Source organism: Eumetopias jubatus, unplaced genomic scaffold, assembly GCF_037043125.1.
Source record: "Eumetopias jubatus isolate StellerSeaLion01/CBP00866 unplaced genomic scaffold, mEumJub1_p1.0 scaffold_14, whole genome shotgun sequence".
Classification (NCBI taxonomy): Eukaryota; Metazoa; Chordata; class Mammalia; order Carnivora; family Otariidae; genus Eumetopias; species Eumetopias jubatus.
The window spans coordinates 93,970,401-94,221,350 of record NW_028274820.1 but is presented as its reverse complement, the minus strand read 5'-3'; the positions used below and the strand labels follow the sequence as shown (position 1 = coordinate 94,221,350).

At 47.5% G+C, this 250,950-nt stretch overlaps 2 protein-coding genes, 1 long non-coding RNA gene, 1 other non-coding gene and 1 pseudogene across 11 annotated transcripts; 2 read left to right on the top strand and 3 right to left on the bottom strand.

The window, feature by feature from the left end:
• Positions 1-37,789: 37,789 nt before the first annotated feature.
• On the top strand, positions 37,790-223,469 carry HIPK2 (homeodomain interacting protein kinase 2). Of its 7 annotated transcripts, none has more exons than XR_015766801.1 (17): positions 37,790-37,960; positions 94,434-95,517; positions 158,601-158,724; positions 158,992-159,111; positions 160,967-161,053; positions 162,694-162,878; positions 167,771-167,933; positions 172,147-172,273; positions 173,162-173,283; positions 182,809-182,951; positions 186,203-186,382; positions 189,055-189,336; positions 200,130-200,374; positions 206,049-206,203; positions 207,521-207,967; positions 222,644-222,879; positions 223,328-223,469. XR_015766801.1 is itself a non-coding variant. In XM_028106246.2 (15 exons), exons 1-15 carry the CDS (start codon positions 37,942-37,944, stop codon positions 207,989-207,991), a joined length of 3,507 nt encoding a protein of 1,168 aa, XP_027962047.1. In that variant the 5' UTR covers positions 37,790-37,941; the 3' UTR covers positions 207,992-208,007. The 7 variants fall into 7 exon arrangements, 3 of the variants coding, with proteins under 3 accessions (XP_027962047.1, XP_027962044.1, XP_027962049.1); XR_015766799.1 differs by having other exon boundaries at positions 172,066-172,273; XR_015766800.1 differs by lacking the exon at positions 37,790-37,960 and adding an exon at positions 92,793-92,870 and having other exon boundaries at positions 172,066-172,273.
• LOC114211799 (U6 spliceosomal RNA) lies at positions 178,779-178,885 on the bottom strand. The gene has a single exon (XR_003609834.1). It is a non-coding gene; the product is annotated as a U6 spliceosomal RNA (small nuclear RNA).
• A 1,009-nt stretch (positions 223,470-224,478) lies between the features above and the next one.
• LOC114211735 (small ribosomal subunit protein uS17 pseudogene) lies at positions 224,479-224,948 on the bottom strand (annotated as a pseudogene).
• A 3,266-nt stretch (positions 224,949-228,214) lies between these two features.
• LOC114211760 (uncharacterized) lies at positions 228,215-233,296 on the top strand. Its single transcript, XR_003609820.2, has 3 exons — positions 228,215-229,303; positions 229,767-229,850; positions 232,566-233,296. It is a non-coding gene; the product is annotated as an uncharacterized LOC114211760 (long non-coding RNA).
• Positions 231,819-245,843, bottom strand: CLEC2L (C-type lectin domain family 2 member L). Of its 2 annotated transcripts, XM_028106436.1 has the most exons (5): positions 245,654-245,843; positions 237,459-237,533; positions 234,981-235,147; positions 234,038-234,138; positions 231,819-231,930 (listed from the first exon to the last, which is right to left on the bottom strand). In XM_028106436.1, the coding sequence occupies exons 1-5, from the start codon at positions 245,841-245,843 to the stop codon at positions 231,819-231,821; spliced, it is 645 nt and encodes a 214-aa protein (XP_027962237.1). The 2 variants fall into 2 exon arrangements, with proteins under 2 accessions (XP_027962237.1, XP_027962238.1); XM_028106437.1 differs by lacking the exon at positions 237,459-237,533.
• Positions 245,844-250,950: the final 5,107 nt, after the last annotated feature.

Genomic DNA, 250,950 nt, shown 5'->3' with positions numbered 1-250,950 from the left:
TCAATATACAAATGGTATTTGAATCCAGAGGAAGAGATGAACCACAGCCACAAATAGGAATAGCAAACCACACAAGGACCAAGTACCTTCTCAATACTTCCCTTTTCTCTGACGATCTGCCCTGCCTCCCTGTTTTTCATTCCTACTTAGGTGCCCCCAAGAGCTGCACCCCAAGTGCCCCACACTCCAGCCCAGCCCTTTTGGACGTCCCCTCCCTTCTCCATATTCTATATCTCCTCTGTCCCATGCGATCAGGACTGTGCTGAGATGGTTAAGGGATCTGTGTACTCCCCGCTTACAAAACAGAGCTGTGCTTCATCAAGGGTCATCTGAAATACAATGCTTTCAATCACAGGAGCCACCGGATGGGGCCTGGGGGCAGAGCTACCAAGTGTGGAGGAAGCAAATCATCATGGCCATGGATTCAGAAAGTTGGAAGGACCTCAGCTATTACTAAGGCCGGTGGACGTATCAGAGAGATGCTCATGAAAAAAAACTTTTTTTTTTTTTTTTTTAAAGACTCCAAGGTGAAATAAATACAAGAAAATGCTGGTGTAAGCATCGATGAGTAAGCTTATTTCCTGAAAGACCTCTCGGAGACTTGAACTTGCTAATGTGCATTGTGAAGCTCGGAGAGTGGCATGCAGACAGCAGCGTTGTATTTGACCACAGCGTTCTTGTTAAGGGGCATTTGTGAACACATCCCAGATGTAGTGTTCTTAGGAACATGCTTTGAGAAATGTTGACTGAACCCAACTCTGATTTCCAGAGGAGGGAATAAAAACCCAGAAAGGGAAAGTGACTGGTAAAAAGTGCCATAGCTGCCTAGTGATAGAACCTGGGTCTCCCATCTCCCGCCTCAGGCTTTTCATCTAGAATACATTCCTCATGTCACCGCCTGCGCCTGGCACAGGCCCTGCCCTGTTCACAGAGCACCTCTGAATGTTAGTGGCCAGTTCCGAGAGGTCTGACTTCCTTGAGGGGTTGCCAGCTCCCCAAGTGACTGAGTTCACTCATTCATTCTTCTGACTAATATTTTTGGAGCCCTTTCTATGTGATTTGTGATTTGGAGGAGCTGTGAATGCTGTGGAGAGATCATCACACCCTTTCCACACTAGCATCAAAGCAGAAATAACACTCAGTGAATTGTAGAGAGTAAATTAACCAAGACGGAGTGGGAGGGTCAGATATGAAAGATATTAAGGATTTTTATCAGGGAGTAACATGATTAGGAATGTATCACAATCTTGAAATCTATGATGCTATATACGGACATTTTGGGGTTTTTCCACAATGGAGGACAGACTGTCGCCATGATGTTTATCATAATTAAACATCAGGCTTTTACTCTCTGAATATTTTCTTTTTTTTAAAGATTTTATTTACTCATTAGAGAGAGAGAGAGCACACAAGCATGGGGAGCGGCAGAGGGAGAGGGAGAAGCAGACTCACCGCTGAGCTGGGAGCCCGACGTGGGGCTCGATCCCAGGACCTGGAGATCATGACCTGAGTCGAAGGCAGACGCTTAGCCATCTGAGCCACCCAGGCGCCCCTGAATATTTTCTTTTCAAAAAATCAAATTTTTAGAACTTTATAAAAAACATTCTATAATTCCAACTCCCAGAGATAAACTCTGTCAACAAATTAGCGTAGATCCTCTCACATTCTTTTCTTTGCAAATCCAAATGTAGTAGTAGTAGTACTAGTAGTAGTACTAGTAGTAGTAGTAGTAGTAGTAGTAGTACTAGTAGTAGTAGTAGTACTAGTAGTAGTAGTAGTAGTAGTAGTACTAGTAGTAGTAGTACTACTAGTAGTAGTACTGGTAGTAGTAGTAGTACTACTACTACTACTAGTAGTAGTAGTACTACTACTACTACTAGTAGTAGTAGTCGTCTATATTCTCAGTTTTTATAGAAACAAGATCATCCTACCCATGCCCTTCCACAACTGGTCTGTTTCACTTGCTGTAGCGTGCACATCCTTCTACATCACACCTAGAGATGTATGTCATTGGCTTCCTAGAATCCCATGGTACAGATGTGTTGTGATTCATTTAGCCTGTCCTTCACCGAATGGCATCTGAATTGTTTCCAAGCATTCCCAACTACAAATGAGGCTGCAGTGCACATCCTTGTACATCCTGCTACGGCCTTGTGGAAGGACATCCCAAGTGAAAGTCTTAGAAATGGGAGTGGGGCACCCAAAGATATGCGTTCCAAAAAGGCATGGTGGGTGCTTCCCTCCCTAAAGGCAATTTCAGTTCTCCCTCCCTCGAGCTACGTGTCGAGGTGCCCACTTACCCCACCTGGTAGGACACCCCACAGAGCTTGGCTCCTTCTGTCTCAACCCACCCCAAGTCCATCCCATTTTTCTCCTACATCCAGGCAAACACCTCCCCCAGACTTGAGTCAACTGTTTTGACTTAAGTCTTGTGTTTCTTTTTAAAGCTTTCACTCCATAAATTCTGTGGTATTTCCTCCATGTTCTCTGTGTTTAAAAACTGCCTATGCAGATGTCTAAGTGGTGCCTTCCTTCTCTGCTGAAGGCTCCCAGCTGGCCTGCCCAAAGCCTGATGTCTCAGGGAGGTTTGAGGCACGGGGCACATTCTCCCTCCCAAGTAGGGCCCCAAGTGAAAGGACAATGGGGCTTACCCAGCACCACAGAAGTTCAGAGGACATTTACACAGAACCTCATTTCAGCCTAGAGCAACCCTGAGGAGTAGGTGAGCAGGACCTTTCATTCCTGGGCTCTGAGAGGAGGAAGCTGGAGCTCAGAGATGTAACATGATGAAAATCATGCATTAATAATTTTTGGAAGCCAGGCTCAGGCCCCCATCTTCTGGCTTGAAACCTAGTGTTTTCCCCATTAAATCTAAAGTCACATTTTGGCTTAAAAACGCATAGTTCACCAAGCCAGCCCATGGTTGTGATACAGTTTAGCTTTAGGTTTCCCCCCTGGGGCACAGAGCTGCTATAGTTAAGGAAGATGGAGGGATGGTTTTGGCCTGTGAGCTGCTTTCTCTCCTTGCGGAAGATACCAGGGCCCCTTTTGGAAGGGGAAAACAACAAGCTCCTCAACACCATCCACTATCTTAGAGATTCTCTGTCCACTTTCTGAGAATGTGAGGTCAGATGAGGAGGGCTCATCCATTCCTTCCACAAACATTTATTGAACAGTTGCTAAGCCCTAAATGCCAGGGATTGAATCCCAATGTATAAGACCTAGGTCTCACCGCCAACAAACTCTCCTCCGAGGATAGGGAAGCAGAAACGTAAGTACCTAAGTGCCCTCAGTGTGATAGTTACCATGACAACAAATACGTACAGGGCACAGAGGGGTCAAAAACAGGAGGGAGAGGATTGGTAAAAAGTTTGAACAGATGACACATGAGCTTAGACCGGACAGATGACGTCACCGAGCAGATGAGAATGGGACAGATGTGCTTAGCCCGGAGAACACAGCTCACTCTTGCTCCGAGGCATCAGAAGCTGGCAGGAAGAAGGGAGAGCAGGCAGATACTCAGAGGCCAGGTCATGCAAGCCATCAGGGGCCATGCCAAAAATTTTAAACATTATTCTAGGATCCATGGGAAGCCAGAGGAGGACCTAAATTGAGCAATAACACGATCAGATTTGCTTTTAGAAAATTCCCTCAGGAGACAGATTTGATGGGTCAGACCTGAGATGGCGAGACCAGTGAAGAGGTTGCTTGGCCATCTAAACAAGAGATTGTGGCCTGAATAAAGCCATAGAGCTGGAAATGGGGAAGAGAAGACTGCACTTTGGGATTACTGGGAAGGCAGGATCAACCGTATTTGGTCATTGATCGAGTATGGGAGTGAAGAAGAAGGGGGTGTTGAGGATAACGCCCCAATTTCTAGCTCCACTGATTGAGCCCATGTGTGCTATGCACCACAAGAAGGACTTGAGAGGAGGAATGAGTATTGGAGAATTAGTGTGGCTTCAGGGGTGAGCGTGCTGAGCCCCTGGTGGCCACACAGGTGAAGGTCCTTAGAAGGCAGCCAGGTCAGGAGAGAAATCTGAAGCAGGGAAGTCTTTTGGTTTTGAGAGCTATTTGTATATGGAGGGGGTGACGCCATAGGATAAACTGGCCACAGAGAAAAAGTGGAGTGTTTAAAAGCGGGTCATGGGAAGAACACCAAGAACAGCGGCTTTGGGGGAAGAGGGGACATGGGGGCAGGGGGTGGCGGTGTGCCAAATGGAGCTTAAAAAGAAATTGAGGAGGAATGGTCTGAGAGAGCAGGAAAACCCCCAGAGGGACCCTATGTTCCTGCATGAGGACGTAGCTTTTTGTTTTCAAACGACCTGGCTCCTTTAGCTCTCTAGTTTGGGAAGTTACTTAACCCCTCCGAGCATCAGTTAGTCATCTGTGATGTGGGGATAGTGGTACGCACTTCGCAAGGTTGTTGTGAGGAAAACAGGGTGCCCGTGTAGCCGCTTGGCAGAGCTCTTGACACATAGTAAGCGCTTGGGTATGCGGTCTGGGAATGTTTTCACCAAAGCCACAGGAGAACAGTTGTAAGGAGCAGGAAGCGGCCAAGGGTGTGAATGCTGCCGAAAGGTCAAGTGAGGTGGTTACCGAAACATCTTTGGATTCGGCACGTGGGTCATTATGGCCACCCCCAGAATGGCTGTGGCGGAGTGGTGAGCGTGGAGAGGCAGAACCAGGGAAACGGAGGTTTGGAACGGGCTGATTCAGCCTTCTCCGTCATCTCTCCAGCCCCATGGCTGAGAGGTGGGAGAAGATGCAGGCTTGCACTGGCTAGAGCAGAATTTCCCAGTGCCACTCCGGGGGGCCCCACACGAAGTGAGATGTGTGGGGGACAACAACCATCTGGGTGTGTTCCCCTCCCACGATGGGGACAGAACTCTCTCCTCTCTTCAGGGTTGCTATGGAGACATGGAGGGGTTCATGACCAGTTTTCAGGTCTATGTCACATCTTGACTTTGTATTGGTTGTGAGGGCAGGGACCATATTTTATATATCATTGTACTACCGCACCGTCTGTCACACTGCGATCTCATATACTCGCTCAGCTTTAATTAACATCCATGAGCCAGTCACCCCCAAATCTATTCTCTCCAGCCCAGTTCTCATTCCTGAGGGTCAGACATATATCCAGCAGCCTGCTGGTTCTCTTCTCACGGATAGTCCACGGATGCTAACGGACTCAAAACGTCTAAAACTGGACTCATTGTCACAGCCTCCTTCCTCTGTTAAACTCTTCACCCTCGTCCCGTGTTCCCCGTGTCAGTAAATCATGCCTCCTTCCACTCAGCTCCCAAGTCAGAAACTGGGGCTCATCCTTGACTCTTCCTTCTCCTTCCAGCCCCCCCCCCGCCCCCACATCCAGTTAATCACCAAGCCCTGTTGTTTCCACCTGTGAAGTCTCTCTCATTCTGGTCACTACTCCCTTTATCCATTTTTTTTTAAGACTTAGAGAGAGAGAGAGAGCGAGCAGTGGGAGGGGCAGAGGGAAAGGGAAAGAGAATCCTCAAGCAGACTCCCCGCTGATGGCAGAGTCCCAGGCAGGGCTCAATCCCAGGACCCTGAGATCATGACCTGAGCCAAAATCAAGAGTCGGCAGCATATCCGACTGAGCCACCCAGGTGCCCTATCTGTTCATTCTTACATTCATTTCCCTGGCTCGGTGAACGCACCGGCAGCTAGCCGGCATTAGGCAATGGAAATGCATCGGTGCAGCAAACAAGCTAGGTCTCCGATCTCATAGAGCTTGTATCTAGAGAGGGATCCACTCCAGTCGCAGCTCTTTGATCGCCCGCTAGACTGCAGTAGTCTTCTCAGGGGGCACCATGCCTCTCATTCATCCATTAGCATTTATTTGTCGAGTCTGTACGAGCTGCCTGGCACCGTGCTGGATACGCCCGAAGAACGTAAAGGCCAGCGTGACTGGGAGGCATCGAGCAAGGGGCAGTGGAAGGCTGGCTAATGTAGGAGGCTAGCTAGCAGTCAGAACACCTAAGATCTGCTGGGCCCTGTAAAAAATGTACTCTTTCTTTCCAAAAGGAACAGGGAGCCATTGAAGGAAAGGCTTCAAGCAGGGAAGTGACATAATGCTATTCAGGCCAACTCTTCCCATCTGGTTTCACTATTAAAATGAGTGTGGAGCTTATCAGATGACAGTCTAACATCCATAGGCCACCAGGTGCCCCAGTCACACAGTGGGGGCTCTGAAGCCGGGCTACCATTCAGACCTTGGCTGTGCCTTTCATCAGAAGGCGGGAGATGCACTTGACTATAGGCTGCTCTTGATATTGCTAATCAGACATGACCCACCCTATGTCCTTCACATCTCAGCTTCTTCTATCAATTTATGTCACCCATGATCTCAGCTTGTCAGATGTTAGCACTTTCTAAATTATCATCGAATTCAGCGTGGCTGAATGTGGCTACATGTTGATGATTTCGCAGTGCTCTGCCTGTGAACGTGGAGAGTCAGCAGATGGCTTGACTGCCTTAAGGCGAGTCTTGGAGCTTTCAGGCAAGCCAGTGCCCAGATCCGCCATTTTTCACCTCTTATCACTGGAGGTGGGGCAGGCCTTGTGGAGACAGACTGCATGCCCAGCAAGCAGAATCCAGAATCCAGAGTTTGACAGCCGACCGCAATGGTCTTCGGGGCATGTCAGTACTGTGAAGTCCCCACACGGAGGAAAGAGGGCACTGGGACATATGCACGGGGCCTAATAATGGGGACCCCAAAGCAGAAGATAATCAGAAGTTTGCGCAACAGTGCTTTCAAGGAAATACATACGTGAGCTAGTTGTAGGAGCCCAGGCCCCAGAATAGCAATACAGAAATAAGATCTGAGTCCTGGTGGGGGTGGGGATGGAAACAGAATGGATCAAATAGGGACTGTAACAAGGAGCCCCTGCATCTCAAGGGCTTAACACTGCAGAATTCTATTTCTCACTCACCGGACAGTCCAAATGTGGGCTTTCAGTAGGCAGCCTTCCACGCAGTGATCTGGGGAATCAGCCTCCTTCAGTTTTGGGGCCCTGCCATCCATTACCCCGCAGATGCCTCTGCTGGATCATCCTGCGACCAGCTGGTGAAGGGGAAAAGGAAAAAGAAAAGGCGTTAGGAAGGTTTTTACAGGTCAGGCCTGGGAGTGGCATGTTTATCAGCCATCCTGATACCCTTGGCCAGAATTCAGACGCGGCCACACCTACCTGCAGAGGAGGCTGGAAATGGAGAAAAAGAAGTCTGGCGAGCACATAGCATTCCTGCCACAGGTAGGTCCCATCTTGGGTATTTTCTCAGTCCAGTGATTCCTGGATAGGAAGCCCGCTACTAGAACAGGGTGGAAGGTGGCCTGCTTGAGGCCCCTGCAGAAAGCCAAAGTGAGCTCAGGATCAGGGACAAAGAGCAGCCAGCCTGTGAGATGATAGGGTGCTGCTGTCTGACTGTGTTCTGGCTCCCTCCCCAGCTGAGCCTGGGTCCCATGGCACTAGCTGTCAGCTGGGGCTCTGTTCTGAAGTCACAGCCAGGAGCTTGTCCACAGCTCCAGGAACCCATCAGAGCTATCCGTGTATGATGCTCATCCAGACCCAACTAGACTAGACTAGTCCACCTAACTAGATCCTCTTAGAATGTGGGGCTACTTGAATCAACTCCCCACGTCCCAAATCGACTATGTGAATCAGACATATTTGCTCTGCCTGAAGAAGTCAACTTTGTACCTGGAACATTCTGTCAAGCCCTGACTTCACTGGTCCTAGCTCCCTCCCCATCCGTACTAGTCTGGGTACTGAGCTCCCAGCCTGCCCTTTCCCTGTGCCCACCTGAGTTATGACAGGCCTTGTGCGATTCTATATTCTCATGCCCACCCCACCCCCCAACAGGCCAGGCTCCTTCCTGTGCATTTTCAAAACTCAGATGTCACCTCCTCAAGGAAGACCTCCAGGACTACCCACGATGATGAGTTGCTCTTTTGTGTCCTGCCATAACATCCCAGGCTTTCTCCATTGAAGTTGCCTGACGAGTTGTATATCTCTATACTCTAGACATAAGCCTTCTGAGAAGAGAGGCTGTGTGCATCTGATTCAACAGTGTAGCCCCAGGGGCAAGGAGAAAGCCTGTCTGTCCCTCAGTAGGTGTTCACGAAATGCTTGAGTGAAGGAATGAATGCCCGTGTTTCAGGTAGCAGCCACCAGATGGCAATAGTGCTCTTTGGGTTATGAAGGTAAATGGGCAGGCTTTCTGCAAGAGCACCTGAAATAAATTGAGGTTTGTTCCCATCATCCGAGCACTTGGATATTTTTCTGTAAAATGTATCAGTTAGTTGAAATAACCACAAAGTCACTGCTCAAGCTAGACCTTGTAGGAGAGATGTAACAAACGGCATCCCATAAGGAAAGGAAGAGGTACAGAGAAAGCACCATGGAGTCCTTGGGTACTTAGTACCCCTCTCCACGTGATCTCAGTATGGGGTTATTTAACTTGAAGGCCCGAGAGTATCCATTCAGACGCGTGTGAAGTTTCTGAAGCTGCCCAGCCTGACCCCCGCGTGGCTGCCTGTACCTGTTCCGGGTTCGCTGGCTCTAATTTTACTAGTTTATCTTATCGGGGTTTTGGCCAGTAGACCAGTTTGGCTAGAGAGGAGGGTTTATGAAGGCTCGTGAGAGATAAGGCTGGAAGGAGGGAGGGGCCAGCGGGAGGAGGCCTCTGGATACGAGGCTGAGGAGTGCGGACTTTACCCCACGCGCAATGAAGGAGAAGGAAAGTTCTTGCGCCTCGCGCATCTGCGCCTGCATGCGGGCGGGTGGGCGGGGAGCCTGCGCGTGAGGGACCAGGGAGTGGAATGGGGAGGGAGGGACGTGTGCCAAGCGGGGTGGAGAAGGACGGATGATGGGGCTGGGGGGCACCGAAGCGAGGGAGACCCACAGCGCGGGGAAGCGGGGTGTCACTCTAGCAACCTAAGATGTAGGGCGGAGGCACCAGACAGTGGGGGTTGGGGATGGCGGACATCCGGGTGGATTCGGGTAGGTCCCACAGGTAGGACAACTGCAGGATCAGACGACTGGTTGGGAAGCAGAGGGGGAGAAGAGAGCCTCGCAAGGAGCCCCACTGTTGGACCAAACCCTGCCTTTGTGCAAATTAGAAAAAGGCCTGTCCTTCCCCAGAAAAACCAGGCTCTTTCTTTCTGCTTAGATGACTTCTCAGTGAAGGGCTGACACTCGACTTCTACCTGCTGGCAAACCATCTTGTCTGCAAAGCTCCTGGGTGACTAGGGTCCCTGAGTCAGTAGGTCCATGCCTGCCCTGCTCCACGGTGGGGTGGGACCCCCAGGTTCCAAGCCTGGATGCAGGAGACAGGAATGGGATAGTATTTCTGGGAGAAATGGGGACAATGGAGGGGGGCCTGCTTTTAAGAGAAGGAGCATCTCGAGTTTTCTACATCTCCAGTGCAGTGGTTCTCGAACTTTCAAGGGTGTCAGACACACACGGGAGGGCTTGCTAAAACACAGGATGCTAGGTGTCTGATTCAGCAGGTCTGGGCTGGGGCCTGAGAACTGACATTTCTGCCAAATTCCCTGGTGATGCTGATGCTGCTGGTTCTGGGACCATTCTCGGAGTCCCACCGAAACCAAATGAATCAGAATCCAGGTGGAAGAAAATCTCCTAGGTTATCTTCCCTGTATCTGCACCGTAGATTCAAAGACAGCACCCCTGCGGACAGCTCAGGTCTGAAGATGCTGCTGTATATAGAGCTGCAGTATACTGGCAAAGTGTTTGGCTTCTATTTATGAATTTCCCCCGTTTTGTCTCTAACACTCTCCTCTTTCCCCCAGGAGAGGATTCAACTTCCCCTCTTTCCCTGACCGGAGTACCATACTGGCCAGATGGTTCCCCTCTTTCCCTGACCAGAGTACCATACTGGCCAGTACCATACTGGCCAGAACTGTCCAGTCCTCCCTAAGAAGCAATGTGAACTGTTTCAAACTTGGTTCTTTCATTCTAAGTACTTGCCACTTTGCTTTGTCTAGCTCTTCCAGATATCTTCCAGATATTCCAGAAACATCTATCCTGCATTTCCTCTGGGCAGGACATGCCTGCTTACTGCTTACCTGCTGAATAGGAGCTACCATTCTCGGTCATGAGCTCCTCCTACCCCAACCCTGGTCTCACCCCTGCACTCTCCAGCTACCCAGTGCTTTGGAGTAGATGTCCGTCTTATCTGCCAATACGATTATTCGAGGTTCTGCAGAAACTAAAAAAAAAAAAAAAAAAAAAAAAAAAAAAAAAATTGTGTGTCCTTTCTCTCAATATGGTAGTAGAAAGAAGAGGTAACATAAGGTGTGTGTAGGATAGAAGTAAATATGGGTCTGAAATCCCACATAATTACATAATGGAGAGGTATTGCCAAGGTAAATTAATAAGAAAACAGTTGGGTGATGTTTACCGACAAATTCCGTTTGGGGTGTGTTAGTCCCTGCTTTTGCTTTGTCAAATGCACCATGAATACATCTCCCAAGAGGCAACCCCCTCATGGAAGTGACCACATTTTTCTGTCTGCTTAGTCAGGTGACCTCAAAACTAGGGACATTGCCAAGATAAGGGCTGAGAGCTACCTGGGGTCCTTCTAGCACTAGCTGCTTTGCGGAGCGCCTCCCCATCCGCCTGGCCGGCTGGCTGTCTCATGTCTCTCCTAGCTTTCCATCTGCCCTGCTCCCTGTGCTACCCTCACAGGCTGGAATGTCTGCCTTCGATCTGTATTCTCTTACATCAAAACACCTGGATGGGAAAACTGAGATTCAAATGACATTCATTGTCAGTATCATGTGGACACCTCCCCTTCTCCCAACAGGTTTTGTAACTTGGCCAGGCCACTTTGGATTTGAGACAGGACTTAGGCTCACAACTGAGATCAGAGAAGCCAGCATGCTATCACGCATTTAGAAAACACTCTGGAACATCTGCTAGGTGAGGACTTCAGGAACAGGTGCCAGGAAAGGAGGATAGATAAGAAAAGTGCCCTGTGATCAGGGAGCTTGCCGCTCGGCGGCCCAGGACGCTAGACTTGAGGCAAAACCACAGGATGTAGAGTCCAGGTGAGGGCTCTAGGTCACTGCCAAGAATCACCACCTTTGGAAAAGTCAGGAAAATTATCTTGGGAAACCCATGAAAGATGACAGGCACTTAGTCCAGGCTTCCACCTTCATAGCATCCTGGGCACCTGGTTGACTGGTCTCTGCTTGATTTCCTCCCATTCTGGGGAGCTCACTTCCTTGTGAGGCAGCTCTTCTCTTGCTAAGGGCTTCAGAAGCTGCACCAGATTTCCCCAAGGACATTTCCTCACCTGAACTGTCACTCCCACATCTGTTCTTTCATCTGATAGTGACAATACCCTGTGATGTAGGCAGGGTCGTAGAGTGCCCACTTGACCAAGCAGTTACTCTCAGTCTTGGTCAGGTTTAGTGAATTTTGGCAAAGACAAAACAAGCACTCAGGCTGCTCAACTCCTGGCCTAACAATTTTTTTTTTTTAAACCATACAGCTCTACCATTGCATTGAGAGCAATCCAGACTCCAGATTTCTGAATTTGAAATGTACCTCACTACTAACCTTCCCAACAAGCCTGGGTGAGAAGGTGAGGGTTAGAACCATGTGCCCTAGAACTTTGACCTTCATGAAGAACAAGCCAATTGCCTGGGCTCTGGGCTGAGTCGATGGGGACGTGAGCTGAGGTCAAAGGGAAGCCTGCTCTTCATACTCTAGCTAAGGATATGGAGTCAGAGGCTCTTTCTTTTTGCTTAGATGACTTCTCTGTAAAGGGCTGACACTCTCCCAACATCGTGGTGCTTCGTCCAGGAGAGACAGGGAGCAAAGGTGGTGCTGGAGAAAGGCAGCGTCAAAGCCATATGAATAGTCCAAAAGGAATGCCCATCCACACGGGGCCAGACAGAGAGATGACAACCAGATCCACACACACAGATGGGCGACAAAGACTCGCTTGTGCAGAGTAGAGAGGAGGTAGGACCGAGCAAGCTCCTGTGTTGCCTGCGCCTCATTCATCCTGGCTGTCTTGGAGCCTGGGTCCCAAGTATCACAACTCTGATTTATACCTGCTGTTGGCAGGAAAAGATGTACTTTCTATCTGTCATCATTGAACCTACTATCTGTTAACATCTAACACAGTTATAAAAAAAGATCTAGAAAACTCACAGTCCGGGAGTTCTAGGGGTCCTGACACAAGGTCAGGTAGCTACAATTACATAACTGAGGAAAAACAGTTATATGGGATTCAGGGACCCAGTGCAAGGTCTGAAGACAGTTTGGGTGGCCACAGTCCATAAGTCGATGATGGGTATTTTTATTCAAAAGAAGCAGGGTATAAAATAACGAAACATTTGGCAAACCTAAGGAACCCTGGACTTAGTCTTTCATCTCAAACACTTTTCAGGAAGCCATAAGCAGTCCAGTGGGCAATACATTTTCCTCAGCCCCTTGACCAGAAGCGTGTTTTCTTGGCCAGCATGCACTCAGTCCTTGGTACTATGGTACTGTGGAATGACTGACACATGAAAGAAATGATATGTTGCCTCCAAGGAGGATAGTCAAACATCAAGGACATCGTTGACCCTGTGCTGGAAGATCTCTGGAACATAGCATGTTGGAAGGACTGGATAAGAAAGGTCCATGCCTTGCCCAAGATGTTCTTCTCCACTCATTGTCCTTAAACAGACTGGGTTCCTCCTCAGAAGACTAACCAAGTGACCCGTCAAGTGTATGTAGACATTCAAAGCACCTTGAATGAGGTAGTGACTGTCCATATTTTATGGGAAGCTAATCATGTGCCATGTTAATCAATGCCGGAATACTGGGGCTCTCCATATTTTCCCCCCAAAAGACAGTTGGGACTGTGGTGAAGGGGTATAGTCCCCTCCACTCCTTTCATGTCCCTTTTATTCATTTCAAAACCAGTCTCTAAGAAGAGTACTATCTTTATTTGGGCCTCATCCACAAAATGCAATACAGGGCAAAAGACTTGTTTTTGCAAGGACACCTGGGGAAAGCAAAGGAAATTTTCTTCCATATGTTTGTCTAAACTTCCAAAAATCCAGAATGAACAGGTATTACTTTTGTAAAGGGTGGGGGAGTTCTGGAAAAACTTTTTATTTGGGCTGCAAGCATCTGAGATGAGGATAATGGGGCATGGAAGGTGTTCATTCACTCCATTTCAGTTTCTCCGAGGGGCTCGCCCCAAAGATGTGGGGTCAATCTCATCTCCCTGTGCTCATGTATATTTGCTCAGTAGGAATTCAGCATTGACCACAAAATGTGGAGCATTTCAACCTAAGTTTCTTTGTCTTGGAAAGAGCTTGCGTCTAGCTTTTTACAGTGCACGGAAAAAGGAAAGCTCTTTTAACATTCCTCTATGCCATTGCTTTTCAAGGACGGCAGCAAGAAATAAATATAAGATACTGAGCGTCCACCTGTGGAAGACTACTCTATGGCATGAATTCTAGTTGTGCCAAGACTAGCACTTGAGAGCCTGAATTTGGGAATTAGAAGCCACTGTGCCCCAGATTTATGGCCGTTCCCAAGTCTCACCCACCTGCTCCAGGCACGTTCCTGAAATTTATGAAATGCAATTGGTGAAAGGGTACATGCCAGGAAGTGCATGGTTGAAATATTCCACCTGGCCAGAGACAGTGTCGTGTGGACTAATTTAAGGCTTTGCTCATTTTAAAAGGGTATTTCTCATTCACAATAGCGTTTTTTTCCAAGCCATCTGAAGCATCATAAGGCAGTCAAATCCTGCTTGAATTGTTCAGAAATTATCCCTCACCGGAGGTCATTTGCTGTTTCCATCTTTGGGGTTAATTACTCCTGTGGTTCTTGTCTGAGTGAAAAAGTCCTCTTCTAGTTTTCTTCTTTTCCTTCATTTGTTGCTTTAACAATTAGTTATTGGACTCTGTAGACCATGTCTAGATTTTCCGTACAGAAATAAGTTCCACAATTTCTCTTTCCAAGAGCCCCAGTCATGCCATGGGATCATCTCTAGTCCAGAATCATCAAGAATGAACAGTCAGTTCTCCAAAGATGTTGTTTTCAAAGACGTGGGAAGAGGCTGTTCATGCCTCTCTGTCCTTCTCCAATGGGGATAATTTGGCTTTCAGACTAATTATGAGGCACGGCTCCCTTTTTGAAACATCTGCTGGGAACAGCTTCACCCCTATCACCCACTCCACACCTCTGCTCATGAATCTCAGACTCTTGAGAAACATGTGTTCACCTCAGGTGTGACCCATTATCCACTGTAGCGAAGAGTGACGGTATGTGCAGAGTATATATAGATTTGTACCCAATAGAGGCAAGAAATGCTTCCCTATACAAGGAGATTTTTAAGAAGTCTCAATATTTTCGGGTCGAGTCCAATTCTTTCAAATTCTACTTACTCGAATTCAAATTAAATTCAAAAATTAAAACCAAAAGGCTGAGGTCACTCAAATGAAATTCATGTGACCTCAGTCTTTTGATTTTGCCTTTCAGACTGATACATGTGTGCAGGCAGAATCTTAATGACACCGAGCTTTTCTTTAGAGACAGAATAAAATCGACATTGGTTTTATAAACACTTAATTCCTACGAGACATGGGCCCAGACTAGCTGGCTTAGTTTGGGTATGTGTGATAGCGTTGGTTTTCACTCTGTTATGATTTGCTTTTAAATATTTATTTGTGAAATATAAATCTTGCTAACATTGAAGTCTGTTCTGAAGAAATGACTACTGCTTTTGCTGTTGCTTAATGGAACTGCTGAATCTTCTTAGAAAACAAAAAGATTCCGTTATATAAACAAGTCATCCCAGTGAAGCATAAAATAACAATTCTAGAGAATGCGCTGCTACCCCTTCCCTGTGAGGCTGGAGCTAACTTCTGCAGATGTGCGGTAAATTAGGTATCCTAAGATAACAGCCTGGGCGGTTAATCAGCTACCAAAAATGTGAGCGACTCAAAAAATGCTGAGAAATTAGAGTCTGTGTCATTAAAACAACAAGCACTCACTTGAAAAATTGAAAAAATTTCATCAGTACCATCAGTACATTTATAGATTCCTTTTCCATTGATCTATTCCCATTGCTAATACACCTGTTACATAACAGATGCTTACTCGCTGTTCTGTTCAGGCCACCAGATAACACTTCCTGGTGGACTGTTCTTATTTTCTGTCAGTCAGCATGATGATTTAGGATATTCATCTCACTCAGTGAAAAAGACTAGGTCTGAGCATAGAGGGCTGAAGGACATCAAATGTACAACTGTTTTAAATGATCATTTTCCCACAAGTGATAAATTTGCATCCTACAGCATGAGTAAGGCAGTCATGGGCATGGGGACTCCCTGTCTGGGGACTAGTACACCCTTTCCTACCTCGAATATATGAGTAAACTGTTCATAGCTACAAACGCTCTAGTCCACTGGGTCAGCTAATCCAACCCACAAGCATTGTTTTCATTGAGACCTGGCTCACTGTTCCATAATGCAGCCCGTAGCCCTTCCCATAGTGAATTGGAAGGGAGATGTGTGATGGAAGGAGGACAACAGGAAAGATATCATCAATATTTTCAACAATAATTCACAGAATGTCAGCTATGTACCAGGCACTGTACTGGGATTAAGATGAAGGGGACACAGCCTCTGCCTTCAAGAAGCTCATGCAGTAGGAGGGGAGACAGGTGTAGAGACAGATGATGGCCGTGTGGTAAAGCAATGATGGAGACGGAAGAGGGGCATATTCCCAGCATGAGCAGAGCTGACTCTTAAAGGAAAAATAAGAGTTGACCAGATGTCGGTGGAGAGGTAGGTCTCTGGGAAAGGGGTCAGGGGTGCCCCGGAGCTGGTTTGAATGGGCTCACGAACACGAGTCATTAAATGTTCAGGCATCTTGCAAGCTGGCTGTTACACATGGTCATAAATTATTACATAATAAATCATCAAAATTATTTTCATTATTACAAGTATTAAAAAGTAAATTATGTGTTTGCAATTGAATAAATCATATTAAAAATGAAGACAATAAATACTAAAAATGTACCATTCCCTGATTATTTTGCGGCATTTTATGATTATCTGTGCCCTTTAGGTTTTTTTTTTTTTTTCTGGTCTATTGTACATGTCTGGTGCAAATACTGTCTAATTGTGACTACTACCCACCGCTTCTCAATGCCACGTTCAATGACATGTAAGTTTGAAATTGGCTGTGGTGGGAGTATTTATGCCAGGAAAGCCACACATGCTACAGATCAGGGATTATTTCCTCCCCAGAAGTCCATTTACCAGCAGGCAGGGGCAAGGCCATTCAAGATCAAGCCGTGCAGAAAGCAGGGGATGCCGTGCAGGAGGGGGCAGGAAGAGAGGCTACCGAATCCCACAGGACCTGTCAGGCCACGTTGAGGAGCTGGAGCCAGAGGCTTCTGAGGACTTGTGTGGTGTCTGGTCTATGAGACCCAGCAGAGAGCTGGACATGGAAGAGGATCTCTGGCGGCATCTGGCTGGGGGCCCTGAACCGGGCACCATGGGCGTGCGGTTGGTGGCGAGACCTTGAGTGCACGGGGCCACCAGGAGAGGGTCTAGAGGAAGAAGTACAAGAGGCTGGGGGCGCAGAGGAGGAAAGCAAGGGGCCCATGGAAGAGGAATGCAGGAAGAGGCTCATCTGGAGACCCTCCATGAGAAGGAAGCATACTGGACAACCAAAGAGAAGAATGTGTCAAGAAGCAGGAGAGACCAAAAGGGGAGAAGGGAGAGAGAGACCTGGAAGGAGGGGAGCAGAGCACAGGCATTCAGTCCCCAGCCCCAGAAACCACTGCGAGGACCAAAACCAACTCTTTAACAAAAATAGGGGGAAGTCCTGCTCTGTGGCAGGGAAGCACTAAAGTACGCCAGTAGATGCCCCCAAAGCCACGATTTGTTCTAGATTGTAGGGCAATGGTGGAACCAAAATGAGAAGGCGATTGAAAATTCGACTTACCAGAAAGTGATGTGGTCCAGGGATGGAAGTAGACAGAGGGCACCTCCCGCTTCTGTAGGGGACTGATGATGGCAAGGGAGAAGCCGCCAGAGAAGGAGGCATCCTTCCCCCACTAGGGTCAGGACCAAGGCACGGCCACTCCAGGAAGGAAGCCCTCGGGCAACTGGCCTCCCTCAAATGTTCTGAGCAGCCCAACCTGGTGATTTCAACCAACAGTGTTGCAGAAGGTCATCGAGAGGATGTGACCTCTGGGCGCCTGGTGAGTTGGACGTGGGCAATCGGAGGCTCCTCACCCATCTCCTGTCCTTGGAATGCACGTTCTGCCTGCCGTTCCCACAGTGGAAACTGTGTTCAAGGAGGTAGGGAGCCTCGAGAGAGCAAGGTGATCTTGAGGTCTGCACTGAATATGTGAGTCAGCCCCCTTAATCATATTAATCATCTCTCAACTTTTGAGATCCTGGCGGGAGGATGCGGAGAGGTACTCGTCTTGTGGCTCCCGAGATAAGCCTCTAAGTGAGTTGCCCTGCTTGGTAGACCTACCACCTGGCAGTCTGCACGCATCACCTCCTCCGTCTCTCCCAGCCCTCCAGGTTTGGGGGCCAGTTTGCAAACCAACATGCACGAGAAAGACAGAGGCGTAAATGAAGACATTGTGCAGCAGTGACATAGAATATAACATATGAGCTAGGAACGTGGATTCCTGAGCCAGGTTGGGTCTGAATCCTGGTTCTACTAATTATTTGCTTGGATAATTTACTTCAAACTGAGCCTCAGTCTTCTCTTCTGCAAAATAGGGGTAATGATAAAATACACCTCATAAAGTTGTTGTGGGGATTAAGTAAGGAAATATACATAAAAGTGTCACAGCAAGGCCTGGTATCCTGCTGGCGCTACTGATGAGAACAATTATGATTCCCTTTCAGGACTCCTCGCTGCCCTGGCCTCCTCACCACACCCGTTCAGGCTGTTGGATCATCAGCCTCGTCTATCTTTCATACGTGGATTTACAATTTTCCAAAAACTACAGCGACATACACTTAACACTCAAACTGCATTCACTCGTCAAAACACACTTCAATATAATTCATCTTTCTCTGAAAATTTAGAAGTTTCCTTTAGGTTCCTGTCATGCTTCAGGGTCACCATTAGGAGCATGAATTACGGATGGCACAAAATCACCTTATTTGAAATAGCGCTACCATGGTTTGGGGACAAATGTCCTCTTTGAACCTTGATATATAACACTATGTCATATGTCATATACATCACATATGATGTATAGACACTGATCTCCCGCCTACCAGGTTTCTATTCTCGCACTTTTCAAAATTTACCCAGATTATTTTGTTTTCAGTGTTAACTGACTAACATTTTGTTTTCTGCCTTTCCCTTCTCACGTACCTCGGGAGCCATATGGTAGGCAGCTAATAGTGTGGTTTGCAGAACAGTATACCTGGTTTTCCCGGCTCGAGGCTCAATGAACATGGCTCCGCCCCTTCAGTCTCCCGGTGCTGCCCCTGGTTCGCCTCCCCTGCTGAAGGTCTGCTTCTCCCATTTTGTGTCTTCCTCTCTCCCTGCTTCACCTCCTTCCTTCTTTCCCTTCTGGCTTGCCTTCTTTCTCAGTTTGCCTGCTGCCTCATCCATCTTCTCCCCCACGGAGCTCATAGATTCAGAACAGCAAGCACTTGCTTGAATCTCATTGTCTGAGCAATGACTGCCCTCCCTGACTTCTGTCTGTTAAAAAAAAAAAAAATTCTTGTCATCCAAGTTTCATGACTGCCTGGATTCCAGATAAACTAAGATTTATTGTGTGTACACAATGGCGACCCCCAGGCTATGTGCTTCGAATGCATATCATGAGCGTGCTGAGAAGAGTTTAAGCCGGCAGCCTCTTTGTTTTATCTGGAAGACATTATTTTTATAATTATTGAATAAATGGCGTCCAACAAATGCTTCGTGTGGCCAGATCAGTGATTGAGGTCAAAGGAGTCATCCCGAGGGCAGCGTGGCCCTCTTTAGGAGGTCTGAGTGCTGTATTGTCCTCAGCTGGGAATGGACACAGCGGGCTTCAGAGCAGCCCACATACCACCTGTGAGTCTTCCTTTGCTGACCTTTAATATTCTCTCTTTCTCTCCTTTCCCCCCAAAGTCAAAGAGCAAACAGGAAGGTAAAGAGTTCAAGGGCTTGCTGGAGATAGGACAAGATGGTGGGGTAGAGGGAAAGCCTTCCTTTTCCCTGATGTTCCACAGTTTGTTTATCCATTATTTTTTTTAATTAAATACTCCCATTTACATTCTACCTAGTTCTGTGAGGGATACCAAAAAAATCTAAAATAGCCTTATTTGCAAGATTTGTCTAATTATGAAGATAAGACATATGTTAGGCAAAATAATATAGAAGTATATTTTAATGCATTAAAGTAGATAGTTGGCACCCAACAAATGGGATCTAGAAAAGCAATGTTTTCAGGGGAATATGAATCTCTTGAAATTAGACATATATATTTTGTGTGTATGTGCTCAGGGCCCAAGGTATTCATCAAATCCTCAGAGATATATTACACCTCCTCCTAATATCACGAACCCCTGCAAAAATGAGGAGGGGTGTGAATAATCATCGAGTGCATTCGTTCCTGGAAAAGAGCTCATGATGGTGGTAGGGCTTGATCTAAAAACTGAAGAGTAGTGGTAGGATATGGTTGGTGAAGCCAGGGATGAGGAGTAAGGCAGGCTAAGAAAGGGAAGTCTCTCAAAGTCAAGGAGATATTTAATTGGGGATTATAAACCATGGAATGTCTTGCTCACCCCCAACAGAAAGGGTCCCATGCCAAGTACGAGTGGGCAGTGTGGGTGCAGGTGCACACACATGCATGATTTACAGAAGCAACACTGCACACACACACGCAAACACACACACCACCACCACCACCACCACCTCCACCCCCGCCCCCCTTGGCCAGTTCTGTGTGGACAGATCCCCCTCCAAAAGGGCCTTAGTTTAGCAGGTCAATATGAAACCATGAACCCTGATCAGGAAAGAGAGGAAAGGGCAGAGGGGAGAGGAGTCATGATTACCTCTGCTCTGTCGGGTTGATCTCCACAGTGGGCTCTGAAAAGCTTTGCTCATTTTCACCTCTATAGCGTGGACAAGAAAGTGCTGCGCCAACTATAAGGCACTTTGTAAATGTTCCTGAGATTATGCTGTTCCATCTCTTGTGAAATAAGTTTCCTTTTTCTTCTCTGCCGTTCTCAACCAAATCCATCCCTAAATGTCTGGCTCAAAATTCAAGCTTTCTTTTGTTTGTTCATTTCTTCTGGTCTCTCTTTTGTCTTTTACTACAAGGCTGTGAGACAGAGCTGCTCACTGATGGATGCTATACAGTCAAGTGGTGTCTGATGCATAGTAGGTGTTTAATAAACACTTTTTATAAGTTCTAATGACTAATAATAGAATTCCTGCTGGAATGTTTTATGCCATTTTTCTTCCTCATAAACTTTTAGTTTGTGCCATTTACATAGTAGATAACCATTCAGTTACATATCTAGAAACTGGTGATCTGATTTGAACATCTTACCTAGTTGGCCATGAATTAGGCAGGTTGCAGACCGACAACCCACATGGTATATAGGTCAGATAATGTCGCACCAAGTATTTGTATTTGCTCTTCTTTTCCTTTACCATCTGGAATTGTTTCCTATTGACATTCTCTTATCCGAGACTCAAACAATACTCAATGATGTTTACAACTTAAAAAATACATTCTCTTAAGATGATGTCATGGAGGAGAGGAGTGAAAACAACCCTGTCTTTCTCCCTCATTTAACCTCCGCAGCAGAGCTGACTTAGTAGCTAAAACCTCGGCTAGGAGCAAACACAGGCTCCTGCGATCATCTCAACCCATGAGCCCCCCACATCCCTGCTGGCTGATGGGGACTGCCAGCCAAGCCCCCACCTACACCTCATGGAATTCTTGAAGAATAAACACCCATGCCTCCATCACTGTTTTGTGGATTTGCTAGTTTTGTTGTCCATAGACTGTAGGCAGACGCTGGGCCAACTTCTCTGGTAAATTTGACTTAAAAGACAAGGTCTTCAACCTCTGGGAACTGCAGAGAGAATAGACAAGAGAGTGAGTGATAACACAGGTCAGAAACAAGCCACAGAAGATCATGGGTAAGGCCAGAGGGGTCTTTCAGCCTCAGAGGGATTGTATCTCTGCGGAGTCTTGTGGAGCCTGGGGTCCGTGTCTCAGCCTTGTGGTTTTGGTAACTCCATTTTATCAGTTTCCCCGAGTTATCAGGATCCAATGAGTTGATTCATTCTAACCAAACCACAGACTGCCTTTGTTGTTTCTCCCATCAACAGCACCAGTGTATTAATTTAGAGTGAGAGATATATCCTTTCAGCATCCAAATATTTGGGCTCAGGGAACTTACCTTCTGATACACACAGAACTGATAAATTACATTTCTAATGAGGAGAGAGCTTGCTAAGCATGGACTCAGAATCTTGGGGTATACTTCTATGGGGAATAGTGCAGCCTGATACACACACAAGCCCTGTCCCTCTTTGGAAAAGATTTTCCCAGGGAAAGGAATACCCCGGTGTGGAGACACACAGACACATTCTTCTTCTTCACTTCTCTCTTCTGCGTTTCATGAGGATTACCATCCATTCACCTATGTCATTATAAAATGTCCTTTGTCAATATTTTAAAATCATACTTAAGATTCTTTTAATTGCAAAGTATGTGATCACTGCAAGAAATTAAAAAAAAAAAAAAGCCTTCCCGGATGTGTAATGAAAAAGTTAATCCTCTCACATTTCTGCCATAGTCTCCATTCCCAGCCCAGTAGTCATAGATGTGGAGAGACTGGGGGTGCAGCCTTCTGCATCTTTCCCTTGGGCCAAACAAAGATACATAACATAGTTAGGGATTTTTACGTTTCTTTTATAAATATGGGGTTATGCAATGCACTTGGCTCTGAAACTTAACTCTTCTCATTTGATGCATCATGGTCACTCCCCTAGGTCAATGGAGAGAACTTAAACTCATTACTTTTAATAACTACATCATATTCCATCAAGTGGGTGGACGTACCCAGTGTCTTACTTCTGGGCAATTCTAGTCTTTAGCCACTATACAAACAATCAAGTTTGAAACACTCCTGTCAAAGTGGGTCAATGCCTTTTCAAAAGAAATGGTAATTCCAGTTCTATATGCTGTTTTACACAAGTTACAATGAACTGTGTTGACTATTTCCTAATGACAGAAAGATAAGGACCTTATTCTTATCAGAAACCTGTATCTCCTAATCACATGAAGGGGCTATTAAACACATGGATTCTTATAAAACTTCAGCTACAGTGGGAGAAGTCCCCTGATTTAAGCATTTTGCCCTTTTCATAGCATGGGAGAATATTTGAGCTGGCCTAGCCCAGTGGGCACTCAATAAATATTCGTTGAGTGTTCAATACATGAAGGTCATCTGGTTCAAGTTTCTCATTTCACAGATGGGGAAATTGAAGCCCAGAGGGTTAAATGAGGCACAATTAGGGTGAAAGGGAGAAGAAAGTCTGAGTATCTAAGTTGCAAAGCAATCTGGGGTCTCGGAGTAGGGAGGCGAGGATTTGGGCAGGTAGAGCTGCCATGTATATGGGATACGCGCATGGAAAGAGGCAGACGAGAGAAGAAGATTTACAGAATTTGTGCGTTAAGACTATAATTCTTCTTTGAAGCTTTGTTGGATGAGGCAGCCAGGGTTCACATTGAAATTTCTCATTTTAATTATTTCTTGAGGCTGAATCTCTGTTTGAATGTGACCCAGTGCAGAAATTGGACCCCTGACAGCTTAACTTTATGCCGCAGGGGCAGGGATGGCGTGGCGGTCACCAAAACGATCTCTTCCTCTTGGACATTTGGATAGACCCATTCCCCAACCTCCCTTTGTGGTTAGATGAGGCCACGCGACTGAGTTTTGCCCTTGGACTTGGACAGAAGACAGGACACCACTCCTTGCCTGGCCCATAAAAGTCTCCCATGAGGGCTCTTCCATTCTCTCCGCCTGTCTACCACCTGGAAGTGAAGATCTCCAAGGTCCCACACGCAGGTGGGGGAAGCAGGGTCCCTGAATCCCCGCGTGGAAGGCTGCCTGCTGAGCACCCTCTCTGGACTGCCATTAAGAGCAAGAAATCAATTTCTACTGTGTTAGACCACTGTAAGCATGTATCTGTTCCAGCAGTTTGTGCTACTTAACTGTGCTATTTAATTAACTACATTAGGGTTTCTGCGTTGTGGTTTTTTTTTTTAAGAATAACCAGATATAAAATCCAGAACTGATATCAATCGATTCTACAGTTATTATACATTTTCTTTTTAAAAATTTTTTTTAAATTAACATATAATGTATTATTTGTTTCAGGGGTACAGGTCTGTGATTCATCAGTCTTACATGATTCACAGTGCTCACCATAACACATACCCTCCCCAATGTCCATCACCCAGCCACCCCATCCCTCCCACCCCCCTCCACTCCAGCAACCCTCAGTTTGTTTCCTGAGATTAAGAGTCTCTTATGGTTTGTCTCCCTCTCCGGTTTCATCTTGTTTCATTTTTCCCTCCCTTCCCCTATGATCCTCTGTCTTGTTTCTCAAGTTTTTCATAACAGTGAGATTATATGATACTTATCTTTCTCTGATTGACTTATTTCGCTTAGCATAATACCCTCTAGTTCCATCCATGGCATTGCAAATGGCAAGATTTGGGGGGTTTTTTGATGGCTGCATAATATTCCATTGTATATACATATATACACCACATCTTTATCCATTCATCTGTTGATGGACATCTAGGCTCTTTCCATAGTTTGGCTATTGTGGACATTGCTGCTATAAATATTGGGGTGCATGTGCCCCTTCAGATCACTACATTTGTATCTTTGGGGTAAATACCCAGTAGTGCAATTGCTGGGTCATAGGGTAGCTCTATTTTCAACTTTTTGAGGAACCTCCATACTGTTTTCCAGAGTGGTGGCACCAGCTTGCATTCCCACCAACAGTGTGGAGGATTCCCCTTTCTCCGCATCCTCGCCAACATCTGTCGTTTCCTGACTTGTTAATTTTAGCCATTCTGACTGGTGTGAGGTGTATTACACATTTTCTTAATATCCACTAATTCATACAAATGTAATGTGGAGTCCTAACCCACCTACCCTATCCATGAGAATGAATACATAGGAGCAAAGGGGAAAAAAGCTCTGATATTACAATTCCTCCTGACTCCCATGTAACCTAAGTTAGTTTGATTTTTTTTCTCCAAGAGTTTAAAAAATCATTTTTCTTCTGGAGCACTGTCTTTTTTGTCAGTCGTGCTTGCCTAATGACTCTCACTACAGAGGTTTTGTTGTCTTGACAGGAATGGGAAGTTTGTAAACAATTATTTCAGTTTTTCTCGCTTTAAAGGTAGGATAAAGGATGAATAGGAAACAGTTGGGGCAGTGAAAGAAAGGGGGATTAAAGGATATTAGCAGCTCAAGGAAACCATGGATTTCCTGGATTGTTCTGGTTTCCCAAAGCCATGCCAATACCGTGAGTAGTAGTGGTAAGAGTGAGTAGCAGTAAAAGTTTGAATGTCTCATTCAGACCTGAAGTCCAAAGGCTTCTCATGGTCCCTGCTGGCATTTTAAGCTGAAGCTACACTGACTTGTATAACTAAGAGAAACTGTTTGGTGAGCCTAAGACTTTGACGCAGCAGTGTGGGATAGAGGATTCCAAGCGGCAAAGGGATAAAGGGAGATTCGTGTGGAGAGCTATGCATGCTTTACGGTGAGGAGGAAATAATGGAAGATATTAAACAGGTGGCTTTGGCACGTCATCCGTGGGCCACACTTACCATATTGCTCAGGTTACAAGGCTGCAGTTAGGGCTCACTGTGGGTTGATGAAAAAATTGACCTAGAAGTACATGAAAAGACCTACACACAATCTAGAAAAAAATAATGCTTGCAGGATACGGTGATTTGAGACCATAGGAAAAACACCATCAACTCCTAAAATGTGCATCACACGTTTTACTAGCAAAGAGATTAAACATACTAAGGGACTACACATACTAAGAAGTATAGGCATTTTCTGTTATTTCTCAAATTATGACAAACCAGACCAAAAGGTGAATATGTGCGGGCGCCTGGGTGGCTCAGTCGTTAAGCATCTGCCTTCGGCTCAGGTCATGATCCCAGGGTCCTGGGATCGAGTCCCGCATCGGGCTCCCCGCTCAGCAGGAAGCCTGCTTCCCCCTCTCCCACTCCCCCTGCTTGTGTTCCCTCTCTTGCTGTCTCTCTCTCTCTCTGTCAAGTAAATAAATAAAATGTATATGTATATATTAAAAAAAAAGGTGAATATGTGTGACCAGTGGATGCTATGCTAGGTGGGAATGATATACTATCACTCCAAGGATTCATTCCATAAACAGGTGGGGATCACACAGATAGAACTGGAAAGAAGGGTGCTATCTTCTTTCTATAACAATTTATAAGGTGGGTCCTTACCCAGACTTAAAACCTTATAGCTTTTGTTTTCCAGTCCTTCCTTCCTATTGCTCACTCTTCACCATCTTGGACTCCTGCTCAGAAATATTCTTTACTGGGACACCTGGGTGGCTCAGTCGGTTAAGCATCTGCCTTCGGCTCAGGTCATGATCCCAGGGTCCTGGGATCGAGTCCCACGTTGGGCTCCCTGCTCAGCGGGAAGGCTGCTTCTCCCTCTCCCTCTGCCTGCCATCCCCCCCCCCCCACTTGTGGTCTCTATCTCTCTGTGTGTCAAATAAATAAATAAAATCTTAAAAAAAATATTCTGTGCTTCTCCACTGCTTGTGGAAATAGAGTCAAATACCTCTGCTTGATACCAAAGACCTTCCCCGGTCCAGGCCCATCTACCTGTAGACATACTTTGTATCCCCTGTTGCCTGACTCTATCCACTGTTGGTACAGGGCAAGCTCCATTCAGTGCCCCATGATCATTCCTTCATTCCCAGCCCTAAGCCTTTCCTCTTTGCCTCTCCTCCTCCCTCCACACATCCAGTCCTGTGGTGCCCTGGGTGGAGGTTAGCATTCTGAGATCACACAGGTCTGGCTCCAGGCCCAAGGGTGGGGAGGCTTTATGGACTCAAGTGCACAGGACCGGGACTATGTGCTTGGCTTGATCCTCAGCTGTCACTGTCTTGAAACTCTTAATTTCTGAAGAAGGGGCCCACATTTTCATTTTGTCCTGGGCTCCACAAATTATGTTGCCAGGCCTGTGGGTGGGAACTATGCATGTGGGCAATCCCAACACATGGCCTTGTGTTTTAGTTTAATTAAAATGAAGACAAAGCTTGAACATACCTGGAGCACTTTATGTGTGTGAAGCGATTTTACGAGCATCACCTCATCTAAACTCCCCAGCCCACCTTGGGGGTGAGGACACCGAATTCCAGCAGCAGTTGTGGGTCTTCAGGCAATTCTGAATCGATTTAAAGCATTTTCTGGTTTTCCTTGTAATTTTTCATTCATATTGTTTGTTCATCCCCAACTATTCTTCCTCTGTCACATTTATAATAATAAGTTCAGAGTAGCCTAAATGTTCACCATCCTGGCATGGTTTCCTTGAGTGGCTGAAACAAAGTACCACAAATGGAATGGCTTAAACACCAGAACTTTATTGTCTCACTGCTCTGAAGGCTAGAAGTCTGAAATCAAGGTGCCTGCAGAGCCATACTCCCCGAATGCATCCTTGCCTCTTCCTAGCTTCTAGAGGTTTTCCGTCCCTCTCTGGCCTTCCTTGGCTTATAGGCACAACTCTCTAATTCTCTGTCTTCACATGGCATTCTCCCTGCGTCTCTGCCTTCACCTGCTGTCTTCTTACAAAAATCCCACTTATGTTGGATTAGAGCCCACTCTACTCCAATACACCTTCGTCTTCTTTTTTTTTTTTTTTTGAAGAGATTTATTTATTTGAGAGAGAGAGAGAGCAGGGGGAGGGGCGGAGGGAGAAGGAGACAAGTAGACAGCCCACTGAGCAGGGGGCCCAACATGAGACTCAATCCCAGGACACTGAGATCATGACCTGAGCCGGATGCTTAAGGGACTGAGCCACCCAGGCTCCCCCAGTATACTTCATCTTAATTTAGCAAATTATATCTACAATGGCCCAGTTTCCAAATAAAGTCATTTTGAGGTAATGGGGGTTAAGATTTCAACATGTCTCTTTTTGTGGGGGTGGCCATCGTTTAACTCCTAACACTTACCCTCCCCCCTCTAAAGAGTCATTAAGTCCTGCAGATTCCAACTCTGGGATGTGTCTTGAAGACAGTCATTCTTCTAACTGTTGCCATCCCCGTGCCCAGGCCTCCCTGTCTCCCAGTCTTGTGACCCTCCAACATATTCCCACTCTGTAGCCAACAGGGGCTTTTAAAACCTCTACTGGATCTTGTCACTCCCTCATTTCCCATTATCTCTTGAAATATCCCAACTCTTTGATGAGATCTATAAGGCCTTGTGTGACTTGGCCCCCTTACCCCTCTGGCCTCTCCAATCCACCTTCCCCATCATTCTTCCTCTGGCCCACCTCCTATTCCTCCCTTGTGCTCCAGGCAGACTGAATTTCCCCCAGGTAAGGGTTAAGATCTCTTGTTTTCCAGACCTCCTTGCTTCCAGGAACCCTACCCTTCCCTCCTCATCTTTCAGGGTATGGCTTACATTCCATTTCCTTCAGGATGTCCACCGTCCTGTGTGCTACTGTGTCTGGGCAAAATTAGTGTGAAGGGGGCCTGCACAGCCCTCTCTTCTCTGCTGCCTACCAAAGAGAACCCTGAAAACTTCAGCCCTGATATTTCCGCCCCACCCCCTTTCTTCTACACCAAAGGGAAGGTAAGAATTTAAGTCAATCTGCACAATGAGATCCTGGGGTGCCTGGGAGAAGGAAATGAAGTCTGGGGTGGAATAAAGGAAGATTTAATAATGGACTATGCATCATGCACTATGAACATGAATTCCATTTAGTGTTGTTTCAGAAATGCAAAAAACAATGGACTTCATTTGAAATTAACTGGAGAGCTCATGAACTGTTCTTGACTATGACAGTGCACTATGGCCAGACTTCATAGGGTTCAAGATATCAAGAGTTACCCTCTTATAGCATTTGTCCTTTGTCCATCAGAGCACGTGTCATACCATTGTGTGTTTCCTGGTCTCTCTTCCCTTTAGATTGCAAGTGCCTAGCACGATGTCAGGCACATAGTAAGCCCTCTAATTGGTTAACTGATGAGTGACCAAATGGTGTAAAAGAACTAAGTCACTGAGAGGTTAAGAGATTTGTCCATGGTCAGACAGCAAGTATGATGTAGAGGCAGACATTGAACTTGGGTTGGCATAACTCCAAAGGCCATGTTCTTAGCCTTTGCCCAGTGGGTGACGAGCTCTAGGAGCCCCAGGTCTGGGTCTCTCTTGTCACAATTGTATTCTTAGTAGGTCCTTGTTGAATAAATTTCTTTCTTTTTTTAAGATTTTATTTGTTTATTAATTTAGAGTGGGGGAAGTGGCACAGGAAGAAGGGGAGAGAGAGAATCTCAAGCAGACTCAGAGCTGAGCACAGGGCCTGATGCGGGGCTCAGTCTCATGACTCTGAGATCATGATCTGAGCCCAAATCAAGAGTCAGATGCTTAACCGACTGAGCCACCCAGGTGCCCCTTTGTCGAATGAATTTCTTGAATGAGAAATGGAAAGAGGATAATAAGAAAGAAAGGAAAAGACAGAGAGATTGTACAGGTGAAAGAAAGAGGTTGGAAAACAGAGAAGGAAGAGAGGAGAAAGAGAAATGAGAGAGAAGACAAGAGAACTCCTTACCACCCTGCCCCGACTCAGATGCTGGTGCATTCTGGTCTTTTTCATTGACCAGTATTTTATGAAGTTTCCAGTAAATGCTGGGAACTGTTTAGACACTCGGGACACATCAGTGAGTAAAACAAAGACTCCTGACTTCGTGGATATTGCATTTTGCAATAGGGAGACTCAGACAATAAAAAAAAAAAAAGAAAAGATAAGTAAATAATATATGATGTTGGAAGATGAAAATACTATGCAGAAATAGCAGAACAGGATAAGGACAGAGGTTCTATCCTAGAACCCCATATCCACAAGGGGTTCGTGGGTAGAGTTCAGGGGCTCTGCAAACTTGGGTGGGAAAAAAATGACTCCTTTATTCTCATTAACCTTAAACCTTCGAATCTGACTGTAGGCAACCGGACACCTGATTGCCGTAGCTATAAGTTTGTTACCAGTGGAAGTTACAGGTATTTTTACATTGTATCGACAGTTGTTACAGGTACCTTGAACTATTGTTTATACTCATCACTACTTTGTAGCTATTGGACCTGCAGTTACATCTAGTTTAATGTATCAATAAAGAAAAATATATTTGGTAACTGTATCTCAGTATCATTAGTTTCTTTGGTAACTATGTATTTTTTTAAGGCCCTTAAAAACAGTGCTGTGAGAAGGGGTCCCCTAGGCTCCACTAGACAGCCAAAGGAGTTCACAAACCAAAAAAGGTTAAGTAAAACCACCAGGTAAGGAGAAACGAGGTGCAGTGGAGGACAGTGGGGGAGGGGGGATAGGCTGCAATACTAAATAGGGTGGGCGGGATCAATCTCATACCTAATGCCCTGTTGAACCTCAGCCATCCTCAGCTGGCCCTAGCTTTGCCCTAAGCTCAGACTCAGGCACCCAGCTATGCCAGCCTATTATCTGATGTGAGAACTCTGGCCCTTCCCTGATGCTCACCACCTTCCCTATTTAATATAGCATTTAAAATTCAGAAGTTTGGAGTCAACAAAACAATGTCAAAAGAGCACAAGGAAATCCAAGAATGAATATAATCTTTGTTGTTCTGCCCTCTATTTAAACATCCAACTCAACCAGACCAACTGGCTCAAATCAGCCAGGCAGTATATGTCTCCTACAGAAAAGATAAGCAAATCAGCAGTTTCTGAATGTTGATTAAATGTATCACCTAGGGCTAATGGAATGCGAGCTGAAGATACTGCCATATTTCAAGAGAAATTCTTTAAAAATTCAAATTCCTCTCACAGGTACAGTGAAAATCCTCAGAATTGTATGCCAAAGAGCTTTTGTTTCTTAAAAATTACACTTTGAGGCTTTTGAAATGTTTTTAAAAGATCTACACATGGATTATGAAGAAACACTATCTGGAAATCACAAAATTAAATTCTTTATATTAATTAAGATGCTGTTAGTGGCAAGTAACAGGATGCCCAGCTAAAGGTGGCTGAATAAAGACCTTGCTTCTCTCACATAACGAAAAGCCTGGAAGTCGGTGGCTCATCTCCAAGATGTCAGGATTCTGGGTTGGCGCCTTTAACTCTAGAGGAAATCTAAACCCCTAAATGATTGGGTCTCTCCCTTCCAAGTGTCAGCCTTTTGCTTCTTAGCTTCTCACACCAGTGGATGTCCACATCGGTGGCTGTTGAATACCTCTGTTATAACTGCATCCTCTAGAAAGTAAATTTTAAATGCAGATTTCCAGGCACCCCCACCAGAGATTCCTGAGTCAGTAGGCCTGGGGTTCTGTCCCTTTGGGGTTTTGATGCAGGTGACCCAAGGACCACACTTTGAGAACTGACACCAAGTAACCCCTTCCTGTGTGCTCTCACTCCTATGAATTAGCTACCCATGATATACTGATGACTCGAAACATTTCTATCTCTTGTTAAAAACTCTTGGCTGAGCTCCAGCCTCATGCACTCACTTGGCAAATGAGCATCCCTATCTGAATATCTCATAGGAAACTTAAACTCAACAGGTTCAAAACTGAACACATTTTCACCCCACACCTTGTGCATATAGAATAAAGTACAAATTCCTTGTCTTGGCAACGAGACTCTGCCTTTACTTCGAGCCACATTCCTGATCACTGCCTGGGCCTTGTTCTTGGTGTTTAGCAATATTCTGACTTCTGACTTCGGACACACATGGCTTTCTACACGCTTCCTCCCTGCCAGGATTCACGCTCTTGGGCACAGATAGGCCATCCCCTCGCACCCTTGTAAACACACTCCTTGCCATTTGTCCCTCTGTGTTAGCTTTTGACCATGTGCATTCTTGTACTGCTGCACTCGCTATAATGTATTATACTCTACCTGGCGGTTTTGAACTTGAGCTCCTTGAAAGCAGGGGCTGTGGCTTATTCCCTCTTATACTCCCAGCTCCTGCTCTAGAATCTAACACATAGTATGCAGTCAGGCGCTGACCATCTGATGAATTGAATTTCTTGGTGAAAAAAAAAAAAAGAGAGAGAGAGAGACAAGGAATGGCCAGGGAAGTTGAAAGGAAATTTAAAAAGGGCACTGTTATGAGAAGTCAAGGGAAGGGATTGGTTCAAGAAGGATGAAGGGATTAAAAGTGGCTAACTAATGTTTGTTTAGAGATCAAGCAGAGGAGAGGCTGAGAAAGGGCCCGGGATTTGGCATGGGAGAGGTCACTGGCAGTCCCAGAGAGCCCTCTGCCACTGGGGCCACCCCCCCCTCCGCCTGCCCAGGGGTTGCCACATAGGGGCAAGCTCTTTCATGCCAGTGAGAGGGAACTCTAGCATACAAAGTTGACACAGCCCAGAAATGCATGGGTCCACGGATTAATCAGTGAGTTAGGCTTAACTGGGCTTAACAGGATCCTCAGGCTTTTGAAAGAGCTCTCCTGTGTCTACCCTCTTTTCACTATTCACTCAAGCGGGGGCTTCTCCCCATGCTATTTCTGCCTAGTTTGTCCATGGTCAGCCTGGACTTGGTGTCAGGCAAACCAAGCTATTCCCCATCTCCCCTCATCACAGAAATTTCTCTGCAGGGCTGGATTGCTTCTCTGAACTGCTTCTTGGGTGCAAATCTGTCCTAATCTGCCATTCCTGAAACCTCCAACAGAATCGCCCCATCTTCTGTGCTTCTTTCACATTTGTAGGCTGATGGGGAATTTATTCTTCTGGCCATAACTCCCTTCTGTCGAATACCGTTCTGGCCTCTCTTTGCCTTTCCTGTATCCCCGATCAGGTAGGTGTCTGATCATTTCTTTCTTCTAGGAGGAGAAACAGAAAATGAATGATGTTTCTGTATTCCCCTGATTTTGCCAGTGTGATTTCTCCAAGACTGCCGTTTCCACAGCTTCCCTTCACCCTGCCAAGCCTTGCTCTACCCTTTGCCCTTAAAGCTGTAGCTCCTATTGTTCCTAATTTGAATGCAATGTCTACTCTTTTACATCCTCTGTCAGCATCCTGCCCTGCCACTGAAGCCTTTGTTTGGGGAGTCCTGCAGTTATTAAACCCCAGTCTATTACAAAATGCACCATTTAAGCCAATCAAAGGTTTAAAGCAGAAATATGAAGTGATTTCTTTAGAATACCTAAAACAAATGTAGGTTGATATGATGAATTGTTAAGACATGAATCATAAAAGAGAGGGAAGGAGAGAAAGAAGAAATTGTGTGTAGGATAGGAAGATACACAGAAAAAGAAAGCGTGGTAGATACATTGTCAAGAGAGAGAAAAACAGACATACATAGAGCCAAGGACCAAAAGAGAGGTAGGTCATCAGAAGACAGATCCCGGGAAAGTGAACCGCCTCCCCCCAGGCGTATCCTCCAAAGACAAGACCAGAGGCTCCAACACAGAAAGAAGGACCAGGCTAGAAAACCAAAGCATTGCATACCAAGTCCGGATAAGACACAACCTGCATAGGTATCACGCCACAAACACGCAGTGATTACAAGACACGAACACCTGGAGATATATACCCCAAAGACAAATACCTCCATCTTGTGGTCTTGAAGATACTGGGATGTTGCACATTTTCACAACCGCAGGCTTAAATAAGAAAAGACGTTTGTCATTTGCCCTATAAGCAAAATGGTCTTGAAACCAGGTCAAAACTCCCCCCACGTTTGGTCAGCCCTGAGAAAGATATGACTCATACCATTTGTAGAAAGACACATGGAGAAGAGGTAACTGACATAGATGGCTACTAGATCCTCTCCAGTTCTCTTGCGTTTGTTAATATTTCTCAAAAGACACGGAAGTTACATGGTCTTATGGCAATGTAGAGTTCCAGGTAGTGCAAAAAGAAAAAAAAAAGGATTTATTAAATGGGTGAATATCTGTAAACTTCTTAGAACACTACGTGCTAATGTGTTTATTAAATAAATGTAATACGGTGCATACTAACCTAGCCAGATGGGCTAGGTCCTGGAGCCCGCTCACGGTCTCACCCTGTGACTTTGGTTGCACCTCTCTACCTGGAATACTCTTTAGTGCCCTCTTCTGGAGCCTTGATAACTCTCCTCACCCTCTATTCTCCACCTATCAAAACACGGTACTTTCTTTTCAGGCTGAATTTAAGAACCCTACATTTCCCCCATAAGTAGTCTCACCAGCGTCACGGATGTAACCTTGTTGCTAAGTCCAGCGGATGCCTCCCCGTGTGTCTCATGTGATCGATCTCTCATTAGCACAGAGCGCTGCTGACCACACCTCCCTTTGCGGTGGTCTTTGCCCTGGGATATTGTCTTCCTCCTTCCCTCCCCTCTCCTCCACGGGGAGTTCTTTTCCCTCTTCCCTTACTTCAAATACTAGTGCTCCTGGGGGTTGTGTCTCCGACTCTGTCCCCCTCCTGCTCTCGTGCTCTCCTTCGGGGGCAGTTCACTGTTAGGTTTATATCCTGCTCCCACATGACTATAGTCATAGAAGGGAAGGGAGACAAATAGGCATATCAATCTGCCAATTCATGAGAAAAAAAATCTAAATTCATTTAGATAACATTTCCCCACCTACATGATGCCATGTATGCTAGCTCCACTGAATGTTTTTTGGCTGCAGCTGAGCATCACACAGGTAGAATTTAGTCCTAGCGGTCTGAAGAGAAGGCGGCCATCCTACCTGTCTTGTTCTCCTTTCGTGGGACTCGCTTTCCATGCCCAAAGTGGGCATGTGGGAAGGAGACCACCCTTAAAATGTTTTCAGGTGATACAAGTGATCTTTCTTCATTTTAATTCTCCTTCTTGGGGGGGGTATCTTAGTTTCCTACAGCTGTCATACCAAAGTACCACAGACCATGTGGCTTTAACAACCAAAATTTATTTTCTTGCAGTTCTGGAGGATAGATGTTTGCAATCAAAGTGTCAGTAGGTTTGGTTTCTTCTAAGGACTCTGCCCTTGGCTTGTTGATTGTCGCCTTCTCCCCCTGTCTCACATGGTCTTCCTTCTGCATGTCTGTGTCTCAATCTCCTCTTTCCATAAGGACACCAGTCATATTGGATTAGGGCCCACTCGGATGACCTCATTTTAACTGCATTACCTCTTTCAAGACCCTATCTCTAAATACAGTCACATTCTGAAGAACCAGGGGTTAGGACTTCAACATATGAATTTGGGGAGGACAGGGGGGGTATTCCAGAGAGTACTACTGCCTAGAATCACTCATGGCTTGACAGCAACTGGGACGAAGTAAGAGGCAATTACTAAATACAAATCAGCGCAGGCTCTGAGCTGAGGGACATCCAGACGAGGATGCCATGGACCTTGCCCCAAGATGCTGCCAACCCAGTTGTGGGGACAGGTCACCTCCGCAGAAGTGGAGAGTCAGTCATCTAGGGTGGGGTGTGCCATGTGACAGCAGAGCATGTGTGACAGGAACTGTTCTGGAACCCTAGAAAGAAGAGATAAAAATCAGCTTGATTGGGGCACCTGGGTGACAAGCAGTCAGTTAAGCATCGGACTCTTGATTTCAGCTCAGGTCATGACCTCAGGGTTGTGAGATCGAGCCCCGTGTAGGGTTCTGTGCTGGGATTGGAGACTGCTTGGGATTCTCTCTCCCTCTGCCCCTCCCACCTTCTTCTCTAAAAAAAAAAAAAAAAAAAAAAAAAATCAGTTACGTTGGTCATATGGAGTTTTTCATAATAATAACAAACACCTTTTATTAAACCTCTGCTATCTGCCAGCACTCTATACAAGCTCTATCTCCAATCCAACCCCACCTCAGAGGCTGTGGGGAGCACTATACAAAATAACTTACTTATACCAAATTCTTAGTGTTGTGCTTGATGCACATAATAAGTGGCGGCTATCATTACTCCATAGATATTTGTGCAGGACCTACCCTATGCCAGGCAATGTGCTCCTTACTGGGGATATAATGCCAAGCAAGATCAACGTGGCTTCTGCCCTTGCTGAACATGCGGTTTAGAGATGCACCCTCCAATATGGTAGCCACCAGCCACATGTGGCTGTGAAAATGAAAAGTTCAGTTCCTCGGGCACATTAATTGCATTCCATGTGCTCAACAGCCACAAATGGTTACATTTCCATCACTGCAGCGAATTCTATTAGGTAGCACTGGAAAGGGGAAGAGAGAGAATACCTGTAGAGTAAAGGCCATGATAGACACCTAGAGCTACAAGGGAAGAACACCTATCTAATGATACTATCTCATCGTAATGCAGATGCAGAAACTGAAACTCAGGTGAAGCAATTTGACTAAGTTCACACAGCTATGGAAGTGGAAGAACTGGGCTCTGAACCCAGGTCTATCTTAATCTCATGTTGCCTCTGGCCGTTTTGTGGAGGAACCAAGTTGGGCACAGGTGGAAAATCTGGTTAAAGAGAAAAGATAGAGAGGGCACCCTTCGTGGGAAAGTAGCGGCTGGGCACAGATAGGCAGGGCTGGAAGAAGACCACGAGTAAACCAGTCTCACTAGAGAGGTAGTGACTTGCTGAACTCATGTACTTGCAACGGTAAGTCGGGGCCTGCCTGCCTTGATTCAGAGCCAAGGAGGTAGGTACCTCGGCAGAGGCTGACGCCTTGAAGGACGTGAGCAGGGAGCACAGCCCAGTCAGAACTGTGTGTTATGGAGGTGATAGTTCTTAGGGTAAACTGGCCTGAGACCAATTAACGACAGCAGGCAGGATAGAAAGGAAGGGGTGAATGAATGGTGTGAAGCAAAGAACACCAAAGGAGCCAAAAGACATGATGGTAAGATTGAATGGTGTGCAATAATGGGCAATATACTTGGCTTCTATGGGCCTCACTTTTTCAGTTCTAAAAGGGAGGCTTGACCCAGATGGTGTCTGAGGCCTTTTCTAGCAATGGTAGTCTAGGATTCTGCAAATGTGAATAACATGAGGCTAAGAGAAGCAGTAGGAAGTGTAGCAATGGATATAGGGGTGAAGAAAATGGCAGAGTCAAAGGTCACCCTGAGAGGAAGGGGGAACTACGCGCTGCCACCCAAACTAGGTAAGTGTGTGAAAAAGCTTGCCTTTTTTCGGGAATGGGGAGGGGGTGGGGGAGCGTCACGGGGTATGGAGTTTGGGAAGGATAAGAAGTAGTGAGAAAAATCATGACTTTGTGTTTAAGAAAGTTACAGTGATCGTTACTTTATAGCCCCCAAAGTATAGATTTTAAACTTTTTTTGACCCTTGACCCACAGTAGGAAATAAAATTTACATCATGGTCTGTACAGTTGTCCAGTATATATAACTGAAACAAAAGGATTCTGAAACTATAGTTACCCTCACTAAGGAAAATGGATCCTAATAATTGTCTACTCCATTGCATTGCATTTTTTTAAGGGGGTCGCCATCCACTGAACTAATTTTTTGATCAGTTCATGTGTCGCGACCCACAGCTTCAAAAACACTGCCTAAGCGTGGACTCCAGTCTTCTGAGGTTGGAGGCGACAGCAAGGCATCCTATCAAAGAATCCAGGAGGGAGCTGAAGTGAACCTGGAGAGACTCGGGGCTGGGGAGAGTTTGGAGGATGTTTAGCTGAAGCCCGGATCGGAGCGCGAGGAGCAGAGCAGAGGCCTGGGAACCACGGTCCAGGCGGCGGAGCCGGGGCCCCGCAGGACTCCGCCGACGTGAGCGTGGCGTGCAAACCAGATTCCCGCAGGGATTCAGCCACCACCGGGCACTGCCTGTCTGAGGCGTGCGCGGAATGGCCCTGCACCTCCGACCTCCAGTGGATTGCAAAAGCTCCTCCCCTCACTCATTCTCCCCGGAGGCCGGCGAGTGCCCACTCCTCCCTTCATTCATTCCACACCTAGCTCAGGGCGAGAAGGGCGAGACTCTCCGCCGGCGGCGCCCCCTGCCCGCCCCTCCCCTCCCGCCCCGCTAGCGCGCGCACACAAACTTCTGGCTGCCACCTCTGCGGACCCGCGGTCTTCGGCGGGTCGGAACTGCACCGCGCGCACCTTGCGGGCGAGCCTCGCTGCGGCCCCTACCACCACCGGCGCCCCCCCGCCCCGCCCCGCCCGCGCCCGCGCCCGCCCCGGCCCGCCGCTCCTGCCCTCGGCTCGGCCTTCCCCGCCTCGCATCCGTGCCATCGGCGCTCGATTGCGCGCGGACTCCGCGCTCCGCGGCTCGCTCGCTCGCTCGCGCTCGGCCCGCCGCCCCCCGCCCCCCGCCCCCGCCCCTCCTCCCGGCTCCGCCCGCCCCTCCTCCGCCTCCCGTGCAACTTTTGCCGAAGCCCCCACACACAGCCATGCTGAGCTGAGCTCCGGCCGGGCACTGGCCGCGCGCTGCCCGCCCCGGCTCCCGCCCCACCGCGGACCCGCTCGGGGGCCGCGGCCGCCCGGCCCCTCGGCCTCGGCCGCTGCGCCCGCCCGCCCGGCCGCCCGGAGCCCCGCTCAGGGCCCCGGCCGCGGCGGCGGCGGCGGCGGCGCCCGGCCCCCTCCCCCGGCGCCGGCCAAGTGAGGCGGTGATGCGGGCGCTGGCGGCCCCGGCTGCGCCGAGAGCGGAGACACAGGCTCAAGATGGCAGATTCCGACTGAGGCTGGGGGGGCCGAGCTCGCGCGCCGCGTTCCCTTCTCCGTTGCCATGAATCGCGGACACCCCGGCCCCGATGGCCCCAGTGTACGAAGGTAAGGGGCGCCCGGCCCGCCGACCCCGCTCGCCCAGCGCCGCCCGGCCGCCGCGGCCCCCGCAGCTTTGTTCTGCCCGCGGCCCCTAGCCGGGCAGCCCCCGGCCCGCAGCCCCCCGGGCGCCCGGCCTCCGGCGCCCCACCCCCGGGGCTTTAACCGGCTCCCGACCCCTCCCCGCCTCCCCCTCCCCTGCCCACGGAACGGCCGGGATCCGGAATTTAACAGGATCTTATTTCCAGGGTGGAGAAAGAGGCGGGGGTGGGGGGGGTGGGGGTGCGAGGGTGGGCTACTGCCCGAAGAAAAGAAATTGGGAGGGGGCGCCTGGGAAAAGACAGACCCGTGACTGTGCTTTTCATTTATTTGGAATAAATAAAGGTGATGCGGTTTAGCTGTCCTCCTCCCCCCGCACCCCCCAAGAAAATTACCTTTAGGGTGATCTTTCCACTCTGTCCCCACGGCTCCCCTTTCCACTGCTCTCCACTCCCTCCCCACACTCCTTTATTCTCCGCGAGCCTCTGATTTGGGGGGAGGGCTGTCGAATCGGAATGTATGGGGCTAGGTGATGAGAGGGGGGTACAGAGGAAAAGTCCATTTCAGACCCAGGCAGAACAATGAAATTGGCTAAAATCTCCCCGCATTAGCGTGTGTAAGGGAAAATGTAGTTTAGGTTTTCAAGTCGGGGTGGGGGGTGGCGGCCGAGACGTTTTCCTTGGTCGGTCTGGGTAAACCTGCGTGGTGCACCTTCACCTGGCGTGGGGTCATTTTTCTGATCTGTCTTTAGGAAGAAAGAAAAGAACGGAGGGCAAAAGCACTCCACTTCCCCTTGCCCTCCCTCTCTCTTTCGTTTCTCTTCAGTCAGTTCTTGTCAGCTTCCAGCCAGAAATCAAACCAGAATCAACTAAGTTTTTACACTTCGGTGTGTTTTTGTGTGCTTGTAGTAGAAAGAATTTTAAACCGAAGGGTGCCCGATTTTTTCAGTCATTTCATCGCGAAAATGTTTTTCTTATGAAATCATTGAAATAGCAGCCTTTACATACTTTTAGCGTTGGTCCATCTGGCTTTCTTTCGGTTTTTGCTCTGATATTCTCAGATATTCTGTGGGTGAAATAGCAAATGAGAGGGGAAAGGGTTTGTGTGGAGCAGAGAGGAGGGGCGGGGAGAGGAGGTTTTAATCCTTCTATAAATCCGAGAACAGTGCTGGCGAGTGAGACAGGGAACGCATTAATAGTTTTATCTCTGTTACAAGAGGCAGATTTAAAAAAAAAAAAAAACTTATCTGAAAAGAAAATCTGTTATTAGTTCCAGGGCTCCAAATGAATTTGGTTTCTGGATGGAATAAAGTTACCAGTCAGGCCCTGGATAATGAGGCTGTAAATAACCTATGGACTGTAAATATTTTTTTTCAGACTCTCTCAGAAACAAAGGGGCTGTTTAGAAGGCAACAGAGAGATGTTATTCCAGGGGCTTTCCTCTTCGATTCTGAAGAACACAAGGTCCATTTAACCATTCGACAAAACAAAACGAAATTTCTGATCACTCCACCAGGCAGAATAGAACGAGCCGGTGGCTCTGTGAACATGGGAGGAGAACCCATGTCGGGCAGTCATTGTTCGTCTGTGTCTATGGGAGGGGGCTACAGTCAATGCTCCCACTGTCTATGGAGTGTTAAAATGAAACAATTTTCTCTTTATTAAGTACCTCCTTGAGACTCCCTCTGCTGGACACTCCGGGTGTGCATTAGGGAGGGAACTTGGCATTGAATTCAGAACTGTAGTAAAGGGCTGCTTTCCCTTTTGCAAGGGGCTGGGTACGGGGCGGGGCGGGGGGGGGGCGAGGGGGGTTGGGATGTATTTTGTCAACTTTGTAAGAAGCCCGTCTCAGAAACTGTGCTGGTTCTCTCCCTTTCCTATCGTTCTAAATCCATATGGAATGTAGGCCATACCCCCTAGGCTAAGACTTGGTACTCCTGGTCCGACTACAGTGTTCTTTCTGTGCATTACACCAGATAAAGAATTGTGGGTGGGTAAGGTGTTAAGGTTTAAGCATAATCGTGGATCTCAAAGGTCTCAGGAGCTCACTTGTTTTCATTTGCAGGCTTCATTCCCTGTTCCAGATGACCTACCTGGTCACCTCTTTCCATCCCGGGTTTTGCTCGGTCTTGCCTGTGTGCTGTCTTTTAACTATTCCTCCACTTTGTACCCTTCGACTCTGCTGGAGTTTCTGTGTGTCTTTATCCTAATTTCCCTAGGCTTCCTCCTCTCCCCTCCTCAACCAGTCCAGCCTCGCTGGGCACAGCTCAGGCCTGGGTCTTTTTGAAGGAGACTGTTGGTCATGCTCTGAAACAGACAGGTGACCTCTATAAAGGATTGTACTGCTGGAACCTACATTCACTTAGTGTGATGAGTGCTTCTAAGACTCCGGTGACCTCCTTTTCCCCTCCTTGGCGATATCTGCTGGATTCAGTGAGCCTGATTTTTACCGTATCCCAGTCAGAATGCATGGGCTCCTGGTGTGTATCCTGGAGGAGCAGGGTTTTTCTGGGGAATTCGCCGAGAAGATTTCTAATCATTTTTGAGCTACTAAAAAAATCGAACATAGGGTTCTTCTCAGGAGCGGGATGATGACAGGTGAGGCATTTCAGCTGGAATTCGGGCGTGCACCCATTCGTTTGAATGGGGTGCAGTTGCCCCAAGTTGGGATACTGGGCAAAGGCCTGAATGCAACAGTGGAGCATTCCGAACTGTGAGCTGTTTAGAGAGAAATGCGGCTTTTGAAACAGGGTATGTTTGATAATACAGATTAGTGGGTAGCAAAGTGTTACCAGTCTCCTGCTACTTGCTTTTAAGGTTAGGTTTATAAATAGCACATTCGTTTTCAGTAACTTGGTACTGATTAAGTTAGACTTATTTAAAAAGGTTTATTTTCTTTAGAAAGTTAAACATTTGCCTTGCAATTGTGTTTACTCCATCAACTTGCTTAGCAAGGCTTTTTTTCAATATGTAGTACAAAGGCCAGCCACATAGGTCTATATTGCCATAGGTTCTGAATTAGAGGACCCTAAATTCCAAGTTAATTATGTTCCACCGTACCCGAGATGTGTCATGTCAGTTAGTATTGGCTTACACAGACTTCCCAAAACTCTAATAATGAAATCTCTCATCAGATGAGTCTGAAGACACCTACCAAAATGCCTACCAAGAAATGGATTCTGAATCATCTTCCATTAAAAGAATTTGATGACACATGTTCTAAAATATCTTTTCCTGTGTTTGTGTTTTATATTTTTAAAATGAGTAAGTATAAATATTGTTTTCATTCTCACCGCTTTTGAGTAGTGAATCAAGGCTCGTTAATTTTACCCTCAGTTCTGGACAGTGTGGTCCGGTAATCAAATCAGAGACCTGGGTTTGAATCTAGTTGATGACTTTGGGCATGTTACTTAACTTCTCAGAGCTTCGTTGTGTTTTTAAGCCTCATTGGATTGTGCGAGGACTCCATTAGAAATGAGTACCTGTAAAGTGCCTGGCTGTAGTAGGCATTTTGTTAGTATGTGTTAAATCCCTCTATTTTGGGGGGCTGCTTACGGGCATGATGACTCCAGGGAAAGAATAGCCCACAAATAGTTTAGAAAACCAATAATAGCAACATTTCAATTATTAATCTCCTGCTATTCCTCCTCCAGTTTGGGCACCAGCAACAATAAATCCCCTATGGCCACAGAAGAAAGAGCCTTTTTGACCCTCTCTGTGACCTTTCTGGATTTCTGTTCCCACAGAGTTTCTGCTGGTTTCAGGTAGAGAATTTCTCACATTCTATGCCACTTTAAAAATGAGGAAACAAACCGTTAGAGCAGAGTTTCAGGAGCCGCAGCTGTGCCTCTGTGAAAGTATCCCGAAGTATGAAAGATTCACCTTCGCCTGGACCAAGACCCATGCTGCCCCCAGGCTGGCCCGGAAAGGGAGAGGTGGCTCACCAAGGACCTCCTCAGAGGGCCAGCAGCCACTCAATCCCAGGCCAGGGTCTGGCTCATCATGCATTCAACATAGTTTTCTTACAAGAAAAAATTTGGTGCCTTATGCAAGTTACAGCTGCTTCTAGTCTTCCTATTTAATTTTTTTTTAAATGTTTCATTTCTCTTCTTTTCTCCCATAGAGACTAATCTTGGGGAACTACCTTTGAGGTTTATATGAAACAAAGTAGCAATGATCAAGAGGGTATGATATGTAACCATTTTTTATTGTTCTCTGAACATGTAATTTGCCAGTGCTTTCTGGTAGTCTAATGATGACAATTGCAGCACTTCGGGCCGCTATCAAAGACGGGATTCAGAATAATGCCAGCCGACTTTATATAACCACCGGTAGAGTGTGAACCTGAAAGGGTCCAAACTCGTAATAGTTCCATTTAATATGGCAGTACTCTATTGGGGGAAAAAAAAAAAGCTGAAAAGCTGGAGTATAGGGAGGTCTTTATTTTTCCTCTACAAGAAACCGAGATGCCTGAAGTTCACAGCACCAAGCGTGCCTTAGGCTCTACTTAGTCTGTGCTGCTCTCTCCACTCCCATGAACTCACTGTCCTTACAGGCCCCCTCGAGGTGGGCGCTGTTACCCACCGCCTTACAGACAGGGCACATCTTTAATGAAGTCACTTAAAAGCATTTATGTAGGGTCCCTGACTTCGAGGAGTTCAGGGGGTATGGGAAGTGAAAGTCAGAAGTACACGTGGGCTCAGTGGATCATGGCCTGACTCAAGATGGAGTGTGTGTGTGTGTGTGTGTGTGTGTGTGTGTGCACGCGCGCACGCATGCGTGTGCCAGTTTTTAATTCTTAACATGCTAGTGTTTCTTCAGGTGTAAAGAGAAGACCCCCATTTCCCTATTTTCCTTTGAAATGTATTTTTAAATTTGGATCAAACAAGCATTTCGGAATATTGGAAATTCCTATTACAAATTTCCTTAGGAATCACCCTCTCTAATTACCATCTCTTCCTCTTTCATTACTTAACATTTTGTATCCTTGTAAATGCAAATATGTTTCTAATTTGCACACACTGCTGGGAGACTTCGGTCTTTTTTTGGTATTTAGGGTTCTGCGTTCTGTTGTGAATGGACCCTTACGTCATGTGTGGCTGTTGGAGAATTAATTCCTGGCTTTGCTGCCTGGCTGTGATCTTGTATTCCAGGTGGTTTTGTGGTGCTTATTAGTGGGGATATAGTTCGGGGGGTCACTCAGCAGATCTCTCAGGGAGTTGTAGAAGAAAACCCAGCTCTGCCTCTCGGGGGTTTGGAACCCAGGGCAGGAGAGGACCCTGGGGAAAATGTAGTTCATCCTACTGCCTTCAGGAAGGTTGAATGTCCGTGACTTGAAGTTGCCAGTTCATCGAAACAATTGTTTTTCCCCAGGAAAAGCCCACGCTAGGAACCCCCTCAGTAACCAATTCCAGGATTCTGTTAACCCGACTCCTGAGTCAATTCCTGGGCCTGCCTGAAATCTCACCTGCCGGCATTCAAACCTGTTTTCTTTTACTCGGTTCCTTTCTCTAAAACCTTTCATATATTTGAAGATAATGACTGGGTCTCTACAGCTCTTTCCTAACAGAGCCTGTTCTGCGTCCTCTCCCTCCTCTGAACTGTCTCTAGTTTCTCCACATTAAAAAAAAAAATGGTGGTGGTCGAGACCGAATACAGTTCTTTAATAATGGTCTCATTAGTACAGTGTACACAAGAAAAATGAGTTCAGGATTCTTGCATCACTGTGAACCCCTGGAGGGCAAGAACCAAATCTGATTCATCTTTGTATCCCCCACAGTAGCTGGGCAGTTCGTTAAACCAAGTAGGCACTTCATAAATATTGGCTGAATTGGCTCTTCCTAATATATCTGAGTAATAACTTACATTACACCAGCCCTGGATTGGTAACTGATAGTTGGCTTTCTCTCACCTCGGTCCCGAGTCTTTATTTGCCTTCTGCGCATGTCTAGCCCTCCTTCACCCCAGCAGTGCCACCTTCTGCTTGACTCTGAATGTGCTTGATCACTTTGAATTCACCCCTCTACTTCTAGCTCTTTAGAACCTTATTTATCTCCTACAGATCTGACAAGCAGAATGCAGAGGACTCAAGTGTATAAAGTTGAACGGCTCGTGAAAGACGAGAACACACACAAGAATCTTGATGATTCTGTGTAATATCAGTTCATCCAGGTTTAGAAAGGACAGTTTGTCAAATTCTTTACAGATTCTGAGTCAGCTAAAGCCATACCTGTTTTTCCAGGTTCTCTGTGACGAGTAAGCTAAGTGTTCATGAGAGTGGCTACAAGTCAGCCTTAACAGCCAGTATTCCTCCCTGTCTTTGGTCTAAAGCCAACAGAAAAGGCAAAAGATACCGATGGACAAGGCCTTTCAACCTGTGGCTTTCTGATAAGTGACTTTACCATTAGAAAGTAAGCTAGTAAAATAGTTGCCAGTAAAAAAAAAAAAAAAAAAAGGCAAACCTTGAAAACGGCAAAATAATTTTGTGGTTTTTTACAGCCACTTATTTCTACACATGGCATTGAAGAGATTTGTAGTGTTTTGAAAGTGGTCTGTTTTAGCAATTCTTGCCTAACTTCTTTTGCTCTTGTAGGTTCTGATTAATTAAATGCCACTGTGTTTAAACAGAATTAAGATTGATTGACTCTTGCATGTGATAATGCTATAGACTTTCTAAAACCTTTACCATCAAAGAGCACAGTCTAATCTGTGAGTGCACAAAGGCATTTTCCTTCAGGTTGTGCTGCTCATCCTCAGGGAAAGATTACTGTAGAAGCTGCCATAACTTTGGGTAGAAAAGCACTTTGGGTTCACACAGTTACAGATTGCATCCTGATGCAGTAAGGTTGGCTTCTGTATTTTTACCATTTTCCTCCATATCAGTATCACCTCATTGATTCAATGTATGGAGTTGTGATTCACAATATAAAATGATTTTTCCAAGAGCTTGTCATAAGCAAAGTGATCCATCATGCCAGTTCTGTGTAGAACTTCTGGCTTCATAAGGCATTAAAGAACAAATTTTAATGGTATGTGTGCCTGCAGTCCTGTTAAAAGTCCTATGGTAAGGAGATTTGGAAAACCCTGGTTTATTGCTGGTTGTGGAAGTATATTCTTTTTTTTTTTCTTTCTCCTCTCTCTCTCCCTAATGAAGAATTTATAGAGCTCTGACAAAAAGCAGCATGTAAATTCTTGAAATTGTGCAGAAAGGCAGCACGTTACACCCCCCTGAGTTCTTTGTGACTGCACGTCCTCACCAGAATCCAGGCTGATAGCAGCTTCTTGCAGGAAAGTAAATTTCAGGGGAGCTCGTTACAGGCAGAGAGAGAGTGCACACGCTTGCACATGCGTTCAGCTTTACCCCCTGAACCACTTATATTTGCAGCTCCAGCACAGTATGCTTACTGTTATTCATTAAGTTATAACCTGCACCATCAGGGAAAGATTAATCGATATTCATTATGTTCTGTTAACTGAGACTGGGAGGTTCCCTAATATATTACAGAAATGTTTCCTTTAGAAAATGGTTAAAATAAAGAAACTCTCATTTAATTATATCATGACTTTTTTCAAAAAGGAGTTAAGGCTGCCTAAAGGGTTAAATTTCTGGAAGATGGGAAATTAATTTGTGTAGATCACTTTTGTGGCTCAGCTTATTTCCAAGGATGTCGGATAAGTGAGGTATTCCCATTTGAAGAGACAACAGAACCAGTCAAAACTCTTGTGCTGGCTTAACAAGGTGAATAAGCAGAGTGCATAATGGAATTCATTTGCAAAGTAATTTTTGCTTGGCTGGAAGAGTGGTAAGCACAAAACAGACCAGCAGACGAGAACAGTTAAGTATTTGGGATCAGTTGTTGAAAGGTTTAAAAGGGGTTCTAATTCAAGAGACATTTTATGGTGAGGAGAAGGGGACCGATATTATCAAAATGATACTTGAACAAGGTAATTTTTCCTGGCCTGGATATGACAGTGGAATGAGGCAGCCAGAGGGTGAGCCATGCTGGGAGGCCGTGTGCTGCCTTGGGAGGTGTGAGCACCGTGGAGATGGAATGGGGACTCTGGTTGGGGTCATATAGGAGAACATACATAGAGCCCTTCTCAGCAGGCCTGACCCAAGGGTTCAATACATATTTGTTCCTTTTCGCTTTCCTCTCCACACCTTATGACCATCAGGAAAGCTTGCAGGGGTTGGCAATATCATGATATTTATCCTATTTTTCTAAAGAATCTATTCTTTTTATAGGCTCTCTCACATTCAACATTGAGATCAGAGTATCTCGGGCTCTTACTGGGCACAGTGTAAACCCAGGGGTATCTTCACACATTAGTACCCACCTTTGACACAGGGGGAAACTGAGGCCCAGAGCAGTGAAGAGGTTGCCCTAATGTCCCCTAGAGAGAAGGGAGGAGGCAGAGCTGGGGTTCTCGTCCCCCAGGGCAGTGTGCATAAAAGACTCAGAATACCTAATGGGGGCTTCCCAAGGCTGCGCTACCAGCTGGAGGTCCAGGGGTTGTGTTTCCAACAAGGCTGTCAGAGCCACTCACCTTTTCCCCCCAGACCTACCTGTAAGGGGGCTGCTGGGCAGGGGGGGGGGGGAGTGGTTCTCCTGGGTCCTGATGAGCCCATGGCACCTCCCTGAGCTCATCCAGAGGGAGTTATTTCCCCCTTTCCCAAGGAAGGCAAGGTCACCTGCTGTCAGCTCCAGCGCTTAGAGTCTTCTCTTAGGAAGTTGTTCCTCATGGTTCTCTGAGAAAGTTTGCAGCTTGTCATCATGAGCTACTTATTAACAAAAACAGAAAAATCGCAGACGAGAAACCAGTAGAACTATGATGAGTTTCAGAGAACCTCAGAGTCTATTAAGCAGCTTTTTTTTTTTTTTAATTCTGATCTTCCAGGTGCAGTTTAGAGTCATTTTTTTCTCACTCACCTGACCAAAACTTGCACCCAGGGTCCCTGGGGAAGGCCTGGGTCCCAGAGACCTAGAGCACGGTGCCCAGCCCGTGAGGGGGCGCACCTCTTGACCTGGGGGACATCCCTCCCCTAGGAGGATGGGGCTGGGACCTTGAAAGTACGGCGTCCAGGGCTGGAGCCCTGCCTCTCCCCTGTTCTAAGGGCAGTGCTGTTAAGGGGACTTCTTGCTGTAAAATCTGGGGCAACAAAAGCAACTTGAAATGTTTCCTGTTTATACAAGTCATGACTAGTGATTGCTTCACTGGATAGTTAGCTTTCCTTTCTTTCGCTCCTCAACCTTGATCTTCGACTCTGGTCGCTCCATAAAGCAGAGTTGATGAAACTGGCCCATTTCCTGTTGCTTGCTGAGGTAGCTCAGTAACCAGTATGTCCCTCCCACAGTGAAACTTGACAGAGAGCCTAGTAAATCCTACGGCTTTTCTGTTTCGTCTGTTTGAGCCCTTGAGGTGCACAGCCTCTCCTACTGTTCTCCTTCCTTGATGTCATCTCACCACTCTGTGCCACCCTCATCTGCCCACGGCTGGGCTCCTTAACCTACCTGTTTGTTCTTTGACTTTGTGTATCTTGGCTGTGTATTAGCTTCGACGTACTTGTGGGTGTGAGGGTCTAAGTGGGGGGGGACACGTGGAACCCTCGTTTGGGCCCATTTGTGTCGGGCCTTGTTGGGAGAGGTGGTTCTGTGACTTCCGGCATCTTCCATCACCTGGAGGGCCTGTTAAAACTCATGGGGGGGGGGCCCCGCCCTCAGAGTTTCTGTTTCACTAGGCCTGGGGTGGGACTCGAGAATTTGCATTTCTAATTGAGAACCCCTGTTTTAGAATGAATGCATTCAGAATGTAAAATCAGTACCTGTTTGTTTATTTTTTAAAGATTTTATTCATTTGAGACACAGAGATACAGAGAGAGAGAGCATGAGCAGGGGGCGAGACAGAGGGAGAGGGAGAAGCAGGCACCCCGCTGAGCCAGGAGCCTGATGTGGGGCTCGATCCCAGGACCCTGGGATCAGGACCTGAGCCGAAGGCAGCCGCTTAGCCGACTGAGCCACCCAGGCGCCCCAGTCAGTACCTGTTTAAAATAAAATGGTGATAGTTTTGATTACAGCTTCCCCTGAAGGAGTGAGAGTCTGAGAACTGACATTAGCATTATTTTCAGTTCTCCTGCCCTTTGGTGGCAGAAACTTCCTGAAGCCATAGGACAATGTGCAGATCCAGCCCTGGCATTCCTGCCTCTGGCTCAGCAGAGACGAGACCCTATCTTCTCCAGGGCCTGAGCTACTGTCTCTTGGTCCACCAGAGTCAGCCCGTCTGTCGCTCATCTAGTTTGGCCCTGGCGTCTCAGAGTAGACTGGGCAGGTGTCATTCTCGCAGTAATAATATATCTCCATTAACTAACGTAAAGAGCTCTGTGATCTCTGTTTGCAGAAGAGGATATTGAGGCTTAGAGATGTTAAATAATGTGTCTCAGGTCTCATCAGCAGCAACTGGTAGAGGCAGGGCTTGCACCCCGCCTGGTACCAGAGCATGCGTATTGTCTTGTGGTCCGCACAAGACAGTTTTGTGCGGATAGTTTTGTCATACATCTTGTCTTGTGGTCCGCACACCATACAGCAAGGAGATACGCGATTAGGATCCCTGAAGAAGGGAGCGGATGGTTCTAGAGTGTTAATGTCACACACACCTCCCCGAAGCTCTACTGTCCCATTTGCCTCCTCTTTATCAAACAGGATCATGTTGACATGATGATCTAGCATTTAGTCTGGTGGCTGGCGTACAGGATGGGTATAGTAACAGGCAGCTGAGACATGAACCCCCTTTGAGCAGCAAAACAGATAAAACATCTGAGAACAATCTTACTGAGACCTCTAAGGAAAAAAAAAACATTATGAAAAGATGAAAATGGCAGCTAATGCCTGTCAGGCCCTAGCCGCTGCTGGTTCTGTTGTAAGGTTTTACATGCATTAATTCCTTGAATCCTTGAAGCAGGGCTGTAGGATAGGTTCATGCTACCATCATGTTATACAGAAGTCCAGGAAAGCTCCATGGCTTGAGAGTGGTAGAGCTGACATTGACCCCAGGCAGCCTGGACCCAGAGCTGGCGCCCTTGACCACCAGGCTAGAGACCCAAGGTGGAAGGGCCTCCCAAACCCTTCCTCAATGAGGGAGTAAAATATGGAAATATGCTCTTCTTCGGGTTTTCTCCAAATGTAGATGTTCTTCATTTGAATCAAAATCTACATAAATGTCTTAAAACTTGAGAAACTGACTTCTGTGGGTCTTCTTGAAAGATGAGGTGGTGGGCATAGAACAGTCAGGCCTGAAAGAGGAGAGGAGCGAAGGGGCTAGCTCTACCGTGCGTGAAAACAAGCCATAAAGCATCAAATTTGGCATGAAGCTTGACAGACCCATCCGTGGGGCGGAATGCATGAGCCAGATTTAAGGCCCTGTTGTCTGTGAGCATTTAATAGATGATGAAGGAGGTGCCACGAAGCAGTGGGCGAAAGGAAACCTGATTTAACAAATGGGAGTGGGACCATATGATAGCAATTTGAAAAATCTCAGTGGATATTCTCACTTCACATCATTATACCAACATAAATTCTACATGATTAAAATGTTAAATTCAGGGGCCCCTGGGTGGCTCAGTCGTTAAGCGTCTGCCTTCGGCTCAGGTCATGATCCCAGGGTCCTGGGATCGAGCCCCGCACTGGGGTCCCTGCTCTGCGGGAAGCCTGCTTCTCCCTCTCCCGCTCCCCCTGCTTGTGTTCCCTCTCTCGCTGTGCCTCTCTCTGTGATAAATAAATAAATAAATAAATAAATAAATAAATAAATAAATAAATAAACAAACGTTAAATTCAACAAAAATCTGTGGAGCGCATTCAACACGCCAGGTACTGTTCTAGGTGCTGGGTGTACTGCCGCGAACAAAACTGACTGAAACCCCTGCCCTGAAGCAGTGTGCCTTTGAGTAGGTAAGGGGAAATAATCCGGTTTTGGGTTTGTTTGTTTGTTTTGTAAGCTTGAAAGAAATAGAAGTGGATATTTATTAAACCTCTGGAGGAGTTGAAATTTCTAAACTTAGAATCTGTAGAAGAAATTACAGAGGAAAACATCAATAGTTTTGTCAGCGTAACATTCCCCAAATGTTAAGGTTATTTCTGGTTTTACTATCATGAGCTATTTCTCAGTGTTTTCAGCATAACATTAAGGTGTGTCCAGAATTTAGGATAGGTTCTCCAAAGTAGAATTAGTAAGTCGAGGGGTCTGAACATTTATCTGGGTTCTAGATATGTGCCACCAAAATTATGTTCCTCCCCAAAGTATTTTTATATTAAATCGAGCCACCTAACGCCTTAAGTGCACCCATCCCTTCATTCAGGAAGGAAGTTTCTCACTGCTCTAGGCACTGGCCCCCCTCTCTGCATTCCCAAGGGCTTTCAGTACCATCTGTGTGTATCAGGAACTCCCAAACTTTTATCTCTACCTAGATTTATATTTTGAGTTCCAAAGTCATAGAGCCAACAATCTATTTGCCATCTCTATTTGGATGTCCCACAGGTATCCCATTTAACATGTACAAAGAAAAAAACTTTGGGTCAGCCCTCTGAAATATGTGCCTTTTCCAGAATTTTTTATTTCCATAAATGGCATCATCTTCCACCCAGTAGCTGACATCAGAAACCTGGGAGTCATTCTTGACTTCGTTTTACTTCACATTTAATCCATCACCAAATTGTATTGATTTTTGCCTCCCAAATATAGCCATTCTTGTTTCTTGCTGGAGTTATGTTCTATAAAGCTGTCATAAATACTGAATTAGCAAATACTGAACCAGTGCTCCTAGGTTAGACTCCTGCAAGCCTCTGGTCGCATTTTCATCAGCCGATCAATATATAACCTTGTCTATGTGTGCTTCTGTTTAAGGACATCTTCTTTAATATATATTGTTAATTCATTATCATTGAACTCACAGGCCGTAGGACTATTAGCTCATGCTTGAATGAAGCTTACCAGTACAAGTATTTTCTCTGTAAGGCACATCACAGCCTTTTTGCATTGAAAAACAGTAGACAGCCCTTCGGCACTATGCTTGGGGGTCATTTTAAATCCCCAACAAAAACCACACCAAAAAATGTGAACAACATGGTACTAAAGAGACAGTGGAAGGTATACTTGCCTATAGTACAAGAACAGAACCCAGAAGGCAGAGCATGGCCTCGTGTGACCTCCGCTGGGAATGCGTGCATCAGGCATGTCTGGTAATGACTGGGAAAGCGCCCTCTGAGTACTGATTGTGGGATTACAAATAAATTCTAGTGAGTTGGTGAATTCGCAAATATGGAATCCGTGAATAATGAAGGCCCACTTGTATATGTTGAACCTGCCCACTTCTCTCTATACTGCCATCCCCTGGCCCAGGGGTCAGCAAACTCATTCTGGAAAGGGCCAGATAGTAGGTACAGTTGACCCTTGAGTGACATGGGGTTCGGGGCATCAAAACACACAGCTGAAAATTCACGTATAACTTTTGACTCCCCCGAAACTGTATTAATAGCCTATTTTTGATGGGAAGCCTTACTGATAACATAAACAGTCGATGGACATATATTTTGTATGTGTATTATATGCTGTATTCTTACAATAGATTAAGCTAGAGAAGAGAAAATGTTACTAAGAAAAATCATAAGGAAGAGAAAATACATTTTTGGGACTCTTGTAAAAAAAAGACTTGCGTATTAGTGAACTTGTACGGTTCAAACCTGCGTTGTTCAGGGGTCAACTGTATTTTAGGCTTTGCAGAACAGCCGGTCTCTGGGATAGCTGCTCAGCTCTGCGCTCGTGAAAGCCGCCATGGACAGCACATCAGTGGGTGGCTGGGACTGGGTTCCAGTAAAACATTATTTGCAAAAACAGGCTTTGGCTGGATCGGCCCTCAGGCTGCAGTTAGGATGCTGCTAGCCCAGACTAACCCACCACAGTGTCGTGTCTTCATGGTCTTCCCGACCTGCTCATCCCCTATGTCCGTTCTCGAGCCTCCAGCCGATGTCCATGGTGATCTTAGGTGCACATTAGATCTGATCCCTCTCCCACTTCAGATGTCAACCGCTTCCATCACAGTTCAGATAAAACCCCAAATCTTGCATATCATGGCTCCAACACGGTCCCTTGCTGAGTTGTCCAGTCTCATTTTATGCCAGGCTCCCCCTCTTCACCCTGTCCAGGCCTCTCCAGGTCTGTGACTGTCCCCAGCTGTTCCCTGCACCGTTGCTCCCAGTCTCCCTGTCTGGACTCTTCTGCCTCTTGCCTGACTCACTGCTGCTCACTCTGCGGTCAGAACCAAAATGTCACTTCCTCCTGTGTGAATTAGGTGCCTCTCCTCTGATCTCAAGGCACCCCGTTCTTTTCCTTCGCAGCACTTAGGGTTTATCTTCCACCTGCCTCCCCCATTAGACTGCAGGCTCCGGGAGGGAAAGAACACGTCTGTGGTGTGTCCATTCTCTGCTCAAGGTGCCTTCACACACGTTGCACACACTTCCTAAGACTTGCTAAATCAATGACTGATCGGGAACCCAGTCTTGTTCACCCAGAATTTTGTATGAAGCTACAACAGAGAGACCTGAAAAAGTCACCCTTTTAGAGAGTACAGTGTATCTTCTAAAATTGAGAGTGATGGTTGCAGAGAAAAGTCATCCTGAGAAGTGGATTTGTAAATGGGTGTGAATGTGTCTTTATTGTCCAAGGGTGCGTTCTGCCAACAGGTATATCCAGTCCCGTGTTTTCTCCCTGGGACTTGAGTGCTGTGTTAAGTCCTGGTAGGCTCCCTTTTTTCCTGGAGGGTTTTTGAACTCTGCCGGTAGTGTCTTCTCACAGGAAAGTGGGGGGTCAAGTGTGCTTGCGAGGAGGCATTTGGGACCTCTTTTAAAGACTGACTACACTATTAGTCTGGGGAGGAAATCTTTGATTTGTCAGAGAATCATTTTAGCAATGAAATTCCACATTAAAGATTGTTCCCAAGTCATTCCAAGAATCCTGCATGTTAGAGATGGGTAGACAGCATATTTTGGAAAGATAATACATCGTTTCTTAGATGGCTTTTTGTAGATTAGCATGGTGAGATTTAAAGCCTATTTAATTTTTTTTCAAATGTATTATTATAGAAATACTACTTCTGCATTATAAAAGTTAGAAAATAAAGGCAAGCAAAACACACAACACATGCGTGCACGTGTGTGTACTAAGATTACCACAGTTATACCTTGCAGGTCTTTTCTGTGCATTTATATGTACAAATACTTTTTCGAAAAACCGAGGTTAGATATAGTACTGTTTTATAATCTGTTTTTTTTTCAATGAATAGTTTCCAGCCTTGTATTTCAGTAAAGTTCATTTAATTCCTTGTCCATATTCAGATTTCCTGAATTGGCCCCCGAATGTCCTTTGAAGCCGGTTTGTTGAAATCAGTATCTAATTGGGAACTATGCACTATTTCTGGTGGTAATTTCCTTTTAGTCTCTCAGTCTGGCCTAGTCGCTCACTGAAGAAATGAGCAGTTGCGTGTAGAAGCTCTTACCTTTTCCATCTATGGGCTTTCTTCTTCTTCTTCTTTTTTTTTTTTTTTTAAAGATTTACTTATTTGAGAGAGAGAGAGAGCATGAGTGGGAAGGCAGAGGGAGAGGGAGAGAGAATCTCAAGCAGACTCCAAGCTGAGCATAGAGCCCAACACGGGGCTCGATCTCACAACCCCGAGATCATGAGTTGAACCAAAACCAAGAGCCAGACACTTAACCAACTGCGCCACCCAGGCACCCCTGTGGGCTTGCTTCTTTTTAGGGCAGGGCTGAGCTTCTCCATCCCCTGCATTTGCTGTTATCTAAAGGTTTCATGGGTTCGAGTTCACCATCTTATGCTAGAATACCCTGGAGGTGATTCTGTGTGCTTTGTTTACCTTCCACTGACCTACTATTAGTGAAGCTAAACTGACCCGGTGGATTAGGGTTGTGGTAGCCCTGAGCCCTCTACTCTCCAGTTCTGTTTCTCCTTTTGACACCAAAAGTGATCTGTGTGGTATAACTTTGGTATATAGGCTATTTACCAAATGGTTGTAGCACCAAATAAGTCTTGTCTATCATCATACATTCATTAAGTTTTTGTGAAATGATGTTTTTATAATTCTTTCATTTCTTGTATAAAGTAGAGCTCTCTCTCATCTTTGGGGGCTGCCTGGTTACCCTGAAAGAATAGTTCCAATGGGAAAGGCAGGATCTTTGCTAATACTCTCTCCTTAATCATTAATTTTCAAAGAAAGGAATTGTGTAATAGCCTTTTCAAATAGTGAGAAATGATTTTTTCCCTGTCTTTTTCTTTATCATTGTATAGGCATGGGTTTTTATTGATTTGGTGTGTTTTAATTGTTAATCTTTTTGTTACATCCTCAGGCAGTGAGATCCCTTCAGCTAGCTGCTGTGATGTTTTGACAGGACCTCCATAAATCCAAAAAGCTTTCTTACTAAATGGCACAAGATGCCCCAGGCTCATCTTGGACTTTTCGGTGGTCTCAGACAATGGTCTTAGAGACCACAGTCCATGCATTAGGGGTGGTTATTGCTACAGAGGTGACTTGTTTCTAAGGAATTTCGGTGAATGGAACTAAAAAATACATATTGTTAAAAAGTTAGAGTTTCGATTGACATTTCCCTGTGCTTTCACTCAGTTTCCTCAATTTTATCATTGTAAGTCCTTTATGTTCTACAGAAAATCTTTATCTCTTGTTTAACTTGTAAGAATAAAGTTTTGAAATACCAATACCGATATTATTACAAACACCGAAAACTACAAAGGAAAGTTTAACACATCTTTGTAATTTTTGTTGTCCTGAGAATGTGTCCAACTAAGGATGGGTCATTAAAAACTGTGTTCTAAAGCACCTAAAAATAAATTCTTCCTCAGGGTGATTGTGTCACCAGTTTGGCATATGTTAGGTTCATTTCTTTCCATTTCTTCTCAGTTTAAGAAATTTTTAAATTTAGCTTTTTTGGGATAAGGAATGCATTTACATGACTGAAAAGTCAAAACTATGTAGGTATCAAATCTAGATGAAAGATATATAGGGATTTGTTAAGTTATTTTCTCTACATTTCTTTATGTTTGAAAGTTAAAATAATTAAATTTAAACTACAGTAGTCTCCTGTATCCGTGGGTGATACGTTCCCAGACCCCCAGTGGATGCCTGAAACAGTGAATGGTGCTGAACCCTGTATGTGCTAAATTTTATGATACATACCTATCATAAAGTTTAATTTATAAATTAGGCACAGTAAAAGAGTAACAACAGTTACCAGTAGTAAAATAGAACAATTGTAACAATGTACTGTAACAAAAGTTATATGAGTGTGGTCTCTCTTTCCCAAAATATCTTATTGTTGTACCCTTCTTGTGATGATGTTAGAAGATAAAAATGCCTGCGTGATGTGATGAAGTGAGTTGAGTGACGTAGGCATTGCTGCGTAGCTTCAGGCTGTTACTGACCTCTGACCATAGTCAGAAGGAAGATTATCTGCTTCTCAACTGCAGTTGACCTTGGGTAACCGAAAGTAGGGAAAGTGAAATCCTGGATGGGGGAGGGGGCACAATTGCATATAGAAAGATGCACAATGAGCTCTTGCCTTGTTCCCTCATAGACAACCATTTTTGTTCGGTCTTGTTAATTAACCCTTTGAGTCTTTCATTTTGCAGATTCAGATTATGTATGTGTAAGAATATATACTTTTCTTCTCCTTTGTTTACACAAAAGGTAACATACCTTATCTATTCTACATCTTAACTGTTTTCTCTTAATAATGTATTCTAGCACTCTCCCTATTAGTACATAGAGATTATCTTCAGTCTTTTTTATGGTCACAAAGTACTCCATTTTGTTGACATATTATGGTTTGTGGGACATTAACAATCTTGGATTGTATCCACTCCTCTGCTATTTACAAACCGTCTGTAAAGGATAATCCTATATACGTGTCATTTCATACTCATGCCGGCATATCTGTGACATATAGTCCTATAAGTGGGACTGTATGGTCAGAGGGTGAGTGAGTACGTTTATAATTTTTTTAAAAGATACTGACAAATTCCTCCTGTTAGAATTTGTACTATATTGTACTCACACAAGCAACAGAAGAACACGCCTATTTCCCTAGAGTTTTACCTACAGAATCTGTTGTCAAACTTTTGGATTTTTGCTGATAGGTGGAAAATGATATTTTGATATAGTTTCAATTTATATTTCTTTTATAAGTGAGGTAGAGCATCTTTTCATTTGTTTAAATGTCATTATATATAATTTTTGTGTGAACTGTGTTTTGAACTTTATACATTTTCCTACTGTGTTGTTGATCTTCTTTATTTCTAAGAGTTCTTTGTATATTGCCTGTGATATGAGTCGCAAATTTTTCCCAGTTGGCTGTATGTGTTTTGATTCCTTATGGTGGTGACTTTGCCCTTCAAAAGTCTGTTTAATTTTATGTAATCAAATTTATCTTTTTGTTTACAGCTTTTGTGTTTTGAGTCAGAATCAGAAAGACATTTCCTATTTCAGGTTTTTAAGTTCCTTCTGGCACTTTTGTCATTTCATCTTTTCCACTTACGTCTTGGTTCATGTGGTTGTTTATACTCAGGTATGTTCTGAGGTTTGGAGCCAACTTTATGTTTTTTCAATACTCAGTTGTCCCAACACCATTTATTGAAAAGCTTATATTTTCCCCATAGGATCGTAATGTCTACTTTATCATGTATTAAATTCCTGTAGCATGGGGTCTGTTTCTAGACTACACTTTTCCATCGGTCCGTCTGTTGTCCATTATTAAGGTGTATGCTCTCTTTTATTTAGTATCTGAAAGATACGGAAGTTCTTCCCCATTGCTCTTCCTTTTCAGAGTTTTCCTAGCCATCCTCGTTTTCCATATGAATTTGAGAGTCTACATGTCTTGATTTCAGAAAAACCTGTTGGCCTTTCTATTGGGATCACATTAAATTTACAGATTACAAGGTTGAGTCTTCTCATCTAAGATGATGTTTTCTTTCCATGTGTTCTTTTTGTTTGTACTTTCCTGACGTTTAAAGTTATTTGTGTAGAGCTTATGTAGAGATCTCAAGTTTAGTATAAACAAAATCATTGTCTTCTAACTGGTCGTTTTCATCTATGAGGACTATTGATTTCTATGCATATTTTTAAAGCAGCTTTATTGAGATATAATTCACATAAATCACTCATTTAAAGTGTAAAGTTTGGTAGCTTTTAGAACATTCACAGAGTTGTGCAGTCCTCACCACTATCCAATTTTATAACATTTTCACACCCCAGAAGGAAATCCTGCACCCATTACTAGTCAGTCATTCCCCTGTCCCACCCTCCCTTCATTCCCTGGAAACCACTAATCTACTTTCTGTTCTGGAATTTCATATAAACGGCATCATGCAATACATGGGTTTTTTTGTTTTTGTTTTTGCAAATGGCTGCTTTCACTTAGCGTAATGTTTTCAAGGTTCATCCATGTTTCAGGTGTGTGTGTCTTTTTTATCATAACCCTCCTTGTGGGTGTGAAGTGGTATCTCATTGTGGCTCTGATTTGCTGGTTTCTTTATGTAGTTTCCTTTTGCCACCTTTTCCCCCCCGGGAGATGTCATGAGGGCAGGGAGTGGGCTTTCAGTTCTAAATCCCCAGTGCCTACCATAATGCCTGGCAAATACTTGATATTCAGGAAAGTCTTATTTAGTGAATGATTGGTTCTATTATATTTCTGGCCCACCTCTACTTTTTAAAGTTAAAATGTGATTTAGCACATATAATTTAGTTTTTAGTTTACCTTGGGCAAAACATAATTAGAGGGTGTTTCTGTCCCCCTCTGGGAAAGTCATGTGTTAATCCAGCAGCCCAGTAAAGACAATTTTGTATGATACATGGTTTGTGATGATCAGCATTAATTTTTCTTGCATTAGAATGAATGACTTAGAGTTGCTGGTACATATGTCTAGGAGACTCATTATCTTTTCAGGAGGATGATTTTAAGCTGTAGATTCTGTTATTATTGGAGACTAGTTGGCAACATATAAAAAAGATGAGAACTTAGGTAAAGGTGTTCTGGGCCTGGGAACAGGGCGTTTTGAATGAGATCGATGAGCTCACATTTTTTGAGAAGTCCCAAGTTTACCAAATGCTGTGTTCCAGAATTTCCTTTGTAAGGTAGCTGGGTAGACCGGATTACTTTTAACAATAGAAAAAAGTGGTATCAATTAAGATTAAGGTCTTGAGCCAGCCTTAAAGGATATTTAACAGCATAGAGGTGCCTGGGTGGCTCAGTCCATTGAGTGTCCAAACTCCTGGTTTAGTCTCAGGTTATAATCTGAGGTCTTGGGATCAAGCTCTTTCCTTGGGCTCCTGGCTTAGCGGGGAGTCTGCTGGAGATTCTTTCCCTCTCTCTCTGTGCGCACTCTCTCTCTCAAATAAATCTTAAAAAAAAAAGAATATTTAACAGCATAGTTGATGCGTGTGGGGGCAAGGAGTATATGGGAAATCTCTGTACCTCCTGCTCATTTTTGCTCTGAACCTAATGTCTATATTAAGTCTTTTTTAAAAAAGAGAACATAGCCAAAATAACCTATTTTTTATAGGAAAAGGATTAATAAGAGGATTTTATAGGAAAATAATTAAATGTCAGAAAAATAACCTGGAATAAGAAATGATTATTTTTCCTCAATGTCAGTGTATAAAGAAAGATATTTTAATTATAAAAATAGAGTGAGTGTGTGTGTGTGTGTGTGTGTGTGTGTGTATGTGCAGGAGACTTTGGGACACTGTCCAAGGATTTATTTAGAGGCCGACAATCCTGGATTTTTATATCACCACAATTTTGTTCAAAATTTGTGACTTTGAACATAATTGTTACCCTTATATTATTAGGCATGTTTGGGTTGAGGGTAAGAGGGAGAGAAAGATTGATTAATTCACTGATTCATTTCTTCATTCATTGACTGAGACAGATTGATTTCCCTAAAGTGTCTGGGCCTGAGAGATGGGGAAGGTAGGCCATGGGTCAAAAGCACATGAATTTGCTATGAGGAAACATTTGTCTTAAAGGAACCGAGAATTGAACTGTATGAGACAGAAGCAATATCTGAAGGGCAGATAGATTAGGAAAAAGAAAGGTAGCTGTGGATCCAACTTGAACCAATGATTTGAAAGCTACAGGGAGTAGATTTAATCAGACTGTCAGGAAGAACATTGTAATGCTGCAATCTCCCCCACAAATGGACAGTTCTGGAGAAGAGTGATTCCTTGGGAGGAATTCAAGATGAGCATCTTTTGCTGGGCCTGCTGGAGAGTAGGGTCCAGTATAAAATGGATGATTGGACTAGCTGACCTTTAAAATTTCTTCTGAGAGTAAAGGTAGTCATCCTGATAGGATCAAATGTGTCTAAAAGATGTGGTTCCAGCTCTGTTCTTCACGCCCTCCACCAAAAGGTCTGGATACACCTGGTTCTATTTTCTAGCAACGCAAAATGAAGCTTTGGTCAGGTGTTTCTTTGACCCAGAGCCAGGTGACAGCATTTATTGAGCATCTAGCACGCGTGCTCCTTCTATTGTGGGAGACTTAGATAAAAGAACTATTGTTGAAATGATTCTGGAATTCATAGACAAGGGCCTGCTGGGCCCTATCTCCTCTTCCCAGCCCTTCAGTTGAGGCCTGTTTAGCAGCGCTCCCCGACTTCCAAAGGGCACCTCCCAGGGAGCTCACCTGGAGCAGGTCGCAGCTCGCGACCTGGGCACGTCCACTCTCCCTGTTTGCGCGTCTGGCTCCCAGTAGGCTGTTACTCAGTGCAACCTTTGGTCGAGGAAGAGTGCCAGTCTTCATTTCCAAGAATCATGTCTCCCTAAATGGGGCAATCTGCTTTAAATGCCTTCTCAACTGGCGCCTTCCCCACCTCAACGATCGGCATCATTAAAGGAACAGGTTTGCCTTTTTAACTGCTTGCACTGTGCTAGATCGGGGTGGATGGCTGGGGCCCATGGTGGGGTGTGTGCGTGTGCTAGTGTGTATGCATGTGCACACGTGCACAAATACCCCATCCTTTAGTCCTCAGAGTGGTCCTTTTCAGAAGTGTGAAGAGTCATAGGTGCGCCTGACTGGCTCAGTTGGTAGAACATTTGACTCTTGAGCTCGGGGTTGTGAGTTCGACCCCATGTTGGGTGTAGAGATTACTTAATAAAATCTTTAAAAAAAAAAAAGGTCATTCATAAGTTTTACTTTTGCACTTTCCCCTATTGTGCTCAACCTAAAAAAAAAAAAATGTTTTTTAAGGCAGGCTTGCTACTAAATGCACATGGCTTTCTGTATTTTGCTGGAACAAATGCATGCTGAGCCCAGAGATCTTCCTCTCTCTGCATGGTCCCAAGTCCGAATTTGCTTTACCACTCATGACATTTGCTGTCTTTCTCCACGGATCTTTCCCCTTCTCCTCCTGCGCTCCCAATCTCAGGTGAGTGCCACGGTGTTCTTCATCTGCAGAGCAGTACGAGACGTGGGGAGTCTCCCATGGTCGCTCGTCCTCTCTGATCTGCAATCCAGCTGACAAGCCAGCCCCTTCGGTTGGGCTCCTTTGGAACCTGGGTTTTTATTACCTGCCACCCGGCTTAAACCAGAGGCTTCTCTCAGGGCACACCTGTGACTGCCGCTACCCTCTGTTCCATGAAGGCAGCACGGTTTCCAGGCCCTTCCCTCTCAGAAGTCAGACCTGCAGCGACATTCGAGGCCCACAGTGTGTGGAGCCCTGTGCTAGGTGGTTCGGCAGAAAACAGGGGAGAAAACATAACCATGCCTTTGGGGCTCTTTGAAGACCGACGGAAGAGCCTTGGGACAGATGCCCACCTGGGCTCTCCCGAGCGTAGGTAGAGACGCCCTCTGGTGGGACACGCACTTGTGGGACATGTTAATTTCCCGGGAGTGAGGACGCACGAATGTTCACGCAGGCCCCCTTCGTGATGAAATCTGGTGTGCAGACGTGTAGGCCGCGCCAGCGGCAGCAGAGTCGCATGGGCCGTGGGGACGTTTGCAGTCGGGCTGGAGGGGCCGGCCCCAGAAATCCCCTCCTCCCGGAGCGGGCCGGGCGCAGCCGCTTCTCCCCAAGCTTCAGCCCAGTTGACTGTGTTGGTTTCTGCTGCGAGGAGTTACGGGTCGTTGAGGAATAGGATTTGCTCTGTTGGAGGTGACTTTGGAGAATCACGTCCTCAAAAGCCAAAGAAGCCTAGAGATAGGAGGAGGACTGAGGGGCTCTTGGGTGAAGCGGTCGTAACCTCAAGAAATTAGCTGTGGGTGCTCTCAGGAAGATTTTGGGTTCCCAGCGGTTCAGAGGTGAGACGGATGTGATTTGGTGCAGAAGGGAGAGTGGTGAGTGCGGAAGCAAGAAATCACATGCAGACACCTCGAGTAACAGAAGGCATAAGACAGACTTCACGCGCGCCAGGGGAGGCCATGCAGAGTCTGGCCGTTGGGGGTTACTAAAATATGAGAGAACATTCTTTTATTGGCCATGTGCAAGGTAATGCGGAGAGTGGAGAAGAGCTGTGTGGTGCGTTGCATTTCAGGTGTCTGCAGGACACCTCAGTGGGTGTCCCTGAGACTTCGAGAGGTGCAAGGACTGGGCGGGAGACTGGCGACATCTGGGGGGCCATGGAGGCAAGGAGGCGGTGAGGAAAGGAGAGACGTGAGAGCACTTGGACTCAGTCCCGGCTCCACCAGAAGATGGGTCTGTGTGGGGGGAGGGGGCGGCTGAGTGGGTGGGTCAGCGAACATTTAAAATAGTTTCCAAGCATGTGGGTGTGCCCACGTGTGTCTGGTGTCTCTAAGAGAAAAAGCAGATTGCCGGTGACCCGAGCGCAGTTGCATTTCAATGTCGAAGCACCGTTCCCTGGCCCGGAGAAAACGCAGCTGTACTTTGGAACGGACTGGCAAGCTTCCCTGGGATCCCTCCCTCTCTCCTTCCCTCCCTCTTCCTTTCTTCTTTTGAGGAAGCGCAAGAGCTATGACTGTATGGTGGTGGAACTTTGGGTACTTACGGAAGAGTTTCTCAAAGCATTTATCTGAGATTAACCTTCTAGCCTTCCTGTGGCTCAGGGGAGCACCTGGAGAGCTACATTTGGAGGAGTGTTTCGACAAGTGTTGTGGTTCTTACGGCATCTACCTCGTCTAGCCCTCTGTCATTTCTCATTTATCCTTGCATCTCACAAAGTGTGCGGTTTAGCGCCTAGCACTTAATGATGGTAAAAATTGGTGTGCGGTTGGACCTGCAGAAATCCATGTTTGTCCATCCATCCATCCATCCATCCATCCATCCATCCATCCATCCAAATAAACCATTCATCAAACAAGGAAACCTTCCCTAAAGGCCCCCAGCTGTCTCTTCTCCCTTCTCTTGGGTAGAACTGCTAACAGCCCAGCCCAGATCAGTGCCTCCCAGGCACAGGAAGTGCTTAGTTTAGACTAATCAATATGGGCTCCTGAGCCACTAGAGGGAAGGTGATTGAAGGTGGTGGTGGTGTTGGGGGTGACATTTGAACTAAATCAGGGTTCCGCCAGAGGAGAAAGCGGGAATGGCTGTTAGGAAGACAACTTACGGTGTCTGCTTCAACATACTAATTATTTTCCCTTTTTTCTGATTGCATCATATTTTTTTTAACTATGGGCATTCTCCAAATTTGGCTCTATTTACTATGGTCATTATTTTCATTGAGTTCTATTCAACTAAGTATACCTCACCTTATTCTATAAATTATGCTTTGTTTTACAGTATAAGCACATATATTATAATAACCAGTACACTACAAAAAAGAATTTAAGAACAGGAACAGGAAAAATACAAATATAAAAATTCAAAACCTGGAGGAAAAAGTATCACAGATACTCAGACAGTGAGATCCTCTACCTAGCTCTAGCTGAGCCTCATACTGTCTCTGAGCTTCATAGGGTCAAAGAGAAGGGGGAAATGTGGTTAACTCAGTAATTCTTGCTGCCAGAGAAGGAAGACATACTGAGTCATTAAGAGAAGCAAAGAGTATTTGTTAACTCTCCCCGCAACGTGGGGCTTGAACTCATGACCATGAGATCAAGAGTCGCATGCTCTTACCAACTGAGTCAGCCAGGTGCACAGCCCCCCCCCCCTTTTTTTGAGAGAGAGAATCTTAAACAGCCTCCATGCCCAGTGCAGAGCCCGATGTGGGGCTGTCCCACAACCCTGATATCACAACCTGAGCCAAAATCAAAAGTTCCATGCTCTATCCACTGAGCTACTCAGGTGGCCTATAGGCGCCCCATTTTTAAACTAAATTTTGCAGGTGCACTTTTTTTATCTAGAAGAACCCAGTAGCATCATGAACAGGGTGTAACATTCCCATAGCTGATGAACAGCTGGGTTCTCACAGCTCTTTGTCACAGTTGTGAGCTTCCTGATTGGAAGCTCAAGGCAGAACATCAAAATGCAACTCAGCAAAAGGAATTCTAGCCTTCGACGGGTGCAGTTTGATGCAATGCCAGAACACAAAACACTCAGCCGAACTGCTGGTCTCCATATCCATCGGGCAGCCTTCATAAGTGTTACTTCTTTTAACTGGTATGTGTGTCTGTCTATATACACTCACTTATAGCCTGTATGTACACCTGTACGTATGTATATATATATGGAGGGACAGCTTAGGGATATATTCCATTGCCGACCATGCTGTATTCTTGCTCACTGATGGAGGCTTTAGGAATCGACCTGGTAAGGTTGACATCTTCTGTAGAAATTAAGGACTCTATTTGAAACACTCACAGAGGAGAGTTCTATTTTTGTAAATAGGATAATTGGGTGGAAAACTGTGCTAATATCTATCTTTATTTAACCACTCCCAGGGAAAAAGCCTAAGTGTTAAAACCATGAGTCCATAACCAAGAAACCACCATTTACACAGGGCCAGTGTCCTCTGTGTACAGGCTGGCAGTTAAAAAGAATGGGGAAGTCAAAAGCCAGACCATCCTGTTGCTTATTATTGGCTCTTATTATTGCATATAAACAGAGGGTGGGAATGGTAGACTGGTAGACTGAGGCAGGGCTGTAGGGAGAAGGGGAGAGTAGTAAAGTGACACCACCAACTGCCAGGGATGTTATGTAGTAAAAAGGTTATGGAAGAGGGTTTGGGGAAGTGTCACACGAGGTACTAATTCTGTCCTGACAGACGTGATTCTTATTCCAAGTGACTTTTGTTGATCTGTCCCTGTGCTGATTTGAGTGGTCAGTGGTAGTACGGCCTGTGTTGTTACACACTGTGCACGATGCCCGAGGAAGGGGAAGGGGTGGGAAGCAGAGAGAACGAGCCTTTATAGAGCTCCTACTGTGTACCAAGCATATCATAAAATGGTTAGGAGTGTGGCTTTGCAATCACGGGGACCCAGCGCCAGGCTCTAAGCCCAAGTTCCTTCATTCAAAAAATTGGGGCAGATGGTGCTTTACCTCACAGACTTGTTGGGAGGTGTCATGAATACGTCATCAACGCTCAGTAAAGGTTAGTTATTAGAATGGTGGCCATCACTAGGTCTTTCTTCAATCATATGAGGTGGAGCTCATGCTCCCCACTTTACAGATGAGCATACTGAGGCTTAGGGTTGTTAGTTAACTGCCTTGTCCAAGATTTTTCATCTAGGAAGTATCAAAGCTAGGATTCAAACAAGGTTTTCTAGCCCTGGAACCTGTTGGTTTTTCTCTGTTCCTTGCTACCTGAACTTATGAATAGCTCTCCTATCCCACCCTGACATGTTTGGGCCGTGAGCTGAAACACATTTCTGGGCTCGCTGTGCTGGTGAATGACTTTCTGTTCTTTACGCTTACATCTGACAAGCTCGGGCAGTGGTTTGTGTGATGATTGTGATGACTAAGCCCTCTGTTAAGGAGTCTTGGCTCCGGAGAGAGTTTCCCATTTGTGTTGGCCACGCCTCCTGCAGAACATACCTGTCCAGTGAGGTGTATGGCCAGAGGAACATGGCAGAGGTTACCTGCACTGTATTTTGTGACCATGACAGCTGTCATAGTTTTCTTCTTGCACTTCTGCCAAACTCTATGTTTTTGTCTTTGTTTTTGGAGCTTGTTAAATCTAGTATAGTGGGCTTGAACTGACTTTATGTATAATGGAAATAGCCTTATGTGGTATAAGCTCCTGCCTGCGGTCACCACCTGCTCCCACAAAGCTGAGTAGCTAGTAACTTCTTATGGATCTTTTCATATTAATAGAATAATGGAAAACAGATGGTGTGCCAGGAGGAGTGCTTTATCTTGGAGGCTTTGAGGGCCTGTTATGGGTTGAATTGTGTCTCCCTCCCCACCCTACCGCCCCCCCACCCAAATTTATATTTGAAGTCCTAACCCCCAGGACCACAGAATGTGAGCTTATTTGGATATAGGGTCATTGCAGATGTGATTAAAGATGACTTCATACTGGAATGAACTAATCTTATATGACTGGTGTCCTTATAAAAAGGAGAAATTTGAACACAGACACACACACACAGGGAGAACTGCATGAGAGCATGAAAGCAGAGACTGGGGCGATGCTTCTACAATCCAGGGAACACCGAAGATTGCCAGAAACTACCAGAAGCTAGGAGAGATTCTCCTCCACAGCCTCAGAAGGAACCAACCCTGCTGATGCCTTGATCTTGAACTTCTAGCCCCCGGAGCTGAGAGAGACAGCTACACTAGTGTTGGTTAAGCCAGCCAATCTCCGGTTCGGGGTCACAGCAGCCCTGGCAAACGCAAACAGGGCCAGCCCATGGAGAGGTGGTGACTTCCCAACCCCGGAGAGAAACGAGAGTCACTCACATGCTACGGTTACAGTTTCCATCGGAGTGTGGTGTCGGATGGAAGGCAGAGAGTCAAGAAGTAGAAAGAAGACAAGCAGTACTACTAGACAAGCAGACTGATGTCTGAAGAATGTGAGTGCTTGTTACATGAAGAACCTTGCTCTGAGGTGACCTTGACCTCACTGGGTGTTTTAGGTGAAGCAGTTTGCCATTGGGGTTGGAAATATATTTTCTTCAAGACTACAAGGTGTCAGTTTTTTAAAAAATTGACTGCCTACAAGTGTAAATGTCACCATCTAGAATAGTTTTGTCTGATAGAACGTTCTGCACTGGTTTTAGTGTTCTAGATCCACACAAAAATGGTAGCCACTTGCCACGTGTGGCTGTTAAACGCTTGAAACATGGCAGGTGTGGCTGAGGAACTAAGTTTTAAATTCTATTTAATTTTAATTTAAATTGCCGCTGTGGCTGGTGGCCACTGTATTGGACAGTGTGGATCTAGAACAGAAGCCGAGCATTGGGTTAGGACCCTGAGAAGAGAACAGTGGTGCCTTCATCGGAAGGTTGGGCTAACTGATCACCCTCACATGTGGTCTTGTCCTCAGCTAACGGGGCTCTAGTGTGAGTGAAAGTGAAGAGCACAGCAGAATCTTCTAGACGCTTTACTGAAAAGATGCTTGATACAGGGCTTTGCTTGATGTTACTTCTCAGAGCCCAATACAGTATTTAGTGCTCAGTAGAGAGGCGGGGCACATTAATGAATGCAGGGAGGACATGAGGAGGCTGGGTCTGTGGTCCAGGCGGCCTGAGAGTATTTTCAGGCTGCGTGTGCGGGTTCTGATGTGCCCCTGAGGGACCAGTTCTCCCAGTGTTAGGACCACAGGGATGTCCAGATGAGACTATGTTCTCTGAAGGCAGGAGGGTCTCCCTTGGAGTTTTTGGTATTCGACTGGTTGTGTGCAGATGACTGGTAAAAGGTACTGGGGCCCCCTTGCCCCACCCTCTGCACTGGCAGCCCCCGCGCGGGATGGGCAACCAGAGGATGCTGTTCTGGAGAGAGTGCACGGGGGATATTTCAGGATCGAAAACGGAACCCCAACCCAAGCATTATTAGATGAAAAAGAGCACACCCCCGTGAATGTTTTTGGCCAGCTCTGGACAAATGACTTGTCATTGTGTCACCACTGGCTTTTGGCTCAGTGCCCAGTATAATTTAAAAGTCGCTTCTTTCTCCAACTCTATGTAGTTATCATTTTGATTTCACAGAGAAGTAAAGGGTTTATCAGTCTTAGGATTTTCTAACCCCTGAGACAAATGATGGGTATCGTGCAGAGACACTGCATGGCGGAACGGTCCCTGCCTCTCCCTGCCCCCCCCCCCGCCCCGCCCCCGGTGGACTGGGCTTGGAGGAGTGTAGGGAGTGTGGCAGAAGGAAGGGGCGGTATGCTTGATTGAACGGTGAGCAGGTGGTTGTTCAGCTGGAATTTCTGGGTCTCGGAGGGCAGGGGTTTCGTTTAAGAAGAAGGTGGAGGAAAAACTGCTCGTCAGCCTTCAGCACATTTGGTAGCTGGTACCACATGCCTGGGACCTGGGGGATACCAGTAAGCAATGAAGGCTGATAGTACTAAAGCTCATCCGGTGCCACAGTGGATTAACCCACTTGAGCACCAGCTCTCTCTTCTCCAAGAACTTATAAACTCAGTGCAGCCAGGATTAAACAAAGCAGCAAAAGATACCAAGTGATGCTAGGTGATTTGTGATGAGCACCATCAGGAGAAAACCCTGAGGGTCTCAAGTGACCAGGGTTGCCTTATTTGATCTGGTTTTTGAAGGATGGCCTTGATGTGGATGGGCAGCCAGGGAGCCCGGGGCTGCTCCAGGTGGTGGTGCACAAGGCACGGCTGGGGGACAGTGGGTATCAAACTTGGTGCGACTGGAGCAAGTCACAGGTCACAGGTTTTTCCATTTGAATGTACTTATTTGACTGTAGTTGCCATCAACAGATGGAGAGTTCAGACGGACTACACTGAAATCATTAATAATTTGCAGATGCAGTCAGTAGCCCCGGTGCGTTGGTGTGCCTCTCCGTTCCAGCAGAATCCATGCAAGGAGTGGCTCACAGCCCCATCTGCTCTGCTCTTCCTGGCTCTTTTATTTAATAACCTCTCCATGACCTCTTCATGTGAGGTCATCCATCTCTTCTTTTTTTGTGTTTAAATAGTCTTGGCTGCTCCTCGCTGTGAAGGGCTTGACTAGTTAGTGGGCGGGATTGACCTTAGTGTGGTAAACAGAAGGAGTCTAGGATGGTTCTTGCCATGAGTGTGCACAGGAGGTGGACTCCAGCATGGAGCGGATGAGGAGTCAGTGCGGGAAGCGAGAAAGGATGGGATAGGCTAGCCGGGTACTTCGCCCGGGCCGCTGGGAGAATGTGAGGATAGTATAGTTGTGGGAAAAAGGGAGACAAGGGAGGGGTAGGTTTGCGGGCTGAGAATAGGGTAATGACCTTGATTTGGGACATTTTAAGTACGAGACAGGACATCCCCGTGGAGACATTTAGGAAGCATGAAAAAACCCCAGTTTGGGAGTACTGAGGGCCCCATAATACAGTGGGAGTTCATTTGGCTCCAGCTCTCCCCTCCTTCCCTTGGCAAGTGGTTCCCCATAGAGTCACTTCGGATTGGCGGGGGGAACATTGCTCAAGTCTCCTGAGCCTTTATCCTCACACTTGAATGCTAAATCCAGAACTCCCTGTTCCTGCTAAGTAGTTCAAAAGCTCTGAGGGATCCTTGGAACAGTCGCACCCTGGTGGGACTTTTCAGAGCACTCCTGGGGTTGGGAGAGAAATTTCAGGGTAACTGCAGAATAATGTGAGCTATAACCGGCCTGAGTGATCTTCTTGCTGGGATCTGGATGTGAGACTGGCGTGTTTGAAGGTTGCTGAATACCTGTTGACCTGCATGCCCCAACGGGGTGAACTCCATCTACCTTTTGATTCCTAACTAATCGCAGTGAACAATACACCAGCTTGTCTTCTGTAAAACGAGAGGGGTGAACGTTCCCACCAGCCTTGCCGCCTTGGTTGGACAGGTCAGTTGACTGCCTTGAAGCTCTGCTTATTCATCTGTAAATTGAAGGGATTTGGCGAGGTGCCCTTTAACACGACTTCCCACACTAGCACTTTATGTCGGTCAGTGATTCTTTGTCCAGGGAGTGCTGTTTTTTCCATAGGAACCATTCTGCAGTTGCTAGTTAGCTTATCACCTTAACGAGAAGCAGCGTGGAGAGGTGGGCAGAACGTGGCCTTTGGAGTCAGTGACCCAAGCTTAAGCCCCCTCTGTCACGTGGCTGGCTGTACAACTCCTGACAACTAGCCATTCCTTGCCAATCCTTGAGTTTCCTCGCTGGTAAAAAGGAGATGATAAGACCCCTTTCAGGGTCATCAGGTCATAATATGTGTCAAGCATTTGTGTTTGTGCCCTGTTTTAGACAGTTTTATTGAGATATTATTCACATACCATAAGCTTACCCCTTTTGAAATGCCTTGATTTGTACCCTGAACTCCTTGGGTTTTAGTATATTCCCACAGTTGTGCATTGATCACTTCTACCTAATTCCAGAACATTTTCCTCACCCCAGAAAGGAAGTCCACACCTATTAGCCGTCCCTCCGCATCATTCCCCGCTCTTACCTAGTCCCTGGCAGCCACTCACTACCTCCTGTCTCTGTGGATTTGCCTGTCCTGGTCATTTCATGTACGTGAATCATATAATAGGTGGTGTTTTCCGTCTGGCTCCTTTTGTTTGGCATAATGTTTTCCCACTTCTTTCATGTTATCAGCACTTCATTCCTTTTTATTACCGAATAATACTCCACTGTATGGATGTACTGCATTTTGTTTATCCATTAGTCACTTGATGGACATTTGGGTTGTTTCCACTTGGCTATTATGAATAATGCTGTGAACATTTGTGTACAAGTTTCTGTGTGGACATATGTTTTCAATTCTCTTAGTATCTCATTGTAGTTTTGATTTACCTTTTTCTAATGGCTAATGACGAGCATTTTTCACGTGCTTGTTGGTATGTGTCTTTTGGAGAAAGGTCTATTCACATTCTTTGCCCGTTTTTTAAAAAATGGGTTATTTGTCTTTTTATTGTTGAGTCCTAAGGGTTCTGAATATATTCTGAATACTCTCCCTGGCGTGCACTTAATAGGATGCAGTCATTGTCACTTCCTCTCTCCAGGTTCCTCACAGAAGTCTGTAACCTATGAGGTGACATCTAGACCTAACTGCTCAGACGTTGAATCCCCAGCATCCTGAGTCCTAAGCCCTACCATGATGTCTTGACCGGAGCTCTTCTTAGCCCAGAGCCATTCTGATGAGCCATTCTGATCCTGGAGCCCAGATCTGGAACCTGGAACAGCAGGGGATAGCTGGGGTCTGGAAAGGAGCTCTGGGTGAATCTCTGGGGGCAGTGGCTATTTCTATTTCTAACTCTTGGGCTTTTTTCTAGATGGAGGCCTTAGGGGGGTAACTGTGGGGTGTTTTTTGTGTTTTTGTTTCATGCTGCTACCACACCAGGGTATCCTCCATTCTGTGCTATGGGCATCTGGAAGTTGGGGCTGAGGACCACGTGGAGATATATCTGAGAACATTAGCTGCTTCCCACAGTGCCACCGCCAAGATGAGTAGCATATTTTCCAAGACTGATCTGGCAATTTTAAGTCATATATAAAAATGTCCCAAGGAGAATCATGGGTCTACTTTAAAAAGAAGGGAGTTTTATGGGAAACCTTTGAAGACCTGGAAATTATTCTCTGTTCTGAGAACTGTACTCAGTGTCCTGAGACATGTCCTATATTTGCTGCCCCTTCACCTTTGCACCCATCCTCCTCCCCCCGCGCCCTCCAGCCTGGCATGTATAACCATCCCTCAGGGCCCAGCAGGCTCTCTATAGTTAGGACGCTTTCTTCCTGCGCACCGGGGGAAAAGGTGCCTGCAGAGCAGTGAAGGACTGGACCACTCCCTCTCCCACACCCAGAGCGCCGTCTCCACCAATCTGTGAAACTGCCAACCCACAGATTGGCCCTAAAGACTTAGATGTGGCTTTGAAGGGTCATGAACAGACAGTATTGATTCTTCCTCTTAAGTCCGTCAAGACAGGTTGAAATCTTTAATGCCCAGAAAGTTTGCTTTGGGGGAACACAGCCAGCCCAGTTGCATTTGGATGTTGCTTACTTATTTGAAAAGTAAGAAAGGGGAAAAAAGAAAAAAAAAAAAGTAAGAAAGGGATGGGAGGTACCTCTTGGTTTGCTAATCCTTTATAGGAATGGCTGTCCACAGGGGGCTGTCTCTAGCTCCCTTTCCTCCTCTGAACCAACCTTCGGACCTGCCTCTACCTGGCCGCCCTCCTGCAGATTTCACAGAGAAGCACACCCTGCCCTCAGAAAGTGAGCCATCTACTTGGAAGGATGAGACAAATCAGATAATTATTTGCTGTTACAGCCGGGAGGTTCCTTGGGGATGATCCAAGTCGGTATTTTCCAATCTCCTTTCTTGACCAAAAATACTTTGTGTGGAGGAAAAAAAAATGTTATCCTTTGGTAAAGACATTTGGGTCACACAGTATGTTGTGTGGCCCTCTCTTGGAGATGCACAGTGTCACTAGTGGATTAAAGGCTCCAAGGAGTCCTGCAGTGAAACAGCTCCATTGGGTTGGCCCCAGCATTTCTTCAACTGTTTGAATCTCATTTTTTTCTTCTTTTTCCATGATAAGTATTAATAGCTCACAGGACACTGAGCATACTTCGGGAAACATTGCATCCCTTACAGACAAGGAAACCTGTGTTTAGAAATACTAAGTGACTCGCTCAAAGTCAACAATACAGAGCCAGACTTGAAACCCAAGTTTTCTAACTCCGGATCCATTGTTCTTTTTACAAATAATAATCCTATCACACTTGAATGAGGGTGTGTGGTAGTATTGAAAATGTCACTAATACTACTAATGACGAAAAGCAGACTTTCTGAGTAATGCTGCCTTGTGTGGGAACCTGGTTCTGCCATTCGACCGGTGCGTGACCGTGGGCGGCTAAGCCTGTGCGTCTCTCCGACTGTCTTGCTTCTTGTGCAAAGTGAGGATAATAATGACCTCGGGGGGCAGTTGTGAGGATTAGTTGAGACAGTCTACATAAAGATCAAGTCTGTGTTTCTGTCCCTGTTCTCATCGGCCCAGGCGCTGCTGGGCCCCATGATCTAGGATTTTTGAAAGGCTGAGCATATTGGACACCAAGAAGTGACTGCAGATCATAACTAATATTTATTGAATGATGGCGGAAAGAATGAATGAGCAGGAGTTAGGAGTAATTACCTGGGACCATTCAGAGCTATAGTGAACCACCAAATATTCATGGAGCTGAGAAGAAGTGACGGAGAAATGGGCTAGAATGTGTAGATCGACAGGGGCCCCGGGGACAGGTTGTGGCCAAGGTAGGACATTTCCGGCGTCTCAGGCCGGCTGCCGGCCCTTTCTCCGTCCCCATGACACAAAACCATGGTCCAGGTCTCTTTACGAAATCGGCAGCTATTGGCCTTTGGAATACAATTTATTTTAAAAGGTTTGGCAACAGAGTTGGTCCTGAGGCAGGAAAGGTGACAGACGGTGGACCGTGGCAAGGGGACAGGGTGGTGCAGAGCACAGGGCTCCCAATGGCAGAAGGGCCCTCCAGGGCCTCCCCCAGTTCTCACGGGAGCAGAGTGGGGAGCCGGCCATTCCAGGACATCTCTCTCCCTTCTCTGTAAAACTCATCCCTGCCTCCCCAGCCCATCTTCCCAGCCTCAAAACTTGTTTAGGTAGCTTTGGAATTTGTACCTCTGCCTAGGGATTCAGTCCAGCGCCCTAATGTGGTGCTCTGAGGGGCCGCGTGCCTGATGGGGGATCACCAGTCGTGTCGGGGGTGGGCCCGGCTGCCTTCCCGGGCTCCCGTCTCGGGGTGCCGGTCTCCTCCCTCATTCTGGAGTGTCCCGGGGCTAACAGGCTAATGTCCCACTGCCGTCTGGATTTCTCATGGCCCTCGCCCCCTGCTCCAAGCTCCCTCCTGGCCGGGTTCTCGGCAGGCGTTTCTAGGAGCACCGGCTGCAGGCGACAGTAAATGACCCGACCCGAGGCTTCGACCGGGAGCACCAACAGCTTTGCCGCAGCGAGGGGGCAGCCAGAGAGCACCAGCTCGCCTCCCGCTGCGGCACAGAGAGCCTCTTCATCGGGCGGCGCGCACGGCGTGCCAGACCTTGTCTGCCACGCCAGGTGCTGGCTCGTGCTCAGGGATGATGCAGGGCTGAGCACGCGGCTGGCAGCGAGCGAGGCACAGTGTCCCTCGTTTATGGACCTCGAGTCCAACAAACCCTGACTCCTGCTTGGAATGCAGACCGTGCTAGTGCACAGCTGATGGGAGGGCGGCCATTTCTCCGGCTTTCATGGGCACCGCTGTGTGGCACAGCTCCTGGGGACATCAGGAGGCCGCTTTAGAACCCAGGCTGGCAGCTCCTCCAGAGGCTAAGCCTGGAGTGTCCACATGACTCGGCAGTCCCACTCCAGGTTACGCCCAGGAGGGGTGCAGACATTTGTCCCTGCAGACTCCTGTCCGCGAGTGCATAGCGGTGTCCACAGCAGCGAGAAAGTAGGAGCAGCCCAGATGGCCTTCAGCTGATGGATGGGTGAACTGATGCGCTCTGTCTATTCAGGGAATACTGTTTGGCAACAAAAAGGAATGCAGTGCTGACACGTGCTATGACACAGGTGAACCTTGAAAAAATTATGTTAAGTGAGAGAAAGCAGACACAAAAGGCCACTTGTTGTACGGTACCGTTTGCATGAAATGTCCAGAATAGGCCGACCCATAGAGACGGAGAGCAGTTGAGAGGTTGCCAGGGGCAGAGGCGGGCAGAGCGGGGAGCAGCTGCTGACAGGTGGGGGGGTCCTCCGGGGTGAGAATGTTTGGAATTAGATAGCGATGGTGGTCGCACAACTGAATGTACTTAAAACCACTGGGCTGTGCGTTTTCACAGGGTGACTTTTATGGTATGTGAATTATATGTCGATAAAAAAGCTATTAGGTGAAAACTGCCCTGATCTTGCCGTTGCAAGTCAAGTCCTTTTTGAACCTACATAGGCTAAGGGTCAAGTGGAAAGAGGTGGGAAGGCCCTGAGCAGGAGGGGAGCAGCACTGATCCTGCTGCTGGAAAGCAGCAGCAGGTGATGGGTTTGGATGAGCAAGGCTTTGGGGACACATTGAGTTTTCTGTGGGATCTCTTCTGTTTGCTCAAAATTTCAGGATGCCTTGAACTTCCTGGCCCCAAACCCCTACCTGCAAATAAGTTCCAGCTGGATCCTGTTAGATTTTATTGATTAATGAATAAATGTTCACTCTCATACATTTAAAAAAAATGTATTTTGTTTGGAAATAATTGTAAACTTACTGAAAATTTGCAAAAATAAAAACAAAGAATAGCCCCAAACCTTTTACCCAGACCAGTTATTTTACCCCATTGCATGCTCGCAATGATGCACACTCGCTCTCTCTGTTGTCACGTGTGTGTGTATGCATACACATCTGTATTTTCGTATAGATGTACTTTCAGGGAATGATTTGAGGGTAAGTTAGAGGTGTCATGGCCCTTTATTTCTGCACCGTCAAATACCCTAGCCACAAGCCAAATGTGGCTATATAAATTAGAATGAAATAAAATGTAAAAGTCAGTTCCTCAATCACACCGGCCACATTTGCAGTTGCTCCATAGCTCCCTGTGGCTAGTGGCTCCTGAGGTTAGAGAGCCTTTCCAGTATCACACCGAGTTCTAGCGGACGCTGCCGCCTTACCCCAAGCACGTCCTGTGTGTTTCCTGAGAGTAGGGTACTCCTCCATAGCACAGCGCAGTCTCCAACATTAGAGAACGTGACACTGATGAAATAGTTTATCTAACAGTTCGTATCCCAGTTCTGTCAGTTGACCCAGTAAAGTTCTCATTCCTTTTGGAATGAGGTCTTCGGTCTTGTCTGTGGCCCAAATCTGTGTGGTTTGTGCCCAGGGGAAGCGTCTGAGCTACAGACTGTCAAGCTTTGATGCGGGTGGTCCTCCGCTATGGCCCTTCTTTTCACAGACGACTCGTGTGCTGAAGCCGGCTTGCATCTCCCCTGCTCAGAATTCTTTTGGTGTCTTTGTCACTGGTTAACTCACGGTGCGGTTTCCCTCTCCCTCTGCACCAACATTCAGTCTCGGAGCAGGTGGGACTCTCTTAGATCAGCGGGAAAGGTGTCATGTGAGTAAAAGGAAACCGGCCTGCCAGCAAGCATGCTGTTTTTCTTTGTTCTGATGACTTTTCCCAAATTTTAGCATCCGTCTAAAAAGAGGCTCGTCTTGTGCCTCGTTTGTTTTCTGTTTTATGGCTGAGTCGCGATCCCACAGCTCTAAGTCACCTCGTGGGGCCCAGGACGGAAGTGGGCACGGAGGAGCTTCCTGTCCGCAACTCCTTGTGTGTGGAGGCCGGATCTGTAGGCCCGGCGCTGCCCCTCACGCGCTCCTAAGTGCTGCCTGCCCTGACCCTGGCCGTTGGCGCCTCGTTTTCCTCCAGACCTGGAGAGAGGCTGACTCTTGATGATTTTCATCCGTGCTCTGGGTGAAGAGTGTGGGGGGGGGGGAGAGCAAATTGCAGAGTGGTTTCTACTTTTAAACTAACTGGTATTAGAACTTATTCTCCCAGAGATTCCTGGTGACTTAATGGGATTTTATGGCATGAGTAAGCATGGGAAACAGGTTCCCAGGCTGCTGACTTCACTTCCATAGAGGTCCCCACATCCCCCCCCACCGGTAATTTCTAGCATTCTGTGGGAGTCAGAGCTGGGGAATGAGAAATCAACAGGTTTATTCTTTTACCTTTCTTGTATTTGCCCCTTAGAACGTATTCTCATACTCTCTGCCACCTTTTATTTGGATTCAGCATTTCTTAGAAGAAAAGAATACTTAGCAAGGTAAGAGTCACTGAAGAACGCGGTGGGAATCCTCTGAGCCATATAGTTTGAGCCAAGAAAGAAAAGGGAAAAGGGTTCATGCAGAGAGAGTGGAAATGGAGCTGATGGTTCATTTTCTGCTTAACTAAAAAGGAATGAAAAGGGCTTGGCTGGCAGGGTCAAGACCACAAGGCGAGCAGTTGAGAGCCTTGTGGTGTAGGGTGGCGGTGAAGTTTCGTCCTTCACCACCTTTTGAGAACTGACATACAGAGGACTTTGAGCACTGGGTCCGCTTGGCTCACTTTGGGGCGGTGGGGAGTAGATGGAGTGTACGTATTTGATGCTAGTGAAAGACCGAGAGCTCTCACCGCACCTGCCATCAGAGGGAACACAGAAATTTGGACATTCTCCCTTAATATCTAATGTGTAACAAGAGCTGCCCTCATTGGCCAGACGGTGTTGATTGACCTGTGTGCTTCTAGAAGTGTTGCTGAGTGGCTGTAGGTCCCTGTCACTCCTGGACCCCCAGCCTAGGGATTAAGGTTTTATTAGTTACCTGCTAGTGTCCTCCCAGCTGTGGCAGGTGAGCGTCATCTCGGGACAGTAACTCATGGATGCAGTCTAAGAGCAGATTTCATTTTAGATCAGCTCTGGCCTTGGAGATGCACTCACGGGGAATCTGGGAGACTGGAGGGGTCATTGCCACAGCCGTACCCCAGTGAGCATCCTGGGGATTCAGAGAGCCCCTAGGCCTGGCCATGAACCCCAGGGCGTGTCTTCTTCTGCTACTCCAGGCCGGCGAGGGCCCCTAATTCTGTCAGCTGTCACCCCACCTCTGCAGCATGCCGGCTCCCTCTCCTGTCTTCTCCCTTCCCCGCCAGTCACCGGGCTTTAGGTGGCTCCTTCGGTCTCTTGTCTGTGGCCTTGGCTTAGGTTCCCACCAACTCCTCCTTTTGTTCAGGATCTTACCCCCTCACAGATGCTCCTCCAGGGTGGGCTGGGAGCCTCTCGGCCCTGGCCACGCAAGGCTGTGTTCCATTCAGCGGCCAGACTGGTCCTCTCCTCCCTTGCAAACACCGCTCAGGACTCCTCGACTCCTCGCTGCCTGCAGGATAAAACCGAAACCACATCTGCCTGCAGCTCGTCTTTCCAAAGGCATGTGCCACTCCCTACGGGAGCCCTCGGCTGCATTCAGGCACCCTTATTCTTCCTCGTGTTCCCTTCAGATAGGGCTATTCCTGTTGGATCTGAACTTACCCTATTTTTTATACTGTATCTGCAAACCATTCCAGGTCCTGGGGGAAGTAGATAGCTTATAAATCTCAAATAAAAATGGGTTTAGTCTTACTCCCCGACTGTGATGCGTGTCTCCTGACACGCCGGTCTCTGTGCTTCAGCTCACCCCTGCTTCCTCTGGGGTGCTCTGCCCTGAGCTGCGTCCTCCCTCCAAACCCTGTGGCATATCATCAGTAACAGTTACGACGGCCCTATCTGGTCAGTTATTTGTTCTCACGTTCCCCGTCTCCTCGTGGTGTTCTCACAGCCCTCAGGGTGGTGCTTGAACATAGTAGGATCTCAGCAGACATTTCTGGATGCTCACCGTGGCCTCTTGAATTCTCAGCCTGGCTGAGATCTGGAAGTTTGACTTCATAAATTCATTGAGGATTATGAGGTTCTGACTCATAGTAACTAATCCTATAGAAGACTGATTGATTAATCTGGATCATTATAGAGAGAGGGTGGGCGTGCTTAGGTATTTCCTCCTTGGTCAGAAAGGCCTTTCTGGAATCCCACGAAGACATCAGATTGCTTATTGAGCATAGAATTTGAGCAAAAGTTATTAAGTGTTTTTACAGATAACTATAAATTATGAAAACGCTCTCTAGGGATATTTCTCTCCAGAGAACCTGAATCAGGCACCTGAAATCAAATACCCTCTCTCTCCCTTAACAGTGAAAAATCTCAGACTTATTTATAGACTTTACTAAGACGACTGCCCCTTATCATTGTAACATCATCCCTCTTTATTTTGGTATGTTCAGCATGTTACAGTTCCCAAGTTTATAGATATTCTCCTTAATTACATTTTAGGATGATCACGTTTGAGTCATAAACATGACAGCATCTTAAATCCTGGTTTTGTAGTTTCTGAGCATGCCTTCTTTTGGGATCTGCAGACCTCTGTTCATAAGTTGGTCTAGCATAGCACCTCTATTAGGGTGGAGACTAATGCTGTGCATCAGTTCTAGGAGTCTCAATCTAAAACCCCACGTAAGTAAGGAGTCCAGAACAGTGTTTGTCCATCCATTAATGAATCAGTGGTACCCTGGGTGTGGAAGCAGATGCTATTTTTAAGCCCACTGTTGACTTCAGTGATAAAGAGGGTACAGAATGTGCCTTGCCAGGCTTGTGGGCTTATCATGAGTAATACCCACGATTATTATGATGTCAGAACTTGAGTATTCTTTACCAAGAACATAAGCATTGCATCATGCAATGGGGAGCAGGGCGTGAAAAGTCTGTTTTTCCCAGGAAGACGTCAGCAGAGGGCATGAGCTGATGCTCCCAGTAGGACACAGAAGCCTGAGTGCAGCCATGCCGAACTCCCATGGTCAGTTTGAAAAGCAGCTTCCCATTTCAGGCACTAGGATGTCATTTGTCTCCAAGTTTCCAGACCAAATAAGGCCTGTGTGACGAGGATCCTATACCTCCCCTTGTTTGGGATGTTATTGGATGGGGGTTAGTGTGTGCACACCTGAAGTCACTAACGGCTTTGAGGATCGTAGCTGGCCTACAGAGCCTTTCCACAGGGCACAGGAGTGATGCCTAAATGTGGAAGGTAGGGATTGAACCGCTTAGAATTTTTTAAAGTTGTCTCTAAAAACGTGTGCTCTGCTTTTGATGGGTGAGCATGATGAGCATCAAAATACAATGACACTCGACCTCAGTAATTCCCTCATTTGGGATAGCAGCATTAAGGAAGATTACAGTGCCAGTTAGGATGGGCTATGTTATGCTGTGGTCACAGACAACCCCCACTTCTCAGGGACTTCAGGCAACAAAGGTGTGTTTCACTACCATGCAGCCGGTGCGCCTTGTGGGGACTTAGCTGGGGTCTCTGCTCCTCCTTGTCCTCACTCATTTCTCAGGCTGCAGAGCCTCTGCCCCTGGATCATTACTGGCATTTGGGCAGATCACACACTGGCTGTGCAAAGCTTCTGCCCAGAAACGACACTTCACACTCACATTTCATTGGCCAAAGTTAACCAAGGCTAACTCTGAAGTTACTTGGCTTGGGATATCTGAGTCATAGCAGGGGTTTTCAGAGTGAAGGGCTCAGGACAATTGATGGCACTACAGAAGAAAACATTGGAAATACATACCTTTTAAATTTTTCTATTTTTGTGTTTTTAGTAAGCATACTATGGTAGTAAAATAGAACATATATAATTTATTAAAAATAAATATCACATGTATTAGAAGTGTTCAGTTTTTTAACCAAGTGCTCAATCAATAGTTTATATAAATAAATACGAATCTACAGTGAATGTGTTGTGCTTAGAGACTGGGTCCCATCACCTCGCACCTGTCTGAATGGCTGGCATCAAAAAGACAAGTGGTGGCAGAGGATGTGGAGAAATGGGAGCCCTCATGCACTGTTGGGGAGAATGTAAATTTAGGTGCAGCCGCTATGGAAACAGTATGGAGGTTCCTCAAAAAATTAAAAATACAGCCACCATATGATTCAACAATTCCACTACTGGGTAGCCTATCCAAAGAAAATGAAAACACTAATTTGAAGGAGTATATGCACCCCTGTGTTCATTGCAGCATTATTTACAAGAGCCAAGGTACAGAAACAACCCAAGAGTACATCAGATGATGAATGGATAAAGAAGATGTGATACACACACACACACACACACACACACACACACACACACTGGAATACTACTCAGCCATAAAAAATAATGAATCTTGTCATTTGTTACAACATGAAGGGACCTTGAGGGTATTATACTAAGTGAAATAAGTCAAAGAGAAAGACAAATACCACATGAATTCGCTTATATTTGGAATCTAAAAAACAAAAAACCAACCAACCAAAACAAAACCCAGACTCACAGTTACAGAGAACAGATTGGCATTTGCCAGAGGGAAGGGAGATGGGGGGTTTGGTGAAGGGGATTAAGAGCTACAAACTTCTAGTTCTAAAACAAATAAGCCATGGGGATATAATGTGTGGCATGGGGGAGCTGGTCAGTAATATTGTATTAACTCTGTAAGGTGACAGATGGTACCTAGACTCACTGTGGTGATCATTTCACAATGTATACAAATGTTGAGTCACTGTATTGTGCACCAGACACTAATATAATACTGCATGTCAGTTATACCTCAAATAATTAAAAAAAGAAAAGAAAAGGAACTGGATCCTGGTTATGACCAGGGGTAGAACTTTTTTTTTTTAAGATTTTATTTATTTGAGAGAGAGAGAGAGGCAGAGAGCGAGCATGAGCAGGGGGAGGGGCAGAGGGAGAGGGAGAAGCAGGCTCCCCACTGAACAGGGAGCCCAACATGAGGCTCCGTGCCAGGACCCCAGGAATCATGACCTGAGCCAAAGGCAGACGCTTAACAACTGAGCCACTGAGGCGCCCTGGGGGTAGAACTTTTGTAGAAAACGTTCCAAGGAAAAGAATGCCTATGTTTTTTAGGTAAAGTGGATAAAATACAAGCTCTGTGTCTGAATCCTCTCAAGCTCTTGAAGTTTCCCGGGCATCCTCTATCAGAGTCACTGGGAATTGCTTTCTTCTTGATCAAACCTGCCTTTCCTCCCAGAATAGCATTTGAGATAAGTAATAGATGAGTCCCATTTCACTCTTTTTCTGTTTCCTTTGTCCGTTGGAAAATAGCCATACTGGACCGGTTGGTTGTATGTGGCGGGCAACTGTGCTGAGTGCTGGGAGCACCAGTTTTCCCCGCAGACAGCCAGTGTGTCGGGCGTGTTGTATGTTAGGCCTTGGAAAGCCAGCCGACCTCGCCGTTCTCCCCTTCCACTGAACACTTCGTTAGGTCTTACTTCCCGCCAGGCACTCTTCTGAGCGCTCCCTCCCTTAATCCTCACCAGGACCCCCCGAGAAACTATTACTGTCTCCATTTTACAGATGAAGACACTGAGGCATAAAGAGGCCGTGTAGTGTGCTGAGGCCACACAGGCAGCAAGGGGCAGAGCCCGTGTCCCCCGTGGCTGCTGGGAACCCAGAGACAATCTGGAATGAGCTCTTGGAACACAGACCACCAGTAAGGCCCTGTCACCAGGTGCCTTCCTGCATTAGAAGGGAGGATGCAGGCAAGCTCTCCTGCACGTTGGCCATGCTGCTGCGGGAAGGCTCCATGCTGCAAGAACCTGCATGGTCAGTGCCGCATGCGGGTGGCCCAGCGCCGTGCGGTTGTTGGCTAATGACCACACCAGCACTGGTCTGATGGCAGTGACTCAGAGCATAGACATGTCCTTGCAGCAGACCAAGGAGTCGGCTTTAATCTGTACAGCTTAGAATCTTTGGCCCCTGGCTGCCCTTCCGAGAGACCCCTCTACCAGCTTTCACACCCACACGTCCACACACAAAATACCTGTTTGAATGGCGTGAAGAAGACCGTGTTGCATCTTTATGGCGTTTCTTGTGGACAGAGCACGTCGCCGCGCTACTTGATTATTCCCAGCATGCTCCCAGTTCGCTTGTACTTGCCAAGCACTTTCTTCCTTTCCTCTTCCCCTACCTCCCTCCCAGCATCCCCTGCCTGCTTTCCACCCATTTCTCTGACTTTCCTTCCGTCGCGGCTTCCCACCTTCCTCCTTCGCTTTCCACCGTGGGAGCGGCACTTTGTCTCCCTTTCCTGAAACGATCTCTAATTGAGTTTTGTCAGATGTCAGTTAAAGCAACAGAGAGGCACGAATGAAGAGCCTCACCAGGGACAAGCAGCCGTGATGGAGCGTTACTGTTGTGAATGGTGGCTGCTGTTTCAGTCAAGGCAGAGGGGCATGTTTCTGTGCCCTCAGAGCAGGGCAGGCTGCATCCCAGATCTGCAGAGAGCCCAAGGGAGCAGCCTGCGTGCACTTGGCGTCATAGACATCACTGTCTGCGTGACTTCTTTCGCAAAGTTTTCTTTGTGGGGAGCCCCCGAGAAAGACTCAAAGAAATGCATAAACATGAGGCCAAGAGGCAGCGAACAGGTGTTGCAGCCGGGGCAGATTGCGGACGGCAGGCCTTTGTCCTGGTTTCTTTGTAGAACAGCATGGAGTGGAGGCTGAGCCAGGGCAGGTCTGAGGAAATACCGGCCCCAGACCCCTTCAGCGCTGGTGCCCGGCAACTGAGCACACGCCGAACTTTCGCAGGCTTTTGTTCCCAAATTCCGTTGTCTTGAAGTCAAAACATGGATCACGATGGACAAATACATTTGCATACAAAGAGGAGGTGTTTTGTACCCTGGCGAGAATGGTAACTAAGACAAGGGGGTAAAGCTGAGGATGCTTCTAGTGCTTCTCAACCAGGAGGAGGCAGAGCGGGACTCTAAGGGCAGTCCACCAGCGTGACCCTGCGATTGTTATAGATACTTTATCACAAATTGCACACACACACACATTTTTTTCATTGAAATACATCCTGAATTGTATTATAGAGTGTATTAGTTTCCTAGCGCCACTGTCATATTAAAGTACCCCAAACTGGCTTAAAACAACACCAATTTATTCTCTCATAGTTCTGAAGGCCGGAGGTCTGAAATCAAGGTGTCAGCAGGGCCGGGTTCCCACTGAGACTCTGGACAGAGCTTTCCTTGTCTTCTAGCCCCAGGTGGCTCCCGGAGGCCCTCAGCATGCCTCGGCTCACGGCCGCCTCACACTGATCTCTGCCTCTGTCGCTGTGTGGAATTCTCTGTGTGTCTGGGTTTTTCCTCCTCTCCTTGTAGGGACACCCACAGTCCTACTGGATTCGGAGTCACCTTAATGGCCTCATCTTACCTCAATCACATCTGCAAAGACCCTATTTCTAAAGAAGGACACATTTGCAGGTATCGGGGGTTAGGGCTCCAGCCTGTCTTTTGAGAGGACACATGGTAGTAGAATTACATAGACTAGTGGAACTTACATACTTTTTTGGTATAAAAAAGAACTGGCAGTGGCACAGTATTAGAATACCAAATGAGAAGGAGTAAAGTAGGTTTCTAGTTCTGATTCTGAGTATGCCAAGCATTTCTGAAGGTGAACCTAACTAAGTAAGCTTAAAAAGACAAATCAGTTGTGGGCTGGGCATGGAATTTACGTAAGGGTTAAGTAAGAAAAACACTTGATTTTACTTTATAGTATGATACCAAACATTTAAGAATAACTAACTCTTTTTTGTATAAAAGTAAAAAGCTTGCTAGATTTTTAGTATTATAAGACATTTCTAAAAGATAGAGAAGTTGATGGGGAGCCTGGGTGACTCATTCAGTTAAGCATCTGACTTCGGCTCAGGTCATGATCTCAGGGTCCTAGGATCAAGCCCCGCATCGGGTTCCACACTTGACAGGGGAGTCTGCTTGTCTCTCTCTCTCTCTGCCCCCATGCCCCTGCTCATGCTCTCTCTCTCTATCAAATAAATCTTTTTTTAAAAAGAAAAATTGAATCTGAGGCTCATGTAGCATTACCAGACATATACCTAGCCTCCCCAATACCTGTTCTAGTTCTGGCTCACTTGTTTCTTGGGGTGGTCAGTCATGATTTTGGAACAGTAGTGAAGGGAGGGGGGATGCCAATGAGAGGTAGTGGCTGAAAGAGTCAGGGATAAGGCTTTTGCAAAGATTTGTGACACAAACACCTGGAAATTAATACCATTGCAAGGTTAACCGCCTTATTTAAAACCTTTTAAGAACAAAAGGACTATCCTTCTAGATCTTTGAAAAATGTGTATTTGGATGGAATTCATCAGTGTTAAAACCAGAAGCATAGCTGGTTGTGTTTTTATACTTTGTGGATATTTACCCTTTTCATCCCACCAATGTTGTTTAGAAGCGTTATTTTCTTGAGATCCTCAGTTGGAAGGAAAATGCAAAGTTGGGAAATGTAAGAGCCTCTACAGGCCCTGCACTATAAGGACAGTGTGGGGCGCCTGAGTGGCTCAGTCGGTTAAGTGTCCGACTCTTGATTTCAGCTCAGGTCATGACCTCAAAGTTGTGGGATTGAGCCCCACGCTGGGCTCTGGGCTCAGTGGGGAGTCTGCTTTCCTTCTCCCTCTGCTCCTCCCCCGCATGCTCTCTCTCAAATAAATAAATAAAATCTTTAAAGAAAAATAAAAAAATAAAAGTGCAGTATGGATAGCAGAAGGGAATTAGTGCATGTGAGATTAAGACTGACCCAAGGAGGAAGTGGAGAAGGAAACTTCCATCCCATGCCCGGCCCACAAATGATTTCTCTTTTGAGCTTACTCAGGTCCTACTTCAGAAGTGTTTGATCCACCCAGAGTTAGCCCCATAAACTTAGCTCTTTCCCACTTTGGTGTTATTAAAGGGTCACTGCCAACTCTCCTTTATACCAAAGTTGACTACAGTTATTCCTCAATATACATTACAGGTACATACATCACTGTATGGCCTTTTCCAGAAGCACTGCAGCTTACACTTAGGGCAGAATTTAATTTAAAATAACCACTTTGCTTTTGCTTGTTTCCATATGTAATGTTTGACTAATTGGAATACCCTTGTAGGTCCTTTGAGGCAAAATATAGGGAAATCACAAAATGAAATGTCTTCTCTCCAAGGAGGGAAGAACAAAGAAGAGTTCTCTTGGAATATCCTGACTCTATATCCTGAGAAAATCATACTCTAGTAAAATGCTTTTGGTTCCTTAAACCTATTGCTATGGGTTGAATTGTGCCCCCTGCAAAATAATTCACTTTATTCCTAACCCCCATTACTTCAAAATGTGACCTGATTTGGAGATAGACTCTCTAAAGAGGTAATCAATTAGAGTAAGGTCGTTAGGGTGGGTTCTAATCCAACATGATTGGTGTCCTTATAAGAAGGGGGAAATTGGGACACAGAGACATGCGTAGAGAGAAGAGGGAGTGAAGACACAGGGAGAAGACAGCCTCCTACAGACCATGGAGGGCCTTGGAACAGATCCTGGGAACAAGTCCTCAGAAGGTCCCAAACCTGCTAACACCTTGATCTTGACTTTCAGCCTTGATCTCGAATTTCTGTTGCTTAAGTCACCCAGTCTGTGGTCCTGTGTTCTAGTAGCCCTAGGAAACTAATACTCTTACGTGTAAAAGTTTAGGTTTTTTTAATAATTAAGAGTCTTAATTAATGCAACTATGGTTTTAAAAAGGCGTTTTTGAGTTATTTTGTTTTTCCTTTCATTGATTCCACCAGTTTCCTGGAGAAAGAAACTATAAAAAGCACATGTGTCTTCCCTTCAACCCAGCAATTGCACTACTGGGTATTTATCCAGAGGTTACAAAAAGAGTGATTCGAAGGGGCTCCTGCACCCCGATGTTTATAGCAGCAATGTCCACAATAGCCAAACTATGGAAAGAGCCCAGATGTCCATCGACAGATGAATGGATAAAGAAGATGTGGTATATATACAATGGAATATTACTTGGCCATCAAAAAGAATGAAATCTTGCCATCTTCAATGACGTGGATGGAATTAGAGGGTATTATGCTAAGCGAAATAAGTCAATCAGAGAAAAATACTATATGATTTCACTCATATGTGGAATTTAAGAAACAAAACAGATGAACTTCTGAGGGGGAAGGAAAAATAAATTAAGATAAAAACAGAGAAAGAAGCAAACCATAAGAAACTCTTAATTATAGGGAACAAACGGAGGGTTGCTGGAGGATAGGTGTGTGGGTGGAACGGGGTACCTGGGTGATGGGCATTAAGGGAGGACACTTGATGTCGTGAGCACTGGGTGTTAATACTGAACTGATGAATCACTAAATTCTACCGCTGAAACTAATAATACATATATGTTAACTAAATTGAATTTAAATAAAAAATTAAAAAGAAAACTTGTATGTCTTAATGGTATCATTCTTTTCTTTACCAGAATTATATTGGATTGGTGATTTTCAGATTGCCTGATAACAACTGGTAACATGGCCTTCATATAATCCATTTGTGGACCACATGTACTTAACCACTGCAGTGAAAGGCTGGTTTATCCATAATGGTTTATGGCAGAGTCATGGAAAGGTGAATGTGAGAGAGTCTCAGAGCTGTTACAGGTGAGGTTAGCAACTCTCAGAAAGAAAAGTAAGTCTGAACACGAGAGGAGCTGATTTCGACACAGAACGAGCCAGTAGGTAGATTTTGAAAGTCCTGAAGAGAATCACATTTCTTGGAAAAGCAAGGAGATAACATGGCACATTTGGTTCTCTTCCCAGGAGAGCACCCCTTCTTTCTCTCCTCTTGACCCTGTGGAAGAAGAGGGCTATTGGCTTATTTCCAGCCAGGCCCAATAGCTCTTTCTCTGTTTTCATTCTCCAGGATCAATCTCTTAATTGTGTTTATCATCATTTTATCCTTGACTTTTCCCTGTGACTCATACTTTCCTCCTCATACTGTTTGACCACGTCTGTGCCCCCAAGGATTTCTTTATTTGCCATCTGCTCTACTTTCCACACCATTTCTCCTGGGAAACAGCTTTACCACATGGATTCCATTTCCATCTAGGTGTTGTTGATGAAAGCCCTTAGGTCAACATCTCTAGCCACAACTTCTCGTCCATTCTCCTGTCCTGGGTTTTTTGTGGGTTGTTTTTTTTGTTTGGGTTTGGTTGTTGTTGTTGTTTTTTTTTTTTTCGGTACATAGAGAACATTTTCTCTTATAAATGCCTACAATGAAATCTATCCAAAATAGAGCTCTTCCAGCTGGACTCTTCTCTCAAAATTGGCAACACCAGTCCTTTCTTAGTCTCTTTGGGATGTGAACTTTTGATTTCAGTCTTTTCCCCTTTTGGTGTATTTGTCACTTCATCCTGCTGATCTTTGTTTAGCAATATTTTTGGCTACGTCCCTTTGTCTTTGGCATATGCGTGAGCTGATTCAGGGTTACCCTTCCCTCTTCCCCCTCTGATTAATCCTGTGTGCAAGGTTAGTGCACCCTATGGAAATCCATTCTCTTTTCAAAATGGTTTATCCTCATTCAAGATTCAGCTCAGCAAATGGGAACTAGATGCTGATTGTCAATGACCAACGGCCCCTGACATCTTAACTTTGGTAAATTAAGCAATTCCTTGCCTCAGAGTTTCAGTATGAATAGTCCAACACTGAATATTTCAACTTGGATACCTTGTCAGGGCTCGTAATTCAACTTGTGGACAGCCTATTCTGTTTTCCCATCCCCCCCCAAGCTTTGGTTCCACTCCCCATCTTTCCTGTCACCATCATGGAACCCCGCTCCTTGGAGTCTCCCAGACTTACTGGATTCTTCTCTCCTTTGCCCTTACACCCCCCTGTTAGTGTTGTCTTACCTTTTCTTCTCTGCAAAGTCTGATGTTTTGGCTCCTTCCTTTCTATTTTCTCAGGCAGTTTCTTAGTCCAGATCCTCACTGCTGCTCCCCCCACCCCCCGCCCACCCCGGACTGCTGTGACAGCCCAGATCATCTTACTCCAGACCAGTGCTCTGTCCACTGTGCCACTATGCATCAGATAAGTGAAGTTTACCTCCTTAATGAGGTAAATTTAACTTATTTGAACAATTTTGAATGGTTGTATTTCTCAGATGTCATTGGAAGCAGGTGATACAGAAACGGTAGATGACTTAGGATCACCGTCATGGGTGCCCATCATCTTAGCAGGTGGTGTGCAGTTGGGTTTTTTTTTTTTCGGTACATAGTATGCATCTGTCACTTCTCACATGTCAGCTTCTGTTTCTCCTTGCCTGTTGTACCTGTGTCCTTTTTTGGTGCCTCTAGTCCGAAAACCTACAAAGGGAAGAAGAATGGTTAATAGCATGGATCTGAGAATTGGGCAGACCTCAGTTCAAGTCCCAGCCCTGCTCCTAGTAGCAAAGCGACCTTGGACCAACGAGGTCATCTCCCAAAACTCCATTTACTCATCTGTAAAATAGGGAAAATGCACTTCACCCTACAGTTGCGGGGTGTAAGCCACTGGAGTCTGACCCAGAGGGCAAAGTCAACGATAGTCCCTCTACAATGTAATTGTGTGTTACAGGACAATCAGTAAGGCCGGTGAAGGCTGAAGGGGTGAAGTGAGTGGCGGTAGCAGTAGGGCTTCACGCCAGCTTTACAGAGTATTCAAAACTTAACTTCTAGAAGATTGAAGTTATCAGAAGATGGCAATTCTGGATAAGTAGGCTGTTGGTGCACACGGTTGTTTATTGGTTTAGCATTTGGTATTGTATTGCTACTATGTAAATACTCCTACATTGCTGTCTCTAAGCAAAGCCTAAACTTCCTGAGGGCATAGGCCATACGGCTAGCTGCGCCCAGCAATTTGCTTACACGGTTAGCCAGATCTGGAACGGTGTCCTTCTGCCTTTCAAAAGATACCCCATTTTTCTAACCTCAGCTCAAGTCTTAGCTTCTCTAAGCTCCTATCATGTTTACTTTGGCGAGTTGCTTATGTTGCTTAGAATTGCCGGTTGTTCTTTTTAATTTGCAATGAACTTGGCAACCCCCATGGGATTTTAAGCTCCTTTAGGGCAGTGCCAGTGTGTTAGATGTCTTTGTGTTTCCTTTTGTGCCCAACCCCAGTCTTTTTTTATATAGAGGACCCTTAATGAAATCAGTAGGATTGTTATTGTCATAATTGATGAAAGAATTCTGTAGAGCTTTGGTTGATCCTAAACTGTGCTCTGATGGAATACATTATATATTTAACATTACACAACTAGTGGATAAACAGACTTTGATTGAAAGTGATATAAAAGCCCCAGAGACATTTAGTATACACTATTTTGGAAATGTATCATTTAAAATTGGCTAATCTGAAATTATCTTTGCACTACTTGTGAAATATAAACTTGATAAGCAGGATGACTGTCATTAAAATTTTATGAATATAGTTTTGCATGTCCATGAAAACATTTTTTTTCTAGTACTTTTCAACCCCTGAGGCATCAAATTATCATGTTATACAGGGTAATCAAGAGCTTTACAGGTTAGCCTTTCTCTAGATGTTTAAAAATGTCCATTCAGGTGGATATTTCTAACATTCATACATTTTTGACGTTCCTTTTTATGTATTCTACAACTTTATAATATCATATTGAGTAATGTGATCTCTAAGACAGATATGGCATCCAGTTGGGTATGGGACTTAATCCTTCGAGTTCCTGATTGTTTCTGTCAAATACTCATTTTTCAGCAGAAGCGTGTGTCAAAGGATTTTGGGAAGTGGGGAAATTTGTACCTCTTTAACACTAAGGTGCTCACAATTGTGTTCTCTTTAATAATGTAACTGGATTCTGCATGGCAGTCTTTTCACATCTGCCAAACCACAATTAAACTTTATCCACTGCTGGAAATGGTGCCATTATTTTACTTATAATTCCTTCTCTCAAGCTTTGGTAGAATTCAGTGAAGTTAAGTTCAATGTAATTTCTTTTTAAATCATAGTTGAACCCTCACTCAGCTCCGTGGTTTCACCAGAGTCTGATCTTCCAGTAGATAATTTTAGGGTGGTGAAATGGAAAGGAAATGTACTCAGATGTGAAGCAACTTTTCAGTTCATCTAGTTGTGAAATATAAAATTATGAAGAAACTAAGCAAATAAGTGGGGGGGGGTAGGACTAAATGAGCCAGTCCTTTAATAAGTGACATTAAAAAAAAAAAATCTTATGAGTTACGACTTCAGGAAAATCATGAAGATTTTTGGCTATTCTTATTTTTAGGTGGAAAAAATTATTCTTAACCCTAGAAAACTGAATTTCTTGTTAAACCATTAAGACAGAGACAAAGAGGCACGTAGAATTACCTTGATTTGAACTTCTTTTTTTTTTTTAAGATTTTATTTATTCATTCATGAGAGTCAGAGGGAGAGGCAGAGGGAGAAGCAGGCTCCCAAGGAGCAGGGACCCCGATGCAGGACTCGATCCCAGGACCCTGGGATCATGACCTGAGCCGAAGGCAGACGCTTAACCATCTGAGCCACCCAGGTGCCCTTGATTTGAACTTCTAAAATCAGGGTCTAATTTTTCCACTTACCTTAGGAACATAACCCCATCACTGGACTTCCTAGCTTTCAAAGTAGGACCGTTGCGAGAATGAATTGGAAAGGGTAACTCTCAACTGTCCCAGACAGAGTCTGGTGTTTGCTCACCCTGTCCTTAAAACATCCGGCCCAGAGCCTAGTATGTACTTAGGTGCTCAAGATTTTAAAATCTGGAGAACCATGATAACCCTGAGGAATGGTGTTTGAGTCTGAGGCAGCAGGCGTGGTGAAGGGCATTTCTAGCCATGCACATCTCCTCTCTGATCCTGGGCATCCATCACCAGAGGTAGCCAGTGATGATTTCCACAATTTTATGACCCTTGGCTGTCATCCCAATAACAAATAAGTCATAAGCCATCCTCTTTCCATCTGTAAAATTCCACTTCTGCACCCTGGCCTTTCTACCAAAATGTTTTTAAAACAGTGAAAATAGAAAGAGCCACTTCTCCTTTATGTAACATCAGCGTATTTCCTCTACTACCACCCAACTCTCTCTTCCCCAAGTACTTGAGGATTGAGGAATGAGGGGCAGACTAGGTAGCAAAGGACAAAGGAAATTCTTATTTGTTTGGCCTCCGGTGGTTAAGTTACTAAAAGTGAAGGGATTGGTTATTTCTATATTGTATACAACATCTAAAACAATATGAATATTTAATACTGATAACTATAGGAAAAAACATTTTCAGTGTTCTTGCAGAGTTAGGGGGAGGTTGACTTGAACAAAAAGAGGAATAGGAAAAAACAGGTAGTGTAGATTCTGACTAAGCAAGCCAAAATAGTCTCGTCAGGCAGAGGGATGTATATGGAGGTATCATTTTGCATAGGTAGATACTGGAATTCAGGATCCAAACAAGAAGGGAAGCCTCTGTCAGATCTACGGGATCAGGGTGAAGGTGGGGTTCAGAGCGTGTGTCTGGTGTCAGGCTGAGGCTGCTTGTGGGAAGTCAGAGCACGTCCAGGCTGAAGTACAAACAGAACGTGAGCACTGACACCAGGACAGGAGCTGCCTAGCCCCTGCCTTGGTTTTTTAAAAAGTCTTAGTTTGGGTGGGAAAATAGTGGCAGGTTTTTCTTTACTCTCCAGAGGAAGGCCAGGTTCCGTAGGTGCCTGTGACTGGTCATTGCTCTGTAGCCAGAGAACTAAGCTCTCAGGGAGGCCTGGCCAGTTAGAGTGCTTTATTCCGTCAACTGAATGCCTACCATGGATAATAAGCTTGGTTTAATACTGGGGAAAACACGAATATGAAGTATAAACTGTAGCTCTTAGACCCAAAGTATAGCCTGGTTATGGAAACATGACCTAAATGTGTAAAAAGTGGAATGGCACAAAAGATAAGTAATTCAGTTCAACAAGACAAAAGAGATTTTGCAAGTCAAAAGTGCAATTTATGGCCAAATGGATAGTACATATGGGTAAGTGCCATTGGGAAAGAGATACGGGAATGATCAGTGTGGGTTGGAGAGGTCTGGGAAGAAGAGGGATCTGAATTGTCTTGTCTTTGAATAAATTGAGAGAAAAGGTGAAGGCGTGCCAGATGAGGGAATGGTGTAAGAGTGTGGAGGTAGGGCGTGTAAGAGACATTCTAGAAACAGTGAGTAGAACAGCTTAATTCAAGTTGGAGGTTGAGAACAGTTACCAGTTGGAGATGAAGCCAACAACGTAATTGAAATCGAATGTGATGATGTTAAGTTAAAGAGCCCTCCACCTTATCATGTAGACACTACGGAGTCATTGAAAGTTTTTGAACAGGGCGCCTGGGTGGCAGAATTCGTTGAGCGTTCAACTCGGTTTTGGCTCAGGTCGTGATCTCAGGGTTGTGAGATTGAGCCCCACCTCTGGCTCCACACTCGCTTCGGAGTCTGCTTAAGACTCTCTCTGCCCCTTACCACACACACTTCACTCTCTGTCTCTGTCTCTAAAATAAAGAAATCTTTTAAAAAAAGAAAAAACATGTTTTTGGACAGAGGAGTAACATGCTTAGAAATATTCTAGGAAGATTAATCTGGCGGCTGAATATGGACAAATTAGAGGGGAAAAAAGACGGCTCAGGTAGACCAGATGTTTGTGTTTGGTCCAGTCCTACTAGACAATGCTTTAACTGTGGAAGTGGCAGCAAGAACAGAAATAAAGAGATGGATACAAAAGACATTTTGAAAGAAGGAGAAATTACTAAGACTTAGCACCTTCTTGTCCTTGGATAAAAGAAGAATCATCAAAGGTAAATCCACATTTTTGGAACCAAGTAGCTAGAAGAATATTCTACGAACAGAAAGGGGGATGTTAGAAAGGGGTGCAAGATGGTTAAATTTTTAGGAAAAGATAAGGGAGTTCAGCTTTGGAAGATAGTCTTTGATGTAGTGGGAGGCAGAAATATATTCATGGAAGGTAAGAGGGAGAGCCTGGCCTGTCCTGAAGGCGGGAGTCACCTGCATAGACATGACAACTCAAACTGTTTGAATGATTGTCTTCCAGAGAGAACAGAGTCAAAATGTTGGAAATGCCAGCATTTTAAAGGAGGAAGAGGAAAAGGAACCACCGAGGCACACAGTGTGCAATCAAACACTGGAGGAGGAGATTACAGATTCTCATAAACACAGATAAGAGCATCAAGAAGGAAGTTGTGGTCAGCATATCAGATGTTGCCGGGAGGTCAGGGGGAATAGGGGCTGAAAAAGGCCCTTGGGTTGGGCAATTAGGAAGTCGTTTACCTTTAAGAACACAGAGCTATAGTGTGTGAATGTGCTGGGGTGAGGGCCGTGGATTAAGGAATGAGTCTTGAAGAAAAGGGAACATAAACCACTGATTACAGGTGAGAAGAAGAAAAAAATTAAAGGGGAAGAGTATGGCTGTTACTCCTCTTGGCTTTTAAGTTGGGAGTGTGTGTGTTCCGCACATACTTGAAGGCAGAAGAAAAAGATTAAGTCATTGACTTGCTCGGCAAAACTTTATTAAGTACCTAGTAAGGACTTGGATCTAATTAACAGGCAGAAATTGAAAGCTGTAAGAGAAGGAGAAGACAGTGGAAGGAACCAGAGAGGAGGAATCATGAGAATGGGAGGAAATTTGGTGTTGAAAAGGAGAGACACAGCTTCCTCTGAGACCGGAGAGAAGGAAGAAAAGATGGGGGGGTGGGCACAGAGTCAGGAGTGTTCTGAAATGAAGAGAATAAAGGTAGAAAGTACGGCTGCTGATGTTGGGCTCCTGGACAAAGTGGAAGGTGTCTGCTGGGAGAGAAAGGGTGGCCAGGGTGACAGGGGACCAAGTGGGAAGGAAAAGGTTAAATGACCACTCTAGGTAAGGCAAAGGGGTCAGAGACATGAACATGAGGACAGCTAGACACCAGCGGAGCTTGATGAAAACCCCGCAGTTCTTGTGCTTCTATGAGAAATGTTCATCAGCTGCAGTTAGATGATGAGCAGTGTTTGTTTCTACTTTCACCTTTAAGAACTTGCCTTTTATCATTGTCTTATTTTTTCTTGATAGTTTCCTATGAATTTTTGTTTCTAGAATCACCATAATTGTAAATTGTACAACTATTCCAGAGTTACGGCCTTCTAGATTTCTGTGGTTATCTCAATTGTGGCTGAGATATTGGCATGAAATAATAGTACTTTCTAGATAAACACATTGATAGATGAACAGGAAAAGTTAGTGAGTGGAGCCCATGAATGGTGCTACCTACTCCTCCCCCAAAATAAATAAATGTTTTAACGCTATAAAACATATACAATGTTTTATTTAGGCCATCTAAATGAAAATATCAGACTGACTGCTGATCTCCTCAGCCCTACAGAATTCATTTAAGATGACTAAGATCCCAGGGGGTAATTATGATTCATCCAGAAGCTAGCAGGTCGTGAGTGGCTCCAGGATTAGACCTATGTGGGAAGATGTTTCTTCAAACAAGCTAATCTGGGGTCTGTGACAAGGAACAGTAGACCATTGGGACAACTTAGTATGTAACAGTTAACTGGCCCACCTGATACGGTCCTCGGTTTTAGTAGGATTGCAACACAGTGAGAATTGAAGAATCTGTTTCTATCACAAACAATATTTATTAAAAAAATAAGTAATGAACAAAGCTCTGATATTCTCATTCTGTATCTGAATCTTGATTGTATTCCCTACTGACTCTACAATTCTTCCACCCTCCTAATGGTGGCAGGCGGAACACTCCAGAACCTCCTTGGCTTCCCGAACTGAGCGGCCAGAATGTGCTTCCGGGGCAGGGGGAGGGAGGGAAAAGATTCACTTTCCCCACCTTGCTTTGAAGTGGAAGGAAAGTATTCTATAGGACCCTAGCCACTGGTCAGAACTGAGATGAATCTGCTGAATTCATTCATTTAATTTAATTCACTCCTTTTTCTTGTAGGTATGGCCTCACATGTGCAAGTCTTCTCCCCTCACACCCTTCAATCAAGTGCCTTCTGTAGTGTGAAGAAACTGAAAGTAGAGCCGAGTTCCGCCTGGGACATGACTGGGTACGGCTCCCACAGCAAAGTGTATAGCCAGAGCAAGAACATACCACCTTCTCAGCCAGCCACTACAACCGTCAGCACCTCCTTGCCAATCCCAAACCCAGGCCTACCTTACGAGCAGACCATCATCTTCCCAGGAAGCACCGGGCACATAGTTGTAACATCAGCAAGTAGCACTTCTGTCACTGGGCAAGTCCTCGGCGGACCACATAACCTAATGCGTCGAAGCACTGTGAGCCTTCTTGATACCTACCAAAAATGTGGACTCAAGCGTAAGAGTGAGGAGATTGAGAACACGAGCAGCGTGCAGATCATCGAAGAGCATCCACCCATGATTCAGAATAATGCGAGTGGGGCCACTGTAGCCACTGCCACCACATCGACTGCCACCTCCAAAAACAGTGGCTCCAACAGCGAAGGTGATTACCAGCTGGTCCAGCATGAGGTGCTGTGCTCCATGACCAACACTTATGAAGTTTTAGAATTCCTGGGCCGAGGGACGTTTGGGCAAGTGGTCAAGTGCTGGAAGCGGGGCACCAATGAAATCGTGGCCATCAAAATCCTGAAGAACCACCCATCGTATGCCCGGCAGGGTCAGATCGAGGTGAGCATCCTGGCCCGCTTGAGCACGGAGAGTGCCGACGACTACAACTTTGTCCGCGCCTACGAGTGCTTCCAGCACAAGAACCACACGTGCTTGGTGTTTGAGATGTTGGAGCAGAACCTCTATGACTTTCTGAAGCAGAACAAGTTTAGCCCCTTGCCCCTCAAATACATTCGCCCAGTCCTCCAGCAGGTAGCCACAGCCCTGATGAAACTGAAAAGCCTAGGTCTCATCCATGCCGACCTCAAACCAGAAAACATCATGCTGGTAGATCCTTCTAGACAACCGTACAGAGTAAAGGTCATCGACTTCGGTTCGGCCAGTCACGTGTCCAAGGCTGTGTGTTCCACCTACTTGCAGTCCAGATACTACAGGTGAGACTGCTTGCCCCAACACAGGAGATGCCGAGTGCCCTCCTGGCATTCACAGAGAGTGTGCAGCAGGGGTCACTGGGGGGGGGGGGCGGGGGGGAGGTAAAATTACACACCTCCAGTTGTTGCCCTCAAGTGACTGACCACAGTTTGGTCAGAAAATTAGGACATGCGCATGGAAGTGATGGTTAGAAGCCACATGAGAATGGAGCCAAGTAAGCTGCTCGGCATAGGTGTTCAGATTCTGAAGGGATTCCTGGAGCCTGGGGTGAAGGGCCGGGCAGGGGTGATTAGGTCCTGGTGGATGGGGAGGACCCAGATATGGGCAGGGTGGGGGGGGGAGGGGAGTGCATCATTGAGGTCACTGCCGCAGGAAATCGCAAGACTTGCTCAGGAGACAAGGAGGACACCCGCCTGTGAGGCCCTAACAGGGGTCTGCAGGTGACGGCAGGTATGATTGAAAGGATAGGTTGGGGGGTTGGGGTCTTAAATACCCGACGAAGGAAGGGGTTGCAACTGTATCCTTAAACACGGAGCAAGCACTGAGGCATCGGAACAGGTAGCAGGGTGGTGAACAGAGGGTAGCGGGACGAAAGCAATGCTGGGAAGATGACTTATGTCCCTGGGGAGGGAGAGGTGTGGCCCAGGCGCCAGTCAGCCCACGCCTGTGGTGGGGAGCTCGGGTTTGGTGAGGATGGAGGAAGGACTGTGGCAGCCTGGGGAGGGAGTGCAAGGCTTGCATTCCTTCCCTCAGTCAGCAAGGATTGACTGCACTTCTAGCACACGTCAGGCACATTGCTGGGCATCAGGATACAGCACGGGTAGCAAGGCCCTCGCCATCCCGGAGTCTCTAGCACACCGGCTCCCAGCCCCGGCCACGCATTACAGTCACCTGTGGGGGTGTGGGTGGGGATGGGGTGAGGGGTAGGGTTGGAAAATCACCCAGCTTGGGTCCTAATCCCCACCATGAACTGAATCAGCCCCTCTGGGTGTGGGGTCCTGCATGGGTGTTTTTTAATGGCAGCTCTGGTGGGATCCAGATGAGAAAGAGCACTTGTTTCGGAGTCTGAGAAACCTAAGGTTGACCTAGATCTTCCCCCTTCGCTAAGCTGTGTGGTGTGGTCTTGTTGCCTTCTCTGTGCCTTTACTTCCTCACCCATGAGCTGGGGAGGTCTGGTCGCCAGCCTCCGCGTTGCTGGGCCAGTGGACTGCAGTCACACGACCCAGGTGCTTCCCTCACTGTCCAGCTCGTGGGTCAGTCAGTGCGTGAGGAGTGGAGAGAAGTGGGAAACGGGAGAGTCTGTTCTGGGGAGACTGTGCTGGGCTGTGTTTGAGGGGACATCGAGCAGTCCAGTGAGCATGGAAGTTGGCAAGAAACTTCCTAAAACTCCAATGAGAAGATAGGACTGACACCCCTTTAAGAGGTTGTCATGTAGACTATAAAAGCAGAGTCCCAAGACTCATGTGCCTGAGCACTTGTGCCCTGACACTCCGATCGGGGGTGTGCTTTCGCCACACTTCCTTCTAGGCCACAGAGAAAGGCTGCAAAATGTGCTAGAGCCTCAGCTGACCGCATACCCATCCCAGAGGCTGACCTCCCCCCGTTTACCCATCCTCAGCCTATGGGTCTCAGGAGATAACTTCACACCCCCATCCCTGAGAGATCTGAGCCCCAGGTCGTGCCCCTTCCCGTTCCTCATCCAGTGGGGCCCTGCTGTGTCTCTGCCGCGGCCCATCCCACCCGCCCCCCCATCTCTTGAGCTACAGCAGCTCTTCTAGGCTCTTCTCCTGTCCTTCCCCAGCATTCCCTTCCCACTTCATCCAGCAGCTAAGGAGGAGCCTCCTCTGCCCCCCTGCCTCCCTGCCAGATTCAGGAGGGAAGGATCTACCACTCACTTGCAGTCTGCTGTCGGTCCCCGTGCTCTGGAGCCACACACGTTGGGAAGCCAGGAGCCCGGTGCTGTGGCCACGGAGGAAGGGGCGCCTGGGCTTGGAGCCTGCAGGAGAGGGCCCTGCCTGAACCCCGAGGGAAGGGTCGAAGGAGGAGGGTGTGCAGGGGTGAGACAGCAAGCACATGTTCTCTTTAGGAAGTGCCCTTCTTTGAAAGGGAGCTCTGGCTGGTGTCATTGCGGGTCACCTTCACAGGTCTGGGAAGGAGTAACTGGCGCTCAGGCTTTTAATACTCAGTTACCCGAAATTGCTGCTTAGCGAACAGATACCAGTTTTATTCACCTTCAGTAGAAATTGAGCATGGCGACTTGTAAAGAGACTTTTAAAAACTGTTCGAAAGGCAATGCATATTGAGAGTAAAACTTGATGGATCAAGTAAGTTGGTTTTGGGATTCTTTATGTACTCACGTCTTCTCGCCTTCTTGTGCCCACGTGACACTTCCCACCCCCCCTCCCACCAGGATGGTCTCTGCCCCTGGTGCCTGGGACCCAGCTCAGGGAGTCTGGTGGGTGTGGAAGGCTTGTTTGCAGATAGTCTCGGGGCTCTCCTTAGCTCTCCTCTCCCCGCCTTCTACCTCTGGCCCCTGCACCCCCATTTCCCTCGGAAAGGCCCTCCCTCTGGGTACATTATCCCCTTTCTTTAACCCTTAGGTGACTGCTGCCTAAAATTCTGGGCAGGCAAACCTCTTCCTCCTCGTGGTCACCTTGGCCAAAAAGATGAGTATCCTTTGGGTCCTTATGGTGGGCCTCCGTGCCCAGCTCTGGTTTCAGAGGACACAGCCCACATGAAAGCCAGCCCAGCTTTTCTGCCTCAGGTGATGCTTCATCTTAACATTGGTCCCCGCGTTCCATGCCCTTCCAAGGCCTCATCTGAACCCCAGAGTGGTTTGCTGGCATAGTGAGCGGTGCAGGTCCTTGACAGTCTTCGGCTCTGTGTGTGTTAGCCCTAGCTATCTGTGAGGGACAGCCAACTCCAGGCCACGATTATCAAGTTGATTTTTCTCAATTCCTTTGCCTCTTATGGGGACTGGGAGCAGGAAAAAACTCTACAATTGTCCATTGTTGATCTGAGAAGGAAGACATTTTCAGCCACATCTTGAGAGAACATGTCTGTGTTTGAGCTGTGCATCTAAGGAGGATCCACACTGTGGGTCCATATTTCCCTAGGGCCTGGTCCTCCTGGGGTCCCCTGTGTCTGTGTTGGGTGATTATCCCCTGGGACCTCTCACTTTCAAAGGGGAGGACACTCACATGTCCCTCCTTATTTGAAATGGGATAGTATTAAATACCTTACCTTATTCTCTTCCCGGACAAGTGACATGGAAACAGGATGACACAGAGAGATGTTCCTGTCCTCGGCCTGAGGTCCATGGAAGGATGGGTGGTGTGACGGGGAGGAAACTCCAGGATTTGGTTGGCCGAGATTGGGGGCATATCACTGTAGAGGCAAGCACGACGTGTGTTTTTCAGGAAACAAAGGCTCCTTTTTAAGATTTTTACATCTGATGCACGAGTATCCCCTTCCCACTTGACCTTCCAACTTGAAGGTCTGTTAACATAGTTAACTGCCGAATCGCACTGTTTCTCAGACTGTATTGTGCATAACAATCACCAGGAGACCTTGTTAAGAACACATTTCCACCAAGATCCTGCCCCAGACCCACCAAATCAGAATTTCCAGAGAAGTGCCCCCTGAGAAAGTCTCCACCCTGTTCTCACGCACGCGCATGTGCACACATACACACACACAGAGAGTTCACTGCAGGGAATTGGATGTGAGCTTGTGCAGGGTGGTCTTCAGCCCACTCTGAGAAACGCTGCTGGGGAGAAAGAGATTTCCTTAATGGTGTCACCTTTCATGTGCTCACACCCCAAGAAATGGAGTTATAGGTAATCCTCTTTACTACCGCTACCTCACCTTGGAAGTCCCTGCCATTTCCCTGTGTGATTCTACACTGATGCCAGTTTTTGTGGGGGTTTTTGGTGTTGTTTTTGTTTTTGTTTTTTGTTTGTTTGTTTGTTTCGGTTGAGGGAGAGCAAGCAGTAAATTGATGTGGGGGTATTTCCACTATTGGCGAGACCAGGAAACTAAAAACAAGACCAAATATTAAGCTCTACTCTCCAGATAAACAAACAAAAAGGCACGCCATTCAGGCAAAGGATAGTCAGTGATTAAAATGTGTAGAGTTTTTTGTTTCTGCTCTGTGCTATTCAAAATACTCTGTCTAGACTTAATTTGGAGCACTTAAGAACATTACTAAGACCTCAAAAAAATGGGGATAAAAATTTAGGACATAAAAAATGTCCATTAATCTCCTTCTTCAGAATAATCTAACCTTTTTTTTTTTTTTGTCTGATTCTTTTGGTTGCAGAGATTATCTTCAGGTTGGTTACGTGGTTGTTTGAGGTAGGGCAGAGATGTATTTTAGTTCAGTTCAATTCATCAGGTGTTCACCGGGAGCCTACCGTGTGTCCTGTGTGGGTAGATCTCCTAAAGGGAAGGAGGTAGAGGAAGATCTCTAATCTTGAGGAGTTTATGGTCTCTCTGAAGCGATCGAAGGACACCAACAAATCGCTAGAGTAGAATTCTGGTGTTTTGATAGCGCAAATGTTTGATCACTCGGTAGATATTCATTGAGCCTGGAGGGGAACAAATCATGAGAAAAACCAGTTACAGAAATTCAGAGTCAATGAAAGATTTTGCCAAACGGGTTATTAGGGAAGATTTATAGAGCAGGAGCTTCATGGAAGGCATCTTGAGGTGGGTCGTCCAGGAGATGAGAGATGCGGGTGAACGAGTCTGGGGCACAAATAAGGGAAGATGATGACGTCTGGAAGGAGTCGAAGGCTTGGGTTGGAAAGTAAGGGTTAGGGGAGTGAGGTCTCTTAGGGGAGAATGTTAATGTAGGCATCGGGGTTTGGATTTAAGAACAGAGTAATTTAACGAAGTTAAGGATGTTAATGAATTATTCAATTGGGATGACAAAAAAAAAAAAAAAAAAAGGTTGGGGGGAGCCCAGAGGCTAGGAGACCGTAGTAGTTGTTCAGGAATAAAGGGAAGAGGCCCTGGATTATAATGCCTACCCCAGCAGTAGAAATGTGAACACTTTTAGTGCTTTTAACTTCCTGGGTACCGTGTCTGCCTCATTGGCCCAGAGGGGATAGTTTTCTGTTTGTTTATTGACTGTGCTTTCTCTAAGGCACAATTCTGAAGCTCTGCTCTCTTTGGAACCTGGTGTCAGATCCCCCCACTGCTACCAAGTGATGGGCTTTGGAAGGAGAGTTGGGAGACTTCGCCCCAGTGCTGGCCTTCTGTGTCCCCAGCTAACCATGTTCCAGTGAGTCATTGGAACGTCAGTGTGAGCCATCCACACTCCTGCGTCTGGACCCCGTTATGACCAGGGCCTGCGTTTGGTCGTGTGGTTGCTCAGAGTTGGTTCAGTGTATGGTTACGGGACTGTTTTTTCTCCTGTGGGTTGAGCTTGGCCTCCTTACCCCATCAGTAGGGGACAGGGGGCCTGGCACATTCCAAAGTGCCGTACGCTGCGTCACTTCAGAAAAGGGGCACAGCTTCTAAAGCCATAAATATAAGTAGTTTCAAAAATGGCATAACGTACGCATATAATCGAGTATAAAGAATGCATGACTAGAAGTTAGGTTTGACTGAGAAATGAATCGCATTGCAAGCATTAGCTTTTTAAATTAATTTTACTTTTATTACTAGCAGATAGATACAACCGGAAAAGGCTCTAGTTTATACCTTGAGGATATTAAGTGAAATATTCAAACCATTGACAAGCTCATCCACCCAGGGAGACGGTTATAAATATATGAAAGTTTTCAGGGTTGCAGCTTTTCTGAGAAGTAACCAGTAAGTTACCTGGCTGTTAGGTTATCTCCAGTTTCCCTTTACTCGGCTCTAGGACCTTGAACTGTATAGAGATAAATTTGAAATTAAAATTTTCTTTGGTGGGAAGCTTTGTGTGTGCTTGAGTGTATCTGCCCAAGGGCCCCCTTCCCTCCTACACACACACACACACACACACACACACACACACACACACACACACACACACACATGCAAGTTCTCACATGCACAAACTCAGTACCACAGCATAAACCCGTGCATGGCATATGCAGATCTGGGTGTGTGCCAGCCAGCACTTGGTGACAGAAGCCAACACTCAGCCCTAGCAGGGACGCTGATGTGCATAGGTGTGTCCATCACAGCACCACATGGAAGGAGACACACAGACACATGCCACAGACATGCACGTACACACAAGGACACACACGCACACCTTCACAGACCACATGAGCAAACCCAAGCAACCCCAGAGGTTGAGGACCCTGGTGCAGGAGCCATGTTAATGCCCTGGAAACGGCCCAGTTGTCTGCCTTGCAGCAGGGATACTGACTACATGTCCCCAAACCTGAGGACAGTGGGACTGGAACCATGTTGGGGCTCAAGGGATAAACCAGTTGTTTCCAAAGTGTAGTCCAAGGATCCTCCTGCTGCAGAACCACGCAGGTGCCTTTCAAAAACGGAGATTCCTGGGTTGCAAAACAAATCTAATGAGCAGGCTCTCTAGCAGTGGGGCAAGGTGACATACATTTAAATACTCTTTACTCATTACATACTCTACAGCTAATTCCGTTAAAACTATTGAGGTATGATTGGCATACAGAAATCTGTACGTATGTAATGTGTACAACCTGATGGGTTTGAAGATAAGTATACACCATGAAACCATCTCCACAATCTATGCCATAAACACATCCATCACCTCCAGAAGTTTCCTCCCACCCTCTTTATTCATCATCATCATCATCATCATGATTTTATTCTTTGAGAACTGTTGCTCAAATGGCAGGGCTTCCAGAATATGTCACCTCCCTCCCCTCCCCCCTTCCGCGGGTGTACCACATGCCCTGTCGAGATGGAAAAAGCAGGACTGCGGGTGACAGCCTGGCTTTGAGCTATGGATCATTCACCTGAGTGGCTCATAGCCCCTCTGTGGGGCCCATTTGGTGCCTGGCTTGTGGTCAGGGCACCTTATGCCCCAGTGGTGGTGACAGTGAAGATCCAAAAATAGTTGGTGAGATAGGAGAGGGTGTGTGTATCAGTGAACTGGGAAGCGGGTGGCTAGGAGGAAGTGGGCTGGTTGGGGGGAGCAGAAAGCAGATGAGCAGCAGAGATGATGAAATATGTCACTCTTTGTGTGATTTCTGGTAGATGTAGTACTTTCTGCCGGGTGGCGACCAGGCTCTCCCTGCAGCCACAGCTGGGTTTGGAGCTATCATCCCGATTTATGCATCGAACAAGTAGTTGTTTGAATTCCGAAGATGTGCCAGACACTGTGCTTTGTGCTGAGGTTTCAAGAAATGAGTAGGTGGAGTGCCCTCAACTATGCACTTCTGCCCCTAAGTCTGTAATGGAATGAGCTGTCCTTGGGGAGCCATTGGTTGGGTGTGCCAGGGCTCTGCTGTCCTTGTCTGCCCAGTGTAGACATCTCTCATTAAACTGAGAAGGGAGAGTGTGCAAGACAAGCCTGGAGTCTCCTTTCTCCCTTGGCCCTGTCGGCTTAAAGCCTGATGGAGGGTCAGGGCTCTTGGTCTTGGCTATTGGGCTGTGGCCCTCATTCCCAGGCAGAGGTGGAGATAATGGCATTGTGGAAATGAAGATCTTAGGTTGGGTGTCCCGAAAGCCGAGCCAGAGACAGCGCTTGGGTGCAGAGAGTCCTTTTGGGAGATCTCAGAAAACAGGAGCAAGGGAATGGGGAAGTGATACCAGAATTAGGGAGCTGCCCCATTCTACCTCCAAGGGGTCCACTGAAGGTCTTTGGGATTGGGCCCCAGAAGGGTAGAAGGCTGGGGCTGTAGTCCCCCCGAGGTTGAGGGTCATGAGCCTTTGTGTGGGCCAAGCTGGTATGAAGATTGGGTGGGCTGGGGCAGACCGAGAGAGGCTGAAGCAGAAAAGCAAGGTGACGTGGTGCGCAGAGAGATCCGCCATGACGGTGGCTGAAATCAGAGGGGAAGTGACACGTGCCCCGAGAGGCCCCAAGATGTGTGCTGCAGCACTCTGGCCGGACACCCGTGTGCCGGTGTCTAGAAGTTTCCTCCCACTCTCTTTATTCATCATCATCATGATGATTTTATTCTTTGAGAACTGTTACTCTAGATGGCAGGACTTCCAGAATATGTCACCTCCCTCCCCCCCCCCCCGCCACTTACATGCGATGTGTTTTTAAATGGAAAGAGAAGGGGAATCTGGGTGGCTCAGTCATTGGGCGTCTGCCTGCGGCTCAGGTCATGGTCCCAGGGTCCTGGGATCGAGCCCTGCATCAGGCTCCCTGCTTAACGGGAGGCCTGCTTCTCCCTCTCTCCCCCTGCTTGTGTTCCCTCTCTCGCTGTGTCTCTCTCTGTCAAATAAATAAAATCTTAAAAAAAAAAAATGGGAAAGAGAATAAAAGGAAAATGTCTTTTTAGGCGAATTTAAGGACTGTATAGGCTAAGAATTCAGAGTTGAACCCTAAACTTGGGTTGTTCGGAAGTTGAAGATCTGACATAAAAGCTAAAATTAATTACAAAACAAACTAACTAAAATTCATGAATCTGGCCTCCACCTTCTGTAGCTGGCTAGGTGCCAGCCAGAGGTGGGAGATGGGCTGAGCTCTGGGAGAGAATACCCAGGCAGGGGCGGGGCCGGAGGGCCGAAAGTAGGAGCTTGTTGGAGAAACAGTGGAAGGGTGTGGCAGGAGCTACTGTTCTCCTGTGTTCTCCGTGCATGCCCAGGAGGGGTGCCGGCCACTTTCCCTGTGGCTCCTCTGTTGAATGAGTGAATGAATGGCATCATGGCCCAGCTCACACTGCCCCATGGCGTCTGGCATCTCCGAACCCCGGATCCTTCGGGACCCCAGTAGCAGCCCTTTGGGAGCATCCACATCTCCCCAGAAACATTCATTCCCATCCTTCCTTCCCACCTGTGAGATTTCAATTTCAAACCTGAAGACAGCTGACTTGGCTTTTAACAGATTAGTTCCCTGAAATCAGCCAACATCTTTCATGTCCCATTATAACTGCAGAAAATGAGAAGTGACGCCCCCAGCCCGGAGCAGGGGCCGCACGCAGCATGCTCTGACTGGAGGGTGTGAGACAGTGCCGTCCTCTGGGCCTCTAACCTCTTTACCCGCCTCTCTGTCTGGGGGCCTTTACACACCTGCGACGCAGGACTCCCTTAACTTTGTCTTCAGACCTGTGAGCTGAGTGAACAAAGATTTCCTGCGCAGAGAGGGGCAGCTCGTGCACTGCTCCCCGTGGGCTCGGCACCTGCGAAGCCCTCAGTAAATGTGAGTTGCTCATATTTCATTGTCATTATTCTCATCGTTACTGTATGCGGCGGCAGACCTGGCTCTGAATTCCAGCTCTGCTACCTTAGAGCTGTGTGACTTTAGGCAAGTTCCCACACCTCTCTGAGGCTCCTTGTCCTCGGCTCTTACAAGGGAAAAATTGCAGCACCTGAGGAAGCTGTTACAAGGACTCGATGAGGAAGCGGCGTGCGGCTGACTCACCTGTGTGTACCTTGCCTGGCCCAGGGCGCCTCTGTCCTTACCATTGTGCTTTTTCCCTTGGGCTCCCTTCACGGTTAGTGCCTCTGGTTTACCATTTGTTTAATTTGGTCTGTGTGTCATTAGCTGTCAACGTCCCCAGTATTCCCAAGCTTCTGGGGATCAGGCACGGTTTCTTTTTCACCTCTGTGGACGTGGGGGCCCAGCACGGCGCTTTACCTTCAGTCCGTGCGAGGGGCTGCATGCTGGGATTGTGTTTGGTGGGTTTCCTCTGGCATCAGGAAGGGACAGTGTCCGGCTCCACGGTGAAGGGGGGGTCCATATTTGAGGAGAGGAGCGACATCTCCCTCCTGCCCCCCAAGTCGGGAGGGAGAGGTGACAGAACTGTGTTGGTGTGGTGAGAAAGGTGGGGGGCGCTGTTCCTGACTTGAGGGCCTGGGCTCTTGCCCTCCCACTGCTCTGGTGAACCCGAGGACGGCTGCGAGGTCCTGCACTCATCGGGCTGGACACAGAAGCCCCAGAGAGTGAGGGACGGCGCACTGGAAGCCTCGCGAAGTTAGATTGCATTCGACACCTGCCGTGACTTCCTGCATCCACTCCCCATCTCTGCCCACATCAGAAAGGTCAGGGAGCCAAGACTGGGTGATGGGAGAGACTGTTCAGAGACCCCCTGAAGGCGTATGTGAGTGTGTGTTGGCATGGGTGTGCATGTGTTGGACATATGAGTGTGTTTTGGTGGGTGTTGGATATGTGAGTGTGTGTTGAATGTGTGTTTGGTGTGTGTGCATTTGATGTGTGAGTGTTGGTGTGGGTGTTTTGGTGTGAGTGTGTGTCTTGAATGTGTGTTTGGTATTCATGAGTACTGGTGTTGCTCTTAGTATGTTTATAGATAAGTGTGTATTGTATGTGTGTTAGATATGTGAGTATGTGTTGGTGTGGGTGTGTGTGGATATTGGATGTGTGAGTGTGTTGGTCTGCATTTGTGTGTGTTGAATGTGTGTATTTTATGTGAGTACTGGTGGATGTGTTGGTGTGGATGTGTGTTGCTATGAGTGGGATTGTGTATGTGTGTTAGATGTGTGAGTGTGTGTTGGTGTGGGTATGTGTGGGTATTGGATGTGTGAGTGTGTTGGTGTGGGTTTGTGTGTGTTGGAGATGTTTGGTGTGTGTATTGTATGTGAGTATTGGTGTGTGTGTTGGTGTGGATGTGTGTTGCTATGAGTGGGATTGTGTGTGTTTGTTGGTGTGGGGCTGTGTGGTGTGGGGGTGTGTGGTGTGGGGGTGTGTTTGGAGTGTGTGTTGTGAGTATTGGGTGTTGGTGTGGGTGTGTGTTGGCCTGTATGAGTATGTGTTGTGTGTGTTGAATATGTGAGTGTGTTGTGTGTGTGTTGGATGTGTGAGTATTGGTGTGAGTGTGTGTTGGGTGTGCATGCTCAGTGGCAGCAGGTCGACTGGTCTGTGGGATCCCCCATATTTGGTCCTCTGGTCCTGTTTCATGTAACTGGGGATGTGTACTCTTTCATCTCACAACCTAATTTATGTAAATGTGAACCGTAAAATCAGAGTTTTTTGGCCAGAACACAAGGGACAAGCTGTTGGTGTCACTTCTTCGTCATTCACTGACCTCCAGTGAAGGAGTTCTAGTTCTTCTTTTTGTCAGTTGGAACTTCTGTTGGCAAATAAAAATGCACTAAGCGTGACCCCCCCCCCCCCAGAATATAAATAGACCTGGCCCTGAGCTCCAATGTTCTCACTCGTGAATGTGGCATATTCGCCCCAAACAGCCCCAGGGAGGTCTCAGGGAGCTGGGACAGCTCTGCGTCCTGGTTGTGGTGGTGGTGCCACAAATCTATACCTGGATTAAAACTCAGAGGACTCACACCAAAGAATTAAATAAAGAATTTTGAAATAAAAATTTTAAATCTGTTTACCCTTAAAGACCTCTAAGGAAATTGTTGATAACATTAAACCCTTAAACCTTATCTTGCCTGGTTTTTCTTCCTGTTTTTGTTGTGTTGTGTGGCGTTGGGGCAAAAGAGATAAATTTGTTCATCCTGTGACAGGATGGCCAGCAGGGTAGCAGTCATTTCTGGAAATGGCCGGATGGGGGAACCCATGGAAACGACTCTGGGGAATAAACAGCTGCCAGTGACGGAAGCACCTCTATCACGCTGTCTCTTTATTCTACGTGCTGCTTCGTGTATAGGTCATGGACGTGTCCTCTAAAACTTAAGGACAGTGACTGCCAGGAACAGAGAAGTGACACGCTGTTCCTTCTGACGTGTCAAAGTCCAAAAATAAGTCTTTGTGGATTTGGTCACCCAGCTTTATTGTGCCTGCAGGGTCCTGCCCTTGGCTGTCCCATCATTGTGGCCATGGCCAGCACACCCATGTGTGAAACAAGCCATTTTCCCCAAACTGGCTTTTCCCCGATGGCTGGCCTCCCATCTGCGGAGATTTTCATGCGTATTACAGAGAAGTAGCTGGTTTTGCAGGAAAGTTCTTTTGTCCCTCACAGAGAGTGGCTGCCCGCATGCCATCTTGGATGCAGTAGGTTATCTCGTCTGCCTCTGAGTGACGGACCTTGGAGAGGGGCCCCCGTCCCCGGCAGCCCTCCCAGGCATGGCAAGGCCAGCTCTGGCAGCAGGACCTGGGTCATGCACCCCAATAACTGGGCCATGGCCCAAGGCCACATGCTGGGCACAGAGCCACATTCCTTCTTCTCCCTCCCCACAGACAGGAGCTTTTCACTTTCTCCTTTGGAATAAGCAGGAGGGTCACCAGCATGTGAACGTCATGTCACTGTGTCTTCTGCTCTGGCTGTTCTGGCAGTGAGAGGTCCATCAGTTTGCAGATTGGAGCTCACGGCCACACCACCCGTTTGCCGTGTCCCTGTTGTGCTGCTCAGGCCGCTCTCTGCATTAGTTCCAGGGAGCATTGGGATAACCCTCCTTGCTCTTAAGCATTCCCTTTTCTTTCTCAGAAGACGCTCCCCAAATCTCCTTCCTTAATTCTGTGCCCTTCCTCTAGTCCCTGCTGTAGCTCCCATATCCCGGGTCCTCACCTGGAATTCAAAGGCCTATTCCAAGGGCCCCAGCCCTCCCCTCACCCAGTGTGGCCTCAGTGCCCGCCAGGAGCCCACGCTGCCCCTTTGCTTAGGATAACTGCCCTGCCCCTCATCCTGCGCGGACCCCCGAACTCCACCCCACTCCACTCCCCTTGTGAAACTTAAGGGCCAAATCTGCCACGACCAGAAGTGATCTCTCCCTCCTCAGAACATTTGGATTTAGTGTAATCCATCTTGTTAGTCATCCATCCATTTGATCTTCAAGGAAATCGTACACTTCCGGGGCCAGGGCTGCCCCTGTAGGAAACGTATTCGTGTGCGACTCTCAATTGGGGGCCATGCAGATCCAAACAGTGTTTCTGCTGGCGCCGACTGAAACTGTGAGCTTGAAGATAGATTTTCTCTGAGAAATGTGCCATTTAAAGTTTTTTCCCAACTTCTCATGTTCATATTCTGTGTCATGGCTTATATGGAGAGGTGCATATTTTCAACTCTTTGCTTTACTTTGTAAGCTCCATTCAGCAAGCAGTATTGAATAATGTACTGTGTGCAAGACACTGTGGACACCGAGGGGACACTGCCCTTGGCTCTGGGGAGGCTGCCGTGGCTTCCTTGGAAAAAACATCTCTTATGAGCATACACATTTGGATGAAAGCCTCAGGAATGGGAGACACCAAAGAAATTAGCCAAAGTGCCGAGTGGGCCAGACTCTCTCTGTGATGGGCAAGTAACAATTTGTCTTTGCCCAGGCCTTTGGTTTTGATCGTCATCCATGTTTTCTGAGCATTCCAGGAACGTGGCTTTGTGTGACCATTATCATAACTCTGAAGGTAGCTCAGACAGCACTGGCATCACTGTCTCAATGGGTGATCAGTGCCTCGCCTGGGGCCACCCATGTATTGGTGGCCAACCCACGAGGGCAGCCTGTATGTCCGTCCAGATGATTCCTGCCCTGCTGCAGAAAGCCAGGGGCGCTGAGGACCTCCAGGCTTGCATCTTAGAACCCCGAGGGATGCAGCAGGACAGCGGCTAGCCGCTCTGGGCAGGCCAGGGGGCTTGGGTAGTCTCAGGAATTCGTTTGAGGTGAGCCGTCTCCCGTCTGTCCTCCTGCCCTCCCCACCCTCGTACAGACAGGCTTGCTGTCCTCCACAGAGTGCCGAGGAGCCCCGATTCCTTTCCCGGTCACACTGGGAGTCCCGAGCGGAATGCTTGGTTCTGCATGGACACTGTGCATTTACTTGCTGCTTGGTTTTGTTTGTCACTCCCTCCCTGTCCTGGTGGTGGTGAAACATAGTGTCCTTGACACGCTGGACGGAGCAGTATCCACACCCACTGTGAAATGAACACGTCCAGGTCAGAGGCCAGATGGCCCGGGCGCACAGCCGCCGTCGCTGCGCATATGCACAGGCGTGTCTGCAGGGGTGTGCCACACATCCGCCCGTCACCGCACGGTGGGCTCAGGCGTGGGTCAGCCTTGGCCCCAAGAATGAGGACAGGCTGGATACGGCTCACTGTGATGCTGAAGTTCAGGCGCTGCAGGCTTCTGCGTGGGGAGGGATGCACACTCGCCCACCCGGGGCCTGCCCTGCCCACCAGCAGCAGGGTGTCCTGAACCTCACGCCCACCTGCTCTCCGGTAAAACTTCTCCCTGCGCTGACTGCCCCTTCTTGCTGTGGAAGGAGCGCCCAAGCAGTTCAAGTGTGGTCGTGTTCTCCCAGACACCAAAGAGGAAGCAGGAGGCACTTTGTACATATTCATGTCATCCCTCTTTTCCATCTAGCAAGCAAGACTCACCACACTTAAAGACTTTCAGTTTTGCCTGCACAGCATGCAAATTGCCGGGTTTGTTTTGCCACAGAAATTGAACATTTCTAACGAAACATGACAACATTGCTTTTGCTAGCAGGTAGGAGGGGAGCTCTTCTGCAGGAGATATGCTCCCCGCTGCCCTTGGGAAATGAGAGAGGGCCCGGTGCTGGCGAGGGAGGTAGAGGATCCCAGCTCTTCGCTGTCTCCTAAACAGGGCGCCTGCCACCCCAGCTACCCCGTATTCATGGAGCTGGGCACCCCTGTCGGTGAGGCAGGCCATTGAAGCGGGTCGAGGCAGGCTGTGGTGCTAAGTGCTCCATGCAGTTATTGTTTTTCTTATTTATTATAACCGTTCTTCAAGGCCCTCCTCACATTTCATTTCCCTATTCATCTTTCCCGGGCCAGTCTGCTCTCCGTGCATCTCTCCCTTGTCTGTTGTGAATTCTCATTGCATTTAAAATCTGTACTTTGTGCCTTGCTTCCTGCATTTGAGGGAACTTTTGGACTTACATTTGTTTTATAATTTGTCCTGGGTGTTAGTCTTGGGCGACCAGCTAGACTGTAAATGCCCTGGGTGTCTGTTCTGGTGATTAACATATTCTCCATACTTGATGGGGGGGGGAGGGTTGAGGATTAGAGATTTCACAAGGTCTGTAAAGGAAAGCTGTTCTATAAATCCCCTAAGCCTTTCAGGAGCTGCAGAGGTCAGCCTTAATGAAAATCATTTCAGGAATTTTTTTTTTTTAATAATTTAGGTATGTTTAAAGGAGCTTTTTCAGGAGCCTTCATACATTGCTGGTGTGAATGCAAAATAGTGCAACTACTGTGGAAAACAACTTGGTGGTTCCTCAAAAAGTAGAATTCCTGTACGATCCCCACAATTCCACTTCTAGGTATGTAACCTGAAAGAACTGAAAGCAGGGACTCAGACAGATACCTTGTTCCTTATGTTTGTAGCAGCATTATTCAATAGCCAAAAGGTGGAAACAGCCCAAACGTCCAGCAGTGGGCAAATGTGTAAACAAATTGTGGTCCATCTATACAATGGAGTATCTTTCAGCCATAAAAAGGAGTACAGTTGAACCATTGAACAGTGCGCAGTTAGGGGCACTGACCACCCCCTGCAGTCAAAAATCCACATATAACTTTCAGCTCCCCAAAAACTTAACTACTAAAAGCCTACTGTTGGGGCGCCTGGGTGGTTCAGCCGGTTAAGCATCCTACTCTTGATTTCGGCTCAGGTCATGATCTCAGGGTCGTGAGGGTCAGGCTCCGTGCTGGATGTGGAGTCTGCTTGGCATTCTCTCTCCCCCTCTCCCTCTAAAAAAAAAAAAAGCCTGCCATTGACCAAAGCCTTACCAATAACATAAACAGTCAGTGTGTGATTTGTGTGTTATATGTATTATATACTATATTCTTACAATAAAGTAAACTAGAGCAAAGAAAATATTACTGAGCAAATCATAAGGAAGAGAAAAATACATTTATAGTGCTGTACTTCGTCGAAAAAAATCCCCACATAAGTGGAGCCATGCAGTTCAAACCTGTGTTGTTCCAGGCTCAGCCATCCTGATACGTGCTACGTGAGGATGAACCTCTGATACGGGCTGAAGAAGCCAGACACACGATACGTGTTATTTGAGTCCCTTTCTATGACATGTCCAGAATAGATGAATTTATCCAGACAGAATGCAGATTGGTGGTTGCCAGGGGCTGGGGGAGGGAAGGGGAGGCCCTGCTGGTGGGGAAGGGGTTTTACTTCTGAGCCATGGGAATGTTCCAGAACTAGATAGAAGTGATGGTTGCATAATGTTGTGAGGTTACTAGATGCCACGGAATGATTTGCTTTGAAATGGTTCATTTTACATTCTGTGGATTTTATTTCAATAAATTAAATCTTTAAAAAAAAAGAAGAAGAAAGAGGGCGCCTGGGTGGCTCAGTCATTAAGCATCTGCCTTCGGCTCAGGTCATGGGCGGGGAGCCTGCTTCTCCCTCTCCCACTCCCCCTGCTTGTGTCCCCTCTCTCGCTGTGTCTCTCTCTGTCGAATAAATAAAATCTTTAAAAATAAATAAATAAATAAAATAAAAAATGAAAAGAAGAAAGAACTTTTGCAGGCTGAGAATTTGGGATGGGATGAGCTTTTACTGGGAACGGAGATTTAGGCCTTTTTGGGTGTATTTGTACACAGGACGTAGAATTGTTAAAGATGCCAGCTGGAAGAAGAGTAGTTTTGAGAGCTGTTTTTGTGTAGTAGGTATGGGAATGGATTTGAAAACCCTTACAAAAGCAGAGTTTTGAGGATGATTTATACTTTTCTGGTGCTAGGTTGAAGCACTAAAGTAAATTGGGGGTTTTCTTTTTTTCCATTGACTTGGGAAGAAAAGAAACGGTTTTTCCTAGCTGTCTTTGGAGCCCCCCCGGGCACCCTGGCGTGTGAAAGTGGAGGTTGCTGTTTGCCCTGATGAACGTGATATTACCTGAAGGTCAAGCACCATCTGCACAGTGAGCCAGAAGTTCCCAGAGTCTCTGTGGGGCATGTGTGCATGTGTGTGTGTCTCCTTTTTCCTCTCTCCCTTTCTCTCTCTCGCTCTCTCTGTCTTATAAAGGGAACAATCCTGGCCTGGGAGAAAAAGACCTTTGTTGATATGTTAGTATTCCTATAGTATACAGTAGAGCTGATTTTAGAGTTGGCAACCCTGAAAAAAAGCCCCAGTTCTGCCGCCTCCTGGCTCTGTGTTCGTGGGCAGGTTACTAAACCGTCCTGTGCCTCAGCTTTGCGGTCCCATGCTCACGCCGGCTTGTGAACGTGAGGACGACGTGAAGCGCGCACACACAGGGCCCATGGAAGCCCCCGGAAAGCGTAGCCTCTCTGAAGAGGAAAAGGCTGTGGCAGCGTGTCCTCTGTGGAGTGTTGACTCCAAGGAGCTCCCTTCAGTCTTGTGTGGGACCTCCTCCTGGTGCCCCCTGGTGTCGCACACTTTCTTTGCACTGCCGTGTGGGGGAAGTGCAGAGCACCTGGGTTTTGTTTGGTCTTTCATCTGCTGTCTTCCCTAATCAATAAAGACTCTTGCATGTACCCCCTTCCCCGCCCCATCCACATGGATAGTGACATTTTATTCTCATGGGCCTTTAGATGAGAAAGAAATTGGCGTGTCACCACATGTGTGTTTACATACTGTTGTCTTTCCCCACTGCTATCAAGAAATCCAAAATTCAACAAACGTGCCATTACAAGTGGCTTTCCAGGGACCCTCTCCTTGCCTTGGTGTCTGTTACTCTGCAATACACTGTCCCCTTCTGGCCAGTTCTCCCAAGTCTTAACCAGTCATATGTCCACCCTTCTCCAAATCTTGATTTGTCATTCCTTCTCTTTCCCCCTTCATCCAGGAAGCGTTCCTCCGACGCCCGCTATAAGCAGGGTGGTGTGCCATGATGAATACAGGGAGGCCCTTGCCCTCAAGGAGAATGAGAAATCACTTTGATACAGCAAAACTGTATCAAGGGGGCTAAGATTTCATTAAGCTCTGTTTCTGTAGCCATTTTATTCCCCAGTCATGCTTCCCCATAATTTTGGGTAATTTGTCCAAAATATCTTTTGCAGGGTGTATTTTGTGACTATTTGTAAATCTCCCTTCCCTAAGTTTTTCTCTTGAGTGTGTGTTCTCTCTCTTCCTGGAAATTTGTACTGGTTGTTACCAAACAGCTCCAGTGTAATCTGGTTCTTCGCTTTCCTCTGGCCTCTTGGAAAACTTTTTAATGTCCTCCAGCTCAAATATATCCATTTCCGTTTCACGGGTACAGGAGTTTTTCTCCCTCATCACACCGATGTCAGGTAATTGGGTTGGCATTATCAGCCCCATCGCTTGGTTAGGTGGCTCCAGGAGGTGGCGTGGAGAGTGCCCCAAGGCCGCCCAGCTAGTGGGGGATGAAAGGTAGCCCCGGACCTCTCAGTGGTTGTGCAGTTATAGTTAGGCCTTTCCGTCCGCGTTGGAGCTGCCCACTGTGCTGGTCACTTTGATGACAAGGACAGCTGTTGGCTGGAAACCAGGCTGCAAGCAGCCTCCTCCTTAATGATCGAACACATGTGGCTGTTGGCAGTGGGAGACAGTATGAATATTAATAAACTATATTTCACTTTTATTGCTTTTTTATTAGGTTTTCATGGAGATGGTGTTTGTGAGTGAAGTCCAGGCGCTGAGCTATAGACAGGCGTTTTGTTTTCTTGACAAAATGGCGGACCTCACAGCCAGAGGCAGGGGTGCGTTTAGGAGCAGCTAGCTAGGAGAAATGCCGGCCAACGTGGCAGGTCATATAAAGTGGGATGAACCTGTGAATTTTTATATTGTAACTGTCATCTGAGGCGGATAAATACTGTCGTTCAGCAGTTTTGCAGGGAATTTCTCATGTGGCTGCAGCAGCGCCCCTCCCCATAAATGCTTCCGTCACCTTCCCCCGGGGTTGTCATGGGAGTGTCGGCCTCCTCCTCGCCCCCCCCCCCCGGACCCCACAGCCCTCATCCTCCCCCTTCCTCTGCTCATCTGACCTCTTTCCACCAAACCAAAGCAGACACGACCTCCCCCATCTCTCACGCCTTACAGTCTGTCTCTGTTCTTGTGTGACCATGGACGCCACTGGGCATGCAGGAATGATTGGGCCAGCAGGAAACGGTAGACTCGTCCAGGCCACTGGACCCAGGCAGGTGGCCCTTTGAGACCCAGGTAGACCAGAACGGAGTTCGCGTGTGGCTCCAGAGACAGGAGGTGGTCCTGTGCTAGGGCAAGAGCCATCCCTCAGTGATCCCTATGGTCCTGCCCTGCAGGAGGACACTCTCTGAGGTCTGAGCTGAGTGTGGCTGGGATGTGTCGCTGTCAGGCCCCATCATCTTTGCGGTGGAGATGGGCACGTTCCTCACTGGGCCAGGTGACAGAACCTCGGCCATATAACCTTGTGTCTTGTGCAGCATGTGAGTGCACGTGTCTCTGGGAACGTGGCGCATGACTGTCGGAGAGCTATAGGGGACAGGTCTAACCAAACATACTTAGTGAGTCAGGAAGATCACATGCATTGCTGCTAACTTGAAATTAAATAGTCTATTTCAGCCAGGTGAAAAGACCTAAGAAACTCGAAGTGCTGACTAATGGAGAATATTTAGATTTAACCCTTCTTGATTACTTATTGAATAGGGGGAAAAAGAATTAATTACTCCATGGACAGACTGTACCCTTCATGCACGTAGAATTTGCTCGTTTTTAGAATTGGATTATCACGCCTTCCATGTCTTCAATTTGCAGCACTATTTATTGAGTGCCTACTGCATGCTGAATACTGTATTTTAATACTCTGATGAATGCAGGTATTTTTAGCAATAGTCACATCAGTCACAATATTAGAGAATAAAGAATATCCTATGTGTATACATTTTCCAAGTGACTGAAACTTATCCATTTCAACACCAGACTTATACATTTCAACGCCGTTTTTCTGGACAGAAATCTAACCAGAAGACACCATAGCACCCACTGCCTTCTGATAGAGAGTAGAGGACGAAGGGGGAACGGCACTGGCATTGAGCGATCCACCTGCTAATGGCCACAGGCCTACACTGAACCCTCGTGACAACCATTATCATCCCCACTTAGTAGATGAAAAAAATCGAATCTCAAGAAACCAGTTGCCAGGTGGCACAAGGCTAGTAGTAAGTAGCTACTGGGATGTGAACCAGACGTGTCTGATTCCCAAACACGCGCTCCGACCAAGGGGTGTTCCCTCTCCCACTGAGCCTTTTCTTAATCCCTCAGGGTTATCATTACGAGTGTGCTAAAATGTGCTCAACTGTAGAGATGCATTTATGCATTCTATTTCGATGTTTAATTCTCTTTGCTCCAAAGTTAAAAGGCTCTTGTTATCTCTGTTTACTGAATTCTTAAAATAATAACTAGAGCTGCCGTTTATTAAGTGCCTATTATGTGCCAGGAACACATACACACACACACACACACACACACACACACACACACACACAATCATCTCTATTCTGCACAACTCTTGCAGCTAAATATTTTGCCTGTTTTATCAACGGGGAGATAGCCTCAGAGAGGTTAAGGAAATTGCCCGCGATCCCATAACCACGAAGGGATAGAGCTGGGTCTTTCTGCCTCCAGACCTGTCATGTTTCCCCAGAGCGGTTGGCCTGTGGTGGTCTCGGGGTTCAGCCATCTGTGCTCACTGCTGCCAGGGTGCTAGCCTGGCCCCCCCTCACAATGTGATGTTCCAACCTGCTCAGGACCGCAGAGTCAAGTCACCAAACTTGTCAGAGGTCATGAAAAATAGTGTGCACGAGCCGGAGGATCTGAATTCTAGCTTCAAGCTGGACACGTGACCTTGAGCAAGTCATTAACTCCTGGAATTTTAAAAGTGTCAACCCCTAGTCCCTGCCTCCTTGCCTAGGCATTTGTCACACGCGTAGGAGAATTTCTGTATGCTCCATCCACATAATGTGTGTAGGCTGAGTTGTGTTTAGTACATATGCACACAGCTTGCTTTTCTGATGCATATAGATGCTATTTTGATTAATATATTGAAAAACATTATGTGGGTGCCATAGCTTTTTTGGCATGTTATATTTTCTGTTGGAAGATAATAAAAGTACAGTTACTCTCATGTGGCTTTGCCTGCCTCCCAACCCCCAATTTTAGAGATGAGGATGGAGTTCCACAGAATGTCCAGGACTGTAGTCCCCACCACAGGGGGAGCACCTGCCCTGCACACCTTAGTAGGATTGCTGTGCATGTCCAGGATGTGGAAACACCATGCAGGGGGCACCGAGCCAGCTCCGTGGCTCTGCCCTTGTAGAGCGGTGTTTATGTGAAGCAGGCTGTTGGAGGAGGCATCTCCACGGCCAGCGCGTGTGAGCTTTGCGCATGGACTTTAGGACATCTGTTTGTGGTTCTCAGAGGCCTTTTGGAGTTTACTTCCAGGTTCTGGATCATGTTCTTGTAGTTGTTGATGCCAAATAAATGAGCTCCAACCGTTACTAAGTTTGTGTATCTCTACTAAAAAGAGAATACTGTTTCAGGTACTTTGTAATTAGAAATTTTACCAGATTGGTCATTTCTCTGAGCACTGGCTTATTGAAACTTAAAAAAAACAAAAACAAAAAAACGGGGATGCCTGGGTGGTTAAACATCTGACTCTTGGTTTCGGCTCAGGTCATGAGATAGAGCCCTGTGTCAGGCTCCACACCCAGCGGGGAGTCGGCTTGGGATTCTCTCTCCCTTTGTCCCTCCCCCAGCACACGCCAGTGCACTCTCTCTCTCTTTCTCTAATAAATAAAGTCTTTTAAAAAATAAATAAATAATTAAAAAATTAAAAAGCAACTGTCTGTAGGTATGCCTGTTGGTATATTAAAATCCTTTCGCTTTTCATAAATTTTATTTTTGAATACAGGAATTTGTAATCTCCCTTTTTATACAGTCTGGTCATGATAGATTCCGTACCTTCCCTGAAAAGAGAAATAAGTGTACCTCATTGTATATATCTAAAGAATCTCTGGATTTGTTTCATAAGACACAGTTCTTAATTCATTATTTGTTTTTAATGTGTAATTTGATACTTTACGGGGTCCGGTCACGTATACTATTCCATTTAATCATCAGAACAGCTCCGTTTCCTTTCCACTTACACATGTGGGAACTGAGAAGCTGCCTTGCTGCGAGACACAGAGCCAGGAAGGAGTCAAGCCAGCCAGCCCCCAGCCCCCGCCAGCTCTCCTAACACCAGGCTTCCATTTTAGTCCAGTTTCTCACGCATAAATTGTATTCCATACAGTAGTGCCAGGTCAGAGTTTAAATGAGTCCAAACAACATAATACTGGTGGGGAGAAAAAACCCTCAAAACCTCAAAAGAGCAAGCCTCAATGACATCGCAGATCTCCTGTTGTAGGCTTATTGTATAAAAAGAGAACATGAGTTCATTGGCGCTCCCTCCACAGACATGAACACTGAAGTTTATTAATTATAATGGGAAAGGGCGCGTCTGAGTGCTCAGTTACCAGCAACTGCCATGTTGTTGGATGCTGGGTTTATCCACGACGGTGCCAGATGTTTGCACAATAGAAACTCTGGAACTACAGGGACGTGTAAGCCAGGCTCTGCCGCCAACCCCATATGTAGCCAGTACCAGGCTGGGATGACAAGGCGGGGAGTTTTCTTTTTGTCCAGGGCAGACCTTTCCCACAGAATCCCAACACTAGGGCACCAAGGGCGATCTTGGCAATGACCTAATCCCACCTCTTTCGGGGCGGATCCTGTTCAACACCCTTACGTTAAACACATATGAGGTCCAGGCCCGTGAGGCAGACTGGCCAGGTTCAGACGCCTGACTGGTTGGGGCCTGGTGGGTGCCCCTCCCCGGTCCAGTGAGCAGGACCAGCTCCCCTGACTCTGTGTCTAGTGCTCATGACACGAAACCCAGGCAGGTGTTCTCTAGCAAGTGGACCTTGGGCTGATGTGGCCCCTGCTCCTTCATGCCGGCCAACCGGTGCTCTGCAGGGCTCTGGAGGCACTCTGGGCACAGCTCCTTCCCAAGCTCTTGCCTGCTGTCTGTCATCTCTGCTGTTCCCTGTTCCTTGGGTACCTGGCATCGGGCGCCCCTCTGCCATCCCGGTCCCTGTCCCTGTCCCTGTCAGGGACGCTCTGTCTCCCAGGGTTACTAACGCATTTCTCAGGACTCTGTTCTCCTCCTTTTTTTTCTAATTTCAGAGTTAGAAATCTCTAGACCCCAATTAGTCCTGATTCTTGTCTGGCAACATCCAAGCCGTAATTTTGAAGTTCTGAGCCACATGATTACATGTAAGGTCAGATATTACCCTCGGGTCAGCGGGAAGCTGGTGACAGGCAGAGGTGGGCAGGTCTATACGGAGTGGAATCCCATCTGGACTCATTAGGTGAGAAACCCTCCGGAGCAGCTCCCCTCTAGCTGGCAGGGTACTAGGCACCTTCACCAGTTCAGCTAATAGGTATAAATGCCGTTGTGTGAAAATAATTCTGGGCTATTTCACAGGAAATATTTATTTTCATTCCAAGTTGTATAGCAAGCCGATTCTTTCTCAGAGGAGAGTATATAACATAAGTAACTTCAATATAATGCACTTAAACTAGCTAAATCTTAATGCTGAGAACTTCAAGGTTCTCTTTTGCCCATGAACTTCATTGTGGTCGTTGAATTAGGCAGTCCCATTAACATCAACAAAATGTGAACCACTTTTGTCTGATTGCATGTGTCTGGTTTGGTAAGATTCCCCCCATAGCAGAGCAAGCCTCCCTGACAGCTCTTGGGGAGGAGACCACAGGATTCGTAGCACTCAACAGGCACCTCCAAGCTGTAACAAGATTAATCTTTAGCTATTGCTCTGGGTCACCAACTGGCAATTAGGAACATTTTCCTTTGGAGAATTTCTCTTCATATGCCTTGGGAATATTAGGGTTTGACTTGGCAGTGATACCGTAAGACATGAACTCTTAATTAAGCTGGAAATAAAATTGTGATATATTTTAGTATGCATAAGCTCCTGGAAGTACCCCCAAAGTCTTATGAGTTAATGGTCGTTTTCACTAACTTTTTTTTTTCCAGGTTCTGTACTGGTAACATTAAATATATACACATAGGCAGAATTCTCCTTGTAATGAATGTTAGTATTTTTAAGTTTGCTGTCTGGGTGTTGGTTGAGTGGGAGGTGGTAAGAGGGAAAGTAATTTTACATAGGAATTCATCTCTGATGTTAAAAATAGTAGTCACCAGAGACATACGATTGATACACAAATATTATCCCATACCACGTTATGCAGGGAAGCATTTGATGCTAAAATTGTAGGCCGCAGTTGAAAATAAATAGGAGACCAGCCCTCTAAGATATTTACCTGTAGCTGGGATCAGACCCCCCAGTAAAGCCCTTGGGAGAAAACCAGACAGGAGCCATCAGCTTCCACCTCCTGGCCCTTACCATCTGAGCCAGACTCCAGAGGTGAGAGTCCGAAGCCAGTTCTTTTAGACCTTTCTGTGTCTTCCAGTGTCTGGTTGCCCCTCGGCTGCCACCGACATTCAGAGGTCAAGTTATCATGTACTTGACAGTCATTTCCAGTTAGCAGTAGCCATAAGGAGAGGAGCTGGGAAGGATGGGTGTAGAGAAGCACAGGGAGGGCCTGCAGAGCCAAGAGAAGGCAAGGGGGGAGCATCTTGAGCATGAAGGAGTCAATAGCGCCAGACTCACATGGTCAAGAAGGAGCAAGACCTCACCAGGCTGGATCTGGCCAGACTTCTGGGGCAGTGAGGGGCAGTGCACGCACGTGTGTGGGTGTGTGCGCGTGCATGCGCACTTGCACACATGGTGGCCCACTGGACTTCTCCTTCCAGGCCTCATGGGCCATCTGTGTTTGCTGACCTTGACAGCACCTTGCAGTAGGTTGGGGGTAGACTTACCCCTGGATGTGCTCAAAATCGGCTTTCCAGAGCTTGGTCGGGAAGGACACTAGGCCTGCTTCTCCCCAGAGATCTTCGCCCTCCCTGTGGGAAACTCTGTTTCGTCTCATATCTACATTATTCTCCCACCATCTCACCCGTCCACTGGCCCTGAAACTGTCTCAGAACATTATTGAGCACCAGGTGCTGGTGAGGGGTGCCTGGCGATAGACTTGACGGATGGATGGGGGAGTGAGACAGAAATGGGGGTAACTTACTACTCGTACCCTTTGTTAAAATGAAAACTGAAATTCTTCAGTAACATTAAGTGTTCTGTGTTCACATTTGCTGTTGACTCTGAAATTCCAAGATTTACCATTAGGTGCATTCAAATCAATAATTAACAAGCACAGAGCACTTGCTGCGTACCAGCCCCTGTGCCATTTGCAACGGAGAGCACAGAGCTGAGCAAAAACTGTTCCTGATCTCAAGGACTCTTCTTCTTGTGGGGGCCATCGGGGAGCATATTCATTACTGCCCTACCCACCAGAAGGACCCAGAGGAAGGCTCAGGGCAGGTACACAGCAGAGGGTGACTGGGGAAGGCTTCCCATGGGTAGCGGCATTCACGCTGGGCCCTGCAGGAGGTAGAATCGACACCTCCCTCTTTGGTGCCCCAAGCCTTCTTTCTGACACTTGATTGCACATACATGTTTATAGGTCTGACCAGCCCTACCCCATTAGAGTCTCTGGTGCCAAGTACAGTGCTTGACTCACTGTAGGCCCCTCAGGGGATGCTTATGAATGAGTGAATGAATGAATGAATGAATGAACATATGTGGCGATGGCTGAGCCCGGGGAGGCAAGTTGGACTGAATTAGAAGGGTCTGAATGCTGTGAATGTTAAAGCTCATTGGCAGTGAGGGTGTTTTCCTTTTAGGGCGGAAGCAGTGTGGCCAGCAGTGTGCACCACATGAAGGGAGGACGCTGGGGCGTAGCGGGACCGGTTCCTGACTCAGAGCCGAGCCCCAGCATGGCCCAGGATCTGCCCCCAAAGCGTGCCACTAACAGAGGCAGCGGATTAAGGGAAGGAACCAGACCTGAAGAACGCCACTGGGATTCTTGGGCTAGGAAGTGCAGAGCCCACTCAGGCCGAGTCACTGTGGCTGGGGCAACTCCAGGTCCACGGAGAGGTTGTCCCGGAAGCGGGGCCCTGGGTCAGTGCACAGAGAGATACAGAGAGGTGCCGGCACAGAGAACTTCAGGCCTTCCGCTCCTAGCCAGGTGGATCACTTGGCCTCAGTGTGTGAAACGGCAGGTAATCCAGAAATCTTTTGGCTGTGGAAGTGGATATGTGCTTCTGTTTATTTATAGCGGTGCCTGGTGTTCTACAAATTCACCATAAAGTTTCGAGATCAGCTTTTAATAAAGACAACTGAAAAGTAGGATTGCTTCCTCCCTCGTCCCCCATTCACCTCCAGCCTGTCCCCAGTCCTCATTTGGGATGGCAGCATGCTTCTAGTACAAAAACAAGCCGAGGAAGAGAAGGCTTAAAAGCTAAAGCCAGAGAGAACTTTGCAAATTTCCTTTTCAAATTGGTTGTGATGTGGTGGCAAAGACACTGACCCAATTGAAACTTCTAGGCTCCATCGGAGAGCTGCATTTAATGGGCTCGCCTGTACGTTTATATTGGGAAAGGTGTGTTACCAGCTCCCCCAAAGTGCAAAGTCTACCCAAAATAGAGATTGAAGGGCGGCTTTATCATATAGTGAGTCAGGCAGCTTTATCATCCAGTGAGTCAACATCAGCCAAGAGGAAGGATGAATATAGCATCATGATATTCTGCACGGGAAATTCACGGGCAGGCACACTGGGGTGGGGGGTGCCATGTAAGGCAGTGGCCCCAGGGTCTAACTGGGGCCCCGGGCTGGACCGGAGACACAGCCTGTGGAAGCAAACTCCAGAGGGTCCCCAGAGCCACCGTCAGGCTGCCCTCCGAGCTTTGTCAGGTGGCTGTGTTCCAAAACAGAAGGACTGTGCCCTCTTGTCCTGGTTGGGACACTCAGGGAGCTCATTTAAGCTTACACATGCCCACAGACTCGAAAAGGGATTCTTGGGCTAGGAAGCGCAGAGCCCGATGACTCTCAGCTGATCTTAACGTGAAGTTAAAAATGATTTGCCACATTTGAGGCCTTTCTTCAAGCCAGTTTTGGATGTAGTCCCCGATGATTCTGTTCCTGTGGACGTTAAAGATAACCGTTGTCTGTCATGGTCTGTATTTTAAAAGAAAACATCTCTTGCCCCATAAGCACCCTTGTAAAACAGCTTCCCCTCAACACCCAAGGCACCTTGTGGGGCAGCATTTTTAAGTCAGCGACATAAATTCAACATTAGGTACCTAGTGTCAGAGTTTGTGGATACTTCTCCTTCAAAGTGCTGCGCTCAGGGGAGGGCCCTTTTTTCCCAAGGCCCCACACCTGCTGCCTGCTGAGCTATTTGGGCACCAGATAAGCCGGGGTATAAATCAGGATTTGCTATGGGGAGGGAGCCTTCTGGAGGCAGGTCCTCAGGAAGAGGGAGTGGGGAGCCAGCTGGAATCCACCACAAGCAGTGCTGGGGCAGAGTGGACCTTCTTCTTCCCAGAGTGGTTTGAAAATGTTAGACCTCTGCCGAATTCTGCTTCAAGAGTCGTTGGGGAGCTGGGGGGCACTCTTCGGAGATGGGTTCACCCTTAGAAAATTCCAGATTCACCCTTGTTTTCCCACCTTCTCGTACCCCGTCCACACTCTTCTTTGTCATAATCTGCAGGGAGCTTTGCTCCGCACGGTTTCTGCCTTCGGGGATGAGAAAGCCTAGTGTCCGTGTCAAAATGATTCTTGATAAAGGCGTCCTAGGTGTTAAATATTTATTTTAAGGTAAATGTTCTACTTCTGGGAGGTTAAAAAAACAAATGTATTTTCATGCAGAGCCTTTTACTACTCAGTGCATGAGTGTCTTTAGGCTTTTTTATTTGGCTCTGCAGCAGCTACCTAACAAACTGGATTCCTGAGATGAGCTGACAAGGATGCAGAAATGAAGAAATAAACAAAAAGCCATGTTAATTTCAAGCTTCAGTAGGAACACAAAAAGAAATATTAACATTTGCCCAATGACAAATAATGAAACAGCTAGGATTTGCTAATGCTTCTAGCGAGGTTTCTGTAAGCTCTCCTGGAATTTTCTCTCCGTCAGGTAGGACACATTTATAACTAGCAGTGCCCCATGAAGGTGGTTCGATAGGTGGTTTAATTTAAGGATCGGTCCCTGCAAGCATACGGTGTTCCTAAGACGATTCCAGGGCCCCATTTACTCCTTTCTAATCTCCTCGGAGTAGCCCCATCTCCCTAGTGTAATCTACGTAATCGCTGGTCCACTGAAAAAAAAAGTCACTTCACCTGGCAAGAAGGATGGTCACAGAATTGTTGTTGTTGTTGTTGTTGTTGTTGTTTAAGATATTCATAAGAGAAAAAAAGATAAGTAGGTCAGCATGCAGCTCCTGTTTGTTTCCCATTTCTTTTATACCCATGTCCTTTAGAAGCCTTTCCTCTCCCCTTGACACGGTATTTTACACACTGAGAAACATTGAGGTTCTCAAATGTGTATTCCTGTGTCAGGTGGGACATAAGGCACTGTCAATTTCAATTTACTTCAGTTTAGTGTTTTTTAGTACCTACTGTGTGCTCGGAACTGTGTGAGGTGGGGTGTAAACACAGGCATGCGGTGTCCCATTGGAGAGAAAAGGTGGTATGGCAAGTCTGAGGAGGGGGGACTTCATCTGACTTCTTCCTTCTTTCACCATCATCTCCTACCTGTCCTTGCCTATGCTAGGTTATAACGCTTACACACAGGAGCCTGCCATTCACTTCGTATACTCAGCGCTTAACAAGTGTTTGGCGCACAGTGGGCAGCGACAGAAGTCCAATGGAGGAGGTGATGGGCATGGCAAGAAAGGTGTCCTGAGGCAGGGGCCTGCGAGGTGAACAGAAGACAGGGTAGGACGCTGACCTTGACAGTCAGTGAGAGTGAGGGTGTTCCAGGTTCGGAGACCAGTCTTTAGTCTGGAGAGCCTGCAGTGGGAACAGCCGAGAGGTCAGCATGGTTGAACCTTGGGATTCCTATGGAGGGGTCAGCGGACTGTGGCTGCAGGCCAGCCTCGTCCGCTGTTCACCAGGTGTCTGTGGCTACTTCCATGCCATGTCATGCCATGAGTACAGTTGACCTTTGAATAATGCAGGCGTTAGGGGCACCAACCCAATGCATGGTTGAAAATCTGTATATAACTTTTGACTCCCCCAAAACTTAACTACTAATAGCGCACTGTTGACCAGAAGCCTTACCAATAAATAGTCGATTAACACATATTGTGTATATCTAATATGTATTATATACTGTGTTCTTACACTAAAGTCAGCTAGAGAAAAGAAGACATTAAGAAAATCATAAGGAAGAGAAAATACATTTGCAGTACTGTACTATTAAAAAATCCATGTAGGGGCGCCTGGATGGCTCAGTCGGTTGAGCAGCCAATTCTTGGTTTCGGCTCAGGTCATGATCTCAGGGTCCTGAGATCGAGCCCTGAGTCGGGCTCTCTGCTCAGGGGGGAGTCTGCTTCTCCCTCTCCCCCTGCTCCTCCTCCTTCTCTCTCTCTCTCATAAATAAAGTCTTTACATAAATAAATAAAAATTAAAACTCCGTGTATGAGTGGACCGGTGCAGTTCTAGCCCGTGCTGTTCAAGGGTGAACTATAGTTGCCGTACATAGTCTACCAAGCTGACGGTATTCGTTATCTGTCCCTCTACAGAAAGAATTTGCTGACCTCCGCTCTGGAGGAATAAACAGGGATGGGTGCAGTTAGCTGAGGACCATATTGTAAAGTGACAGTATGTACTTGGCTGTCTTGATGAGGGGACTGACCTAGTCAGAGGTGTGGTTTAGGAAAGTTAACATGGGAATGATTCAGTGGGGTGGAGCTTCAAGGAAGGAACTGGGTGCAAAAAAACCAGTTAGGAGGATATTACAGTAGCTGTCTGTCTGGGCATCGCTGAAGAGAGCACATGGTTTGGAGTCGTATCTGAAAGTTGACTCGCCACACTTCGTCCCCTGGACTAGAAACCTTCGCCCTTCTCTCAGTTCGTGTCACTAGTTTGGGGTCCCACCCCAAAGCTCCTTCCAGAAAATTCAAGTCAACCCCACCTAACTGGTCAGGCTCTCACTTTTAGTGTTTGTATGTAGATATGTGTCTTGTCTCACAACCTGTCCCTACCCTGAGGCCAGAGGCTTTGGTCACACCTCTCTTAGTGGTTAGCCAGTATTTTGGACATAACTAGACCTTTCTAAATGTTTGTTGATGATACAATCATTGAACAGGATGTGTTGTTGGAGGAAATAAACCCTGTCTCATTCCATAAATTAGAATCCATCAGGCCAATAATTTTAAGAGCAAGCATCTGTCTGTCTGATGCACCAACATCCATCAGATAAAAGCAGGTCAACCCCTGTCAATCATTTTGGTACAGTAAAACTAAAATTAGACACAGCATAAATACAGTCGAGATGAGAGCATTTATCCCAGTGTTCATTTTAAGATTGATAGAGGCAGAATGCTAAAGCATCTGGACTTTAGGGACAGTTCAGTGAGACGGCTCCTAGAGAGAGGAGCCTGGTGGATGGAGGGAAGGTGACGATGGGTCTGGGGCCTCAAGTTCACATCTAGCACCTCTTTCCCATTGCGACCCTAAGCCCTATCAAGGGTATGAAAGTTTTGGAAATACAAATCAGGTTTTACTTAACTTTATATTTAATTAAATATTCATTAATGACCTAAATCAAGGGAGAATCTCCTACTTAACGAAGTAACTAATTTGCTCTGGGAATTGATGTTGGAAACAGGAGACTAATTGATTAATATGATCACTGTGTTCATTTTTCTTCCTTCTGTGGAAAGGAGCCAGGATTCAGCCCATGCCAGGTCTGGTATTTGGGGCTTGACTAGATCATTCTGCCTGGAGTCAGCTGGCCTGATCCCCATCTCTGTGCTTCTTTCCTGCTCCCTCCACAAAGGAAGGCCATGTCTTTAGCACTTTCTCTCTAAAACCTCGAAAATTCAGGCTCAGCCCACGGCTCACCCTTTGGAGGGATTCGGGCTGTCTTGCCCTTATGGATCTGTCCCTTCTTTAAGTCATCATTTTACCTAATCAATACCATACAGTTCAGCATTTAATTTTTCTTATTTGTGTATGGGATAATGGAAAGGGATTACCAGATTAAACACAAAAATCCCCCCCCCCCCATTTTACATGGTGTGAAATCTGACCTCACTGAGCTGATGAGCAGACCCCGGATGAGACAGTGGAGGGCACCACACATTCTTTACCATTGTTGGCTATGGATATCTCAACTTCTCTACTACATTGACACTTAAGATCTCCAAACCACTGGCCATGAACAATTTTTAAACAAACTTCCTCAGGTTACCCGCTGCCATTGTTGTAGGAGGACAGAGAAGACCCACCTGAAACAAAGAGGAGAATTCAAATGGCAGACCCCCCCCCCGGGTGTGCCCAGCCTGGGTCTCCCTCCCTCGGGGCACGGCAGTGAGGGCGCCCTCCCGCAGATGGCCTTCCAGACCTCGGTCCCCAGGGGTCCCCAGCCCTCATCTTCCTGGTGTAGTCTTACAACAAGAAGCAGAAGATGTCAGGGCCGCTGTGCAGAGAGGGGGATCTGGCAGCGAGCTCGGGAGCACTGCCGGTCGACTAGCTGACTTCTCCTCCGTGAGGGAGAGAGACCTGACCGAGGATGAGTGAGAACGAGGGCGCATCACTGTCAAGGTCAGACGCCCGCACTACCGTCTTCATTTGTCGTTAGCCAACACGCCCCTTCTGTTTGTTTCCCCTTGGCAGTCCTTTAGTTCGCCCTCCGCCTGCTCTTCACCTCTCTGCGGGGCCCAGGGCAGGGGGCTGGCTCTGTGGGTTTCAGATACAGTTTAGTGGCCATCCTCTCCCCACCTCTTTTTTTTTCCTTCTTCATAAAAAAATGTTCTAACCACTGCTTTTGTAATCACCTCTGTTCTAACCACTGGGACTTTCTGTTCTAGACAGATTTATTGCTATTAAAATATTTGTCTTAATTGTTGCAGGTGGTAAATTCTGCCTTATGGGCTTTGTTCCAACTTGTATTATTTTTTGCAAGGAGGATACTGAGTAGGTTGTAAAAATATTAAATCGTGCCATGACTGAGAAGAGTAAAAGTGTAAATTCTTTATAAGTAGTAATAGGAGTTAAGGATGAGGTAGGCATATAAAAGACAGCCCACAATGATCAAATAGATTGTGATTCTGGTCTAATGATTTTAATTAATTCCCAAGATTAATAAAAATGTTACTCTTAATTATTGTTTTTGAAGTCCCCATGTTGTGAAATTGGGGCTTGAACTGGCCTTTTTACAGCAGTTAACAGTTAGTTGATATGACATATTTAGAACTTTCTCAGTTGTTCTTGTAAACTTGACTGGGCTTCCAAGTCAAACATGTTTCATCATTTTTTGCCGACTTAAATAAATGTAACATTTCATTTTCAAATCACTGAGTCAGAGGCTGATCAATTCTGTTAACATTTCACCAGTTCTGAGGAAGATTGTCAATTCCATGAGGGCATTGACCAAGATGTCTGGTGGGGATGAGTCTATTTTATTACTAATATATTTACTGTGTTCTCTCTAGCTTCTAAAACAATGCCAGCATACACTGTGGCCACTGCATAAATATTGAATGAATGAAAGAATGAATGAATGAATGTAGACCTAAAACTAAAATAAATCAATAAAAATCTCTTTAGAAAAATCCAGAACAGTATATTATTATGTTAAAATTTGAATGTGTACGTTGGGATGAGCACTGGGTGATACACACAACTAATGAATTGTTGAACACTACAACAAAAACTTGTGATGGACTATATGCTGGCTAACTGAACATAATAATAAAAAAATTTTAAAAATTTGAGTGTGTAATTTTAAACAAGAACCATAAATACGGAACAAGTGGGAATAATTAAAAATTCTTTGCCCCTGGGGCGCCTGGGTGGCTCAGTCAGTTAAGTGGCTGCCTTCGGCTCAGGTCATGATCTCAGAGGCCTGGGATCAAGTCCTACATCCGGCAGGGAGCCTGCTTCGCCCTCTCCCTTCTGCCCCTCACCCCACTCATGTTCACACTCTCTCTCGTACTTTCTCTCTTTCACTCTCAAATAAATGAATAAAATCTTTAAAAAAAAATATATCTTTGCCCCTCTGAACTATAGCATTCCGTGCCTAGAGGCTGGCAATGCCCGTTTCTAATAAATGCATTGAAGTTGCTTCATTAAAACTTTACTCCCAACTGAAAGTACTATCAGAGACGCTAATCCACTTTGGCACACAGATCATATAAATAGTTCTTAATCGGCTTTAATTTTCTGATCTGCATTCAGCAGTGTTTATAGAGACTGGCGTCAGGGTAGGTGCAGAGCAATCACAATATTAGAGAAAATGTTACGTTAGCAGTTCTTTTCAAGTAAGTCTATAAATACAAAGTTCACCAGTGTTGTTTTCTATAAACCTGTCTTTGGTATAATTACTATTTCTTTTAATTATTCTACCTTTTACTTGTATAATCTTTTATTATTGTTTGATGTGCCAGTTTCACTCTGCTGAATTCCAGATGTAATACTTTGTTTTTAAAGTATTATAAAAATAACTTCATGTTCTTTCTGTGGCAAATTATTCCTTTGGTTCATTGTTCCAAATTGTGGGTTTTGAAAGTGTTATTTTTCAAGTTGTAATCAAAACTAGGGGAGATTTAAACTTGACTGCAAGAAATCCATGTTGGGGGTGGGGGAAGAAATCCATGTGACCATCGAGAAGGCAGAGGTGCAGCTCGACCCTCTCCCTGTGCTGCTGTCAACAGGCATGATCAATAATTACATGATGTTGCTCTTGACACGTGAAGAACTGGGCAGGAACGTCCAGAATCTTAATTCATGTGCAGACCTGTGGAGACCCTTTGACTCTGAACCCCTCCACCCAGCCGTGCATCCACTTGTGGAAGGACAGCCTCCTTGTATGATTTCTGAACCTTCTCTGGCCAGCCTCTCAAACCAATAACGAGTTGAAAATGTTTAGTTTTTAGCGTATCAGTTCTCACTTGCCAAATGTCTGAAAGCAGTTTGGGAGGAAATTAAGCCAAATTTTTTATTTTAGCAAATCCGCTGAAAATAAATGTAACCTATTAATTGTGCTGTGTTTTTGCTGTGTCTTGGCATTTCCATAAATAGAAGGTTAAAATAATGGGCAGTACATGAAGTAAATAAAGCGTAATTATCCCAGTTTAAAATTCCGCCGGGGGCATGCCTGTGCCTGGCTGCAGTGTTGACCTCATTGCCATCTGACTGCCATCAATAGCTCTTTCTCCTTAATCCGTTTCCTCTAAAAGCTGTACTAACACATTTACAATGTTTGTAGTCCTTTTCCCCTGTCATAATTGATGTAGTTTAGCACTGTTGAAGTTTTCATGAGATATAATCTATTTGGCTGTTCTAGGCATTAGGACCTTCTTTGTGTGGGACTTGGGATAGTATTGTTGCTGATGGGTGAGACCGAGGAATTTCCCACTGCCTGTGCGTGGCCTCGTGGTGGTCACCTCTCCATTTGCCAAATGTTATCCGTATGAGAATCACACTCAACAGATAATTTTTGGAGAACCTGTCACAGTCTTACGCTCTCATTCACAGCTGAGTCTTGAAAGGCAGATTTTAAGGAGATAATTTTAAGATCTTTCTCTCTCTCTCTTGTCTACAGAAGAAAAAAAGTGGGCTTATTAATGTTCCCTCCATCTCAAATTGTGTGAATATAGCTATTTCCCTTCTTGGGTTTTATCTCCCCTGCCACACCACCAACCCCTCCAAGTGAGAGATCGTGGCTCCCGTTTATGGCTCATCCTTTTAAAGGACTTAAAATCAGGGTGAGTGCACGGTGACCCACTGGCCTGGGGGACAGGTTGGGCCTCCTGGGTGGGAGGAGGGCACTGTGATTCTTCTGAGAAGGTCACTCCCTACCCAGGATGAGAAGCCCTCAGCTTTTTTAACGTAGTTGTTAGCTAAAGGGATTAACCCAAAGGAAGGGATTTTAAGGCCATGTCCTTGGTTTTGTTGTTTTTGATAAGAAAATTGAATTGGGCATTCTGTAAATTCACTACCTTATATAAGAAAGTACAGGTTAAATTGATCCTGCCACTTGAATCCTTCTATGGTTATTTGATTATTTTCAAAATACCTTGACATTTGAAAGGCATATAGACAAAAGCCAATCAATGTAAATAGTTACATTTCTAGGGGGAAAAAAAAAGACAGACATCAGCCCTTTTTTTTTTTTTACTTCACCATTTTTAACCGCTTGGATTCAGAGCTGGATTTTGTCTCACCTAAATAGAACAGCTACTATTCAAATGTAATGTGCAATTTTGTCATTAACCAGACCATCCCAGAAAATCTGAATAACCTTTGTACTTTTAGTGACAAATTTAACGGCATTATACTCTAAACAGAATTGATTTCATTTGTTAATTTCTTCTAGTTAGTCTCGAAGAAATAAGTGTGATAAAGCACATTTAGCAGTGCTTTAAATGAGAGAGGTCTTAACCAGACACCCAGCTACAAAAGTAACTCATGTCTGTTTCCCACAACATTTAACATTAATCAAACTTACTTGGTTAATACTGAGGTTATCTGACTATTGTTCCTTAAGGTATTATTGATTAATTGATATGTATCATATGCAAATACATGCGGCCTTCCCTCCTACCTAAAAGATAACCCAAAGTAAAGTAGAATATATTCACTACGTCCTACATACGAAACCAGATTGTTCTAATGTACAAAGGAAATTATGTTTTGTATATTATACAGATGTACAGGTGTTTTCCTGGGAACCTGACAGTTTCTTTAAAGAGCTCATTCTTTGCTGTTGTTTCCTTATTATAAAAGCCAACAAGTCAGTGCCGTTTCTGAAATGGCAGTCACTATTTTAGGATCTTGCAGCAGTGACTCAGCACAGAGGTAGATCAAAAATTATAAAATTGAGTTTAAAACTGTATACTTATGTCGTCCCGCTAAAGGTCAGTTTAGCAAATCATACCAGCAGCCATGAGTATTTTTATATCCTTTCACCTGATAACCTCATTCCTTAAAATTACAGGCAGTTAATTTTTTTAAAAGCTGTATGTGTATATATGATTATCCAACTGTTGTTTCTAAAAATTGAATATTAGAGACAGCCAAAATCAGCAAATGAGCAATGAAGAGTCAGAGTTTGAAAAAATGGAATACTAATAGTCAGTGGACTCTGGATTGAAGGTATAAAGACCAGAAGTATACAGGGGTAGTTATAAACTGTCAAGTGACAAAAGAACACAAAATTGTATGTGCACTGTGATTACAACTGTATATAAAATTTTAAATGAAACACTGTGGTGTTAGAGTAGAAATACAGATTTTTTTTTTTTTTTTTTTTTTTAGTGTTTTGGTTTTGGTTTTGGTTTTTAAGGTAGGGGCTCCACACCTGGTGCGGAGCCCAGTGCGGGGCTTGAACTCATGGCTCTGAGGTCATGACCTGAGCTGAGATCAGAAGTCAGACACTTAACCGACTCAGCCACCCAGATGCCCCTGATTTAGCTTTTTTTAATATTGTTACAGAGTTGCTTAATAATTTCTTAACATGTTTCTGTCATAGAGCACTCACTGCAAGGGATCAGTCAACATTTGCATGTCACATCAGCAAAAATAAGGTGCCTTGTGGCATGACAGTGCCATTTAACAAGTGACCACATCGACTTCTGGGCATCCTGAAAGGAACAATGGCATTTTCTAACCGTGTTTCCCAACTCCCGGAAAGTCATTTACACACTGGGAGATCCGTGCTGCAGTGTCCCGTCTGTCCAGTTTAAACCCTCCAGGAAGAAGATGGTATTTGCCAGGGCATAAGCTGATGTTTGACCTCCTGAGCTCCGACTTTTTTTTTTTTTTTTTTAGATTTTTATTTATTTATTGACAGAGAGAGAGACACACACACAGCGAGAGAGGGAACACAAGCAGGGGGAGTGGGAGAGGGAGAAGCAGGCTTCCTGCCTAGCGGGGAACCCGACTGACCTCCGACTTTTAAGAAGGTGCCGGAGGGTGCCTCGTGCTTCTGTGGGCCTCGGGTTCTCTGTGTGGTCATGGGGACAGCCCCCTTCTTCAGTCTCAGAACGCCCGAATCCACGGTCACTCGATCACAGGTTAAAGAACAGCTTGGCGTTCGCACCCCATTTTAAAACTGATTTAACGAGTACTCTTCTTGACCTTCTAAAAAGGAGGGAAGGCCCAAACAGGTAAAATACTTGCTCTTCTTCATGTATACCAATAAATTATTTTGAAGTACTGCGGTCTCCAGAAACATGCTTACCATGTCGTCTCTGTCCCATTCTTGATGTGTTTTGGATGGCATGTTATTGCCAGCCCTTTCAGAGACTGGCTCTGGCTACTAACAGTCACTGCCCATCAGCGCAGACTATTGAGTAATTGCTGTATGAAGGCACCATCTGGGCATCTCAGTGTTTGAAAAAGTAGATCTGTTTATTGATTCTAAAGAGCTTACAGTCTAGTTGAAAACAGAACAACTAGAGAATGTTCTCAAGGCTCAAGAAGAACAGGTCACATCACAAGCCTTTGCCCGAACCGAGAGCTGGGTGATCTTGAACAAATGAGCCGCAGAGTCAGATTAGCTAAGCAGATGGCACCGGGTGTCCCAGGCAGAGTGTGCACGCATGTCAGGGAAAGTTAAGTACCAGGTGCTAATTTAAAGCAGATGAGTTTGGTAATGTGACGAGAATAAAGAGCGGTTGTAGATTTTTGGTAAGTGTTTAATGGAATAAAAATTGTGACTAAGCAATGGGCTGATTGATTAATGTGGCCAGGAGGCTGAAAACAGGGGCCCAGTCAGGAGAACTGGGTCAGGCCCGCCTAGCTAGGGCACCTGCTGGGAGAATGGGAAGACATGGCGAAGTCCCATCTTTTGCAGAGAAGGAATCTGCTCAGTTTCATGAAGTATTGAATGTGGGATAAGCAGGAAGTAGGGTAACTCAGGGGTAGAGCCAAAAGGAAGTTTAAGCCTCCAGAAACTGTCGTTATGGTGGTGTGGATGACACACTGGGGACAGGGTACCTATAATGACTTCAGGGGAGGGATTCTGAGCTGCCTGTCTCAGTGTGTTGTAAAAATATCCAGTATCAGTAGGATGTTTAAGCAGAGGATTCAGATTTAGAATTTGGGAGCAGCTGGGGCCAGAGATTAGATTTGTCAGTCTTCTGTGCTTTGGGCGAGTTAATATGCAGAAGGAGCAAGCTGAAAGTCGAGGGGAGGATTAAGGTAATGGTGGCAAGGGGCAGGGACAGCAAGAGAACCGTAGGACCAGAGTGTGGCCTCAGGTACCCTTCACTGCTGAGCAGACAAGCAGAGGCGACGCCCGGTGTCCTCCTGAGGGGATGTTGTGACACAGCGGGGAGGGCAGAACCCGCACTGGAGGAAGGGAGAGAGTTTGGGGGGAGAGGCTTACTGGAGCAGTTGAGAAAGAGAGGACAGGCGTAGCCAATGCCGGAGAAAGAGGGAAGATGATTGAGGCGAGGACTTTTCTCCGTTTGGGGCAAGGCTGCGCGGTTGGCCATGAAGGAGGGGCGGCCCCAGCCCCGAGCAAGTGACCCGTGTGAGGAGAGCGGCTCCTCGGAGAGCAAGGCCGCCCGGAGGCCCCCATGCCCCCACCCGCCTGCAACCTCTGCTAGGGCAACAACCAGGAAGAGCAGTCCTGAGCACTCGTGCGACAAAGGACATTGGGCTTGAGCGGGCTTGCGAGGACCCGGAGGGAGAATCGAGGCCGTTTCTGGGCCAGTTGCTTCTTATCAATTACGTTGTCTCTAGGCTTCAAAGGTTGGACACGTGGAAAGTACTGATCTCTCAGAGTTAAATTTTACCCCAGAGTCTACTTGAATTTAACTTCTGCACAGTGTTTGTACATGGGGTTGTATCCAGTGTCTCGTGAACCCAGTTTGACCAGAAGCTATTATTTAAAGTTTGTTTATTTGGTCCCTAATGCATATAAATAGCATTAGGATCAACCCTGCCTTAAAACCCCCTCTTCACTCCTCGGTGGCTTTGTGGTTTATATCCTTTAGCTAAGGCATACTAGTAATAATACCAGTAGCCCAGAGCTGTGTGGCTCTTCTCAGTTTCTAAAGAGCTTTGATTATCGCCTCCACATCTGAACCTCGGGCAGGTGAGGAGCCCATGATGTGGTCCAGCTCCTGAGCGGCAGAGCCGTCTTTCAGACCCAGGCCCTGTGGCTCTCCAGCTGCACCTCACTGCCGCCTCTGTGGATATAAAAACGAGAGAGGGAGAGCAGGAGCTCACCGTGGTGAACCCCAGTCCAGTAATGGAGGTCGCAAAGGCCATTCTTCTATGCATACATGACCGGAAGCATTTAAATGAATACTGCATAAAGAAGTCAAAGATCACTAGGGACATATTGGAGAGGAAAATGCTTCATGGAGGAAGGCGCTTGCAGTGTACCTTGAAGATAGGGTAGGAATTAGCAAGGCGGAAACAGGGAGAGAGGTGACGGGCTGAGGCAGGTGTAAGCAGGAAGCCGTGTCGCCAGTAGTGGTCAGAAAGGAGGCTGCCAGAGAAAGAGCCAAAGGGGTGTGGTGAGGACAGGTGACTGAGGACCCTGACAGTCGGAGCAGGCTTAGGTCCGCATACAGGAGAGAGAGCTAGAGAAAGACTTGGCAGGAAGCTGGGCAGGCACCTGAGTGGTAAGCTTGTCACTGATTCTCAGGAAGATTCTTTTTTTTTTTTTTTTTTTTTTTAAGATTTTATTTATTCATTCGAGACACAGAGATACAGAGAGAGAGAGCATGAGCAGAGGGAGAGGGAGAGAGAGAAGCAGGCTCCCCGCTGAGCCAGGAGCCAGACATGGGGCTCGATCCCAGGACCCTGGGATCATGACCTGAGCCGAAGGCAGACGCTTAACCATCTGAGCCACCCAGGCGCCCCCCCCCCACCGGAAGATTCTAATAGGGATTATTAGGGAGTAGAAACTATGGAACGATCACAAGATGCCCATGTGACTTCCCTGAGAAAAAAGCATGCAAAATGAAACCCATTTATTTTCTACACAACATTCTTGGAGGGATAGATCTGCAGGGGGAGGGGCAGACAACAGAAAAATCCTTACCTTTATGTAGTTCTTTTCTGCTAAGAGTACATTCTGAATTTCAGCTCAGCATTTGATAAGCTTTTGAAATTCCATGAGCAAAATGGACAAATAGAGACCGGACAGGGGTAGGGCGACTGGGTGGCTTGGATGGTTAAGCATCTGCCTTCGACTCAGGTCATGATCCCAGGGTCCTGGGATTGGTCTCCTTGCTCAGTGGGGAGTCTGCTTTGCTTCTCTCTGTCTCTTTCTCTTTCTCTCTCTCTCTCTCTGGCAAATAAGTAAAATAAAATCTTTAGAGACTGGACAGGGGTAGAGTTGGGTGGCTTTTAGCTGGCAGGAGGACCTCACTCAAAGGGCATGGATTAAAGATTTGTTCCAGTCGGAGGAAAGTCTCTTAAGGCATGCCGCAGGATTCTGTCTATGTGAGGGAACTGAATGAAGACATAAAAGGCTTGTTTATCAAGTTTGTGGGTAACACAAACTTTGGAAGAACATTTAAGTTCCTGAATGATAAAATCAGAATTGAAAAAGATCTCAATAAGACAGAAGCATGAGCCAAGTTAACCGTATAACATTTAGTAAGAATCATTTTAGTTTTAGCATGTTTAAAAAAAATCAATTAATGGAAGAACATATTAAAAGACCTTGGATAGGAAAGGCTCTGGGGGAGACAGTTATGAGGGTGAGCGGTCAGTGTCAGATGGCTGTCTCAAGGACAGAGTAAGAAAACAGTATTTAGAATGAGGGCGGTAATAGTCTTGTTTTATCATATTTTGATCATGTTCACTTTATCGTGGGAGGGAGCAGTTTTACTTTCGATGTGAAGGGTGGTGGTTAATGAATCTGGGGATGTTCAACATGGAGGAGAAACACCTCAAGGTTCGTGACAACTAGCTTCCAATATGCAGAGGGTTGCCATTTTGAAGACCCCACCCCCACCAACAGGTAGATTTATCCTGCACTCATCAGTGGACATGCAGGGAATTCTGGGGTAGGCGGATTCAGACTCAGGGAGCAGGTCATCAATGGAGGATTAAACAGAGGTTTGATGAGTAGTTGTCAGGGATTCTGGAGAAGAGAGTTTTAATTTGGGTCTAAGGTTGTACTCCCATGGTGTCTAGTGTATATCATCCAGCCGTGTGCTGGAGCTGGCTTGTACCAGCTTGCAGGAGCTGACTGTTAAATAATCAGGAATGTTGCAAGCTAGTAGTAAAACTGTTGGCAGCCTGAAATCGGCCATGGGGGCAGCATTTATACCACAGGAGTCCCCAAATGTTAAGGATCTGTCCCACCCCCACCCTCTCCCAGCATCAGTGTACCCGCTCCCCACCCCACTGATATTGTCCAGAATAAAGAGTGTCTGTTAGAAGCCGTGATCCTCCGGAATGTGAAAGAGCAGACTGGGGAAGGGAATGTTCATGTTTATGTCCTTTGGACTTTCCAGATTCTGTTTCTCTTCATTGTATGCAGTTCCCCTTGTTTGTTCGCAAACCGTTTCCTATCTCCTGCCGAGATCTAGGGCCTGTGAGTTTCTCTGTCACCAGATCTGCCAGGGAAACTCGAATATCTTCCATTTCTTGGAATAATTCTTTCCTTGTTATGTATCTAGACTGGCCAGCACTATGCAAGCTGTGGTTCCCACCCCATTCTCAGCCACTAGCCGAAAGGACTATGAATCACAAATGAATTCAACCATTGAAATAGGATTTGGAAACACCTGCGCTGTCGAGAACACGTGACTACAGGTGCAAGGTCCAACTCGTGGCTATAACAAAGCCCTGCAAGCCATATGGCAGTAACTGTCCAGATGATTGGGCTCTGTGGGTTGACCTCAGGTCAGCCCCTGTCCCCCTGCCTTACAACAGAGAGCAAATAGTGATTTTAATTCTATTGTTTATTTCTCATTTCTTTTTAAAGAAAGGATTTGAATAAAGTCTGAGTCATGATATGGAAGGGAAAAGCAAATGCCCTGTGGTAGACATGATAGGCAAATTCATTTGTGGTCATGCAAATTCTATTTGAGCCTATTCTGGGGCTCTAAGCTAAAAAAAAAAAAAGTTGTCCTTACTTTTCTGGTATGTCTACTGTGTACCATTTGAAACCCCAGAGGCTTTTCTGTTTTCCCCCATGATGCCTTCTCTCCACTCCCTCCCCTTTTTGGTTTCCCAGGAGACAGACAATAGCACCCAGGAATGGTTAGGCGACGACCAGATAGGAGCTTCTGTAACCAGGAGAGGCCTTTCCAGTAAAGTTCATATTCGCAGCCAGTGAAGCTGTTTGTATTTGATAAGCGTTTCTCTTGCCACAATTACTCATCTAAAGGTGATTTTAGAGCTAGGGAGCAAGCAACTCTGCATCTCAGTGTTCAAATTATGAATAAGAGTAGAATCATAGGTGTTGGTGTTAATGTACAGTCAAGTATCGTAACGCCATACCTACAGCCAAACCACGTGAAGGCAAGCCACCCCCCTGTATGGTGATGGGGCATGAAAAGGGGTCAGGGAGGGCCGAATAAGGGAATGAGGACACGGCAGGAAGAAAGGGCAGAAAAGAGAGAATGCCGCTGTAGCTGAGCTGGAGGCACGCCCTCGGAAGTGTGGTCTGTGATACAGGCCAAGGACAGGGAATGAAGGGGAACGGCATTCCCACGGCAGAAGCTATAGGATGACATGAGGTGACATGATGTTCATGTTCACCAGAGGCCTGACCTGGACGGCTAGGAACCTGGGGAAGAATTTCGCTCCGGTTGTAAAAAAGCTGCAGCTACAGCCTGGGATTGCAATTGGGTTTACCAGCCAGAGTTCTGACCGCTGGGTTCCAAGCCTGGAGAGTCTAGCAAAAGGATGGACTTGAGAAAGACCGCTTCGGACTTGAAAGAGTACAGAAGGCATCGAATGCCATTAAATTCAGCTGCATGAGCCGTGCACCTGAGCATGCTTATAGAGCAGAGAGTTTGGTTTGAATGGCTCAATTGTGATGTGCAGCAGGGAAAAGGTTAGGAAAAGAGTCCCAGGAAGGAAGCAGGGCAACAAGGGAACCGTGGACACCAGGGCCATAGAAAAGCAGCTGAGCTCAGTGAGGTGGTACTCTTCAGTAAAGACCGTCCCTCCCAGCCCCTTTGCCCTCGCTGGCTGCAAAGAAACAGGGGCCCTATTGTTTTTGGTCAGCCACATGCTGCTGGCCTGAGTGAGAAGTATGTCCACTGGTCAGCATCTAGCCTTCTCCAGCCAGGCTTCCAGGGGAGAATTAAGTCCTCCAGCCATAAGGTGTCCATTGTGTGTAATGAATCCGCTTCTCTCCCAGACTCCTGGTGTTGCCTAAGAAGGCGATAGTTACTCGGATCATTTTCTGTGTTCTGTGGTTCAGATGAAGAACCCTCCTTGAGAAGAACTGGCAGAGCCATGACCTGAGACTGGCCTTCCAATGTAATCAGCAAACAGGTGAGCAACCTCCTTAGGGTTCCACCTAAAGAAGATTACAGGTAGCAGCTAGGATAGTGGACGCTCAGAATTAGGCACATCCAAAACAAGATTTTATCCCACCTTTGAAGCGTCTGCTGGCTTTGCTCTACTATCAGAACTCTGTCTCCTCTCTCTAACTTACGGCTTAATTGTTCCAAAGGGGAGGCTGAGATTTGCTTATTTATCATAAATTTCTTTGTTTGCTCTTGATTTGTTTCCCTACTCAGTACTTCCCTCCACGATTTCCCTGGTTTGCGTCTCTCGTAACTGTGGTCCCTTAACTACGCGTGGTTAATACCATTAACTGTGCACCTTGTGGGCTCTTGGAATTCAGTAACTTGCTCCTGGGCATTGTGGCTCCAGGCTTAGGACCCTCATTCCTACAGGCATGTTTTTATCCAAGTGAGTTCCTCCTTGGTCCTAACAGCCCTGATGCAGATGCATTCTTCTCCACTGCTCTTTTGTTGCCTGTCAATACATGATTGCATGTGATCAGGAGGAAAGCGTTGCTAGAATCCTAGAATCATGGTGTTGGCAAGGACTTCAGAAATCACCCTATTCAACCGCCCACTCACAGGAATTCCCTTCAGCGGCTTTTGTTTAACTTATTAATAGCTTTTTTTTTCTGGGTTTAAACTGTTCCCCAAAATAAATATTGGGTGGGTAATCCTGGGCGTGGTTTGAGAGTTGATACTACCAGGAGTATCAGGAAGAGCAAGCTTTTTTAAAAACCAGAATTTTGCTGGCCTCTTAAGCTTCTGCATCGTACTGGTCCTTCCCATGCAGGCTTTGGCTCTCCTGCTGATCACTGCCCCCCTCCATGGATGGGCAGAGCTGGATGCTTTCACAGGGGAGGCCCCATGGGCCCAGGCGACAGGCTCAGTGAAGCCTCAGTCTACAACAGAGGTGCGGCAAGGACTCCTCACCTTCCTAAATGCCATAGGCCATTCCAAAGATGTGTTTTGAATGTTGGACGTGGAGCGCCTGATTTGTGTGAATGTGGGCCCATCGGGTCTCTGCACCATCGGGACCCCGTTTTGCTTTTTTGTCATTTAACACACCAGGCTGCACATAGATAAAACTATCTCTGCATTAATAAAGATGTGGTCTTGGGGGCCGGGAGGTGTGGTTTGCTTTCCCCCTGCCTTTGGGAAGGAGAAAACATTGCACAGGTGGGCAGGCTTTGCTGAGGCTATATAACACTTGGAGAGCCCCATCACACCGGGTCGGGAGTCCCAGGCCGTGCTGCTTGAAGTGCTGGAAGCTTATGTCCTTCGCTCGCCTGTCAGCCCTCGGTGGCCTGTCTCCAGCAGAGGCCTCCTTCCCGAGGTCTGTGTGTGGCGATGGAGAGGTGTGACTGGTCCCATAAAATCTCTAAACCTGCTGTCCACGTCACAGCACTTCACAGTTCTTAGCACTGCATTTTCCAGTTACTCACGTTGAGAGACAAATGCCCTTGTGTCTGTACTTTCTAAGTGAAAGAATCAAAGAATAGCTTATTGTCTTACCTCTGGGCCGGAGCCCAGGAAATACAGCAGTTGTATTTTTTGCCCCGGTGTCCTCTGCCCCTTACTCATCCAGGCCTAGCCCCTCGTGTCCTTTTGTGGGTCTCTTGAACATTCCTTGTGTTCTGCCTCTGCGCCCTTCCTTACACTGTCCTCCAGCCTGCAGGCCCTGGCCCTGCTCTGGACTCTCTGAAATCTGCCTATCCCTGACGGTCTTATGAAGTCCTGCCTCCTGGAATTCTCCCCTATTCTTCCCAGCCCGGAGTGGAGTCCGCCACGGTCTGTGAGGGTTTAAACTCCAGGGGCACCTGGGTGCGTTAGTCCGTTGAGCATCCGTCCGACTCTAGATTTCAGCTCAGGTCATGGTCTCAGGGTCATGAGATGGAGCACTGAGTCGAGTTCCATGCTGGGCATGGAGCCTGCTTAAGATTCTAAAAGAGTTTAAGCTGTGTGAGGGCAGAAACCATCTTTTTTGTTAATTACCAAATACTGAGCAACCAGCACATAGTAGATGCTCAGTAAATATTTGTCGACAGAAAGGCAGTGATGGCTGGCAATCTTAACTGGCATCTGTCCTAGCTTACTCCTGTCTGCATTCCTCATCTTATACACGTACACCAGATGCTAAGCTTCTTGAGAACAGAAACCATGGCTTTGTATCACCCTCTAGCAGAGTCTTGGACACACTAGGAGCTCAGTAAATACTGGTGATTGAGTTTATCACATAATCACTCAATAATGTTCCCTGAGCGTGGGGTGAGGGTGAGGAGGCAGGCAGCGTGTCTTGCCCCTGCTCTCACATATAAAAACACCTAGGGCAGCATTTTCAGCAAGCAGAAGGGTCCCCCTCCTCCCATCCAGCGCTTTTGACTATTTAGGGAGGATATTAAGGGCATGATGCTGTTAACATTATATTCCTCTTCTAAAAATTTGCAAAGGACTGTATAGAATTGTTCACAAATCCGTTATCCAGTGGTTGGCTAGTTAATTCCTGAGTAAGCCACTTTGAAAACTGATTATAACCCTGCTTCAAATGGAGAGTTGGGAGAAGGCCAAAAAGGGTATATTATTGTATCTCGTAGGAGGGAGAATCCGGCAGATAGTCACTGAGTTATGGCGCCAGAGCCTTCCTTTCTTCTGTTATTGTAAATTATTGTTAGAGTAGAAAGCCAAATCAGCAAAGTGAGACTCCAGCACTGCACTTCCTCTCAGCTGAGGTCTTATATAATGAAGACCTTCATAAACAAACACTGCATAAACTTAATGTGGGATCTCTCCTATTAAAGTTCATGCTGTTTAATGTAAAGCAGAATAATTTTTCATATGCCTTATAAGTTCTAAGGTGCCCCTTGTTTCTGGGGTAGTTTAATAAGACAAAACTAGTTTTATGCCCCTCAAAAGTCCCCAGTATACTGCTAAAACAGTAATTTTGCTTCGCTACTCTACTAGTCTTCCTGCCTCTGTCTCTCCCTTAGGGGTCTCACTCCCAGGGGCCTGTAGGGCCGGGCAGGTAACATCAGTGAGCTGGTGAGGCTGTAGCAGGGGCGGCACTAGTCAGCCTGGGTGAATTATTGCCAAGCACAAATGTGTAGGCCAGATTTGCCATGGCTTTGGATTTTCAGGAGAAGCTGGGAATCCAGGCTTTTAGGAAATGTCATCTGATTTCTAAATGTTAGTAACTAATTCAAAAAAATGGTAAGTCCTTTGTGGGCCAAACAGGTTCTGGCTCTGTGTGGGATACTTTCTGGGGGAGGGTAATTTGCAAACTTTGTCCCATCCCTTCAGGCCTTGCTGCCTGTGGGCACTTGAAAATACACACACACACACACACACACACACACACACACACACACACACACACACACACACACACACACCCGCCCCATACCACTTACCACTTTGCCTCCAACCATTTTAAGGGGGCGTTTAATTCATTCCCATCCAGAGCCTCTGCCACGGCAGGGAAGGGACCAAATGGAGTGTCTACTACAGTGGTGGGTGGCAGGCAGATGCTCAACTAAGGCTTGATGAGAGAATGAGCCGCCACCTTCCTTTCTGTGCTCTGTCCTCTCTTTGAGGTACGCCCGCACCTGGGCATCACCTACGGCTGTGACCTCAAAACTCAGGGGCTTCGCACAACAGTAAACATGGATTCCCTCACAGTTTCTGTGGGCCAGGAACATGGCCGCAGCTTGGCTGGACGGTTCTGCTCAGGTTCTCCTGTGAGGTGGAGGACCGGCCACAGCAGCTCGAGCTCATGGCTCGCAGGCCGTGCTGGCAGCTGGCAGGAGTCCGCTGTTCCTTGCCATGTGGGCATCTGCATGGGACTGCTGGAGTGAGCGTCCTCACAACATGGCGCAGGCTTCTCCCTGAGCCAGTGATCCAAGAGAGGGCAGGGCGTGGGCGGCCACCACGTCCTTTCTGACCTCATCTCCCAAGTCACACATCAGCGTTTCTGCAAAATCCTGTTCGGTGTTGGAGGGGCCCACACAAGGACATTAAAAATACCAGAAGGTGAGCATCACTGGAAGCCATCTTGGAGGCTAGCTGTCATAGACCCTCAATAAATCCCTTTTAAACAAATGATCCAACACTGAGAGTAGTTTTTCAAAAAAACGTTAAGGGAATAACAGTTCTGTAATAGTCATCCCGTTTACTATTGTGTTCTTGAGATCAGCTTCAGAAATTAAATATCCTGTCTTTATTAAGATTTTATTTGAGAGAGAGAGAGAGTGCACGCACGCACATGAGAGAGCGTGGGCCTGGAGGGAGGGGGCAGAGGGAGAAGCAGACTCCCCGCGGAGCAGGGAGCCCGATGTGGGGCTCGATCCCAGGACCCTGGGATCATGACCCGAGCCGAAGGCAGATATTTAACTGACTGAGCCGCCCAGGCGCCCCTAAATAATCCTATTTTTATAGCCCATCTTAGAACTGTCTTCCCTAAATGTGTCCAATCTTTTTTTTTTTTTTTTTTTTTTTTTTTAGTAATTTTAAAAACCTACCTGTATCACTCTTAGAGTGATAGATTCAGGTGTACCAGCTGCTTTCCAAGGAAACCCTTTCAATTATTGCTTACCTCTGTCTGCTTCACGGGGTACTCCTTGTTCTGATATTCTCTCAGTTGCCTCAGATTGACACTTCTCTACTGGACCTAATGTTTTTTAAGGATTTGAAAGGAAAATCCCCAAGAAGTAGCGTCCTGAATAAAGAGTAGAACCCGTTTGATATATTAATAGCACTTGTGAAGACAAATAGCCCCCAGAGATTCCCCGGGGCCCTCTGAATTAGTAGGAGGGGGCGCCAGTTAATCAGAGGCTACAGACAGGGAGAGGGGTTACTCCAGTTCCTGTCGGGGGATCTATTTCTGGTACCTCCTTTCCAGCCTCCCACCCCAACTCAGACAGCAGGCCTGAGTGGGCGCTGCTGGGGCTTACACACACACACACACACACACACACACACACACATACACACACACACACACACACGACACCCTCAGGCTGCACGTTACCTTTGCCTTCTTCAAGAACCATCCTTAATATTCATTTTAACCAGATTTCACCTGAATGAAAATATTAAGGGGAAGGAAAGGTGCCCTGATGTGATTTCCCCTAGGAAAATCCCCACTGGTAGCTAGTGCTTATTTGTTCAATAAACAAAACCTGAGGCTGGGAATTGAAGGTCAACACAAGCAGAGTCCAGGAGTGTGCACTGGGGCTGTGGAGCTGTGCAACATTCGCATGTGCACCTGGGGAGGGGTCTGGCACCACCGCCCCCCCCCAAGCCCCACCCACTGCGCCTTGGCAGTGGTCCCCGAGTTGGGGCGTTGGTAAATGGAAATGAAATGTATAATTCATAAGGCTGAGGTGGTGTGCGATCTGTGGAAGGGGGGTGGTAATTACAGAATTGAGAAATGAGGCTGCAGTGTTGTAAGTAACCTTTCTAGGTTAGAGACCGCTGTGATAGATGGCTGGCATTGTTCTCTTTCTGACCTTTTGCTGAACTTCCCCTTAGAAGAACAGAGGAAATACAGTTCTGCCTTTTCCCATATTGTTTTTGAATAATACCTTCAGATGCCAGCGTTTTAGCATTTCTGTTCTTCCGTTTGGGGTTTTGCTTCCCCCGCTCCCCATGCTTTGCTGCTTCCCAAAGAAGAATCTAGCTGCTAATTACTTTGTCCCAGTATTAATGGTAAACACAGAGGCTACACAAATATTTGTCCATATTGAACACGGTACGTACAGGAAAAGAAAATCGCCCTGCAGCGTCCTTTCTCTCCCTCTGCCCGCCACCCCACCCCGGCCAAGCCAGGCACTGCGGAGAGTGGTCCTTGGTAATGGTGCAGGCGGCCTGGCAAGAAATGTGTGGGACATGGCTGTTTGGTAGGAAGATGACGGAGCCAGGGAGGGACTGCAAGCTCCCACTTGCAGAATAGTCATTTCAACCAGATGTTAACGTGCAGGCAGGAATGATGCTCATTCACATTGAAGCTATCGATGCGATCCTAGGAGGAAAGGAATACCAAGGCTGGGGAATGTGTCCCGTCTGTCCTTCCCTTCCTCTCTGCAGCCTGAAATGCTCAGCGTTGTGCCCTCCTGCCTTCCCTCTACCGCTGTCGATTTCCTGCTCTGAACTGTGACTCCCCGGTGATGTCCCATAACTTTGGGCTCTAAGATCAGCTGAAGTCTATCAGCCCCTGTGAAGTCGGGGAACCCCAGAAGAGAGAAAGAAGGAAGGTCTCTGTTTCGCACACAAATAAGCATCGTTAAAGAGGCAGCAGAAGCATTTCACTTAGCCTTGCAGTTGAATCTTGAGTTGAATGGGGTATTTGGGGTTGTTTTGTTTCCTGAAAAACCAAGTCTTTTGAGGCCAAATGAAAAGGAACTAGAGAGTTCTGTGTCAGAGCCTTTCAAACTGGGGACAGAATTCGGTGAGCTCCGTTCAGTTGGTTAATGTTGATTGAACACCTGCTGTGTACAGAGGCACCACCCGCATAAAGAAGCAAATATAGGTTCTTTCTCCTCTAGGAACTTCTGATCTCGTGGGGGAATCCAGGGCAGGCCTCAATGCATACACACCTAGTCCTACTTACAGAGCGGACGCTCCCCAGAGGCGAGCGTGACAAGCAAGCACGCAGTGACTGTAAGGGATAGTTCAGAACTTTTCTTCTTTGGCAAAAAAGAAACTGAGCTCTTCACACCAGTCATCATTGCCATTCTTTCAAACATCCACTTAATTGCTCGTGGGTTTTTTTAGTTGAATATTTTAAAAATGTCCCTCGCTGCCTCCTTTCTTCACGTTTTCTCTGGTGATTTCTTTCTTCATCTCCAGGTAGTTAGTTTCTCCTTTTTCGCCCACCACTCCTCCACTTATATATGCTTTAAAGATACAAACTTCCTATTGCCAAGCTTCTCCCATTAAAAATAAATAGAGCTTTATCGGTTTCTGTTCAGATTTCCCCATGGAAATCCCCATTATCAGAGAAGAACTCACAAGAGCTGCCTGCTCCCTACCTCTTCTCTTACCCTAAAACGAACAAGCAAATAGTAAGCAACCCCTGTTTTTACTTCTCCCTCAGATACTATCAGTCCAGTTCAACAAACATCGTGTATTGAGCATTTACTTTGTTCTTGCCTAGTACTTGGCAGTAGGGGAAAAAGAACCATAGCCTCTTCTAGCTCCTGAGTGTAAAGCGTGACAGCCAACGTGTGTGAGGACCCAGGACTCTGCTGGGGGCTGTGAGGTGCACAGACATAAAGAATGCAATCTGCCACTTCAAGATGCTTCCAGTCTCATTGAGAAGCTGGTTTTAAACAACCATGAGTAGCAGTGCAGGCATGAGTGGAAGAGCTGAACGGCCGGTGGGTGTGCTGTGGGAACACGGAGCAGGAGAGTGCCTCGAGCAGGGAAGGCTTCTGGAAGAGGCAGGATTCCAGTTGAGAGCCCAGATGGCAGCCAGAAGAGGTGCTTTCCGAAGAGGCAAACTGGGAGCACCAGGGGTGTCTGGGGGCCCCACCCTGGCCACTCCAGTGAGTCTGGAAGGTTCTGCCTCAGTCCCTCCCTCCCTTCGCCTCTCTTTTCACTTTGTGCCTTGAGCTCCACCGATGTGTGGTATCTCCCCGATTCCATCTGCTGGTTAGCTCATTTGGCTTAGACTAGCGTTTGGTGCTCAAGAGAGCAAAAGGAGCATCCTGCTCTCCTTTGCTGGAGGGTACTCCATTCCGTAGGCTTGCAGGAGAGGCCCGGCTCTGGGATTACAAAGAGGCCCCACGGTTAGGGTGAGAAAAGCAGTCATTGGGAAGATAGGGCAGTGCTATCTTCATCTGGGGGGACGCTACCTCCCCTTCCCCTGGCAGAAACATCTGTTCTCCACCCCACAGTTGCCTGTGCGTTGCTGACCATGAGGCCCAGCGGCCCTCCCCAGAGGGATGCCCACCCCTCCGTCCCACGGGTTGAAGGTTCAGAGGCCTTTCAGAGCCCGTGTCCGCTGCACTTCAGCACCCCCTAGTGTGAGCTGGAAAGAGCCAGCTTGGTTTTTTTCCTCTGCGACCCAAACACAAGAAAGCCAACTTGGGCTCGGTTTGTTTTGTTTTGTTTCGGCTCCTTTAGGAAAAGCTGCGTGTTGGAAGGGTTTCCCTAAATAAGCTGCCCTTGGCCGGAGAGACCTAAACTTTATGCCCATTTTGTTTGGCAAAACTCCTGCTGGAACAACCAACCAGCTGCCTTGTCCCAACTGTGTCCCGTCCTAACAGGCTGTGGTTAAGGCCACCACGTGGGTGAAAGCTGCGCCCTCTGCCCTCGTCTGTGGGTTCGGTCTCCTGGCAAAGCCAGCATGGCGTGCACCCCCTTGGGAGCAAGGCCTGCCTCCTCCACCGGGTTCTCTGGCCCCGCTCGTGCCTGCCTGCTGGGAGACGGGACTCATGCTGTACTTCCTGGGTCGGAACCTGCTCCATTGGCCAGGACGGCTCCTGGCCTTACTTGCAAACTGGCTCAGGTGGTGTGTCAGCAGGCGTCAGCCCCTCTTCCTCAGTAATTCTTTCCCCAAAGTGCCACACAGGGAAGGAGGCCTCTTCTGAGGGTGTGGCAGTATCCCTCTTGCCACAGTGGAAACTGACCCTCCGGTTTGTGTTTGGCATCTTTCCTCAGGGGATTCTCTTTCATATCTCAGGTCTCCGGCCTCTGCTATCTTGATTGGTGTGTCTCCAGTCGGTGACACTGAATGCATCGTCCTGTCAAAGAAGGAGCAGGTTTCCATCTTCAGTCCCTGTTTCTTATCCTCGGCCATTAGCTGTAGAGAATGCCTCGTGATTTAGCCCCACACGCCGTGTGATCCGATGGTGCTGGAAGGAAAGGAAATAGGCTAAGGATGAGCCTTGTCTTTGTTACAGTTTACTCGCTAAGAGTTGTGAACCCCTGGGCCTCTCCCGTGCGGGCCCAGGGACCCCTAGCAGGAAAGCATCATGATTCTTCAGCCCTGTGTGGGTTCATTCATTCATCCAGCAAACATCTTGGAGGGACTCACTATGAACTCGCTGAAACTAAATATTAACCAAATGTTTACTGACATTTAAATCACTAACGTTGCACATAAGTAAGTGATATTACCTTCTTTGTATGCTTTTATCTGGGGTAAAGGGTGAGCCTTGAGTTGATTGATTCATGTGAAAGAGGCCAGCCTTTTACCCCCTGGCCTGACATCTCGTTTTCACTCCACTGGTGGGTAACATATCACCTCTCTGAATCAAGTGAAGGTGCTGCATTTATAATTGATTCCCCAGGAATTCCAAATTCCCTCCCAGTGCAGAGAAAAGAGGAGCAGCTTCCGGAAGCTGAGAGGTGGCAGCAGGACTTGAGTATGGGCAGACTCCCCGGGGAAGCTCTAAATGCACAGTTCAACCCTCAGTTTTAGTCAACAGACTAGCAACAAAGCAGAAGAAAAACAATCCACAAAAGGAGCTAAAAAGACCATCTGAAGCTTTGTCTCCTTTCTCTCTCAGCCAGCTCTGTCATCTTCCCAGCTCCGGGGCTTTGTGCTGAGCCCTCCCTCTAGCCCGCCTGTTTGGGGAGCCTGCATCGTGAGGCCTGGGGTCTACGCTGCCCACTGATGCACAGGCCACACAGGGCCACCACAGGTGGAAAGGGGATGGTGCATGGGAGGGAATGTGCAGGGGCTTTGCGACGCTGACCACGCTCTGTGTCTTCACCAGGCTGGTAGGGACCCTGGTCATTGCTTTGTGATAAGTTGTTGAGCTATATGTTTTTGCTTTGTGCATTTCTTTGTGTGTGTCTTATCTTATACAATAAAAAATAATTTAATAAAGATAAAAAAGACTCGAAAAAAGAACCTGGAGCGGCATATGAGTGAAGAGAATCGGTCTGTGTAGATACGTGCAGAAACTTGTGATTCTCTTTCCCTGGCTGACGGGTGGTGGCACAGACATCTCTTGAGCACATACTTTGGCACAAAGTGAAAGCATGAAACCTGATGATCTTCTAGTCCTGTGGGGGGGTGGGAGGCAAGACCAGGGCTTGTCCAGCAACCCTTGGCTTCATGGTCAAAGGCACTAGAGACCAGCCTGGGAGCAACTTGCAACGTAGACACAGTGTATGTCTACAGGGTAAGGAATTACAGGGTGGTGTGAGCATCTTTGAAATGAGCAATTGTGGGGTCCAAGCTGATTTCTTCCTAGGGACATTTCTCATTGAGATGCAGAAGGAATTTCGAGGCTACCATCAGAATATACTCCAGACATCTGAGAACTGGTTTCGAATTTATACCAACATCATTAGAAGCTTTGGGGATTAAGTTCCAGATCCAGCCTTTCCTTCTGGTATGTAAGCAAGAAAGTTAGATTTGGGTGCTGTTCTTTGTTTGCAGAGGTGAAGCAGTACCGGGCGGGACACAAGATCAGCATGAGGGTGGAGTGGGGGTGGGGACCATACAGCTGGCCCTTGAACAACATGGTCCGCTTACACACAGGTTTTGTTTTGTTTTTTATAAATACAATACAGTAGTGTAAGTATATTTTCTCTTCCTTATAATTTTCTTAATAACATTTTCTTTTCTCTACCTCACTTTATTGTAAGAATACAGTATATAATACATATAACCTAAAACATGTGTTAATCGACTAGTTATGTCATCAATGAGGCTTCAGTCAACAATAGGCTATTAGTTTAAGTTTTGGGGGAGTCAAGTTATACACGTGGATTTTCAACTGCTTGGTGGAGTGGGAGTTGGGGCCCCAAACCCATGTTTTTCAAGTCAACCATATGTGTATTTGGTGTACATTAGGAAAGTCTCATTCCAAGCCAAGATGTTCATTGGCCATACAGATAAAAAAAATTGTCACTCTGATTCTAACATTACACTGGAAATGGTCAGATGAATCAAAGAAGCCAGCTTCCTTTGGGAGACTGTCCAAGCGTGGCACGAGAATGATGACAACATCTACACCAGACCGTGGTTATTATAATCAGCCTTCCATATGGACATGGTAAATTGTTCTGATGTCTTGAGCATTTCTCTTGATGATAGCTGGAGACATTCAGTTAGAACAGAATCACTGGTGAGGGTCTTGAAATGATCCTCCTCAGCACACAGTGTTATGGACATCAGCAGTGTCGCCCGAGGTAGAACTTCTAGAACATCCATGCAGTGATTTTCCTGCATGCGTATCATTGGGCTGGAACCGCCCACAGGCATGAGTGGGGCATCTTTCCTAGCTCTCCTTTTAGAGGCAGAGCCTTGCTCCCTGCAGCAGCCCTCCACCACAGTGCCATCCTCAGCATATTACAGGGCAAAACTACTTCTGTGGAGTGTGTCTAGAAATCTTACAGTCCACAGTGTTTGGTTGGGCCATCACAAGGACAGAGTCCTCATCACCTTGGCTGAGTGCAAGCTCACGCAACAAGTGGGCTCCTGGTCAACCTCACCCTGTGGCTCGTCCCTGAAGCTCCATCCTTCGGTCCCCTTGTCCTCCCCATCTCCCCAGCACCCCCGTCAAAAACAAAGCTATTTCTCTCACATGTCCTGTTTACCGAGGAAGCTGTGTCTTTCTCAAAATCAAATCCCAGGTTGGCCTTGGATTCACCAGGCCTGGATCACTAGTTAGATCTCCACTTGACCTTCCTGGGTCCCCCAGACATGGTATGAGGCCGTCTTTCAGGCACGCTGCTCCCCATTTTCCTAGCAGCCTGCTGGTGACCAAAGGATGGATTCTCTCTCCATCTGGCTGCCCTGAGACATGCTCCCCTGCACTCACCCTGCAGGCTGTCTTCTGTGCAGATCCCTCGAGCTTTGCAGTTCAATTTCTCTAAAATAGCCTCCTTCCAGTCCTCCGATTTCTGCTGTTTCTCAGGTCCTGTGTTCTTTGATGTAACCCCTTGCCTCCCACCCTGGGTCACCAGCACAAATAGTGGCTCAGAGCTCATGTCAGCATTTCCGAGTCCCCTTATATTTGCAGTGGAAACATAAGATTGAACAACCCATCTGAAATACAATTTTGCATTTTGATTGCTTCTGCCCCAGCCATACTGAGGTTACTTTCAATCTACATATATTTGTGGGAACGGGCTTTTTCACTGCAGTTCAATTCAAGTACATCTTATAATATCAGTGATTATAAAATACCATGGACTAATAGAGTGTCTTGCTTCCAAGGAGTTCAAACTGCTTTATAATTCTACCAACCGTCGTTTATCTTCATATGCTGCTGTAGAGACACAAGAGAAAAAAAGGAGAGATTAATAATCACATTTTATAGATGGTGAAATAAAAACTCGGAGAAATTGAGTAACATTTTTCCAGAAATGCACATTTCTTCCTGGCCTCTCTGATTAGTGTTGCAGATTTATTGCCCAAGTTGGGAGTGGCCATGAACCTTGTACTTGTTTTACAAGCGCACCGTGAAAATGATCGAGACATCGACTCTGGTCGCCCACTTGGCCGGGAGAGGCCAGGTGAGCAAGAGATGGTACCATGAAAGGGGATGCAGTCTTAGGAGAGGATTTCCCCATGCCAAGGGGAAGCGTGGGGCTTATGGCTAGGCAGTTTTCTTTCTGAAGTTAGGTGGTAGGTATTTGGCTGTTGGCTATATTCATTTTTGTACCTTTTATAGAAATAAATGGAACAAAAATGTTTAATGTGTATGCTTTAATATATTTAAGCAGTTTTCCTAATGTTTCCACTTACAAGGAAGAAAGTGGGTTTTAAAAATGAGGAAAAGGGAGGCTCTTTATTCGACTGCTATGACACAGACGCGTTACAGATAAGTGATTTAATATGTTTTGATTGCCTGCTCTCTGCCAGGCCCTCTGCTAGGTGCATCCTACGGTGCTCTGTTTAATTTCAGCCTCACACCAGCATCAGGAAGTCGAGGCACACAGCTAGAACCTGCCAGCACCGGATTCCGCCTACGAGCGTGTGTCATTCCCACTCAGCTTGTGTGGTCTCCACACCTCTGTTGGGGGTCACGCCCTCGCAGGGTCACATGGTCTGCACGTGATCTGGGAATACCCTCTCCGCTCCGGGTGCTGCTAGGAAGGCTAGTGGAGTGAAATATCAAAGCTTCAATAATTGATGTGTCGAAAATGACAGTTGTTTATTCTCTTTCTATAGAAAAATTGAATTTTCTGTGTCTTGCTGCGGGAATGTTGGAAAGGAACAATCTCTCTCTTTCTTAGGTGCAAATTTTGTCTGGCACTTCATGTGTGTTTAAAGTATTTTTGATGTCCCAAAATAGCAATGAGGAGACTGTGTAAGATGATTCCGTGGGGTGGCAAATGAAGAATGAGTCATTAGCAGAACCTGGGTGATTTGGAGCCCCATGGGGAAGGCCCATTTCCCAAGCCAGCAGCCCTACCTGCTGTGGAACTGAACTGAGAACAGAAACAGCCCCCGTGGAAGAAACCAGAATGTTTTCTTTTTGTTTTTAAGTATGTAAACTTTGAAACAGAAAGGCCAAATGTGTGCCTCTTGTCATAGGGCATGTTGCCAAAGAGATGCTGCTAGCTTCGGGGGAAACTGGTGCCCACTAAGAGCGTGGGGTTGAAACAGAACGATTCCTTCTACAAATGTGTAGGGAGCACCTTCCATGCCCAGGCACTGTGCTAGTGCTGCAGACAGCCGTGACACGGGGACAGGGCGAGGGTGGGGCATGCACTCACCCTGCCCTGTGCCCCGGAGGCCACCCCCGCCTGTGCACCTACCGAGACTCAGCTCAGACTTCTCCCAGGAAGCCCTCCCTGCTCTGCCTCTCCACCCGCCCCAGTCATTCCCCTTTGTGCACTGGGTATGTACTCGGCACGCTGTATGTTAGCTGTTGGCACGCTCTCACCTGCAGCCAGACAGGGAGCTCCTGGAGGGGCCATAGGGTCTGGTTAATTTATTTTTCGATCTTCAGCACCATGCATGACACGTAGCGGACACTTAGGAAATGGCGGTTTGGACATTTGAGTGAGTGAGTGAATGAGTGGAGCTTGAGCCAACTTCTCGCTCAGACTAACCATTGGTGAGAATGGTTTTCACTTCAGTCAGGAGTAAATGAGCCTCAGCAACCATCAGACGTGCCTCAGGTACGCTGAACAAAAAGAAACTGATTTTAGGCTTCATTTTGAACTTCCAGGGGCTCAGAGCCGTATGGACCAGCAGCACAGGGAACAGGGCAGGTGCAGGATCACAGCAGAATGGTCTTCAGTCCCCTGGGGATTACTGAGAGCCAGGTAGAAGAGCACCTTCCTTAGCCGAGGGCTCGTGGCCTCAGTGTCAAGCAGGCATTTGTGGAGGACGTGAATAGACCCTGCCCCACAGAAGGCTTAACGGGGAGCTGGTATGCAAACTGTGTTCAGAACAGTTGGTGCTCAGTTCACGTTTATTGGACCAAGCTGGTTATGGGTGGTCATGTATTCATCCCCTGGTGTGGCCAGCATGGAGAAGGTGGGCAGCGTGTGTTTGAGGAGGAAGGAGGTGGCAAGGGCCAGGCTGTTGCAGAGATGTGATCAGGGTATCGTGTGTGCTGGAAAAGGAATGAGGGAGAGTTTGGGGGCAGATTGGAAAAGACTGAAAGCAAAGGCAAGAGGCCAGTAGGGGGTTAGGGTAGAGGCCTGGATTGAAGAGGCACAAGGCAGCTGGTCTCCCTGGGAGCTGAGGGCGGTGCTGGCTTCAAGAGAGTTAAGAAGAGACGGGCTCTGGAGACCTAAACTGTGAGGACTTTTCGGCCCCCTCAGGACCCTGGAGCCCCCTGCAAACTCCCACCACTCTCTCTGGCCTTTTTGCTAGAATCGGTTGGGGAACCGCCTGCAGGCCGGTGTCCCCCGGGCCCCCACTCCCGGGGTTCCTGCCCACACGGAGGCCTGTTCTCCTTGGGCGAGAGCCTGCCCCTCATGCCCAGCTTCCATTCCCTCGTGAAGATTTACCCCTTCTGCTCTCCTCTTTGTTTGTGCTGCCTTAGAATTTTCCGTGTGAATCACATATTGTAGCGCTCTCTTATATTTAATAAAGGTTTATTTAATCAACAAATCCTTATTGATTGAGTGGCTACTAAATGCCAGGTACTGTGCTGCCCTGTGGACGGAGCAGGGGGAGACAGACGGTAAGCAGGTTATTGGGGAAGGTGCTATAAAGTGACATTTATGGCACCGGGGATGGAGACTAGCTGGTGTCAAGGGAGGCCCGTCTGTGGCGGTGACAATTAAGCTGAGGTTTGAAGGATGAGAAGGAGGCAGCCATCTGAGTGCCAGTGGAGGGAGCATTCGAGGCAGAAGCACCATGTTGCATAGAGGCTCTAGGTCCAGGAGCTGCGGTCCTCTAGAAATTGAAAAGACAGTGGCAAGCAGGGCAGGGTCCTGATCGCCAAGGTCCCGTGGGCCATGGAGGTATTTAGGTTTCGATCCGAGTGCAGCAGGGATCCTCTGTGGGCCTGAGAGCAAAGGGAGAGGTGGCCTGTCCGCTCCAGCAGCTGTGCAGAGAGCAGCCTCCATGGGGGAAGGAAAGACCCGAGAGGGGGCTCCAGGTGGCCAGCGCCAGTGTGGTGGCAGTGGACATGGAGAATCGGGGGCCGGTCTGAGAGATCCTTGCGAGCAGCCACGGGGCTGGATTGGTGGGGAGGACCAAGGTAGAGGTGGGAACCACAGAGTGTCCCGGGTTTCTAGCATGAGAGCGGGCTGGAGGGGCCACGAGTCCCTTCAGTGAGACAGCCCCACAGAGGGAGGGAGGGAGGGAGGGAGGGATGCATTGGGGAGGGGAGGCCAAGGGGAAGAGTTCCCTTGTAACCAGACTAAGTTTGAGGCGACTGTGAGTCATTCCCAGGGAGGCGCTGGGCCATCAGGACATACCTCTGGAGCTGAGGAGGGTCCAGCGTGGAGATGAACGTTTGGAAGAATGAATGGAGTCCAGACCTGTGGCAGTGGATGCGGTTTCTGTCAGCTTCCTAGGGCGGCAGAGACAGTCCCCACAGAACGCAGGACTTGGAACAATAGCTATTTACTCTCTCACGGGCCTGGCGGCTGGGAGTCTAAAATCCAGGTGTCGGCAGGGACACGCTCCTTCTGAAGCCAGTCAGGGAGGCTCCTTCCGGGCCTCTCCCAGCCTCTGGTGGCCCCGGGCTCCCCTTGGCTGCTGGCGGCCTCACTGCAGCCTCTGCCTCCATCCCCACATGGCCGTCTTCCCTCTGCGTCTGTGTCCCAATTTCCCTCTTCTAAGGACACCCGTCCTGCTGGCTTCAGGGCTCGCCCTACTCCGGCGTGACACAATCCTCACTAACTACCTCTGCAGAAAGCTCATCCCCAAGTAGTGTCACATTCTGAGGTGTCAGGGATTAGGACTCCAACATGTCCGTTTCGGGAGTTGACACAATTCAGTCCCTAACCGTTAACCTAGAACAAGGGTGCAGAGAGCAAAGACAAGGGGTCCTTGGGGCTTTGCCATCACGGAGCAGGTGGCTAGAGGAGGACAAGCCCGCAAAAGAGACAGAGAGGCGGGACAGATGTGGGAGTGTGTGGCGTCGTGAAAACCCTGACCGCGTGTTTCAGGACAGGCGCGGGATGGGATGGTCACCCGTGGGAAAGGCGTGCGCCTCTCGGGTCACGGAGCTGAGAAGTTGACCAGTTGACCAGTTGACGTGACAACGGCACCCTTGAGTGAAGCAGAGGATGGAAGTCCAGCTGGAGGAGGGCGAGAAGGTGGGGGGCGAAGCAGAGATGCTGCAGGAGACCACCCTGGAGATCTGGGGGGTCAGGGGCAGAGAATGGGGCCACAGCTGCAGGGCTGTGAGCAGACAGAAGGAGGGTTTGGTTTCGTGTTTGGTTTGCTTTGTTCTCGTGTTGTATTTTAGTTTTTGAAATGGGAGAATCTGGAGCGTGTTTGTACGCTTGAATTAGCTCTGTTTTCGCGTCTGCGTGTTTGTGTTGCACAACAGTAGTGTTCAGCCTTCCTTGTTACGTGGGCTAGCCCGTCGGGGACAGGACCGGGCCTTCTATTTCGTTTATCCCGCAAGCATCTAGCCTGACGCTTGAGCATTCGTTCATCGTGGTCACAGCAAGAAACATGTTCTGTGCACACCATGGTGCCATGAATGGCTGCCCCTTCCTTTTCTAGTAGGAAGTGGACTGAGAGTGGTCTTCACAGACCCTGTTCAGGTAACATCCGTTGACGAAACCCACATCTGGTGTTTCTTGCCAAAGAACGTCACTGAAGTGCCCTTTGCTCCCGTCTTGTGTGTTGGATTCGCCTTGCACGTCCTCAGGGAACAGAACCTGGGAAATGGGTTTCCAGAGGTTCCACACAGCCTGCTTTGGGGCATGAGAACCCGTGATTAATCTGTTAGGAAGGTCAGCCCCATGGCCAAGTCCAGAGATGCCCCCGTGAGACCAGCCCAGCATGTTCCTAAGACCCGACCTGGAGACTACGAGGGGCAAAAGCCCAGGTCACAGGAGTAGGGAGACAGAGGTGCGGAGAGGCTTGATCCTGCAGCAGCAGTCTGCCAGAGGGGAGCAGGAACCAGGACAGGCGCTCATCCCCCAAAGAGAGGCCTGAATCTGCATGTGAGAGGAGACTCTCTAGAATACTCTAGAACAGAGAGGGCAGAAAGGAAGGCAGGTTCTGACACATAGGGAATAAGAGAGATTGCACTGCTAGAGGCAACCTGCAGTCATCTCCTCCATGTACACCGTCCGGCACTGCAACTGAGATGACTGGCAGGTGACTTCCAGGGGACTCTGGAAGCCCGCGTGTGTGGGGGCAACCCTGGACACAGTGACCCCGGCCAGGTGTGGGACTGAAGGCCCCATGACACAGGGCAGTCCGGCAGGGATGTATCCTAAGGCAAGCACAGACCTCCCCAGTGCACCAGCGCCAGAGGGCAAGAGCATCCTTCCACGTTCACCTAGCCGTCAGCAATCGCGACTGGAGGACACAAAGGCCTGCATGAGGGTGAGGCGCCAGGCAGAACCCTGGCAGCCGAAGATGCCAGCAGTGAGGGGATGGGGAAGACCCATTAAGTAGGATCAGTGGCAGCTTGCACCAACCCACCACACACAGTAACTCCCTCCTACCAAGCCTGGGAAGACCCACCCGGCCTTGGACTCTGGCAAAAGCGTGTTTGGAGCCCAGACTGAGGATTATGGCGCTCTAGAAGCCAGCACCTGGCAGAGGTGCCGAATCCCCAGCTCTGAGGAAATGAGGAAACTCTTTGCTTCTGAAAAATCAAGACTGTGTAACAAAACATGTTGGTTTTTGTTGGTTTTTTTCAATGCTACGATCTGGAGACAAAAGATGAGCCAGTGAGAGCAAATTTAAAAGAGCAAAGTGGGGAGATGCTTTCTAAGTGGGGAGCGTTCAGCTCGAAGCTCCGAGACAAGGGGAGGTATTCTGACCATACTCTTGCTTCCTCCTCCTGTGTTAGCTGGGTGAAAATAACCCAGACGGAGCCGTCTCCCCAGCTCCCACTGCTCCCACTCCAGGCTCCTGAAAGGGTAAGAGAGTGGCATCTTCTGGCATTGCTTAATCAAGTGGGAAATTTGCAGAGAAAACAGAGGCTGGGCTAATGCATTTCATTATCAGCAGAGCGCCTTGAGCCACATTTTTTTAAGCTGTGTTCATATCTCATACTTTGAACCAGGTTTTTTCCAAAATGTACCCCTACTTAATCATGACACATTCTTAGAAAAGAAAATGCACTCTGTGGTCTCCTTGGTTTTCGTTACTAACTACATGTGAAAATTTCCTTTTGAATTTAGGTGGTTTCCTTCGGAAGCTCCAGCATGTAACCTTGTCTATCACCTGAAGGGACATAATCCTACAGTCAGGAACGGGTTTATAATGGAGTTCTGATGGTACCCAGACTATGGATTCTATAATTATAATATTAGAGGACTTTTTAGGAGACTAAGTTTTTAGAAGCTGATGATAAAACAAAACAAAAAAAAATAGTGTTTCCTTACAAAAGTGTGATTCAGACTCCTACGAAGACGGATCATTGGCATTAATGGATTTTGGATTGAATCCCCTTATTCTGGGTAGAGGCAGCTTGTTTTCTATATTACTGATAAAGTAGAGGACCTGTATTTCAGAATTCCTTTGTAAAAAACCAGGCATTCTCTAAAAATTGGTTTCCTGGGTTTTCAGTTACAAAAGATAACTCCTGAGTCTCTCTAAAGTGGTTACTAGCTCATCTGGTTAGAGTATAACGGTAATGAAGTCAATGGATGGGGCTCCCTGTAGGTCTATTCTAGACCTACCCTTCATCTCAGCCAGCCGTCTGACCACACTGCCTGCTTACGGGGAGGACCAAGCGCAAGAATGGAGGGATCACTGCCACGCAGTGCAAGAACCATAGGTCCTTTAGAGGGAGGCAGTCATGGCATCCTGGGTTTGAAAGATAGGATTTTATGTAGAGTTCATATAGAAATAGCTGCCTGCACTTCCACGTCGCTAATGATTTCTCTCCCCTTCTTCCTTTTCAGGGCCCCTGAGATCATCCTCGGTTTACCATTTTGTGAGGCAATTGACATGTGGTCCCTGGGCTGTGTCATTGCGGAGCTGTTCCTGGGCTGGCCGCTCTATCCCGGAGCTTCCGAGTACGATCAGGTGGGTCCAGGCAGCTCAGGCGCTCACAAGAAGCACTTCCTTTATAACATGACACATGGATGGGTTTATAGGGTGTTTCCTTGTCTCCCAAACCTTGCTTCCCGTAACAGTGCTTTTCTTTCTTTATTCCTCTTTCTTGCCCCTTTTTCTTCCATTACTTCTTTCTTTCCCTATAAAATTGTCATTTTTGTCAAAGGCACTAGAGCCATGAGGACACCATAGGTAGGACAGGAAACGGCCTGACCTCCTTCTCCTCTTTTCTTGCAGATTCGGTATATTTCACAAACACAGGGTTTGCCAGCTGAATATTTATTAAGCGCAGGGACAAAGACAACTAGGTTTTTCAACCGTGACACAGACTCACCGTATCCTTTGTGGAGGCTGAAGGTAGGAAGAGTGGCCCCTCCACTCCTCCCCAGTGCCCGACACTCAGGGAAGAAGGGCACCGTCCACTTAGTGGGGGAGATTTTACCATCAGCACGTGGATCCTGGATTTCGCTTTGATTCAGCCAGCAGCATGGGAGAGGGGGTGACCATTGTTGACATGTGGGATGGATGAATTCGGATGTTCAGAAGCACCACTTTGTTTGGCTTGCTGCCTGCGAGGCTCAAATCCCAAGTTCTGGTGGCTAAACTCCTGGGATATAATCCCAGTAAACCATGATGACTTGTTGGGTTTGTGCTGGAGACAGAAATGAACCACCCCCTACCCTCGAGGAGCTCCCAGTCCAAAGGGAACCCGGACGCATGTGGCAAGACCAGGCCCCCACCCCCCACACCCCCACTGTCACAAGTGCCCTGTCCCTGGTAGGAGCAGAGTGTGGGGCCAGGAGGAGGGATCCTTGAATACTGCCTGGGGCAGAGGGTCAGGGAGGAGCATTTGAGCTGGGCCCAAAAAGATGAAGAGGGTCTTCCAGGCAGAGGAAACAGCCTCAGCAGCGTGGCATCCTAAGGCTCTAGGGAGGGGTCTGTCTGTCCGAGCCGGCAGGTGGTAAAGCATGCCATGGTACACCATAAACTCTTGGGTGGTTTTACTTTAACGGAAACATATTTTGCTTTCACTTTGATCTGTGCCTAGTAATTAAAATTAATGTGTTTTCCTGGGAAGGAGAAAATAATGCAAGTCTTAAGTATGTTTTATGTTTTTAGGTTGTTTTTTGTTTTTCGTTTTTTGTTTTTGCAAGAGAGTAGGTGGGGTTTTTTGTTGGTTTTTTTTTTTTTGGCTTTTTGTGTTTTTTGTTTTGTTTGTTTTTTTTTTTTACAGAAACCACAGCCAAATTCTAATATGATTTAATGATAAAGTGTGGCCAGTAGTTGCAGATCTAGAAAAGAGATTTGAGAGTTAAGCAAGCACTCTGAGGCTGTTGATGAGAGGGCTGGCATTTGGCAACTGTGAGAGTGAGCAGCTCAGGGTGAGGTCCAGTGAAAAAGAGTTCCGGGGAGGAGAAGGGTGAGGCCAGCCAGGCGCAGGGTTCGCTTCTATATCTTAGTGAGGAGCCTCGGTCCTCCGTGTCTGGCTGTTCCTGGGATCAGAGCTGGGATCCTAGCAGCTCCAGGTGTGGCATCCTTGAGTGAGATTTTGAGGATCAGTTACCTGTGATCCATGGATGAGTCCAGAAACCCCTAGTAATTGGAGACAGCAGCTTCCTAGACCAAGGCCGGTGCAGGCACCATATGCGCATGGCCCAGCCCCAGGAGGACTCTGGGGCCAGCTGCCGCTCCCTGGCCATGTCACCTTGGCAGACTCCTGAAGTTTGCCCTTCCTCTTTCTCCCTCTAGAACGTGGGTTGGTCATCGTCCTACCGAGGGTGGTTGCGAAGAATACTGAATGAGCTCATGGGCTTTAGAACGGTGCCTGGCAGGCAGTGAGAGCCTCTAGATGAGAGTTTGAGAAATAAAATTTAAATTTATAACTATGTGGAAAAGGGCCTCTCCTTCTCCACATGTGGAATCTCACCTTATCCCTTAAACTCGGGGGAGAATGAAGGGTTATCAGGGATGTGGCACATTCTTGTTGGAACCCTCTGGGTCTGATTCAGAGTAGGCCCCCAAAGGGTGTTTGTGGGAAGGAAAGGAGAGAGATGCGTTAGTGTGGTGGATGAGCAGGTCACTTTAAGAAGAGTGTCCTCTGCAAGATGGGAAAAAGACCCTCCATGAGAAGCAGAAGCTCCAGGGTTGGAGTCACAGTGACGAGGAAAGCATTCACAAGACCAGTCAATCAGCTTTTGCCTCTTTTGACTAGACACCAGATGACCATGAAGCAGAGACGGGGATTAAGTCGAAAGAAGCAAGAAAGTACATTTTCAACTGTTTAGATGACATGGCCCAGGTAAGCCCCATGGGTGAGTATGCAATGTTCGCCCTTTACAAACCAAGCACACAAGACCTCTGCGTAGTATAAGATGGCGGCTAGAAATTGATGTTACTCAACTGCGGTGGTTGACCTTGACCCTGAACAGTGATATGCCACTCTTAGTAAGAATACCATTGGGTTGGTGGAACATTTTCAAAACCTTACACCAGCTCTTCAAAAATAGCTTCAGTTTATTGGGTCCCATTTGTAAAAAAAAAAAAAAAAAAAGTACTGGCCAATCTTAGTGATGTTTTCATGAGAGGAATTCAAGCTCATTAGCACACTGGAGTCCCATGCCCATGATGCAGTGTATTAATTCTCTCAGGCTGCTGAAACAAGGTACTACAAACTGGGTGGCTTAAGACAGCAGACATTTATTCTCTCACAGTTCAAGAGGCTAGAAGTTTGGCATTAAAGTACCGTGTCAAGGCCATGTCCCCTCTGAAGGCTCTAGAAAGAAACTGTGCCGTGCCTCAGTCCTCATGTCTGCTGGCCCCTGGCAATCCTCTGTGTTCCCTGATGTGTAGCTGCATCACCCCGACCTCTTCATCCTTCTTCATTCGGCCTTTATTCCTGGATTTCCTCTTGCCCATGCACCCAAACCTCCCTCTTCTTTCTCTTATAAAGACACCAGTCACTGGTTTGGGACCCACCCTACTCCCGTATGACCTCATTTCAACTTGGTTGACATCTGCAAAGACCCTGTTTCCAAATAAGGTCACATTCACAGGTACTGAGCATTAGGACTTAAACATACCTTTTGCTGCCACACAACTCAACCCACTTTAGTCAGTCTCTCTCAGCTCACTGGTGGGACCACCGGCTCTCACCTTTGTGCCCAGAGAAAATTCTAGAACTTTAGCTATTTTTAGTGTAAAGACAAGTCTAAAATCAGGACAACCCAAAGAGAGTTTTTCTTAAAAGCAATGAGAAGTAAAGCTATATAGACCGATAAACACTCGGCCCACTTCTTACTGAAGGCAAGTGTGACCCAAAATCATGATTCTGAGTAAAGGATACTTGTTGGTTGAGTAGAAGCTTAGATTGTCTGAGAAAACTGAAATTGCTTTCCAGAGCTTGCCTTGGAAAATAATAGAAAGCACCACAAAACAAGTCTTTCAAAAGCTGTCTTAAGCTTCCTCTTGGAAGAAAAATTCTATGCTCAGATATTCTGCTCGTCTTGGCCAGAGATAAGCCCCGTGAACTCAGGGCCTAAATTAATTCTGGCCCTAACTCAGGGCATTGCCAGAGGACACAAACATTATAGACGGAAGAAGAGGTCACATCGGCTTCTGCAGATTAAATAAAGAACCCTTTTTTGCATTTCATTTTTTACTACTTGCTTGTAGTTATTGTTTTTCAATTGTGGTAAAATATGCATAGCATAAAACCGACCGTTTTGACCATTTTGAAGTCTCTAATTCAGTCGTATCAAATACATTCACATTGTTATGCAACCAATGTCCAGAAGTCTTTCCATCTTGTGATTATTTTCAGTGAAGTGTGATATGAGGTAAATTTCAGCTTAACTGATGGAAGCAGGAGCAGAGAATAAGGGAAGTAGGGGGAGGTGGGGCACATCAGGGTTTTGGTAACCTGTCCCGATTTCCCTCCAGGTGAACATGACAACAGATTTGGAAGGGAGTGACATGTTAGTGGAGAAGGCCGACCGGCGGGAGTTCATCGACCTGTTAAAGAAGATGCTGACCATAGATGCTGATAAGAGAATCACTCCAATTGAAACCCTGAACCACCCCTTTGTCACCATGACACACCTACTCGATTTTCCCCACAGTACACAGTAGGTGTCTTACTCGATGCTTTTTACCAGGGGTCAGCAAACGTTTTCTTTAAAGTCCCAGAAAGTAAATATTTTAGGCTTTGTGGCCATATAATAGTTCTGCCCTTACAGGCTGAAAAAAGGTGGCAGCCAGATTGGGCAGCCCGGGGCCACACTTTGCTTCACACCAGAAAGGAGGGAATGGTGGAGCGTGGGAGAGCGCCAGGCAGGATGAACCGGGCCCTGGGACCTGTGCATAAAGGGAGTGCTCAGAACGGCAGCATCTATGAAGCGAAGCCACTCAGTGCCAAAGCTCACTCCCAGAACCATTCCGGAGTGGCCTCTGTCTGGTCGGGATCCGGGTTTGTTCCTTCGGTCATCCATCCATTCAGCAGGCTGTGTACTGTGCCACATGCGGGTACAGTGTGGGGCAGAGCAGACGGGGGGCCCCCGCCCACTGGGGCTTCCAGCCTATAGGTGAGGGAAAGCCACCAAACAGGTGACCCTCAAAGAAGCCGGCTGTTATCAGGGAAAGTAGGCTGCCATCGGGGCAGGGCAGGGCAGCCCTTGAGGAATGACCGCCGAAGGAGGAGCAACAGGGAACCAGGGACCAAGGCCAGCAAGGGCAGGAAGGGCACTGCCCGCGTGGGGACTCCCAGCAGGGGCGGCACGGGGTGGGAGCTGGGGTTCTGGCGGGGGAGAAGAGGCCTCGGGGTGAGCCAGGCAAGGCCCCATGTTAAAGATTTGGGTCTTCATCCTAAGAGCAGTGGAAATCACGGAGGGACTCCCGAGCAAGGGATGGCTGGTTAGAGTTGCATTTAACAAACACCTACCTGCTGCTCCATCAAGTCAGAGGAGCTAGGAGGCCAAGTGCCCGTCAAGGTCGGCGAGGTGAAAGTTGTGGGTGGCCTGAGAGCTGTTAGGGGGGAAGCCCCAGCAGGTTGCAGGACCGAGGGGAGGGGAGGGAGAAACAGGAGTGACTAGAGGGGCCCAAGGGGGTTCTTCTGATATGAAGAGACCGGAACAGTTCAAGATGCTGGCAGGAAGTGTGTGTAGTAAGCGAGGGATTGAAGAGAAGGATGCAGAAGTTCCCTGAGACGCCGGGAGGGGCCACTGTTACACGTGGGTGTCAGCAGGCACGCTGGCTGGATGAGGGAAGCCGAGGACGTTCTTCAGGCAGCTCCTGTCTTCTTTTGTTGAGAGCCAGATGGTTGGTGGCTAAAGAAGCATAGGAAAGCCTGGGTAGTCGGGGTAGGAGGCGGCAGAGCGAACTCACCAGAGCCTTAGGGGACAGCTGCGGAGCACGGAGGTTGGACGTGAATAGTGGGGAGGGTAACCGGACCCCCCAGGTGAGGGCCTGGAGAGAACTGACGGTTAGTTGGGGTCACCCCAGTTGGAGCTTTGCCAGGCTGCTAGGAGGAGAAGACAAACTGAGAGACCAGGGACGGTGGCAATAGAGTGGTCGGAATCCAGGAGGATGGCTGTGGGAGGCCTAGCTGTGAGAGGGAAAGGAGGCAAAGAAGGAGGGGCCAGAGGGGCTGAGTGGGCTGATCGCCTCAAAGACTGGTGATTTTAGGAACCGCCGAAAGAGCCAGAGGGGCGAAGGTGCGGCCGGGAGATGCGATGCTTGAATTTGCAGTGTGGGGAAGTGGAGCAGTTGCGGTTGGTCGGGAGTGGGTGGCTAGAAATGACAACAGGCCACCAGGACGAGAAGTAGCTGAGAAGCCGGAGCTGCGGTCCGAAGCCTCCCCTGGTGGGCAGGGCATGGGGCACAGTGGAGGACAGAGGTGGCACAGGCCTCAGTGATGGACGGGGAGAGGTGGTGGCAGGACGGGAGGGGTGTGGCTTTGCGGAGGCTGAGGAGACAAAGCACACCAAGGGCCTGACTGGCTTAAACAGCAGAACTTTATTTTCTTACATTTTTAGAAGACCAAGACCAAACACCAAGATCAAGGTGTTTGGCAGCATTGGTTTCTTCTAAGGCTACTCCGCCTGGCTTGTAGATGGCCGTCTCCTCCCTCTGTCCTCACGTGGTCCTCCTGTACACCTCCGTGTCCTGATTTCCTCCTCCTCGTAGGGAACTGGATGAAGGTCCACCCCGAGGGCCTCATTTCACCTCTTTAAAGATCCTGTCTCCAAATGCGGTCCCATTCTGAAGTACTGGGGCTTCGACTTCAACATAGGCATTGGGGGCACAGTTCAGCCCATAACAGAAGATAATGAGAGATGGCACTTCAGCCTCTCAACCTTGAGGTTCTTGGGGTGTGAAAGAATAAATAGTCCATCCCCAGATGTGTGCAGGGAGAAGCAGTGTGCTCGAGAGCGCCAGATTTTAGTTCGGGTTAGGAGGACATAGGGACGCACGAAGAGGCTGAGCATAAGAGATACCTGCACATCCTGGCTGGCCCTGCCATGACCAGACTGGGCCGCGTCCCAAGGCTGGACCCTCTCCAAGGTGCAAAAAATGAGTGGGTGGTACCCTCATTACCTCCTCTATTTTCAGAGCTCGTCCTTATCAGTTGACGCTGAGTAAGTCAGATCACATTGGAACAACCAATGTTTCCTTGGTTTGCCAGTACAAAGAAGGAACTCGGAGCCCTCCCTAGCAAACTCTCATTCCAAGATTTGTCCTGTTTCTGGGGTGGTAGGGCTAAGTCAAGGGCGTCAGTCTGTACAACAGAAGGAAGGCACACTTGGTGATTTACTGGATAGGGCTCCCGTGAGATCAGTCTTTTTATATTCAGGGATGAAGTGAGACAACTGTGAAACAGCATGGCAGGAGATGGAGTAGTGCTCTCCAGAAGGCTCCCGTCAGCCATCTGCACAGTAGATGAGACAGTCACCCACATAAAGTCAGGGGCGTGGTTGAATGACCTCAGGGCCCTGCCCGTCTCTGGGTCCTGTGAAGGAAGCAATACAGTGCTTCATTGTCCTTGGTGAAAGACCAGGCTTGGAGATCATGAGCATCAGCTTCAGATTCAGAATTCGCTGTAGGTCCAAGAGGATCCCTGGCAATATAGAATTCGGAAAATGGGCCCCAGAAGGAAAGACGGGTCTTTGAGCATACCTAAGCTTACCTGAGAGTAGGCCTAACCCCTCGGGGGCCCTAGAACTGGCTGGGAAGACCATGAGAACTACAGGGCAAGAAGAAACCTCCAGCGCATACTGCTGAAGACCTCCCCACCCTTGGGGCTGGGCCAGAGCTGCCCCAACATCTAGATTAACAAGTGAAAGGGACCCCACCCATTTCTCCGTACCAGGGTGCTAGTGCACAAATTCCTTAAAGACCATTCTCACAGAATTAACCCCAAGTGCAAGTGCTTGCCTACCTTCGTGAAACTCAAAACTCAGACCACTTCAGCTAGAAAATTCATAGTCTAAAAGCTTTGGGTTGAATTGTCACAAAACCATATAATGCTTTAAATACATTCCAAAAAGAATACAAAACCCATCATTTTATTCTTTCAGCTTCCATGTGAAAGCACTTAACAGTTTGCTTCGTACTCAGTAGATGCTCAAAGCATGTTAGCATTACCAGTACTTTTAGCTCTTAGTTACCATAGAAGAGGTTTTCCTTTCTCTGCAGGGTCAGCAGTCAGTTAAGTGTTTATATCTTGTGCATTGTGTGGCCATTCTAAGTAGTCATTAACTCTGAAAGAAAGGATTCTCTGAGCATGTCTCAGTTCAGAACATCGTTCGTGGAAAGGATGTTTGGGGATAGCCCACAAACACCCAGTTGGCCCAAAATCTAGCATACCCACAGTCTACATTTGTAATCTTAAAGTAGTAGAGAATTAACATTTTATTTATAGTCAGTATTACATTATTTATAATTAAAATAAGTATTTAAAATTGAAATTTAAATGCTGTTTCACTATGCTAAATATTAGCATTTGAGGAAAAGTAAGTTTAATGAGAAGACAGAAGTGAATGAGAAACAATGTATAAATTCTGAAGGACACTCTATGGTGGATTTTCATATGGTGGTTGAGGCCACTGAGGCTTTCCTTTTCCTCCATGCTGATGTCAGCAACATTTTTATACTTCCCTTTCCTAACTAGGGTTTTAGTTTGATTCACAGATGCAGTGGAGGAAGAAAAAGAGGGAGGGAATTTTTATTTCATGTAACTTGGCAAGAATGAGGAAAGCAAAAGGGAGGATGAATCGGGAGGTTAAAGAGGAGACACATGCGCACGTGAAGACTGCCAGTAATTAGCTCCTCACCTTGGCAGATGACCTGTCTGTCCTCTCTAAAACTTCATCCTTACTTGTAAAACAGGGGCGACAATCCTCTCTCCCCCTTGTGGCTGTTGTAGGACTGAGTGAAGGAGTGCTTGCAAACACCTTCCACAGTTCTCAGTGTTAACCACGATTATTAATTATTACCAGTAGCATTGTTCCCATTACATGTGCAATCCAGTGGGGACAAAGAGTGGCAACGGGGACAAGGTACTGGGTTGGCTGGTTCCTTGGTCGTCCCGTAGATGGCGCCAGTGCCCCAGAAGTGCAAGGAGTTGTCTTTGGTAAGACAGGCAGGTCGGAAGCTGCTGTTTCTTGTTCCCAGTCAGAGAAACGACCCCGAAAGCCGAGAATGAGCCATGAGGTTGGTTCAGCAGATCAGATATATGAGGAAAATACAGCGAGAGCCGTCACGTCTCTTGTGCTGTGGAGAACCTTTACCCATCCTGGATGGGGGACGGGCGCTAAGGCCGTGGGGGCGGTTCATCTGAATAAAGGTGACTCTTGCAAACGCAGACTCCACCTGAGAAATCCAGGAAAGTAGGCCTGAAGTTAAGTTTCCCCAGTTGTCTTACTTACTGCGTTAACGTTTCTTTCCCACTCTGTCCATTTTCTCCCCTTTATCCCACATTACCTTCCTCTTTCCCTCATGCCTCTGCCTTCTGCATGAACAGCGTCAAATCGTGTTTCCAGAACATGGAGATTTGCAAGCGTCGGGTGAATATGTATGACACGGTGAACCAGAGCAAAACCCCTTTCATCACGCATGTGGCCCCCAGCACGTCCACCAACCTGACCATGACCTTCAACAACCAGCTGAACACTGTCCACAACCAGGTGAATGGGGAGCAAAGGGGAAGGCGGGCAGGGCTGACGGTGAGCATCAAGAATTGTATTTTCCCCCTCAAACCTAGTCAGGAGATCAGATTCTTCCAGTATCATATACAGCAGACAATATCATACACAAAAGTCCTCTACTATGTAAGAAAGTGTTTACTTCCAAACTTACTTCCTTTGAGAGACCTAGGCACTCTGTATGGACTGCTGGTCCCACGGAAAGGTCCCAGAAAGGACTCTTGGGATGCTTTTTCTGAGATGGTACCTCTTAGTGTTTCCTTCTGTCCCGATGTGGGAACAATGTAAAGCCTCCTGCTCTAATGCTTTTATGTCTGACATCTGCCCGGTAAAGAATTCGAGCACGGGAAGGGACGCTGGCGATCACGCAGGGCAGACCCCTTCTCCTTGTCCCTGTACTTACTGCTGGGTCCACATGATCTCCTCTTGGGACAGATAAAACCTGTCCTTTCTCCAAGTCACAGGGAAAATCAGTTCATCAGTCTGTCACCAGAATCCCAGCAGCCGGAACTAGAAGGGACCAGGAAAGTAAGGTTTTCTTCCCACACATTTCCAACTTTTTACAAAAAATTAGTAGAACTCCACACCTTACGTGTTATTTAAAATAGGAATGAGACCCAGGAACTATTTACTGAGTGAATAATCTCCAAATCCTAGTCCAGGCTGCCTCTGGTATCTAAGAAAGAGACTTGTACTTTTATTCCCAAATTCCAGTCTTCCCACTTCCCCCAAAGAACTAACTGTCCCTAGATATTTTTTTCAGCCTTCCTATCAAATCTGCAGTGGTCACAACACTCCTGTGTGTGTCTGCACACACCGCACCAGAGGAAAGGAGTGTCTCTTCTAATCCTGAAACATGGATACCTCCGCCTTGCCCTCCACACTCTTCTGACAGGTCCCTTCCTGGCACTGAAGAGACACTGACCTCAGCTACCAGCCCCCACCCCCACCCCCACCTCCCCTCCCCCACCTCCCTGGTCTCTAGGCCAGGCCTGCAGCACACAGAGTTGCTGATGCTGAGCTTTTCTTCCCTGCCCTCTCTCCCCCTGCCTATATCCAGGAGAGACCACATGGAATCTGCCACCCCTGGGGGCCATTGGTATTCTTAAGACTCTCCTTAGCGGGGGGGCGCCTGGGTGGCTCAGTCGGTTAAGCGACTGCCTTCGGCTCAGGTCATGATCTCAGGGTCCTGGGATCGAGCCCTGCATCAGGCTCTCTGCTTGGCAGGAGGTCTGCTTCTCCCTCTCCCACTCCCCGCTGTCTCTCTCTCTCTCTCAAATAAATAAATAAAATCTTAAAAAAAAAAAAAAAAAAGACTCTCCTTAGGGGGAAGAGCTAATGCTAAGATTTGGCATCCGAAGAAACAAAGAGTACCTCCCAGGGCCTGGCCCAGTGCTCAGGCTAAGGTGTCCAAGGCAGACAGATGAGCTCCTTGACAAAATACCACCATGGTTTTGTCCTTCATCACCAGAACCCCATCACATTGGCTGGCAGAAGAGGGTTTGTTTTGTTTTAAGATTTTATTTATTTATTTGAGAGAGAAAACGAGTAAGCAGGGGAAGGAGCATAGAGAGAGGGACAAGCAGACTCCATGCTGAGGGTGGAGCCTGACACGGGGCTCTATCTCATAACCCCAAGATCACGACCTGAGCCCAAACCAAGAGTCTGACACTTAACCGCCTGAGCCATGCAGGTGCCTCCAGATGGGTTAATATAACTGAGAAGTTCATTTAAATTGATGGTGTTGGGGGGTTTCAGTGCAGAGCACAGGGGACCCAGGCGAGACCTTGGAGCACAGAGGCTTGGAGGGAATGCTGTGTGTCAAAGATTTGTGTGAGTCAGCAGGGCCTGTACTCACAGCATGCTCGTCAGCAGTGAGTAGACTCTCTGGCTGGTGCCATGAGCACAGAGAGCAGAGGGAGATAAATTTGGAAGGGAAAGTTGGCCAAACCGTGGGAAAGGAGTGCCAGACTGAAGTGCGTATATAGTGTTCATTAGACAGTAATTGGAGATTTTGGGGGCAGAGGTGGTGACAGGCACAAAGTAGTCTTCTGGAAAGAATGTTCTAGCCTCAGCCCCAAGAAGAATTGGAAGGGGGGAGAGTGAAGGCCAGAACTTAACTAAACAGAGCCCAGGCACCAGGGGAGAGACCCTCAGCTAAAGAGGGTCAGGTCCCAGGGATGATTTGAAGGAGGCAGCCGCAGGAGGTGGAGTGGTCGAGTACCCGAGTGGGAATCTGGAGGATATTGGTCCCCAAGGAGGGAAATGTGTATGGGGAGGAGCCTCCAGGACAGGTGGGGCCCCAGAGAGAACAGAGAGGAAACACAACGCATGTCATCAGTAACAAAACACAGATGCTCACACATGCGCATCACCCATGCATTCCCAGTCACACTACCTGGAGGCCCAAAACAGCCACTTATTGTGACAATACGTATCTTAAAATCCAAACATGTATGCTACATAATGTAGTGATTACTTTCAAACAAATTAATTTGCTTTGCACAGAAATTCAACATAGGGGCGCCTGGGTGGCTCAGCTGGTTAAGCGACTGCCTTCGGCTCAGGTCATGATCCTGGAGTCCCAGGATCGAGTCCTGCGTCGGGCTCCCTGCTCGGCAGGGAGTCTGCTTCTCTCTCGGACCCTCCCCCAACTCATGCTCTCTCTCTCTCATTCTCTCTCTCAAATAAAATAAAATAAAATAAAATATTTAAAAAGAAAAGAAACTCAACATAAAGTCTTAAGTATTAAAAAAATGTAAAATGAGATTTTATGCTTTTTATCAAATTTGACATATATTCGTAGCCTTCTTAAAACCCTATTTCCACATGTGTCCAGGATACCCTTATGGCTCTTGCCTCCTTATCCTTCAGTCCATGGAACCTCTAGCAGCAAAACTTGTAAACAGCGTTGAATTCGAAGACACGGCGACCCCCTGCCCCTATCTTGCTCAGGATCGGTGTGAAGAAGGCTAAATGGGGCAAAGCCAGAGGCTTCCCAATTCAGAACTGAGTTTTCTTGCTTCCCAGGGAAGTTCATTCTCAAATGATGTCTCTTTCCGAAAGAGACAGAGAACATAATTTCAGAGTTAGTTAACTCCTCTCAAAATTCTCCTCACCCACCGGCATCTCTCCTCTCTGGCTTCCAGCCTTCAGAGTCGAACGCCAGTGTACGATTGCCCCAGACTCAAACAAGAAAGCCCAGACTGCGTGTCCCTCTCCCTGGCTATCTGTTTCTATGGCATGTTAATTTCTATAGCTCTCTGTTTCTATGGCGTGTTAATTTCTATAGCTCTCTGTTTCTATGGCGTGTTAATTTGCAGTAGTGGGCTCTGCAGCCATCTGTAAACAGTACTCCCCTTAGGCCTGAACAGGAGAGCCCCCTTCCAAGGCCTACCTCAGCCTTCCTCCGTGTGTGTGTGCTTCCTTGCCAAACACTGGGTACCTGGGCCCCTGTGCCTGTAGAGGCCTCCTCCTGGCTTCATCCTCCTGAGTATGGACTGTGCCACCAGGCCCAAGGGAAAGGGACTGTGAACAGAGCTTGGACGTGTGGGCTGGCAGGTCCGCATATGTGCACCCAAAGCCCCTGAGTTGTGGGATGGAGCTGGGGCAGGAAGAGAAGGCAGACAGGAGGTCAGCTCTCGCCTCCTCCCCCGCCCTCCCACTCCCCGCCCTGTCACCATGTTCCAGTGCAGAACCCAAGGAATCCAAGAGTCCTAAACTCAAACCTGGCCTTCCAGGTAGTTGTGAAGTATATTTATCAAAGTGGAAGGGTAGAACATAAATAGTTTCTGGCCCAATTTTTAACTTTGCCGTTTTTAGACCTACATTATGCAAGCTTCCGTTTGTCCGCTCATCCAGGCCCCACAAATGCTAGGACTTGGCCTGAGCGTGAGCACCGAAGGCGATTCTATTGTGGCGGCAGGTGCCTGCTTTTCCCTGAGACTCAACTGTGTCTCCACTCCCCTCCGTTTTTGCTTTTTTGCTCTTGGTTTTTATTCGTTTGCTCTTCTTTTGAGTTCATTTATTTGCTTTAGACTCGTGGCTCCCAACATACCACCTCCCTCATTTTTTATGTTTGTTTATTTTTGTTTAATCCCCATCATTCCTTTAGGCTCCCACCTCCACCAGTGCCACTCTTTCCTTAGCCAATCCCGAAGTCTCCATACTAAACTACCAATCTGCACTCTACCAGCCCTCAGCGGCATCCATGGCCGCAGTGGCCCAGCGGAGCATGCCCCTGCAGACGGGAACAGCCCAGATCTGTGCCCGGCCCGACCCCTTCCAGCAAGCTCTCATCGTGTGTCCACCCGGCTTCCAAGGTAAGGATGAGCAGACACAGCCCCTCACCTGCTTACCAGATGACCTCTGGGGCACTGGTACCCGTGTTTTTCCCACATCACTGAACTTGAGGACCCCTCTCCTGCTCTGGCCAGCCTAGGAACAACAGGACTTAAGCCTCAGCACCAAGTTGTTTTTCTCCCCACCTGCTGGTGTTTTTGTCCCCGGCCAGCATGTTGTTTGCGTGCCTATTGTTAGGCTGATGTCAGCTTACATTTCCTCCAATGAAATATCCTCCTGGAGGGTTATCTGTAGAGAGTTGGCGCTCTGCCAGCCAACGCAGCCTCCTGCTCTCATGAAAAATACAAATCTGACTGAAAAGTACCTCCCAGGCCAGTTCCCCAAATGATTCTTTAGCCACGCACCCCAACACTCTTCTCCTGAAAGTTCTAAGAAGCCAGAGTTGACTGTGTACGAGATTACCGTGTATCTGGAAAGCTCAAGTATTTGTTTCCACAAACCTCACAGTGTAAGCCTGTGTGTGGCTGCTCAGGTTCAGAGTCGGTGCAATTCTGGTGGATTCAGATGCTCTTCCCAACACCCCTGACTTTGACATACCACAAGTGTATTTTCATGTTAGAAGCCACTTTTCTGCTGGGATTTGTCGGCATAACTGTTCCACTTTAGGCTTTTACAGACTCCTTAATTTGACCTTCTAGTCTCTGAAAAGGTTCAAAGTTGGTTTTTTGTGCCTTTTAAAATTTTGAGTTAGAAACTAAAGGGGAGACTTGCAAAGGACCAGGTGATAGCCGGCAGGGACTGGAGTGAAGGGGAGATGAGACCTGACCAGCTGGCTAGGAAGGTTCTCCGCATCCAGCAGTTTCTGACCCCCCAACAACCCCTCTCTCCCTTGCCCGGGTCTGGAATAGGGTTGCAGGCCTCGCCCTCTAAGCACGCTGGCTATTCCGTGCGAATGGAGAATGCTGTGCCTATCGTCACTCAAGCCCCAGGAGCGCAGCCTCTTCAGATCCAACCAGGTCTGCTTGCCCAGGTAATTCTTTCTTTATCCTTACTGGTATTGCCATTATCCGTGTTAATGTCGTTAACAAAAGAGATAGATCTCCGCTAATTCCCTCCTTGGCAATGAGTTAGGTGCTTCGACTCATTAGAATAGATCAGTAATATTCTGAATGATCCCCAGGTGAATCACCTTCCTACGTATCTTGCTTATAATTCCACAAAGAAATTTAGACACAAGAAGAGTCTGGGGAAATTATTATTACTATTGTAGCTTTATAATGCAAATTAATATGGGAGACATAGGTTTTAATCCTAACTCTGCTGATAACTTTGTGACCTAAGGCAAGTCAGTTAACATTTCTTTGCCTTGAATTTCTTTCTTATAAAATAGAAATGACTTTTTAGAGCCAAAAGGAGCCTTGGAGATTATCTCCTTATTTCATAAGGGGTTGAAAAACCAGATCACCAAAGCTGTGATCTGGAACCTTCCTTATCTGTTCACATAGGTTACTCCGAAGGCAGAATGAGAACACAGAGGTGAAAGTGGTTGAAAATGTGTAAAATGTTGTGGAAATTTAAGGTAACAGAGTGAGGCAATGATAACGGTAATCAGTCTTTAATGGCACTCGAACAAATATATCATCATTATGCCCGACACTTTATAGTTGTTAATTGATTTAATCCCTACAACAGCACCATAAGTAAAGTATCTGTCTCCAGGTGACAAATAGGGAAAACAGGTACAATCCCTGGCTCAGAGTCCCATGGCAATCAGGTGACAGAACCAGGATGCAAACCCTTCTACAGAATCGTTTCCATTGCTGGGCGGCAAGGACAGCTTAACCTAACTGTTAATTTAGAAGCACATTAATTTGTAATCAAGGTAGGTTCCCAAAGCCTTTTTTCAAAGTGTTCCTACAGACACTTCATTTATGGTATCTTCCCTTGAACAGAAGTGTTTGGTTTTATTTTTACTGTACTGAAATTGCATAGGTTTGGGCTCTCTAGCCCATTGGCCTTTCTAATGTTCTGCTGTCTTCACTGTTAAAACTAACACGTCTTGCTGTCTGGTAGGGAAAGCCCTGTTCCCATTTCGTCCTTCCAATTCTTCAAAATTTCCTTGTCTAGCCTCGTCCCTTCACTTTCCATATGAATTTAACCATGACTCTTACAAACAAAACAATCACTGACTCCGAGTCACACAGCAATTAGCAATTACCGCTTCAAAACGAAAGGCCCTGGAGTGTACTTACTGGACTTGGGTTAAATTTTATATTTACCTGAGGAAAAGCTGACATCCTTATGGTATTCAGTCATTTCATGCACGAACACAGCAAAACTGTATATTTATCTTTTACTCTTTTCATTAAAGGTTTCCTTTGTTGGAATAATTCCTAAATATTTTGCAGGTTTTGTTGCTATTAATAATTTTATTAATTTTCTTTTCCAATTACTTGTTTTTGGTTTCTAGGACTAAACCTGTTTGGTCTACTGAGTTTGTTATCTAGCAGTCCTTTTTTTTTTTAAGATTTCATTTTTTTTTATTAGAGAGAGAGTGCGTGTGCGCACCTGTGCACATGTGTGCATACGAGCAGGGAGAAGGGCAGAGGGACAGGGAGAAGCAAACTCCCTGCTGACCAGGGAGCCCGACACGGGGCTCGATCCCAGGACCCTGAGATCATGACTGGAGTTACCCAGGTGCCCCTATCTAGCAGTCCTTCTAAACTCTGAGTAGTTCTGGTTGTTTCTATGAATTCCTGTGGATTTCTTATGGGGACTACCTTTTTTTTTTTTTCATTTTTTTATTATTATGTTAATCACCATACATTACATCATTAGTTTTTGATGTAGTGTTCCATGACTCATTGTTTGTGCATAACACCCAGTGCTCCACGCAGAATGTGCCCTCTTTAATACCCATCACGAGGCTAACCCATCCCCCCACCCCCTTCCCCTCTAGAACCCTCAGTTTGTTTTTCAGAGGAGGACTACGTTCTTACTAGCTTTGTTTCTTCCTTTATAATCCTTACGCTACTATGCTGCCAGCACCTCAAAACAATGTTCACAACAACAGTGTGGACGCTGGACATCCTTAAGTGGTACCTAACTTTACAGGAAATTCTTCTGTTTGCCATATTTTGTTTGCTATCAATATTTGATAGAAACTTCATCAAGCTTGCTAATTTTTTAATGGAGTTATATCACATGTTCTTTCTGCATCTAGTAAAATACTCATGTGCTTTTTGTTCATTCATCTGCTAACGTGACAAGTTACATTAACAGGTTTTTAATGTTAAACTATCCTTGTATTTCTGAGATGAGCTTTATTTGATCACGTGTGTTTGATACGCATTTATTCTTTTCAATATTGGAGTGGTTGTAAATATTGTGGTTAGTGTTTTTGCATCTATGTTCGGAAGTGAGAAATGGCCTATAATTTGTCTCACTTAGAGAATCCCTGTCTAATTTGAGCATCGAGGTCATCCCAGTCTCATACAATATGTTGGATGTTATTACCCTCTTCTTCTGTGTTCTGGAACAACTTATTTAAGGTGGATATTTATCATTCTTCGTCTCTGTTCTGAAGTCCAAAATGATATTGCAGTGACCACTGACACCAGCTTCTGATGGCACACAAAGTTGTGTTGCTGAAAGTTTATAAACAGAGAACCTTCCATATTTAAAGTAGGCCTTCCACTTCTACTTCTCCCACTGGCCCTCAGAGCTTCCTTTTGCTCACACAGTTTGGTAGGCGGGAGTTTGGAAAAGGCCAAGAAAGATCAGGCACACTCCAGGGGCTAACTATCTTGTTCATACTTTCTCTGATTGGCAGAAATCCAGACCAGCCTCCCAGGGCTCCTCCTCTGTGAGCCAAAACCTATAGAACTCACACATACTTAAAGATTTTTTGTTTGTTTGCCCACTTAACCCTGGCAAGCCAGAAATCATTTCTGAAAGAAACAATAATTAGCATTCTTATTAGCTAACCTAGACATTCTTCATTATTCACTTTGGGGAAAACCGGTAAGCTCAGCATTTCTGAATTTGTTTGTCCTTTCATCGTAGCAGGGAAGAGCTTTACCTTTGCCTACTTGAAAGAGTCCCTAGAGTGCTGTAAATCTCCAAGTGGATTTAACCTAAAGCTGTAATTGGAAGAGGGAACAAAAAATACGTGCGCAGAGTTTAGTCACTACAGTGTTTATGACAGGAAACTACTAGAAGCAATTTGAATGTTCATCAGTAGGAGATTTGTTAATAAATTGATGTGTGTGCATAAAATGGAGCACCATGTAGCCATTAAAAAGGACATGGTAGGGGTAGGGGTGCCTGGGTGGCTCAGTTGGTTAAGCATCTGCCTTCGGCTCAGGTCATGATCCCGGAATTCTGGGATCGAGCCCCATGTTGGGCTCCCCACTCAGCGGGGAGTCTGCTTCTCCCTCTGCCCTTCAGCCTCCTCGTGCTTGCTCTCTTGCTCGCGCTCTCTCTCTCAAATAAGATCTTAAAAAAAAAAAAGAAAGAAAGGACACGGTAGACTAATAATGTGTCTTGACATGCAAAGATTTCTTATGTTAGGTTAAAAAAAACCCCTGCACTATCCAGTGTCACTGTGTGTCTTTCTGTCCATTGGTTGTTTTCTTTCTCTGTTTGTCACTTAATCCATGCCAGTATGTTAGCCTATAAAGGTGGAGCTCTCTCCTAGATATTTTTAACTGGTGCCTTCAAAGGATGAAAGTAAGCTAACTTATAAAACTAGTTTGGTGGCTATAAAAAAGCAATAACTAAACATTTAAACTAGTGCCTTCATTTTTCTCTGGGTAAATTTCTAGGTATCAGGGAGAGGCATTCCAAATATTATTCTTTAAGTATATCCAAAGAGTGGGTATCACTCTTTTTACAAATATTGAAACCTTTCCAAGGATTGTATTTGTGGAAGTTTAGAGACGGAGTCTTTTGAGTCCATTCCTCCTGTTTGTTTTGTTTGCTTTGCCTTTTCCTCCCCACCTTCCAGCAGCATCTCACATCCTTCAAAGGGAAATCGTCCCTCTGGGGTGCCCCAAGGGTGTGTGCACAGAAGGCCGGAGTGAAATCACACCCTCTTGTGTCAGTGGTCTGGGAGTGGTCTTCAAGACCAACAAGAAGACAGTCTTGTTGGTACTGCCCAGAGGGGATTGGCACCTCTGTCCTTCCAAGCCTCAAGCCAGAGCACCTTGACCACCATCAGAAATTGTGAATGAGTGGGTAAAGGTAGAGAGGTGGGAAATACAGTGCTCAAATGAGACAGTATTGAATTTATCTCACTTTTCAAATGCCAGGGCCCAAAACCCCCTTTGACTAGGAAGGCTGGAATAGAAATTCAGAGCTCCCTCCCACCCACCCCGCCAAGATATGGAGATTCGTGAAAGACTGTGGCCTTTCACAAAGAAGGTGCCTTTTTCTAGCCAGTCAAGTCATATCACCTGAATCCCTTTAAATGCTTCCCTAAGGACAAACAGTTGGCTGGAACTTCTTAAACTGTCTAAAATACAAAACTTCAGTGCTTCTCACTTAAAACCTCCTCTGGTGACATTTTCAGCAACCAGTCTGTCCAACCTTTCTGTCTTGCTCTCTGCTTCTGTCTTGCTTGGTGCCTGAATTGTTAATGAATAAGGAAAACTTTTCCATGCTACTTCTATGCATTTACCTTGAGTCCCTGATCCTCAATAGAGCCATCATTTCTGTGTATCCTCTCCATAAAGAGAGGCAGTGTGCTGGCTAAGGGCATGGGCTCTGGGATTTGATTGCCTACAGGTCAGAGGCCAGTCCCACCACTTACCAGCCATATGACTTTAGGGAAGTTATTTTTGAATTTAATTTTTCTTTCAAAATAACGCATGTACCTAATTTTTAAAGTTAAATGAGTCCACGAACTTACAAGAAAATAGTAGTCTCCCGCTCTCTCCCATCCCCAATTTCCAATCCCCCAAAATAACTTTTAACTGTTTCGTTTTGTTCTTTAACTTCAAGTTTCTAAATAACATATTTAAACTACTTTTTACTGATATTTCCATTTTGGAATTTCCATTTTACTGTGGAAGATGAAGACCTAGCCCCCAAATCCACCCCACCCCCACGGCACCTGCCCAATCATGTGCTCTCCCTCTCTCTCTCACTCACTCTCTTCCTTTCTCCCATTCTTCCCATGGAAGTTTCTTATCCAACCACTTTGCATTATTTACATAATTATTTTCTTCAGTATTGTATACTTTTCTCAACTGAGCCTCATAATATATTATGATTCTATTCCTTACCTATGCAACTTGTATTTCCTGGAGTTAATGGTGGTTTCATTTTTTCATTGGGTGAGTTTCCTCTCTTAAGACTCTCCTCGTCCACGGTGATCTGAAATTTCATGACTATATGCTTCCTCATGGGTCTTTTTTCATACAGTGTCTCGGACACTGTTTGCCCTTGTAGTCTAAAAGTTTGTCTTTTATTTTTCCTTTAAGTTTTCCCCCTCCATTTTCTCTTTTTCTTCTTCTTCTTCCTTTCAATATGGAACTCTTCGTGAATGTGCATGTCATCCTTGTGCAGGGGCCACGCTAGTCTTCTCTGTATTGTTCCAATTTTAGTATATGTGCTGCCAAAGCCAGCACTTGTGTTTCCTCTTTGTGAAATTCTTATTAATTGGGTGTTAGTGCTTCTGAATTAATCTGATTTTCATCTTTTTTCCCATTTTCTCTTATATTCTATCTGCACTTCTTTCCAAGAGATTTTCTCAACTTTTATAAAAAAAAAAAAATCTTCTATGGGGGTGCCTGGGTGGCTCAGATGGCTGGGCATCTGCCTTCGGCTCAGGTCATGATCCCGGGGTCCTGGGATTGAGTCCCGCATCGGGCTCCCTGCTCAGCGGAGAGCCTGCCTCTCCCTCTCCCTCTGCCTTTCCTCCTGCTCATGCTCTCTCTCTCTCTCTCTATCTCTGTGTCTCAAATGAATAAATAAAATCTTTAAAAAAAATCTTCTATGGAATTAACTTCTGTTAAAGTTCTCATTTCTAAGGGTTCTTTCTTATTTCTCTATGTAGATATGGACATGTAGATATATATTCCTGTATATGATCTTGTTTCATATATATGTATACGTGTGTGTGTATGTGTATGTGTGTGTGTGTGTATAATTCTTTTTAACTCTGTGAAGACAGTTTAAGTTTTTGGAAATTTTCTTCTGATTTCTACACTGTTTTTGTTTCCTCTGAGTTTCTTTTTTTGTTTTAGACTCATGTTAGAAGCTTCCTTCTGGTTATCCTTGGCTGTTCATTCATATCTAAGACTGAAGGACTAAAAGACTAATTTGAAAGCTACAGGAGGGAAAGGACTATTGAATGCAGGCTTCTCTCTGGTCCTATAAGGAGTGAGCCCAACATTTTCATTGGCAGATTCCCTGATCCTCAAAGGGATCTGTAGTTTTTTCTCTTGGACTAACCAGCTTTCCTAGAGAGAATCCTCCAACCTCCTACTTTGGTGGGGCATGGGGAGGAAGGGTATAAGCCTACATACCAGGGTCTGCAAACTGAAAGGTAAAGGAATCTCACAGACTTGACCTTAGATTCCCCAGTCTTCTAACTCAGTAATTACCCTTCCATTTTCCAGTTTCTAAGATTTTGTCAACTGTTGTTATCTTTGTCCTTGTGGATCTCTATGTTTTTTTATTCCTTCGCAATCATTTCAGTTGGGTTTAGAGAAAGAGAGCAATAAATGTTTAATTTACTACATTTTGGGGCAGGTTATTTAGCCTTTCTGTAGTTCAGTTTATCCATCTGAGAAATGTGGAGAAATAACAGTCCTTACCTCACAGAACTGGTGTTAAGATGAAGTCAGAAACTTGAGGTGCCTGGGTGGTTTCCATTGGTTGAATGTCCAACTCTTGATTTCGGCTCAGGTCATGAGCTCATGGTCATGGGATCGAGCCCCACATTTGGCTCCGCGCTCAGCACAGAGTCTGCTTCCCTCTCCTCTGTTCCTGTCCTCTCTCTTAAATAAATACATAAATACATAAATACAAAAAAAAAAAAGATGAAGTCAGAAACCTATCTGTGGTCTTAGCTCTGTGCTTGGCACACAGTATGCATCAAGAAGTATTAGCTCTAGGGGCACCTGGGTGGCTCAGTCGTTAAGCGTCTGCCTTCGGCTCAGGTCATGATCCCAGGGTCCTGGGATAGAGCCCCGCATCGAGCTCCTGCTCAGTGGGAAGCCTGCTTCTCCCTCTCCCACTCCTCCTGCTTGTGTTCCCTCTCTCGCTGTGTGTCTCTCTGTCAAAATAAATAAATAAAATCTTAAAAAAAAAAAAAAGAAAGAAACTATTAGCTCTAGGGGCGCCTGGGTGGCCAGTCAGTTAAGCGTCTGCCTTCGGCTCAGGTCATGATCCCAGGGTCCTGGGATCAAGCCCCACATCGGGCTCCCTGCTCAGCCAGGAGCCTGCTTCTCCCTCTCCCTCTTCCCCTCCCACTTGTGCGTGCTCTCTCTCACTCTCTCTCTCAAATGAATAGAATCTTTAAAAAAAAAAAAAGTATTGGGCGCCTGGGTGGCTCAGTTGGCGAAGCGACTGCCTTCGGCTCAGGTCATGATCCTGGAGTCCTGGGATCGAGTCCCACATTGGGCTTCCTGCTCAGCATGGAGTCTGCTTCTCCCTCTGACCCTACCCCCTCTCATGCTCTCTCTATCTCATTCTCTTTCTCAAATAAATAAATAAAATCTTTTAAAAAAATAAAAAATATTAGCTCTAATCTTATAAATTATAAAGCAGTAATAAAGTATAAGTTACAGAAGTGTATACAAGTAATTATACAAGGGTGAAGTGTCATCTTACATGAGCTGAACATGTCATTCAGTGAGAGGGGTCAAAAATAGCCTTTACCGTATCTCTAAGTCAGTATAAATCTTACTGCCAACAAAACTATTACTCATTTAACTTTCTGAGTTTGTAATTGTTTTAATCGACTAAATTATTTTTCTGCTGGGTCTGAATTCAGTAAACTTGAAATATAGTTAACTATAATGAACTGCCTTGGTAGAATTGCTTCTTTCATTTTATCAACAACCATTAATTAAGCACTTACCGTATAAACTGTGGTCCCTACGCTGTTTGCCTTTATCAAAACAGATCAATAAGCAAACAGGCAATGTAAAAAAGGTATGAGAGACCTCAGTGGCCTTATCTGCACCATGAAAAGGATGTACCAGGTGAACCATCCACTCAGATCTAAAATGTGGCTGTATCATTCTGTATACATCACTGTTTGTTAAGCTTTGACTCAAGTTTGTGATTCATTTCCAAAAGTGCTTGTTTGTACATATGAGCCAAAACACACATATTAAAGATGCAGTTTGTGGAGCACTATATTAAAGAAATTACCCAATGTTAGTGATATCCAGCCCAATGGAAAGAACAACATGTAACTGAATCTTTAAATTCTTGACCTGCGGGCGCCTGGGTGGCTCAGTTAGGTTAAGCAACTGCCTTCGGCTCAGGTCATGATCCTGGAGTCCCGGGATCGAGTCCCACATTGGGCTCCCTGCTCAGCAGGGAGTCTGCTTCTCCTTCTGACCCTCTTCCCTCTTGTGCTCTCCATCTCTCATTCTCTCTCTCTCAAATAAATAAATAAAATCTTTAAAAAAAAAAATCTTAAAAAAAAAAATAAATAAATAAATTCATTCTTGACCCGCCCAAGAAGTATTTTACCTTACCAGTGTTCCTTTAGGTTTCCAACTTTGGACAACTGTGTTCAGTCTGAATCATTTAATAACCAAAGCAAGCAGAATAGTGACTGCAGATATAGAAAGCTCAGAACGCCATGCAAACACCTCCCCCCTCCAGTGACTATTTAAGGAAGAATCAGGAAAGTAAGTTCATTTTAGAGTTCTTAGAGAAAGCTTAATATTTATAAAGAATCAAGTGTGGCTTTCTAACTACATCTCATTTTGGCTTTGATGAATCAGGGAATTCTCAATGAAGCTTAAGGCCCCAGCTAGGAATTTTACTTCATGCTTGCTTGCTCTCAGATATGGGCAAGTATCTGGTGATCTCAGAATTATGTTACTTTAGATTCAGAAGATAACACAAGTTGGAGGTCTATATTCTAATTCATAAACAGGCAAAATAAAGGATATTAGATGGAAAACTTCCGGCAGGCAGAGAGTTACTTTTGTGTGGCCCAATGCCTCTATCTCGGGTCTCTTGCACACAGTTGTGTACCAGAACAAATCAGTAAGTGAACTTTGGGAAACCTTGAGTATTGTTCTTAGAGCAGATTTATAAACAAATCATTTCTTCAACACAAATAAATCCCTTCCATATGACTCTGTGCCCATGTACTTACTATCATCTGTGTAGGTCACCGATGTTCATTTATCTCCCCTTAATTTAGTTTTAGAGGCCAAAGACCAGGTCTCCACTTGCAGACCCATCACAGGGTCCAGCAGAGCCCTGGGCCCAGAATCAGGGCTTGACTCATGCAGACAGACTATGTTAATCACTCTGTGATTAACAAGCATGTTGATGGCACGCGTCCTCTGTTCTACAGCAGGCCTGGCCTAGTGGGACCCAGCAAATCCTGCTTCCCCCGGCATGGCAGCAACTGACCGGAGTGGCCACCCACACGTCCGTGCAGCACGCGACTGTCATTCCCGAGACCATGGCAGGCACCCAGCAGTTGGCTGACTGGAGGTAAGCAGGAAAGGAGGTGTGTCTGGACGGGAGGCGTGTCCCCTACTCACCCAGAGAGCTGCTGGGTGGGCCTATGCTGTCAATTCCGTGGTTTAGAAAGAACTTTTTAAATTAAAAGGAAGATTATGTGGAATATGACTGCGGTGTAATGAGAATTCATTTTTAAATAAATGTACCAGGACATAAGAAAATCAGCTTTCCTGGGTGATGGACACTGGGGATGGTATGTGCTATGGTGAACGCTGTGAATTGTGTAAGACTGATGAATCACAGACCTGTACCCCTGAAACAAATAATGCATTATATGTTAGTAAAAAATTTTTTAAAAAATAATAATATCTAATTTGTAATAGGAAAATTTAGGGGTTATTAACATGCATTGACATTAGAATTTTTATTGATAATTATAATACCCAAGAATATATTTATAAGCATATACTAAAATAAATTCTAAATTGATAACGTTAAAAAAAAAAAGAAAATCAGCTTTCATTACCTTATGGTCAGTTGCCATTGTCGACCCCAAATTCAGTTACATCATTTTTTTAAGATTTTATTCATTTATTTATTTATTTATTTGAGAGAGAGAGAAACAGCATGAGAGGGGAGAGGGTCAGAGGGAGAAGCAGACTTCCCGCTGAGCCGGAAGCCCGATGTGGGACTCGATCCCAGGACTCCGGGATCATGACCTGAGCCGAAGGCAGTCACTTAACCAACTGAGCCACCCAGGGACCCTCAGTTACATCATTTGATCACCCATATAATTCATGGACTTGCTTCCGGATGAGTTTTGGTTTGTTTCTCAGAATTAAATTCCATTCCCGGAAAACAAAGGTGTGGCAGCAATGAAAGAATGCAGAAGGGAGTCCCTGAGGCTCATAAGCAATTCTAGAAAGTGTTTTCAAGGTGTTTGGAGACATGGACACACTGGAGTTGTAGCTGACCTCTCAGGGGAGAGCTTGACAGAATGGGGCTTTATTTGGACTGGTAAACTCTGGCATGTTTGCTGAATGTGTCTCTTCAGTTAATAGTCATATCTGCTAGATCAAAGTCCATTTTCCACAGACCCCAGAGGCCCACCACTGACAGCCACCGGCACACCGTACCCTCTGTATCTGTTTCCAGCACCCCACTAGTCCTACTCACTGGCTTTCTCACCACCACCTTGCTCTGTTGTTTTTATGGCCACTTTCCACTTTTCCTTGTACTCTCCACCCACTCCATCCCAAAACCACCACAGTGCCCCTCACGGGGCGGGGGGGGGAGGGGAGGAGCAGAGCCAAATGACAATCCCCAAGTTGTGTCCGGCTTCCCACAGCCCTGCGGGCTCTGTCAGCCCAAACATCAGGGCATCCCCCTCTACCTTCTGACAGTCTCCATACCAACCATAGAGCCTCCCTGAAGTTCCTTTCCTGATCTAAAAGGCAATAATATTGTGAATGAAGAGCTCTCAGTACAACAAAGAGGGGTGGAGATAGAAGCCCCCCAGGCAAGCCTCAAATGCAGCTTCCTCTATTCCTCCATTTAATTTTCTGACTCGAAGAAACAAGAGAGGATACAGGCTCTTCCCTGCAGCCCCACTCATTTCCCACTGACAACACCAGCCAAGTCTACCCCCACTCAACTGGAAACTTTCAAAGCAGTGGGTTCAATTCTGGTTCTTCATGACCTGGGGCAAGTTACCTAACCATTATGAGCCTCAGTTTCTTCTTCAGTAAAGTAGGGATAATAATGCCTACCTCATAGAATTGCTGGGAGGTTTAAATTAAGATAAAATACAAAGCACTTGACCTGTATTTATCATGTATTATACTAGCACCTGGTACATGACAGGCAATAAATAAATCTGTTATCTTCCCTTCTTCCCCCCCCCCCACCCTCCCTCCCCCATTCACACTGGCTCATGCTCTGGGAAACTGCCTTCCCTCTCCAGCTCATTAGGAACAGCAACCAAGTGGAAAAGTTGTCTGACCAGTTGGTTTTTTCTCACCCCTTTTTCTCCTAAAAGACCACACATATATGCTATACTACTTTTTTCCTGTGTCTTTCAGCATTTACAGCTCATTTAATTTCAGCAAAACTCACATGCTCACTCATACACATTTTCCTTTGCCTCCTCCCTCCTCAGCTCTTACCTGGTTTCCACAGAAAACACTTAAAGCCGACACTTTCTTTCCAGTCTCTTCTCCATTTCATGTGTGGGCCAAAGAACATCCATAATCATGGCTAATAAACAAAAGAGAAGTACTGATGCTAGACTTGTATCAAAAGAATGCCACGTCTATAGAAGAAACAGTCAAGAAGCCATAACATCAGTTTCTAAATGTAAATGTCAAAAAATGCTATCAAAATCGCTACAAAAGTGTCTACTTTCTTTTTCCTATTCATCCTTTTCCCCAAGTTGCAAAGATGATTTTTATATTTTTAAAATTCAGATACATTCTCCTTTAACTTTTAATTTTATTAGGTGCTAAATGGGCTTTTATGGGCAAGTCTCTGAATTAATCACTTTTAATAGATCTGTGGGAAAACAAGCCTTTGAGCACCACACAACCCAGATCATAAGAACTCTTGAAAAATAACCCACTTTCAGGAAAATGGTTGCCAGTAGTATTTCTATCAACATGTGTCTGACTCTTATTAATTCAACACACATCTAGTCAACCTTAAGTTAATCTAATTGTTCATTCAACAAGCATGTAATTAATTGATCAGCTGGTACATGCCTGAGCATTGTGCTAGCCACGGAGAGAATTCAAAAGTATGTTAACATTTCCAAACAGCAGGAACATGCAACTCCTAATTTTCAACGTTTTTTTTTTCTTTTTAACATAAGCTACAAATTTCTCATTTATAATGCTACGATATCCTACCTCACAGAGTGCAATAACCCATTAAAATGCACGCACAGTCCCCTGTTTGGGGGTCTTTAAAAGGTAGAGGGAGTATTTACCTTCTCTCCCCAGAACTTAAGCTGAACCTGCAACTTGCCATTCTTCCCATTCTTGCAATGGCCTCTGTCTCACTCACCAACAAATGTGTTCCTGCCCACTCCTTCAGAACAGCACTTAAACTTCATCGGACCTGGAAGGTTTATCTGATGAGCTCATCTCTTCAACAACCCCATGAGCTCGTGAGAACCAACTTTTTTAATTTGGCTTTTATAATTGAGAAGGAACCTTTATCTTAAAAAAGATAGCTCCATATTTATAACACCAACAAAGAGCCTTGTTTTCCCATCTCCCATTCAGGAACACCCACGCTCACGGCAGCCATTACAATCCCATCATGCAGCAGCCTGCGCTATTGACTGGTCACGTGACCCTTCCAGCAGCCCAGCCCTTAAATGTGGGCGTGGCCCACGTGATGCGGCAGCAGCCAACCAGCACCACTTCCTCCCGGAAGAGTAAGCAGCACCAGTCGTCTGCGAGGTAGGTGGTGAGAGTCGCCCTTGTGGAGAGAAACCTTTTAGCATTAGGGAGTGTCAGCATATGCTCTGAGTTCCGGGCATGGGGCAGGGATGTTCCGGGCCCCAGAATGTTTGCTGAATGTGTCGTACCACTGCCTAGTGCTAGGGTTTGAAGGAAGCCCTCACTCTCACTTCTCTTCCCTGCCACTTGTCTTTCCGTCCTCCCTGCCCTGCCGGGACCCCACCGGGAAGGGCCTGAAATTCCAGTGTCCAATGCCTGGGTCTAAAGCCATTCGTGCCCTTTCACTTCTGTATAAAACACTCACACTCGCCTCTGAAGTTGCACTTTGGAAATCATAATGTTTTTTTTAAAAAATGGTAGAGAAATGTCCTTTCTTTGAGATCTAAGGTCAGAAATCTAACTCACTTCCATGAACTCTTAAAAATCAAGACAGAAAAGGCCTCAAACTGCATGATCCCATTTAGATGGCATTTTGGAAAAGGCAAAACTAGATCAGGAGTTGCCAGGGACTACTGGGTGGGAGAGGAGGGGATTGACAGGGAAGGAGCGTGAGGGAACTTTCCAGGGTGACGAGAAAGTTCTCTGGATTGGCAGGGGCTACGTGTACAACTCTCAAAACTCATCAGACACTTCCAAAGGGTGACTTTTACTGTATGTAAATTACACCTCAATAAACTTGTCTTTTAAAAAGGCAAGAGATCTCCAAATTAAAAAAAAAAAAATTGAGATCAAGATCCTGTGGCTGCAGAATTGCTCCTACGTTTTTCTCCAGAGTCCCTGACTTGGAGGCACTTAATTGCTTATTGGAATGGGTTAATCAAGAGAAAGAAGTCCAGTGCATAAAATGTCTAGTGACTTTTGGTTTCCTACTTCCTCATTTAACCGACGCCAAAAATTAGGCCTGCCTTTTTTTCATTCTCCTTTGAAGATTAACCCAAGAGCTGACTTCCTTCGAGTTGTCGTTCTTCTTCACGATTCCTTATTTGGGTGTTTCTGACAACTCTGGGAAATTCTTCTCAGATTTGTGGCAACCCTGTGACAACACAGCCTTGTCATTATTAGCTTGGCTGGCAACAGAGGCCAACCCTTTGCTCTATTGTGCCCACCCATGTGGGTGGTTGGTCACACAGAATACCAGTCTGACCCTGGGCCGAGCTTAGCATCCTCATGGCTCACTTGTCGAGTAGGGACAGTAAGAACTCTTAGCCTCCCAACCTGTTGACAAGTCCCTCCCTTTTGCCCACTCACCACCCAGCTGGCTTTATGAAGGCTCATTGCCAGTACACTTCAAGATCGATATAATTATACTGAAAGTTTTGTATTTGCCTTTTTTTAAGGCTAATGCCTTAAGCAAAACAGAAGGCTCTCCCTTGTTGGGTGGTGCAGCCAGGCACCCTTTTCTTTAACAATGCCAAGTGGAGATATTTTAACTGCTGAAGTAGTGAAAACATAATCTCAAAATTGCAACACAGTAACAATAACAAATGTATGGGTTTATGCTAAGTGCAAACAGTGGAACAATCTTATCGGTAAAACTTATTGCCAGCCCCCAGAAAGGAACAAGCAACACATCTGACACCAGCTATATAGAAAATTAAATAAATCTACAGAATTATTTTCATCTTCCTGCCTTCCTTTTAGCTAGGAAGTACTAGAATCTCCAAGGACATATAAGAGTCTTAGAAATTTCACTGGGCTCTCGCTGTATGGATACAACCAAGGTCAGCAAAGGTGGGGAGGGGGGTGGGAAAACGTAAGGTATGTTTTTCCCGTAAGTTAGCAGAAACTACATTTGCTAATTTTTTTTTTTTAAAGATTTTATTTATTTGACAGGGAGAGAGAGAGAGGACAAGCAAGGGGAGCGGCAGGCAGAGGGAGAGAGAGAAGCAGACTTCCTGCTGAGCAGGGAGCCTGACGCAGGGCTCAATCCTAGGACTCTGGGATCATGACCTGAGCCAAAGGCAGACACTTAACCGACTGAGCCACCCAGGCACCTCATACATTTGCTAATTTGATAAGGAATTTTGAGTCGATCAAAATCAAGATTAAAAGGTCCCTATTTAAGTACACCTTTTCCTCTTGCATTTTGCCCGTGTTTTCTCATTACAGTTCAAACAGACTGGTAAACTTCCTGTGAGGGTCAGGTATCAAAGACATGAGTGTTTTAGTTTCATAAGTTGCAAAACAGCCATTAGCAAGGAAACCAAAGCTTTATGTGGCAAATAACATTTCTTTCAACTCCCTTTGAGACAAGACCCAATGTCCATTTGGAGAATGACAGGACAGAGCTTAGGAAGTCAGGCCTTGACCCTGAAGACAGTGAGGGGGTGCTGCAGTGGGGCAGACAACCTCGAGACCCTGGGCACTGCATCTGCCCCCACAGACCAGCCCAGTCCTCGGGCACGAGCCCTCTCCCTCTCCTCAAACCCCTTTCTCCTGCTGGGAACAGGCACATGGCCCCAGACCAGAGCGCAGAGAAGGCCAGGTCCCTGCCGCCACGTGTGTAGCAAGTAACTGAAAGAATGAGCTCAAGAGGCAGCCACTTTTGCAGTTACAGAAAACATCTGAGTGCCCTGAACTTCTGACTTGGCAAAGCTGGTGTCCCTAGACAGTTGCGCTCCCTGGCAGGAGCTGCAGGGCCTCCCTGAGCGTGTGTGGCTTTGTCGTTACAGAAACGTCTCCACCTGTGAGGTGTCCTCCTCACAGGCCATCAGCTCCCCTCAGCGGTCCAAGCGCGTCAAGGAGAACACGCCTCCCCGCTGCGCCCTGGTGCACAACAGCCCAGCCTGCAGCTCCTCCGTCACGTGCGGGTGGGGCGACGGGGCCTCCAGCACCACCAGGGAGCGGCAGCGGCAGACGATTGTCATTCCTGACACCCCCAGCCCCACGGTCAGCGTCATCACCATCAGCAGCGACACGGACGAGGAGGAGGAACAGAAGCATGCCCCTACCAGGTGAGAACGGGCCACCTGGAGACTTCCAGGAAGGAGCAGGACCGGGGTGCGCTGTGTGCTCACACAGACAGTGCTCCGTGGATCTGGGCCCCTTTCCATCATCGGATATGATGATCTCTGTCACCTGGTCCCTCCATTTGGGTTTTGCCGTGGCCTAGAGTCCTAGAGTGATTTCAAGGGAATATCCAACAGATTTTCCATAATTGTTCAATGCCAAAAGAATGGTGAATCACTTTGGTAGTGAAAAATAGTTATAGGCCCTATACATTTGGGGGACTTGAGACCGATTGTACACAGTGCCAGTGTATTTTAACTCCTGTAAGCTTAAACATCTCTGCCTTGGGCGGTTGAATTTATTCCCGGTTGGTCAGGATATTTTTCTAGCATCGCCTTGGCTCTCTCAGAATTCGAAATAATTGTCCAATTAATCAGAAACTTCTGTGTCTGATTAACCCGATCTTTCAAACTGCCAGTTGGCTCTTCACCCAGAGAGCATTACTGTTTATTCCAAAGTAGTAAGAACTCATTTTACTCTGTGCGTGGTTCCTGGGAAGGGGAAAGGAATATTTATTACGTTTGCAAGACTATTAACCCTGGCACCAAAGCCTCTTTCCCTGCATTTTCCAGCCAGACTTCAACAGAGTGCGGTGTGTGCCTGGGCTTCCTGCTGAGCCCCTGGACCATGCCCCTCTGGAACAGTCAGTCCCCTGGCCTTTTGCAGCCTCGGGGGCCTCGGGGCCTTGTAGATCCCAAAGCCTCACAACCCCAGCTGCCACTGGGACCAAGAGTCAGGGAAGAGGGAGGCCGGCCACTGGCGAGCCCATCTCTGGCAGCCAGCACGTGTACCGGGACCTGAGGCTGAAGCTTAACGTTCACAGGCCCCAATTATTAATTCCTGATTGGATACAGTGCCACTAACTAGTAATCACAGATCTTCTTGATGAAATAATAAATTCTCACACCTGAAATCATTAGCAAATGTACAGATAGACTAATTAAAACACTCTCACTATAGCTAACCCTGCCCAGGCTGTCCCCTTCCCATCTTTAGAATGAACTCAGTATTTTGCTTTGTTTTTCATGAGAGAGCTACTATATGTCTCATTCCAGTGTCCTCTTTCCCTGTTTAGTATCTCCGCCTGGTCTTCACTGTGTCTCAGAAAAGAATGTAGTAGAGCCCTTCTGAGACTGGTGTCAGTCCCTTTTTTTGATAACAATGCCATGTTGAGTCAATACTCTGTCCTCCCCAGCATCTCATGCCCCCCAGCCCAGGAATATCATGGGCTCAGGTGGTCCCATCACAAAGAAAAAGGCTTCTCCCAGCCCAGGGCAGCCTGTCCCCATGTTTGTAGCATGGGCCATAAAACGGGCTGAGCAGCCCCACACAGCCCTTTGCTACAACTGGGAAAAAGAAAAAGCAATTTAAAAATCTGACAATCAACTAGATTGGATTATCGTTTTTGAAGTATGAGGTTTGAATTGACACAGAGCCTCCACGTATGTGCTCAGGAGAGACCTGAACAGCGTGTCTGAGGAAAAGGGAGGATGAGAAAGCGATCTCTCCACCAATCAGACGGCTGCCAGGGCCGAGCACTGCACCTGGCCAGAGCGCAGACTGCTTCCCCAGTGGTCCCCAAAGCCCTGGAAAGACACCGAACTGAAATTCTTGGCAGCATGCAAGGACCTCATTGTAAATCAGCTGAGACGTAGGGGAGGGCAGGGAACGAGCCGATGGGCAGGCATTCGTGTGAGGGACAAACACCAGTAAGTGACGGTGGGCTGCTGAGGACCAGAGCTTCATAAACTGGAAAATGCAGCGACCCGCCTGAGACGTTACACCGAACTCGGGAAGCTGCAGATTGAGGCCAGAGTTATCGTGAAGGCTTCCAGCTGTCCAGTTGTGGCAGGAAACTCGCAGAAAGAGATAATCATGTTTTCTGGAGAGATCAAATGACTGTTGGCCTTAAAAAAATGTTTCAAGACCCAAGAAGATAGAAAGCGTATTTGAGTCTGAGTAGGATCACACAGAAACCCATAGCTGTTTTATTTATAAACCACTGTATAATGTATTCATGTTATTGTGACTACCTTTTGGAGTGAGAGAAAAACAGGACGGAAATATGATTACTCGTTCTTAAAAATCAGATTTATCATAAAGTTTAACACAGTATTTATTGGCTCCTCCAGTGTGAGATACTATGCTAGGCACTGCAGGTGTTACATAAATAAGGTAGACAGTCTCTGTCCTCCGGAGGTTTGCAGGGTAATAAGCGAGATACGACATGTACAAATCATAACACAAAATGGAATACCAGCCCCATAAAATCCAGCAGAGTACTGAGGATGTTCAAAGGGAAAATAGCTTGAGGAAATAGAGGTCAGAGGTCCAAAGGGTGTAGATAAATAGGAGAGGGGGTGAAATTGCGAATTCCAGCGAGGTGGGTGGTAGAGCTGGAGCCTCAGAGGTAGGCTGGCAGGATCCAGAGCACAGAGGGGCAGCTGATTCAAGGGCAAGTGCAAGGCAAGGACCACAGGGATTTCAGAATGGAAAGGGGATTGGAAGGTCTCCCCTTCAGTGAGGGTGGTCCGCTTCAGGAGATACCTGGCCCCCAATATTTGGCGCTGTTTGTTGCCGGAGCAGAAGGATGGTCGGCAGCTCCTCCTTTGTGAGGAGGACCCCAGAGCATGAGGGCGCAGGCTGGGGAAAGCAGATTAAAGGGGAGGGGAGTCCTGACAAACCTTCACGGAGTGTTCTCATTTGCACTGTCCTGTGCATCATTTGATGGGGGGTATAAGGCAAGTAGTTCTCTCATTTGATAGGTGAGGAAGCTAAGACCCAGGAAAGGTAGGTGACTCAGCCCCGATTGATGACGATTCTAAGTAACAGAATCGGGAATTGGGTGCCCTGCCGTTGAAAACACAGCAGTCTTGATTATTAGCAAAAATAACTGATTTCTCTTCAGTCATGAATTTGACAAAGATAAACTCCGTCCTGCCCCCTCCTCTGGCCACCACCATGCTCTCACACGGTCATGTCCACAGTCTGTTCACCGAGCCCTGACTTGGTGCCACGCATTAGTCAGCAAGAGGGTAGAAGTCAGCTCTTCTCATTCTTCAAGAAGATGCTTTAAAGTGAGGAGGCCAACAAAACCCCGCCACCTCCTTTTCCTTTTCTTGCTGTTGGAATAGGGGGCCCTGTGGGCATGGCTGGAGAATTGCTCTAAAGATAGAAAAACCAAACGTATTTTTCTGGGTCCCCCAGGATGAGGTCGTAGAATGAGTCCTATTTTAAATATTTATAAAATGATTTTGATTAGAGGAGCACCTGACTCTGCTGAATAAGCCATCTTCTCTCCCTTGAAATCTCCTCAGACCAAGTTTATTGGTCCATGTCTTATTGTTCAGACGCTTTGCCAACCCGGCCCTGCACTGAAACTGTCCTTCAGAGGCCGTACCACACAACCTCTGGTCATGGGGGTAATTTTTAAAGTCCATCACCAAAGTGGCTCGTGTCAACTGACCAGGTAGAAACCATTTTGTCCAGTGTTCTTATTCACTCATTTATGCGTTCATTTAATTACCTGGATATTTCTGGAAGACATGGGGCATAGCTACTTTTGGCCTCACTTGGCACATGGGTGTAGCTGCTCCTGAGTACCGCCGCCAAGGTTGCCAAAATGTAAACTTTAAGAAAGTTGATTCATTCATATCACTTGGTATTTTTTTTTTAAGATTTTATTTATTTATTTGACAGAGACACGGTGAGAGAGGGAACACAAGCAGGGGGAGTGGGAGAGGGAGAAGCAGGCTTCCTGCTGAGCAGGGAGCCCGATGTGAGGCTTGATCCCAGGACCCCGGGATCATGACCTGAGCCGAAGGCAGACGCCCAACGACTGAGCCACCCAGGCGCCCCATCACTCGGTATTTTAAACAGGGATCGCTCTTAAAATTGGCTTTGTAAAAAATATCTGACCCTTAATGTTCTTCTTTATACTAAATTGAAAATCTCGAGCAATTACTCTCTTTAAAAGGCGTGGTCAGGACACTGATAAACTGCTGCTCAAAAGACTTGGGCCTGGAAAAGTGGACATCTGCTTCACAGAGGGCAGCACGCTCCTTTAGGATTACACGGGCAAAGTTGACTCCAGGCGGACCCCGTGTCCATGGCCGGCCCCCTGCAACCCTGTCACTCCTTCCCTCTGCTCCTGGCTTGTAAGCCTGAGTGAAGAAACGGGAGCCCGGCACACGGTATCATCTGAAGGGGCTTTGTCATTCTGCAGTGTTGAGCTGCAGTATACCCCAGGGCTGAAGGAGAGTTCAAGCATCTGACTCCTCTCGGGAGACGGAAGGATGGTTTGTCAAGCTGACTTCACCGCATCCTCGTCCATCCTCCTTTGTTCCTTCAGAACATGCCTGCGGGTTGAGTAGTGTGGTGAAGGGGCTGCGTTTGGAAGAAGAGACACTGCGCCCGACGATCCCCAGCAGCCTGTCCTGACACTGCAGCACATTCCAGAGCCATCACTGACACAGCGCAGCTCCACGGGGCAGAGGGAGGAGGGGGTGGGAAAGCGCCAGGTACCACAGGGCAGAGCGGTGCTCAGTGGCTGGATTGCGGACAGAAGTGGAAGAAGAAGGAACACACGCTTCTGTGGGGGGCGGGGGGCGGGGGGGGGTCCTCCTTCTATGCCTTGCTTTGGATTTCTCTAGAAGATGGTCATGTACGACAGTCTTCCTGGCGATATGTACGTGTGTGAGAGAGAGAGACATGCACACAGATATCACTGGGTGGATAATACAACTTGAATAGAATGTATGCACCAAATTTAAAATGTAGATTTTTTTTGTTCTCGCTCATGACTTTAAATTGAGAGCTGTATACCACATTGGCCTGGAGGCATCGGCTTCTGGCCCCTCTCCTCACGAGGCTCAGGGCACTCAGCTGCGTATTTCTAATTGGGTAGAAGGGGAATGGGGCGAGCGAGGACGGCGAGCCATACGCATCCCCTGTGAAGGTGGGGGAGGACAGCAGATGTCACATCCATCAGCTGAGACAGCCGTCCCTGTGCACAGCCCTGTGCCCCGTTCTTAGAGAAGACGCCTGGCACCGGAACCAGAAGGAGGAGTTACAGTTAGTTAACGTTTTCACTGCTTGTGGGTAGGAAGGGGGTGGATAACAGACAGTACGGCACAGGGATCCAGTGAGTGCAAGCTCAGGATAACTCAACAGCAAAGAAACATAACCTGACTACAGAGGAGGCTAAGGACTTGTATAGCTATTTCTTAAAAGAAGATTCATAAGTGGCCAACAGCTATATGAAAAACTCCTCAGCATCACTCATGATCAGAGAAACACAAGTCAAAACCACAGTATCACCTTCTGCCTGTCAGCACAGCTATTACCACAAGAACAAAAGATAAGGTGCAGACGAGAATATGGGGAGATTGGAGCCCTTGCGCACCGTTGGTGGGAATGGAATGCAAACTGGTGCAGCGACTAGGAGAAACAGTATGGAGGTTCCTCACAAAAATTAAAAATAGAGCTACCATTGATCCAGTAGTCTCACTTCTAAGTGTTTATCCAAACGAGTGAAACCAGGACCGAAGAGATAACTGTACCCCCATGTTCATCGTGGCATTATGCGCAATAGCCAAGATGTGTCCATCAGATGAGTGGACAGATGAGTGAGTCAAGAAAACGTAGCACACGGTAAAGTTCCACACACAGTGGAATGCTAGTCAACCTTAAAAAGAGGGAAATTCTACAATATGCAAAAAACCTCTCAACACGAGGTTTCTAAAATAGTCAAGTTTGTAGAATCAAGCAGTGGGATTTCCCTCACCAGCGGTTTGAGTTAGGCAACACCTACACCCATAGTCAGCAACACTGTACTGTAATACTTAAAATTTCGCTAAGAGGGTGGTGGATCAAAGATACAAATGTAGGGACCCGAAGGGGTACGTGCACCCCAATGTTTATAGCAGCAGTGTCCACAATAGCCAAACTGTGGAAAGAACCAAGATGTCCATCGACAGATGAATGGATAAAGAAGATGTGGTACATATATACAATGGAATATTATGCAGCCATCAAAAGGAATGAGATCTTGCCATTTGCCACGACGTGGATGGAACTGGAGGGTGTTATGCTGAGTGAAATAAGTCAATCAGAGAAAGACATGTATCATATGATCTCACCGGTATGAGGAATTTTTAATCTCAGGAAACAAACTGAGGGTTGCTGGAGTGGGGGTGGAGTGGGAGGGATGGGGTAGCTGGGTGATAGACATTGGGGAAGGTATGTGCAATGGTGAGTGCTGTGAATTGTGCAAGACTGTTGAATCACAGATCTGTACCTCTGAAACAATGCAATATATGTTAAGAAGAAGATAGCAGGAGGGGAAGAATGAAGGGGGGGAAATCAGAGGGGGAGACGAACCATGAGAGACGATGGACTCTGAAAAACAAACTGAGGGTTCTAGAGGGGAGGGGGGTGGGGGGATGGGTTAGCCTGGTGATGGGTATTAAAGAGGGCACGTTCTGCGTGGAGCACTGGGTGTTATGCACAAACAATGAATCATGGAACACTACATCAAAAACTGATGATGTAATAATGTATGGTGATTAACATAACAATAAAAAAATTTAAAGTTTAAAAAAAAAAAAGAGGGTGGTGGATCTCCTGTTAAATATTCTTACAGTTAGTAGTGTAATAGTCTTTACTGCCCAGTCTTGCAGTGAGGATCGGGGGGACCATGTCTGCAAAACACTTTGACCAGTAGTTGTGCATCCAGTAAATGTTGCCTATGGTTATTAATCAGTGTTGTAGTAAGAAAAGAGTGGTGTTTCTCACATACAGCACTGGCTATGGAATCAGAGCAGTGAAGGAAGTCACATATAAAGTTTATTGGTGGAGATGAGTTTTGACCCGGGTCTTGAAGGATGGGGTTGACTGAGATTGGCAGATAGAAATCAGAAACACATTCCAGGTAGGGCCCTACAGGGCAGGAGTCACAGGCTTGTGTCCGCTCCTCCAGCAGGGTTTCCTCCATCGGGGCTGATTTCTGTACTTCCAAGCTCTTTATTTCTTTCCACCATTTTAAAATGATGAAAATCAGCTATCGCCATGACAACACAAAGCAATTTGTGAACCCTGGAAGCTTTGTTCTTTACTCAGAAGCAGTGTTCTGTCGAGGACACTTAAGGAAATATTTCTCATTCTACTCCTCTCTCTCTCTCAGTTCCACTACCCAATTCATAATGAGATTGATAAACTATCAATAATAATTAGACACTGTAGTGGAATGAATCCCAGTAGAGTCAATACATATGAGCCAAAAGAATCCGTAGCGGTAATGTCAAATGTGTGCTCATTTTAAAGTGACTCATTTAACAGCTTCCTATTTGTTCTTGAATCTGCATAGTGTATTCGAGCAGAGCACAGAGATTTTTAACAGTAGAAGAGATTAAAAACAGAGCTATCAAATTAATTCGCCTTTTCCACCTGTCACAGGCAAATCCAAAAAGATAGGTGAATTAGCCCTGAACTGTGTTGTTACCTCTTTGCTCATTAGGCATGATAAGCTCTGAAAACAGAGGGTGGGACCCATGAACTGTTCATAGAGGTTTTACCCCACACTCCTTGATAGATATCAAGACACTGATGTGCAGGATCCTCAGCCTCTGGAGGAAAGGCTCACTACCTGATGGGTTTTCATCAGGAGATAGCCCCAACTTCTCACAGGTCATCCACACTAAGCTGTCAGCTGTTGCAAGACTCTTACTAGCAAGCCGTCCTTTGGTGACCAGAAGCTCACTTATTCACAGAGTGGCCCATTGTATGTTTAGATTCTTATTCGTACTGAGCTGAAGCTTCTCCCCAATTTCCAAATTTGAATTTTATTACAGCTGGGCTGTGTGTGTGTATGTGTTTAATTTGCTCATTTCCTAAACAACCCAGAATCTGAGGAAGAGATGGTCAGCAGGAATTGGCCAGGTCTGGGTCTACATGTAAGGTACACTATTTATTTCCTCTCTAAATTAGGAGTAAACCAAATCCTATTTTGAATGTCTTTAATAATAAATCTTTATGGGACCTTCCCAGTAGGATCCTTTCATGCCACTTTCCCTAACAGATTTCAAAGCAGGCCGGAAGTGGAGGGACGTCCGGGGTCACACTAATATACAGGCAACTGCCCAGGGTCACACCAGTGAATGGACAGTGGAGCCAGGACTAGAACACCTAGACACATTTGGAAGCCAACCTCTATTCTTCATGTGGGGTCAACCACCTGCAAACTGCGCCGCTGTGTGTGTGGGTTAGTCACACAGACCCGGCTGTGGTGGAAGCTGAGGGTGGAGGACAGGGCAGCGCATCTCCCCGCAACCCCTCCGGAACTGGGCACTGTACAGAGTCGCAGCCTCCGGGGCCTCTTCCCCTGGTCCTGGGGACCCTTTTGTGAAGCATGGGGGGAGAGGGGAGCCCTAGGTTAAGTCCACCTTTGGGCTCTTGTGCATAATGCTGCTGTGAACACTGGCGTACGAGTATCTGAGTCTCCACTCCATTCCTTTGCACGAGTACCTAGGAGGGGCATTGCTGGGTCCTAGGGTAATTCTGTGTGTAGCTTTTTGAGGAAAAAACATATGGGTTTTTTTGTATTTCAACTGTTATAAGTGGGAAGCATAGTTCTTTATTAATTAAAAGGTATCTATTTTATCAAAGTGAATGTGAAGAGCTGTAAATATATGCAGTCAATCCATTCCTCACCTTCCTTTGAGTCCCTAACGATTGTCATCAGTACAACTCATTTGACAGTTCATCACAGAAGGCTTTGTGACATCCATTATTCTCTTTAACCGATTATTTTAAAGCTTTTACTGTTTAACTTGTCATGTTTTTATACAGTCCCCCACTGAAATTTTAATCACCTCAAGGGCAGAGGCATGTATTATATCTCTTTGAACAGGAATTCCCCATAGCACCTACCACAGATCTCCAAGATAACTAATGAGTTTTCATTTCTTTTATATCAATCTTCTGGTTTATTCATAGACTGGAAACTTCTCCATCAAATCCGTACCTTGATAGAATCCACTTTGCCTGGATCTATTTTGGCAAACCTGTTTTCACATGTTAAAGGAGGTAACACGACCAGTAACGGTGATAATAGCAGCTAACTTTTATACGCTCACTACACGTCATACACTATTCAAAGCACTTCCGTGTGTGTTCTCGCTTCTCAAAGTCAGCCTATGTAATGTAGGTACCGTCGTTATCCACGTTTGACCGATAAGGAGACAGTCACTCAGAGGTTGAGTATCGAGCTGCCCAAGTCCACACAACCAGCAGGTGCTGAAGGTGGGCCTCTAGCTACAGGGCCCATATTCTGAGCCACGGACACGGTTAGGGAGGGACCCTTCTACCCTGAAGCGAGAAGGACAAAATGTGTGGCCGCTGGAAGAATTATTCAGCCCAGATATCAATAGTGCCAGGCTTTGGGGAGCAGGGGAGTTTAGACCTTCTGCGGGCTCACCTCCCAGCCCCTCCAGCCTTTTGTAGGTCCTTCCACTTAACCGGCTTTCAGGGGCTCTCGAGCTTGCCCACTTCTCTGCTGCCCTTAGGGTGGCAGAGATCTATCTTGGAAAGAGTCTGGCCTGTGACTGGCCGCGTGACCTTGGGCAAGACACCTGGGGGAGGGGGGTTGTGGTTCCATTAGGTCCTCCATAAATAGCAGCTTCTTCTCTTAGCAAATTAGTTGGAAACTGACCATCTTACGTAGGCAGTCGATATTTCTTAAAAATAGATGATCAGTACACAAAAATAGATGCAAATCCATTTTTAAAACCTTCACAATAAGCAACAAATTCCATATCCATCATCCCACCAGCCTGTCCTGGAGGCAGACAGAATTGGTTCCCAGAGGAGCCGCACCAACATAAATATCTCGGGAAAGAAAATGCACTGGCCACAAGCCATCCAGAGCTGGTTCCTCCCGATCAGCATAGAATGAAGTTTCAGATACAGGAGGAAAACAGATTCTGAGCAACTCTCTTGTAGACATTATCCTCACAGGGGCCCTTCTGACGTCCCCTCCCTGGTCCTTGGCCCTGGCTGGGGGGAAGCTGCAGGGGGGCCAGGCCTCCCCCTGCAAAGGGGACTCTCAGACGTCTGGGTGGCCTGCGCCACAAAGTGATCACACATAATACCCCATAGCACAGACGTGGCTGAGGGTGTCCCGTCCAGCTCCCAATCTCTCTCTCCCAGAGTATCTGAACCTCTCAGGCCCTTGCTCTTCATCCACCCCTCTCTCTGCATCCTGCTCCCTCTTGGATGTTTCACTCCCTCGTGCTTGAGTTCGCCGATCTCCCAGGCCCTGAGCCTAAGCTGATGGTGCTCCCCTCCCAGACCAGGGCCTCAGACTGCAAGGTCTAGCTGGGCTTTCTCTGCTTGCTGAGATGTCCCCTCCTGGTGGCTCAAAGGGTACTGCCACACAGCTGTGGGCTACAGGTGCCTCCCCTGCAGGTCTGCTGAGCTCTGCTGCAAGGGGAGAGCCCGGGGCCACCTGGAAGCTTCTCCCCAGGTTCCAGAAGCACCTGTGGGCCCAGCTCCAGCCCCTTTCTCCTGTCTTCATAAGTCCCCCCGCTGCTGGTTGGACGGGTGATTCTTGTGTACCTAGTCTCCCCTCCCCTCCCCTAGCACCAAGAGGGGGCTTCTCACACAGCCAGTTCTGGAATGCTGCTTGGTGTCTCACTTCACAGCCGCCTCACGATTCTGATTTCTCCCTTTCTGTTTTCAGCACTGTCTCCAAGCAGAGAAAAAATGTCATCAGCTGTGTCACGGTCCACGACTCTCCCTACTCTGACTCCTCCAGCAACACCAGCCCCTACTCCGTGCAGCACCGTGCTGGGCACCACACCAACACCTTTGACACTAAGGGGAGCCTGGAGAACCACTGCACTGGGAACCCCCGAACGATCATCGTGCCACCCCTGAAAACCCAGGCCAGCGAAGTGTTGGTGGAATGTGATAGCCTAATGCCAGGTAATTGGGGGCCGGGGCAGGCCAGGAACACCTCTCTGCCTCTCTGCATGCTGGTTTTCTTGTTGTGTTGTGTGAGAGCTAATGAGCCCCGGGTTATTGTAGCTCCTCACCCAAGGATTTCGCTCAAGTAGTCAGGGTAGGATTCCGCTTAACATCACGTTGTATAAGCAGTGTTTTAACTTTTTCTTTCTGTAATGAATACCTCGCTGCCTTGACAGCGGCTCTCCCACTGACTACGTTGATAAAAATATGAAATAAAAGCCACCCAGCTCCCTATTTGCTGGTCTGGGATGACACCTGGCTTAGGGAGATCCTGACCGAGTAGAACAACTTCCTGTGTGGAAAGAACCTTCTGAGTCTTGGCAGGTGAGGGTGACGTAGGCTTACCTTGGCATCCCCTCAGAGCTTGCTGTTGGGAGGAGAGGTCATAGCGAGTGTGCTTGTCTCCTCACACACTGCTTGAGTAAGAGGAGTCCTTCCATCCCGTGAAGGCCTGAAAACTAGACTCTAGAATAAAGGCTGAGAGCATAACCTTCCAAATACACTTAGTGGCTCCCCCCAGATTTGGTAGTACCTCTTCAGTGACTCCCTTGTTCATGCTCACCAGTGGAAGAATTTAGGGAGTAAACCAGAAGCCATCTGCTTTTCTGCCACAAACCGTCACCAGCCCATCCAAGGCAGACAGCAGCTTCACGATAGCACTATTTAGAAGGAAAGAGCTACAAACTCCCCAAAAAGATTTTGTTTAGATTCAGGGAGCTATTCATCAGGAAGCCCACCCCCCCCCCCCACCGTCTCTGTCACCTGCTGCAGGAGACCTTGGAACCTTCTTGGGGTGGTCACCACATGTAAGACCCACTAGGCAGGGGCCGTTCAGGTTCTGCCGCTGAGAGTGACCTGAGGGTGAAGAGCAGAATTCAGGATGGGGTCTTTAGGGACTTTTCTAGCCCAGTGCCATAGGCCATCCCACATAGTGTGGGACACAAGGACATCTCATTCCAGAACCTTCTTTCTCTTACCAGGCAAGGATTTTAGTAGAAACCTTGGCAGGAAGGGACACTGTCTAGAACTGGTAAAGCAAATAAAGTTGTTCACCCAGGAGATAGGACTCCTTAGAGCAGGGGCCCTCATACTTTTCTGCTCATATATCCCTTAGGTAATTGTTTAACACTATATCCATTGCACATTTTTAAGTTTAAATATTGGCAAAGAATATCATTTTTGTCATGTTATATGTCGTGTCACTGTTGAAGTACTTTGAATATGTGTGTCAAAACCTCAGAGCTACAGAGTCAACTCATCCAATACATGGGGACACTGCCTTGTCCCCCTCATGAGCAGCCACTCCTTGTCATCAGCCAGGCGGCCAAGCTGATTCACGTCCGTCAGAACTGGCTTCCCTGTAACAGCCACCTCACCTCTGGATTTTGTTTCATGAATGGATGGATAGAGTAGGGACTTTCCAAAGCATCTGTAGCCTGAATAAGATAAGACTGGACAGCCTTGAGTTGTTCTTACCCAAGATGGCCTGGCTTTGCTAGCAAGGGACTGTCCGTCCCTCAGGAGCCGGTCAGCTTTTTCACACCTTGAGGCGGTGCACCATATTAACTTCCCAGAGAGTGAGAAGCAATGGGAGACAAGTGGATGTGAGAGAGAAGGTGGGAAAGGAAAACCAATAGATGCCAGTGCTGGTGAATCCATTCAGGAAAAGATAACATTTGCAAAATCAGGATCTGGAAATTCACCCTTTAAATCTTTATTGCCACGTACCCTCAAGTCTTCAGGAAGCCCTCCATGCGCTGGCTTAAATTGCTGCTGGCTCAGTCAGAAAAGCGTGCGACTCTTGATCTCGGGGTTGTGAGTTCGAGCCCCATGTTGGGCGTAGAGATGACTTAAAAAAATAAAATCTTAAAAAAAAAAAGAGTGCAGCCTGTGATGCACATAGCTTGGTGTGAAGGGTTCTCCTGCTTAATTAACAGTAAAGGTGTCAAGACTATGTTGTCGAAACCGTTAAGGAAGCCCGGCCCTTTTATTGAGCAGGAAGAGGAGATAGTCCTTCCTCATCTACAGTCTTAAAAGCTCCAAAAACCAGGGCACCTGGGTGGCTCAGTCGGCTAAGCATCTGCCTTGGGCTCAGGTCATGATCCTGTGGGGCTCCCAGATCAGCGGGGAGTCTGCTTCTCCCTCTGTCCCTCCCCGCACTTGCTGGTGCGCATGTGTGTGCTCTCTCAAATAATTTTTTTTTTAGTTTAAAAAAAAAAAAACCTCTGAAATCAAATTTTAAGTTTACAGCAAACTCGGTGGTGGTGGTGAAGCCTGACCTGAATTAGCAAGGGGCTGTTCACAGTCTCTTTATCATAGTCATTTGTGCCACTTAGTAAAATATCCTTGGTTTTGGAGCAGAAACCTTTCTGGCTTTGATTACAAGGTGGTGCTCACGGTTCTGCTGGGGGTAACCTAATATATTGAACCTTTCTAAAATCTGAAATTCTGAATTTCAAAAATGTGTAACTTGAAGGATTTTTAGATCAGGGATTGAGACCTACGGCACAAGACCATGAGTTTTGTTACATCAAGAACGCCCCTGTTCCGAGACACCTCAGGGGAACTCTAACAGTAACGATCCCTTTAAAATATGGATAATGGCTTATGAGAATTGGCTCAAGCTAGATCTTCTTGAGGTCATCTAGGAATTAATTTTTTTAAAGGTGGCTGGTGCTAAATTTTTCTTGGCCGTTTAAATCAGCGTGAGAGAGTCGCCAGATTTCCGCAGGTTAGAAATCTTCCAGCTTGGAGTTTTGTCGGGCTTTGGTGCTGGTGCCATTCCATGGAAGGCAACACAGTTGTGTGGAGAGTTACTGAAACTTCAAGACCACCTAGTCCGGCCCCTAGGGAAGGCAGGCAAAGAGACCAAGGGCCGGCTTTGCCAGCGTAACAGCAGTGTTGTGTCTGGAAACCACAAAGGCAAGAGAGGACAGCTTTGTGGAGCCCGCATTTCACGCCTTTCAGGTTACATGAACCACTTCCACCGTCGGCCCATTGCACGTGGGCAGGGGGCCATTCTGAGCGCTTACCCCACGGCCTTTCCGCAAGACCTGCGTGATATCTGAATGGCTGAGAGTCTCTGAGGGATATTTCTGACCGAAAAGGAAAAAGGGGGGGAGGGTCATTCTCTGCGATAAGGCTGCCGGTTCTAAAGCAGCCAAGTGCTGCAGTCTCTGGGGGAGCCCTGTGGTATAATTTTCCGCTGTGAAGAGAGCTGTTTTCTCCCCTGTGAGGACATGCTGCACAGTCTTTCTGGTGACACATAAGAGGCAGGAAGGAACTTCATTCTGGTGCCTGTGCATCCCCAGCCTGTGGTGTTCGTCAACCCTAATATACACCATTCGCTACAAAATCATCCTAGGCTCAGAAACATCAGGAAAGCAGACTTCCTTAGTGTCCTGGTGCGCACTTGGCCCAGAGCGTTCTCAGCTCTGGAAGGAGCCTTGGGGATTTCTCACGTCACCTTCTCAGGTCTCCTGGGTTAGTTGAAGTTCTTTTGGAAGGCAACAGAAAGAACTCTACACTGCCTTAAGACACATAATTTATCGGAAGGAATTAAGACTGAGGGGAAAGTTCAGCAACCACGTCCCAGGCTGGGCAGGAGCCAGAATTCCCAGGCCCTGGGCCACTTCCTGGAGCACTGCTTCACCCTGACCCAGCGACTCCCAGGCTCCCAGTTTCCCATTTCCATGAGACAGGACCTGGTTGTCCCAGCTTGGAGGGGACACCTGTTCCTTGAGCATCAACTTTAGCCAGGGGACAGGGCTCAATAACCAAGACATTACCAATACCTAACACAGCTAACGCTTTTAAGAGCGTAACACGTGATGGATACTGAGTATTCCATATACATTAACTTACATAAACCTCAGGACGACCCTGTATGTGGTTACCATTATTCTCCCAGTTTCCCAGATACGAAAATGGGAGCACAGAGAGGTTAACTAACTCGACCGAGGCCATGAGGCTGGACCTCGCAGGAGTCTGGCTCCGCATCCCACGCATCCTCTGGAGCACCCTCCCACTCACCTAGTGCAGACAGGACCCCTGGGGGCTACCTTGGGAGCCAAGGGCTGTTCCCAGGGTGGCGGATCGTTGAGAGCAGCCGGGCAGGGCTTGACCAGAGAATGTCCCTCGTGGCTCCAAGCCACATCTCAGGAGCTTGACCTGCAGCACTTGCCTTCTGCCACCTTTGGCACTTTATTCATGTCAGCAGGAGGAAATGATTCTCTTCCTGTCCTGGCCCCCTGCAGGACCCCCTCCCTTCTTTGGGGGCCCCCTGCTCTGACCCAGTCCCCATTCCCTGTCCCTGCAGTAGTGATAGCACGCACATACTGGGCTCTGTCACACCATTTCATCTAAAACTCCTAACCTCTTGCAGACTCAGGCTGTGGATACCTTGAGCTCAGGCTTTCTTTCTCCTTTGAATATAATTACCACAGAACGCCCAGAGAATTGAAATAGCAGAAAGACAGTATCGCCAGCTGCGGCCCAGACAGCAAGCACAGTTTGGGACCTGCTACAGAGCAACAAGGACTCCGGCTCCATCCCAGCAACACTGTGGCCGAGTGAAGGGGAGACCCCAAAGCTCTGCTGATAGTCCACATTTGCACTTCTATCATCCCTTACCCGGGAGTGGGTCCCCCAAACCCCTCCACCCTCCTAGTTTCAGAGGGCCTTTGAGAGTGTGACTGGGTTTGGCTTTTGCACGGTTCAGTACGCCGGGGCCTGGCGGGCTCTCTCCAGAGGTGCTTGTTGCTAATACAGATTTCCAGGCACCCCTTCCATGGGGTTCTGATTTAGTGGGTGGGACGGGAAGACCCCCATGTGCCAATGCACGGTCAGACTGGGGGTCTCCGTGAGGACCCACTGGCTCCCTCCCCAGTGAGACAGCTCTCCCTTTCCTGGAGCGGGGCTGCTACCTGTGGGGCAAGGAGGCTCCCCGTGGACTTCAGTGTGCACCCCACGTGTCCGGTTTCCCAGACCTTCACTCTTCATGTTTCTCTCCCTCAGCAATTAATCAGTGTTCTCTCTTGCTGGCCCCAGCCGTCTCCTCTTTGACTTTGATTTCATCCCCTTGGGATTTGTAATAGAATTGCTCCAACCCAGTTACGTCAAGGGCCTGCTCATTGTGATATGTGCCTCGTTCATACTTAGTGTCCTCTACCCCGGCCTCGGCCATTTTACCCTAGCGACCATGGGTTGTTTTTTCCTCAGGCCGTGTGTGGTCCTTTTTCTGAGGCTCCATTATCTGTACCCTGCTCACTTGTCACTATGTCTCTGGATCTCGGCAGACAGCCCTGGACGGGGCACGAAGAGTTACAGAGACCTCTTCTCCTTTCCTCTGTTACCTCCTTGTGCTTTTCAGTGTCCCCAGACGGGAATTCTAAAGTCCAACGAGCTGGGACTTGCTCCCAACCAGTGGGACAGGCCAAAGCCCCAGTGGCCCAGTCCAGAGTCTGGGCAGACTCTCAGCTGGGTCTGGGGGAGATGAGGCTGATTTTGATGGGCTGGTCTCAAGAACATGCTCCTTCCTGGAAGACCACCCTTGTTTTCCTAGAGGGGCAGGGTCTTCTGGGCAGTGGAGGGCCTGTGACCAGTCTGTGACCCATGGCTCTTCCCCACACAGTCAACACCAGTCAGCACTCGTCCTACAAGTCCAAGTCCTCCAGCAACGTGACCTCCAGCAGCGGTCACTCTTCAGGGAGCTCTTCCGGAGCCATTGCATACCGGCAGCAGCGGCCAGGACCGCATTTCCAGCAGCAGCCTCTCAATCTCAGCCAGGTGAGTGCCAGCCGACCCTGCCTCCCCAGCCTGCCCATCACCCAGATCGCCGCAGTCCGCTGGGGGCCTCAGCTTCCGAGCAGGCGGCGCGCTGCCAGCCCTCACCCCATTCACAGGGCCGCGACCCCCTAGTGGCCGGACGGGTCCACAGGGACCTCTGACTTCTCGCTGCCTTGGGTTACCCTGGGGGAAGTTGGTCTCACTGGGTCACAGAGAGCCAGCCGCAAGTAAGATAAGCTGTCTCGTGGCACAGAGCACTCAGTGGCACAGTGCCAAAGCTTAAAGTGGCCCACATCTTGCTCTTTCAGCCTAGCAGAGGTTAAAACACTGTGTCCTGGCCCCATCAGACCAGGACGCCCCGGGGAGGATCTGCAGGCTGTTGGGCTGACTGGTTCATCGCCATGTGGGAGGCCAGGCCACACACGGGGAACCCCCAACCGAGGGCAAGAGAGGACTTGGAGAAGCCGGGTGGTGTTGAGATGGGATTATACATGAAGCAGAGTCTCCTTGGCACAGCGGCCTGTGTGTCCAGGGTCTATGTCAGGTCTGAATTGCAGAGCGGACTCGGGGCCTGTTTCCTCAGAAGCCATGGAAGTGAAATAAATGGGGAGCTTCTGTTCCAAAACCCCTCGTCCGAAGCGGTGCGCTTGGTAAACTGAGGCCACGTCTCTTTGTCGTCAGGACTCCGGTTCTCTGGAAGAGAGGGCTCTTTCATTTGTACCAATATAACTTCAAACGGCAAAGTTTCCAAGAGCCTAGGATTTCAGAGAACAAGATTTCACAGTGAGGGAGAAAGCAGTTGTCACTCAAAGAGGGGCTCCTTTGACACTTCACAGCTGCGGTAGGCCCTTAGGAGAGCTCCTGTCTCCTGTTACCTTTTCAAGCTGGCTTAATCCATGTGTCATCCAGCGTGTCATCCAGCCAGGGACTCGGGGGACTTGGGAAAGCTGTCCTGTCTCAGTCCAGGCTAATGTTGCTTTCCCAGCCTGCAAGGGAGGCATCTTCCCCCCTCCTGCCGCTTCTGGCCTCCTCCTCTCCTCTCCTCCCCCTCCTCCCCGCTCCCCTGTCCTCTCCCCTCCATACCCCTCACCTCCCCTTCCTCTCTTACCCCCTTCTCACTTCTCTCTCTTTCCCCCCTCCCTCCCGCTTCTCCCTCCTCCTTCCTGCCTCCCTTCCTCACTGCGCTCCCCCTCCTCACTTCTCTGTCCTCCTCCTCTCCCCCCTCCCTCCCGCTTCTCCCTCCTCCCCCTCCCCTTTCTCTCCTCCCGCGTGTCTGGCCCCCACTGCAGCCCTCTCCTGGTGCTTCTCCTTCTCCAGGCTCAGCAGCACATCACCGCAGAGCGCGCCGGGAGCCACCGCCGGCAGCAGGCCTACATCACTCCCACGATGGCTCAGGCCCCGTACTCCTTCCCGCACAACAGCCCCAGCCACGGCACTGTGCACCCCCACCTGGCCGCCGCTGCCGCAGCAGCCCACCTCCCCACCCAGCCCCATCTCTACACCTACACGGCGCCCGCGGCCTTGGGCTCCACCGGCACCGTGGCCCACCTGGTGGCCTCCCAAGGCTCGGCACGTCACACCGTGCAGCACACTGCCTACCCGGCCAGCATCGTCCACCAGGTCCCCGTGAGCATGGGCCCCCGGGTCCTGCCCTCGCCCACCATCCACCCGAGTCAGTATCCAGCCCAGTTTGCCCACCAGACCTACATCAGCGCCTCTCCAGCCTCCACCGTCTACACTGGATACCCACTGAGCCCCGCCAAGGTCAACCAGTACCCTTACATATAAACACTGGAACGGGAGGGGAGGGGAGGGAGGATGGCCAGAGGGGAGGAGGGAGGAGGGGCGAGGTGGGAGCTGGGCTTTTTATACTGAAGATGTGGCACACAAACAATGCAACGGGGGGGGGGGGGGGGGGGGTGGCGGGGGGCAGGGACAGACACAAATGAAACTTGAACTAGGAGGTGGGGGGACTTAGAGCAGAGAAGAGAACATTTTAAAAAAGAAGGGATTGAGGAGGGGGAAATCTATGCTTTTTATTTTAAAAAAGAAAAAGAAAAAAAAAACATCAGTAACAAAAAAACACAGCTCACGAACCCATTCTGCACCAAACTGGAAAGGAGAAGAAGAGAGCGACGGAAGATTATGGAAGTGGGGGGGGGGGCCCCAGTTTTTGAAGAACTTTATCTATGAACTTCTCAAAGATTATTTTCATATGGCGGCAAGTGACGTTTAAGAATTTGCTGTCGGGGACACCTGATACGGAAATCCAATAGATTTTTAATTATGGAACATAAGAATTAGGGATTTTTCCAGAACTCTCAAGGGTCAGCAGCCCTCTAGAGGGTCAGGCCGTGGCCTGAGGTGGCTGATATTTGGGGGGTGGTGTGGGGTTGGCCAAGCCCAGTTCTGGCTCGTGTGTCAGGACTGATGGGGGGTGGCCAGGCTGAAGGAAGCCCCCCCGCCCAGCAGAGGGCACAGTTTCTCTTCCTGAGCACTGGATAAATCCCTAAGCAATCCTCCAGTGTCATTAATAACGTGTGTTGCAAACTTTAGTTGTTGTTGTTTTTTTTTTCCTTTCCTGAAGATTTCCTTTCTCTTTGAATCAATCCCTAGTCACGTAGCATAGGGCTAGCGGTCTTCGCCGACACCCTAGTAGAATGTAGCAGTCAGCACCCCTGTTTTCTACTTTGTGTTCAACTCCAATGATACCAATAGACTATTCCTCAATGTAATTGCACAAAAAAAGAAGTGATAGAACATAGGCGTGTTCGCAGTGTGGTGGTCCAGGTGTGCGAGTGTGAACGAGCGTGTGCGGGTGTGAGCGCGGATGCCACCCTCCCCGTGTGTCCCTCAGCGCCGCCATCTCAGCTCTCGCATCCTTGATTTGACACCGGTCCCTCCTAGTGCCTTACTGACCCACAGACGCGGGGGGAGGGTTTACTTCCATGGTACTCCAAGAAGCTGACTGAGGCGAGTCACATCATCTCAGCTCTTCTTTTGTGCTGTTGTAACATTTTATTCTGGTCTTTCCTTGTTTTCTTTTTTTTTTTTTTAATTTAATTTTATGTTATTTTAATACCTGTTGTCTTTTTGGAGCTGTCTGCTAGCAGAGAGGCATCAGGGAGCTGGCAGGCGTAGGGGGTGGTAGGAAGCCCAGGGATCTTGAGAGAGCTGTGGGAGATGGCCGGGTGGGCGGACCAGTCTGACTTTGACTTTGGAGACCGAGAGTAAGAGAGACTCCCCACCATGCACCCTGCCCCCACTCTGCCTCAGTTCTGCCTCGGGGACCGGCTCTTAGCCTTTGTGGGAGCAGAGGTCCCATGTGTGTTGTGGGAATGTTGGCCTTGCCAGGCGGCTGCCTCCTCCCTGATATGAAAGGACAGAGGAGGGGAGGCCACCCGCAGCCTCCGGGCCTGGCACCGCCTTCCTGTGTCTACAAGGTGGGCCCAGACCCAGGCCCTCACACCCAGCCCACACTCCTGCAGGACCCCGCCCATCTCTCTCGTTCCACTGGCTATGTATTGCTCTCACAGTTTTGCTAGATCCTTTCCTCTGTAGACTTTGTTTGCTGCTGCATTTTTCCTCACATTACCGGGGGGGCCTACCTACCCAAGACTCGACTTCGTTTTTGGTTTTAGAGGGGTCTGGTGGGCAGAAGGCCGGAGGGAAATTTTGAGGGTGACCAGGGGGTCTTACACTGCACTTTGGAACACTCCCACGGGCACTTAAGTTTCCAAAGAAATTTGCCCTTTGCCCTCTTTGCACCACTGATACGTTCTGGAAGTTTTCTCAGGCTTTGAACACTGCTGGGGGTGGGGTAGAGTAGGGTTGGCTCCATTCATAGCAAAATTACTCTTGAATACATGAATGTTGGGAGACTCTGTCTGGTCTTAGATGGGGCTTAGAAGGGTGGCCCTAATTGTTTGATTCCTGATACTGAGTCCTTAACTGATCCCAAAGCCAAGTTTCCAAGGTGCAAAGAGATGGCTCCCAGTTTTGGCAGTTTGTCCTCATGTGCCCCGCCCCCTGCAGTTTCCCTTAACCATCTACTGTGAACAGTGGTGTTACAGGGATATCCCACCTAATTCAGTAACGAAGCCAGGCCGTTACCTTAGCTGTTAGCTGTGAAATGTTAAATAACTCTGGAAATCCCCCGTCCCCAACCATGAATTCCACTCACCTTACAAAGAAATAGGTCCCCGAACTGGAACCAGCTTAGTCCAGGCCTGACGCTGGAAGGAAGGACACCATGACCCATTGGAGGCACACATGCAGGCAGGTCCCCGGCTGGTCCCACAGGTCGCCGGCTGGTGAGCCTGTGAGAGGCTCGCCCCAGGGCAAGACACTCTCCTCGTGGACCCATCGACTGATGGATACTCCTCTCCCGGGACATGGGCAAGGGCCATCTCTCTGAGACCACGGGAAAATGGCCAGTCCAGAGAGAGTGGGGGAGCAAAGTCTTCAGAGGACACATGAACCAGAGCCCTCTCAGAGCTGTGCCAGCCTGGAAGATCCACCTGTTCCTGACTTGGCAGCAGCCAGATGGCAGCAGAACCCCGTCACATCTCCTCCTGACCAGGACAGAAGTCTCGGCTGCAAATGAGACCGCATTGGCCTTGCTGGGTAGCATCCGGATCCCCTTGCACCGTTGGCTCCCAACCCTCCTATGGGGAAAGACAACGTAGCCTTCCATTTTAAAGAAAATTACTTTATCTACTTAAGTTGGAAGTCTCTCATTCTTTCATCTGATATTTTCTTTGTTTTCTTCCAGATCAGGAAAGTTCCATGCTGCTCATAAATTATTGTACTCATTATTTTGGTTATTACCATTGTAATTATTATCATTATCATCATGTTGATATTTTAGCTGGGGTTTTAAATGCACATTTATTCCCAGTATCTTTGTGTTTTCTCTTTAATATTTAAACTTATTATATCTGTGAGTGTATGAGTAGGCAGGAAGGACATGCAGATGTCCAGTTTTGTTAAACAAACAAACAAAAAAACAAAAACAAAAGGAAAGACCCAGGAATTAGGAAAGTTGTTTCTGTCATCTCTAGTCCGCAAAGAGCTGTCAAGAAAGATCCACCACAGAATAAACATTTCAAGAAGAATCAAGGCCTTTTCTGTGTGCAGGCCAGATTGGACTCTTGACAACATCGTACTTCCCTAGAGTCTCAGTGGCCCGGGAAGAGTTCTGAGGTGGCATCTCCAAGGCCCAACCCTTAGCTGTGGTTCTTTCCCACATTCCCTGTGCTCTCCTGCGCTTCTGGAACCTGCTAACTAGATTCTTGGCCTGCCTCACATCTGATACTGACCCGTCATGCAAAAGAAAGCCCCTCTGCCCAGAGCTGCCCCACCTGCCCTTCCTTTTCCCATCGATGCGCCAGGAGTGTGGCTCTATCTCCTTCAGTGCAGAGACGACTGTCCCCTCCTAGAAGCCACTGGCTGGAAGGACGGACTTAAGGGTGCTAGGCAGGTGGTACCTTCCCCTGGGGAATTTCAGCCTCACTCCCCCCTTCCTTCCGCTCGCTGACCACGCTGCCCACTTCTCCAGTCTCTTCCCCCTTTCTCCCCCAGTACCTCTTCTCAGCACACAATTCTAGGGACAGAACTAGGAGCCAAAAAAAGGTAGAGGGACGGTAAGAGGCCAGAAGAACACTGACAAAGTCAAGCAGCTTCTCCGACGTTGCAGGCAGGGCCCCCCCTGAAAGCACTGGCCAACGGAGGGGTGCAGCGGGGCCTCGAGGCCATCCCCTCAGTGCACGCTGTCTTGTGTGTGATGGGCTTTTTAAAATCGGCTCAAGGTGCCCACACACTGCCCACCAAACCCAGAAATACGGGCCTTAGGTTGAAACGCTGGTTTTGCTGAAGTTTAACTGAGGCACTATCAGGCCGTGCCCAGCCCTGGTTACAGCAAACAGGGGCGCATCCTCCCTTCGTCCCCACCTGCCCTCCTCTTCCGGTCCCGAGCACAGAGCTGCAGGATCAGAAGACCCCCCGTGCGAGAGGCCAGGCTCTGCGTGCGCTCCTTCACACTTGCCCGGATCTCTCGTCCCTTCCTCCAGCTCTGAGTCACCCTGGCAAATCGGATGAATCAAAGCCTGCCTGTCCCTAGGACCAAGCTCTCAAGTGGAGGGATGCCAACCTCGTCCTTGTTGAGACCACAAATGACCTAGAGCATCATCTGTTCTTCAACTGCCTCTAGATGAAGAAGCATAGCAAAGCTGAAGAGGGGAAGATTGAAAAGGACAGGTCAAGGAGAACCATGTACTTGTAGCCTCAGGAAGTCCAGGGGGATGTGTTTCTGCCCAGTGGGTTCCTGCTGACCTGTCTGGGCGTGTGCACCCATGTCTCTGCACTTAGTGCCTCGTTCATGACGTTCTGGCTGTTTCCAAGGGAAGGGGTGAGCAGGCCGACGGGTGGGAGTCTAAGGCTTGATGCCAGTTAATACTGTGAAGTGGTGCGTGTGGTTGATCGAGTTCAGAGGGCAAGGAATGGTCGAGGCAAACTGACGGTTGTCTCCTGGACTGTTTGCATGCTGGCCTTACTGGCGGTGAGGGGCTTGCAGGCTGGGGGAGCCAGCTGGCCTTGCCCTCTTCACCCTGGAAGACTCAACCCGCCCAAACACCAGATTGTTGGATGTAAGGAAGGGAAGGGGAGGTTAGCACAGCTGCTAACAGGCTGGTTTCCCTTGACCAGATCTCTGGAAGTGCAAACACTCATTTTTGAACAAGCTTGTGGTGGAGGATTTGGGTTGTGTGAGTGTGTGTGTGTGAGTGGAGCAGACTTTCTTGGAAACTGGAGGAAGGAGATGAGGAGGCTTAAGGAGCTACTGCTGATGGGCTGTGGTTGGTGAAACGAGGTGTGTCCGTGAGCTGGCCCCAGCTTTCGTCCCAGGCCCTCGGGTGCTGGGGCCAGGGTGGGGGGTGGGGCCCCTGCTGGCCTGCCCAGGAGCTGCTAGGACAGATCACAGAAAGAAGAAGATAACGAGGTGCCCTCGGGGAGCAGAGGGAATTCAGCAGGGAGGCAAGGACTCTTCGCGCAGGCCTGGCCTGGAACTTCACGATGCCAGCCTGAGCCATTTTGCCAGGAAACATTCCAGCCCCGGAAGCACTTCGCATGCTGTTCTCTTGCTGACGGGTCTCGCAGATTTCAGATGGGGAAGCCTCAAAACTGAGCAGGCCAGAGCTGTCCTTACCAAATTGGAAAGGAAGGTGGAACTGTTCCTTTCTTTAGCCAAAGAACCCTTCTCAAAGACACCTCCAGATGGGGACAAAATGGCATCCCTCTCTTTCCTTTCTGGGCAATAATGACATCGTCAGTGATCCATTTGTCTCTCTCTTTCCTCTCTCCTGACTTGCGTTTTTTTCTTTTTTTTTAATTGCATTTATTTCAAACTGTATCCATCTTTTAGAGTGGGGATTGGTAACCCTAAATGCTGCTTTTGGGAAGCTGGAGGCACCGCACGAATACGTGGGCATAACTGATGCCATGTTACCCCGGGTACTGGCCCAAGCAGACCCTCCGCCGGGAAGTTCGGCTGCGTCAGGGGGTCAGATGCACGAGGGAGCTGCGCTGGGCATGTCAGTGCTTTTCCACTTTGATGCCTTAGGACACTCACTCCTGATCTCCACAGAATAGACTCAGTCGAATCTGAGTCAGGCTATTAGAGAATTGAAGATGGCGAAACGACACTTAAAGGCAATAGAAACCTTCCAAAGGCTTTTGGTGCCCTTGCGCACTAGGGTGGCCCAAGCTAGTAGAGTCTCTCACATCTTTCTCGAAGCTTCCAGAAGTTCCGGAGAGCCAGCTCCAAGGCAGTTGCCCCTTTGAGACTCGGTGAGCGTTTATAGAGAAGTGACCCTCCTGTGGAGCACACTTTCTCAGAGATCCTCCCAGTTCCCCACAGGTCTTTAAGGGCCTCTACCCTAGACGGCCATGTTAGAGCAGCATGTTGACTGTGTCCCATTTGTTAACACTTGGGCGTCCCTGAAGGAAGTAGGAGACGGCATTTGCTGAATGCTTTACCCATAGGGAGCTGATGCGCTCAGAAAGCACGTGTTAAAGGAAAGGAAATATGGTGGTCCAAAATCTCCAAGTTTCTAGTGAAATTTTTGTTAATTGGGACCTCGCTGAGATACCATTTCATTCCACTTTTTTAGTTAACAGCAATGAGTGGCTTCATGTTTTCTGACAAACCATCTAATGACACTTCTGTTTACTGTGTGCCAAACACTGTGCTAAGAATTGCTCATTGGTTATCTTGTTTCATTTAGTCTTCATAATAACAGCTCTGAAAGGGGCCCCATTCGTCCCTCTCCAGATGAGGCATGTGGCTTGGAGAGCTGGTGACATGCCCAGGGTCACATGGCTAGTGAGAGAGCCAGGCCTTGAACCTGGGTCTGCCCAGCTCCAGAACCGAGCTCGCAGCCACCAGCCTCCTCAGCCACCTCGTGTGTGTGTGTATGTGTGTGTGTGTGTGTGTGTGTGTTCGTGCGTACGCTCACGCACGCACACACGCAAACAAAACCCTTGAAGGAATGTTACCCCTCACCATCCCTGCCCCATGCATGCAACCCAGCAGAAGGTCTGAATGAAGAGGGAGCCCTGAATTGGATGCAGAAGGGGCAGAATTCATTTGACTTTTAGAGAAAATCTTAGGGGAGTTTCTTTTGATTCATAGTAGAATTCATTTTAGATTCCTTTCCAGTGTACCAACTAGCTTTAGTAGTGCTGCTACAACAAACTTATGAGTGAAGAAAAAAAGTGTTCTTTTCTTCTTTAAAAAAAATAAATAAATTTTTTCTTGCTTATAGTTAATTCTAGAAAGGCAATACTAAAGGTATATATTTTTTTTAAAATGCTATTTTTTACTGCACTGATAAATATCATGACAACTCTGTTCTCTATAATCGATCCACTCTTCAGCTCTGGGTAGAACCAGATGCGGGATTCACACCAAATTTGTAAATACCGTGTGTGGGTCTGGTGTCCAGGAACTTTTTTCTTTGTGTAAAAAAAAAGAGAGAGAGAGAAGGAGAAGGAGAAAAAACAAGATGACTCTTAGAGGAACCAAATAAGGGTTTCTTTGGAGATACCTTTCTCCAAGAAATGGAAAGAACAGTTTTGTAAACAGAAAAATCAGCCAACTTTTAGGGTATGAGGAAGGAGAGTCTCTTGCTGCAGTATGAGATTAAGAGTAATACAGAAGCATTTTTAATTTGGTTGAAAAGTGACAAGAATTTAGAAATGCTTTAGGACGAGATTTTTAATTTTTTAGAAAATTATTATCATGTGTTATGAAACATCTCCTCAGTTGTCTTGGGTGGGTTTTTTGTTTCTTTTTTATTAAAAAAAAAAAAAAACTTCTTTATTGACTGGCTCCAGGCTTGTTTGCCTAAATTCTTAGGTAGTTTACACGAGTTCTAGAACCTTCTAGAACTTTGACTCCATTGGAAGCAAACCCAACTAATCGGAATTTGAGATCCTGGTTGGTTTCAATAGGTATTCTGGAATTCTGACAGAACACCTAAAGATTTTTTTTGAAGAAGGTTTTAGATACATTATCTTACACAAACTGTGACCTAATGGCAATAATTACCTCAAATGTGGGCATTCATCCTGGTTTTAGCCTTTTTTGAAATCATGTAGCCAGCTTGATCTTGGGATTTAAAAGACTATGAACTCTGTGTGGGCTGAAAATAATGATTAATGCACACCCTGGTCATTGTTGCTTAAGTGAATTCTGAAAATAGCTGATCTTTACATCAAAAATGAAACCAAGGAAGAGATTATTCTTTGTGTGTTGTAATGAAATGTGATATTCAAATGCACATGTTAAGTATATATGTTTTTAGCTACTGTACAATGCTGTTAGCCTTCTAAGATATCGAGAGAGCCACATTTTAAATGCGTAAACTAAGTAATTGACTGTGGATACTTAAGCATATTTCTGGCTACGTTTTATAGTTAAAGTGTTTTATAGTTTACATTTAAACTGGTACTTTTTAAAGAAAATTTCTGTTTATAACTGACATCTTCAAACCCCAGCTATCGCCTCTTTAGTTGGAGGCCCTGCCCCTCCAAGGCAGGTGTTTTCTACCCATACTGTTGTGTAGCCCAATATGAGCGTTTCCCTCCACGTTACTTACTGGTTTCCATGTGAACGCGAGAGAATGTGAAAGGATTTCTGGATTGAGTGGGAAGGGGTGAGTCCATAGCCTGGGCCAGATGTGAAGACCTCATGCCATGTTGTATCAACACTTGTCTCCAAAGAGGCCTTCTCTTTGACATCGTGGAAGAGGCAGAGAGAACAGATACCTGGTTCGTTGATTTTGTCTTGATCTGAATGTTTAATTTCTATCGATCCACTGACTTCCAGTCACCAGGCAGAGTAGACGACACTGGGATGCAGGCGGCCCTGAAGGTACAGCTGCTATTTCTGGGCCCCTGGCAATATTCTGATCGGTGTTTTGCAGGTGGGGAGCCTCACACCCCTATGCCCACATTCATTGGCTGGGCTTTCCATAGACCTGCTGTCACTAATTCCTTTTCTCCTTTAAAACAAAATAAATGCAAAAGGATGTGTTTACTTTTGACTCTTTGTCAAACTCAGATTTGAAGCCTAGGTCAGTGGGAGGGGGGAAGCTAGATTCCTCCCTAGAGACTGATTGCTGCTGAGCAGGGGTGGGGCTGGGGAACCTAGGGGCAGCTGGGGGAGGGGTGTGGGTGACTGCGACCGCTGGTAGTAGAGATGGTCACTGTGATGCTTCAGAGAGTGGGCCCCACTGTCTCCTAGGAACAGGCTGGAACATGCTGATTTCCCGAAAGAGTTTTGGTTTGTTTCTTGTTTTCTCTCGTACCACAACCCAAGTGCGGAGGACCTGCTGTGGTAAAGGGCATTCCGTCAGCAGCTAAGACTTTGCAAACTGCAGAACACCCGGGACCAGGGAACTGTTTGTGTGTGTTCCTTCGAATGCATTCGTGTTTTCCCTGTGACCTCTCTGTGGACCGTATGTTCTCGTGACAGGTTCTTGTAAGAAACGTTAGGGTAAAATATTTTTTTTTTAATCTCGCCCTTCCTCATAATACTCCTGTTTTTCCCTCTGTTTGGTCTTTCCCTTTGCTTGAAACTCACCAAATTAATTTTATGTCATTGTCTTTGGGGCTTAACCGTATGTTTAAAAACTAGAAGCATAGGAATTGGCTTCAAAAAAAAAAAAAAAGTAAATACGCTGCATCTGAAACTCACTCCCTGTAGTGTCCTTTGAACCGCTCCCCACAGATCTCTCCTGGCGCGGCCTCCCCACTCCTTGTCCAGATCAGTGTCTCTGGGGCCACCCCCACCTCCACCCCACTGCCACCACAGCCCCCCAGGATGCTCTCAAGAGCCAGGAAGAAGGACCCACCTGGCCTCATGAGCGGTGGTCTTGCCTCCCTGTTAGATACTCACCTGCTTGGTGGAAGGGGCAACGGATTTATCATTATTATTATTATCATTATTATTATTAATTATTATTATTATTATTATTATTAATAGTTTTCGGCTCAGGTTATAAGGAAGAACTTGGGAAGTGGAAAGTGACTTGACCATGCCCATCCTTTGTAGCTTTCTGTGACTTCTGAATGGAACATGAAGCGTTCCCCCCCCACACTCACCTCTCCTCACTTCCAAGTAGACACCCCCCACCCTCCCACCCCCCCGTGGGCGCTGCCTCTGCCTCGGGGTTTCCCCCTACCCTTTCACGCTCCCTCTCACTTTTGTGTTACTGCTCATTTAAAGCTGTCTTCCGTGGCTTTTCCAGGGCACAATCATTTCAGGCCCCCAAAGCATCTCCTCATCCTCTTTGTGTGCATTTTTTAACCAAATGAAGTAGACCAGAAAGTCCTACTTTGGGGCAGCAGACTTTCTAGTTTAGTAGAGTCACTGTATAGATAGAGATGTTGATATATATGTTAGTGTATATATATATATCAAACCAAATTTCTGATAGGACAAGTATAGCTTTACGGATGAGGAGGAAGAGGGGCTTTCAGAAGTCAGGCAGCAATGGTGTCGTAGACGAGCCCGGGGCCTGCCCCAGGCTGCACCTTCCCTGCGTGGGCCTGAGGCATGGCGCCGGGTTCTCGTCCCCCACCTCACCACAGCGGAGGCAGGTGGCCCCGAGGGGGGCCGCCGCTCTCTCTGGGTCCCCAGCCTCCAGGGCACAGATGAGTGAGGGGGGACAGCAAATCAGAACGACTAGAATTTTCCATCCCATTTTGCGTTGACCACATGTATTGAGCTGCAGCCTCTGGTACTATATCACGTTTCCAAAAGCGGGATCCATTAGGATGGAAAGCGAAAGGATCTGTAGAAATGTTTACCTTTCAACTGCCCATGAATTCCGGACACTGGATAGAAAGACTCACTCCCCAGAATGAGAGCCGGGAAGAGGAGACCCGGTGATGATTGGTCACCAGTCCAAGGAACATGGCTCCCTCCCCAAGGTCACCTTGCCTACATCTTCCTCCACCAGGTCATCTCAGCTCAATAGCCCTATGAAAGCCCCGGTCTGTTGTGTTCCTTCACTGTATGGTTTCTGTAATGAAAAGTGTTAATCCATGTTAATCTTTGTGAAAATTATTGCGTGCAACAGTATTTTCTCGTGTACCTCTTTTTCCTATGTGAATTGTCCCTATTTTCTTTTTTATTTATAAATGTCTACTTTTTTTAAAAAACAAACCAATGTGTTGTAGACCTATATGTAACCTATTCCTTAGTCTCATATTATAGGTATGTTATAAGAATGGATATTTTACTTGGCTTTAGAATGTTTTACAAGAAAAATAATTCTTAACTGATCAAGTCCTTGCTACTAAAATGCTTGTGTTTTTCATCATGATGTCGTGTGCTTCTAAATTAATAATCATTTTCGTTGTAGAAAAATGGAGTGAATTTATATTAGTCTTGAAAACTAATAATAGCATTGTAAATTTATGAGATGATTTTAACAGAAAAAATTATAGAAGAATATAGTTATTTTAATTGTAATATTACTAACTGTAGGGTGAGAAAGGGGGGTCCCGTTGTGGTGAACTATGTTATAGCTTGTTACTCACAGTTTCTTTTTGATCATTTTTTCGGTCTCTGAGGTGAAACGAGTTATTAAAATTTGTAAACTCACATATGCATATTGTATATGTGTAGAAATGTAATCACACTTTGTCTTGAAATTACATTAAACTGTTTGGAATCACTGTACACTTGGCCTGGCACGCTTATTTCTTCTAGAACCAGACTAGTTCTGTAAGACTAAAGAGGTTACTGATACAAGTAACACCCTTGGGGCGTTATCTAACCCTTCAGAAATCGTTTAATACCCCCTGAACGAGTTCAAACCCGCCCACCTCGGCTACGGTCTGCCAAGATGACTGTGGATGGCTGTAGAGAGAGGGCCTCACGAGGAGGGCCCACCTCGTCTGTTGGGCAGTCATCTCCACCATCATCCCAAACAGAAGCTCTGTACCTGTTAAACAGTAACTCCCCGTTCCCCTCCGCGCCCCCCAGCCCTTGACACTCACCCTTCTGTCTTCTGTCTCTGGGTACCTCATGGAAGTGAGATCCTACAATATTTGCCTTTTACTTGTCTGCCCTGGCTTATTTCATGTACCAGTGTTCTCAAAGGTGATCTATTTTGTAGCATGTATCAGGATCTCCTTCCTTTCTAAGACTGCGTAACATCCCGTTGTATGTAAATGCCACACTTTGTTTATCCATTCATCTATTGTTTTGTGTTTGTGTGTGTGTGTGTGTGTGTTTGGGTTTTGTGAATAATGCTGCCATAGATATTGGTACAGACCTATGAATACTTGCTCTCAGTTCTTTTGGATACATACCTAGGAGTGGAATTGCTGGGTTATCTGGAAATTCCTAACTTTTTGAGGAACCGCCAAACGTATCTCCAGTGACTCCACCATTCGGCATCCTCACCAGCGGCGCACCGGGATCCGGCGCCCTCCCCCAGCGCTCTTAGCCTGCCTTCCACTGCCAGGGTCTGGGGCCTCAGGGCTGCCCAGCTCCTGGCCCCCTGTTGTCGGGCCTCCTGGTTTCACAAGCTCACAAGCAGCCTAAACCGCACCCGCCTTCCCACCTGTACCCTCAGCTTCCTGCCACCTGTGCTTCTGCCACACTTGCTTGCTGGACCCAGCCTACCATCCACGTCTCTGCTCCTATACCCAAGACCCCCAAACGCTGTTGGAGAAGACCCCCGAACGCTGTTGGACCTCAGCCGGCCTTCTGAGCTCATCGGCTCCCTCTGTGGCTAATCGGAAACCTCCCACTCTCCCTGTGCCCTTGACTACAGGACCCCCGTCCTGGGCAGAGTAACCCAGAGAAATCCAGGTCTTCAGAGCCCCTCAACCCCCACCCCCTCCCACAATCCCATCTGCCTCCATCTCCAGGCTTTCCCCCTGCACAGAGCTCTCTCCTGCCAAGCATCCCTGCTCTGGACCTTCATGCTTTTCTCACACGCTGCCCTGTGAGAAGCAGCCTGTGTCCCTCGCTCTCTCCTGACCTCACGCTCCTGACGAGGTCGGTGTGCCCTGTCCCCGTTCCCAACCCTTGTGCATAGTTCTTACTAGGCTGTACTGTCCACATTTCTTTCCTGAAGTCCCTTCTCCACAAAACCACAAAACCCTTGCAGGTAAGAGTGGGTAGTCAAATATTGGGCTAAATCAGCAAATTACTCAGCCCATTTTCTTGCCCCATCGACCTACCTTTCCTTTGAATTCGGGTCTCCCAGAATTCAGATAATACCAACCAAACCCTAAATGCAGCCAAGACGTGAACGCGGTTCAGTTCAACTCAGCCAAAATTCATTTACATAAAAGTCCATGAAGAAGATTTTGACAGAACTTCAGAACTCTTCCGGCATATATAGTTTTTAAATTCTAAATGCGCCACCAGGGATCACAGCCCATGGAGGTCATGCCCAGGAGCCTGTTCCAAACAATCAGGTGTATGTTTTTGTGAGTCTGACTTACCTGTTTTCTAACTATTCCCTAGAATATTTAATATTTAATATTAATTAATTAAATTAATTAATATTAATATTTAATAATATTAAGAATATAAATATAACACAGATGGGATGGTGACCTCATGACCTCGTGACCTCTGAGCTTACCTGTTCAGTCCCTCTTTTCTGTCAGTACTGAGCTTTTTTTTTTTTTAAGATTTTATTTATTTGAGAGCGAGCTCAAGCGAGAGAGATCACAGAGGGAGAGGGAGAAGCAGACTCGCCACTGAGCAGGGAACCCGATGCAGGACTCGATCCCAGGACCCTGGGATCATGACCTGAGCTGAAGGCAGATGCTTAACCCACTGAGCCACCCAGGCGCCCCTGTACTGAGCTTTGAAGCAGATGCCTTGGCTCCTCCCTGCCCCCACCTCAAATGCTATGTCCCGCTTGGGCCACGCAGAACTCCTCTTGGGAGATCTTTTTCCACCAACAGATCTCCCTTAGAAGATCTAATTCCGTTACACTGTCTGGCATCACTGGAAGGTGGAAAAAACCCACTGTCCAGCAACAACCCTAATCCCCACCCCATAGGGAAGAAACATCAAGGAGCTGAACAGCCTGCATTGTGAGACCATCCAATTCCAGGTTTTAACTGTGGTTGTTTGGTTTGGTTTGGTTTTTTCCTGGGCTGCAAGATTGGTTCGACATCCGCAAATCAGTCAATGTGATACAATACATTAATGAAAGAACAAGAACCATATGATCCTCTCAATAGATGCAGAAAAAGCATTTGACAAAGTACAGCATCCTTTCTTGATCAAAACTCTTCAGAGTGTAGGGATAGAGGGTACATACCTCAATATCATAAAAGCCATCTCTGAAAAACCCACAGAGAATATCATTCTCAATGGGGAAAAGCTGAGAGCTTTCCCCCTAAGGTCAGGAACGCGGCAGGGATGTCCACTATCACCACTGCTATTCAACAGAGTGTTAGAAGTCCTAGCCTCAGCAATCAGACAACAAAAAGAAATAAAAGGCATCCGAATCGGCAAAGAAGTCAAACTCTCACTCTTTGCAGATGATATGATACTTTATGTGGAAAACCCAAAAGACTCCACCCCAAAACTGCTAGAACTCATACAGGAATTCAGTAAAGTGGCAGGATATAAAATCAATGCACAGAAATCAGTGGCATTCCTATACACCCACAAGACAGAAGAGAGAGAAATTAAGGAGTCGATCCCATTTACAATTAACTTGTTTTACACGTGCCGATCTAGAGGAGCCCTACAGTCCTTTCTCCTGAGACACCTGGCGTTTGCCAGTGCATCTACAACAACAATGGAGTATAGGTACTCTTGGAAAGAAACCACTTGACATCTGCTTTTGTGTCTTTTTATGTTCTGTTTAAATGTCTTACGTTTTATTGCAGTGGCTCTCAGGATCCTTACCCACTGCAGACTAAGTCTGTGGACCGTGCTGCTCAGGAAAGCACAAAGTACCCGCTGCCAGATCAAAGGCCAGAAGGAAAACACGGATGTGTGGAGGAAGCTGTGCTGGGAGGGAAAAGAAACATCACCGGTCTTAAGATAGCACAGGCCTCGAGCACCGGGTGTTGTATGGAAGAGATGCATCGCCGAATTCTACACCTGAAACTAATATTACACTGTAAGTTAACTGGGATTTAAATAAAAACTTGAGAAAGAATAAAAAATAAAAAAATAATAACATTTTTTAAAAATGAAAAAAAAGAAAAGAAAAGAACACTAGCCCCGGTACCAGGGAGGGAGGCAGTAGCAGAGAAGGTAGTATTGGCAGCATAGTGATTCGGGAGCATGGGAGTCTGCCATATTCAGGCTGAGTTCCAGGCGCTGTTGTTCATGACCGCAAAAGCTGGGAAATCCCTTACTCTCTCGAGCCTCAGTTTTCTTATCTGTAAAATGGGGATAATACTACATGTCGGCCAAGGCTGGCCGCATATTCCCCCAAAGCCAAGTCTTCCTCCTCTTGCTGAGCACACAGCTAGATTATGCGTCCTAGCTTGCTCTGCAGATAAATATGACCAGAATGGGCCCTAAAAAACGGTCACACATTTATCCACACTCTCTCCCCTCAGTTTCTGGCCAGATGTGGAAGATCCAGTGAAGGACTCTAAGGGCCTAGAGCACAGTGGGGACTCCAGACAGAAGCAGCCCAGGACACCGAATGACTTGATGGCCTCCTGATAAACCCACACAGGACAAAAACCACAAAAGAGCAAGAAATAAGTATTTTTATTACATATATATATATATACACATACTTTTATGGTCTTATAGAGTTTTTTTTGTTTTGTTTTGTTTTTTCAATTCAAGTTAGTTGACATATAGTGTATTATTAATTATTAATTCGGGGGTAGAATTTAATGATTCATCAGTTGCATAGAACACCTGGTGCTCATTCCATCACATGCCCTCCTTGATGCCCATCACCCAGTTACCCCATCCCCCCCACCTCCTCTCCAGAGACCTGTTTGTTCCCCAGAGTTAAGAGTATTTTTATTATATTCAAGACTCTGAAATTGTTGTTTATTATAACAACTAAGCTATCCCGACTAATATAGACATTGGTTCCTGAAAGTGAGGGGGTGCTGTAACAAACATCTAAATGAGAATACATGGCATTGGTTTGGCAGCTAGACAGAGAAATATGGAAATTGATTTCAGGAACTGGAAAGGTGATGGCCCATGTTATGCTTTAATAAAACATGCCATAGGGGCACCTGGGTGTCTCAGTCATTAAGTATCTGCCTTTGACTCAGGTCATGATTCCAGGGTCCTGGGATCGAGCCCCACATCGGGCTCCTTGCTCAGCGGGAAGCCTGCTTCTCCCTCTCCCACTCCCCCTGCTTGTGTTCCCTCTCTCGCTGTCTCTGTCTCTGTCAAATAGATAAATAAAATCTTTAATAAAAAAAGTAATTAATAAATAAATAAATAAATAAATAAATAAATAAATAAAACATCATGCCATAGAAACCCTAAGCAGTCTGCCAAAAAAAAAAAAAAAATCCACTCAAGCTAACAAGTCAATCTGGCAAGACTGTAGGATGAACGGTCAATATGCAAAAATTGATTCTACTTCTTTATACTACCAACAAACAGTTGGACTGAGAGGTTTTTTTTTAACTGTAGGAGCATGAAAGAGAAAAATATTTGAGGATAAGTTTTTTTTTTTTTTTCATTGGGAAATAACTTCATTTTCTTTGGGGGTGTGGGCAGATGTCTAGTCTCAGAACTTCTAGAATTCCTTCTTGGTGCCTACGGTCTTTGTGACTTTGGGCACGTTGAAATGCAGTCTTGCTCAAGGGCCAGCACTCGTCCACTGTGACAATGTCGCTGATCTGGACATCCCTGCAGCAGGGGGACAGGGGCACGGACATGTGCTTGTGGCCTTTCTCAAAGAGCTTGTACTTGGGGTAGTGGAGGTAGTCTTGGTGGGTGAGAGTGGTCCTCTGCATCTTCATCTTGGCCACCACACTGGACAGAATATGCCCTTGGATGGAGACATTACCAGTAAAGGGGCATCTCGTCAATATAGGTGCCCTCAATGGCCTCCTTGGGCATCTTGAAGCCCAAACCAATGTTTTTGTAGTATCGCGGGAGCTTCTCCTTGCCAGTTTCTCCAAGCAGGACCCTCTTCTTATTTTGAAAGAAGGCAGGTTCCTTTCGGTAGGTGCACTCAGTCTGCACATCTGCCATCTTCCCAGCTGCCTGAAAAAGCTTGAGGATAAGTTTTAAACAAATATATGCAAAAACTCTACCCTTAAAACTTGTAACAAGCTGCTGAAATTTTTAAAAACTTTTTAAAAATGGAGACATCTACGCTGTTGAATGGAATAGTCAAATTATTAAAATGGCCTAGGTCTTCACATTGATTTACAGATCCAATGCAATCCCAATCAAAATCCCAGCAGGCTTTTTCAGTACAATTGACAAAAACAAACAAACAAAAATAAAGCATTAGAGACCCATGTGATAATATCAAATAGCCTTAACTGGAGTCCTGGGAGGAGAGAAGAAAAGAAGTGTGAGCAGAAATATTTAAAGAGGTAAAGGTGAAGACTTTTCCAAAACTGATCAATGACACCAACGCGCAGAATCCCAGTGCACACAAGAGTACAGCTGGACTGCACCTCTCAGCCTTCCTTGACTGTCCTGGCCAGTGGTCTGTGCGCAGAGTGCATTCCACCTGCAGGCCGGCCCCTGGCTAGTCGAGGGGGAGATATGCTATGATCAGCCCAAATCTCAGAGGCTTGATTTCTCACTCACACAGTTTGCTGCAGGTCCAGACAACTGTCTAGGAGACCTGTTCCCTACATAGTGACTTAGCATTCCAGGATGTCTCAGCTTTATGAAACCTCCGAATAAACAAGTCACAGTTGGGGAGGGGAGGGACCATGGGAAGGAGTGTCCACAGGTTCTTAAATGCTTCCACCACGGTGGGAATGCAAGCTGGTGCAATCCCTCTGGGAAACAGTGTGGGGCTTCCTCAAAAAGTTGAAAACAGAGCTACCCCACGACCCAGCCATTGTACTACTGGCTATTTACCCCAAAGATACAATGTAGTGATCCAAAGGGGCCCATGCACCCCAATGTTGATAGCAGCAATGTCCACAATAGCCAAACTATGGAAAGAGCCTAGCTGTCCATCCACTGAATGGATAAAGAAGATGTGGTAGATATATACAATATACAATATGCAGCCATCAAAAAATGAAATCTTGCCATTTGCAGCAAGGATGGAACTAGCAGTTATTACGCTAAGTGAAATAAGTCAGTCAGAGAAGGACAATTATCATATGATCTCACTGATATGTGGAATTTAAGAAACAAGGCAGAAGATCATAGGGGAAGAGAGGAAAAAGATGAAACAAGACAAAACCAGAGAGGGAGACAAACCATAAGAGACTCTTAATCATAAGAAACAAACTGAGGGTTGCTGGAGTTGGAGGGGTTGGGAGAGATGGGGTAACTGGGTGACAGACACTGAGGGCATGTGTTGTAATGAGCACTGGGTATTATATAAGACTGATGAATCACAGACCTGTACCCCTGAAACAAGTAATACATTAGATGTTAATTAATTGAATTTAAATTAAAAATAAATTAAAAAAAAAAAAGGCTTCCACCTGGAAATGACCTGCATCACTTTTTCTTGGTTAAAGCAAGTCACTGGGTACCTAACTTCAAAGAGGCTGGGAACTACGCTCTTTCCCTGCGCCCAGAAGGAAAGTGAAAAGTCTTGCATGGCAGCCCCATCTACCACCTCCTCTCAAACACATCCCCTGTGAACTGCTACATCCAAAGGCCCTGGATGGAGCAAAGCTGTCCCCCATCACTGACCTGCTTAGTCTCTGGTGTGAGGCAGAAAAAATACTTTGTTAGCCTCTGAAATTTGGGCATTATTGCAGAAGCTATCATACTCTAAAATTCTACTCAACTTACATTATGGTGAAAGAAGGTAGTAATACGGGGCGCCTGGGTGGCTCAGTTGTTTAAGCGACTGCCTTCGGCTCAGGTCATGATCCCGGAGTCCCGGAATCAAGTCCCACATGGGGCTCCCTGCTCAGCGGGGAGTCTGCTTCTCCCTCTGACCCTCTTCCCTCTCATGCTCTCTGTCTCTCATTCTCTCTCTCAAATAAATAAATAAAATCTTAAAAAAAAAAAGGTAGTAATCCCTTTTTTTTTTAAGTAGCCTCCAGGCCCAGTGTGAAGCCCAGTGCAGGACCCAAACCCACAGCCCTGAGATCAAGACCTGAGCCAAGATCAGGAGTCAAAGTCTTAACTGACTGAGCCCAAATAGTACCCTTTTTATAAGCCCTTACCATGGGCCTGGCACTGTGCTAAGCACTTCATGTAAGAAATGTTTAGCACAGTGCCTGGCCCTAATCAGCTCTCAATTCATGTTAGTTGTTACTCTTATTTCAATTTTATCTTATCTGTGTATGTATTTGCTCAGATGGATTCTGTGCTATAAACTACGGGACCGTAACAGGAATTGCAAGGCAATTGAGCATCTTGCTTATCATTTTCTCTAACACATCTGCAAGTTTTCATACTTTGTGGGAGGCTGAGCTGGAAGTACAGGTTTCCAGGATTAGAGACAGCATGTGCAGAGGAAAGAACACTGACACTAGCAGTCAAGGTTAGTTTAGTTCAACACGTATTTATTGAGTACCTTCTGTATGCACCAGATGCCAAAGAAACAAAGGAGTGTGAGAGTGGACCCCTGCTCTCTAGGAGCTTACACTTCTGCAAGGATGGAGAACAAGTAAACAAAGCAGGACACGTGTAATAATAAGAGTATAAACAGGGAGCAGGAGGGCCATAAGACCTGGGTTCTAGCTCTAGCTGTGTGACCCCAGACATGTTACTTAACCTCTCTGGGCCTCGTGGACAGTGAGAATGGGGTAGGTAATTTCTAACCCCTGAAATTCTCACCCCTACAATTCTCAAAACCCTGTGAAGTAGACAAGGCAGGCACAATTTCTACTTTAGAGAGGTGAAGCCTGAGGTCGGAGAGGCTTAGCAATGCGGCCAGAGCTCCACACCGGCTGGTCGATAGAGCTAGCTCCAGACTAGTCTCAGGCAGGTCTTGGGAGCCAGACCCAGAACGTGTCCACTCCAGGCTGCCCCGACAGAGAGCGGGGATCTCTGATGAAGGTGGCAGGAGGCTTTCCAGATGCCCCCAGTTTTAGTCCCATATGCTACCGACCAAGAAGAGAACAGAGGCAGGTACCTCGCCCACCGCCACCCTCTCCTGTAAGCACTCCCAGCAGACAGTGGGTCTTTCTGAAAACCAGGTCATCTTTTACAGAATGACATGGTGACATTAGCACGGTTATCCTGGTGAGCCCAGGAACCTTCAGCAGCCAAGGCCAGTCAGCAGTGCCTGGTTTCCATTCACAGCCAGGCCCCCATCTGTGCATGATGCAAAGGACATTTTGGAGGCTGGGACAGCTCGCCCTCACTGTACCTCTGGGCCGCCGCCCACCCAGCCCACCCAGTACGTGCACGCTTAGGGAACGTGAGTGAGCTCATCTAATTGAAGCAAAGCACATTAAAGATTCATCTTTGCTGAGCCTCTAAAACCACGCCATGGCCACCAAAGCTTAAAAGACAAGTCTGACCACAGCAGCCTCTGCCATCTCCCGCCGTGGCACACGGCTCCAGGCGCTGTGGGCAACCCCACGGTCATGGGAACCATCTTTGGAGCAGGTGCTATGTGTGCCATGAAGAGGCCAACAACACAGTCCCTAGCATCCAGGGCTTCATAATCAGATGGCAGAGCAGTCAGATGGGGTGAAGAGAGGAGTCACAGATGACAAGGCCAGGAGACTCGGGCCTTGTGAGAGGCTCGGTCCTAAGTGCTGGAGGTTTTGGGGAAGGGAGTGGCCACTGAGAGCTGCTACTGCCTGGGGAGGCGTCTGAGGGTCGCTCCAGCCCGACCTTGAAGGAGGAGAAGGACAGAAGGCATTTATTTGCATTACCCCCACCCTCTGTGGGTAATTTAAATGAAAATCATATGAAGGAGACAAAAGTGTCCAGAAAAAGGATCGCCTGTGGGCATCCATCGTGTTTTCCCAGGGTGGCCCCGCACCCCCACACGTACACCCTCCCAACCCTCCCTCCCCAGAGCTGGCCTCAGAGCTGGCTAGGCAAGGGAAATGGGTGCCATACAAGTGGCTTCCCAAGGGCCCTGTGGCGTGGGGGTGGGTTCAGACCCTGCCTCCACCACCCCGCAGCTGTGTGACGTGGAGCCAGTCCCGTGACCTCTCTGAGTCTGCTCCTCACCTGTAAGCGCGGGCGGGCAGTGCGGGCCTTGCAGGGCGGAGACGGACTAAGCCGACAGACACCAGCTGACCTGGCGGCACAGCCCCGCGCGCTTAGCCAGTCCTCCCTGTCGCCCTCCATCCCCACAGAGGCCGTCTGAGGAGCGCCTGCCGTGCGTGCTCAGCCTTCCACAGGGGCCCTGCCCGCTCCAGGGCTTCACCGAGGACCGGCCTGGGGTTTGGGTTCAAATCCACCCAGGGAGCGGCAGCCCAGGCTCCGAGGTAAGCACACTCTCAACGCCAGGGGTCGCCTCGGCAAGGAAAAACCCTCCGAAGGGGCTCAGGAGTGGGGCCCGGGGAAGGGGGGGGGTCCCTTGGGCCCTCGTGGCGCAGGGTGGTGAGCGCAGGTGGGGCGGAAGGCGCGGGGGGGGGGTGTCGGAAAACAGCGGGGTGCCCGTCCTCGGTGCTGCCCCCTGTGGCCACCAAGAGCACAGCACCAGGCCCTGCAGCCCCGCCGACCGGGCGGGCTCAGCCCTCGGGGGAGGGTTAGGGTTAGGTGCTCAGCCCTCTCCAGCCTTGGGAAGCATTGCCTACATTTCCGCATTTCCGCGGGCCAGTGTTTGCTTTCCGTCCTGCGTTTCCTTCCTTGGTAGGCACCAGATGGGAAAACTCCGAAAACCTTGGCGACCCTGAGTCTGGGTTCCTTTAGCTGCTAAACTGATTTAGAATTGTGGTGTGTTCCCAGGACAGACCCAAGGGCAGGAGAGCTTATTTGCCAGTGTGTACTTGGAAGCGGCGGATGGCAGGCTTTGGATAACTGAGTTAAGAGGTAAGATCCGAATGGCCCGGGTTCATCATCGCCTGTCTTGTCGCGCTGCTCCCTTCCCAGCCCCCCTCATTGTTCGGTTCTCCCCACCTGCACCCACCCGGCGGGCCGAGAGCAGAGCTCGGGGCCTTAGGACTCTGCCACGCACGGTTTCACCACCTGTGGCAGGATTTCCTGCCTCGGACATGCCTGTGGCTACCACCTGCAAGGCTTGTGAGCCTCGCCATCTTTGAGGGAGAGATGCTGGTGAGGACCACGGGCCTGTGCATGACTGAGAATGGGCGGGAGGGAGACTATCCCCAAACCCCCCACACACACACACACAAAGTAGCTGCGGCCGCTGACCACTTCCTCAGTCCTCAGCCCCGCGACACATTTCCCACACGTGCAGGGAAGGTGGTGGCCTTCCTGCCACCCTCCCCGCCCGGGGCACCACCACCACACTGTCCGCTCTTTATCCTGCACTCAGGTTCCTCACTGGCTTCCCGCTAAAGACAAAACAGGAGATCACAAAAATGCCCATATTTTACTAGATATCTGGAAAGCAGGCAGAAAGTTCAACAAAACCAAGCTGACAGTTTTGCCTGAAACCCAACAGTAAAAGGACTGAGCAGAGCAAAGCAGGACCTGGTTTCCCTCTGAGCTATTTTCTGAAAATGGGCCAGGACCCAAATTCACCTGCATGCGGCTCCCCGGCCAGCAGCCCACACCTCAGCCAGCCCGGGGCACTGAGCGGAGGCTGGGGAGGTCCAGGCCCCACTAGGGCGCGCTCTGGGGCCCCAGGGGTGTGTGTGTGTGTTGGGGTGGTGGCACGTGGAGCCTCTACAGGCCCAGCGGAACTGCCAGACCCCCACCTCCTCCCCAGGCAGAGCGAGGAGGATAAGAAGAGGCTGTAGGACCTGCACACACTCTCCCCACGCACCATGAACATCATCTTTTCTGCATGGCGATTCCTCCCACTCAGCCCACCCCCCCTTCTGCCCTAAGGCAGAATAAGCCATCCCTCCACTGTGTTCCAGAACATTCTGGTGCTTCCCAAGCTGTTGCCTCTGCTCCCTGTGTACTCCTTGGGGGATAAAGCTGTTGATCCCCACGCCTGGCGTGGTGTCTGGCACGTGGTAGGTGTGATATGAATAAACGTTTGTCATATTGAGTCGAATAGTAATGAAGGAACCAGATGGAACACACCCCTCAGACATCTAAGAATAACTCGGTAGCCCAGCCAAATTAAATGGTGCCCTGAGGCCCCAGAATGTGCTTTTGTCCTCGGCTCCTACACGCTGCCACCTGCCACGCTAGATCAAGTGCATCTCAGTGACGACTCCTCACAGACAGGCCCCCAGAGATGTGTCCCTCTGCTCCCCACCCCCAAGCCATGGCCCTGAAACAAATGGCAGCCGATTCCTCTGGACGCCAGTCATTTCTTTATTCTGTCAGTGACCAACACAACAGCACCCCAGACACAGCAGGGGCCTGCCTGAGAACCCCGGGCCGGACGAAGAGGGTGGTGGAGGGGCCCCCGTGCCGGGAAGCCCGCCCTCCCTGCCTCCCCAGCACCCAGGGGAGAAATGATTATGCAGACAGTGATACAATCCGTGTCAGTGCCCACCCTTCCTCCAAGCACCAGGGCCACGTGGGGGAGACATGTTCCAGCGCGGGCCCAGGGAGGGACTTGGGGTGACTAAGAGTGGACTCTGACCTTGAGGAGGGGCTGTGCATGCCTACGCATGCGTCTGTGTGTGTGCATGTGTGCATGTGTGGGGGGGGGGATGCCTACACTACTGAGCATGTGGGATTTGACAGCTGAGCCACAGGACCTGCCTGGGGCCAAGGAGACCAGGAACCAGGGCTGTGGGACCTGGAACAGTGGCCGGGGGTGGAGGGCACCCTCCTCACTGCTTCGCCTTGGAGAGGAGCGGGGCAGGCCGGTCTTGGAGCCTGGCTGGAGGGCCGCCTCTGGCCTGACCCACCTCATGTGTAGGCCATCTTGCTGCACACCCAGGGCCGGGTCATCAGACACTCCGTTGACACCAGCCTGGTGGGCTCCACAAAGACACACTCTCCCAGGCCTGAGATGGGGAATCTGTGGCCAGAAGACAAGAGAGCAGGCGCTTACACCCTGGCATGCATAGCCCGTTGCTGGGTGGCCCTGGAGGCCCGGTGACCTGTCCCTCCCTCTGGAGCCACCTTCCACTACTTTTAACCCCTATAGAACTTTCTAGTGTGGCTCCCCCCATTGTCTACCTACTGTGTGCACCACGGCTCCAGCCACCCTGAGGATGCCCACAGACATCTCCTGAACATACCCTGCACTTTCCCATCCTGCTTCTGCATCCTTCCAGAGTTAGCTCACTTGTCCCATGAGCCAGAATCCCGTTCAGGACCACCCTCTACCCAGCCTCCCTCCCCACAGCACCTGCCTGCACCATGGGACATGGAGGCCTGTGTCTGTCTGTCCCTGCCAGTCCCCCAGGCGGTCAGCACCCACACAGTGGGCTCCGTGCCCCTCCCATCTTGGCTCCGCTGATGAGCACACAGTTCTAGCACAGGAAGAGCCCAGTGGAGATGAGCTAAATGAAACTACCTCGCAGGGGTGGACCTGATTAACCCCGGCGTTTGGCGCCCAGGCTGTGTGTTGCCCACAAATTCACGGACATCATCAGTAGATGTGGGGGGTGGGGGTTCTTTCTACCTAAAATCATTCCTTTTGAATTTCAGGATTTCTTCTCAACCTCCTTTGGTCACCCGGATCTGAGGCCCCCGCCAAGGCTAGTGCTGGGGTCTCACAAGAGAGGGTGCCAGAATGACCTCAAGAGTGGGTGCCAGAATGACCTCAAGAGAGGGTGCCAGAATGACCTCAAGAGTGGGTGCCAGAATGACCTCAAGAGTGGGTGCCAGGCAGGACTACCTCAGTGCCAGAGAAGCCGACCTAAAGGCCCAATGGTTGGCAGATGGTCAGCACGCTGGGGACCCCAGCCTCCAGGGCTCTCCCAGGTTCTGGGAGCAGGAAGCTTCCAGAAGAGGGGAGAGAGAGACAGAAAGTGCAAGACTTCTCAGCAGCTCTCAGGACAGATCTGGGATGAAGGCGGGAAAAGGACAGAGAAGAAAAAGGAAGAGACAATGAGGACGAAAAGGGGGTGCAAAATGAAGGGCACAGGAGCCAGGGCAAAGGAGGGAAGGAGCTGACAGGATGCTCACCTCCCGGAGGCTAAGCCCTAAGCCCGCCTTAAATGGGAAGGTGGCTGATCGCCAGCTTCCGGACATGGAGGAGGGCTGGAGGTCTTGGGTGCCTCCTACTTCTCCTGCCTTGGGGACCCTCCTGCCTCATCATCATCATCAGGTGAGCAGCTGTGCCCCCACCCGGCTCCTCAAGGCCTATTCCTCCAGCCTTAGGGGCTGGACTAGAAACTGAGGTTCTTATTCCCCTGTATGCCCTCCCCTATGCTCCCCTAAACCTGGACTACCCCCCAAGACACACACACTATCACCACCCCCACTGCCACAGCCAGACACTCCCACCCCCACCACCCATGACCCCTGCCCCCAGCACCCGACAAACCAGGCCCTGATATCACACACCTGCCGCCCCAGCACACTGTCATGTGCACACCCCTTGGGTCACACAAGCAATCCCACCATTTCACACACGGCCAGCACCCGCAGGCACTGTTTGTTCTAAGGGAGTGCTCACAGTACCCCGGGGGTTAGAGCCCCTTTCTTCCACAGGAACAATGTTGAGGCAACACATGGCTGCCCAGAAGAGAGACCCCATCCCCACCCTCCCCTGCGGGCAGTGTGGTCGAGCGGCTAAGTTCTGGCCAATGCAGAGGGACACCCAGACCATGTCTTCCCCTTCCTCTGAGCCACACTGAGCCACACAGACAAGCCGCTCCCCAGGTGGGGAGCCACAAGATGGAAAGAGCCCAGGCCCCACAGCAGGAAGCTCTGATGGCTACATCCAATAGAGCTGCCAAACCAGGCTGGACATTAGGGGAGAGAGAGAGACGTAAAGCCCTCTTCATTATTATTCTCTCGGTCACACGCTGCTGACCCTGGAGGTTAGGAACTCTAGCTATCACAGAACTCAGTGGTTCTCCCACAGGAGGCAGTGTCCGGGGGCGGGGGGCGCGGGGGGCGCTAGACCTTCCCCAGTCTAAGTTCAGTGGCGAGAAGATGAAGACTCAGCTCACGTGTCCGGGTCAAACGGGTCCCCATTGACCCAGTGGAATTCGTCCCCGACTCTGCGCAGACCAATCCAGGGCTCCCTCCGTGTGAACTTGAACATAAACTCCTGTATCAAGGAAAGAGGGAAACCCGAGTCATCTGCAGTTTCCTGACTGTTCATACATCCCAAGACTAACCTCAGCTGAGAAGACTGGCTCCCAGGATATACAGATGCTGAAAGGGGGGTCCCTCACTGCATCCCACAAGAAGCTGGGGTCACAGAGCACCTTGCACTCTCGCTGACCTCTCTCCCAGCAGTTGGGAGCATGCCCGCTGGACCAGAAAGCCTAGAACAAGGTTTGTCCTCCTAGCTCAGTGGTCCAGCCTGCCAGTCAGTATTCCTGATTCTCAGGAAGCCTGGGATTGCCCACGTATTGGATGGTCTGGGACAAATCACGACGTTCAGTTTGGGTGTCCTTCTACCCCCATACTTCTGGGCCTTGTTCTGCAGCAGGGAGGTGCTGTACTGTGTATCAAAGACGAACAGAAGTGATTTTTCGATTACCCGCTATTTTGGATTGCCACACCACTGTTACCCTCAAAATCCAAAACGGACAGCAGACTCATTCATTGTGTTTCTTTCACTTTTCTACTGAGAAACTGTTTTGGGTGTTCATCGAGAGCTCATGCCCTGATTTGGGCGAGTAGAAGGTGCCAGTGTGTTCTTCATCCGCAAGGGCGTTTATAATTTGTAATTCTCACACTGTGATACTGAGCTGAGCTCAGCAAACCAGCCTCGGCTTGAAATCCGTTGGCCTTCACCACAGCAGTGGAAACAGGAGCCACTCGGAAACGTGCTCGCACCCCACAGGGCCCACCAGCACACCCCTGGCTGGAAACATGTCATGGGGGCTGCCACACCCCAGGAGTGGGGTTCTCCCCCGAGGTCGCCCCCGGCCCAGCGCTCACCAGCTCCTTCTGGCTTTGGATCACGGCCAGCGCGGCCTCGTGAGTATGGCAATACTGTCTGCCCGTGTTCCAGTCCCTCGGCTCCTCAGAAAAGAAGTAGCATTTCCTTCCGTAGAGCAGCCAGTCCTCCGGGCAGGGCGCCTCGCACTTGATACAGCCCTTGGAAGCTGCAGGGGAGACAGAGGGGACTCAGCGTCTGACAGCAAGCCTGGCCCCTGCTCAGGCCTCAAGAGTCCTGCTCAGCGACCCAGTGCTCCCTCCGCCTGCCTGACTTCGGTGCCCTCCGGGGTGCCTCAGGTGGCCCTCTCCCCAGATGAGCCCCTCTCACGGTGCCCAGCAGGGAAAAGAGTGGTGACCCAATAAACAGGGTAGGGAAATTGGGGAGGCTGGCAAGGGCATGACCACCAGGAGAAGTGCCAGGAGATTAGCCCCTGGGGTCAGAGCTCCTCTCTCTCCCCAAACTCCCTGAGGCATGGAAGCCCAGAAACACCGATTTAGAAAAGATCTGGAGGCCACGTGTCCAAGCCTCTCCATCCTGCCTGGCTCACTACGGTGTGTCCACACGGGCACCCAAATGCTGCCCCCAGAACAGAACGGAACACACCAGATGTGGCCCCACCCCCAGCAACAGTGATGGCCACACTCCTTCCAGTGGCTACGGGCTTTCCAGTCTACGGACTGCTTCCAGGAAAGGAATGAGTGGGTACGTGCATACGTGCGCTTTCCTCGGCAGGCAGAACATGCCCTTCGCTTGGTTTCATGTGATCTGTTTCCAAGCCGGGTCTCCCCTGTGTCCAGAATATGTATCAATCACCTTTTAAATCCATTTGAAGATCTTATGTTTATTTCTTCCACCTTTATCTCATTCACATTGGCTCATTTGAGTTTTGAAAGATACATTTTGATCTTGCTTTTTTTCCCACCTGTCATATTAAGCACCCTTCATCTGTTGCCCTGAGCATCCTTGTGTCACCTACAAATTCCATAAGCATCTTTTTGTTTGTGTTCGTACAAGTGAGTGATTAAAATGTCGACGGGGACAGAGCCAAGAACAGGCCTGTGGTACTCCAGCCCTGAGGGACCTACAGCCACACCGACACCAATTAAATAATCGACACTCCAGCCTATCTGCTCGGTGGGCTACAGGACCACTAAGGTATTAACCATGGCGTGGGCACATGTCAACTCTTCCACAAGGACCTCCACAGAGAGTCTGTTGTGCTTTACGAAAACCACAACACGCTATGTCTTCACATTGCTCTGACCTCCCCAACCTAGCACAAGGACAAAAGGAAACTAATTTAATTCGTAGTGATTATTCTAGATGGATCCAAGCTCGCACCACTGGTCGCCATATTCTTTTCTAAACACTCACAAATCCCCTGATAATCATGCATGCCCAAAGGGGAGGGTTTGGTGGGAGCTCATACTATCACTGGACTTCTCTCCCCTTTCAAGGTGCCCACCTCTGGGTGCTTCTCAAAGATTAAAGACAGAGGCACTGAAATCCCTTTGCAAACCCTTTAGAACCCACCACACATTTTGACTGGAATCCATAAAAAGCGGCCCAATCTTCTGGTCATAGAGCCTTGCCTGTCCTTGGAGGGTTTCCTCCCTTTTATTCCTTTCCCCCTTTCAGTCCCACTCGGGAAGCCCCCTAGCAGGGATGCCTCCAGAACTGGGCAGCAGAGACGATGTCATAGTCACTCTTTCTTTCTTTCCTTCCTTTCTTTCTTCCTTCCTTCCTTCCTTCCTTCCTTCCTTTCTTTCTTTCTTTCTTTCTTTCTTTCTTTCTTTCTTTCTTTCTTTCTTTCTTTCTTTCTTTCTTTCTTTCTTTTTCTTTCTTTTTCTTTCTTTCTTTCTTTCTTTCTTTCTTTCTTTCTTTCTTTCTTTTCTTTCTTTCTTTCTTTCTTCTTTCTTTCTTTCTTTCTTTCTTTCTTTTCTTTCTTTCCTTTCTTTCTTTCTTTCTCTTTCTTTTTCTTTCTTTCTTTCTTTCTTTCTTTCTTTCTTTCTTTCTTTCTTTCTTTCTTTCTCTTTCTTTCTTTCTCTCTCTCTCTTTCTTCCTTCCTTCCTTCCTTCCTTCCTTCTTTCTTTCTTTCTTTTTCTTTTATCCTCAGCATTTAGGAGACCTAACACACAGCGGGGCTCCATAAATGTTTGTTAAATGAATGAATGTGATCTTTCAAGGCCCTTGTCCCCAAACCGTCTCCTCCAAGAAGCAGTGCCTGTCTAATTCACCTCAGGTTGGCTCTGCGTACCGAAGTCACCTGGCCACTCCCCCGCGTGGCTTAGTAAAGGGGACAGGGAGAGTAGTTGTGTGGATATATTATTTTAGGCTAAACTGTCACCCAGAAACAGGCACTCTGTTTTCTATGCTTTGGGCCCCACGGAATACGTGGTGTGTTCGGAACCTTTCTTTACCGAATGAGACCTGATTTTGACAAGGTGTGTGTACCCCGCCCGGACATCCATGCTCACCCAAGATGCTCATCACCACCAGGATGGCAAATAGAAGGACCGCGATGGCCCCCAGCAGGAGACGTGTGGTGGTGTCTGAGGAGAGAAAGAAGGGGTTCAGTACGCGGCCACCCACCCCACTGCCAAGCCCCACCGCCAAGCCCCAGGTCCTGACGCCAGAGAACTCTGGCCTGGGCCCAGCAGGCTGAGTTTTCACAAGCCCTCCGCGGGAATCTGCTGCTCGCTGAAGTCCCAGAGCCGCCGTTCTGGAGCCCAGGTCTGAATCTTCAACCCCGCTGCCTAAACCCACCCCTTCCAAGGCTCTGCGCTTGCCGCCCTCTGTGGCACCAAACTTTCCAGTCCTTACCTCCTGCCGCTTCTCTGCCGGCTCCCGGTTTCAGCCACGCGGATTCCCTGAAATAACCCCGCCTGTGCTCACAGCCCCAGGGCTGGGTCTTTGCCCCCAGAGCTCTTCTCCTCCGCGCCACCCCCCCCCGCTACCCCTGGAATCCTGCCCACCCTGCACCTTCCATCCTCTTCACAAAACCTCCCCTGATCCTCTGCCTTCCCCGCTTTTAAATTTTTATTTATTTTTTGTTATCACTGAACATTTTTATTTTCTTTTTAGTGGAAGAACCCTTTTAGACCTTAGACATAGACTCTAAGTTTTTCTTACTGTCATAAAACAGACATAACATCAAAGTTGCCATTTAAACCATTTTTAAGCGCACAATTAGCGGCATTAATTCCATTCATGATGTTGTGCAACGATCTCCACTGTCTATTTGCACAACTTTCTCACCACCCAAACAGGAACTCAGTACTGATTAAGCTTTCACTCCCGGTTCCCACCTCCCCCAGCCCCTGGTTACCTGTAACCTACTTTCTGGTCTCTATGAACTTGCCTATCCTAGAGATTTCATGTAAGTGGAATCATACAATATTTGTCCTTTTGTGTCTGACTTATTTCACTTAACTCAATGCTTTCAAGCCTCATCCGTGTTGTACCATGTGTCAGAATGTCATTCCTTTTCATGGCTGAATAATATTCCATTGTATGAATACATGTATATATATATATACTCCTATATACATATATATTTGCTGTTGTTGTTTATCCATTCCTCTGTTGATTGACACTTGGGGGGAACATGAACATCCAGTCCATAACAGGCGTCCCCCAGAACCTTCTGAGCTGCTGCCGTCTGATTTTGCCTTCTAAGCCCACCGCCACACTGAAATCCCCTTTGCCAGCAGCCTGAGGGTCTCTCTGCCTCCCTCATGTACTGCTTCTCCTGCCTCTTCTATCCTACGTCCTTAGTTCACTCCTTTGTTCTGGTGGAGTACACCTTCCACCGCCCTGCACAGCCCCAGCGGCAAACTTTCACACAGGGTCCTGTGGCGAATGCTGCCCCTGGGGTTGTGAACCCAGAGGCCTGAGTACTACAGGTTGGAAAGAATTCTCCTTCCAAAGAATGTTGAGGGCATTACTTAATTGTGTTCTAGCTCCAGTGTTGCTCTTGGAAAAATGGCTCCAGAGCCAACCTCATCCATAATCCTTTTAATATCATTTGCTTTCCGCGTCCCGCCCCCACCCCTCAGAAACTTTAAAGGATCTTTTCTTTATCACACAGTCTTCTAAAATTTCATCATGCGTGTCATGTCTTCGTTTGGGTCCATTTTCACCCACTAGACTAGGCAATCAGTGGACCTGTTCAATCTGGAGGCTCATGTCCTTCAGTTCCAGGAAATTTTCTTCAACTATATCATCAATGGTTTCTTCTCACCCACTTTCTCTGTCCGCTTTCTGGAGGTCATATTCTTCAGATGTTGGACCACTTGAATTGGTCCTCTGAGTTTCTTTCCTTTTTTTCTCCCTTACCCACTATCTTTTTGCCTTTTTGCTCTATTTCCTGGGAGGTTTTTCTCAACTTTATCTTCCTACTCTCTCCCGAATTTTCCATTTCTGCAATTATTTTTAATTTCCAGGGCTGTTTTTTGTTTTGGCTATGGTTTGCTACTGTTCTCAGTAGCATCCTGTTTTTCATGATGCCATATTGGAGCTCCTCGGTGGTGCAGTCTGTTGAGCATCTGACTTTTGGTTTTGGCTTGGGTCCTGATCTCGGCACAATAGGATACAGCCCCTGCCTTGGGCTCTGCACTCGTGCTGGGCACGGAGTCTGCTTCGGACTCTCTCTGCCCCATCCCCTCCTAAAATAAATAAATAAATCTTTTAAAAAAAAAATGATGCCATGTTTTCTCTTATCTCTTTGAGGATATTACTGATAGTTTTTTGGAGGCGGAGGAGGAGAGGACAGGTGGGCAGAAACGTTATTTCTCCCTGTATAGTCTCTTTTTCCTCCAAATTGCTTTTTTTCCTGTTCATTTGTTTTCATCTCTGGTTTCTATGTCATCAAGTTCCCTCAGATGTCTGGAGATCCTTGGCTATTTGTTCCTGATTAAGGCAGGAGGGAAGAGTCCATTGGAGCCTCCGAGACTGGGGAGGGGCTTATAAACTGTGGGGTCCCAGCAGAGTGACCAGGCTGGGCTGGTCCTCAAGGTGCTCTGAGTGCTAACCTCCTGGTTGGGCCAAAGTTCCTGGAGAAGGCTCTTCTGTTTCCCTCCTGAAGGGTGTAGGCCTGACCAGGAGGAGAGGAGAGGGAGGCCATCCTAAGCATTCATTATGTACATGTCCCCTTACTTCCTTGCTCCCAAATGTACTGCCCTCTCTCAGATTTAGCTTCAGGCTCCTGCCAGGGCTGAGAAGAGGACCTGGGCAACTAAATCCTTTCTAAAATATTCAGCCAGCCCTCCTGTTTCAGCTCTATCTTCACTCACCAGCCATGATGACTGGTGCCCCCCATCTCCATACTTTGGGGGCTTCTGCGTGTGATTCAGCTTGCTCCTCTGTTTTTCGAGCCTTCTCAGGCCAATAGAAGCAGCTCCCACTCATCATTGATCCCCCTAGCTCCCAACTGTATTGCTATTGTCTTCTCTCCTGTTGTTGTTGTCCTCATGGCCTTTGAAAAAATCCCTTTATTGTCATGTCAGTGAGCTTCTGGAAGGAAAGAGGAAAAATGTGTGTGTTCAGTCTGCCATCTTTACTTGCAAGTGCAGCCATCGTTTTGAAATCCTTCCCATGAGCAAGGACTGTGCTGGCGAGTGACCAGGAGTCCAGAGGCAGGTGGCTGAGGGCACGGTAAGAGCGGAGCCTCACGCTTGCCCTCGTGGGCTGGGCTCTTTCTGTGTCTGCTCGTTGTCCTCAGTGGCAGCCTGTCGCAGGCCTGATCCGCCTGATCTGCCTGATGACCCCCTGTGGCAAGTGCACTGCCTGGATCCTTCCTCCCCCTTCTCTACGGGCCCCTCTAGGCCTATACAGCTGGCACCATAATGCTTTGTGCCTTGAAGGTAAGAGCTTCGCATCTTAAACCACTTCACTGGGTTCAAATCCCAGTTTAGCCACTTCCCTAGATGATTTAGTAACTCTTCATGACAAAGTTACTTCGCTTCTATTTTATTTCATTTTCTTCATCTTTAAAACAAAGGAATAGTAGTATCTTCCTCTTAAAAATTTTTATGAGAAGCCAATGTTCAGGGCTTAGCAGAGTGTCTGGCATAGCAAGCTCTGGTTCAATGTTAGCAACTGCCATGATGATGATGGTGGTGGTGGTGGTGGTGGTGGTGGTGGTGGTGGTGGTGGTGGTGAGCCCACAGCCTCCTTTAGGGAAGGGGCTGTGCTTTACTTGCCTTTGCGTTCCCTACAGTAGGGGACAAAAAAAAAAAAGCCATTGCCTTGCATGTTACAGAGCACCCCCAGATACTCAAAGGTGAATTTAGCTGCACTGAATGACAATGTCCTTAGTCAGCCTTAAACTCAGCTGACTTTGTAGGAGAGGCCACATGGGGGCCTCTCTGGGGGCGGGGAATCTGTGCACGCTTCTCCAATGTCACCAGAAACAAGGAGCCTCTTCACTCTTTCCTGAGGACAACTGCTCTGGACACGGCACCGTGGACAGAAAAAGGACACTCTAGGGAGTCCCGGCTCGTTGCTCCCTGCTGCCTTCACAGAGGACAACTGTGGGGCTGGGCAATCCAAAACAACGTCGTATTCGTTTCCTAGGGTTAGGAACAAACCGGATGGCCTACAACACCAGAAACTTATTGTCTCACACTTCTGGAGGCCAGAAGTCCCCAGTTAAGGCACCAGCAGGGCTGCAGTCCCTCTGAAGGTGAGGGGAGTCCTTGCTCGCTTCTTCCTGGCTTCTGAGGTCCTGGTGATCTTCCTCATCCCTGGTTTGCAGCCCCCTCATTCCAGGCTCTGCCTTCTTTATCACACAACCTTCTCCCTGGTTGTCTCTGTCTTTATATGACTGCTGTCTTATAAGGAGCCCACCCACTACAGTATGCACCTATCTTAACTAATCACATCTGCAATTACCATATTTGCAAATAAGGTCCCGTTCTGAGGAGCTGGTGGTTCATCTGCTTCAACATAGCTCTTTGGGAGAGCAGGAGGAAATAGAATTCAAGCCGTAAGAAGGGTCTAACTCAACAACCATTCCTTCCATGCAATGGTCCACAATAGATGGACTCGGAGGATGCAGTTACTTGTGTTTATAAATGTGTATGATTTAGCCTCATGTTGGAAGGGACAGCTGAAAATCTGGCTCCTAACCCAAACAGATGCTCCATCACCCTCACACCCAGAACCCAGAAGAGACTCGCTGCTGACCTCTCTGAGTTGTCAGAGCCACAGTCTGGTGAGCACAGTCTTGACTCTTTGAAACTATCAAATGTAGAGTTTGGTGATTTTTAAATTTTTAAAAGGCTTTACTAAATGCATGTGTGTGGTTTTGATCAGGAAGTTGTGGGTTGATGCCTAATCAAGAAACTTTCAACATTAAAAATTCAAAATCGGTGAGCTCTGAAAAATCTATAGCCTGGCGATATGCAGAATCACTCTGTCCCCTGCCGTACCCCCAGGCCACTCTTCCCCATCCCCACCCCCGATGCCAGAAATATCCCCATCTCCAGTCACCCCCAGTCTTTCTAGAACCCAGGCCGAAGCAACGGGTCATCTTTCCCAGCCCCTCCCCAGAGGTGGGGGTGGGGGTTGGAAGGAAAAGTGATTAGCCACCGGGAGAGAAGGCTTGATCAGGAGAACTTCTGTTTGGCTTTATATTTATACAGCTAATTGCTTATCTAAGGAAAGTCATGACGTCCTGAGCTCTAATCCCGGTTTAAATTTAAAAAGTTCTCCATTTCGCTTAACCCGGGAGGAGAAAAAGAGGATCCACGCTGGAGGCGGCAGCGTTGTCTGAGGATCACGGGCAGGAGAGCTACACGTACCCCAAACACAATTCATTTCTGTCCCCTGAGCCTCATGAAGCCCGAGATCCCTGGTCCATGCGGGATGATACAAGAACTCTCAGGGCAGAGGGCCCTTGTGGCAAACATGCCTTAGCAACCAACATGTGTCCTTGGTCAAGACACTTAGCCCCTCCGAGTCTGTTTCCTCATCTGCAAAACAGTAGAGCCCTCAGCAGCCCCGGAAGGGTATGTGTGAGGATTAAATGGGACAGTATCGTGAAAGCCCCGAGCACAGGGTCCAGCGCACCGTGGGTGCTTCTGAAATGTTTGTGCGTGGTAATAAAGGAGTGTTTAGCTTGGTCAAGTCCAAAAGTCTCCCACTTGTCTCAAGACAGGTACTTGGCTAAGCAAGGGCTGCACAGCCCTCGGCCCCCAGGCCTGGCAGACCCGTCATCCCATCACGGGTGTTTCTCAGTGTCAGTCGACTGGGCTCATTCCGTGGACTTCAGTTTGGAGTGGGGAGCCGACTCAAGGTAGGTAGACCAGCAGTCCAAGGGTTTCAACTGAGCTCCCCCATCACAGGTGCAGGATGCTAGGTCCAGAGAGCTGGGAAGAGGAGTCACCTGCACAGCCTACCCCACTGTGTGGCCCTGAGAGGCAGAAATCATTATCTAGCTTAGTAGATAAGGAAACTGAGGCTCAAATGAGTTTGAAAACCTGCCAGCCCATGGTGGTGGAGGATCTGGCTTGGGTTTACCCGACTCCAGACTTTATGTTCTTTGCACCTCACCAACCTGCCTCAGCCCCTGTCCTGCGATTTCTGCCCACACAGCAACACCCCGGAGAGACCACGCCTGGTCCCTGAGCTCCCCTCTTCTGACAGGAGGTGGGGGTGCCAAGGGAACACCCAGCAGACCATCAGAGCACCAGTGGAGGGGAACGCCCTGGACTCGGACCCCAGATACTAAAACTACTGTAGAAAAAGCCCACAGGCCTCAGAAGCTGAGCCTCTGAGGACCACAGGCATCAAGGGTAAGCTGCTTCTGGGTAGACCATGGGGAGAACCAGAGGAGGCATGAGACCCAGACCCAGACCTGGTAAGGAGCCACACCAGGACAGGCAAGACAAGGCTGGAAGGCTGGACACAAGTAGGCACGAAGTACAGATCAGCTAGATTCTGCAGGGGTGGAAGAGCCAGTGTCCCATTGGGCCATTTTCCTGCCTTCTTCAGCCTAACTGCAGGTGGTCACCCAGCCCGGGTGGGGAGCAGGAAGCAGAATGGGTCAAAGTCAGGGCAGGAGGCACAATAGGAACCAGCAAACCAGAGAGGCACTGAAAGAGGCCACATCACCCTTGAAGAGGCCCTAACCATCAGGGGGCTAGAGTTAGGTTAGGACAGACCCTGCAGGAATGCTTAGGAATGAATGAAGACATATAGGCAAAAGGAGTGAGCAACTTCAAGAAATAACTTGGGCGGGAGGGAAGCAGGGATCACAGGCAAATCCAACAATGCCCAGCAGAGAGAGGGGTTTGTCTACCTTTATTCAACTCAACTCTTCCCAGCCTGCAATGGCTCTTCTACTCCGTGATCCAACATCTTTGCTTCCTTTGTCCCACATCACCATCCAGGTGTCGGACCGCCCCTGCCTCCAGAGTTAGCACAGAGTTAGTCCACACCCCTGGCCCACTAGCATCTGGGTCAAACGCTGACATTACTGCCCCCACCTTTCCCTCCGCGGCAAGGCACCTGCCCTGCCAAGGGCTGGCTAGGTCTCGCCCCTGACCACCACCCCACCTTCCTCACTGACCTGGCCACTCTTCCAAGGGCAAATCCACTGGCTCATTCTAGGCTTAAAACCTCTCAACAGCTCCTGCAGAACAAAGTCCAAACTCTTTGGCAAGGCCTGGGTGGCCATTCACAATCTGGGCCCTCCAGATTCATCTCTTCCCATCCCTTCCCCCCATCCCAGTACTCCAGAGTTCAGTTTGCCACAAGGGAACGGCTGGTTCTGGCCACCTGGACCCTGAACATGTCACTCCTTGAGCCCGGCGCACCCTGTCTTCTCTCCACATCTAAAAGGTCACCTACTCCAGGAAGCCTTCCTTTTCTAATACTCTGTCCCTACGGGTTGCATGACCCAGGCTCTGGGCTTCCCTAGTTAACACTGCCCAGATCCTCAGCCTTTGGACTGGGGATGTCAGGAGTACCCAGAAGTCCAGAGGGCCAGCCCTCCCCCCTGCCAACTCTAGCATCTCCCACACCACACACCACCAGGGGCCACAAAGTTTTCCAGAAGAACCCATGAACTTGAAATCTATTTTCCACTTGGTTACTGCCCCCTGAGCTAGCCAGGGGTCACTCCCTGAGCCCATCTGACTGGAACAGGTAGGTGGCACTCATGACCTTGCAAGGAAGAACCTGAGGCATATTCTCCACATCTCCCCTCCCTATGTGCCCCCATCACCACCAGCGTGCTCCCCTCTCCCCACTTCCCACAGGAGCACTGGGACCATCTCTGGGCTCTACAGCTTTTGTCGCTTTGCCCAAAGCATTTCCACTACTACAGATTTCAGCCACCGTCTCAACATGCCCATCGGATGAGGGCCGGTCAGTACACTGTCCCCCCTTCATTCTGGAGGAGATTGGGGCTCAGAGCACGAAACCTGCTCCCAAGGTCAAAGAGTGAGTTAGCTGCCTAGGTAGGGTCAAGGCTGTTAACTATAGGTGGTCCCTAGCTACATCCCCCCACCCCCTCCGCCATGTGGCATCTAAGTGCCCTGAAATCAGTCCTCCGGGGGCTCCCGCCCTCCCCTCCGGGAGCTTGGCCAAGGTGACTCTGACCCGGGTCCCTGGGCCGGAGTGGGGGGGGGGGGGCTGGGGGGATGGAGGGCCGCTGGGCGCTTACCCTCCAAGGCCGCCTTCCAGCTGGTGCTGCCCTCATAGCCCGACCCCGATCGCCGCAGCAGCCCCTCGGGGCCGCGGCCCTCGGCCTCGGCGGGCGAGCGCAGCCTGGGCGCGGCGGGGGCGGGCGCGGGGCGGGCGGCTGGGGGCGGCGGCGGCCGGGTCCGCGCTGGGGGCTCCCGGGCCGGCTCCATGCCCGGCGCTGCGCCGCGCCGCGCCCGCGCTCCTGCACCGGGGTGCGGGGCCCAGCCCGACGCGCACTCGGCGCTCCGCTCGCCCTGCGGGCCCCCCAGGCCGGCCTCGGGCGGACGACTGCCGCGGCTCGCGCAAGCCGGGGCTGAGCCCGGTTTCCCGCGCCGGACCCCCTGTGCCCGGTCGCCGTCGCCTCCGCCTCCGCCGGCCGTGCGCGCCGAACCTGCCCTGGGCGAACCGCAGCCTCCGCGCAGAGCCGGGGCCCGGGGAGGAGCGGGTGGAGGCGCGCTGTAGCAGGGGTGGCGGGGTGGCGCGGGGAGGGAGGGGTGCGGGGGGGCGGACGGGGAGGGAGGAGGCGCGGAGGAGCAGGGACAGCCCCACAGCCACGGCCCCGCCGGCCCCCCGCTCCCGCGGCAGGATGCCAGATGCAGCCGAGAGGAGCGCCGAGCCTGGAGCCCGGAGACCGGTCCTCTAATCCAGCTCCCCCTCCCAGCCTCCGGCCTGTCCTGTGTAAAATGGGAATAGAATTTACAGCGATGGTGCGGTGAGACTTAAGGAAAATGGGGGGCTTTCCTCTGGCGTCCTGGAGCCGGAGCAGAGGGGTGGGGCTGTCACTTGGCCCAGACTTTTGAACCAGGAGAGAAAGGAGAGAGCAAAGGTCTGCGGGGACAAGTGGGGCAACATTTCAGATTCAGTTCACACTGGTGAGCATCCACGAAGCGCCAGGGACTCTTACAGAGTTGAGCTGACGACATCCCCAGTTTAGGTTGAAAACTGGAAGTCAAGGGCATTCCTGAAGGCTGCACCGTGCAGGTGTGTGGTTGGTGGGTTTTCTCACTCCTGGGCCAGGGCTTCCTCAATGGCCTTCACTTGGCCTGTACCCCCTCCCTGGCTGACCCACAGTCAGTTGAGGCTCTCCCCCTGAATTTTCCCTCTCTCATCCCAATCCCACATCGGTTTCCTCATCTACCGTTCCTCACCCTCAACTCCTGTATTTCCAGAGGGATGAGAGCTTAATCTGTATAATACAAGTTGTAGGTTTCTTGGCTTATTCCTTTGGATTGGGTTTGAGAAGTCAGATTGCCTTCCCACCATACTGGTGTGTGCCCAGAAGTCCACGAAATCATCTAAGACCTGCAACCAGGATGCCCATTACCCTGGGACACCAGTGAGGTCTTAGGTCTTGGCAGATAGAGGGCCAGGAACAGATCATTTATAATCATTTCACTTTACATAAGGGAATAAAGTGAAACATTCATTGTAAAACCACACAAAAAGAGGAAAAACTAAGTACTGGTAGTAGAACATATTTTATTCCATGGTTGTATTTTGGCATAGTCTCCTTCACAGAGTCTATTCTTGGCTGTCAACAATCAAATTCTCGTTGCCAAGTCCATGTGAGTATAGCTGTATGATTCACTACTCCTCCACTCCAGCCATGGGGTCTTCAAGGTCCTTCTTCCTTGGGTTCAGGAAGACAAGGGGTCTGGGGGCGGGGGTGGGGCAGGCATCTTTCCATTGAAGAAATGCTTCTCTGCTGGGGCAGAGCCTCCCTTCTGTCAAGTGTTTCTCTCTGGCCCGTGGCTCATCTTGCTAGAACAAGTCTTCCCAACAGAAAAGGACCACTCCTCTGTCCTGCCCTTTTTTCTCCAACAGGTTCCCAGTGATGCCTGTGATCCATCGTCTTCCATCAGCCCCTTCTCAGGCCAGGTGATGACTTAGAATCTTTTTCACCCTCAGCCTCACCCCACTATGCAACCCATATTTGGGACCCCAAGAAGAGCACACAAATAGAATGTTCAAAGCGGAAATAGTGGGGATCGTCAAAAGACTTTGGCCAAGAGATTTCCCACTCCCAGAGCCAAATGCGAAACATATTGCCAATGATACTACGGCCCAGGAAATGAGCATGGGCTTGGTTAGTTCTCTGGACTGTACACATCCAAAGATGATCGTGGTGAATAAATCTTTGAAGCAGCAAAGAATTTGGCACAGCCCGGGGTTTCCCGAAGCTGCTCCAAAGATTGTCCTCAGGAAGGAAGAGAGTCCATGAGAGTTAAAGGATGTGACCATGACAATAAGGGTGGGCAAGGTGGTAGCTGGTAAATCCCCACATCACCTTTTCTGCACCTTCTCCCTGGCCAGTGGGCCTGGGGATGGTCATGAGGGTTAGCCAACACCAGCCTTTTCGACTCGTATGCCAGTGTCTCTGATAACACAATTCCCTTGGGATTTCGGTGGGGGGGCGGGGGCGCTTCTAATGCAGTGGAACAGTCACAAAGCCATCTACTGCCCAAGTCACAGTCCTATCTCTGTCTCTTCCTGACTTCTCTTTCCTGGCATTGCCCCAACCAGGGTCACATGTCCATCACTGACTCAATGATTGCAGTAATGTCCAGGCCATACATCCAAGCCTGGAGATGGGGTCAAGGTCATCCCCACCCAAATTGCAGGATTGACAGGGAGGGAGAGATGATTCCCCAAAGGAAAGACAGGTTGATATTCCTGGAAGGAAGAGGAAAGCCTGCTGGCAAGAAAAACAAAAAATTATATGGCATATATTTGGAATAGTATGCAGCTGTTTAAAAAGAATAAGGTAAACCAGCATATGCTGATTGGGAACAATTGCCCAAGACAAATTAGGTTAGAAGAAAGCAGTATGCAGAAGAGCGTGTATAGTGTGTACTTATTTGTGTCGACCAAGATGTGGGTGAGTGTGTGTGCTTGTGTGAACATTTTTGCAAGAATACACAAGAAACAGGAATGGGGGTTTATCTCTGTAGGGTGGCATTGAGGGGTGGAGGGTGGAAGGAAGACTCTACTTGTTTTCTATCCTTCTAAATGTTTAACTGAGTACCTGCACATTTCCGTTAAACATCCACCAACCAGGTCGCACCTTTAAGTTGCATTCAGAGCATCTATGTTAGAATTTTTGCATCCGAGGAAGATCGCTGCGTGCGTGTAATCTGTGACCTGGCTGGGATTTTGGTTGAGAGGCAATTGGCCTGGGCTAGCCAGGCCTGGGGGCCACAGACCAGGAGCTGGGCACAGCAGAGCTAACGGTCATGTGCCTCCCAGGAGCAGAGGCTGGGAAGACCTTCAGAGGGAGAGGGAAGCAGAGGGCTCGTCTTTGAGAGCTCAAGTCAGAGGACTTTATTTTTGGAAACAGAGGGGGCCTGAATTTGGGATCCAAGGGGTCTTCCAAGGGATCTCAGGGCAGCTGCAAGCCCACTGGGGCCCTTTTTTGGCACCCTGGCCCCAAGGATGCCCCAGAAGTGCTTGATTTTGCTTTGACCATTAACACCGCTTACCAGTACAGGGTGACGACTGTTTATATTTAGGTAACATGTAGCAGAAACATTCTGCTAATCACCTAGACATGTCAGATCAACTCCATGGTATCGTTTCTGAGTCCAGGGACAGTGTCTGCTCCTGTGTTCAAACTTCATCAGGTGCCACTCGGGCGGTCAGGCCACCTGCTCACAGCTTTACAAAAAGGGGAACCTAAGAAACAACCCTGACTCGCCATCCAGGAACTGCCACCCATATTCACAGACACCCCTTTCCCCCCATGATACATGAAAATCAAGTCGACAGGAATCAAAAATTCCTCCTTAAACAAATTCATTCAACACTTATTAAGCATTGGGGCACCTGGGTGGCTCAGTCGGTTAAGCGTCTGCCTTCAGCTCAGGTCATGATCCCAGGGTCCTGGGATCGAGCCCACGTCAGGCTCCCTGCTCAGCGGGGTTTAAAAAAAAAAAAAAATCGTTGCTCATCAGCGACCTGCTGGGTGGTGTGTTGGGTGCTGGGAATACAGAGGTCGACAGTGTGTCCAGTCCTGGCCCTCTGAACTTCCTGATGAGGGCCCCACCAGCAGGTAGAAGCTGGGCCTCTTGGTCTCTCTTTCTCTTTAGAAGTTCCCGAGTGAGAGACCACCAGGCCTCATTCACCACAAGGCTGGATGCCCTGGGTACCAGCTCCGAGAGTGACAAGGCAACTATGTTTAGCATTTCCTGATGGAACCAGAATCTGCAGTCAAGAAAAGCTGGTCCTGGCCAAAAGATGGACTTTTGGATGAGAATGATGTCTTCAATAATAATCCTGCCAAAAACCACTGCCTCATGCATTAGCCTTCTCCCTAGAGGGTAATAGGAACCAGCAAGTGATAGAAAACTCAACTTGTACAGGCTGGGGAGAAAAACCAAATCTGATTTTGTGTTTTGTTCCTACAAGAACAGAAGTAAACACTTTATTACCAAACGAATACATAGGATGTTTTCATGCAAGCAATGTATACATTTTAAAAATAACTTTTCTTTAGACTTTGGTATACAGTATGTGCTCCTAAGCATTTCTTAATACATGTAAAATAAATGCTTATTTTTTTTAACAAAAGTAGAGTTAATACATTCTGCAACTTGCTTCTTCTGTCATTTCATATAGCTCTATTGCATTCCTTTTTAACACTAACATAGAATTCCATAGTATGGAGGTATCAAAATTATTATTACTTCATTATTTGCCTATTGGTGGACACTGAAATTGTTTCTAATTTTTAATAGTACAAACAACACTGCAATGAACATCCTAGCACATATGATTTTGTGCTCTTGTAGAAGTGTTTCTGTGCAAGAAATTTCTAGAAGTGGAATCAGTGGGTCAAAACTTCTCTGAGAAGGTTCAACTTGATTTTGAGGTGAAGAGTCTGTAGATGAGAGAGTTATAAAATAATAGACAAGATTAATAATTCAGAGTAACCTGTAAAGTTTGCCCAAGGGTATGGTTTGTGGTGTTGGGCTGGCCTGGTCAGAAATGTTCCAATCAGTTTCCTCATTAGGACAGGAAATCAGCAGAGCAGGATTCCTGAGTCGGTGTCTCCCTGATCCCACTGACATGAACGGGAGAAAAGTTTTGATGTCAGCATCAGGATTAGTCATGAACTGAACACATCACTAGATCCCACATGAGGATGGATCCCACAGCGATAGAAACTAGGAAGCATCTGCCCTCAGGCTGGGAAGTGCTGTTCTGAAGAGAGAACAGCGCCCCCAAGAGGTGTTTGGATGTCAGCACCTGGGCCCACACAACCGGGACTGGTCCTCTGCC

Coding starts and splice junctions, on each gene's coding strand:
- CLEC2L (XM_028106436.1), bottom strand. CDS start 245,843: ATGGAGCCGGCCCGGGAGCCCCCAGCGCGGACCCGGCCGCCGCCGCCC. Junction 237,534..245,653: donor CTGGAAGGCGGCCTTGGAGG/GTAAGCGCCCAG, acceptor TTCTCTCCTCAG/ACACCACCACACGTCTCCTG. Junction 234,139..234,980: donor TCCAAAGCCAGAAGGAGCTG/GTGAGCGCTGGG, acceptor TCCTTGATACAG/GAGTTTATGTTCAAGTTCAC.
- HIPK2 (XM_028106243.2), top strand. Junction 95,518..158,600: donor TTGCAGTCCAGATACTACAG/GTGAGACTGCTT, acceptor CTTCCTTTTCAG/GGCCCCTGAGATCATCCTCG. Junction 158,725..158,991: donor GAGCTTCCGAGTACGATCAG/GTGGGTCCAGGC, acceptor CTTTTCTTGCAG/ATTCGGTATATTTCACAAAC.